Genomic DNA, 253,163 nt, shown 5'->3' with positions numbered 1-253,163 from the left:
TGGCAAGATGGTTAAAAAGACTATAACTTAATTGAATAAAAAGAATAAAGGATTGCCACACCCAATTCAATTAAAAAAAAATCCTGTGACTGATGAGGAGACTGAAAGTTTGGTAAAAGAGATGCCAGACGTGTTTTCCTCCTCTGTATTGACTAGGTCTATGGCTGCTAAGGCAAAACAGGAAAAGAACATTCAGAGCAGGGTTTGAAAGAGACTAGTCCTGATAATGTTGATTTGGGAGATGGTTTTCTTGGTCATTTGGATGATAGCAGTGTGTTCTGTCAGGTAGATGATAGTAAATTTGCTGAAGACGGTAGTGGAGTTTATCAGGATGGTGAAACTGATGTAGGACTTAAAAGGCTGTCTTTGGTCGATGCTCAAGATCCCGCCGGCACCATTACGGCCCATCCCTGCATATGATGAGCCATGCTCAACAATAATTGTTGATTGTGTTGGCCCACTGCCTAAGACGAAAAGACTAAGGCTGGACATGAGTATCTCTTCAAATGTGTGCAGCTATTTTGTGTAACAACCAGATTTCCCTAGGCAGTGCCACTTCGTAGAATAACGGCTCAGAATGTTTGCAAAGCACTGGTGAAGTTCTTTTCGTTGGTAGGATTACCAAGGATTATTCAGAGTGATCAAGGCTCTAATTTCACTTCCAAGTTGTTCAGACAGGTGATGTTGCAGTTGGGAATTCTATGCGTGAATTCGAGTGCCTATCATCCTGAGAGCCAAGGGGCATTGGAAACCTTGAAGAACATGATGAGACCTTATTGTTTTCAGTGTGAGAAAGAGTGGGACGAGGGACTACCCTCACTCTTGTTTGCAGTTCGGGAATCTGTGCAAGACTCATTAGGATTTAGTCCATTTGACTTGGTATTTGGCCACACCGTTCGTGGGCCTTTATTGGTATTGAAAGAGAAGATGCTTGAATCGGATGAGAAGTGTGGATTACTGGATTATGTATCTCGGTTCCGAGAAAGGTTGTCTTATTCAAGAGAACTTGCCATGCAGCACATGAAGACTGCTCAGGCAGACATGAAGAAAGTGTTTCATCGCAAAGCTAGGGAGAGAAGCTTTGATCCTGGTTCTAAGGTGTTAGTGCTGTTGACGATTCCAGGTAATTGCTTGCAGGCTCGGTAGTCTGGTCCGTACATTGTGGAACATAAAGTGAGTGATGTGAACTATGTAATTCGCACTCCGGATAAGAGAAAACAGAAACGTCTTTGTCACATTAACATATTCAAAGTGAATGCAGAGATCAACGAGGATTGCATAGCTATGTTGGTTGCGAGTGTTGGTGTTGCTTATGATAGGAGTGATGATGTTGACGTGTAGGAACAAAAGGAAGTTGGTCTGTCCTTGCCTGAAGTTAAGCTTGAAAACTTGGAAGTTCTGGAGAATTTTGGTGAATGGTTGAATTATCTTCCAGTGAGTTGCAGGAGTTGATTTCCGAATACAGTCACTTGTTTGGTGATGTTCCCAGTAGAACCACTCTCGTAGAACATGATGTTGATATCGGGGAGTGTACCCCAATTAAGCAACATCCGTATAGGTTGAATCCGTCAAAGTTGGAAATTCTCAGGAAGGAAGTTAACTACATGATTGTCAATGACATTATTGAGCCAAGTAGTAGTCAGTGGAGTTCTCCTTGTGTCTTAGTACCAAAGAAGGATGGTAGTTATAGGTTCTGTACAGACTATAGGTTGTTGAATTCCAAGTCCAAATCAGACAGGTACCCCATACCTCGATACTGGCAAGTGCCCCTGTCACCAAGGGCACAAGACCTGTCTGCTTTCGTTACACCAGATGGTCTCTACCAATATAAAGTCATGCCGTTCGGAATGAAGAACAGCCCTGCCACTTTCCAACGGTTGATGAATGCAGTGATTGCTGGTCTTGAAGGATGTCAGGCATACCTTGATGACATTGTGATATATAGCGACACCTGGGCAGAACATCTGCATCGTCTGAAGTCTCTTTTCGATTGTCTCTCCAAGGCAAACCTGACTGTGAATCTGAAGAAGTCGGACTTCGCACATGCTTAGGTGCCATTCCTCGGCTACGTTGATGGGTTTGGGACCGTACGCCCAATCAGTGCAAAGATAGGAGCCATTGTGGACTTCCCGGTTCCAGAGGATAAGCGAGCATTGCGTCGCTTTATGGGGATGTCCGGATTCTATTGGAAATTCTGCAAGAACTTTGCTTCTGTTTCTGCACCTCTGACAAACCTGCTGAATAAAGATATGCCATATACTTGGACACCGTCATGCCAAATCGCTTCTGAACGCCTGAAGGCAACTCTTGCTAGTGAGCCTGTTTTGGCAGCACCGGACTTCAGCAAGACGTTTGTGCTGGAAGTTGATGCTAGCGGTCTTGACGTCGGAGGGGTTCTTCTTCAAAAAGATGGTGATGGGATAGAGCGACCAGTGTGCTACATGTCGAGAAAACTAGATAGCCATCACTAGGTATAGCACTATGGAGAATCTCGCACTGATTCTTGGCCTTCAACACTTTGATGTTTACATATCGAACAATCCATTGGTGGTCAGAACAGACCACAATCCCTTGACTTTCCTCAAAAAAATGAAGAACAAGAACTAGGCTGATGAGGTGGTCCTTGATGCTTCAGGAATACAATCTTATCACAGAACACATACCACGAAAGGACAATGTGATCGCAGATGCCTTGTCTCGTGGATTTGCCGAGAAAGATTGTATTTAAACATTAACTGAGTAATGGTGAATTTGAATCCAACGGATGTACTAGATCTTGATAATGATGAATCGGACCTTTGACAGATATACATGTACTTCAATTAGAACTGATCTTGGAAACTGGAAGTTGAACAATCACAGACTGAACACTAACTGAAGTGCGAACTGATACCTCATCAAAATGAACCCAAAGTGAACTTTAACCTCCATCATTGATCTTATTTTTGCAAACTGTTTGTATCAACAAGGAGCTTCCTTGGTATCAAGATATACATGTACATTTATGCTCAGTCTTTGTAACTGGGGGCTTGTTAGCTTTTTGGATGCAAAAAATAGTCAAAACACAAAGAAATTGTACCCAAAATAAGTAATTGGGGTTGCGTTTTCATGGCATTGATTTTTGCTGATATTTTCTTCACAAAGTATATAGTTTTCAGAGGAACCAATCATATATTGGTTGTTTTTTTAATTAGTGGTTTATAAAAGAAAAAAATGTGTGACAAAAATGAATGAGCATGATATACAAATGTATTGCATTTTTCCTACAATGTTGTTTTTACTTGTCGTTGTCGGTGGTTTTTGAGGATACTCAAATTCAAAACAAAAACCCTTTGGATGTGAAAGTATATTTTACTAAATGACTCAGTGAGTACATAGTTCATGTATTTGATTATTTGGATACTAACTTTCTCAAAAGGAATGTTCTAATTAAACAAAATGTTGAGTATATTTTAAACCAAGGTATATATATCTGAAAGAGATTAACAAATACGCGCACAAAAGGTTTTACCATCAAAATTTTCATAAGTCCGGAACTTTTATTCCTCAATACCCACATTTATTATTGATTATACCCTATTTTGTCACGAAAGTTCCGTTATAACTTTGATTCTTAAAGGGTGGAAGTGTGACGCACCCAAGTCTGGATGTAGAGTAGGAGTAATGAAAAGGTTCGCGGCTAGAGATCAAATTCACAAACACGGCTTCCCTGTCTTTAAAAGATGTGTCATCGATTGTGAGGGTTTGGGGTGACTTATGAGTTGGAAAAGTTTAGGTTCTTGTGTGCCAAGATGTAGATGTTCTGGCCACGTAACAGCTATAAAATATTGAGCATTAAAGTAGAGATCAAATCAAACGCACATACCAAATACAAAAGCTAATGTGAGTAGGTCCATGGTGGTAAATATTTCAGAAAGGGAAATAAAACAAGTGGAATGCCTCTGGCCGTCTCACCTGCATCACGCGGTTCAATATAGCAGCAGTTCTGACTTTGAATAGTACTCTAACTCGCACAAGATGTTCAGTGATACATGGTTACTCTTATGTCCACTTTTTATGAACTAGACCAATAAACTTACAGAGATATGATGGTTATTCAACAAAAAACCCCAACATGGCCAAAGTTCATTGACCTTACATGACCTTTGACCTTGATCATGTGACCTGAAACTCGAACAGAATGTTCAGTGATACTTGATTACTCTTATGTACAAGTTTCATGAATCAGATCCATAAACTTTCAAAGTTAGGATGGTAATTCAACAGATATACCCAATTCGGCCAAAGTTCATTGACCTTTGACCTTGGTATGTGACCTGAAACGCGCACAGGATGTTCAGTGATACTTGATTACTCTAATGTCCAAGTTTAATGAACTAGACCAATAAACTTTCAAAGTTATGATGGTAATTCAACAGATACCCCCGATTCGGCCAAAGTTCATTGACCCTAAATGACCTTTGACCTTGGTCATGTGACGTGAAACTCATGCAGGATGTTCAGTGATACTTGATTAACCTTATGTCCAAGTTTCATGAACTAGGTCCATATATTTTCTAAGTTATGATGACATTTCAAAAACTTAACCTCAGGTTAAGATTTCGATGTTGATTCCTCCAACATGGTCTAAGTTCATTGACCCTAAATGACCTTTGACCTTGGTCATGTGACATGAAACTCTAATAGGATGTTCAGTAATACTTGATTAACCTTATGGCCAAGTTTTATTAACTAGGTCCATATACTTTCTAAGTTATGACGTCATTTCAAAAACTTAACCTCAGGTTAAGATTTGATGTTGACGCCGCCGCCGTCGCCGTCGGAAAAGCGGCGCCTATAGTCTCACTTTGCTTCGCAGGTGAGACAACAAAATGGGGAAAAAAGAAAATCCATATTTCATTGCTCGAAATAGAAATTTGAGAAGAGAAATATTCCGAAAGTTCATTTTGCCCAATTGATCGTTGACCCGGGAGCCGTGTGCAGTGCAAGATCGACGGGGCTCTATCCCTTAAATGTTGAACTCCTAACAAGGTAGCAGCAACTCCCATCTGCAGATTTACGTATTTTTGTCTGACGGGGCCGGGGTTTGAACTCTCGAACTCTCGGTTGTTAGACGGACGCTCTACCAACTGAGCCAATACATCGGTTAAGATTATTACCCACGGGATAATAATTAAGATATAAATTAAATGAACATATTGAAAAATGAAATGGGGAAAGAGTTGAACAACATTGCCGTCTTTCATGTCAAAATGTTTTATTTGTGCAAACGAATCATTTTAATGCAATTAAAAATGTATTCTAAAGCTTAAATTGTCAACGAAATCGACCATCAACCTCGATTTTATGCACTTTTTCATGGAACTAAAGGATTTTTTCATGAAATTTGCAGCCTCCGATTTATTTTGGCATTAACGTTCATGCTTTTATTAGTAATGGTATCGCCTTAATGCTACAAACATATTATTGACATTTTCAAGCTTTTTGATATAGCGCAACCTGATTTTTAGAAAGTATTCATAGGGGATATCCCATTAAATTCATTCTTAAAAATGTTTACATCACGATAATGGAATACATTTGTTTAACAAATTTTCGGCATTACTCCTATTTGATTAAGATCAGAATGCTCGATCTGTAATGAAAATCATAAGATCAGTATGCTCGATCTGTATGAAAATCATAAATCATAAGTCAGAAAAAATTGGAACCAGTGGGATTCGAACCTGCCATCTACTGCTTTCCGGGCAGCGACTCAACCACCAGGCTATTCTGGTTCACGGCTAAGCCACGATGAACTGGAATTCAAATACCCTAGATCCTCTTCTTTCTGACTCATTACTATTCAAATGCCGTCCGCCGTGGACAATAGATAGTAAATTAAGAGGCTTTTTATAGGAGGAAATTATGATTTGTTTAACAAAAAATTGGAACCAATGATACTGGAATACATTTTTAAAATTCGGCCCATTTAAGTCAGCAGTTGTAGCCAAACTATTTTTAACAGGATAGAATGAACATGTAACTAAATTACTACTATTATTGACAATTATATATGTAATGCAAAGAATTTTCCTTCATGTTGGCGAGAAAATAATTAAGATATAAATTAAATGAACATATTGAAAAATGAAACGTTCAAAGGGTTGAACAACATTGCAGTCTTTCATGTGAAACATTTTATACGTGCCTATCGCAAACGAATCATTTTAATGGAATTATAATTGAATTCAGAGGCTTAAATCGTTCACGAAATCGACCACTAACCTACCTCCAGAATAACAAATGGCTCCTGCATCTCTTGCATGACTACATGAGTAACGACCTATCCCTGGATGAACACAGTCTGCTAGGTTGTCTTCAGATCCTTCACAGTTGACAGACTTTAGAAGAACGCGACCAGAACCCTGACCAAACCTAGCAGATTTTGGTGCCTCCAAGGCTCCATCGTACCCCAGCATCCTACACACGACCCTAGCGTCTCTCAGATCCCAGAAAGAATCACAAATACTAACCCAGGATCCGTCATGCATGATCTCTACTCTGCCTTCATCTCCGTTTGAACCACCGGCAAGGCGAACCTCGAATGGGTTTGGGTTTGCTGTGCGAGAAAATATGAAACTACTCGTATTAAAAATAAGCCCACATTTTCTGATTGTAATGTATATTACTTCAAAGCACATGTAAAAAAGAACATTAGATCACTCATACAAAATGTAGAATTTATTTGTGGAATTAAAACTTGTGACTAACGCGTAATTTTGAGGGCGAATTCCTTAGAAAAGCGTTGCATTAGTCATACTTGACTGCTGGTATATCGTAAGTGCATGTAGAATGATTTTGGAATCAGATTAGCTTGTGAATGCCAAGCTAATATCAAAATAGACATTTTACTGGCAAGCTAAATGAAGGAAATTATGCTACAAAACATAGAGCATTAAAATAGAGATCCAATCAAACGCACATACCCAAAACAAACGCTAATGTGTGTAGGTCCATGGTGGTAAATATTTCAGAGAGGGAAATAAAAAAAAAATTGGGGAAAAAAAGAAATCCATATTTCATTGCTCGAAATAGAAATTTGAGAAGAGAAATATTCAGAAAGTTCATTTTGCCGAATTGATCGTTGACCCGAGAGCTGTGTACAGCGCAAGATCGACGGGGCTCTATCTCTTAAATGTTGAACTCCTGAACATGCAAGCAGCAACTCCCATCTGCAGATTTACGTTAGTTTTGTTTTGAACTCCCGAACTCTCGGTTGTAAGACGGACACTCTACCAATTGAGCCAATACATCGGTTAAGATTATTACCCACGGGATAATAATTAATATTTAAATTAAATGAACATATTGAAATATGAAACTTTGAAAGAGTTGAACAACATTGCCGTCTTTCATATCAAAATGTTTTTTTTGTACAAAGGAATTATTTTAATGCAATCAAAAATGTATTCTGAAGCTTAAATTGTCAACAAAATCCACCATCAGCCTCGATTTTATGCACTTTTTCATGAAATAAAATTATTTTTTCATGAAATTTGTAGCATCCGATTTATTTTTGCATGAACCCTCATGCTTTTATTAGTAATGGTATCGCCTTAATGCTACAAACATATTATTGACATTTTAAAGCTTTTTGATATAGCGCAACCTGATTTTTAGAAAGTATTCATAGGGGATATCCCATTAAATTCATTCTTAAAAAATGTTAGATACTGGAATACATTTTTAAAATTCGGCCCTTTTAAGTCAGCAGTTGTAATAAAACTATTTTCAACGGGATAGAATTCAATAAACATGTAACTAACTTACTACTATTTTTTAGCAATTGTATTTGTATTGCAAAGACTTTTCCTTCATGTTGACGGGAAGATGATTAAGATATAAATTAAATAAAGATATTGAAAATTAAACCTGCAAATGGTTGAACAACAATTCCGTCTTTCATGTGAAACATTTTATATGTGCCTATCGCAAACAAATCAATTTAATGGAATTAAAATTGAATTCGGAGGCTTATATCGTTTACGAAATCGACCACTAACTTACCTCCAGAATAACAAATGGCTCCTGCATCTCTTGAATGGCTACATGAGTAACGACCAATCCCTGGATGAGCACAGTCTGCTAGATTGTCTTCAGTTCCTTTACAGTTTACATACTTCAGCAGAACGCGACCAGATCCTTTACCAAACCTTGCAGATACCGGTGCCTCCAAGGCTCCATCAAACCCCATCATCCTACAAACCACCCAGGCGTCTCTAAGATCCCACCAGTCATCACAGACAGTACCCCAGGATCCGTCATGCTGTACCTCTACTCTGCCTTCAGCATCGTTAGATCCACCGGCAATGCGAATCCGTAATGGGTCTGGATTTTCTGAGCGAAAAAAGCGTGAAAGATAACCAGAGTATTAAGAGAAAAAAAGCAGACCATGCAGGTTTTCTTAAGTTTTTAGGTGATGACATAAAACCACACAATGATCACTTAAAACAATATCTCATGAGCATTAAAAAAAATACATGGACATGGTTCCCTGGATCCGGTCACCACCAAACACCATTCTTCATTTTATTCTATATAAACAATAACCGTAGAAAAAAAACCTTGCATTTTAATGTATGTATCTTGTTCTTTTTTTTTTGGTTGTAAATCGTATCCTTTAAGTTTTTCCAGAAGGCAAAGTTTGAATACTTAATCTCCATGAATATCTAAAATCTGCATTTTCCTTTAGATGGGTTAAAGCTTTTACCCTTGATTTTTTTTTCTTTTTTTAATGGAACAATTTTTAGGGTAACAAATATTTAAGAAGTGGCGCTGAAACGTTCAGTTCACAAAAAGAGTTGGGGTAGAACAATGGTTTAAACACAATGGTTCGCCCTTCATGTATATTATATACATAAAGCGTCCGACTGAAAACCACATAATCACTCGGGCACAGGGCAAGACGGACTGCCTCCACCGGCAAGTCTACCGATGCAACGGCGCAGACGCTTTATCAGGGGTCTGCTGATGCAGATAGCATCGGAATCAACAGCTAAAACTGCAATATTAGTTGAATCACAAACTCTCCGATAAATAAATGTCAATTGTTTATAATTAATGATGGCCATTATTCGATTATCGGATGATTCGGGCTGCTTGATTTTAGTTCAGCAATGTTAGTTCAGAACCTTCACAACCGGTAGGTGGAATTATTAGAAGATCGATCTCACTAGTACAGCCGTCGCCCCGCTCAACACCAAACCACCCTGATTAATGCTTGGGAACCGACTGTAGTCGCGCGGAGTCTATTCATGAACCGGCTACCTTAGAATAATAAGCCAACTTTGCTTAAATTAGGGCTAAGTTGATCTAGATTTTTTCCAGATCATGGAGATGGCACAATTAGGACAAGATTACCAATATTTTTTGTGCAAACTTTGATAATTATGGAAGGCATATAAAACAAAATATACCGGGCGTTTCTTTCGAAAGTGTAGTAGAAATATTTTATCGTCGGTTGGTCCGGCAATGTTACTAAAATAGTTATTGCCGAACCAACCTCGGATAAAAAACAATTCCACTATACTTTCTCAAACCCGGTATGTCTGTATACTATTTGGCTGACGCGTGGTGGAGGTGTGAAAAGGCAACGAACCAATTATTGGAAAAATAGACACAATGTTAGAAAAGAATGAAAACAAAGCAGAAAACAAGGCAGTAGATTCTGAAGGGATATTGTTTGAATTATTTTAACGACACAATTCACTTGGTACCTATTTTTAGTTTATGAAAAGGATTTTTTCATATTATTATCTAGGCATACATTGATGTTGTTTATCCGAAGAAAAATGAGAATCAGGGATGTAAGATATCAATAAATCAGCAATACAGCCCGATTTGTGAAGCTTTGAGTAAATGCTTGTAGCATTTATATCTTAACATCAAACGGCACACAATTGCCTTGAGCATGTTTACTGTAGCTATGCACTAGAAGCGCCAAGGAAGCCAACTATGATATCTTAGAATAGAATTGAATAAAAAACGAACTTAACTCGTTCACAATTTGTTAAAAAGACATTGGTAATAGGGAGTTTTCGCAACCACTACACAGACGCTTTCCTGAACTCAGAGAATCTATTGTCAAAAGCCCTTCATGACAAAGCAGCCTCGGTCGACAAGCGGTGAATTAAAACAGCAGTGTCGCCTTGGACTCTGAACAAATGACATATTTGTATAATATAATAATACAGGATATTTATATTGCGCACATTTCCACCTTGTTAGGTGCTCAAGGCGCTCCTATATTACCCGGCTAAGCTAGTCGTTCATAGCGCACACAGCTTCTTAAGGAAGTACTTCCTACCGGTACCCATTTACCTCAACTGGGTCGAGTGCAGCACATCGTGGATCAGTTTCTTGCTGAAGGAAATTACGCCATGGCTGGGATTCGAACCCACGACCCTCTATTTCAAAGTCCGAAGACTAATCCACTGGGCCACAACGCTCCACATATTTTCCTCCAGACAGCATCTGCTGTCCGGTACACCAACTTTCGACGATATTCTCACGGCTGTCCATTTTCATCTGATTTGCATTTTTAATGCATTTTACCACGTAGCAGAATCATTCAGGTTGCAATTTCGAAATTTCCACATTGTCTTACGTCAGTCATTTTTCTATGGTGGTGTTCACCAACACAGCAAAAAATTGAAATTGAAAATGAAGAAAAAAAATCTAATTTCTATTTCGTCTACTTTGTCAAACAGAAAATTTGCTTAATGAACAATTATTTTAACAATATGGACTGAATGGTGCTTGGCCAAATACTTGATATACAATTTACATATCTAAATACTGAAAATTAGACAAAATAATACATGGCCTAAATACCCGTTGAGACCATATGGAATGAAACCAAACGTTGGCAAAGTGGGTGTTGAACGATCGCATTAAAAATTTGGGAGAACCTGCTTTTTAACAGCTTGATTAATAAATGTATTTTAGATCTCGCAAACAAGATGTACTTTTGACAGTCAAAACAGTGATTATTTAACATTACGTTTCTCAACTACCTCCTGTGTAACAAATAGCGCCTGCATCTTCGGCGTGTCCACAGTTATTAACTCCTGTACCACGATGTGGACATTCTGCAAGATTGTTTTCTGAACCAATACAGCCGAGGTCGTCGAGGAGAATTGTCCCAGATCCCTGACCAAACCTAGTAGATCCCGGTGCCTCCAAGGCTCCATCAAACCCCAGCATCCTACAAACCACCCTGGCATCTCTCAGATCCCAGAGGTCATCACAGATAGTTCCCCAGGATCCGTCATGTAGCACCTCCACTCTCCCTTCAGCATAATTAGATCCACCGACCAGACGGACTTGGAATGGGTTTGGGTGTGCTGCGGATTAGAACAAATTTAATTAGAAAGTCATATAAATGTTACAACGGAAAATGATTAAATAATTTACAGTTCCTGATTAAATTTAGAAACCGAAAGTTCTCGAAATATCAATCAATTTTGCATTTTTATTCATTAAATATGTCACTTTAAATTAATTTGTAGCAGATTCCACAATTAAGCCGCATAATTATTCATTTTACAGTTTAACAATATTCATCATGATGAACAAACAAACATCACAGATCCTATATTTGGCATGTTGTAATATGATTGGTTTTTCAGGAGTCATAGTGCTATCCTCTAAAAAGGGAGAAAATAAGGATTTGAATGAGTAGGAAATTCACTGTCGTAAAAAGCGGTTTTGCAGAAAAAGCTGGCCAACCTTTAAAAAAAATGTATACCGCCTGAATAGCACACGGCACCCGCATCTTTGTGGTGTCCACAGGAAGTTTTCCAGAGGTATGGACAGTCCGTCAGGCTTTCTTCAGTTCCAAAACACTCGACATAAATAATGTCACCGGTTCCTTGCCCAAACCTAGCAGAACCAGGCGTTTTCAAAGCTCTGTTGAACCCTAACATACTGCACACAACCATAACAGCATTCAGATACCAGAAATCATCACAAACGGTCATCCACGATCCACTGTAAAATATATCGACTCTTTCTTCAGAGTTCTTGGAACCATCAACGAAATAGATATATCTGTTGAAGAACTTGATTATGCCCAAATAATAATCAAAAGTTAGATTTTGTCTGATTAGGGATCTTCTTTTTCATTATTTCAGATGAAATTAATGTTTGAATTATCTAATTAAGTAGTGTTGTTTCATATTTTACAGCATTGCCATGATTCGGTGAACTTGTTGCGTCTGGGAGGAGGTAGCCATCGAGATGGAGACCCTCTCCGGATTTCGGTTTTGGTAAACCGTTTTCATATCCATATAATCATGTGTCATGTTTTCATTTTTTTCCTTTTGGCGAAAGTTCGATTCTAACATTGTCATCAGACATTTTTAGCATTTCAGTTTTGCCACATTCCTCAATTGCTTTTTCATCTCTCGAAGGCATTTCTGTGTCTGGTCTGCAATACCCGTCCATGTCCTTGTCTTCGTTTCGTTGGTATGTTTGGTGAATGGTTTTCATGTCGGTGTATTCATGAATATCCCCTTTCCCGATATATTGAAGTTTATTAAAGTCTTCGGCATTACCAGTGAGATCCATGATTATCTGTATACTCGTGACGAATCGCACCAGTCTTTTGTCTATCGGGTAACCGGGATGGGGCATGTAAGTCTTGATAAGGCGTACTGGTAGATAGAGCGTTCAATGACGAGAGATCTGCGAAATCCATATAAATATCATTGTCTGAATTCCTAGCTGCCATTCTCTTTTTTAATCTATAAATACAGAACACGATTGATAAGATCACTAATATGCTAATGAATAGCGTGCACATTCCGATGACTATTATCATGTGAAAGCTAAGTACGAGAGCTGGACCTGAATTAACTTTCAAATTTTGACCTTTATAAGTCACTGTGTTTAACGGATTGTGAGGAGTGCTGATTGCGGTGCTCTGAGTTCCGGTTGGATCTGTAGTTTCGTATGGAATATGCGTGGACGACTGTAACCATGGTGTGTTTGTGGAATACATTTCATCAGAGTTACTAGTGTCTGAATACGTCGTAAAACCTATGAAGATATATGAGATAATGAAGATGAAAATTAGAAAATGCTGACGCCTAAAATATTTTGCACACACATACACACACGCACTCTCACCCTCGCACAGCCACACATAATTATGTAATTGTCCATTATATATCCAGTGAAAAAGGCAGATAATCAAGCTTATTGTGCTTTTTGGTCACGGATTAAGATTAAGCTAAATATTTGATTCTATTTAAACGGGCTCTCAGTCGAGTATTATCTAATTTATATCTCTCTATTAAAATATTTTTATGAAATAAATTACATTGTACGGATTCGTTTTTTAAATCCAGGCATCCCCAGGAAACGGATTAAGATTAACAAAAATAGCAATGCCGTATATGTAGCCGGAAATTTTGTTGTAAAATGTAGATTGGTTATCTTTGGCGAGAACGACAAGTAATGGGATTTGGAAAGAAATCATCGAGTACTACAGATCCCTGTAGCATCTAACGTGATTTCACATGAAATGAATCTCTAATAGTAAATAATAACTTGATCAAGAGATAATTGAGTTCTCAAAGGACAGGGGTTAGTAACTCAGTGTCAGCCACAGTTTTAAGTTACCTGTATTTCTGCATATGACGCCGGCATCCTCTTTATGTGCACAATTATGCACACCTATTCCGCTGTGATTGCAGTCTTTGAGGTTGGATTCTGATCCATTGCACTGAACACCATCCAACAAGATATCACCAGAACCCTCACCAAAGTAAGCCTGGGGTAACGCAGCCAGAGCTCCCTCAAATCCTAAGTGTCTGCACACAACGGTAGCATCATCCAGATCCCAAAAATCATCACATACAGTTCCCCAGGTCCCTTCGTGCAGAATCTCTACCCTTCCTTCATTATCGCTGGCTCCATCTGCAAGTCGAACTACCAAGGCAAAGTTAAGTACAATATACCGTAATCTGAATTATCTAGTTTGCAGAACACTTTGAAAATTATGAAGTGGTAAAATAGTACTATTTGATGATTGTTAAAGTTAGATGCAACTACATAAAGGTAAGACTAATTGAAGAAATTGGGGGTATTGTTTCTTCTTTCAATATGCTTACACCTGTAGCCCGAAGTTGCCAGCAATGGTCTATCAATTTATTTAATTTCCATATTCCGAATAATGTGTGGTTCATTTAATTGCGGGGTTTAACTTAATCGAGAAAATGATAGAAATCATACCTCCAAGGAAGCACACGACTCCTGCATCTTTGTTATGACCACAGTAACTGTAATCTCCAATTCCTGGGTGTATGCAGTCTGCAAAAGTGTCTTCTGATCCATCGCACTGGACCCAGTTTAGAAGAATGCGTCCAGAACCTTGACCAAACCTAGCAGATCTCGGTGCTTCCAAAGCTCCACCAAACCCTAACATTCTACAAACCACCCTTGCGTCACGTAGATCCCAATTTAAGTCGCATCATCATCATCATATCAGCCATGTTCAGCCCACTGCAGGGCGAAGGCCTCCTCAAGTTGGTGCCAAAGGTGCTTGTCTTGTGCTGACGCAATCCAATTTATACCAATGAATTTTGTGAGCTCGTCACTCCATCTCAATTTCTGTCTACCCCGATTTCGTGATCCTAGCCATGGTCTCCATTCTGTGATGCGTTTGGTCCACCTATTATCATGTGATCTTGCAAGGTGGCCAGCCCATCTCCATTTCATTGATTTAATTGCTTTGATTATGTCTATTACTTTAGTCTGGTTCCTAATACATTGTATGGTTTTCCTATCGCGTTTTGATATCCCTAGCATTATACGTTCCATACTGTGTTGAGTGGTTTTTAATTTCTGTTCCATTTTCTTTGTTACAGACCAGGTTTCGGAACCATAGGTCATTGCCGGTATAACACATTGATTAAAGACTTTTCTTTTAAGGCAAATTGGCATATTGCTCTTCATAATGTCATTGAAATTCCCAAAAGCGATCCATCCAGCTCTTGTCCTCCTTTTAACTTCTTCCAGTTGTTCATGATCCATTCTGACATGTTGCCCAAGGTAGATATAATGATCTACTCTCTCGATTTCAGAATTATCCATTATGATTCTTTGCTCTGTAGCAAATTTGTTGAACATTACTTTTGTCTTTTTCATGTTGATCTTCAGCCCTACTTTGTTACTTTCAGTGTTGAGATCGTTAAGCATATTTTCTAGCTTGAGGCCATCATCAGTGATTAGAATGATATCATCGGCAAACCTTAGGTGATGGAGACACTCGCCATCAATGTTTAGCCCTGTACTTTCCCAGTCTATTTTACGTATTATTTCCTCCAGTGCAGCGTTGAACAGTTTGGGTGAAATAGTATCTCCCTGTCGCACTCCTCTGTTAATGGGGAATTCATCACTGTCTTTGTGCAGTTGAATGGTTGCAGTTGCTTGGCTATACATTTCCTGAATTAGTTTAATGTAGCTATGGTGCACACCTTGTACCTGTAAGGCTGTTATTACTGCCTGAAATTCTACACTATCAAAAGCTTGTGCAAAGTCTACAAATGCCACACACAAGGGTTGTCTGTATTCGCAAGTCTTCTCTAATAATTGGTTTAGTGTGTGGAGATGGTCTGTAGTACAGAAACCACTTCTGAATCCGGCTTGTTCCCTCGGTTGATTAAAATCTAGAGTTCCAGTGATTCTGTTTGTTAGAACTTTTGTAAATAATTTGTAGGTGTTTGAAAGTAAGCTAATTGGCCTATAGTTTTTAATATCCTTTATGTCTCCTTTCTTGTGGATGAGGATTATGATTGCATTGTTCCAGCTGTCTGGTGTTTGTGTTTTTACTAAACAGAGTGTAAACAGCTTGGTCAGCTGTTCTAAGATGACATCGCCTCCATCTTTAAGGACATCCACCAGCACCTCATCGCTGCCTGGTGCTTTACCACGCTTCATTTCTTGTAAGGCTTTAGCAACCTCATCTACTCCTACTGGAGTTATGTCCTCATCTGCATCTAGAGCAATGATTGGTGCATCAACATGGACCTTGCTGGAGTACAAGTGTTGAAAGAAAATCTTCACATGATTAATTATCTGGTCTCTGTCATGAATAACACTTCCATCCTCCCCTTTAATAGCTATCAGTTGTGATTTCCCACTGGAGAGTTTACGTTTGGTTGCTTTATCGCTCCTATTATTTGTTATGGTCTCTTGGACTTTCTTTATGTTGAAGCTGCGAATTTCACTTTTCATACGTTTTCTTATTGTTTTACACAATTCTGTATACTCTATGCTATCCTTCTGTGTTGATACCTTCATCTGTCTCCTTTTTCCCATCAGATCGAGTGTCTCCTTTGTGATCTTGTCAGTTGTTTGATTTTCCCTTTTACCTGCTATCTCAAGAGCACAAGTTTGGACAGTGTGAGAAAATTTATTGTAGATATCATTTATATCTTCCTGGTTTACTTCATCCTGAAGCACTTGGAATCTGTTCCTTAGCTGTAGTTGAAACCCATCCTTACGTTGTTTAAGTTTGTCCACATTTAGGCTGGCATTCTTCTTCCTTATTAGTTTACTTCTTTCTAGCTTGAAATTGACATGCATTTTAGCTCTCACAAGCCTGTGGTCACTTCCAGTATTGAAACGATTTAGCACGGAAACGTCTGTAATGATGTCCGGTCTGTTTGTGAGAATAAAATCGATTTCGTTCCTGGTAGTGCCATTTGGGCTTTGCCAAGTCCATTTTGGATGTTCCTTTTTCTTGAAGAAAGAGTTCACTACCTTAAGACCTCTGCTTGAAGCAAATTCCAGTAGACGATCTCCCCTATAATTCCTAGTGCCTATTCCAAATTTACCTAGCATCATCTCACTATTATCTTCCCTTTTACCAACTTTAGCATTGAAATCTCCCATAACTATAGTAAAATTTGCTTTGTCTTCATCAAGTAGTTTAGCAATTTCCTCATAGACCATATCAACCTCTTCGTCCGCATGGCTAGAAGTTGGAAGGTATACTTGGATGATTTTCATGGTTTGTTTCTTGGAGATTTTTAGGATAATCTGGGATACTCTGTCTGAAGTGCTCTTGTAGCTAATGACATTGGATGCTATGGTCTTGTGAATAAGGAAACCCACCCCTCCTATGCTACTTTCCTCCTTTCCCCTTGTGTACAGCAAATGACCACTTTTTAGTTGTTGTAGATGTTCCCCACGGCGTCTAACCTCACACAATCCGACTATGTCCCATGTGATGTTGCCTAGTTCTTTTTCCAGATCATATAGCCTATCCTCTCCTAAAAGGGAACGTACATTATATGTACAGATGGTCACATCCTTTAAGGAGCCTGTCCTAGCCCAGAGATTCTTAGCACCCTCTGCTCCTTCCTTACCACAGCCGCTCCCGTAGCTGGGCAATCCAGAGCTGCTGGGGACTGAGGGCCGTTTCTTTCTTTGTGCTGCCATAGTCTTGAGGGGGTGTGGCCTTGACTCACCATGCTGGCCACAGTTGCATGTTGGTGAGTTGTGGATGCCGTTGATCAATTATGATTCCTCCGCCTTTAGATGGCATTTCCTCCATCAGGGTCCCACTACCCTCTCAGGTTACCTGAGTTGGCCAGGTTATTTTCCGCCGCCTGGGGCTCGGCGTTGGCGTTTGCTGGCAGTACTGGCTCACTGAGTGTATCAGTGTAACGCCACAGTAGCAGTCAGGTTCTAATACCCCTCCTGAGGTCATGACCTCACTGGCCAGACAGTCGCATACAGTCCTCCAATTCATCCATTGTGCATAACATTCACCGTGCCTTCGGCATCCGATTTCCTACCGGCCAACCGTACTTGTAATGGAGATGAATGACCTAAGGTGAGAACAATACAGGTAACAGTGCATCATAATGCATAAAACTTTACGTTCTGACTTAATAATGATAATAATAGATGCTTCTTTTGCGCATAATATTCAACCGAATCTCTATGTGCCTTACAAGTAATTTAGTCTTATACCAGTAACTAAGAATAAGATATATACATGTATATATATATATGAAATGGAAAATCAACAAGCCCTTATTATAATACACATTTCATGAACAAAATAACTTAACATTAGAACATACTTTTAACAATTTGTGGAAGGTGAAAGTACAAGTAATGGCCCTCGGTTGATTAGGTAATTTATTCCATAGTACAGGTGCTGCTGACTGAAAGGCACGATCCTCAAACGAACTTGTTTTAGACATTGCCACAGTTAATAAATTCTGGCTAGAAGAGCGGATAATTCTTGTGGCAGGCCATGTTAAAGTGAATTGCAAAAGTCAATTCTAGATGAGACAACAGTGTGAACCAACTTTTCAGTGGTGTTTTTACACAAGTAATTCCACATTTTTTCAAAATCTTCCATCTTCTCAATGAACACATTGCAGATTGAGTCATAATCCTAGTATGTTCTTTTAATTGAAGATGTTAATCCACGTGTACGCCCAGTTTGCGTGTTTTGGTTGTCTCATGTACATCGAAGCGATGTAATTCAATACAAACTGATGTTAAAGCTGTATTAAACCTATAAAAATTATGAAAAATGAACCACTGCGTTGATTTTCAAACTATTTCTTCGTCTCCAAGACAGGACTTCTGTAAGACAAACTTAAATCGTGTTTATAGCATTATGTCGATCATGGGGTTTGAATGCTAAATACCTTTGAATTCCATCGGCAGATAGCATTGTCTCCAGCCCATGGGACTTAATGATAGCTGATAGTAGAGAGATGTTTGGTATGTAGAGTGGAGACAACTTTGTTTACCGTACACGACATGTGTACGCTGTTAGAGGTAGGACTCTGTGCGGGAGCGAGTAACGGTTGAGGCATTCACCGTGTCCGTCGGGCGAGCTGGCTTCTTTATCATGTTTGTTATTGTTAGAAGTCTCTCCACTCAGCACATTTGAGTCGCCACGGTGGCCTTCCCCATTATCCATCTTCGATAAATCGCGACCGGAGAGGATGTGATCGTGTAGGTAACAGGCATTCTATATCTGTCAACCATCGATCGTTGTGACCAAAATTTTGGGCCAACTGAGAATCAGTCCCAACATGAAAGTGATGTTCATTTTCACTTTATGAATGATGGATGGAAGATTGGGCTCTCACAATCAGGGTACTAATGGATAATTCGTTTTTCATTGCCGATCATCGCAGAGCAAAAACGGACATCAACCTCATGGTTTCTCTTTCTGTTTCTGTTGTGGTAACTCCCGTAGGAACTCGACAGGACAGCATTTTTTTCTGGTAAACGCCAAGCTGGTATATAACCAATTACCTTGCAAACATTTTACGTCTAGGTTAATCAGCCTTTGTGGCTGACTTAATTGACGACAGATATCACTCTTGGGCCTTTACGTCAGAGTTGGAATCGAACTCACAACCTTGCGATTATGAGTCCAATGCTCAAACCACTGGACCACACGACCCGTGTGGTTCGATCTTTGAAAACACAAAAACGAAATCACAACGAGAAAAACCTGTTGTGATTTCGTTTTTGGAGATCAAAAACAGAAGAATGAAATCAGAAATACTTTTGGGCTCTTTCTGATTTCTCATTCTATTCTTGTGTTTGTTATATATCAAAAACAAAATCAGAACACGCTTTCCGCTCCGTGATTCTGTTTGGAAAAACGCAGACAGCGAAAACGAAATCGGAAACTCGCTTTCCACTTCCTGCTCTGTGAAGGTCCGAAAAGAATCTTCCCGGTCGCTTTAGGCGCCAGTCCTTGTCGTCTCCCGTGATTTACGGGATGCATACGTTCTGTGCCGATAAGAAGCGTTCCCGTTCGTTCTGCGACCAGCGCGCGGTGTGTTCACCTATGTGATCACCGCCGTGGCAGCCTACTTGAGTAACCGAGCCTTGTGGCTGTTTATTTAAACGACTGCGTTTTCGTCGCAGACTTCGAGGTGTAACGCTAGTTTATTCTCACCTCATCCTACTCCTTCGCCCACTTACCTGGGCGAGGAACAAGACCGCCCGACCCTAGATCCGACAGGGTAGGGTCGATCATTTACCTCGCTCGATCCCGCTGGGAACGTAGCCCATTGAGGACCTGTGTCTGGCTACTGCTGTTGGGTTACATTGACTTTCTATATGACATGTTATTAGATTGTCGCTTAACACATGAAGCCATTTCAGAGGCATCTTCCTCGCCATTACGAATCTGGCGTAGTCTCGCTGCGGTTAAGGATCCCACGCCCGGTGGACATCCGACGCATCCTAGCTACATGATGATTTCGTGATTCATCACACATGAATTCATAACCATTACACATGAATTCATAACCTATCCATAATCTCATACGTTTGTCCCCGCATCCCTTGAGAACTTATTTTGCGCCATCTTCTTTTAATTCGAGATAGCTTTCTTTTAATATATGATCCACAATCCTTTATCACCTCGCAACATAATGGCGGACACTTTTCTCTGCAACGTTTGTTTTTGCCACCTTTTACATTATCTCATTATCTTTCTACACCCAAATTTAAGCCTCATTAACACCTTCAAGGATGCAACACGGATCATCACGGATCTCAGTCCATGGTGATCCGGGGTGCCCAATTGATATTTTTCTACAATTGCTGGATTGGGTATGGATTTAATTGGTTATTTAGACGTAAAGTGCGGTTTTTACAAGGATAGACCATGTAGCACTAGGGATCAGCTTGGTAAGCTATCGGGAGACAACACGAAATATAAGGATTTACAGGGTCCTTACAGGGACCTTCACGGTGTCTTACGGTCTCTACTTTGATATCTCTGGAGCATTGGCCAAGATTTATTTTTGCATTTGTGCAACGTCTGATGCGAACACATACATTGCCATTAAACACGAATTATTCATGTACGCAAAGAAATCAAAATTTCAAACCCGGATATAGCCGGTATTGTTAAGGACCTCCCGGTTCTTAAAAGGAGTCTCCCTGATGCATTCGGTAGCTACACGGGTGTACAAGGCTACTAGGGCTGGGACTAAAACCGGGGTACCCGGGTCCCGGCCGTAAGCGTTGGGTACCCGGGTAGAAAAATCAATACCCGATACCCGAAAATTGCTCACCAGTATAACGTTCATTTGATTTGTATCATGTGTATTGCGTAGTGTAAGAAATTATTGTAAACTCATCACAAAAGTACACAAGTCTCATTTTGAATCTCACCAATTACCCTCGAAATATCCATAAATATACTAGTTTTTCAAGTGATGATGATGTGACTAAGATTGTTCAATCGTCGCCATGTTTCTTTTGCAGCGCAGTGACGTCATCCAGCCACTGCGACGCAAGCCAATTTATGAATGAAAATATAGTAAGCATGCGCATTGCAAGCCTCAGCCCCACGCAGTATTCTGTCAAAACAAGTCTGCAATACTCTAGTCACCTCGTACCAAAGTCGACCTAGAATTCCACTTTCCTTTATTTCATATGAATTATGAAAGGTATTCTCAGAGGATCTGTTTTCTCACCGATACCACGCAAGTAAGCAAATTTTATTACTTCTTGCTTTTCCGTCAAAATCTTACGAAGTAGCGTCGATGTTGCATCGTGTTTGTGAGTTTGTAGAATCTATCGCTACGTGAACAAAGTCAATTGATTTCCGGGTTTCGGAGCATACGAGGCGCCAGCCAATCACGTTCTTGATACCATTTTCAGTTCATCATAAACCGAAAATGGTAACACTATCGTGATTGGCTGGCGCATTTGACGCTCCGAAACCCGGAAATCAATTGACTTTGTTCACGTAGCGATAGATTCTACAAACTCACGAACACGATGTAATATCGCGCTATACTTCGTAAGATTTTGACAGAAAATAAAGAAGTAATAAAAATTTGCTTAACTGTGCGGTATCGGTGAGAAAACAGATCCTCTGAGAATACCTTTTATAATTCATATAAAATATAGAAAAGTGGAATTCTAGGTCGATATTGGTACGAGGTGACAGAGTATTGCAGACTTGTTTTGATAGAATACTGCGTGGCGCACGGGAGGCTTGCAATGCGCATGCTTACTATATTTCCATTAATAAATTGGCTTGCATCGCATTGGCTTGATGACGTCACCTTTCCACCCGTCATATTTCGAGCGACATGATTTTCGGGTACTCGGGTACCCGCCCGAAAATTACTACGGGTACCCGAAAAGAAAAAAAAAACGAAAGTCCCAGGCCTAAAGGCTACCGGGTTGAAGACGGGTATTTATCCGTCAGTGTACTCTGGGATGAAAAATTAAACCCTTTTAATTTTTTCTCCCGAATATGCCGGTACATCAAGGATGGCGCAGGATGAGTGGCCGGTGTGTACACGGTAATCCCTGACTGGACTCGGATGACCCCGGATTGACAATCCAAGATGATCCGTGTTGCATCCGTCATGTGAGTGAAGGTGTTAAAGGGGATTAAAACTTTACCTCGCAATAATGTGATCTATTGACCCTTTAATCATAGCTCTTGTATATTGGATAGACATTTTTTTAAAGGATGACAAATAAATACTTGAATTGGAATTTCATTGAATAGAAGGGCACTGTGTCGTGTCAAGGAGCAATGGAAATTTTCGTTCATGCATTTTTTTTCATGCACTCTCCCATCATCAATGGAAATTAACATCTCTTTCAGCTTTAAGTATTACTGGGATATCGTGTTTCCATCGGCAGCGACTTACAGCATAGTTTATCTCGAATAGGATACACGCGGTGTTTTAGATAAACCTTTTAAGAAAATAGGAACAAAAGTGTAATCTGATCTGACTACCGCATTATATTTCTAAGTTGAGAAAACTTTGTCAGTATTTGCTTAAAGCGTCCATTGAAATTCACTATACCTGCTAGTTTTATCCCACATTCAGAAATAAAGAGCTCTCAGCGATGTTTCGTTATCCCTACTGTCTTACTAAAAAATGCATCTAATGCTAATTGTATAAAGTCTCTGGTACATAGCCCTTAGTTGGAAAAAAAATACATACAGTTATAAGACGTTTTATTAAGCTCCATCAAATCTGCTGTACCAAAGACTTTACTGGCCCATATTATGAAGTCCGGTTTAACTTAAGTTATGGTCTAACTCTGTGCTAAAATATTATGGGAAGTCTAAAATTCAAAATGACATTTATGTTATATGTTTGAGTGTCAAATTAGCTGATTAATCGAACTTGTATTGTTAGGGATACCTTCCATAATTGACTATCCATAGTTAAACCACAAGTTTAGACCAGAGTTTAATACATACCTGATTTCAGAATACAGTATCCAACGAGTTATCCTACTCTGGTGGCCTCTGGCTCGAGGAAGTAAAAAAATGATGTCGATATTTAATAGTGATCAAAACCAAAGAAAAGATATGAAACCAACCACTTCACTATGGAAGCCCTCATGAGTGTAACCCTCTCACCTATTGAATATGTCAGTTACGTCCTTATCAAGATGATCGATATTCTTTTAAGATTTACTGTAGTGAGTCCACCAAATATCGACCACCTCTTGACAACGACCAAATGCGCGCAATGATATTATTGCGTATTAGAAACACTACGCGAGGGAGAGCAAGCGCATTGTCCGTATGAACGATAAGAATCATTTATACGAGAGAAAAAAAAACAGGGATGAAAAGGAAGAAAGTCCACAGAATCAACCGAAATTTTGTAGGGCCCACCCGAACCAATATATCTGCGGAAATAGGATCTGAGGCGTCGATCTAACCATGAGGATCTAATTTGCTGCATTTTCTGCACGAAAAAAAGGGAAACTGAAGAAAATTTTGCAGATACCGTGCCTACATGTAGAATATTAGGTGGTCGATAAGGGAAAAGTAAAATTTATACATTTAGAAAGTTTAGGTATTGATTTTAATATCATTTCCTATTTATATGGGGGTAAGCGTATATTTTTTATCCCTAGTATTAGTAATACTTATTTTCGGATTCAAAACATTAAAAACAATTTGCAAAATATCTAAAGTGCTGACACATTTAGACAACACAGTTTAACATGTTTGTATAATATTAAAAAATTGAATTTGAACACGTTTATCATCTGTGCCAATCGGGGCACTGTTGGTCTTCCATGGTAAAATTTAATTCTTCAGAACTAGCTTTCTCTTAACAGTTCACCAATATAGGATAATCTATCAGGATAATGTTGTCAGACTGCTGCATTTCTGCACATATGAGACGAAAATATATAAGGTAAACTGAAGAAAATTTTGCAGATACCTTGCCTAGAATATTAGGTGGTCCATAAGGAGAAGGCCCAATTCACACATTTAGAAAGTTTAGATATTGATTTTAACATCCTGTCCTATTTATATGAGGTAAGAGTATTTTTTTTCGATCCCTAGTAGTAGTAATACTTCTTTTCCGACTCAAAACATTAAAACCAAATGCAGAAATATCAAAGTGCTGACATATTTTGACAACACAGTATATAACATGTATATAACATGTTTTTATAATAATAAAAAAAATATATTGAATCGGCAAGTTTACCCATAATAATAATAATACATTGTATTTATATAGCGCTTTATACATGAGGTTTCTAAGCGCTTTACAAATAGCATAATTAATAACATTGAACAGTTTAACAAACAAGATAGGAAATTTGCAGTGTAAAGTATTTTCAAATTACAAATTAGCTAAGAAAACGGCCTACTCAAGTTGGGAAATGCAAAATAATGATAATAATCAAAACAATGACGTTTATTAATCAAATAGTTCGAATACAAAAAGTTAAACAAAATGAATTATCAGAGGTACAATGACATATAGATTATGTTCAAACAATAAAGCAGTGCAATAGCTAAACATAAACAAACAAGAAATAACGGAATATTCGTTTGATATTGACAAGCAATTCGGGGAACTGTTGGTCTTCCGTGGTGGAATTCAATTCTTCAGCGCTAGCTTTCTCCTAACAGTTCACCAAGATAAGATAATCTTTCGGGATAATGTTTTCAGACGCCGTGGACGAAGTTATTAAAAAGAGGAGGAAAGTGGTGATCGTAACAAATAAGATGAATATACAAATGATATGTATATAAATAATACTAGCTACAAAGTCCCTTTTCATCACCTTAATTGATCAGTTGATGTAGTTTATTATCTTTCTTAACCAATAAAGATCAAACATACACAGTATTTCATAGCTCTTGATTAACAGAACTTGATCTTATTAAATTTGAAGTTTGACAACTTGTTCCAATAAAAAGCTAGGTTTATTCATATCTATGTTTGCAGACTCTTTTGTAATCATAACATGTAATTAGAATACAAAATTTATCAACAATATGTATGAATTGTAACAAGATAACAAGTAAACAAGATCAGCCCTATTGCATTAGAGAGACAGAGTCTTAAGGAAAGATGGCTGCTTCATCTAAAAATATTTCCTCACACATTATTTAATTTTCCAACCTTGGATTTCCAAAGTAGGAATATCAGTTTGATTGATAATTTAGAAAAAAAGGATTGTGTCTTATTACAAAACCAAATGAAATATCTAAAAAAAAAATTTTAAAAGGGGAGAAAAAAAGGATTTCTTGGAAATCTTTTTTTTCAGGCCAAAATATTTTACAACCCCATAAAACATTGAGGGTCAGGCAAGAATGGGGTAAAAACTACAAATATTTCTAAAGCGACTTTAAAAGGGATCCAAAACGCAATACAAAGAAATAAATAACAAAACGCAGGAAATTGAACTTATAAAAGACTAACGAAGGACCAACGCCGAAAATAAGTTAACTGCAAAGCTGCAGTGTAATTGGTTGTTATAGAGTTGGGTAGAGTTATCAGTGGCTATTAAAGAAAGCTTAGTTGCCAGCATTGTTTCGACATCTTTGGATATGAATTGCTGGTGTTTGAACTTAGATTACAACTGGAGTGTATTGAACATGAATGAGGTTGGAATTGCATGAAATAATAAATCATGGAGTATAGTTGGAACAATGGACGATGTTGACAGAGAGCCATTGGTGAGTGTCAAGTAAGGTATATTCCTTCTTTAATGGACTGACGATTGATAAGACACACAGGATAATTCTGGAGCATTGAAGACGATGTATGTTCTTTAATACCTGTAGTACCATAGGGAAGAATGTTATCATAGTCATGGTATGACAGAACCAGTGACGGACAGCAAAATAAGCAGCTCTCTTTAAGGCCCCCTCACACCTAACCGAATTGCCTGAAATATGCCTTGCGATGGCTGACATGAGGCATTTTTTAAGAAATCGCTTACCCTTCGTGTTTTGGTTCGTACATCTTTTGAAGTAACATCTGCAATTATTCAAATTCGCGCAGAACTTTTGAACATGTTTAAAATTTCCCGACGAATTGACAAATCGTTGGTCATCTGTTTGAATTCATATCTCTTATTTAGTCTGCGGTAATCGTAAGTTTATCGTTCTTGTTTTATTGTCACGCATAGTCGCTCATTGCGCTTTTCCCAAAGTGGACCGATCTCGAAAGAACCCGTAACGAAGCAACACGATGACACAACGAACAAGATTGTCCGATCTCTTCCCTCGTCTTCGTTTCTAATCACACGCCATATCAAACCACTGCTCACTGTTCGTTCGTCTTATTTTCTCAAAGAGGTGAACCGAAAAATCGCTATCCTTCGCTTACCGTTCGTTGATGAAATTTGACAATAGTTACTGGTCGCATGGTTCGACTGAAATTGTATTTGAATTTGTTTAATTCGCGTGCATTTCGTTCATTTTTCCGATTCGTCACCCTTCGTCCGCCTACATTCGCTCAGGTGTGAGGGGGCTTTTATTCAGACATTTCTCGATTTTGCTTAGATTACGTATTTAAAAATGTTCCTGACAATTGAAACTTGAAAATTCAGAAGCATGAAATTTTCCACAAAATATACCGACATTTCATGACGGCTTTGACTCTGTGGTAATATCTAAGGTTAGTGTAAAGTCCTTCAGCAGACTAAAGGTAATATAAAGTCCTTTTAGCAGTCTAAGGTTAATCAAAAAGTCATTCAGCAGATTATGGTTAGTGTAAAGTCTTTCAGAAGTATTTTATCTTGGATTAATTTTAGTGTATTCGATGTCATTCATTAATGAATGACCTGCTTGGTGTCCACTGATCACCATCGAGGTCAGGCGTCCTTTGGCAAGGCGTTAATCCACACGTTGCCACTCTCGACCCAGGTGCTAAATGGGTACCCGGTAGGATTTGAAAGTCATTGTAGCTTGTCCAGTACTGCGTGCGCCTCACCTGCGACTGACTGGAACACTTTCTGGAATACTTGTCCAATAATATCAAATTGTCATGAATAGAATTACCAAGAGCACAAACAGTAGCATTCTGAGAACTCACCAAGCCCGTCTCGGTACTTTTGTTCCTTCTGTAGACAGATTGCCTTCATGTTTTTTTTATCCAAGATTGTTTCACAAAAGTGATATAAACACCTGTGCTGAGACAGCTTATTTTTAAGACGATTTGCAAGAAGCCCGTTCGAGGTAAATCTGTTGTTTCTTGAAAAAGGACGTTCTAAAATTAAAGTGAAATACATGTCATTTTTTATCAGACTTTGCACATATATAATTTAGCACCTGAATATTCCAAATATGCAAAATATAACATGGGTCCATGTGCTTGATTTTTGGGCTATAGAGCTTCAAAGTTCACCCATATGGATGTTTTTAAGAATTGCGCATTTAAATAATTTTGCATTTTTAGAACTCACGCGTTCACAACAATGAGTTTAAAACTCTATTACTTAGTCAAAAATCCATGAAGATTTCATCGAATTTCGCAATACACTGCGGCCCACAAAAAACGAAACCGAGATTTACCGATGATCTATCAAAACTTTATCATATAATAGACAAATGACCTACCAATGTAAAGCTTAGAATCTTCTCTTTTTAGAAATAAATAGTTATACAATTCCTCAATCACGCACGAGTGAGCAAAAACAGTTTGAAGAAAGGATACCAAAAAGCTCATTTGGCGGGGGTATCTGAATTTCAAAACGAAAATCACATGCCCAAATAGTTCAATATCTGCCCTTTTATTTGACACCTTAATCAGAGAAAATGGTTAAGAAGTGGAAAACTTCTGTTCCCTCGAAAGAATGTTTGTATTTCAATAATTTTATTAAATAAACATGTATGGCTGATCGTCAACAAAACGGAGTTTCGAGCGAGTGTGAACTCTAGCCTGTAAAACCTTTTCATTTTACGAAATTATTGAATTTCAAGTCTATTTCAAATAACCAGAACTTTGTTATTTCTAAAACATTTTTTTTCTTTGGGAGGAGGTATCAAGTTAAAGAGCAGATATTGATTTTTTTAAAATGTGTTTTTCTTTTTGAAACCCAGATACAGCCCGCCAAGTGACGTTTTGGTATCTCCTCTTCAAATTGTTTTTGCACAATCATGCATGAATAATAAATAATCTAAGTAATTTTGGATGCAAGAGAAGATTCTAAGGTTTACAATGGTAGGTCATTTATCATTGCATTGGTGATTAGGTTATGATAAATCATCGATAAATCTCGGTTTCGTTTTTTCAGGTACGCACTGTATAGTTAATAATTGTATACTCAAGACGGAGAATCTATTTATATTGCTATTTGTTTGCTCTTTTAAGTCTAAAAGAACTGTCAATTCTTAAAAATGATGTGAGGGATTAAAAAAAACGTATAAAAATGTGAGATTTCAATAAAAAACTTGAGAAGTAAAATAAATGCTGCACTGTTCAAACCCATGTCATTTTCACCAAACTTTGCAAAGTAGTAGAAAATAATTATACCTAAGAGCTGCAAACATTAAACAATAGGGGTTCGTGTGCTTGTTTTTAAACTATCAGCACTTTTATTAGAGCATATGTGCTTTGTAAAACAACCAAAACTTTAAGAAAAAAATCTGACAAATATAATTATGTAGAAGAATAATTTGTAGGTGTGATAATACACATGTCATGTTTATTAATGTTAATTGATGATGATTGATAGGTTTTGATACAACTACTATGAGGGAACTGGCATTACTACTATCAAAAGCATGGCGATCGGAGACGTGATGGGGCAAGACCACATAAAAATTAGAGCTGCTCGGGAACAATATTACCTTTTCTCAAAATTGCCCAAAATAAATTCGCCATTAGGTCGATGCCATTGCTGATCTCATATTCACAATTTCTCCTTGAGGTATCTTTTCCCCATAGTAATTTTGTCAAAGGAAACTGTCATAGAAAAATAAAATCATGTTAAGCGTTTGGAACATGGCGTATTGCGAGCTACGTTGATATTATTTCTTTTAATTCTAGCAATGTAAAGAGGGACTATCAAACAACTTTACATTTGTCCAAACAGTAACAATTTTTTTCATCAAATACCTTTCAACAGAAAGGAATGTCTATCACGAAGAGATATAAATAGAGGCAATATTTTACCACTGTAATATACATTAGTTGTGATCTTCACAATGGTGCACGACGTGTTTTAATTTATTTTCAAAAATGAAAGAAGTTGTTTGCCCGAACAGGAAAGGTGCTAATTGTGTCAAATTTGGTTTGTTTCCTTCAGACAATACATCAGTTATATCATCTAGTATTAATTCCATTTCTTTGTCACAATTGCCATAAAATTAAAATTGAAAACTCATAATTTTTGTCCTCGATAATAGTCATTCTTGGCCTTACTTTCAGTGTTATAGTGGAGGAGACTATCCGTTTAGACCAAGATGATCTCAACAAGTGAACATGTATTTAAACTTTCAAGAAGTTCAAGAAGTTCAATAAGAAAGTTTGTTTCGACCAAGAGGGTGATTAATTTTTATCTCTTATTAATAAATTCTATCTCTTATTATTTATCAATAAATCTATAAGAACATGTGAAAGTCCATTATAAACTGGTAAAGTTATTAGTCATGAAATTTTTATTGATACATTTAATCAATACAGATCCAGTACTTATCGGTATTAAAAACCTTTGTATGTCCTTCATGTCCTTTTGGCCAATATCGAAGGTGTCAGCAGTTCCAAATGGTATGTTGATAACCTTCGATTTGTTACCCTTTTTAATCGTTTCTTCGAAGGTAGTTTTTTAGCTTTCCGCACACGGTAGAAATCAACGCAGTTGAATTCAAAATAATTTTGTGTTGACACTATTCCGATAATCTTGACCGCCGTCTTGGTTTGAGAGTTAATGCGATTTTATATTCAAATGATCTCATACATCATGTACATTGCGATTCTACAGTCATTAGAGAAGTATGTATACATGTACCCACATTCATCTGTAATCAGTCTTAATTTGTCATCTGCAGGCCATTTGTACTCGTATTCTTTTTCGTGCAGCTCTACCCCTCTTCCTCCGATGTGTACAAAGTTATGGTTTAAGTCCTTACAAGTAGATTCCGCTTTCCATTTATTCCAACAATATACATGACATGGGTGGTGGAAAGTACAGCTGTGGTTGATATCCATGAACTTATGGAATCATTTCTTCTTGGGGCGTAGTCCAGAATTGTATATGATAAACAATTTGATTCATTGCCAACATCCTATGAATTAAGGGTAACTCCATTTGACGTGAGTGTGCTTCATGGGGTTTCAAAAAGCACCCTAAAAGAGTATTTCCCATGTTCTAATAAAGGCACCCTTTAACAAGTATTGGCGTGTGGAACCTTACCCTTAACAAGTATTGGAAACAACCGGTACCCTTGACAAGTATTCGCTGAATTGACCCCCTAAACAATATCGACGATATCTTAATTGTTATGTCACGGACGTGATCTCGATCCTCGGCTTTACCTTTACTTTGGTGTTGGGGCAAAAGGTACATCCTTTAAAGAGTATATTAGTCTGAATACCCTCGCAAATTAGACTTAAACACGTAGTTTTCCTATCGAAATATATGCCATTTTTGCATTAGTTGAGTGTTTTTGACTCTCATTACCTTACGTACGTAACGTACCCTATCTTGTACAAATATTGCTTTTGACGTGTTTTTTTTTGGTCACGCATGGTATCCAATCGTCAATGGAAGTGTTCCCGGATCTGAGGAAAGTTCGTTTCCGAACTAATAGCATGGTCACATTTGTTCTGCGGCGGTCGTACGGCGAGTCGAAAACAGCCGTTTAAAATTTTTTTGTCCAACTACATGTAGGTAGTTTGAATAAAAATGAATAAAACGGCTGTTTTCGATTCGCCGTACGGCCGCCGTAGAGCAAATGTGACCAAGGTATTAGGATGAGGTATTCGTCAAGACAAGTAGTATTTGGTTTCTTGGCGAGCAGATTCAATATCCATGAAATCATGATCCCCATTTTGTCCGCTGAATTACAATATTCTTTTAACATTTTCTTCACTTCTACTATTGGCCAGACCTGTTAATATTGCTTTGTTATTCGGAATCCCTTCCTTTTTGTGGATGTAAAACTTGGAAGAACATATCCTCCAATATCTTGGTCAGCGTCTGCTGACGTGGTATCGGGAAGAAGGTAACCATCAACATACGAGTCTAAACTAGAAGCAGGCTTTAGCTACACAATATTCATGTCCATGTACTTGTGAGCTTTATCCTGAACAGTGATGTTGCCATTTTCTGCCACAGTAGATGTAGGTGGTTCCTTCTGATAAGTGCAACTATGACATGGACATGCTTGCGGATGTTGGAAGAAGATAACCGTCAAATCCCGTGTCTTTGGTTTCTGAGATCCTTTGTCCGATTGGCACCATGTCCACATATAGGCAATTCCATATAATATGTACATGTACATCCGACCACCTACATGTTGGACCTTCACGAAATTTTCAGTCTGTGACTTATTGTTCTTATTACAGTCTGTTATAGTCGATTTGACAGTCTCATAGGCTCAATACACCAACCTAGAAATGTTCTTTCCGATGAAGTTTTTTTCCTGATTCGTGTTCCTATGGGGTCCTAGAACAAATTCAGCTTGGTTGCCAAAAGTTGCCGTTTGGGCAATTTTGCTAATTTGCATAAATCCAAAATGGCCGCCAGATGACATCTTGAAAACCTAACTTTTGAACCCCTGTCCACAAAATGATGAGTAATAACTCGTTTTAGGGGTTTAGAGATGTGTAGAACCGATTTCTGTAATCATTTTTGCAATATAAGGTCATCTTCAGGTCAAATCCAAGATGGCCGCCAGATGCCATCTTGAAAAATTGACTTTTGATCCCCTTGCCCCAGAATGACGAGTAATACCTCTGTTTAGGGGTTTTGGGGTGTGCAGAATCTCTTTCTGCTTTCTATTTTGCGATATAATGTTATCTTCAGGTCAAATCCAAGATGGCCGCCATATGACGCCATCTTGAAATATCAACTTTTGAACCCTTTCCCCATAATTATGAATAATAACTCTATTCGTAAGTCATTTGGTATGTTGATTCAATTCATGCTGTAATTTTGCATAATGGATAATCTTCAGATCAAATCCAAGATGGCCGCCAACCGCCATCTTGAAAAATTACTTTCCGAGGCTTATACGTGTTAGAACTAATGTAAAGGGATATCAGTAAGAATACTCATTTCTTTTATTAATTCTCAAGTTTTTGTCCCAGAATCATGAATAATCCCTCTTTTTGTGAGTTATTTGGTATGTTGATTCCATTTCTGTTAATAATTTTGCAATATAGGATCATCTCCAGGTCAAAATAATCCAACATGACAACTAAACGCCATATTAAGAAGAAAAAAACTACTTCCGAGACTATTGAACCTTGAAGAAGTGCTCTCCCTAATAAGGTTGTTATGTATTGGAGCTCATGTAAGGGGATTTCAGTGAGATGATTCATTTCTTTTAATCACTCCATTTTTAGTTCGAGGTCAGGTCATGTCTAAGATGGTCAGATGGTTGATAGATTTCGTCATCAACCGCTTACTTTAGAATGAAACCATTCAAGGTTTGGGCTATGATTTCGGGAGTTTTGATCCTTTTTTATTTCTGTGCAACCATACTTTTCCAGTGAAATGACTTTAAAGTATTATTTGAATTGAAAAGTGATTTCTCCTTATTTTTTTTTCAAAAAAATTAGTTAACTTATTAACTTCCTTTATAATTATTATTGGACTTTTCCTCCTGACAAGAGCCATTGACTTGGTCAGCAGGAGTGCATTCTTTAGCCTCCTGCAGAAGATAGGCTCCCCCAAGACTGTTCCACGGTCAGGATTGTTCTCATTTGTGAAATGTTTTACGGAAACGATGTCGCCCCTGCCTCCCAAGAGGAATATACATAACAGCTGCCTGTCCTGTGCATGTAAGGGGTTTGGATCATCCATCAGCCTTTGAGACAGTCAGAAATCCTGATAGACTCAAGACACCGACTGTCCTCCAGATGTGTATATCAACAGCACACACTTGTCTGGTTGTTGTGGACTCCTCACCTACCTTGGACCGACTATATGTCTCTTGCCCACTTTCACAGGACCAGCATATAAGCATCAGGATTGTAAAATCTGTCACAGTCATGGCCAAGCTCCTGCACGGAAGTAAGTCCTGGAAAACGTACGCCGACCAAGAAAAGTGGCTAAACACCTTCCATGTCAGCTGCCTCGGACGTATCATGCACGTTAAATGGCAGGACAAAGTGAAAGATACAGAGGCCCTTCAGCGTACCTGCTGAAAAGCTTATTCTCGCTCCTTAGCCAAAGGCACCTCAGGTGGTTGGGGCATGTTTGCCGCATGAAACGTTGGCGAATCCCTTCTTGGATTCGCCAAGGTAAGGTGAGCTGTGTGATTGGTCTCACCCCATCGGTAGATCACACCTCCGTTATAAAGACCCCTGCAAACGTGCCATAAAACTTGCCGGCATAGACACTAACACTTATGAAGGTGTAGATGATAGTCGCCATTCTATGGAGAGCTACTAAGTACAGGGGTCAAGACATCAGAAAATAATCGGAATGCTAAATTGGCAGACCAAAGGCCTAGTAGGAAGGGTAGGACAGCATCTCTATATAAACGTGTCTTAGCGCCATCCTCCTTCATCTGTAAAAATTTGCTCTAGAGACTGCCGCTCTAGAGTGGAGCTCTGTAGTCACTCTCGAAAATGTAAGGTCTAGCGCTACGCCATCGTCTTTTGAGGCGAACTGATGCCTACCAGTCATTGGACACATTGATTTAGAAAAAATATTGATAAAACACTTTCAAATTCAAATAAGACCCTAAAAGCCTCTTCAGTACAAAGGTATGGATGGACCTTAAAAAAATAAAAATACTCTCGAAATGGATCATAGCCCAAACCTAAAGAGGATTCATTCTAAGTTGAGCAATAAATGTTGAAATCTGACATCTATGATGTAACTTCACCTTGACCTTGAACTTGAGAATTGATAAAAGATTCAGTATTCTTACTGAAATCCCTTTACATTAGTTCTAACACGTATAAGCCTCGGACAGTAATTTTTCAAGATGGCGGTCGGCGGCCATCTTGGATTTGATCTGAAAATTATCCTTTGTGCAAAATAACTGCATGAATTGAATCAACATACCGAATGACTCATGAATAGAGTTATTATTCATGATTTTGGGGCAAAGGGTTCAACAATTGATATTTCAAGATGGCGGCCATCTTGGATTTGACCTGAAGATGACATTATATTGCAAAATAGAAAGCAGAAATGGATTCTACACACCCCAAAACCCCTAAATAGAGGTATTACTCGTCATTTTGGGGCAAGGGGAACAAAAGTCAATTTTTCAAGATGGCATTTGGCGGCCATCTTGGATTTGACCTGAAGATGACCTTATATTGCAAAAATGATTACAGAAATCGGTTCTACACATCTCTAAACCCCTAAAACGAGTCATTACCCATCATTTTGTGGACAGGGGTTCAAAAGTTAGGTTTTCAAGATGGCATCTGGCGGCCATTTTGGATTTATGCAAATTAGCAAAATTGCCCAAACGGCAACTTTTGGCAACCAAGCTGAATTTGTTCTAGGACCCCATAGGAACACGAATCAAGAAAAAAACTTCATCGGAAAGAACATTTCTAGGTTTGGAAAATGTCAAATCGACTATTAAGCTCTCAAATGATCACGACTCGGTCGTTTATGAAGTGAAGTAACACTTTAGAAAAATGGGGGTCGGACGTACAAAAAGGTTGATTATTTTATGGAATTGGCCTTATTCATGAGAAGCCACCTGTGTACTATATTCTCTGTTTTTTCTTTGTACCCTTATTCGATTTTGATATGCTTCACCTGGTTTCGTTCCTATCTCCATATAAAAACTTGCCTCTGAATCTTTAGCAGTTGTTGAAATATAATCATCATTACATTCATCATGAGAAATTGGTTTCTCCAAAATGGTGTTCAGATCCGAGTATTTTAGGCTGATCTTCACCTTGTACTGAGGCTATCTGTGATTTGTTGTGTATTGAAATACCGGCTGACGAGCGTTTTGGTAATTTCGGTGCAGAATTCAAATCTTGATAAGTTGAGTTCAAATCCTGAACTTGCACAGCTCTTGAATGCATCATATCCATGCATTTGTATGTCATCGCCGTGAAAATCCTCTATCTCAGAAAATAAAATAAATTGCTGCCTAGAAATTCAATTATCAATTGAGTAGGAATTGTACTTTTAGTTAATGCAGAAACTCAAAATCGATTTATTTTTTAAAACCAAAATTGACTGATTGACCACCTACGAAATGTTTAATAATTTGTACCCCATTTTTTAAAAATCTTTTTGTCTCACCTGCGAAGCAAAGTGAGACTATAGGCGCCGCTTTTCCGACGGCGACGGCGACGGCGGCGGCGGCGGCGTCAACATCAAATCTTAACCTGAGGTGAAGTTTTTGAAATGACGTCATAACTTAGAAAGTATATGAACCTAGTTAATAAAACTTGGCCATAAGGTTAATCAAGTATTACTGAACATCCTATTAGAGTTTCATGTCACATGACTAAGGTCAAAGGTCATTTAGGGTCAATGAACTTAGACCATGTTGGAGGATTCAACATCGAAATCTTAACCTGAGGTTAAGTTTTTGAAATGTCATCATAACTTAGAAAATATATGGACCTAGTTCATGAAACTTGGACATAAGGTTAATCAAGTATTACTGAACATCCTGCATGAGTTTCACGTCACATGACCAAGGTCAAAGGTCATTTAGGGTCAATGAACTTTGGCCGAATTGGGGATATCTGTTGAATTCCCATCATAACTTTGAAAGTTTATGGATCTGATTCATGAAACTTAGACATAATAGTAATCAAGCATCACTGAATATTTTGTGCAAGTTTCAGGTCTCATGATTAAGGTCAAAGGTCATTTAGGGTCAATGAACTTTGGCCGAATCGGGTATCTGTTGAATTACCATCATAACTTTGAAAGTTTATTGGTCTAGTTCGTTAAACTTGGACATTAGAGTAATCAAGTATCACTGAACATCCTGTGCGCGTTTCAGGTCACATGACCAAGGTCAAAGGTCAATGAACTTTGGCCGAATTGGGTGTATCTGTTGAATTACCATCATAACTTTGAAAGTTTATGGATCTGATTCATGAAACTTGTACATAAGAGTAATCAAGTATCACTGAACATCCTGTTCGAGTTTCAGGTCACATGATCAAGGTCAAAGGTCATTTAGGGTCAATGAACTTTGGCCGAATCGGGGAAATCTGTTGAATTACCATCATAACTTTGAAAGTTTATTGGTCTAGTTCGTTAAACTTGGACATTAGAGTAATCAAGTATCACTGAACATCCTGTGCGCATTTCAGGTCACATGACCAAGGTCAAAGAACTTTGGCCGAATTGGGTGTATCTGTTGAATAACCATCATATCTCTGTAAGTTTATTGGTCTAGTTCATAAAAAGTGGACATAAGAGTAACCATGTATCACTGAACATCTTGTGCGAGTTAGAGTAGTTTTCAAAGTCAGCACTGCTGCTATATTGAACTGCGTGATGCAGGTGAGACGGCCAGAGGCATTCCACTTGTTATAACTAATGGGCACAAAATTAAGGTTACTCTTTTTCAGAAGCGTTTTGCAGCGGAACACGCACTCATCGGTCGCCATAGAATGTTGAGATTCTAAGCGACGATACCGACAAAAAAATATCTTGACCTACTTTACATTTTCATCGATAAAATTTTAGTCATAGATCTTCTGTGAATTTGTTAGGTTTAAATTAGTTTTTCCCCTTGTGTTTATTCTTTTGATATGTGCGCGATTTTTCGAAAAATTAAGAAGTTGTCAAGAGTACATTCCAAACTACAATTGCGAGTACTTAATAATTGCTGAGTAAGTTAAAAAAATGCATAGAACAGTACGATGATCATACTTTTCAGAAATCTCTTATATGATTGATGGTTTCATTTCATAAAAGCTACATCGAGACCAACCATACCCGTGCTCTCTTTTTTTCTCTCCCTCTCTCTTCCACACACACACACACACACAAACACACACATACACACCCTTTAATCAAGTGCACACAATGGCGTTACCACAGGGAAAAGGAGAAAAAGAGGGAGGAAAGGAGAAACGAAGTGGGGGAAAAGAACAAATTATTGTATATTTATTATTAATTCAACACTTTATGAACATAATTTGCTTAGGGCCAATGTGTTCATGACTCCTGTTGCTCACATTGTCTGTTTAATGGGATAGATAATGATGTTAAACATCCCGTTTTCAAATACACCAAATATATTTTCCCGCACTTCTCAAGCTTTTATTATTTTATGTAGTGATTATGCTGCTTTTCCCATTACTACTAAACCTTATTACTGCCTTCAATTTTCTAAACATAAAACATTTCCAGTCCATGCTTACATGTTATTAGTGGATTCGTGATATGTACCTGCTCTTCATGTATTCCTAAACCCCGTTCTTTAAATGTTCCCCTTTTCTGGTCTGCATATCAAAAATGTTAAGCTCTTGCTTCGCGCTCGCAATGTTTGCTTAGTCATGTTAGTGGGATACGTATCATGTTTATGATTACACTGTTAGAAGAAAACAAAAGATTAAGTTCTCAAAGAACAATAAAACAGAGATTTTACAGAAAGAAATAACCAAATTATTCAGTAAACTGTGATACCAGGAAAGATCTTGTACAATTTTACAGAACAGGTCTTTTTAAAAAGGGGAAAATTTTTACTACATTAAATTTGTAAGGTTACATATGCCAAATACCAATTGTCTGTAATTTTTACAAAAATGTTTGTAAGGTTACACAGTGCAGTAAGATAATAATAATAATATAGAGTATTTCTAAAGCGCCAAATCCACATTGATTATGTGCTCAAGGCGCTGAAATATACGTGGTATATCATTATTACCCCGGCTGTAGCCGGATTACAGGTGTTCTCGAGACTCTGCTGCAGGATTTTTTTAGAGTAGAAATTTTCGAACACTGTACAATGACTACAAAAAGGATTCATGTGTTTTGGCGTAATTCTGAAAAATCAGCTCACGTTTGGCGCTCGCATTATGACTACGGTGGGACATGTTCTTCATGAATTAAAAAAAAAATAGTTCTAAAAGATTCTCTGTTTCAGGCTCAATATACCCAGATTTTAGCTCGCACTGTTTATTCAGTGAGACAAAAAATTTGCTTATAATGTCCCATATTTAAAGTCTGAATATAAAAAAAAATCAGCTCGCATTATTTCATCAGTGAGATACATATCCATTTTAAAATTGTCTGTATTAGGTCAGGATACCTGAAGCGGGCCCACTAAATGTCTCAATTTTTGCTGGTGTTCCCCAACATCGTGACCCACGATACCCCACTGGGTACACACATAGTTACAAAGAAGGTCTATTTTCATTTATCCAAAAGTAGGATAAAACAGCGCTCTTCATTCTTTCCTTTCTCACAGGCATAAGTGCCGTGTCCGGGATCGGACTCCGGAGTTACATTTGTCTTGTGAGGCGCCTTATACCGTTTTTTTCAGTTACTCATGATTTCTCGGTCCGCACGAGGCCAGCACTAAAATAGTCCGCGCCACAACCGTTCAGGAACTGTAGCAGATCCGGGCTACTTTTTACGCCATATTTACGATGGTGCTGGCCTGATGCTGATAAAAGCAGCACCATAGCCTGGGCATGGCGCGGGTTATTTTAGTCCGATTAAGGACGGACATATTCTGGACCGGCGAGTCACTGAAAGTGGTATTAGACCACTCGGCCACAGCTGGCATTTAAAGCAACATAAGCCTACCCACCTCCTTTTTTAAAATTTCCACACACAAATTTCCCGAATTACACGTTCTCATTTGTTCTTTCACGATCTCAGATCTAACACAGTCCACTGCACCCTGTGACCCATACCATCACATGTCTTTCATGAACACATAGGCATACTCATTTACGGATGTGTTACTGCGACACACAATTAACACACACAGAAATTATACTCCCAACTGTACCCAAATCCCTCACTTGCACACCCCCACTCTCTTAATGAATACGCAGTCCTTCACCCATAGACAATCACCCACACTTCATATTTTCCAACATGTCTGTGCTGCACACTTACAGAACACATATATACATCTTACACTCATCACTCTCTCATCCCTATAGGACACAGTTACCCACTGACACACACACACACCCTCATACCACCAAAACCCTCATTTACACACACACACACACACACGCACACATTCCCCCGCACACGCAACCCTTCATGCAGAGGCACATATATTCACCGCACACCCTCACACTCACCATCATGCAATCGCGACTCGTAGAAACACACAGATCTTACACTCACCACTATACAGTCCCATTTGTACACACGTTCACCCACATCTACACATAGATACCCTCACTCATACCTTTATCCACACGCCCTCACCTTACCCACATGCGAGTCTTTAACTCACTAAGCACAGCAGATCTTAAATGCCACTGCACCCAATTCTTGTAGTTAAAACTAATTCGATTTATTGTCAGAAAAGCCACTTTGTATATCATATAGACAAATATATATTATTTTGTCCTAGTTCCATCGCCATTAGTTCTTGCTATTACAGCTAATCAGTTACTTTAACAATTATGTGTATTTAATCACTATTACTAAAAGAAATACAAGGAAACTACATTGTACAGGCTCAGGCTTTCCCTTCCTTTAGATTTATATTTTGCTTTGATAATTGTTATTGTAATAAATTATGTTAATCTTTATATGTACCTCAAATTCAATAGTATGTTACTAAGCAATACTACGCCAACTGTATAATGATTGTAAACATTGCAATTTGAAAGTGGAAAATATAAGAAATTGAATTGAATACTTTCAATCATGTAAGATGGAGATCTTAAATTTCAATAAATGTTCGCGGTCGTATCCTTACCATCTATTTCAAATTGCTAATTCAAATACGGACTTTAATTGGTTAGGAATAACTAATCAATCAAACTAAATTAAATGATCATAATTTTGTGCAATATTAATCCTATCGATCACGAGTCTACGAAACATACACGAGTTACAAGTATTTCATTAAGTACAGATAAAAAAGTCTACTAACATTTAATTCACTTCCAGGTTATTCGCCAACTTAAGTCCTTTACATTTTTTACGCTCATGATCTCGAGTACCCGGCGGCTTGCCGTGGAGATAAGAAGACAAACAATTCCTTTCCGATTTTCATTTTTGCGATACGGATTCCTTGCTCTGCCAGGCAGGATGCCGGTGGTGTTTATTGGGCAAACTTTTCTTTCGTGTTTTCGTTGATCGCATACACCCGATTGATATTATACTTCAAAATTATAAACATTCATCCCATTGTTTCTTAATCAAAGAAGGAAAAACAGAGGATAGTTAACTATAGTCATTATATGTGACACAACTATAATATCTACAAAAAAAGTTGTTATCCCTTCAAACAATTTCGTTAGGTTAATTAAATGCCTGGACCCCTCATGTAATTCGTCGGTTCTTCTGAACCATAATGCGTAGATTTTTACATCAAAACTTTCGTGAAATACTGCACTACCTTTTTATTCATTTTCATTTATTTTCTGGTTGCAATCGATGATCTGATGGCGCTCTTCAACATCGGAAATTACACCCCCTTGTTCATCTTCTTTGTGGTGACGTTCTTTGCCTTTTGCACAACTTATTCTTTTCATTTAGGACTGGAACACCTGTCTGTGCGAAGCTAAAATCTCCCATCACGATTAATTGTGTGTTTTAAAATGCAAACCTTCAACATAAAAATATTACAATTGCAAAGCATGGAAAACTACGATATTCTTTTTTTATTCAAATCGTGTCGCTGTTATGATATAATGTATGATGACTACAAAGTTCCTCCTATTCCCATTTATATGACTATAGATCTAACGTTTCTTACTTTTATTATTTTAAAACATCTTTCTCTTTCTTACTTTCGACATTGAAGTTAGAACATTTCTTACATTTGATTTTTATTATTGCAGAGACATTTTATACAGTATTTTCATAAACCATTATTAAATTGATAAAACAATGTCATCTACTTCGTGTTTACTCTCCTTTTTGTTCCCTCGTGCGTGGGTACAAAGACTTCATTTCTCTGTTTCGATAGGGTTACGTTCCCATTAACAAAATGGGCATAAACCGTTTTTCATTAAAATTGAATGGAGAAACAAAGGGTATTTTTTATAAGTGGAAAATATATAGGATGTGAAACATTATATAGCGACAGTCTATGGCCATCCAAGATTTAGCACGAGTCCGCCATAGTAGATACACTATTTATATCAGCTTTTGCTTGGGTTATCACCATCAGAATAATTGCGTTAATGGCAAATCTACCCATGCAAAAGGTTGATTTGAATAAAAGGTGAAAATTTCAACATGCAGAGCATTTCATATTTCATAAACATGTGATGTAAAATAAAAAAGTTTTGATATTTCAAAGTTTCGCTTAATATCACAAAACAGTTATTGCACATCATGGTCGGTAAGCAAATGAGAGATTCATGACATCATCTGCTCACTATTTCTTTTGTATTTCATTATTTGATTTATAAAATTTTAACATTGTCATGTGAAACTAGGTTTATTTCTCCATGAACATGTCTATTACCATTGTTTTAATATTTATTGAATCAGTCAGGTTATTCATAACTGTAAATTCTGTAAAAATTGGAATATTGTATTATTTAAACAATGAAAAATAGAATATATAATGAGTTAGGGAGGACTTCATTAACTTTCTGATTTGCATATCACTGAGTTGTGCATACAATATTTTGGTGACAAATGAAATTTCAAAATGTCACAAGATCCTTATTTTACATCCAATGTTCACGAAATGTATAGCCTTATACTTGTTTTATTTTTCTCTATTGATTCGAATCAACATTTTTTTCTGAGGTAAACTTGATCTTTACCATTGATATAGGGTAATATAAGTCTGGTAATCAAAATTAACACTGCTTTGTAAACACGGGAACACCACCCAAAGTAATTAAACTTTGTATCAGGTCCCAGTAAAACAACCAGTTACTACTTTGACTTCTTTGTATATTTCTTTTTTGCATCCATTATTTTACGAATGTCAATGAATGTGACAAAAGTCCAACTATGTTTTCAATCATTTTATCTCAATAGCTTTTGATCCCGCCATAGAGAAACTATGTATGTAATGGATCTGCATTAAGATTATTCTTTGAAAATAGTGATAATACTTCATTTTACACTAATACATGACAGCATGCCATTATACAGTGCGTATCAAAAAAAAGTTTACACTTAGAAAAAGCCCTGGCAATTAAGAAAAATACAACATATGGGTAATTTTTTCACATATAATTATGGGTTTAGGTCTCATTTATCCAATGAAGGTAAATTTTTTGACAGAATGTCACACTTGAGTGAGCACTGTCCATTTTTGTAAAGCTCGCAGAAATCTGTTTGCGCAGAAATGCTTGTTTTCACGCTGTGTCAAGGGGAAAGGGCGAAATCAAACTTACCCTGTGAAGCATTTTTCATAAATTTCCCTTGCACTTTTAGCCAATTGAAATAAAACGGATACATTCAAGCATTTTGTAACACTTTTGCCGCCCAAATTTGAAATTTCAACACTTAGTAAGCACAACATTTACCCTTTTTGTGCCAGCTGGATCTGAGGAAATAACTAAATCTGAACAAAAGTTTATATCAGACATCTCCAGCATTTTTTTCACTAAGTTTTTATCATTTAAAGTTGGTTTACTTTTCATTTTCATTTAATACTTGTTTCTCCACACTTTTCCCAAGCTTGGCAATGATTAACAAAATGAAAATCAAGCCTAAGCCATTTCATGTAAATCACAGCTCAGTGTAAAGCAAATATCGTCACGATTGACTCGGTGTGTGGGGGAGTGGGATGGGGCGCAATGCACTCTTCGAAGTGTTTGGGCAAGGAAACAAGTTTAAAAAGGTAAAAGATATCTTCATATCAATTTTACTTGCTAATTTCCACGTGTTCTTCATGATTAAGGTCTACTTTTATTCGCATAATTATTTCAAAGTTCTGCGCAAATCATTTTTCACCAACTTTTCAAAACTAAGTGGTGCTCACTCAAGCGGAAATATTTTTCGACAGTTATATCGTCATTTGCTTAAATGGATCTGTACCAATGCTAAAATGTGGAAAAATCGTCAGGATATTACAAATGTATAATTTGACAGGATTTTTTCTAAGTGTAAACTTTTTTTGATACGCACTGTATAATTAGTTTTTGGTCAACGACCCCTTTTTGATAATCAGGATTGTAATAACAATGTTAGACTTATTAAAGCCAATGTGGATGTTTTGAACTATTCACAAATACACCGTTTTCATTTTCATCAACTTAACGTTTAAGTTGAACCTTGTGCCATTCTTTTATGTTCTCATATTGGTGTCGATTTACTCTAATTATTCGATACTATTTAGTAAATCCTGATTTGTAGGAAATTTGTATTTTCCTATTCTCGATCTTTCTACTTTCAGAACCATGAAAGGAAGTTAGAGGACCTTAATAAATTCATGAATTTCATAAATTCAATTGGAATAAACTGTTTAGACGTTTATTTCACCACTGACGCCAGAAGCGGTCGCTGGAAGATAGCTGTTGGTGTCTTTTAGTTCTTTTCAGTTTCCTTTGACATTCCATGGCCAGAACTGGTCATATCGAAGTATTCATGTGCACTAAATCGTGTTTATTTTGTGCTTCTTCTTTTGCAGCAGTACATTTTCATCTAGGGAGCAGTCAGGTCGTGATGATTCCTATATCTTGTCGCTATCTGCGGGCATGGTTACTTTTGCCAGCTCAGCTCGAATCGGGAAATGTTGCGTTTCGCTAGTTTTACTTGGAAGAAGATATCCGTCAATATCTTCATCTTTTCCTACATCAATCTTTTTGTACACAGTGTTCATGACCATATACCCATGTGCTTTATTTTGACCGTTCAACTGACCATGACTTATTCGCTCACGTGCGTCTTCTTGCCTTCTTGTGCTGGTCATTGACGTTATGTGGTCTTGTGGTCCGTTATCTTTAGCGCTATTTTTAAAATGGATGTTATAAGCATAGCTATGTTCGTCCTTGTCCGCGGAAACAGTCTTGTTAGTGGTTCCCATTTCTGTATAATCGTGGCTGCCATGCTCTCTGTCTTTTTCTGTCAGGATCTGCTCATCGTGGTTATGAAACCGCTGGCCAGACGATCGCGTTGTACTTTGACGAAACGTCGTTAGAGGTCGCTCTGGAAGGTTTGGTGGTGCATTCAGACCCTGATAAGTAGATGGTGCCATTGTTTCCTTATTTATTCCTATGTCTTGAAGATCCAAGTAAATTTCATTTTCTGAAAAGCGCCGTGCCCTTTTGGTCCTGACCTTCCGTATACAATATGTTAGAATTACCACTACGAAGAAGCTCGGAAATGTGATACATAACCCGTAAACGAGTGCAATCTTATTTGCGGGATCTGTAATAGCGAAAAAATGGTCAAATGATTATAAAAAGAATTGCCTTTCATTTTTTTTACATTAACTCTACTCATCGCTTATGTCATGAAAACACCTGTAGGAAACAATATTTCTGTACCCAAAATGTTAACGTTTGAAAACTAAAAAAAAGGTATGATCTCTACAGAAATGCATGTACTATATATAATTCATAACGATTACCTGGTTGGATACATTCAACGCTTGCATCTTCGTTGTGGGCACAGTTGTGGATACCGATGCCGTCATGATCACAATGTTCAAGATCGATTTCACTTCCATTGCACTGCACTTCATCGAGAAAGATGGGCCCAGATCCTTTTCCAAAGTGAGCATCAAGAGGAGCTTCCAAAGCCCCAACAAATCCTAACATTCTGCAAACAACCTCCGCATCCTTGAGATCCCAAGAATCATCACACACAGTTCCCCAGGAGCCATCATGTAGAATTTCCACTCTGCCTTCAGCATCATTAGTTCCTCCAACTAGACGTACTATATAAGTAACATAGAAAACCAAAGTAAAAACGTATTTTAAGGATGTGGGAAGAAAAATAATCTTATCAGAGTTATGTTAAAGTAGAATATTCCCTTTCCCCGTTTATTACTCCCATTCAAAGTATATATGACAATGGTGCATGAATCTAGGATTCATCCAGTCCTGGTCATTACGTTGTCCACTTCTTGTTTGGTTTGTATTTGTACTTACTATGCAGTTGATACCACACCGTCATGGCCGTGTATGACACAGGGACAGATTATACCCGCATAATCCCCTTTACATGAACTAAACCCTACCTTCATATTAGGATTTCAATAACATTTACATGGTTGAGAGAGATGTACCTCCTGAGAAACAGATAGCACCCGAATCAATGGCGTAGTTGCAATTGTTGACCCATATGCCTGCGTGATTGCAATCTGCCAGACTGCTTTCTGTGCCGTCACACTGAACATCAGAAAGGAAAATGTCGCCTTCACTTCGGCCAAACTCCCCAGAAACGGGTGCTTCCAAAGCTTCATCAAAGCCCAGCATTCTGCATACAACTCTTGCATCGTTGAGGTCCCAGCTACTGCCACAAATGGTTCCCCAGGATCCGTCATACATAATCTCTACCCTCCCCTCCGACGCTTTTGATCCATTCCTGAGACGAACTGTGAATGGTTCTGTAAAATTTGAGGGGGAAACACTGAAATTAGGGATTGTGTATTGATACAAGCGGATTGTTTTTTTTCCAGAAAGAGCCATTAAATATAAATATTTCATCTGAACTATATCGAACATCCCTTTCGACCTTCCACTGGCGTTGCCAACTCATGGGAAGGATATTTTTTTACTTACGATTTTATTTTTTGTGGGTCTTCTAATTTTCAAGCACATGGTTAATAGTGTACAATTTTATAAACTTGACTCATACAAATGGATACAACGAAATCATAATGAAATTTCTGGATGACAACTCTTGATGGAATATGAATATGAGGGTAGAATCTAAAGGCCTCTTGTACCTCCTTTAAAACAAATAACTCCAGAATCTTCTTCGTGTTGACAATTTGAAACACCAATTCCTCGATGATAACAGTCTGCCAGGTTGTCATGTATACTCTCACAGGAAACATCATCAAGAACTATGTCTCCTGAGCCTTGGCCAAATGTTGCAGACCTGGTGCGGCTAATGCTCCATCAAACTTTAGCATTTTACACACGACTCTGGCATCTCTCAGATCTCACCCATTATCACAGATGGTTCCCCAGGAACCTTCATACATGACCTCTACTCGTCCTTCAAAGAGGGATAGAGGGCGCTTTCGAGGTGTTAAGACATCACTCTAGCATCCTCTCCATTACGGAATTAATATCTGGAAATATCGCGAATTTGGACGACCATCTGTTTGTAATCTTCAGCCTATGGAACTGTTTTTTTATCATTGATATTACCTATCTTGGTTTTAAGGATATTTTGGCTACGATTTTTCATATATTTCGGGGAGTTTAACTGTTTGGCGTATGTGACACTGAATGCGTATAGGATACACACGCACTATGTATGCACATAAAGCGACGCCACGCCCAGAAACACACATGCCCAAAGGACCCAAGCCCATTTTTCTACGTGTGGATGATATCAGGAATGACGATAAGAAACAGGTCACAGGTGAGGAAATATACGTTGCCTTAGCCAAAACGCTCAGTCTAGACAACATAGTGGGAATCCAGCAAATTCGCCGTTTATGGAGAATTTATTTGAACTCCCATGAAGACCGCGTCAATTTGATATCCAATGGACTGGTAATCCGCGGAGCAACCGTCGCAATCTACGATGTGAATCCTTTCACAAGGTCTAGGGACGAAAACCTCACCAGAGTGACCGTGAAAGATATCCCGCTGTCCGTCAGCGACGAAGTCATACGCAGTGAGATAGAAAACCGGAAATGCGAGATTCAAGGAGATATCTATCGCCAAAAACTGAGAGTGAACGGTCAACTTACAAACTGTCTAAACGGAGATCGGGTATTATATATTACCCCACCAACACAACCGTTGCCTAGGAAAATGTTATTCGGGACCAACTTTATGGGACGCGTGTATCATCTTGGACAACCCGAGCACTCCGGTGCAGCTGGCCCAGTCACATGCTCCAGATGCCTTGAATCGGGACACCATGTATCCAGATGTCACAATGATGTAAAATGTCAACTTTGTAAAAACACTGGTCATATGAAGAATGCCTGCCCACAAAACAACCGCACACCAGGTAATCACATAGCAACGCCTCGTGCTTCACCGCTACGACAACTCAAGGATAGCGATTCAACGCAGTCCATCGACTCTGCGAATCCAAGCAACAGGACGCGACAAACTCGTCTCGCGGACTTCATCAATAAGCTTGTTCAGCAACCGTCAGAGAGCAGAGATTCGGATACATCCGAGGCCATCGATCTTCGATCACCGATGAGGACGCGATCAGCTTCTTACAGCGCGGGAACCGCGTCGAGAAATCCACATGGAGCAACGTACGGGACGCGATCACAGGTGAAGGCTAGTGGAACAACGCCAAAACGTAGCGAAGACGAACAGCGAGCAAGGCAGCAAACATACGGAGAATATGACGACGAAACATGTACCGTCTACACGAATAGCGAGGACGATGAATCTACGTTGTCACCAGAGACCTCTCCATCGAAAGCTGCAGGGAAAAACAAAGAATCTAAGACCAAAAAAAGGAAAATGAAACCAGTAAAGAACAAGAAGAAGTGAGTTCGAAGAAATATGAATATGAAACATTTGGATCTTGATAATTAATATATGACAGAGTCTATTCACTTTGTATCGTTAAACGTACGTGGAATATGTGACACACTTAAAAGAAAGAAAGTATTTTTATGGTTAAAACGTCAAAAATGTGACATTGCATTTTTACAAGAGACTTTTTTGTCAAAAGACCTGGAAAATTTTATTTCAAATGAATGGAAAGGTTTAGGAATTTATGATCATGGAACGAAACACTCAAAAGGTGTAGCTATTTTAATCCGAAAGGATCTTGACATTAATATAATTGATATGTATGCCAAAGGTGATGGTAGGTCCATAGCATTAAGATTCATGAGTCATGATCTTGTTTATTTTTGCCTGAATGTATATGCTCCTGCTAAAAATGCACAGAAGGAGTTATTTTATGCGTCACTGTATAGTTGGGTGAACAGGTTAAAGAAACAGAATGATATTATGATTGCAGGAGGAGACTGGAATTGTGTGCAAAATAAAAAGCTGGATACAAGTGGAATGTCATATACATACTTACCTAAAAAATGGTTTGTTAAATTTCAAAACTGTAATAACTTAATAGATGTATGGAGAAAGAACTTCCCAGAGAGGAGACAATTTACTTGGAGGCAGTTATCACTCAATATATATTCACGGCTTGATTATTGGCTAGTCTCCAAGGCATTTGTTCCGTATGTGCATTCTCTTGATATTAAACCAGTATTAAAGTGTGATCATAATGCTGTTTCGATGAAACTTCAGGTGACAACAAAAAAGCGGGGAAAGGGTTTTTGGAAATTGAACAATTCCTTACTTGATGATGAAATGTATAAAAAAGGCATAAAAAATGTTATTAAAAAGATCAAAATGGAATATAGCAATTTTGATAATCAATTGAAGTGGGAGATGTGTAAAGTTAAAATAAAGGAGTTTAGCATTAAGTATGCTTCTGATGTGTCAAAGAAAAAGAGGGAACATATAACATACATTGAAAAAAGATATAATCAACTTTGTGAAAAACTATATAAAGATCGACGTAGCAAAGATGTAGACGAAATTAGTCGTTTAAAACGTGAGATCAATAAATGGTATAAATATCAATGCAAAGGTGCCTACGTTCACTCAAGAGCAAGGTGGCTAGAGTTTGGAGAGAAATCGTCTAAATATTTCTTCCAACTTGAAAAAGCAAAAGGCAAAAAGAAAGAAATAGACTGTATTGATATTAATGGAAAGATTATTAAGGAAGATGAGAAAATTTTGTCAAATATACATGAATTCTATACTAAACTGTATCAAAAAGATGATGTAAGAAATAATTTTAAAGAATATATAGGTAACTTAAAGTTATATGTTTTGAATGATGAAGAAGCAAATATATGTGAGGGAAAGCTTACAGAAAATGAATGTTGGCTTGCACTAAAGTCAATAAATCTGAATAAGTCACCTGGTAGTGACGGCTTAAGTGTTGAATTTTATAAATGTTTTGGGAGGACTTGAAACAGATGGTAGTTGCCAGCTTGAATCAGGGATATGACAAAACACAATTGTCCTCAACTCAAAGTCAAGCCATCCTTACTCTTTTGTATAAAAAGGGCAACAAAAATCTTCTAGATAATTGGCGGCCCATATCACTTCTTAGTATAGACTACAAATTAGCAGCTCGTGTTTTGACTGATAGATTGAAGAAAATTATTCATTGCATTGTATCTGAAGATCAGTTTGGTTTTATGAAAAATCGTTCTGCACCTGAATGCATTAGACTTGTACAGGACATAATTGATTTTTGTCAAAGTACTGAAACACCTGGTATCATTATGTCATTAGACTTTAAGAAAGCCTTTGACACCGTTAATCATAATTTCTTATTCACTTTACTAGAAGAACTTGGTTTTAAAAATTCGTTTATTAAATGGATTAAGACTTTGTATAATAACGCCAGTGGTAAAATAATGAATTATGGTTGGATATCTAAAAGGTTTTCGATTAACAGGGGTGTAAGGCAAGGATGTCCATTGTCTGCCCTTTTGTTTATTATTTTGGCCCAAGTTTTAGCAGCAAAAGTTAAACAGAATTCAGAAATTAGAGGTATTCAAGTACCTAACCCTGAATCAGATTGTTCAGATTTCATAGATATTAGCATAGTTCAGTTTGCAGATGATACTACAATTTTTGCAGATTCTGTCAACTCTGTTAAAGAAATAATGAGAGAAGTAGAAAATTTTGGTAAAAATGTCGGTCCCAAAATTAATTGGTCAAAATCTAAGTTCATGAGATTAAATATCAATGTCCAAAACACTGAGGATTTGGAATTTACAGAAAATGCTATAAAATGTCTCGGGATTTATGTTGGAAAATTTCATAGAGAAGTTGAAAACTTAAATTGGGAAGGTAAAGTGAAGAAAATGAAAAGTACTTTAGATTTATGGAAAATGCGAAAACTAACTTTGTATGGGAAGGTGACTGTCATAAAGCATTTAGTCACTTCTCAATTAGTATATACAGCAACAGCAGTCCCAGTACCATTGAAAATAATTAAATTGGTAAATAGATTAATATACTCTTTTTTATGGAATTCCAAAGCTGAAAAGGTCAAGCGAATGTATGCTGTAATTCTGAAATAGAAGGAGGCCTTAGAATGGTCAATTTAATTTACAAATGTTCTTCTCTTCGTTTATCATGGATTCAAAAATATATCTCAGGTGAAAAAACATCATGGAAAATTTTATTCAATTATTGGATCAGTAAAATTTCTGACATTCCTATGTGTTTGAGATTTAATTGCCAAAAAAAATGATATGATAAGAATATGCAAAAGAAAACAGTTACCAGTGTTTTACATTGACCTTTTTAGATCGTGGTCTGAAATAAAGTATATTCACATGTTTAATGTTTGCAATGTAAACCAAGAAATTATCTGGTATAATAGTAATATAAAACATGAGAAAGAAACGTTATTTTTTCAAAACTGGATCAAAGAGGGGATTTATACAGTGGGACAGATTATCGAAGATGGGAATTGGAAAGATTTTTCGTGTATTAGCAACTATTTTAACCGCAGACAATTGCTTACTTCTTTCGAAATGTCAAAACTCAAAAAGGCATTTCCACACTTCTGGTTAGAGAAATTACGTAATACAAGAACCCCACAACGGCTACAAAAAGAAGAACCCAATGTGATTGAGTTAGCAACAGGTGACTCAATAAATGTCGAGAAAATGTCAGCTAAACACTATTATAGTTTGTTAGTGGATAAATATAAAGAAGAACCCGTTTGTTTACATTTTTGGCAAGATCGTTTAGACTTGTCAAACGAATTTGATTGGAGTGAAGTATTTAAATTCAAATTTCAACAAATTAATGACAATAAATTAAAACAATTTAATTTTAAACTTTTTCACAAAATATTGCCCAGCACAGACAATTTATGCAAATGGGGAATTTTGAATGATAATTTATGTTGTACTTGCAATTGCAGAGAAACTATATGTCATTTTTTATTGACATGCAAAAAAGTGAGGTTATTTTGGAAAATAGTTTCGTGTCTTATTCGGAATATTTTTGGCCTTGATATTGACATTAATGAAAAAATTATTATTATAGGATATGATATAGGCAACCGAAAAACAAAACTTGTCAATTTCATCCTTAATTATGCCCAATATACTGTATATAAGAATTATGTCAAAGAATGTAATGATAAAAAGAAACATGTGTTACATGGAAACTATTTATTGAAAGATCTGAAAGCAGAAATAAGATTTCACCTAAGTTTAAAGTATAATCAGAAAAGATTTAATGAAACTGAGTTGCGGAAGATACGTTTTTACTTTGAGTGAATACACTACCAGTCGCGGTTTTTATGGTCCGCTGTTGGTTGGCCTGTTGGAGCCGGAGAACAATGGATTCAGTCCACTGAATCTATTGTTCTCTGGTTCTCGACGGGTGACAGCGGGCCGAGGAATTGTGACTGGTAGTGTAAGTAACATATTTTATTGTATTTTTTGTATTTCTTGTAAAATATTGTCGTGTGATATGTGAATTTTGTTAATGTAAAAACCTGTATCTTTTGATATCTTATGAATAATAAAGTACCTCAATTGAGGATAAATAGAAAAAAAATGTACTATATATAGTTCATAACGATTACCTGGTTGGATACATTCAACGCTGGCATCTTCGTTGTGGGCACAGTTGTGGACACCGATGCCGTCATGATCACAATGTTCAAGATCGATTTCAGTTCCATTGCACTGCACTTCATCGAGAAAGATGGCCCCAGATCCTTTACCAAAGTGAGCACCAACCGGAGCTTCCAAAGCCCCAACAAATCCTAACATTCTGCAAACGACCTCCGCGTCCTTGAGATCCCAAGAATCATCACACACAGTTCCCCAGGAGCCATCATGTAGAATTTCCACTCTGCCTTCAGCATCATTAGTTCCTCCAACTAGACGTACTATATAAGTAACATAGAAAACCAAAGTAAAAACGTATTTTAAGGATGTGGGAAGAAAAATAATCTTATCAGAGTTATGTTAAAGTAGAATATTCCCTTTCCCCGTTTATTACTCCCATTCAAAGTATATATGACAATGGTGCATGAATCTAGGATTCATCCAGTCCTGGTCATTACGTTGTCCACTTCTTGTTTGGTTTGTATTTGTACTTACTATGCAGTTGATACCACACCGTCATGGCCGTGTATGACACAGGGACAGATTATACCCGCATAATCCCCTTTACATGAACTAAACCCTACCTTCATATTAGGATTTCAATAACATTTACATGGTTGAGAGAGATGTACCTCCTGAGAAACAGATAGCACCCGAATCAATGGCGTAGTTGCAATTGTTGACCCATATGCCTGCGTGATTGCAATCTGCCAGACTGCTTTCTGTGCCGTCACACTGAACATCAGAAAGGAAAATGTCGCCTTCACTTCGGCCAAACTCCCCAGAAACGGGTGCTTCTGAAGCTTCATCAAAGCCCAGCATTCTGCATACAACTCTTGCATCGTTGAGGTCCCAGCTACTACCACAAATGGTTCCCCAGGAACCGTTATACATAATCTCTACCCTCCCCTCCGACGCGTTTGATCCATTCCTGAGACGAACTGTGAATGGTTCTGTAAAATTTGAGGGGGAAACACTGAAATTAGGCATTGTGTATTGATACAAGCGGATTGTTTTTTTTCCAGAAAGAGCCATTAAATATAAATATTTCATCTGAACTATATCGAACATCCCTTTCGACCTTCCACTGGTGTTGCCAACTCATGGGAAGGATATTTTTTTACTTACGATTTTATTTTTGTGGGTCTTCTAATTTTCAAGCACATGGTTAATAGTGTACAATTTTATAAACTTGACTCATACAAATGGATACAACGAAATCATAATGAAATTTCTGGATGACAACTCTTGATGGAATATGAATATGATGGTAGAATCTAAAGGCCTCTTGTACCTCCTTTAAAACAAATAACTCCAGAATCTTCTTCGTGTTGACAATTTGAAACACCAATTCCTCGATGATAACAGTCTGCCAGGTTGTCATGTGTACTCTCACAGGAAACATCATCAAGAACTATGTCTCCTGAGCCTTGGCCAAATGTTGCAGAGCCTGGTGCAGCTAATGCTCCATCAAACTTTAGCATTTTACACACGACTCTGGCATCTCTCAGATCCCACCCATTATCACAGATGGTTCCCCAGGAACCTTCATACATGACCTCTACTCGTCCTTCAAAGTCGTTAGAACCATTTACCAGCTGAACTAGAAATGGCGCTGCAAGTGTAAGAAAAATAAATGTATATGTTATCAGTTCTGGACTTTGATAGCAGGTGTTAGTCAATGTCTGAAGAGCATAGAATCATGAGTTTGCCCCCCTTTCTCGGTGTAAGTACACTGATTTTAATATTTTGCTTTGGAGTAACATACATGACTTACTAACTATGTATTGCGGATGTCACCATTTTGTCAACAATCCATGTCCTGAATGTTTCTGAATAGTATTTTGTATTATCATACCTCCTCTAAAGCAGACAGCACCAGCATCTCTGCCATGGTTGCACTTGTTTACCCCAAGTCCTCGATGGAAGCAGTCAGCAAGGGTATCCTCCGTCCCTTTGCAGTCAACGTCATCAAAGAAGATTTGTCCACCTCCAGCCCCAAAGGTAGCACTACCAGGTGCGGCTAAAGCCCCATCAAATCCAAGTATGTTACAAACGACTCTTGCATCTCGGAGATCCCAATTATCATCACATATAGTTCCCCACGATGTCTTATACGAAACTTCAACTCTGCCTTCTGAGCCTGTTCCATTTGTAAGGCGAATTTGGAATGGTTCTGTTGTGTTTAATGAATTGTTAGGTTGATAAGATGTAAAGGAATAGACAAGCGCACTAGGAGATAAATGTCAGCAAAGTAACTTACAAAAGAATCAGATCCCTGGGAACGTTTTTATCTCACCTGCATAGCAGAGTGAGACTATAGCTTCAACACCAAATCTTAACCGAAGATTAAGTTTTTGAAATGACATCATAACTTAGAAAATATATAGACCTTTTTCATGAAACTTGGACAGGTTAATCAAGTATTACTGAATATCCTGTCTGAGTTTCAGGTCACATGACCAAAGTCAATAGTCTTTTAAAGTCATTGAACCTTGTCCATTTTGGAGGTAATTATCAAATTGCTGTCATAACTATCAAAGCTTGTAGATATCGATTATGAAATGTGGATATAGAGGTAACCAAGTATCACTGACAAGTCTTAGGTCTTATGATTAAGGTCAAAGATTATTTATTGTCAATGAACGTAGTATTGTATTATTATATGTATGGTGTTTTGTGTGAATAATTTCTTTTTATAGTAGTTTTCAAAGTCAGCACTGCTGCTATATTGAATCGCGTGATGCAGATGAGACTGCCAGAGGCCCTCCATTTGTTTAAACCGAGGATGTGGATGTAAATCTGACAAACAAAACAGTTTTACCAAAATATGACGGTAGTTTTGTCCATACAAATATGACAAGCAAAACAAAAAAGGGTTTCACTACAAAATGTGTTTTATTTTGGTTTCATTTATTCTTATTGCCACATCTACCATAATTCCAGGGGGTGCTGGCTATAGAAAATAACGCGCGCAGCACCATGATAAATATTGAACTCCTAACAAGGTAGCAACAGCTTCCATTTTTTAACGTATTTTGTCTGACTGGGCAGGAGTTTAAACTCCAAAACTTTCGGTTGTAAGACGGACGCTTTACCAACTGAGCCAATACAGCGGTTAACATAACACACGGGATAATAATTTATATAGAAATTATTTGAACAGAATGAAAACCTTACAGCTTTATTTTCCAAAGGAGGTACGTTTTAGATAACATTTGAAACGAAGAAAAAGTGGAATAACATTGTAGTCTTTCAAAGGAAATATTTTATGTGAGCCTTTCGCAAACGAATCATTTTAATTGAATGAAAAATGTATTCAGAAGCTTAAATCGTCAACGAAATCGACCAAAAACTTACCTCCAGAATAACAAATGACTCCTGCATCTCTTGAATGACTACATGAGTAACGTTCAATCCCTGGATGAGCACAGTCTGCCAGGTTGTCTTCAGATCCTTCACAGCTAACATACTTTAGGAGAACGCGACCGGGACCTTGACCAAACCTCGCAGATCCTGGTGCTTCCAAGGCTCCATCAAATCCCAGCATCCTGCAAACCACCCTGGTGTCTCTCAGATCCCACCAGTCATCACAGATAGTACCCCAGGATCCGTCATGCATGACCTCTACTCTGCCTTCAGCTTCGTTTGATCCACCGGCAAGGCGAACTTCGAATGGGTTTGGGTTTGCTGCGCGAGAAAATATGAAACTGCATGTATTAAGAATAAGCCCACATTTTCTGATTGTAATTTATATTACTCCGAAGCACATGTATAAAAGGACATTAGATCACTCATACAAAACGTAGAATTTATTTTTGGAATTAAAACTTGTGACTAACGCCTAATTACATGAATTATGAGGGCGAATTCCTTAGAAAAGTGTTGCATTAGTCATACTTGACTGCTGGTATATCGTAAGTACGTGTAGAATGGTTTTGGAATCAGATTAGCCTGTGAATAAAAAGCTATAATCAAAATAGATATCTTACCGGCAAGGTGGATAAAATGATAATAACTTAATTGAATAAAATGAATGAAGGAAATTGTGCTACAAAACAGAGCATTGAAATAGAGATCCAATCAAACGCACATACCAAAAACAAACGCTAATGTGTATATGTCCATGGTGGTAAATATTTCAGAGAGGGAAATAAAAAAAAAATGGGGAAAAAAGAAAATCCATATTTCATTGCTCGAAATAGAGATTTGAGAAGAGAAATATTCAGAAAGTTAATTTTGCCGAATTGATCGTTGACCCGGGAGCCGTGTGCAGCGCAAGATCGACGGGGCTCTATCACTTAAATGTTGAACTCCTGACAAGGTAGCAGCAACTCCCATCTGCAGATTTACGTATTTTTGTCTGACGGGGCCGGGGTTTGAACTCTCGGTTGTAAGACGGACGCTCTACCAACTGAGCCAATACATCGATTAGGATTATTATCCACGGGATAATAATTAAGATAGATATTGAAAAATGAAACGTGGAAAGAGTTGAACAACATTGCCGCTGCCGTCTTTCATGTCAAAATGTTTTATTTCTGAAAACGAATAATTTTAATGCAATTAAAAATGTATTCTGAAGCTTAAATCGTTAACGAAATCTGCTGTTAACCTCGATTTTATGCACTTTTTCATCAAACCAAATGATTTTTTTCATGAAATTTGCAGCCTCCGATTTATTTTGACATTAACGTTCATGCTTTTATTAGTAATGGAATCGCCTGAATGCTACATACATATTATTGACATTTTCAATCTTTTTGATATAGCGCAACCTGATTTTTAGAAAGTATTCTGAGGGGATATCACTTATCAAATTCATTTTTTTAATGTTCGATATCGGAATACATTTTTCATATCCAGCAGTTGTAGTAAAACTATTTTTAACAGGATAGAATTGAACATGTTACTTAATTACTACTATTATTTACAATTGTATTTGTATTGCAAAGACTTTTCCTTCATGTTGGTTGGAAAATAATTAAGATATAAATTAAATGAACATATTGAAAAAAAGGAAACCTGCAAAGGGTAGAACAACATTGCAGTCTTTCATGTGAAATATTTTATGTGTGCCTATCCGAATCATTTTAATAAAACTGAAATTGAATTCAGAGGATTAAATCGTTCACGAAATCGACCACTAACCTACCTTCAGAATAACAAATGGCTCCTGCATCTCTTGAATGACTACATGAGTAACGACCGAACCCTGCGTGAGCACAGTCTGCTAGGTTGTCTTCTGTTCCGTCACACCCAACGCCATAAAGAAGAGAACGGCCAGATCCCTGACCGAACCGAGCAGATCGCGGAGCTTCCAAGGCACCATCGAACCCCAGCATCCTACAAACCACCCTGGCGTCTCTGAGATCCCAATAATTATCGCAGATAGTACCCCAGGATCCGTCATGTAATACCTCTACTCTCCCTTCAGCATCGTTTAATCCTCCAGCAAGGCGAACTTGTAATGGGTCAGGATTTACTGGGCGAAAACACGAAATATACTGGTTGTATTGAACGAAAAAACAGCCCATGTTTGCTGATTTTATTGTTTTTTTAGTATTATTAGGGCAAGCAAGCTAGTAATTCAATCAAATTAAAACACAATATAATATACTTAGATTAGATTTATTCTTTTCCGTTCAACAAAATAAACAAAATACAATCAAATTGACTAAATAAAACACTTTAATGGAATTTAATGAAGAAAATATTGAAGATAAATTAAACAGGAACTAAATTAAGGTGCATTTATTTTGGCTATTAAAAGTATATGGAACAAAACAGAGGGATTTGCACAACAAAAAAGACCCCCCAAAAAAAGCTTTTAAGAAAGGGAAGCCCCTATAACTAAATTTCAATACCTGATTAACAAAACTATATACAATAATAGAGACGTACTGAAGACGAGGTTAAAGAAGCAATCTACAAAATATCAAATTAAAGCGAAAAAGCAACCATAAAACTATAATATTTAGAGAAAGTAAATTGAATAATAATTACAAAAATAACTGCAACAATATTACTAATAATTTTAAGAAGTATAAAACAATAGTAATTATGACATGATAGTAAGGAGAAAAGGTAGGCAAATGAAGGGGAAGGGAGGGGAGGGTGGTGCAAATAAAACTGAAAGTGAAGAAGGATACTTGCAGCCGGAGCGGCGATTCTGGGGACCGGGGGCACAGTGCCCCCTCCCACTTTTAGAAGCCATTAAAAGTGCCCTTTTTATAGAATAAAAATGCCCCCCTTGCGAACGTATAATGTGCCCCTTTCACCATGTTCACCTGCCGGCTGCGGAAAACGCCACAGTGCCCCTTAGGGTGAACGCCGTAGCCCGTAGCGGACAATTGAGGGGAGCGCCCGAGGTAGTGCCTGCGGCTATCCTAAGGTTTTCGGCTGTGCATTCATAGTCGAAAGAAGAGGTCTTATTTGGTACATTCGTTCAAGACTGCATGTGATTTTTATGTCATATCATGGAGCTATTAACCATACGTTTTCGAAGCCGTTTTCTCATCATTTCTCGTAGATAAAATCTGTTATTAAAATTACAAAGTTTGGGGTTGATAACTGGGATTTTTGGCCTTTTCACCGGATGACGTATTGTGTTCGATTACACACTGGCACCAGCGTAAAGGGTTCTTTCCTATCAATATTCTTCCCGCAGTGTCCGTTATTCATTCACTGACATAGTTAATCGTGATCGTAGATATGAAACTTTATTTTAAATATGTCCGTAGAATACAATAATTTGTTATTGTTTCATGGTAATATGGATACTGTATAGTTCTGCAGTACTTAGTTATGAAACTTGTTTTACTCAGTAATGCTCACGCGTGATGATTAAAGGGATTTTCGACTATATAGAGGTGAACCCTATGTCCGACAAATCTATCAATATAAATTCGCAGTTCGTAAATATGATAGTTTAATCTTTACTTCGACGTCATTTTTATATTCGTGTTACTATCATCATGTAGGAGTATCAGGGATATTAATATTCGTTTTAAACCCATCTTTAATTTTGTATAAAATTGCGCGTAATGTATGCGTTGTTCTCATCATGAAGCTGGAACCCCTCTTCATTTTTTCTCATCCTCCTCTTCCTTCTTCCCCTTTATCATTTTCATCTCTTCCCAATTCGAATATCTACCAATGTAACTTAAAAACCGCAATAGAGAACAGGTACTGTAATGAGATGTTTTAGCAAAAAGACAAATCTGTTCCATCTGTTACATTAAGATAAATCTAGACTTTTTACAGGGTGAGGGTTTTAGAGACCCGATTTGACCCGAAATGAAAAGAATATCCTCATTTATTGTTGTTAACGCATCAATAAATTACCCCCCCCCCATTGCTATGAGCATCCTGTCATAAATTGGGAAGCGGATGTGAACAAAGGAGAGGAGTCGGTGTGGGCTGGTCTTCGCTTTTTTGCACGTCTACTTTGATCTTGGTTATACTAATATTCCTTTCAACATACCTTTCATTCTATTCATTAGGGTTTGAAATGTTTTTATCAAACATGTCAACGAATTGACGATCCCAATATTGACCGCACGTTTGTTTTAACATAATGATAATTCGCAAATGCCCTTGATATTCATAATTCTGTTTTATTTCAAGTTTGTCATTAATGTTTCTTTATTGATATGAAATGTTTTCAATTGGTGGTGTGTGGACCTCTGTTAATGACTTGTTAATTTTGATTGATAAAAAATCAAGTCTGCTTGTTAATGTCTTAATCTGTTTTATTTTTTCTATGCCTTTCTTTCTTCTATGCTAATTCCACCCTTTGCACCCCGTTAAAACTCAAGGAAGAATATTTCAAATATTTTCTAGTTCTTACACTGTTCATAGGGAGAATTAAAAAAAAATATCCCAAAAGATAGAGAATTGATCTCCATTACATTAAATAAAAAATTTGTCATATTTTTTATATCAGTTTGTATGATACATGTATGTCTCCCATGTAAGGCGTAAGGAAAAAAGTTTACCTAATGCATTAAATTAGATTAATTAATTAGATTCATTGCGGTAAACGACAAATAATAAGTTCGATGTTCCAGCCAAAATCAAATACGGGACAATCGACAAAGCACTAGGTACCATCGGATCGACCGAGATAGGCCCAAAAATCAACAAAAAAGGCTACACAATGTTAGACTTGTTAACAAAATATGTTAAGAAAGGGGAAGGGAGGGTGAGCAAGAAAGAAAAGAGAAAGAAATGAGGAAACAAGAAATGAATTGGGAGGAAAGAAAAAAACTAAGGAAAACTAAAAGGAGCAAAAGTTTGAATAAAAGGATGAAAGAAAGAATAAAAGATAGATAACGGTTTTCCGTCATTACTTGAAATGAATAAAGAAAGAAAGAATTAAACTAAGGGAAGGGAAGATGAATAAATGTGTGAAAGAAAAAAAACACAAGGAGAGATACGAGAAAAGTAAGAAAAATGGGGGAAAAGAGAAAGAAGGAAAGAAAGAAAAATATTTCCTTAATTATTTGAAAGAAATAAAGACAAAAGAAAAAGAGGAAGGAAGAAAGGGAAAGAAGGAATAAGGAAAAACAGAAATTAAACAATGAAATAAAGGATGAAAGAAAGGAAAAAAATAACATATAAAATAAAAAAAATCTACAATAGATTCAGATCACGCTAGTTTAAAAACATAATGGTCTATCACAAGATAACCAAGGTACAAGCACATGTAAACATAATGCAAGGGTATCCTTGGAAAAGTACAGGCACGGCCAATATTATAGAGCACGCGGGAAAACTGCAGGCGCAGCTAAACACCCTAGTCCTCGCCCCTTGAATACCCTCGGTTAGACGTGAAAGCACCCTATAGTGTTAGCATGCTCGGGCGTGACGTTTCCTGCGGCCGGCACTGTAGGTGCCCTTTCTTGTATCAGTTACCCTTTTTACCTAAGAAAAGTGCCCCTCACACATGTGCTCTGTGCTCCTTTTAACTTAGGACGGGTTTATGTGTTAACAAGTGCCCCGTTTGAAACAAGAAAACAATATTCATATGTATTTGATCATGTGTTGGCTGACATGGCTGATTGGCTGGTTTGCGTTTGTAGATATTAATGTTTGGGGATTCTTTAAAGTCGTTGGGTGGCGAATTCCAATACACCAGTCTAAAAAACAAGAGTTTTTTGCTAATATATCATGCGTGTCAGGTGTCGGTGATAACAGTTTCGTTTTGTCGTTGTTTATGGAGGAGTTTTACAGAATATATTCAACAAATGTGGGGACATGATCTTTACTTAGCTTATACACCAACTGTACGAGTTGTAAAATGTATGAATAATTCACTTTAAAAATATTATTATTGAAAAATCGGATATCTGTGTGCGATCTGAATTGAGTTTGAAAACAATATCCTAAGGGAATTATTCTGCAACAGTAGTATCCTTTGCAATTGAGTTTGGATTGGACAACTTCATGCCAAAATACCATAATTAATGTATGGTAGTTTAAAGGTATGATATAGAGCGTGGGGTTGGAAAAATATGAGTTGTTGATAATTCCAATGTTCGATGTGTGGTTTCCACGATAGTTTATTATCAATAATATCACCCAAGAATTGGGTCTCAGAAACATTCTCAAGAACAGTGTTATTAAAAATGAGATTGTCTGGTAAGATGTGTATTTTGATACTAAAAAGCATAAATTTGGTATTTTACTGTTTAAGTGATAGTCCTTGATCCAGTCAATCACATGTTACATGTATGTTCTGAGTTTACAATACTAACAAGTTGGTTTCTTTGTAAATAAGAAAACGAATATGCTGGAGTCGTCAGCAAAAGTACGAATGTTAGTAAATTTGAACTTGTTTAATGTCATTAAAGTAAGTGACAAAAAGTAGAAGGCCAAGTAAGCTACCCTGAGGTACTCCACATGTAATGGGGAAGAATATAAGAAATAGCATTGCTAACTAATAGAAATTGAGACCTGTATGCGTGGAGCTCCTGAACTACTCTAAGGCATTTCGCCTAATATCATACAAATAACGTTTATGAAAAAGCATTTTGTGGTAATGGTGTCGAAGTCCATGGGAAGGTCCAGAAAAATCAAACACGGTGATCCTAGGGGCCGGGGGCACAGTGCCCCCACCTTTTGAAGCGCTGAAAAGGTGTCATTTATACGCAAGAAAAATGTTCCCCCCCCACGAACGTGTTATGTACCCCTTTCACCTCAGAAGGACCCGTTTTATGTGTTAACAGAAGTCTTTTTAGAACAAGTAAAACAACTTTTTTTATATCTTGCTACATTCTGTAAAGAGATATGACTGGGTATTTCCATAATTTTAAGTACCCTTCCTGTCATCAAAAATGTAAAAATATTACATGTAAATGTGTGCACCAATAAGGATCGACGATAGTTAAGATACTTTTCTTGAGTAGGAAGTTAGGAATACCCTCGAAACCATGGCTCTTTTTGTAGATCGATTTCAATATTGATAATTTATCGTGTTTTTGTAGGATTATAGAATATAGAGTTAGGGTTTGGGGTTCAAAGAAAGTTGCTGAAACATTTCTGAATTAGAGGGAATGTGCTTGCCAGATTGTTGCTAATATATGGAATATCTGAACCAATCTCTTCCGCAATTTAGTTGTTGTCATCGGTGATTGTATTATTTTTTATTATTTTATTTGTTTGCATAGAAATTTCATTCTTTTTACTAGATTTACAATAAAAACGAAAAGCGTGAGAAAAAGTCTTCGTATTCTAATGTACTTATTCACTTCATTTTGCTTTTGATTATACATCATTCATGAAAGTCATATGTGTTTTGTAAGCAGTTGGACCACCCATATTTTTATAACATTTCTCAGTACAAGGGTAGAAACTGATAAACTGTTTTAGAAAATAGTGCAATTTAAATGCTCTAATACTATAGGCCTATATTTTTTTGATCAATGATATCAGGAAAGTTCAGAAAACTGAATCAAAGCATGTATGCTAAAACATCTTAATTCGAGTGCAACATATTTAAAATCGGTATTCCTTTTTGAATACCGATTCGGCTAGAATCCCAATTGAATTTGTTGGCACTAAAGCGCTGAGGGATAGACATCTAAAGAGACATCGCAAGAGAGAAAGAGAGAGAGAGATAGAGAGAGAAAAGGTAAACATCATACTTCCTGAGTAGCATACAGCTCCTGCATCCCTCGAATGGGTACATAAGTTAGTGTAACGTCCAATCCCTGGATGAGCACAGTCTGCTAGGTTGTCTTCAGTTCCTTCACAGTTGACATTCCTTAGAAGAATGCGACCAGAGCCCCGACCAAACCTAGCAGTTCTCGGTGCTTTCAAGGCTCCATCGTACCCCAGCATTCTACAAACCACCCTGGCGTCGCTGAGATCCCACCAGACATCACAGATAGTACCCCACGATCCGTCATGTAATACCTCTACTCTGCCTTCAGCATCGTTTGCTCCATCAATCAGACGGACTTGAAATGGATTCGGGTGCCCTTCAGTAAATAAAAATCAAATCAAATCTCATTTCTTTATTTCACACCATTTTGTAAAAAAGACACACACTTTATTACCTACCGAAAGTGAAAACTTATCGTTATAACCTTTATATGCATAAGAATTCCTGATTGTGATCATGGTATTGGAATTATTATATTGGTAAAGGTATGCAAAACCATTTTCGTCTTTTTTCCGATTTCCATTTTATGCAAAGTACGAGTACATATTCTTTATATTTTTTATTCATTTTTTCTCTGGTGGGAGATATTGTAGTGCATGGATGTAATATATTTCATGGATAGGCATTTTGAAGGCATTTGCCTTCATAAGAGATTTTTTCCTATCAATTTGGCCGAAACGTTGAATCATAACAAATTTAGAACCTTTGTGAGGCACGGTTCTGAACTATTTGTGTATCTTTTGCATGGGATGGTCTTCCCTCCTATTCATTATATTTGCTAAGTAAGCGTAGCCCAACAATGAGTGCCTGAAAGATAACAATGCATGAAAACCAACTTGAATCGTTCAAATAAACATAGGATCTAATATTTGTAGGTATTTTTTGTTAGATATCAGATTTTGTTCTTTTTTTTAGCGGGAAATTACCTCCTGAGTAGCAAACGACACCTGCATTTCTTTCATGACCGCAATAATACCAATCTCCAACCGTGATCGAAATAAAATAATGATGTATATTTTTTTAATAGGCCTACACGGAATTTCTTGTGAAGGCCTGTGATTTTTACAATGAATTATAGTCCATGAAATGAATAAAATAAGCTTGTCATAAGTCCATGAAATAAATATAATTTGTTACATATTCATATTATTTATAACGTTACAACTTGTAGATGATTTTAAGATTTCTGAATCGCAACTGTTTTTTTTTCTCCATTGTGATCATGGTGATACATGTAGTATGCAACGTACACAATCTTTGATCTTAAGATCATATTGCCATACCTCCTGAAAAACATATGGCATTTGCATCCCATTCATGTCCACAAAAGGAATCGACCCAGATGTCAGGACAGGCTCTCCTCTGTTCCAAGGCAGTTGACAGCGAGAATATCAGATATCATGCTGACCATAGCTAGTAGATCGAAGCGCATCCAGGGCCCCATTGAAGCCGAGCATTCTGCAGAATACCCTTGCTTCGAGTAGATTCCAATGGTAAAAACCACAAACGGTAACCCATGAGCCATCGTACAAGACCTCCACCCTTCCTTCAGCTCATCAGCGATGTTTCATTCAATTACCCGATTGATCAGATTATTTTTACAGATGGGTTGAAGGTTATTTATTGATTACCGCGGAAAAAATATTACGCCCAAAAAACATTCTCTCAAACGCTGTCCAGGAAATTTTCTGCGGTTTTGAAGAAGCGAGCTATTTAAAAAATAGGGGAAAATAACATTACAATAAATGTGTGATATAACGTACCCTATAATACCAGTTTATCTGTAATTCTACACAATATAATTGTCAATAAGATTACAGCTGTTCTCCAGACTTTGCTGCTGGAACTTTCTTTTTTTAGGATAAATATTCTGAAGGTGAAGCTTATATGTATTTAGTTTCCCAATAATTCGCTATGTTATGCAAAGATAATTTGTTTTAAGAATCTCTTGTCCCCATTTTATTTTTTTAAATAAAATATGGATACTGCCAACACGATGAAATTGCGCGAAAGATTTACTTCCTTTATACTCACGTATCTCGCTGAATGAAGTTCGGCGGAGAAAAAGTAGCTACCTGTCCTGTTCGCACGTTAGTCTGTTACAAAAATTATTTTTGTTAAATTACAAAAAGGCTTTTGCTAAACTCGCTATCATATGATCCTTGATTAATACCACATGTGGGCGTTTATAAAGATGATGGGGGGGGGGGAGGTCATCTAGGGATCAAAATGTCAAAAGATATGGGCTTATGTCAATCTTTTTGTAAAGTTTTTGTTCAACTTTCTCTCAATTCTCTATTTCTGCATCTATATATGTACATGCACACATACCTTAAGCCAAACATACACTGCTCTGTTTCTCACTCCCCCGATCTTTCCCTCTCTCTCTTGCACACACACACACACACACACACACACACTAAAACAAGGGTACGCATAGTTGCCAAGAAAATGTAGCATTTACATTTCTCTGCATGTAGGAAAAATAACACTGCTGCTTAATTCCTCCCTCTATGGTATAAGTGCAGTGCTCGGGGATCGGGTCCTGGACTTTCATGTGTCTAATCAGGAGCCCTAGACTACTAGGCTACAGCCGGCATATCAGCCGGATAGGCCTAGATACAGGACACACTTTTTCATTTTTCACGCACGAATTCCCATGCATATACACCCTCATTTGTTCTCCCACAAACCCCATATCTTACGCTCTCTACACACTCACATATACACGCACAAATTCTCACCCTCACACACAAATCCTGTGTCCACACATAGGCACCCTCATACGTTAACCCACACATCCTTATATTTACATACATTTTATTGCGACACTCACACAAACACACATACATCTAGACCCATAACTAAATTCAAACTCTCACTTGCACACTAATTGCATTTACCAACATGTCAGTGCCACACACAGAATCACATACATCTTTCACTCAAGACTCGACCATTATTCCACCTGTTTACACACTCTCACACTCATACCCATTCCCCACTCACACATATTCACCCACGCATCATGCCATTGCGACTTGTAGAAACATACATTTCTTATACTCACCACTATACTGATAGCCCCATATGCACACACATTCTCACTCTCTCCACCACTCATATTCAGTCACATCCTTATCCGCACTCCTTCACATTAACCCATATGCGAGTCTGACACTCTCACTTTACAAAGCACACCACGAATGCACCCTCAACAACACACAAAAACCCACATCGATGCTCTCTCACACAACACACACCGACAAAGCCCTGTAGCGGTTGCACAGAAACGCTGTTACACGCTAGGTGTCAAGGATTTTAAAATGAATCCAGTTCGGCTGTGGATAGTGACCAGCCGAATATTAGATTAAGATTCAAACCTTGTGGATTTGAATACAAATTTTAAAGATTTGAAATTAAATCTTTTGAAATTTAAAAGTTAATCATACAGATTCAATATGAATTCCAATTCGGCTAGTCAGTATTCACGGCCGATCAGGGTTTATTTTAAATCCCTAGCACTATAGAGTGTAGTGGTAGTGTTGTTAACGCTAACAAGTAACTTACGAATCAGCCACTGAAACCATTAACAGAATGACCGCACAGCGGAAAGCGCCATTAGACGCATATGTTGATAGTGACATTGAGCCATAGAGTTAGGCAAAATATTATCATTTGTGCGTAGTGATGGATTGATGGGACCTTTATGCCATAAGGTCAATGTATTATTCACATTAAACGGATTTCACTACATTGATTCTTACTTTGTGATGAAATTGTACCGCGGTGTTTATGACTGAATTATAATTATTTCAACATAAATTCCATGCGAAATGTGCTATTGAGGGCAAAAAACAATGATTAATGTTGGATGTAGGTTCGTCGTACAGAGAGGAAGAATTACTTGTCAATAGAGGAGGTGTAGGGAAGCAGGACTTGGACAGATAGTGAGAACAGTAATAAAAACCATATTTAAGAAAAATGGAATAAAATGACAAAATTATGATACAATTTTGCATGATTTTATTTTTGAAAAGTTATATTTAAGTCAATGTCTAAAATAATGTACAGTAAGTGAGCGGGTAATTTCATTTCCATCCCCTCCGTACTTATTCATTTGTAAAATACGAAATTATGTTTGTTTGCTCTTAAGTTCCCAAAGTGGAAAATTAATATGGCCACGGTTCCTAAGATCATCATGACCATTGACATGTTTAACATAGATACATGTAACGTTGAAACATTATGCTTCTGTGCGGCCGAAAACTCGTTAACTGCGAGGTTAGTGCTCTGTTAAGCCCCTTTTACACCTTCACGGATGCAACACGGATCATCACAGATCTCAGTCCGTGATGATCTGGGGTACCAAATTTGTATTTTCCTAGCATTCCCGGAGTGAGTACGGAGTTAACTGGTTATTAACACGGATATGTACGGAAAAGTACGGAGTCTACAAGGATAGGCAAGGTAGCAATAGGGATCCTGTTTGATATGCTCCCGGAGCCAACACGGAATACCCGGATGATCACGGATTTAACTGGGTCTTTACACGGACCTCACCACTTCTTGTCGCCGGCTCTTGCTAGAATGAAGTTTCGTCCTTTTTGCAGCATCTGGAGCATGCTCGTGCTTGGTTATGAATACGGACTATTGTTCATTTACGCAAACAATACAAACATTTGACCTTGGATAAAGCCGGTCGGGTATCAACAAGGATCACCCGGTTCTTACGAGGAGCCTCCCGGATGCATTTGGTAGCTACACGGATGTAGAAGGAGGCTACAAGGATGAACACGGATGATTATCAGTCCGTGTACTCCGGGATGAAAAATTGAACATGTTCAATTTTTCTCCCGGACATGCCGGTACATCAAGGATGGCGCCGGATGAGTAGCAGGAGTGTATATACACGGTAGTCCCGGACTGTACACGGATGACCCCGTATTGACAATCCGGGATGATCCGTGTTGCTTCCGTGAAGGTGTAAAAGGGGCTTTAGCGCTAACAACGTTTCTGTGCGGCCTGTACATGTCAGCGAGACACACCAACGGGGGTACTGGGGTTAGGGAGTCTTGTGAGTTCCTCTGCGTTGGGCTTTTGGAAAGGTATTTATTGTGTTCATACAACACATTTCATTCTTCATCAAACCATCCTTTCATTCTGTCATTTTATCTTGCAATTAATTCATGCCTCATTATCTCAACTACTGTTTCCACCTCCGTTCATAAGCTCACTATCATCATGTTTCCACCCTAGACCAGTTGTGTAAATATTGACCATGCTGTATTACCCCCACCATGAACAATCCCTTGTTCAACTCCATCTGTTTATACTTTCCTTAACACTTTGCCTTCCTCAGATTATTATGTAACTATGTACAGTGAATTATCTATTGTAGTTTAGTATAGAGAATACAGTTAGTTGTGAATGTAACTCCAAGCCAAGCAGACATGCCTAGTTATTGAGTAGAGGTCGAGACCGAGTATGAGTTCAAGTGTGTATTAGAGTTAGAATACACATACACAAAAGTATTTCCTTCTTAAGCATACCCTCACATGTTAGTTATCTACATACACGCGCGTGCACACATGCCCGTACACACACCACTCACCCTACACATAAATTTCTGACTTTTTAGAAATATTATTTTTTTGTCTTTTTTCATTGTTATTGGTTGACTGTAAACACTAAGTGCTATTTATTTTTCATCCAAGTTCCATAAGTTACCATCAAAGCGTTATTTATTTCAAATTCTCGCATTACCCTCTCTTTTATTTCCTTCATAAGAGTAAGTGGTGATCTATTTCTGAGACATTCAATATAATTATAACAGTCCATAAATATTTTCACATTGATGCAACATTCCACATTGTGACTTTTCTACTTCTTACATTCGCCTTGCATGGATACATACCCTTTACTTGTCTGTCTTAACTTGGATTACATTCAAATTAGGCATATTCAATGGAATTCAAACACGCAAGAAGAGGTAGATGGTGAATCTAATACGTGTAAAACATATGACATTAAATAAAGAACGTTTCCATGTGTCTAGATTTTTATTTCAACTGCACTCAATAAATTTTAAAGTGTCATCATTATCACTGTCACATAATCCCAGACACAAAACAAAATACGTATGTCCCTTTCAGATCCTTGAATAGTAAACACCTTTCTGTAACCCTAGCCGATTCTATCAAATATTTTGTGGTTTTATTTAGGCTACCATTATCACAACATAAGTTAACTTGTCACCATATCTTGCAAATATTTGAAGACAATGCAATGCTTGCAGAAGTACTTTCAGAATATATATGTATGCATGTATATACAAGTATATATATATATATATGTATATATATATATATATATATATATATATATATATATATATATATATATATATGTGCATATACATATGTGTATGTGTGTGGGGGAGGTGTGCCTGTGTGTGTGTAAAAAGATAAATACACCCATGGGATTAAGGGAAATTTATTTGTTTGCCAAACATCATAAGACTACTATATCTTCAGAATTATAAATACTACCATGACGAATTTGGTCAAATAAAAGAGCTTATTTAACTCTTGCAAATAATTGGGATGTCGCTGGGATTAAAATAAGTTTCAGGTGGATTTTTTTAATTAAAATTATTCATGCCAAATGTATTCTATTGTTTGTTTTTATATTTTCAATTTCGTTTCATAGAAATATATAAATGTGAAATCTATGATTTATATTACTTTTTCTATCAGGATATATCACCACTGAACAAAAAGTTTAATCTGAAATGTGTGTTTTGAGAAGTAACTAGCAGAAATATGGAATGTTTTTGTCAAGTTTTTATTTTTGATTTGTCTAAAATATCAAGGTTTTTTGGGAGAAAATTACACCAAAATATTTTTCAGCTCCCAATGACAAAGCAATGTGATGAAGAGGCATGACATACTCTTTTGTTTGACATCAAATTTGTTATGATAGTACAAATATTTTATAAGATAATTTAAATTTTCTTATGTTTGGCAAGTGTCAACTTTTCTTTAAATTTTCTGGGTAAATGTAAACCTTTGGCCTCAACTGTATAAATGTGTATAAATATATACATACATGCCTGCGTATACACTTGCGAAGCAGAGGCGTCGACCCATTTTTCAGATTAGGGGGGGGGGGGAGCAAAATCCTTTATCAACTTTCCAAAGGCAAAACAAACTCACACACACATATATATATGTATATGTACGTATACATATATATACATATATATATGTGTGTGTGTGAGTTTGTTTTGCCTTTGGAAAGTTGTATATATATATATACATTAAGCACGAGCTGAAAATTTTGATATTTCGATCTAAAAAACGACAAAAAAAGACAATTTAATGGACGTTTTTGATAAAGAACACGATATATATCCAGCAAAAGATTATTGCAAATCGAAGGGGGAGTTCTGTTGAGGTTTAGAACTAAAAACGGGACATTCTATTCACCTATTTGATCATGAAAAGTATGGGTTTTTGATACATAAATGATGCGAGCGCGAAGCGCGAGCTGAAAATTTTGATATTCCAATATAAAAAGCGGACATTTCGAGCACAATTTTAAATAAAGAACGAGTTGGTATCTCGATCTCACTTGCTGATTTCTGTGTAATATTACAATCTTATTTTATTTTTACACATCAGCGGAATTATTGGGGGGGGGGGCAAAACGATATGTTTGCCCACCCAATATTTTCATTGGTGGGGCGATCGCCCCCCTGCCCCCCCGGATCGACGCCTCTGTTGCGAAGTCTTTTATATTCAAGGAATCGTTATAATTCAATTCAACAACGCACATCCTCCATTAATAATGAGAATTCGACGTCGCTCTCAGTTTCATATTAAAGAAAGATATGTTTTCCCAGGGTGATTTATTATTCAAATAATGACTCATGGTTTCATCAGACTGTATAAAAATAACAATTTAGTGCACAAGTTATTACGTTAGTCAGGTTCTGCTATAATAAATTCATTAAAAGAATGAGGATTAACATTATGTATGGCGGGGATTATTAGTCCCCGATGACATTCTTCGTGATATATTTGAAGTGCGTAAATATTACGCCATGCCGTTTTAAATGTCTTTTCTTTCGATTTTTCCAAATCTCGCAATTTTTGAGACCAAATTCGCGTCATCCTGAAATGCGGTTTCGAAGTAGCGAAAGATTTTGTAAACGTATGTCTGGTGATACACATAGGCCGAAAGTGAACTGAAGCCGACTTCGGAAGCAGCTCGACTTCTGTGTAAAACCCCTTTTTACTTACAGCCCGACTGACACCGGCTCGAACTAAGTCGACCTGTTAATATGGTTTGAAAGCGGCTTCACACCGGCTCCGTCCTGCATTTGGTATGTGTATCACCCCAAGTGGACTCAGGCCGGCATGACCACTTAACTAGAAATGGCTAACGAACCGAATTAAGAACAATAAAATTGTTTAAGTGAAAAGTCAGATGACTCTTGTCACGTGAATAGGCGATGTGAAGCCGGCTGGAATGTAGAAACACAATAATATTGCAGGCTTCAGACCATGTGTATCAGGGGGTAGAATGATCTCTAGGTCGCGTCACATTCCGTGAATGTCCCTTCATTCGGAAAAAAATCGAATTCTTGACACCTGAAAGGAGATATTATTCGGACCAATCCTTGTTTTCTGTAACAGCGTCTTTGAAAGTAAACATCGTTTCCATGTACTTGCGTTTCCACTATCAAAAGTTAGATTTTTGTCTGATTGGGGATTTTCTTTTTCATTATTTCAGATGAAATTAATGTTTGAGTTATCTAATTATGTAGTGTTGTTTCATATTTTACAGCATTGCCATGATTCGGTGAACTTGTTGCGTCTGGGAGGAGGTAGCCATCGAGATCAAGACCCTCTCCGGATTTCGGTTTTTGGTAAACCGTTTTCATATCCATATAATCATGTGTCATGTTTTCATTTTTTCCTTTGGGCGAAAATTCGATTCCAACATTGTCATCAGACATTTTTAGCATTTCATTTTTGCAACATTCCTCAATTGCTTTTTCATCTCTCGAAGGCATTTCTGTGTCTGGTCTGCAATACCCGTCCATGTCCTTGTCTTCGTTTCGTTGGTATGTTTGGTGAATGGTTTTCATGTCGGTGTATTCATGAATATCCCCTTTCCCGATATATTGAAGTTTATTAAAGTCTTCGGCATTACCAGGGAGATCCATGATTATCTGTGATTCATACTCGTGACGAATCACACCAGTCTTTTGTCTATCGGGTAACCGGGGTGGGGCGTGTAAGTCTTGATAAGGCGTACTGGTAGATAGGGCGTTCAGTGACGAGAGATCTGCGAAATCCATATAAATATTGTCTAAATTCCTAGCTGCCATTCTCTTTTTTAATCTATAAATACAGAACACGATTGATAAGATCACTAATATGCTTATCAATAGCGTGCACATTCCGATAACTATTATCATGTGAAAGCTAAGTACGAGAGCTGGACCTGAATTAACTCTCAAATTTTGACCTTTATAAGTCACTGTGTTTAACGGATGGTGAGGTGTGCTGATTGCGGTGCTCTGAGTTCCGGTTGGATCTGTAGTTTCGTTTGGAATATGCGTGGACGACTGTAACCATAGTGTGTTTGTGGAATGCATTTCATCAGAGTTACTAGTGTCTAAATTCCTCGTAAAACCTTTACAGATATATGAGATAAAGAAGATGAAAATTAGAAAGTGCTTACGCCTATCATATTTTGCACACACATACACACACGCACTCTCACCCTCACACAGCCACATATAATTATGTAATGGATGTATATCCAGTGAAAAAGGTAGATAATCAAGTTTATTGTGATTTTTGGTCACGGATTAAGATTAAGCTAAACAATCGATTTTATTTAAACGGCCGGGCTCTCAGCCGAGTATTATCCAATTCATATCTCTCCTATTAAAATATTTTTATGATGTAAATTATATTTTTTACGGATTTAATTTGTTAAATCCAGGTACCCCCAGGATCCATGCTCTGCTGTTCAGGCGCGAGGCCTGCTTTGAACACTCCATTTTTTTCAAAGATAGCAATGCCGTAGCCGGAAAATGTTTGGTAAAATGTAAGGAATGGTTAACTACGGCGAGAACGACAATGGGATTTGAAAAGAAATCAATGAGTACGACAGATCCCTGGAGCATCTAACGTGATTTCACATGAAATTAATCTGTAATACTGAATAATAACTTGATCAAGAGATGAATGAGTTCTCAATGGATATGGGTTAGTAACACATTGTCAGCCACAGTTTTAAGTTACCTGTATTTCTGCATATGACGCCGGCATCCTCTTTATGTGCACAATTATGCACACCTATTCCCCTATGTTTACAGTCCTTGAGGTTGGCTTCTGATCCATTGCACTGAACACCATCCAACAAGATATCCCCAGAACCCTCACCAAAGTGAGCCTGGGGTAAAGCAGCCAAAGCTCCCATAAATCCTAAGTGTCTGCACACAACGGTAGCATCAACCAGGTCCCAAGAATCATCACACACAGTTCCCCAAGACCCTTCCACCAGAATCTCTACCCTTCCTTCATTATCGTTGGCTCCATCTGCAAGTCGAACTACCGAGGCAAAGTTAAGTACAATATACCAGAATCTGAATCATCTAGTTTGCAGAACACTTTGGAAAATGTTAAGTGGTATTATACTTCTATTTGTTGATTTTCAAAGTTAGATGCAACTACACAAGGTAAGACTAATTGAAGAACTTGAGGAATTGTTTCTCCTTTCTATATGCTTCCACATGCAGCCCCAAGTTGTCAGCAATGACCAATCAATTGATTTAATTTCCATATTTCAAATGTGGTATATTTTATTGTTGGACGTTACTTAATCGAAAAAAGAATAGAAAACATACCTCCAAGGAAGCACACGACTCCTGCATCTTGGTTATGACCACAGTAACTGTAATCTCCAATTCCTGGGTGTTTGCAGTCTGCAAAAGTGTCTTCTGATCCATCGCATTCTACCCAGTTTAGGAGAATTCGTCCAGAACCCTGACCAAACCTTGCAGATCTCGGTGCTTCCAAAGCTCCATCAAACCCTAACATTCTACAAACCACCCTGGCGTCACGTAGATCCCAATTAAAGTCGCATACAGTTCCCCAAGATCCATTGTGCATAACATTTACCGTGCCTTCGGCATCATTTTCTCCACCGACCAGCCGTACTTGGATTGGAGATGAATGACCTAAGGTAAAAACAATACATGTTACAGTGCATCATAATTCATAAAGCTTTACGTTCTTAATTAATAATGATGATAACGGATGTTTCTATAGCGCATACTATTGAACAAAATCTCTATGCACCCAACATACAAGTAATTTAGTCTTATACTAGAACTAAAAATCAGAAACATAAACAAACTATTATTATGATACACATTTCATGAACAAAATAACACGACACCAAGTTTGTTTTAACAGTTTGTGGAAGATGGAAGAACAGGTAATGGGTCCTCTCATAATGAAGAAATTTACTCCATAATGCAGGTGCTTCTGACTGAAAGGCGCGATCCTCAAACGAACTCGTTTTAGACATACATGTAGGTACAATTAATAAATTCTGGCTAAAATAGCGAATAATCCAAGCTGATGTTACAGCAGGATTAAACCGAGATGAGAAGTGAATCATTGGGTTGTTTTTGAACTTATTTCTTCGGGGGGCCCAAGACAGGACATCTGCAAGACAAACTTTAATCCTGTTTATAGCAGTCTGTCGATCATGGGTTTTGAATGCTAAATACATTTGAGTGTCATCGGCATATAGCATTGTCTCCAGCACCTTCGGCTTGATGATCGCTGATATTGGAGAGTTGTATAGCGTGTAGAGTAATGGACTAAGTATGGATCCCTGAGGCACCCCGCATAAATCGTCGGTTTAGTTGGACACAATTTCGTTCACCTTTTACAACATGGGTACGTTGTCAGAGGTAGGATGATATCACTTCCGCACAGCACCATCTATACCATGAAAATGGATTTCATAGTTAATCAGATCAAATGCACTAAAATCTAAGAGCACTAGCAGAACTACATTTTTTTCATCGAGAGAGACCAACATGTCATTCTGCAAATTAAGCAGAGCGGTTTCAAGACTGTTGTGTGGCTATAAAGAGTCTGACAACTGGTTATGCAGATCGTTTGCGGACAGATATTCTGTAGTTGTCGGACAAGAGCTTTCTCAATTAGTTTCCCCATGAAACAGAGATGTGGATTTGGCGATGGATAGACAGCTCATCACTTGTATGTGTCTTATCCACTTCAAGCAATAGTTTGGAGATCTGAAGGAAAGCAAGATGAATAAACGACTATTTATTTATCATTGTAGCGTTTACACCCGCCTTGTAAATCCGTCGATCAATCTCAGTTTTATATTTCAGCATGCACCGCTCACAACGACGCGTCGTTGAAGCAAGAAGTGTTTGGTCGAACAACGACGTATCTATCGGTGCATGTATGTTTACTAAATCGACACCATCCGGAAAGTTCACCTCAGGTCTCTTTGACAAACTCATTACCCTGCCGGAATAGAATGAAGTTCATGTTTGTCATATTGCGTGAAAGTAGATGTTTCCTTACTTGAGGAAAGTAGTGTTTCTGTAGTCTAGAGACGATGTGATCACCTGCAGATATTGAAAGGTCTATGTTTGGCCTGACAAATGGGTTGAGAAAGCCGCATGGTTCTGGAGCCTAAAAAAAGCCTATGACATTTTTAAACGCCAAACTATCCGGATTGTCTTTCATATCCGCAAATAATTTGTAATGTAAAAATGCAATTAAAACAGTTTTGAACTGTAAGACCTGTTTTTTTTGGGGTTTTTTTTGTTTGTGAATTTTTTTGCTGGTACGAAATTTACATGGAAGGATGGTACATAGAGTTCAATTTGTAAACCTATGTACTCTTAAAGATGAAGATTTTCGAAATATTCCAGGGTTAGAATAACCCAAGTAGATTGAAAGTGCATCTTAAATTTCACCATGTTCTACTACCTGAATGACTTCAAAACAAGATACTAGTAATAATCTTTTAGTGAGAAACAAATAACACGTATATGACTGCAAAACAGGAGCATGACAAATGTGTGTCTGCCAGCAAGACGAACAAAATAATGGTAAGTGTTTATGGAACTTCACACACCTTTCAACATAAGGACTACACAAAAACTTCACAAAACAGACAATTTATTTAAGTTACATCCAATGGTAACAATTGTCACACCTTAAATATTGTCGCGATTTTTAATAGTTCTCCTTGTACTGTATCCATCCTTTCTGGTTATAATGAATTGTGCATATTGGTAAAACACAACAGCTTACGCAAAAAAGTACAGACACAGCAAAATTCTTTGATATATAGGTTTATAGCTTTTCGGTTATCATGTTGGTCATTGCTCATGAATGAAACCTTATACTTCGAGATAATGAAATTTTACGACTCTTGCATCTCGTAGATCCCAATTATCATCACATATAGTTCCCATTCCTCCTTTGTACAGTACCTATACTCTGCCTTCTAAATCGTTGGTGCCGTTGATTAGGCGAATGCTGAATTGATCTGTTGCAATTTGGATAAATTGTAGTGTAGAATTGGGTGAACAGAAAAAACGACCGAAAATGAAATTCATTGAGAGTCTGATTTGTTCAAATCCAAACATTTAATTAAAAAAAAAGGAATGCTTGATTAAATGTACGAATTTGCGAGTACAATTTGAATAGCTCAAGTCGTTAAGATTGCGACAAACCCTACCTCCTGAGTAGCATACGGCTCCTGCATCCCTCGAATGCATACATGGGTAACGTTCAATCCCTGCATGAGCACAGTCTGCTAGGTTGTCTTCACTTCCTTCACAGTTGACATACTTCAGAAGAACGCTACCAGATCCTTGACCAAATCTAGCAGATCTTGGTGCATCCAAGGCTCCATCAAACCCCAACATTCTACATACAACCCTGGCGTCTCTGAGATCCCAGTTGATATCACAAACAGTACCCCAGGATCCATCATGCAAGACTTCTATTCTGCCTTCAAAATCGGTAGACCCACCGATAAGGCGAACATGTAATGGGTTCGGGTGCTCTTAAGTAAATAAAAAAATCAGTCAAATTTAATTTATTGAAGTCACAACTTATACATAGAAAAAACACCAATGACTTATACGATATTGAAAATAAATGTATCACGATATGACTAACGCTCGGCGGAGGGGTGAGAAAGACATGAGACCATTGGTGGTAAGCAGCGAACAATCATTCAATAGAAATTGACACAATGTTAGAAATAGAAAGAAAATCAAGGCAGTAGATTTGAAAGGGATATCGTTGAATTATTTTGACGATAAATTCGTCTTATGCTCTTGGTATAAATTAATTATTTATTGAAACACATTTTTTATAATGTAGAATATTTGATACAAATTATCTGAGGGAGTAATGAATGTCGGGAAGGTAAGATATTAATAAGTCAGCAATAAAACCCGATTCATGAAGATTTAAGAGTACCCTTGCCTTTACCATATTTACTGCTATTCACTCGCATCGCCGAGGAAGCGAACAATGATAAAAACGAACTTGTCATCGTTTAAAATTGGGAACAAAGACTTTGACAATGGGAAGTCTTCGCAGCTTCCACGCAGACGCTTTCAAGGACGCAGAAGCTTTATTATCAAAAGCAGTGGCGGACGGTGACCCGGAGGAGACAAAGCATTGGAGGGTCACAGCATTGTTCACAAACAATACAGTGCCCTCCAATGCTTTGTCTCCTCCGGGTCACGGTCCACCACTGATCAAAAGCCCTTCGTGACAAAGAAATCTTTGTCGCAAATCGGTGAATCGAAACAGCAGTGTTGTCTTGGACTCTGGGAAAAACGACACATTTGCAAATTTTTTGTTCGGTCGGAATCTTCGGATGATCTGCTGCCCCGGTCCACTAATTTTCGACAAAAAAGCTCTCAACTGTACATTGTGATTCGACTTGCATTCTTAATAAATCTACTACATTGCAGAACCCTTTCCGGTTGCAATTGTAAAAACTCTCTATTGATTTCATTAGGTTATTCATTTTTCCATATTGGTGTTTAACCTGAACCGTTAAATCAAATAAATCTACATGTAGAGCCATTTTGAGGCCAAATGAATGAAAACCAACTTGAATCGTTCAGATTAATACCGGAACTAAAATTTGTAGGTAATTTTTATGGATAGCATGTTATCTCGTTAGATAGCAGATTTTGTCCCGAGTTGTTTGTGGGAACTTACCTCCTGAGTAACAAACGGCACCTGCATGATGACCGCAGGGGCTCCAATCTCCAATCCCTCGATGATAACAGTCAGCTAGGTTGTCTTCTATCCCAAAGCATTCGACCCAGGTTAAAAGGATTTGCCCAGATTCCAGACCGAACCTAGCAGATCCTGGTGTACTCAAGGCTCCATCGAACCCCACAATTGTACAAATCACCCTGACGTCACTCAGATCCCAACCATCATCACAGATAGTACCCCAGGATCCATTATACAACACCTCCACTCTCCCTTCAGCATCGGTAGGTCCACCAACAAGACGAACGTCAAAGGGATCTGGGAATTGAACAAGGAAGGAGATTTTATTCTATTCATCGTTTATTTAACAGGGTAGCCATTTAGTTATATAATCTGCTCGACCATCATATCATTGACCATTTCGATACTGCATAATTCTTTTCAATATCTAAACGCAAAGTCCTTTAAGTTTGTTAATTTTCACTGTGCACATTTTGGTTTAGGCTTACAATACGCTCAGTACGATTAATATTATTTTACATGTATAAATTTGTTTTTAATAATCCTACACCGAATTTCTGTTTAAGACCAGTGTTTTTTTTCCAGTGACTTAGCCTATAATGTAAGAATTGAATAAAATATAATCAGTCGTTACATGAATATATTATTTATAAAACTACGACTAGTAGATGATTTTTCCGCAAAGCAGCCCCCCCCCCCTTTATCATGGTGATAGGATGCAACTTAAAAGATATTTAGACTTCAAGAAAAGATACCTCCTGAAAAACATATGGCATTTGCATCCCATTTATGTCCACAATAGGAATCGACCCAAATGTCAGGACATTCTGCCAGGCTCTCCTCTCTTCCAAGGCAGTCGACAGAGAGAATATCATCAGTTCCCTGACCATAGGTAGCAAATCGAGGCGCATCCAAGGCCACATTCAAGTCGAGTATTCTGCAGACTACCCTTGCGTCGAGTAGATTCCAATCGTAGAGACCACAAACGGTCATCCATGAGCCAACGTATAAGACTTCCACTTTTCCTTCAGCAATGTTTACATTCGCTAGATCCCATTGCTCAGAGTCATAGATAATTTAATCATTTACAGGATAACGATAAATTACCGCGAAATTGCATTACACTGAAAAAAAATCACAAGAAATGTGTAAGGTTTCATTCCCGGAAAAAAATTATACAATGTAGTTGTGCAGAAAGATTACAGCTGTTCTCGAGACTCGAGATTTAAGGAGTGATTTTCCAACATTGTAAGTTATATGTTTAGTTTTCCTATATTTCACTGTGTTATGCAAAGAGTTTATAATGTTTTTTTTAAAGCGGTACTGGCAACACGATGAAGTTGGCCTTAAGGTTATAGTTTCACCTCATTTGTACTCACGTATTTTCGTCTCGCATGAACGAAGTTCAGCAGTATTTAAACTTGATACAAATGATCACTCGGAATACCACATGTGTGTTCATTAGGATTTAAGGTCAATGCGATCTAGGGGTCGAATGAGTCATGTTGAATATATTACACTGATCGTGATTCGTTAACTGCCTTGGCTTTCTTGTTATAAACCCCTCAAAAAAGTTTGGAAATCTTGGTTTGGCCATAGATTTCTCCCGACTCCCAATTTTACACAATGCATATTTTGCATCATTCCAAAGATCATTAAAGGAAAATGAAACCATTGGAACAAGATAGCTTGTGTGAAAACAGAAAAATCAAAGAAACAGATCAACAAAAGTTTGAGAAAAATCGGACAAATAATGAGAAAGTTCTGAGCATTTGAATATTGCGATCACTATTGCTATGGAGATAGCAAATTGGCAATGCGACAAAGATGTGTGATGTCACTTGTGAACAACTCTCCCCATTACCTTAGTATATATTTCACTTGAATTGCCTCTTTTATCACATATATCCATAGATCATGTGTTCTTTCTACATGAGGGCATGTAATACATATTTTTTAAGAATACATCATGGATAAAGAGTTTGTATCATCATAAGAAAAAGCAAAAAGAGACATTTTGAGGGTATTTTATAGTCCACCAAAGGGAAAGTTGTTCATGAGTGACATCACACATCCTTGTCGCATTGCCAATGGGAGGATCTCCATAGCATTAGTGATTGCAATATTCAAATGCTCATAACTTTCTCATTATTTGTCCGATTTTTCTCAAACTTTCTTTATTCTTATTCTTTGATTTTTCTGTTTTTACACAAGCCTATTTGTTCCAAAAGGTTCATTCCCCTTTAAATTCTCTTTAAAATGATATCATGCCTGTTATGATCATGTCATTACGAAAAGGGTAGGATTTAAAAGTGTTGAATGAGGTCTGAATTGAAAAGCCGCAAAATGAGTAGAAGTAGTCATGAACATGATGAAGGGTCAATACAGAAAATCATTCTTTTGTCTGTGTCAATACAGATGACTACCATTCAAATCAACCCCCTGTACTGCTTCATTTTTTATGTTTTGTTTTGGTTTATGTATGGTTTGAGTCGTGGTTTGAAATACCCACGCCCCGGAGGGGCCACTTACATTGACGAGTGGATACCATGCGCGACCAAAAAAACACGTAAAAAGGATGTCTTTTTCACGATAGGGCGCGTTACGTACGTAACGTGATAAGGGTGTCAAAAACATAAAAATGAAGAATAAAGGGTATCTATTTCGCTAGGAAAATTACGTGTTTAGGGTCGAATTTGCGGGGATGATAAAACAAAATTCAAATGTTTTATAAAGGATGTCCTTTTTGCACCAACACTTCGTGTTTAGAGTCCGATTTGCGCGAGGTGTAGAAGATGGGGTCGTACTAAACCAAATAAGGTAAAGCCGACGACCGAAGGACCCGTAACAATAAAACATTCCTGTACTTGTTTAGGGGTTCATTTCAGGGAATATTTGCCAAGAGTATATCGTTTTGTTTCCAAAACTTGTTAAGGGTAGGGTTTCACACGCCAATTCTTGTTAAGGGGTGCATTTTCAGAATATGGAAATTACGTGTTTAGGGTGCTTTTCGAGACCCCATGGTCGCGCATGGTATCCACTCGTGAATGGAAGTGGCCCCCCGGGACCCACGCATGTGTGTTTATTTGTTATGTGTTTGCTTGTGCAGAGGTGTGTTTGATTCAATGCTAATGTTGATGTTGAGGTGCGTGAAAACAAAAAAAACCGCTGAGAAATTCATCACCACGTCATTTTGCAACTTTTGAATTTTGCTTGTCATCATTGGCTCGAAATCTTTGGATATGCTTTACTGGCGTTTGAATATACATTACAACTGGACTCTTGGAATTTGGAACAATAGACTATATTGTACAGGGAGCCAGCCATTGATGAGTATCAAGTAAAGTCTATGTGTTCTTAGACTGACGTTGTTAGACCAGACTTGAATACCCCAAGTGTAATTGGTTGATACATAGTTGGGTAGATTGTTCCGTTTTTTTAACCAGTAGCTTTTAAACAAAGCTTACTTGTCATCATTGGCTCGTAATCGTGGAAAATGGTTTACTGGCGTTTGAATATACATTACAACTGGACTCTTGGAATTTGGAACAATTGACTATGTTGTACAGGGAGCCAGCCATTGATGAGTGTCAAGTAAAGTCTATGTGTTCTTAGACTGACGAAAGATAAGACATTCAGGATGATTCTGGAGCATTGAAGACGATGTCTGTTCTTTAATTAACACCTGTACCATAAGGAAGAATTTCATAATAGTCAAGGTATGACAGAACCAGAAAAGCAAAAATATAAGCAGCTCTCTTTATTTCTCGATTTGGCTTAGATTACGTATTTGAGAATATTCCTGACATTTGAAACTTGTCAATTCAGAAGCATGGAATTTACAAAGGGTTCCAACATTAAAGACAGGTTCAACTCTGTGGTGTTATCTAAGGCTAGTGTAAGAAAAGTCCTTCAACAGAGGACACTAGACTTTTAAATCAATACTACAATTTGATCTTGGTTTAATTTTAGTTTATTCGATGTCATTTATAAATGAACGTCTTCCATGGCTTCGACTAAAAGTTGATTTGGTTTTTATAAAGTTGGTAAGATTGTAATAAATAATCTCGTAATTAATCAATCTCTAAAACCTTATCAAAAATAATTCATCATTATTGGTCGGTGCCATTGCTGGTCTCATATTTTAAACTAGTCCTTGATAATATAGATATCTTTTCCTTACGGTAATCGAGCACAGTTGCACCTTTCACTCGCCCCCGCGCCTGCGCAGACCCGCAGCGTGTGGTTGGGGTGCACGCTTGAGCCTCGCGTATAGTCTAGGTTCCTGTCATACTTCATCCTTATTAAAATGCTCGTAAAGTTAACCTGCTTGGCAATGAAAAATTACTTTTCTTGTTTTTGTGTTTGTGTAAGAGTGTGCGTCTTGTATAGTGTAATGACAATAAAACTATATCTTAACTTGCGGGATTGCTCCTAAATAATGCCGTATATAGTTTACAGGGTCTGGGAACAATCTACGGGAAAACGTTCGTGATGAGGGGTCTGTGAATTAACAACATAATTGCATAATTCGAATATTATAACCACGTTACGCTTGTCATGACTGTTTGATTAGAGTAATTGTAAGAAAAGTTATCTAAGTATTTTTTGTGAGGAAATTATTTCAGTATTTTTTTATCGGTGAATAAATTACACAATTAGTAATTTCATAATTAGTAACTGTTCCCTTTTGATACCTTAAATATTTCAGTTTTATTCATATTATCATTTAAGTGAAAATACTTTCTTTTTTATTTATGTTTAATACCAAGCATTATTATCTTTACACAAAGTTTATTTTCATGTATGTTATGATGGTTTTCGTTGTTCTTTATGCTTTCATCAGGTCATTGATGAAAAACAGTTTTATGCTGATCTTTTGTACCTGGATAAATATGTTCTAATAACTTACTTTTTACATTCAAGTCTCGCGCAACTTTTGAGACCGAATTTGCGACCCCGACATTTTGTAAGTGCATGCAGATCCAAAATTACACAAAATTGTGAATTTGCGTACAAATCCAATGCAAATAGTGTTTTTTGCCCAAATCCATAAATGTATCATTGTTTTTCCTTTTTTTACAGATTGAAATCATTTAATTTCATCTTATTTATGTTCAAAATAAAGTCGCCGACAATTTCCATTGGAAAAGCAATAAAAACAGAAAGTCAAAAAACATAGAAATACATAAGAATTTTGGAAAACAATAAAATACATAAAAAAATAAATATGATTTTGATTTTTTTAGTACATTTGATCAGATTCATGTAAAGTGTCTGTGTACCAAAAATTAGCATTTATTATCTAGTTAATCAAAGCAAACTTTTGATTTTATGCATAAATTACCATAATTAATTACTAATAAGATATTTCGAAGAATTTGATCTTGTATTTGTGTATATTATACCATGGGTAACGCCCTTGCCAAGTTTCGTCGTGATCGCGCGATCGACGGCGGAGGGGGATGAATCGCCCCTCCCCCGTCTTCTTAGGCATCGAAATAGCCCAGTCTATTTAGGGTTGAAGGGGTGCTTTCCAGTTTTGGACGCGGGCCGCGCGTGCACTCGTTAAGGGTCTAAAAAACACAGTTTTTTTAAGGGGTAGTTTTGAAAGACTGGTCAATCGCAGGTTCAAACGCATTTAGGGTATGTTTTTTCCAAAGCTTTTTTTAAGACTACCCAAACGTGTTTAGGGTATTTTTCCCCCGAGCCCTTTCCCCTGGGTTATATTCTGGCGACAACTTGTTTAGGGGCCGAAATGTGTAAATAAAGCCCACGATAAAAACTTGTTTAGGGGTTTATTTTGCACACAGAAAACACTCGTTTAGGGGGTGCTTGGAAACAATTTGGCAACGCGTGTGTACAGCAATATGTTTGACTGGCATGAGTAGCGGAAATAATAATAATAAACATTGCTTACATACATGTAGCGCATATAATGATGATTTAATCATGTCTCTATGCGATTTAGAAAGAAGAATCGAAGGAATGGAGAGAAAAAAAAGCCTGTTTACAGAGGAGCACACATATAATCAATTAATAGGTTAATATATATCTTATTTCATAAAAAGGAATGTCTTCAAGGGAAACTTTAAGGATTCTGCATAATTAGCTTGTTTAATAATATCGGGTAATTTGTTTCAAAGTTCAGCAGAGTATATTTTGAATGAACGAGCGCCGTAGAACTGAGTATTAATTTAGAGAACTATTCGGAAAGATTTGTTCTTTGAACTTTATTTTCTTTGTGGTACATAGGCCTACTGTTCAATGAGTTCTGTGAGATAGAATGACGAATTATTCTTACAGACTTTTCTGACCACTTTTCAATATTTGCTCTCTTATCTTTATTAAATGAAAATAGGCAAAATGAGTATTTTTTTCGTAAAATCACTCCAGAAAATACAAATCGATTCAAGAATAGCTTATCCACTGTTGACTGGTCAGAAGTTTAAACCGAAGAGGATGTAAATGAGTCTTATGAAAAATTTATGAATACACTCATGTTGTCATATGAGAATAATTTTCCATTAATCAAACGCACAAATTCAAATTACAAAAGAACTCCCCGCATGCCTTGGGTCAGCTTGTCATTGTTAAAGTCAATAAATAGAAAAAATAGGTTATTCTATAAATATAAATCTAATCCAACACATAAAAATCGTATAAAATACACGAGGTACAGAAATACGCTTACCAGTTTAATTCGTCATGTAAAGAAAGAGTATTATTGTGCTCAATTTGTTAATTGCAATTCCGATATAAAAGGAACATGGAAAACTATAAAGAAGGTACTTAATCCCAGCTCCTCGAACTCTTGTAATTTATCAAAAATCAAGCATTGTGGAACGATTATTGAAGATAAACAATGTATTGCCGAAACATTCAACGATTTTTTGTCCTCTGTAGGTTCAAATCTAGCACAATCTGTTCCGAATGCACAAAGGTCGTTTCATGATTTTATGCCAGGCTTTAATCCATTTTCAATGTTTATGTTGCCCATCGACGAGAAAGAAATAACTGATATTGTTCATAATTTGAAAAATAAGAAAAGCCCTGGCTTTGATAATCTTACGAACGAACTGATTAAACCATTATCGGTGAAATCATTGTACCGTTAAATCATTTATTCAACATGTCAATTTTACAAGGTATCGTACCAGATAAAATGAAGATTGCGAAGGTGATACCTATCTTTAAGAAAGGAGATCCACTTGAGTGTCATAATTATAGACCAATTTCTCTCCTAACTGCTTTTTCAAAAATTTTAGAAAGACTGGTATATAAACGTACAATAGATTTTTTCATACGCTATGAAATTTTATCTGATAATCAATTTGGATTTCGAGAAAAACACACAACTTCACATGCAATTCTTCATTTTATTAACAAAATTTCATCTGCTATTGACAAACATTGCCATACAATCGGATTATTTTTGGACTTCTCCAAGGCCTTCGATACCATTGATCATAGTATTCTTTTTTATAAACTACATCATTATGGTGTAAGGGGGAAGGCCTTGGAGTGGTTCAAAAGTTATCTTACAAACAGAAAACAATTTGTCTCATTGAATGGAGTAGAATCTAAACGCCAACCAATTACTTGCGGTATTCCTCAAGGGAGTATCCTTGGCCCCCTGATTTATATCATATATGTAAATGATTTTCAATATTCATCTCCACTTTTGTCTTTTATTCTATATGCTGATGATTCTGGTATATTTTTCTCACCTAAAAACCCTCAAACGCTCGTAGATATTTTTAACACCGAGTTGAAAAGTATTTGTGAATGGATATTTGCCAATAGGCTCTCTCTAAATCTTGATAAAACAAATTTTATGTTATTTAGTAACTCTCTTACAAGTTTACCTGACAATATTTTATTGAATGGTGTCCAGATCAGTGGGGTAAAATCAACTAAGTTCTTGGGACTTTTTATTGATGACAAAATGACCTGGAAAATTCATACAAACCACATTTGCTCAATTTTATCTAGAAATACTGGTATAATGTATAAACTTAAATCAATGTTTCCACTCAATATTATGCAAATGTTATATTCCACTTTATTACTTCCGTATTTAAACTATGGTATTCTTGCCTGGGGAAATTCTAGTAAGCTTCAACTTGATAAAATTTTGGTTATTCAAAAGAGAGCAATTCGTATAATCTCCAATGCCCATATACGGGCTCATACAGGTCCTCTCTTTTTAGAAAAGGGTGTTTTAAGAGTTTCTGATATTTTCCTTCTGCAGTTGGGTTCTTTTATGTTTCAACTGGATAATAATGACTTGCCTCCGGCACTTAACTATATGTTCATAAAAAACAACCAGTTGCATGACTATCCAACACGCCAAGCATTTTCATTTCATCTTCCAAAAACCAGAACAAAATTTGCCCACAATACTATTATTTATTCAGGTCCCAAATATTGGAATTCACTCAATATCGATATAAAAAGATCTGTTAGCTTAACTGCATTTAAAAGAAAATTGAAAACGTCTCTTTTGAGAAAAGATTACTCCTCGTAGAACCCAACTGTAAGCTTTAAATACACAATATATATTTATCTACTTGTACTCAATTGCGTATTACTTTTAAGACGGTCAGAGAGTGGATTGGGCACCTGGTAGCCAGGGAAACTCTTTAAAACCACATAGCTCTTTTAAGTTTTGCTTCGGTCCTTTGATACTTTTTCTCTCCTAGCAACTATTAAGTTTTGTTTTTCTTTTCCTCGTCTGCCAGGTGCTCTATCCCCTCACTATGTCCGTATGTTTACCATTGTAATTAATTACATGTATTCATATTTACAGCTGCAGATACCCTTACAAAGGACCCGTCTACTATTCCACTGGCATATGTACGATCAATTCTGTCAAATATTTTACGTCATGCTTTAACGACGCAATAATGAACAGCAATATAATAGACGGGTCTTCTTTCCTTCTTTCTTTCTTTTATGTCTTGTTTTGTCCTCCTTGTCTTGTCTAGTAATCTGTGTGCCCCTGTTCTTTGTAACGTTCTCTGTTTTCGTCCTTGTCCAGTTTCTGTAACTTTCTCCGAGCTCAGCTCTATTTTTTCTATAATTATTTGTAGCTATCAATGATTACACATAAATTATTTGTTAAGGGCCTATCCACAACAAGCTTTTGCTTTACTTTAGGTCCATCCACTTAGAATCTGCTTTTATATTGTAATTATGCATACTATTTCGGAATGAGTTGTATGTTTTTCTTTGTATTTTGATTGATTTGTGGAAATAAAATGAAATGAAATGAAATGAATGACCTTGTAAGTATTGGTATTTTAGGAGTAATGTCTTGTATCGATACGGGATTTTACAGGAAGCCAGTGTAATTCCTGTAGTATGGGTGTTATGTGTACGCTGCGCCTCGATCTTGTTATGAGTCTCGCTGCCGAGTTTTGGATCCTTTGAAGTTTATGAATTTGATTATCAGGGAGAGCGTGAACCAATTTCTTTGTGGCTTCTGTTGTTAGAAACTTGCGAATTTTCCCAATGTTACATGTATGTAAGGCAAACGAACTAGTTTTACATAAAATATTTAATTTGAGCTTTCATACTTAGTTTTCTATCCAGTTGTGCACCAAGATGGATATCCTCAAGTTCTATTCCTTCTATCTGTCTACTATTTCTAAATTTACTATTGAGATGAAGCACTGCAGTTCTATTTCAATTACGTTTCAGTCCATTATCAGTTGACCAAAAATCACATCTCGGACACACCACTGTAGTCTGGTAGTGGCATCTTGCTGCTTACTGTTTTTTTAGGACTATGTACATCTGCGTATCATCAGCATACATCATGCAGCTTATGTTATGGTGAGTGATAACATCCTAAAGAGGAGCAGCGTATAAACTAAAGGCCAAAAGTCCGACAACTGAGCCTTGAGGTACTCCATGACTGGTATAGCAGGTACGTGAATTTGATTCTCCAATCAAAACAGAATGTCTCCTATTTTGGACATAAGATTGAAACCAGCTCAAAGCATCTTCACAAATTCCTTAGCGTGTCTGGAGACGGGAGAATAAGATGTGTTCGATGTCCATGCACTTATGAATCATTCCTTCTTGGGACGCATTCCAGTATTATTCATGGTAATTGGTTTATTTGCCGACACTTGCTATAAAATAAATGTCACCCCATTGGACGTTAGCTGTATCTGAAAGTTCGTTTCCAGAACTTTAGATAAGGTATTCGTCAAGACTAGGAATCTTTGGTATCTAGAAATCTTTGGCTAGCAGATTCGATAGCCATGTACATGTAATCATGATTCCAATTTTGTCCGCTGAATTGCAATACCCCTTTAACAATTACTTCACTTCTGCTGTTGGCCTGACCTGTTGAATTTGCTTGGGTGATTCGGAATCCCTTAACGTTTGGTGGATGTAAAGCTTGGGAGAAGATATCCTTCAATATCTTGGTCGGTGTTTGCTGACGTGATATCGGGAAGAAGGTAACCGTCAAAATCTACGCCTGAGCCATATGCAGGCTTTTGATACACAATATTCATGTCCATGTACTTGTGAGCTTTATCGTGAACAGTTATGTTGCCATTTTCTGCCACATCATAGAGAGGTGTTCCTTCTGATAAGTGCAAACATGACATGGACATGCTTGCAGGGGTTGGTACATGATAATCGTCAGACACTGTGTCTTCAGTTTTTGAGATCCTTTGTTCGATTGGCCTCATGTCCATATATTTGTGAGCAGTATCCTGTGTACTCTTCTCTGTTTTTCTTTGTACCCTTATTCGATTTTCATAATATGCTTCACCTGTTTTCTTTCCTATCTCCATATAAACCCTTGGCTCTGAATCTTTAGCAGTTTTTGAAAGATAATCATCATTAAAATTGTCATGAGAAACTGATTTTTTCTCGAAAATGGTGTTTAGGTCCGTGTATTCATGACTGACGTCGGTCGGACTTTCATATTCTGCTGAGGCTATTTGTGATTTGTTATGTTGAGAAATTACGGCTGACCAGCGTTCTGGTAATTTTGGCGGAGAACTCAGATCTTGATAAGTTAAGTCCTGACGGGCAACAGTATTTGAATGCATCAAATCCATGTATGTGCTAGTTTCAGAACTCTGTTTCGCTCGTTTCATCCGCCTTTGACATAGGCCAAATACAAAGGCTGCTAAAACCATGAAACTCGAGACTGGAATGCAAATTACGAGCCACAGGAAAAGTTCGCCATGGACATTATTTGATGGTAGATTTATAGGCTCATCGAGATTAAAATTTTCAAGTTTGTTAGGATTTCTGTTCAGGGAAGTGTTATCCATATCGGTTGTGAGCCCTTCTGGTTCTGTACTTGGGACCAAAGTCCACAGATCCGTCTCGAAATTAGAAGTACTAGTAAGAACTGGAAGAAGAAGAAAAAAACATTTATAGATGTTTGGCGAAACATGAAGAAAAAGTAGGATATTACAAGTATATAAAATACTGTTTTTAAACTAACATTTTTCAAATCAAAGCAGTTTCAAAGCAATTTTCAGCAGCTTCTTTTTGCCATTTTTCAAATCATAGAGAAAAATAACAAAAGATAATTTTTATCAGGCGTACAATGTATCTGTGGAGCTGACAAATCATACTTACCACATACAATTTTTAGGGGAAATTTAATTTGAAACTGGTAGCCTTACATTAATCATCAATAAATTGACTACAGGTAAATCATGAATTAAATGGTTTGGCTTGGCTCGTGAGTTAAATTGGGCGTAAATAGTCGTCAAAACAGTTTTTTACTGGCAAGGTAGATGGAAATGATATAAGATGAAGGAATAGAAGGAATGAAAAAATGTGTTTCAAAATATAAAGCGTTGAAGTAGACATTGACGTAAACACCTTACATTGTTCAAAGGCATATGGGGAAAGTGAACTTACATATGTAAGTTAATATACATTAATATACATAAGTAGAGAGCGGTGTTGGCTCAGTCGGTAACGCGTCTGCCCGTCGAACCAAAGATCGTGGGTTCGAGTCCACCCCGGGCGGATGACTGAAGCCAGTGCGTTGTGTGTAAACGTCTCTCCCATGTTTCATAGATGCAGGCTATGTTACAATGGAAAACACTCCGTCCCTCGGATAGGACGTTAAATGGAGGCCCCGTGTAGAGGAGAGTCACCACCTTTGCACGTTAAGAACCCATTGCACTATTCGTATAAGAGTAGGGGGAAACCCCGGTGTAGTGGTCCACCTGCATTCCCCCCAATCAGTTATATCGGGAGGAGAGACCTGCGGGTCACAGTGATTCAGTTCGCTTTTCGCCTCCCAGGCACAGGTGACGCCAAACAAATAATAATAATAATAATACATATTAAGAACAATCAAACAAGTTCTCGTTTTTATGGAGGTAAATAAAGATAACAGTCCAAATCTAGAAAGAGTTGAAATATGTTGGTATTACTCACTTATTAACGAATTAATCAATACCATTTCTAGAGCCACGTTCAATTAGAAATGATAATGATATGATATATTAGTACCATTTCAGTTCAAAGATCTTTTGGTGTCTGTTACAAACAAATTGTTTTAATGGAGAGGTAATTAATTAAAAGTAAACAAAGTCTACCACTACCTTCAGAATAACAAATGGCTCCTGCATCTCTTGAATGGCTACATGGGTAACGATCTATTCCTGCATGAGCACAGTCTGCTAGATTGTCTTCAGTTCCTTCACAGTTGACATACATTAACAGAACGCGACCAGATCCTTGACCAAACATTGCAGATCTCGGTGCATCCAAGGCTCCATCAAACCCAAGCATCCTACAAACCACCCTGGCGTCTCTGAGATCCCAGCTGGTATCACAAACAGTACCCCAGGATCCATCATGCATGATCTCTACTCTGCCTTCAACATCGGTAGACCCACCGGCAAGGCGAACTTGTAATGGGTGTGGATTTGCTGCACGGAAATACGAATGATACTGGTTGAATTAATAATAAGCCCACATTTTCTAATCTCCTATGAGAATATTATCAATCACAAAATTTTTATTACTCAAAAGATAATCATCAAAAAAACATTTTTTAAACTAAACTTTATAAGGGCAAAATAGCTGCAATCTTAAACAAAATCAGAGCCATTTTAATGAGAAATTTGGCGTTGAATAAATTTTGTCTAAAAGAAATTTTAATTCCCTTACCTATCCCCCTTTTCATTCTCTTTTAAAGACGACTCGTACATTTTAAAGAATAAAGTCACAAAGAGAAATTAAAAATAGAACGAACAGAATAGAAATATTTCAAAGTATTTTTTGTTAGATCTCAGATTTTGTTCTCAGAGTTTTTCGTGGGAACACACCTCCTGAGTAACAGACGGCACCTGCATCCCTGCCATGACCGCAGTAACTCCAATCTCCAATCCCTGCGTGAGCACAGTCAGCTAGGTTGTCCTCTGTTCCATCGCATCCGACCACAGTTAGAAGGACTCGACCAGATCCTTGACCAAACCTAGCGGTTCTCGGTGCCTCCAAGGCTCCATCGTACCCCAGCATCCTACAAACCACCCTGGCATCTCTGAGATCCCAGTTGATATCACAAACAGTACCCCAGGATCCATCATGCATGACTTCTACTCTGCCTTCAACATCGGTAGACCCACCGGCAAGGCGAACTTGTAATGGGTGTGGATTTGCTGCACGGAAATATGAATGATACTGGTTGAATTAATGATAAGCCCACATTTTCCGATTAACTATGAGAATATTATCGATCACACATTCATACCGATACTCAAAAGATATAATCTAAAAAAAACGTTTCTATAAGGGCAAAATAGCTCAAAACTTAAACAAGTGAGATATTTAGCTTTGAGATCTTTAGGTCATGGGCATCCGTGTGTCTATAGCTATATTCATCATAGTCATAAATTGCCTTCACTCCTATGCACTGGAGTTGCTAAGATATCGAAATATAAACGCCAAACAACGAAATGAATAAAGACCAAAATTGAATAGTTCAAATTAATTTAGTCTGAAAATAAGTTTAATTCCCTTAAGTATCACTATGTTTACTCCCTCTTAAGGAAAGTTTAGTGAAGCAACGGCGCAGACGCTTTATCAGGGGTCCGCTGATGCAGCTAGCATCGGAATCAACAGTTAAAAATGCAAAGCTAGCTGAATTACAAACTCTCCGATAAATAAATGTCAATTGTTTATAATGAATCTGTATGCTGAAAATAAAATTCATTAAGGATGGCCATTATTCGGTCATCAGATTATTCGGGCTGCTTGATTCTAGTTCAGCAAGGTTAGTTCACAACCGGTAGGTGGAATTATTAGAAGATCAATCTTACAAGTACAGCCGTATCGCCGCTCAACACCAAACAACCCTGACTGATGCTAGGGAACCGACGTTAGCCGCGCGGAGTCTATTCAGGAACCGGCTACCTTAGAATAATAAGCCAATCTTGCTTTCATTAGAGCTTAGCTGATCTAGATTTTTTTCAAGATCATGGAGATGTGCCAAATAGGACAATATTACCAATATTTTTCGTGCAAACTTTGATAATTCTGGAAGAAATATAAAACAAAATATACCGGGCGTTTCTTTCGAAAGTGTAGTAGAAATATTTTATCCTCGGTTGGTCCGGCAATGTTACTAAAATAGTTATTGCCGAACCTCGGATAAAAAACAATTCCACTATACTTTCTCAAAACCGGTATGTTTGTAAACTATTTGGTGACGCGTGGTGGAGGTGTGAGAAAGCACCGAACCAATTATTGAAAAGAAATAGACAAAATGTTAGAAAAGAAAGAAAACATCCCCCAAAGGCAATTGACTCGGAAGGGATATCGTTTGAATTAGTTTAAAGATGCAGTGTATACTAGTAGTTTATAAATCGCATTTTTTTATTATATAGGCATACATTGATGTTGTTTATTGAAGAAAAATGAGTATCAGGAATGTAAGATATCAATAACTCAGCGATAAAGCCCGATTTTTGAAGCTTTGAGTAACATCTTAACATCAAACGACACACAATTGCCTTAGCATGTTTACTGTAGCTATTCACCAGGATCGCCAAGGAATTTGTTAAAAAGACATTGGTAATAGGGAGTTTTCGCAACCACTACGCAGAGGTTTTCTTGAACTCAGAGAATCTATTGTCAAAAGCCCCTTTATGACGAAGCAGCCTCGGTCGACAAGCGGTGAATCAAAACAGCAGTGTCGCCCTGGACTCTGAACAAATGACATATTTGTATCTTTTCCTCCAGACAGAATCTGCTGGCCGGTACACCAACTTTCGACAATAATCTCACGGCTGTCCATTTTGATTTGACTTGCACTTTTAATAGATTTTTACCACGTTGCAGACTCCTTCCGGCTGCAATTTCGAAAATTCCACATTGTCTGTCTTTAATACGTCAGTCATTTTTCTATGGTGGTGTTTACACACACGCCAAAAATTGAAAATGAAAAATAAAATCTAATTTCCGTTTCGTCTACTTTGTCAAACAGAAAATTTGCTTTATGAAGATTTATTTTAACAATATGGACTGAATGGTGCTTGGCCAAATACTTAATATACAATTTACATATCTAAATACTGTAAATTAGACAAAATAATAAATGGCCTAAATACCCGCTGAGACCATATGGAATGAAACCAAATGTTGGCAAAGTAGGTGTTGAACGATCGCATTAAACATTTTGGAGAACCTGCTTTTTAACAGTTTAATTAATAAATGTATTTTAAAATCTCGCAAACAAGATGTACTTATGACCGTAAAAACAGTGATTATTTAACATTACGTTTCTCAACTACCTCCTGTGTAACAAATAGCGCCTGCATCTTCGGCGTGTCCACAGTTATGAACTCCAGTCCCACGATGTGGACATTCTGCAAGATTGTTTTCTGAACCAATACAGTCGAGGTCGTCGAGGACAATTATTCCAGATCCTTGACCAAACCTTGCAGATCCCGGTGCCTCCAAGGCTCCACCAAACTCCAGCATCCTACAAACCACCCTGGCGTCTCGTAGATCCCATTCATCATCGCAGATAGTACTCCAGGATCCGTCATGCAACACCTCTACTCTCCCTTCAGCATCATTAGATCCACCGACGAGACGAACTTCAAAGGGATCTGGGAATTTAACAAGGAATTAGATTTTATTTCATTTATTTGTCGTTTTGTTTCAATAGGGTAGCCCTCTCAGTAACACTGCTGAACCATCATTTCATTGACATTATCGATAACGCACATTCTTTTTCAATATAAAAAAAAAGTCTTTTATTTCTGGCACTCTGCATATTTTGCTCAGACTTGCAATAAGCTCGGTACCTTGATCGACGATCGAACAAAATAATGGTGTATTTTTTATAGGCCTTACAAGGAATTTCTGGTGAAGGCCTGTGATTTCTTTCCAATGAATTATAGTCCATGAAATAAAACAATAAATAAAAAAAAATGTTTGATCTGTTACATATAGCATTTAAAAAGTTACAACTTGTAGATGATTTCTGAGTCGCAACTTTTTTCCCCAATGTGATCATGGTGATATATGTAGCATGCAACGTACAAAATATGTGACCTCAAAATCAGATGGCCATACCTTCTGAAAAACATATGGCATATCCCATTCATGTCCACAATAGGAATCGACCCAGATGTCAGGACAATGTGCCAGGGTCTCCTCTGTTCCAAGGCAGTTGACAGCGAGAATATCAGATCCCTGACCATAGCTAGTAGATCGAAGCGCATCCAGGACCCCATTGACCCTGAGCATTAGATTAGATCGAGTAGATTCCAACCTTCAAGACCACAAATGGTTATCCATGAGCCATCGTACAAGACCTTCACTCTTCCTTCAGCAAAATAATTTTATAATTTACAAGTTATAGATAGATTACTGTAAAATTGCATTACACTGAAAAAAACAAGGGTTTTAAGCTTCAACATTACAGACAGCTTCAACTATGTGGTATTATCTAAGGCTAGTGGAAAGCCCTTCAGCAGAGGACACTATACTTTTAAAGAATACTAATCGCTCAATTTGATCCTTGCTTAATTGTAGTTTATTCGATGTCATTCATAAATGGCTTCCACTAAGTCAGTAGAACAGTAGAATCTGGAAAGATGGAACAAAGTTCACTCCCAAACGGATGTCAACCACATTAAGGCATAGACCTATTACAGAGCTCTATGATTAAGGTGATAATCTATACATGCTGTGTCGGATACTGTCTTTTAGTACATCGTAAACGGCAGTAGACCCATTACTGATCCCTGTGGGACACTGTATAAAACAGTAAGGTTTTAATTTACACCATCGTAGGGCTATCAAATGCGATATTTATCCAATGAGATAAGACGTCAATCAGCTCAATATTATAAAAGTAACGGTGTGATCAACTGATGTGATGACGTCACTTTTTTTAAAAAGCGTTTTTGATACCATATTTTGGTAGAGCATGATGAAAACCCCCCACTACAAATATATGGTGGGAATCGGTCCATGGGGGCCTTAAATATGACCTCATGAATACATAATTAGCCCCATTGAATCCAATGTATTATTGGCCTGATTCTAAATGTTTAGAGACCAGATCAATAATACATTGACTGCAATGGGGCTAATTATGTATTCATGAGGTCATATGTTGGACCCCATAGACCGATTACCACCAAATTTGGGTTTAGGAGGTTTTTCATCATGCTCTACCAAAATATGTTATCAAAAACGCTGATATGCAAAAAGTTAAAATTCATGACGACACATTTCGGTACTCTACATGTATATTGTCATGATTGAGTCTAAGGAGATGCCATGCAGATGGGGTAAAGTTTGTTTCATCTTTCCCGGATTCTACTGACTTAGTGGAAGCCATGGAAGCAGATGACAAGTCAATTTCTTTTCAAAACGCCATAAATAAAATTTTCAAAGCACAGAGAATAGCATTCTGAAAACTCACCTAAGCTGATTCGGTACCGCGATTCTTTCTGTACATAGATCTTCTCCCTGGTATTTGTGTATCCAAGATTGTTTCATAAATGTGATACAACCACCCTTTGCTGTTTGAGGAAAATCTTTATCTTATTCACTTTTGCCAAGATTTTCGTAAATAATACAGGCACCAGTGATGCAACCCATCATGGGAATTCACCGAATGCCACCGATGCGTTGATGATAATCGTCTACCTTGTTTTTAAAGACAATTCGTAAGTGTTTATTATATACATGTATCATGTTTATTAATGTTGTTGATTAATAGTGCTGTATTTCCCTATTCTCTTCACTCTTATTTACTCCCCTTCCTTCTCATTTGCGATCTCTCTATTTCTCTCTTAATCCTCTTATTCTACATAATGTCTCTGTTTATCAATCTCTTTCTTTTATTACGAAATAATGTATAGCTTGCTCATGGTGCAATTCAATTCCAATAATTTGTGAATGAATGAATAAATGAATTTAATTTATTAGAACATCACTGGCATTGCCAATATTTTGTTCAATACAAGAAGTACACAGTGATACAAAACAACATACAATTCAGGGAATATAAGCAACAAAAACATATACTGAAAGGATAACTAGATCAGAATGGGACAATATTTTACCTTTTGGTCATGTATAATATGACACGATATAATTCTTTTATACACAAACTATTCTTGTAAAATACAAAATACGTATATAGTTGCATAAGCGTAAGTTAAAGCATGGTTTAACCGTAGAAAATTAGTGTAGCTTAGATAAATATTCGAGAAATAGTAGCAGTTCAACAATTATAATTACAATCAGTACAAAATAAATACTAATGTTAACATGATAAAAATAAAATACATTGAAGTAAATGTTTATGGCAACAAAAAAGGGAATGTGATAAATATTATAGGGGTTATGGTAGGTTCTTTTTACGGGGAGGAGCCAGATAACAGCTAGGGGGAGGAACTATCCTGAATTTTTTTTTACTTTACAATACTTTATTTCCACAATACTGAAGGCATGTAAACTGTTTGAGGAATTAGTGTTTTGCAATGAATGGGAAGTTTGTCGCAGACTTTCGCACAAGCATATCAAATGATTCTAATTTAGGTTTTTGTACAACTAAATTGAGGGAACTCACATTTTTACTATAAAAATTGTGGCGACCAAGGACCTGATGGGGCAAGACCATTGATACACTTAAAAATTAGAGCTGATAGGAAAAAATATTCCCTTTCCTCAATACTTGGCCAAAATAAATTCGTCATTAGGTCGGTGTCCTTGCTGGTGTCATATTCACAAGTTATCCTTGAAATATCTTTTCCCCACAGTAATAACAACAGACTCACAGAAAAATATGTTTTGCGCTTAAGAACATGGCGTATTGCGAGCTACGTAGACATTATTTCTTTTTAATTCTAGCAATGTAAAGACAGATAATCAAACGATTTTACACATTTGGCCAAACAGTTACATTTTTTTTTATTAAATACTTTTGTTTTTCAACAGAAAAGAATATCTGTCAACAATAGATAATATATATCGTCTACTGATAACATATCGTATAATTGCTGAAAATTAAGTGAAAAAAATAATATTTTACCACTCTAATATACATTATTTGTGTTCTTCACAAAGGTGCTGTTATGTGTTTGCCAGAATGAACGAATCGCTAAAGTGTATAACTTTGGTTTAGTTTTGTTTCCTTCACCAGTTATATACCAACTTGTATTGTGTCCATTTCCTTGTCACAGTTGTAATAAAAGTAAAATTGAAAAGTCTATACTCTCATAAGTTATGTCCTCGATAACAGCCATCCTTGGCCTTACTTTCAGTTTCATACCACTTGTAGAAGACTATCCGTTTGGACCAAGAGGATCTCTACATATGAAAATGTATAAACCTATATACTTGTAATGTTCATTGGTCAGGAAATGATCAATCACACAATATCCATTTTAAAGCATAGCAGTTCATTTTGTTTCGACCAAGAGAATGATTAATTCTATCTCTTATTATTTATCAGTAAATTTATAAGAACATGTGAAATTGCATTATCAACTGGTAATGTCTTTAGTCACGAAATTGTTATGGATACATTTAATCAATCCAGATCCAGTAGTTATCGATATTTACAAGCTTTTGTCCTTTATGTCCTTTTGGCTAATATCGAAGGACTGTCAGCAGTTCCAAATGGTATGTTGATAACCTTCGATTTATTACCCTTTTTAATCGTTTCGTCGAAGGTAGTTTTCTGAGCTTTCCGCACACGGTAGAAATGAACGCAGTTAAATTCAAAATGATTTCCTATTCATGCTATTGGCAGTCTTCCGATAATCTTGACCGCATTCTCAAACTTAAACATGTCATAGTCTTAGAGTTATTCAAATAGTCTCTTACATTGCGATTGTACAGTCGTGAGTGAAGTATGTATACATGTACCCACATTCATCTATAATCAGTCTTGTCATTGGCAGGCTATTTGTACCGAAATCAAATGGTTATGTATTCGTGTAGCTCTACCCCTCTTCCAGTCCACTTTGAACAAAATTATGGTTTACGTCTTTACAAGTAGATTCCCCTTTCCATTTATTTCAACAATATATATGGCATGAGTGGCGGAAAGTACAGCTGTGTTTCATATCCATGAACATATGAATTATTCCTTCTTGGAACCCCATTGGACGTGAGCTTCATCTGAAGAAAGCTCGTTTCCAGAATTTAGGATGAGGTATTGGTCAACAGTAGTAATCTATGGTATCTTGGCGAGCAGATTCGATATCCATGTAATCATGATCCCCATTTTTGTCCGCTCAATTGTTCTTTTAACACTTTCTTCACTTGTGCAGTTGGCTAAAACCCGTTGACATTGCTTTGTAATTCGGAATCACTTTACGTTTGGTGGATGTAAAGCTTGGAAGATCCGTCAATATCTTGGTCAGTGTCTGCTGACGTGATATCGGGAAGAAGGTAACCATCAACATCTGAGTCTGAACCATATGCAGGCTTTTGATACACAATATTCAAGTCAATGTACTTATGAGCTTTATCCAGAACAGTGCCGTTGCCATTCCATGCTGATAAGTGCAAATATGACATGGACATGCTTCCGGAGGTTGGAAGAAGATAACCGTCAAATCATGTGTCTAGGGTTACTGATATCCTTTGTCCGATTGGCATCATGTCCATATATAGGCAATTCCATGTACATCCGACCTCCTACATGTGGGACCTTCACGAAATTTTCTGTCTCTGACTTCTTGTTCTTATGACAGTCTGTTTATACTCTCAAATAATCACGACTCGGTCAGTTTATTAAAGTAAGTAAAACTTGAGAAAAATGGGGGTCGAACGTACAAAAAGTTGACTATTTCATGGAACTGCCAATATTTATGAGCAGCATCCTATGTACTATTCTCTGTTTTTCTTTGCTTTGTATATTTATTCGATGTTGATATGCTTCACCTAGTTTCGTTCCTATCTCTATTTAAAAACTTGCCTCTGAATCTTTAGCAACTGATTTTGATACATGTTTTAAACATCATGACAAAATCTGTCATAACAAATTGATTTATATATTAAAAAGATATTTTTGGCTCGCTCGCTTCCCTCACGCTCTTAATTTAAAGTTGAATTTGCCCTTTTGGCGTGTCTTGCCCTGAAAACTTTAGTCTCATTACGCCACTAACCTCCGCCCAAACTAAAAGAATAATAAAATAAAATCTATCCAAAAAAAAATAAAAATAAAAAAGATCCCTCACAAGAGAACAAAACAGCCCCCAACCATGAATACAGATCGACACCCATAGCTTGCCAGTTTATATGCTGGAACGGTGGTTTTTTTTAATTCTATCGAGACAATTATGAAATATGGCGCTTTAAACATTTTGTTGACGTAGATGGCGCTCTTTAATATTGATGAACGAAGAGCAAATCAGAAATCAGAGAGCCGAATTCAATTTCGATGTTCGCCGTGCGATTGTCCGAAAAACACAAATATAGAATGAGAAATCAGAAAGAGCCCAAAAGTATTTCTGATTTCAATACTCCGTTTTTTATCTACAAAAACGAAATCGCAGCTCGTTTTTCTCTTGCTGTGATTTCGTTTTTTTTGTGTTTTCAAAGACCGAACCACGCGGGCTGATTTCCGTTTTTGCTCTTCGATTATAAGAAAGAAAAAAACGAATTATCCTTTAGTACCCTGATTCAAAACCCTTGTTTGCACACGCACACTCTCTTCCCCGCACACGCAACCCTTCATGCATAGCTACATATATTCACCCGCACACCCTCCATTCACCATCATGCAATCATAGAAACACAGATCTTACACTCACTACTATACAGTCCCATTTGCACACAGACCCTCCCACATCTACACATCTTATCTACACGCCCTCACCTTTACCCATATGCGGGTCTGTAACTCACTAAGCACAACTCATCGTATACACCCTCAATAACACTCAAAGTCCTTTCTCCGTATATAGACACTCTTACACATTTATTGGTCAACACACCCTCACTTTCAAAGTTCTTATTAGTCTTTCCAAGATCTTTTGACAGTCTCTCAAGACTTGCGGGATCACTAAAGACTAGTAAGAGATCTTTGAAAGATCGTTGAAATATCATTGAAAGACCAGGAAATGTCTATAGAAATAATTCGGAAAGATCACTTGTTGCAAAGATATCTGAAAGACTGTATTGCAAAATCTCTATAGGACTAGTCTAAGCTCAGTAAGACAAGGAATATCAATCAGTTTTTCAGAGTTCCTTAATGGGTCCTTCCTAGCCATTCCACAGAGATGACAAATTTCAGTGATTTTGGAGACTGCCGTAAGGCCTTGCCAAGTTTTGGTCTTTCAACGGCCCTTCAAATATCCCCTTTCTGTGGAATGGGGGCCTTATCGAATAGAAAAACTTCTAAATTTTCTAAATATTTAGTTTTATTGTATTCACTGTCATTGGTTATCTGTAAGCATGCCAGGGGCGTCGATCCATTTTTCAGATTGGGGGGGCAAAATCATGAATCAATTTTCCAAAGGCGCTCGATAACACAAAACAAACAAACTCACACACACACACACATATATATATATATATAATATATATATATATATGTATATATATATATATATATATATATATATATATATATATATATATATATATAAATATGTATATATATATACACACACACACACATATATATATCTCACCAGCAGATTAATGCGAGCGCGAAGCGCGAGCTGAAAATTTTGATATTTCGATATGAAAAAAATTGACTTTAATGGACTTTTTAATAAAGAACAAGATATATATCCAACAAAAGATTATTGCAAATCGAAGTGGGAGTTCTTTTGAGGTTTAGAACTGAAAACGGGACCATATTCACCTATTTAATCATAGAAAGTATGGGTTTTTGTTTCACAAATGATGCGAGCGCGAAGCGCGAGCTGAAATTTTTTGATATTCCAATCTGAAAAGTGGACATTTTGAGCACGATTTTAGACGAAGAACGAGTTGTGTATCTCAATCTCGCTTGCTGATTTCTGTGTAACATTACAATCTTATTTTATTTTTAGCACATGCGGAATTATTGGGGGGGCAAAACGATATGTTTGCCCCCCAATATTTTCATTGGTGGGGCGATCGCCCCCCCCCCCTGCCCCCCCCCCCATAATCGACGCCTCTGAAGCATGCTACGTCTTATTTTCTTTTCTCCAAGTCAAGTGAATTTCAACTGAGATAAAAATACAAAGTTTTAAAAGTAAGTAGTATCATGCATTTCCCTTCCAAAAGACAGAATACATTTCAAAATCAAATTCTTGTAGTTCAAACTCATTCGATTTATTATCGGAAAAACCACTGGTTATGTTTGTCCTGTAGAAAAAAATATTATTTTATCTTAGTTCCAGCGCCATTAGTTCTTGATAGCTCTTGCTATAATACAGTTAATTGATTACTTTAATCAGTTACTACAGTGCGTATCAAAAAAAAGTTTACACTTTGAAAAAGTCCTGGGAATTAAAAAATACACAACACGTGGGTAATTTTTTCACATATAATCTTGGGTTTGCGTCTCATCTATCCAATGAAAGTAAAAGTTTTGTCAGAATGTTACACTTGAGTGAGCACTGTCCATTTCTGTAAAGCTCGCAGAAATCTGTTTGCGCAGAAATGCTTGTTTTCATGCTGTGTCAAGTCGAAAGGACGAAATCAAACTGACACTACGAAAGATTTATCATACATTTCCCTTGCACTTTTAGTCAATTGGAATAAAACGGATACATTCAAGCATTTTGTGACAATTTTGCCACCCAAATTGAAATTTCAACACTCAATAAGCACAACCTTTACCCTATTTGTGCCAGCTGGATCTGAGGACATAACTGAATCTGAAGAAAAGTTTATATCAGACATCTCCAGCATTTTTCACTAAGTTTTTATCATTTAAAGTTGGTTTACATTTCATTTTTCATTTAATACTTGTTTCTCCACACTTTACAAGCTTGACAATGATTAACAAAATGAAAATCAAGCTAAAGCCATTCCATATACATCACAGCTCAGTGTAAAGCAAATATCGTCACGATGGCCTTGGTGTGTGGGGGAATGGGGTGGGGAAAAACAAATCAAACAATGTAGAAGATATCTTCAAATCAATTTTACTAGCTAAATTCCATGCGTTCTTCATGATTAAGGTCTACTTTTATTCGCATAACTATTTCAAATTTCTGCGCAAATCATTTTTCACTAACTTTTCAAAAGTAAGTGGTGCTCACTCAAGCGGAAATATTTTTCGATAGTTATATCGTCATTTGCTTTAATGGATATGTACCAATGTTAAAATGTGGAACAATCTTCAGGATATTACAAATGTATAATTTTACAGGATTTTTTTCAAAGTGTAAACTTTTTTTTGATACGCACTGTATATATATCTAATTACACTTTCAAGGGACCTACATGTACATTGTACAGGCTCTGGCATTTTCTTCCTTTCAATTCATATTTTTTAATCCTTATATGTATTTCATGTAATAGCATGTTACTAAGAAATACGATGTCAACTGTATAATGATTGTAAACACAACAAATTGAAAGCGTAAAATAAAACGATTAAATTGAATTGAATGAAAGAAAATATAGTCAATCATGTGAGATGGGGATGTTAAATTTCAATAAATGTTCGCGGTCGTACCTTACCATCTATCTGAAATTGTTCATTTGAATACGGCCAATTGTATAGGAATAACTAATATTCAATCAAATTTGATTAAATGATCAATATTAATAGAATAGAATAGATTCTACCATTAGTCCCTATTACATATCAAATGTTTTTTTCCCATTGGTTGCTTTTGCATGTTCAGCTCGAATCGGTAATTGGTGCGTTTGGCTAGTTTTACTTGGAAGAAGATATATTTAGTAGAACCTGATGCGTAAAAAATACACATTGTCCTACTCTCTATCCTATTTCTACTTTCTAACCATGAAAAATAGAAGTTAGAGGACCGTAGTAAATTCATAATCTTCATGAATTCAATTGGAATAAACTTTTTAGTCGTTCATTTCCCTACTGACACCAAAAACAGTAGGTAGAAGATAGCCGTCAGTGTCCATTTCATTTTCCTTTGATATTCCTTGACCAAAAGTGGTCATATTTAAATATTCATGTGCACTAAGTCGTTTTGTATTTTGTAATTCTTTTTGCAAACGTGCGTTTTCATCTTCGGAGTAATCTGGTCGTGATGATTCCGATATCTTGTCGTTATCTGCGGGCATGGTTGCTTTTGTATAGTCAGCTTGAATCGGGAATTGTTGCGTTTCGCTAGTTTTACTTGGAAGAAGATATCCGTCAATATCTTCATCTTTTCCCACATCAATCTTTTTGTACACAGTGTTCATAACCATATACTCGTGTGGTTTGTTTTGACTGATTAACTGCCCATTACTTATCGACTCACGTGAGTCTTCTTGGCTTCTCGTTGGATGGATGTTGTAAGCATAGCTATGTTCTTCCTTGTTCGCGGAAACAGTCTTGGTCGTGGTTCCCATTTCTGTATATTCGTGGCCACTGTCACGTTTTCTGTCATGGTGTGTCAGAGTCCGCTCATCGTGGTTATTAAACCGCTGGCCAGACGATCTCATGGTACTTCCTTGACCAATCATCGTTAGAGGTCGCTCTGGAAGTTTTGGTGGTGAATTCAATTCCTGATAGGTAGAGCGTGTGATCGCGCCCTTATTTAATCCTATGTCTTGGAAATCCATGTAAATTTCATTTTCTAGGTTGCTCCCCGCCCTTTTCTTCCTGACCATCCGTATACAATATGTAAGTGTTACCACTACGAAGACGCTCGAAAGTATGATACATACCCCGTAAACAATTATTATTTTTAGTTCTTCTTGAAACAAGTTCGGAGATGTCGTTTGAGTGAAATCCTTGGTCGTAAATATGCCCGATTCGTTGCTTACAAACTTAGTAGTGAGATCTGGAATTGATATAATAGTGGAAAGAAATTTTACCAAATGATATTAAAAGAACAGGATTTTCCTTTTTTGTATAAACATGTACTCTACCCATCGCTTATCCCTAGAAAATACAATGAACGAATCATTGTTTTAATAGATAAAAAAAAAACGTTTGAAAACTAAAGAAAAAATGATCTCTTCAGAAAACAAAACTGCTTAAAATACGCGGCTGTAATATACCATTCACAATGATTGTATACCTGGCTGGATACAGATAACACTGGCATCTTCGTTGTGGGCACAGTTGTGGACACCAATGCCGTCATGATCACAATGTTCAAGATCGATTTCAGTTCCATTGCACTGCACTTCATCGAGAAAGATGGCCCCAGATCCTTTACCAAAGTGAGCACCAACCGGAGCTTCCAAAGCCCCAACAAATCCTAACATTCTGCAAACGACCTCTGCGTCCTTGAGATCCCAAGAATCATCACACACAGTTCCCCAGGAGCCATCGTGTAAAATCTCTACTCTGCCTTCAGCGTTACTAGTTCCTCCAACTAGACGTACTATATAGGTGACGTAGAAAACAAAATTAATAACGTATGTAAACAAGAAGGGGAAAGAAAAACACTCTTCTTTATTTTCCAATAGAATATTCCCTTTCTCCATGTATTGCTCCTATTCAAAACATGTATGACAATATTGCATGAACATTGTCCTCTTTATGTTTGGTGTATATTTGTCACCATTAACCCTATCAGACATCTGAGCAGGGCAACTTTAATACATGATTGCCTGCTTATGACTGATCAAATGGGGGGTTAATAAGTTTCCGATTGTTTATCCATGGACCTAAATTATTGCCCGCTGAGGGAAGTCAATGAAAAAATATGCGGAAATGTAGCGGGCAATAAGCAGAGCTTACATCAGTGTATTCTACGCGTCCTTACAGGCGTCCTATTGAACCACGCAGTGTTATACTTCATAATGTTAATGAAGATGAGACCATGCTGGATAATGCGTCCCCAAGCCAGGGACGCGACATTTTAATTACGTCACAATGGTAAAGTTCACAGGCCCACTCTGTTCAACATGACAAAATAGATTCCCATTCTTAAAAGGTAAATATATATTTGATAAAAATGCTCTTATTTGGATAATAAAAATATTGACTGGCTTTTATTTCGGGGAACATAAAACACATTACCATTAAAAGAAACATATTGCCCTCGTCTAAAGACTCGAGCCATTGTGATTCTATTGCGAGCAATATATTTGTTTTTTTACTCTGGGCCAGTCAATATATATATTTATATATATATATATATATATATATATAATGCAGTTTATTTTACCCACATAAGCCCATTTTCATGAATTAAGCCCGACCTTCATATTAGGATTTCAATAGCATTTACATGGTTGAGAGAGATGTACCTCCTGAGAAACAGATAGCACCCGAATCAATGGCCTGGTTGCAATTGTTGACCCCTATGCCTGCGTGACTGCAATCTGCCAGACTGTTTTCTGTGCCGTCACACTGAACATCAGAAAGGAAAATGTCGCCTTCACCTCGGCCAAACTCTCCAGATACTGGTGCTTCTGAAGCTCCATCAAAGCCTAGCATTCTGCATACAACTCTGGCGTCGATGAGGTCCCAACTACTTCCACAAATGGTTCCCCAGGATCCGTCATACCTAATCTCTACCCTCCCCTCCGACGCTTTTGATCCATTCCTAAGACGAACTGTGAATGGTTCTGTGAATTTTGAGGGGGAAACGCACAAATTGAAATAGTCATTGCGTATTGACATAAGCGAAATATTTTAGAAGGATCTATCAAACATTATATATATTTCTTGTGAACTATATTGAACATCCCGGTTAACCTTCCATTTGCGTTACCAACTGATAGGAAGGCTTTTTTACATTTGCGATTGATTTTTTGTTGGAGTGTACAATTTTGTAAACTTAACTTTCGTATAGAAATGGATGCAATGAATCCTATTTATTTTTAATGACAAATCTTGTTATGGAATATGAATATGATGGTAGAATGTAAATCCGCTTATACCTCCTGTGAAACAAATAGCTCCAGAATCTTCTTCGTGTTGACAATTTGAAACACCAATTCCTCGATGATAACAGTCTGCCAGGTTGTCATGTGTTCTCTCACAGGATACATCATCAAGAAGTATGTCGCCTGAGCCTTGGCCAAATGTTGCAGAGCCTGGTGCGGCTAACGCTCCATCAAACTTTAGCATTTTACACACGACTCTGGCATCTCTCAGATCCCACTCATCATCACAGATGGTTCCCCAGGAACCTTCATACATGACCTCTACTCGTCCTTCAAAGTCGTTAGAACCATTTACCAGCTGAACTAGAAATGGCGCTGCAAGTGTAAGAAAAATAAATGTATATGTTATCAGCTCTTGGATTTGTTTGTCTGAAGAGCATAGAATCATGAGTATACCCCCCCCCTTCTCGGTGTACTAATTCAATTATTTGCTGTGGAGTAACACACATGGCTAACAATGTATTGCGGATGTCATCATTTCGCCAACATTCCATCTCCTGAATGTTTCTGAATAGCACTTTGTATAATCATACCTCCTCTAAAGCAGACGACACCAGCATCACTGCCATGGTTGCAGTTGTTGACTCCAATTCCTCGATGGAAGCAGTCAGCAATGGTATCCTCCGTGCCTTTGCAGTCAACGTCATCGAACAATATTTCCCCACCTCCAGCCCCAAAGGTAGCACTACCGGGTGTGGCTAAAGCTCCATCAAATCCAACCATGTTACAAACGACTCTCGCATCTCGGAGATCCCAATTATCATCACATATAGTTCCCCACGATGCCTTATACGAAACTTCAACTCTGCCTTCTGAGCCTGTTGTTCCATTTGTAAGACGAACTTGAAATGGTTCTGTTGTGTTTAATGAATTTTTAGACTGATAAGATGTGAATGTATAGACAACCTCATTAGAAGATAAATGTCAGCAAAATAAGTTCAAATAGAATCAGGGCCCTGGTAACGATGCCGATGTAAATTTGACAAGCAAAAAACAAAAGTATGATGACAAAACTATGATGGTAATTTTGAATTTTGATCCGGAGAAACTTGACAAGAAATAAAAACAAACAAAAACAGGGTTTTACTACAAAATGTTTCTTTTGGTTTTATTTATCCACATTGCCACATCTACCCGAATTCCAAGGGGGTGCAGGCTATGGAAAATAACGCACGCAGCACCCGCCTTCCCAGGGCCATGAGTAGAATCCAATGAAATGACCTCCAAAGTGTCTTTGTGTAAAAAATAAAGATATGCGAACCATAACTTAGGAGGAGAATGCGCAATTTCTTAGAAATAAACAAAATAAGTATGACATTCTAACCAGATGTCGGGTCTTTTCCCAAGCTGAAAATACACTGCAACAACAAGTTCTTATATATGCTCAATCTGATTGCTTTTTAGCTAAGATCTCATTATTTGACAAAGCTCGGTTTATGTTAATTTCAGGAGATAGATCTACGACGATATGCTGACAATTAACCCCGATTTTATACACTTTTTCATGAAACAATTTTTTTTCATGAAATTTGCAGCAACAAATTTCTTTTGGCTTTAACGCACATGCGTTTATTAGAAATGGTATCGCCATAACGATACAAAGATATTATAGAAATTTCCAAACTTTTTGGTATAGCACCCCCTGATTTTAGAAAGTATTCAGAGGGGATGTCATATATCAAACTTCATTCTTAGAAATGTTTGATATTGGCATACATTTTTTAGATATCCGACCAATGTAAGCCAGCAGTTGTAGTAAAACTATTTTAAAATAGTATAGCATTTAATGAACATGTAACTAAATTACTCCTATTATTTATAATTATATTTATATTGCTAAGACTTTTCCTTCATGTGGGTGACCAATAAGACGAATTTACTGACCTCCATTGAAACAAACCGTTCCGGCATCCCTTAAATGACTACATGGGTAACGTTCAATTCCAGAATGAGCACAGTCTGCTAGGTTTCTTTCCGTCCCTTCACAGCTAACATACGTAAGCAGGACGGGACCAGATCCTTGACCAAAATTTCCTGATCTCGGTGCCTCCAAGGCTCCATCAAATCCAAGCATCCTACAAACGACCATAGCGTCTCTGAGATCCCAGTCATAATCACAGATAGTACCCCAGGATCCGTCATGCAGTACCTCTACTCTGCCTTCAGCGTCGTTTGAACCACCGGCAAGGCGAACGTTGAATGGGTTTGGGTTTGCTGTGCGAAAACATGAAAGAAATTGTAGCAAACATAAGCCCACATTTTCTGATAGTCTCTGAGAGTATTATCAAATCACAAAATTTATTTTACTAAAAAGTACTTCTCATTTACAATAGAGTCTTATAGTTTTTAAGTTCAACCTAATGTGTTTTATTTTTTTCAATTCAATTTAATTTATTTCAATCATAAAATTATAAAATATATACAAAGTAACATGCAACAATAGATAGATAGATAGATAGATAGATAGAAAAATGGTATTTATTGTGATAAAAATTCAATTAGCAGCCAAAGGCTGAATTGCACGAATTTGTACATAGTAAAATCTTAGTAAACAAACAAGCGAAACAGTAAAAAAAAAATAACAACAAAGTATGCTAATGTATAATACTGGAAAGGGGATACAAAAAGAAAAGTATAGAGAGGGAGAAGTAATGTCAAATACAGGAATGGGGAAAGGTTAGGAGTAGACTAAATGTATATACCTTTAACATAATGCACATTTTAACATAAATATATATTTAACCAATTTTGAATGAATAACAATACATGTAGATTGAAGAGAGGATTGTATGAAATTACTTGCTTTGTAGAAAAGAAAAAAAAATAAAGCTATTAATTGGGTGAAACTGAAGGAGGAAAACATGTATAAATATTATAAATGATACAGTAATCTGGGTTGGGATTGCTCTCGACATGCTTGATAATGATTCTAAATAAACACTGTGTTGATGGTAATAATAATAGTTGAAGGAATCGGAGTAATGAATGAATTATCTCAAAAGAAATTTAAATTAAAAATAAGAGGACTTGGAAGTAATATGATCTGAACAAAAATGTAAATGTAAAGTGGGTTATAACATTAGCCAGTGATTTTTCGGAAGAGAAAGTTGAATGATTACTGCAGAAATTAACAATTAGAAAAATATTTCAAAAGTCAGTTACAGTTTAAGAGAAGCTACAAATAAAGCAACAAAGGTATAAAGACATAGTTCTTCACAGTCCATGTGAGTTTAAAAGTCTCGTAAAGAAGGGGACTGGACTGTTCCTGTAGCGATAAGTTCTACTTCTAGGTTCGATGCATATTCTTCTTTTTCTTAGTGTCCTTGTATTTGTGTTCCTATCAAACCATGGGCACCCAGATTGAAAAGCTTTCCGAGCAAATTGTAAGCAAAGTTGATCACGTCTACTTCTCAAGGTAGGCAGCTGTGCTGATTCGAGAGCATTCTCATATGAGTGATATTGAGAGCCGAGGATGATTCTGAGGGCTCTCTTCTGCACAGCTTCGATGTTTTGGCTTTGGGCTGAGGTCAGCGAACCGTGCCAAACAGGGCAAGCGTATTCAAGTAGAGGACAATCAAGATTTAATCTAATGAATGAAATTGGAGACTTATATGAAAGTTAAAAAAACTTGTAAGCCACAGTCCCCCAAAACAGGGAAAAGAAACACATGTTACGATATAATACAAACGCACACACACACACATACACCATGACACGCATGATACATAGGTATTTAAAATAGAGTTACAATGATTTGATTTGGTTTATTGTTTTCTTCTGCATCCATAACATTTTTATAACACATTTTTCATAAAATAAACATAATATGTTAGTATTTTTGGCATAAATTGTAAATAAAGATTACTAAAAAGATAATTCCAGACAAAAATGATTAACTACATGATGTTCACAATTTGCAGGAGAAGGATTGTCATCATAAGCAGATTGCCTATGATGAATAGGAAGAGACGAGCTGTCTCTTCAATATACCTTAAAAGACAGCTACAACTCCACTTACATAAGCAGAGTGAAAGTGTCAAGTAGGCCTAGATGAATAGAAGAAATTTATTCTTTGTTTAGAATAACGAAAATCTAAGGGGGGATGTTAGGCATCTCAAAGTTGGGAGACGGGGGGGGGGGGGAATTTACCTCCTGAGTAACAAACGGCTCCTGCTTCCCTTGATTGGCTACATGAGTAACGACTAATCCCTGCATGTACACAGTCTGCCAAGTTTTTTTCAATTCCTTCACAATTGACATAGTTCAGCAGAACGCGACCAGATCCTTGACCAAACCTTGCAGATCTCGGTGCTTCCAAGGCTCCATTAAACCCTAGCATCTTGCAAACCACCCTGGCGTCGCTCAGATCCCAGTTGATATCACAAACAGTACCCCAGGATCCGTTATGCATAACGTCTACTCTGCCTTCAGCATCGTTTGACCCACCGGCAAGGCGAACTTGTAATAGGTCTGGATTTGCTGTGCCAAAACAGGGAATATACTAGTTGCATTTAAAAGAAAACAGCTTTAATTTCCTGATTGTCTCTAAGCATATCAAATCACACAAAATATTATAATACATGGATGTGGTTCATTTGATCTAGACATCACCACAAATAATTATTATTTTTAAATATTAGGAGTAGGCTGGCTCGCTCTAACCCCGTATCACACTTAGGCATAGTGCCAGTGGACAGTAGTATAAACTCATTGGAATATATTTGGTTCTAAAAACTGAAATAAAATCCGTGACAAATCTTATTATTAATGGACATTTCTCTTCGTTTTCCCTTTCCATAGTATCCTATGTGTTTCACTGGCAGGGAACTGGATCAACTGGTAAACAGATATCACGCACATGACCATAACAAAAGTCCTGAAACATTGAATCGATAATTAATCGGCATTAATTCTAGGTTTAGGTATTTGATATCGGTGTTTTCTTTTTGGAGGAGTTAGAAGACCCATTCCAATTATTGGCACGAAAATGGTAAGGGTTAGGCATCTCAAAGAAGAGAGACGCGGGAGGGGGAGAGAAAATACCTCCTGAGTAACATATAGCTCCTGCATCCCTCGAATGGCTACATGAGTAAGAGTAACGTCCAATCCCTGGATGAGCACAGTCTGCGAGGTTGTCTTCAGTTCCTTCACAGTTGGCAATCCTCAGTAAAACAAACCCAGAACCCTCACCAAACCTAGCAGATCTCGGTGCCTCCAAGGCTCCATCAAATCCAAGCATCCTACAAACCACCCTGGCGTCTCTGAGATCCCAGAGGTCATCACAGATAGTACCCCAGGATCCGTTATGCATAACCTCTACTCTGCCTTCTGCATCGTTTGAACCACCGGCAAGGCGAACTTCGAATAGGTTTGGGTTTGCTGCGCGAGAGAATATGAAACTGCTTGTATTAAAAATAAGCCCACATTTTATGATTGTAATTTATATTACTCAAAAGCACATGTTAAAAGGACATTAGATCACTCATACAACGACGTAGACGTATTTGTTGAATTAATGCTTAACACTAACGCGTAATAAGGAGGGCGAATTCCTTAGAAAAGCGTTGCATTAGTCATACTTGACTGTCATGACTGTCGGTATATCATAAGTAGAATAGTTTTGGAATCAGATTAGCTTGTGAATGAAAAGCTATAATCAAAATAATTATTTTACCGGCAAGGTTGATAAAATGAATATAACTTAATTGAATAAAAGGAATGAAGGAAATTATGCTACAAAATATAGAGCATTGAAGTGGAGATCCGATCAAACGCACATACCAAACACAAACGCCTATGTGTATCTATAGGTCCATAGTGGTAAATATTTCAGAAAGGGAAATAAACAAAATGGGAAAAAAAGAAAATCCATATTTCATTGCTCTAAATAGAAATTTGAGAAGAGAAATATTCCGAAAGTTTATTTTGCCCAATTGATCGTTGACCCGGGAGCCGTGTGAAGCGCAAGATCGACGGGGCTCTATCCCTTAAATGTTGAACTCCTGACAAGGTAGCAGCAACTCCCATCTGCAGATTTACGTATTTTTGTCTGACGGGGCCAGGGTTTGAACTCTCGAACTCTCGGTTGTAAGACGGACGCTCTACCAACTGAGCCAATACAGCGGTTAAGATTATTACCCAGGGGATAATAATTAAGATATAAATTAAATGAACATATTGAAAAATGAAATGTGGAAATAGTTGAACAACATTGCCGTCTTTCATGTCAAAATATTTTATTTGTGCAAACGAATTATTTTACTGGAATTAAAAATATATTCTGAAGCTTAAATCGTTAACGAAATCGACCATCAACCTCTATGCTCTTTTTCATGAAACAAATTTATTTTTTCATGAAATTTGCAGCATCCGACTTATTTTGGCATTAATGGTCATGCTTTTATTAGTAATGGTATTGCCTTAATGCTACAAACATTATTGACATTTTCAAGCTTTTTGATATAGCACCCCCTTATTTTAGAAAGTATTCAGCAGCATTCGACTTATTTTGGCATTAACGGTCATGCTTTTATTAGTAATGGTATCGCCTTAATGATACAAACATTATTGACATTTTCAATCTTTTTGATATAGCGCAACCTGATTTTTACAAAGTATTCAGAGGGGATATCACTTATCAAATTCATTCTTTAAAGATATATTTCAGTATTGGAAACGATCTCAAATGACTTTTTACAGAATCTAATATAATGACCACCCAAGTGTCTATTTGTATAAATAAAAAAAAAATATGTGCCAAAAGATTCTCGGAGAAATTGTGTAATTGCTGAGAAATAAGCAAAATAAGCGCGGATTCGGTCACTTTCTGTCGGGTCTTTATTCCAGCAATAATAATACACTGTCCCACGTGTGCCTATTTGTGTTGGTGATCTTCAGTGTGAACGTTTTTCAGCGTAGATTTCAAGATTTCACAAAGTTCAGTTTATGTAACTGTACCAGATCTAGATCCTCGATGATATTCTGACAATTAAGCCTGGTTTTACAGACTTTCTCATGAAATCAGTGTTTACTGCAACTACTGGCATTTCTCTCTATATAAATATAATAATCAAATACATTTCAAATATCCGGCCCATTTAAGTCAGCAGTTGCAAAAAAACTATTTTTAACATGATAGAATTCAGTGAACATGTAACTAAATTACTACTATTATTTACAATTGTATTTGTATTGCAAAGACTTTCCTTCATGTTGGTGGGAAAATAAGATATAAATTAAATGAACATATTGAAAAAAAGGAAACCTGCAAAGGGTTGAACAACATTGCAGTCTTTCATGTGAAACATTTTGTGTGCCTATCGCAAACGAATAATTTTAATGGAATTAAAATTGAGTTCAGAAGCTTAATAGTTCACGAAATCGACCGCTAACCTACCTCCAGAATAACAAATGGCTCCTGCATCCCTTGTATGTTGACATGAATAACGACCAATGAGCACAGTCTGCTAGATTGTCTTCAGTTCCTTCACAGTTGACATACTTCAGCAGAACGCGACCAGATCCTTGACCAAACCTTGCAGATCGCGGTGCTTCCAAGACTCCATCGAACCCCAGCATCCTACAAACCACCCTGGCGTCTCTAAGATCCCACCAGCCATCACAGATAGTACCCCAGGATCCGTCATGCAGTACCTCTACTCTGCCTTCAGCATCGTTTGAACCACCGGCAAGGCGAACTTCGAATGGGTTTGGGTTTGCTGCGCGAGAAAATATGAAACTGCATGTATTAGGAATAAGCCCTCATTTTTCGATTGTTTCTAAGCATATAATCAAATCACACAATTTATATTACTCCAAAGCACATGTAAAAAAGGACATTAGATCACCCATACAAGACGTACATGTAGAATTTATTTGTGCAATTAATACTTAATACCAACGCGTAATTATGACGGCGAATTCCTGAGAAAAGTGGTGCATTAATCATACTTGACTGCTGGTACAGGTATATCGTAAGTACATGTAGAATGGTTTTGGAATCAGATTAGCTTGTGAATGAAAAGCTATAATCAAAATAGATATCTTACCGGCAAGGTGGATAAAATGAATATAACTTAATTGAATAAAAGGAATGTAGGAAATTATGCTACAAAATATAGAGCATTGAAGTAGAGATCCAATCAAATGCACATACCAAACACAAACGCTAATGTGTATCTATAGGTCATAGTGGTAAATATTTCAGCAAGGGAAATAAACAAAATGGGGGGGGGGGAAATCCATATTTCATTGCTCGAAATAGAAATTTTAGAAGAGAAATATTCCGAAAGTTTATTTTGCCCAATTGATCGTCGACCTGGGAGCCGTGTGCAGCGCAAGATCGACGGGGCTCTATCACTTAAATGTTGAACTCCTGACAAGGTAGCAGCAACTCCCATCTGCAGATTTACGTATTTTTGTCTGACGGGGCCGGGGTTTGAACTCTCGGTTGTAAGACGGACACTCTACCAATTGAGCCAATACATCGATTAGGATTATTATCCACGGGATAATAATTAAGATAGATATTGAAAAATGAAACGTGGAAAGAGTTGAACAACATTGCCGTCTTTCATGTCAAAATGTTTTATTTCTGAAAACGAATAATTTTAATGCAATTAAAAATGTATTCTGAAGCTTACATCGTTAACGAAATCTGCTATTAACCTCGATTTTATGCACTTTTTCATGAAACAAAATGATTTTTTCATGAAATTTGCAGCCTCCGATTTATTTTGACATTAACGTTCATGCTTTTATTAGTAATGGTATCGCCTGAATGCTACATACATATTATTGACATTTTCAATCTTTTTGATATAGCGCAACCTGATTTTTAGAAAGTATTCTGAGGGGATATCACTTATCAAATTCGTTTTTTAAAATGTTCGATATTGGAATACATTTTTCATATCCAGCAGTTTTTTTTTCTTTTTTGAATCTTTATTGCTTCAATAAAACAAAATATATGTACAATATTCATCGTGTACAACAAGGTACATCAGGATACATCAATATTCATCGTAATGGAGATAAAGTACATCATTAAATACATAAAAAATAAAAGCAAGTCTCAACTTGGTTCAAAATTTGTAAAAGGTCTCCATTTTCTATAATGTAGCATCTCCTTGCCCTTTTTGAAAGCAATAAACTTTTCAACATTTTCGACAAATTTCAACTCATTTATAAATAAGGCTAACGAAAGTTGTCCTTCTTGACATTTTGTTCTGAAAATGAAGTATTTTGAAAATAAAATGATTGTGTTTGAGAGATGTTGAGACTTACTTGGAACACCAAAACATATATCAATATTTGAAAATTTGTGACAACTTATATTGTGGAAATTCAACCAAGTATTTAGCTCCGTCCAAAACTTAGAAACAATAGGGCATAAACAGAACAAGTGTATCAAAGTTTGTGGTTCAGTTTTACAAAAATTACACAATGGTGAATTCTTCACACCTATCTTAAATAAATACTCATTAGTTGATATACGACGGTGAATAAACTTATACTGGAACATTCTTATTTTTGAATCCAAAGTAACCCAGTAAGTAGTCAAAAATCTATTTTGCCATTGGATCAGAAGACTTAGATCTACATTTAGATCATCAGACCATTTTTCACACTGCTTGGTTTCTGATATATCTAAACATTGTTTTTTTATAAACTTTAAATAGCAGGATTTAGTTACCTTCTCAAAACTTATAAATCTCTTTAAACTATTTACATCGTCAGATTCATCTTTTGTAACACTTGATCTTAAAGTATTTTTCCATTCTTTTTTAAAACAAGAAATCAATGAATAATATTCCAAATAACACCTCTTAGGCAGATTAAAGTCGTCTTGAAGTTCATGAAAAGTTTTAAATAGTCCATTGTTCTTTATAATATCTTTTACATATAAAATACCTGCTTCAAACCATTGTTCAAAGAATATCGTTTTACCGTCTATTTTAATAAAAGAGTTATTCCACAATGATTGATTATAAATATCTTTATATTTAACTGGGTTGAAGTATCTGTAATGAGACCATGAAGTTAAAACATCTTTCCAAAAATTATTCATACGTTTAACCAAGTCTTTACCTGTAAAGTTACATTGTAAAATATAATCACCGCCTATCTTATTCATAGTTGTATAAAATAACGTCTTCCAGTTACCTTCGTTTTCTTTGTCTAAAATTCTTTTGACCCAAGCTATTTTCAGTGCCTGACAAAAAGTTTCTGTATGAATCATTTTCAAACCACCATCACCAATATCATTATACAATATTTTTCTTTTTATACGATCTTTCTTATTACTCCAAATAAATCGAAAAAGTTTACTTTGGAGAGAATCAAAAAACTGTTTTGGTGGGTTTGGAATAATACTAAATAAATATACAAATTTGGGAATTATTAGAGATTTGATGACAGTTATCTTCCCAGCTAATGATAACGTTCTCATATTCCAGACTTTCAGTAAATTGTCAGCCTGTTGTATTTTATCATCAAAATTTAAATGGTATATGTCCAATTCATCAGAAACAGGTATTTTTATTCCTAAATAAGAGAATGCGTCTTTTACCCATTTAACTTTACTTTCTTTGAAATTATTATTTTTAATACTATCTAGCCGTATTACGTTACTCTTTTCAATGTTTATGTTTAAACCTGATATATTTCCAAAATGAGTTAGGATAGAACAACAATTTACGAGATTTTTCTCTGTAGCTGATAAATATATTATTGTATCATCTGCGTATTGGCTTAATCGTATTTCTTTATTTCCAACCTGTATCCCTTGTATCTCTGTAGATTGTCTTATCAATGCCCCTAAAATTTCGGCCCCTATTAGAAAAAGATATGGGGAGAGTGGGCACCCCTGCCTTACCCCTCTCTCAATATAAAAAACCGGGGAAGAATATCCATTATTATTAAGAACACAGCTTTCAATATTATTATATAAAGTTCGAATCCATCTTATACAGTCTTGTTTAAACCCAAATTTTTTGAAGCATTTAAATAAAAAGTTCCATTCGATGGAATCAAATGCTTTTTCAAAATCAATTGAAAAAGCTAATCCAGGTCGTTTATTTTCCTTACAATATTCCAACATATCTAATAATAAACGAATATTTTCTCCTATATATCTTCCTTTCATAAATCCTGTTTGGTCTGCTGAAATTATCGAGGGTAATACTTTTTTATTCTATTTGCTATTATTTTTGCTAAAATTTTGTAGTCATTATTAAAAAGCGAAAGGGGTCGCCAATTTTTCAGTTGTGTTGTGTCCTTCCCAGACTTAGGAATCAAAGTTATAATGCCCCGTCTCATGGAAGAGCAAAGTTCACCGTCGCTATAGCATTTGTTAAACAGTTTACATAACATACCCTTAAGCTCACTCCAATAGCATTTATAAAAGTTAGCAGAAAGTCCATCTGACCCAGGGGTCTTATCATTTGGCGTTGACATCAGAGCTTCATAACATTCATTTTCTGTAATAGCGCCCTCACATACCATAGCTAAGTCTTCTTCTAAAATAGGCAAGTTCAGTTCTTTGTCCCAAAATTCATTGCTACTTGATAGGCCTACAGTGTCGTTTGACTTGTATAAATTTTCATAGAATTTTTTTTCTTCCTCAAGGATATCTTTTTGCTCCGTTATCAGGTTTCCATCAACAAAAAGTTTTGTTATTAGTTTTTTGTTAAAGTTTCTTTTTTCTAAGTTTAAAAAATATTTAGTATTCTTCTCACCTTCCGCAACCCATAATGCTCTGGTGCGGACCATTACTCCTTTAATGTAACTTTCATGGAGATTTATCAAATCAGCTTCCTCACATTTCATACGTTCTTTTAGTTCTTCATTATTTGGATCTTGCTGTAATAGTCGTCTAAAAAAATCAATGTTTTTTGTCTTTTTTTCTATTTTCTGTTTTCTTTCATTTTTGTCATTTTTAGAAATTGTGATTACTTTTTGTTTAATATGATATTTTAAAAATTCCCATGTTTTTGTAACATCAGATATGTCATTATCCTCTAAAAAAGTTTTTATTGTTGTTCTTATATCGTCTTTTATACTTTCATTCATTAGCAGTGAATTATTTAATTTCCAAAATCCAGGCCCTCTCCTTGGAACCAATCTATTTATTTTGATACTGATTGCCGAATGATCGCTCCGATAACCATATTTCATATCACATTCATCAATAAAGTCTCTCAAAGAGCTGGATATAAGAAAAAAATCTATTCTGCTTTGAGAAAAATTAGACTGCCATGTATACTGAATTTTGCACGGATTAATTTCTCGCCATATATCAATTAGATCGTAATCACGTTTTAAAGTTTCTATGCAATCAAATGATTTAGGATGATATTGTTTTGAGGTTGGATTTCTATCTAAATGTGGGTTTTGAACTAGATTCCAATCACCTCCAATAATGAAAGGTTCAAATGCATAATCTCTTACCATTTCATGCAAAGTAATAAAAATATTGTTATTATCATTATTTGGACCGTATAAATTCACAATTGAAAAAGTAGTTTTACCATATGTAATATTCAAAAGAAGGATCCGTCCTGCGTCATCTTTTTGTATTGAACAAACTTTAAAATCAGCATTTGGTTTAAATAAAACACAGACACCTGCACTGGACGATTTTCCATGTGAAAAATAACATTTGGATCCCCATTCACTTGACCAATATCTTTCAACTTCGGCGGTACTATGAGTTTCTTGTAAAATAAATATATCATATTGTGTATTTCTTAACCAATCAAACATACATCTTCTTTTTACTTTGTCTCTGAGACCTCTAACATTCAAAGAATAAAGCTTTATATCAAGACTTGTCTCCTCCATCATCATAATGTATAAGTCTCATTGTATCTTCAGTTGTACACATTATATATTTAAGAACTTGATGAAGCAGTATATTAAGCATGTATAGGTATAAAAAGAAATAAAGGCTAAAATAAGATATTAACATATGTACAGTACTCAAAAATATTAAGAAAAAAATATTGAAAAGAGGATTTGGCAAATCTTTCCTGATTGATCTGTCCATCATCAAAACGGAGTGTAAAAGGAGCATTCTTTGTAGCGCATAGTATAGGCCTATTATTACCATGCTTACCATGAGAATGTAAACAGTGAAAAAGAGGATTCGCTTTTTACATAATGTTATTTTTGTTTAACTTCGAATAAAGATTATTTTGTAAAGAAAAAGAAAAATCAGTTTTCGTCCGCCGGATCATATCCTTTCCGCTTAAAATTTATAATAACATTTATGAAGTAAACTTAATGCTGTCAAGTTTGTCTCCAAGGTCTCAATATGTTGTTAATTTAGCCAGTTAGAATATTTCATCATCTTTGCCATTCTTGAGATCTGAGAGTCGGATTGTTTTAAGTGGTCCGGGTGCATCTTTAGGCCCTTCTTTGTATTTTATTACTCTCGGGACCGAGTTGGGGATGAACGCGAACTTATTTCCATTTCGTAATTCTTTGACCTTTGCCATCAGTCGTTGGTGATCCTTCCTCGTGTCTGGGTGAACATCGTCGCTGATTCCGATTCTTGTGCCATGAATACGAACATCTTTAAGCGCCGGGCTCTTCTTCAAGATAGCCTCGCGATCGGTGAAGCGTAGTAGTTTAACATGAATGGGCCTTGGGCGAGGATTGCGCTGGTCGCTTGACTGAGGACGGGATATGCGTGGTGTACGGTGGGCGCGTTCTACTTCGACGTTTTCCATATGCAAATGAGATGCAAAAAATTGATGGGCGTATTTTGCACAGTCCTGTGACGTAGAATTCTCCTCACCCTCTGGTATGCCATGAAGGATTACATTGTTTTGTTTACTTCTATTCACCAAATCAACAACGCTCTTTCTCATCTCATTTACATAGCCGTAATCTGCTTTAATTGTGTTGATTCTATCAATTTCTGTCTTCATTTCTTCAACTTCAGACTCTAGAAACCCGGTACTGTTCTCTAAATCAGAAACCCTTGTATCTAAGGATTGCAGCTTCAATTCAATATTAGTTATTTTGTCATTTATCATATCGACTTTCTTGTTCACATTTTCAAGCACAGAGACTTTGTTTAGAATATCATGTAGCATCGATTCAATGTTATCTGAACGTACCTCGGAACGAGTCTCAGCTTTTCCTTGTATGTTGGGAGGGGCTTCGTCGAGAGATATGTCTATTTCCGTGTTATCCTCCGAATTAGCCGATCTAAGCCGCTTAAATCCAAACATGGTGCCATCCAACAGTGGTAGTAGAATTCAAAGTCCAAAAATGGAAGTTTAGACCAATTTAAAACAATATTTATTGCAGCTCCTTACACTATACGTCCTACGCTTCCATTTATCAGGGCGCCCTCCCATATCCAGCAGTTGTAGTAAAACTATTTTTAACAGGATAGAATTGAACATGTTACTTAATTACTACTATTATTTACAATTGTATTTGTATTGCAAAGACTTTTCCTTCATGTTGGTTGGAAAATAATTAAGATATACATTAAATGAACATATTGAAAAAAAGGAAACCTGCAAAGGGTAGAACAACATTGCAGTCTTTCATGTGAAACATTTTATATGTGCCTATCGCAAACGAATCATTTTAATGGAATTAAAATTGAATTCAGAGGCTTAAATCGTTCACGAAATCGACCACTAACCTACCTTCAGAATAACAAATGGCTCCTGCATGACTACAGGAGTAACGACCGAACCCTGCGTGAGCACAGTCTGCTAGGTTGTCTTCTGTTCCGTCACACCCGACGCCATTAAGAAGAGAACGACCAGATCCCTGACCGAACCGAGCAGATCTCGGAGCTTCCAAGGCTCCATCAAACCCCAGCATCCTACAAACCACCCTGGCGTCTCTGAGATCCCAATAATTATCGCAGATAGTACCCCAGGATCCGTCATGTAATACCTCTACTCTCCCTTCAGCATCGTTTAATCCTCCAGCAAGGCGAACTTGTAATGGGTCAGGATTTACTGGGCGAAAACACGAAATATACTGGTTGTATTGAACGAAAAAACAGCCCATGTTTGCTGATTTTATTGTTTTTTTAGTATTATTAGGGCAAGCAAGCTAGTAATTCAATCAGATTAAAACACAATATAATATACTTAGATTAGATTTATTCTTTTCCGTTCAACAAAATAAACAAAATACAATCATATTGACTAAATAAAACACTTTAATGGAATTTAATGAAGAAAATATTGAAGATAAATTAAACAGGAACTAAATTAAGGTGCATTTATTTTGGCTATTAAAAGTATATGGAACAAAACAGAGGGATTTGCACAACAAAAAAGACCCCCAAAAAAGCTTTTAAGAAAGGGAAGCCCCTATAACTAAATTTCAATACCTGATTAACAAAACTATATACAATAATAGAGACGTACTGAAGACGAGGTTAAAGAAGCAATCTACAAAATATCAAATTAAAGCGAAAAAGCAACCATAAAACTATAGTATTTAGAGAAGCCATTAAAAGTGCCCTTTTTATAGAATAAAAATGCCCCCCTTGCGAACGTATAATGTGCCATTCACCATGTTCACCTGCCGGCTGCGGAAAACGCCACAGTGCCCCTTAGGGTGAACGCCGTAGCCCGTAGCGGACAATTGAGGGGAGCGCCCGAGGTAGTGCCTGCGGCTATCCTAAGGTTTTCGGCTGTGCATTCATACATGTAGTCGAAAGAAGAGGTCTTATTTGGTACATTCGTTCAAGACTGCATGTGATTTTTATGTCATATCATGGAGCTATTAACCATACGTTTTCGAAGCCGTTTTCTCATCATTTCTCGTAGATAAAATCTGTTATTAAAATTACAAAGTTTGGGGTTGATAACTGGGATTTTTGGCCTTTTCACCGGATGACGTATTGTGTTCGATTACACACTGGCACCAGCGTAAAGGGTTCTTTCCTATCAATATTCTTCCCGCAGTGTCCGTTATTCATTCACTGACATAGTTAATCGTGATCGTAGATATGAAACTTTATTTTAAATATGTCCGTAGAATACAATAATTTGTTATTGTTTCATGGTAATATGGATACTGTATAGTTCTGCAGTACTTAGTTATGAAACTTGTTTTACTCAGTAATGCTCACGCGTGATGATTAAAGGGATTTTCGACTATATAGAGGTGAACCCTATGTCCGACAAATCTATCAATATAAATTCGCAGTTCGTAAATATAATAGTTTAATCTTTACTTCGACGTCATTTTTTATATTCGTGTTACTATCATCATGTAGGAGTATCAGGGATATTAATATTCGTTTTAAACCCATCTTTAATTTTGTATAAAATTGCGCGTAATGTATGCGTTGTTCTCATCATGAAGCTGGAACCCCTCTTCATTTTTTCTCATCCTCCTCTTCCTTCTTCCCCTTTATCATTTTCATCTCTTCCCAATTCGAATATCTACCAATGTAACTTAAAAACCGCAATAGAGAACAGGTACTGTAATGAGATGTTTTAGCAAAAAGACAAATCTGTTCCATCTGTTACATTAAGATAAATCTAGACTTTTTACAGGGTGAGGGTTTTAGAGACCCGATTTGACCCGAAATGAAAAGAATATCCTCATTTATTGTTGTTAACGCATCAATAAATTACCCCCCCCCCATTGCTATGAGCATCCTGTCATAAATTGGGAAGCGGATGTGAACAAAGGAGAGGAGTCGGTCTTCGCTTTTTTGCACGTCTACTTTGTATGATCTTGGTTATACTAATATTCCTTTCAACATACCTTTCATTCTATTCATTAGGGTTTGAAATGTTTTTATCAAACATGTCAACGAATATTGACCGCACGTTTGTTTTAACATAATGATAATTCGCAAATGCCCTTGATATTCATAATTCTGTTTTATTTCAAGTTTGTCATTAATGTTTCTTTATTGATATGAAATGTTTTCAATTGGTGGTGTGTGGACCTCTGTTAATGACTTGTTAATTTTGATTGATAAAAAATCAAGTCTGCTTGTTAATGTCTTAATCTGTTTTATTTTTTCTATGCCTTTCTTTCTTCTATGCTAATTCCACCCTTTGCACCCCGTTAAAACTCAAGGAAGAATATTTCAAATATTTTCTAGTTCTTACACTGTTCATAGGGAGAATTAAAAAAAAATATCCCAAAAGATAGAGAATTGATCTCCATTACATTAAATAAAAAAATTGTCCTATTTTTTATACAAGTTTGTATGATACATGTATATGTCTCCCACGTAAGGCGTAAGGAAAACAGTTTACCTAATGCATTAAATTAGATTAATTAATTAGATTCATTGCGGTAAACGACAAATAATAAGTTCGATGTTCCAGCCAAAATTAAATACGGGACAATCGACAAAGCACTAGGTACCATCGGATCGACCCAGAAAACAATATTCATTTGTATTTGATCATGTGTTGGCTGACATGGCTGATTGGCTGGTTTGCGTTTGTAGATAATAATGTTTGGGGATTCTTTAAAGTCGTTGGGTGGCGAATTCCAATACACCAGTCTAAAAAAACAAGAGTTTTTTGCTAATATATCATGCGTGTCAGGTGTCGGTGATAACAGTTTCGTTTTGTCGTTGTTTATGGAGGAGTTTTACAGAATATATTCAACAAATGTGTGGACATGAACTTTACTTATCTTATACACCAACTGTACGAGTTGTAAAATGTATGAATAATTCACTTTAAGAATATTATTATTGAAAAATCGGATATCTGTGTGCGATCTGAATTGAGTTTGAAAACAATATCCTAAGGGAATTATTCTGCAACAGTAGTATCCTTTGCAATTGAGTTTGGATTGGACAACTTCATGCCAAAATACCATAATTAATGTATGGTAGTTTAAAGGTATGATATAGAGCGTGGGGTTGGAAAAATATGAGTTGTTGATAATTCCAATGTTCGATGTGTGGTTTCCACGATAGTTTATTATCAATAATATCACCCAAGAATTGGGTCTCAGAAACATTCTCAAGAACAGTGTTATTAAAAATGAGATTGTCTGGTAAGATGTGTATTTTGATACTAAAAAGCATAAATTTGGTATTTTACTGTTTAAGTGATAGTCCTTGATCCAGTCAATCACATGTTACATGTACATGTATGTTCTGAGTTTACAATACTAACAAGTTGGTTTCTTTGTAGATAAGAAAACGAATATGCTGGAGTCGTCAGCAAAAGTACGAATGTTAGTAAATTTGAACTTGTTTAATGTCATTAAAGTAAGTGACAAAAAGTAGAAGGCCAAGTAAGCTACCCTGAGGTACTCCACATGTAATGGGGAAGAATATAAGAAATAGCATTGCTAACTAATAGAAATTGAGACCTGTATGCGTGGGAGCTCCTGAACTACTCTAAGGCATTCCGCCTAATATACAAATAACGTTTATGAAAAAGCATTTTGTGGTAATGGTGTCGAAGTCCATGGGAAAGTCCAGAAAAATCAAACACGGTGATCCTAGGGGCCGGGGGCACAGTGCCCCCACCTTTTGAAGCGCTGAAAAGGTGTCATTTATACGCAAGAAAAATGTCCCCCCCCCCCCACGAACGTGTTATGTACCCCTTTCACCTCAGAAGGACCCGTTTTATGTGTTAACAGAAGTCTTTTTAGAACAAGTAAAACAACTTTTTTTATATCTTGCTACATTCTGTAAAGAGATATGACTGGGTATTTCCATAATTTTAAGTACCCTTCCTGTCATCAAAAATGTAAAAATATTACATGTAAATGTGTGCACCAATAAGGATCGACGATAGTTAAGATACTTTTCTTGAGTAGGAAGTTAGGAATACCCTCGAAACCATGGCTCTTTTTGTAGATCGATTTCAATATTGATAATTTATCGTGTTTTTGTAGGATTATAGAATATAGAGTTAGGGTTTGGGTTGCCAAGAAAGCCGTTGAAATATTTCTGAATTAGAGGGAATGTGCTTGCCAGATTGTTGCTAATATATGGAATATCTGAACCAATCTCTTTCGCAATTTAGTTGTTGTCGGTGATTGTATTATTTTTTATTATTTTATTAATTTGTTTGCATAGAAATTTCATTCTTTTTACTAGATTTACAATAAAAACGAAAAGCGTGAGAAAAAGTCTTCGTATTCTAATGTACTTATTCACTTAATTTTGCTTTTGATTATACATCATTCATGAAAGTCATATGTGTTTTGTAAGCAGTTGGACCACCCATATTTTTATAACATTTCTCAGTACAAGGGTAGAAACTGATAAACTGTTTTAGAAAATAGTGCAATTTAAATGTTCTAATACTATGGGCCTATATTTTTTTGATCAATGATATCAGGAAAGTTCAGAAAACTGAATCAAAGCATGTATGCTAAAACATATTAATTCGAGTGTAACATATTTAAAATCGGTATTCCTTTTGGAATACCGATTCGGCTAGAATCCCACTTTAATTTCTTGGCACTAAAGCGCTAAGGGATAGACATCTAAAGAGACATCGCAAGAGAGAAAGAGAAAGAGATAGAGAGAGATGGGGTGAACATACTTCCTGAGTAGCATACAGCTCCTGCATCCCTCGAATGGGTACATAAGTTAGTGTAACGTCCAATCCCTGGATGAGCACAGTCTGCTAGGTTGTCTTCAGTTCCTTCACAGTTGACATTCCTTAGAAGAATGCGACCAGAGCCCCGACCAAACCTAGCAGTTCTCGGTGCTTTCACGGCTCCATCGTACCCCAGCATTCTACAAACCACCTTGGCGTCTCTGAGATCCCACCAGACATCACAGATAGTACCCCACGATCCGTCATGTAATACCTCTACTCTGCCTTCAGCATCGTTTGCTCCATCAATCAGACGGACTTGAAATGGATTCGGGTGCCCTTCAGTAAATAAAAATCAAATCAAATCTCATTTCTTTATTTCACACCATTTTGTAAAAAAGACACACACTTTATTACCTACCGAAAGTGAAAACATATCGTTATAACCTTTATATGCATAAGAATTCCTGATTGTGATCATGGTATTGGAATTATTATATTGGTAAAGGTATGCAAAACCATTTTCGTCTTTTTTCCGATTTCCATTTTATGCAAAGTACGAGTACATATTCTTTATATTTTTTTATTCATTTTTTCTCTGGTGGGAGATATTGTAGTGCATGGATGTAATATATTTCATGGATAGGCATTTTGAAGGCATTTGCCTTCATAAGAGATTTTTTCCTATCAATTTGGCCGAAACGTTGAATCATAACAAATTTAGAACCTTTGTGAGGCAGTGTTCTGAACTATTTGTGTATCTTTTTGCATGGGATGGTCTTCCCTTCTATTCATTATATTTGCTAAGTAAGCGTAGCCCAACAATGAGTGCCTGAAAGATAACAATGCATGAAAACCAACTTGAATCGTTCAAATAAACATAGGATCTAATATTTGTAGGTATTTTTTGTTAGATATCAGATTTGGTTCTTTTTTTAGTGGGAAATTACCTCCTGAGTAGCAAACGACACATGCATCTCTTCCATGACCGCAATAATACCAATCTCCAAACGTGATCGAAATAAAATAATGATGTATATTTTTTCAATAGGCCTACACGGAATTTCTTGTGAAGGCCTGTGATTTTTCCAATGAATTATAGTCCATGAAATGAATAAAATAAGCTTGTCATAAGTCCATGAAATAAATATAATTTGTTACATATTTATATTATTTATAACGTTACAACTTGTAGATGATTTAAAGATTTCTGAATCGCAACTGTTTTTTTTTCTCCATTGTGATCATGGTGATACATGTAATATGCAACGTACACAATCTTTGATCTTAAGATCATATTGCCATACCTCCTGAAAAACATATGGCATTTGCATCCCATTCATGTCCACAAAAGGAATCGACCCAGATGTCAGGACAATGTGCCAGGCTCTCCTCTGTTCCAAGGCAGTTGACAGCGAGAATATCAGATATCATGCTGACCATCATGACCATAGCTAGTAGATCGAAGCGCATCCAGGGCCTCATTGAAGACGAGCATTCTGCAGAACACCCTTGCTTCGAGTAGATTCCAATTGTAAAAACCACAAACGGTAATCCATGAGCCATCGTACAAGACCTTCACCCTTCCTTCAGCCCATCAGCGATGGTACATTCAATGACCAGATTGATCAGATATTATTACAGATGGGTTGAAGTCTATTAATTGATTACCGCGGAATAATATCACGCCTTAAAACGTAATTATTCTCTCAAACGCTGTCCAGGAAATTTTCTGCGGTTTTGAAGAAGCGAACTATTTTTAAAAAAATAGGGGAAAATAACATTACAATAAATGTGTGATGCAACGTACCCTATAATACAAGTTTATCTCTAATTCAACACAATATAGTTGTGCAATAAGATTACAGCTGTTCTCCAGACTTTTCTGCTGGAACTTTCTTTTTTTAACGATAAATATTCTAACGGTGAAGCTTATATGTATTTAGTTTCCCAATAATTCGCTATGTTATGCAGAGAATTTTTTTTAAATAATCCCTTGTCCCCATTTTATTTAAAAAAAAATATGGATACTGCCAACACGATGAAATTGAGCGAAAGATTTACTTCCATTATACACACTTTTTTTCTCGCTGAATAAAGTTCGGCGGAGATAAAGTAGCCACCTGTCCTGTTCGCACGTTAGTCGGTTTCCAAAATGTTAAAGTTGAATTAAGAAGTGAGTGAGTTTCCATAAATATGGGTTCCACACATAATATAAAGTATATATCAGTTGTTAAAACAAATAGCATGTCACAAAAATCTTCTGCCTTCTCGATATTTTGCTTTGAAAGTCTATGAAATTAGCCACCTGTCAGAGCCCGCGAGACGAGTGTACAGAAAAATCACTCTGAGTGTGACGTCACCGGAGGGAATTTAGTGTAAGAGGTGCCTGGGTGTAATACAGAAATGCTATGCAGAGAGAGAAAGATGATTTTACAATTTTTTTTCAAAGCAACTCAAATCAAACAAGTAGGAATCATATGTACAAATCTTTACTTTACCTGTATAAAGAACAGTATGAATAACTATCATGAACTCTTAAATCATGATGAAAGATTGAAAACAGTGAGTTATTGAATGATATTTTCACTATTTCTCATTTATTTTGTCACGATGTTCCATCAAGTGAGTAGCTGGAAAGTAATTCCGGTGGCTAGCTCAGCTCTGCGCGCGCTGCATGCCTATATATGCTATATACAATACACACAGGTACATGAGTGTACTGCACTGTAGCGGGGGCCGGGGTACGGGTAGTGGTCTGGTATGTCGACCCACAGACCATCCCCATATATATCTCTATGGTCGAACCGCAGTTCATGACCATTCAGCAATCCCCTGACGTCTTTTTCTTCTTTCCTTTTGTCTTTGACTCCATTTTTATATCCTGTAGATCATTTCCACTCGTGGCTCATTCCACAGAACAATCTTGAATCAACTTACTATTCTTCTCGGCCTTCCGAGTTGTTTTCTACATGTATATTTAATTACGCTAGAGGTCACCGTCACACATACAAATGCAATTCGCAAGTGAGTTGAAGACAGCATGAAAGGTATGCGGTCCGGCAGCTCGACAGCTAGCTGCGCCGGAGCGGGTGGCCGGTCCGCACAAAGCAATTCCGCAACCAACTGTGTTTTTTGCAAAAGCCGCGTCACACGCGGATAAATATATCATGATAACACGTCTGCTATGTTATCGACTGGTGAGAAGATCTTGGTCAAATTTCATATTATTCGCCTTGAAATTATTCCTTTAGGGTCTATGGTATCATTATGAGGGAATTTACATATTTGGAATAATAGTATGGCCATAAATATAATTTTAATCATTTCCTTTTTGCAAGTTCTCCGGCTCGCAGATACAACTTCAACTGCAGTTTATTCAATTGTTTCGCCACGGACACAGTCCGGAACGAAAACAAGGCATTAAAATCGTCTAAAATTGCTACAAAGAAGAACAGTTTTAACAATGTAGGGACATATTATTGACAATATGTCTTATGACAATTATTACTTCCTTTCAACATCGTTCACATAAAATCAATAGCGATAAAATGAAGTTTTGACACAAAAGTAAATATGAAGGCGTACGTGCATAGTACACAAAACAGCACTACCTTGTTTACTACGATACCCCCGGTGACGTCACAGTCAAAGAACACCCGTCTCGGTAGGCATTGCAGGAGCGAACTCAGGGAAAATGAGTAGGGATAAATCGTTCAAATTCACTATTTTGAAAAAAGAAAATGGGGGGTCGAATCACCTCTTAGTTTTTGGTGGGTTGTAAGGTTGCTATTAATGTAAATATCTCAATATTTTGAATCGTCTTCTTAATTCAACTTTAAAGGCTTTTGCTCCACTCGCTATCATTTCTTCATTCTGCACCAATCGTGCTCAGACTTGGTAATATGATCCTTGATTAATACCACATGTAGGTGTTTATAAAGATGATTGGGAGAAAGGTCATCTAGGGGTCAAAAGGTCAAAAGATAAGAGGTCATGTCCATCTTTTTGTCAATTTCTTGTTCAACTTTCTCTCAATTCTCTATTTCTGCATCAATTATGTACACGCATACATATTTTAAGCCAAACATACCCTGCTCTCTTTCTCACTCCCCCATTTTTTAACTCTCTCTCTTGCACACACACACACACACACACACACTTAAACAAGTGAATACATAGTTGCCAAGAAAATGTAGTATTTACATTTCTCTGCATGTAGGAAAAATAACACTGCTGCTTAATTCCTTCCTCTTTGGTATAAGTGCAGTGCTCGGGGATCGAACCCTGGACTTTCATGTGTCTAATCAGGAGCCCTAGATCACTAGGCTACAGCCGGCATATCAGCCAGATAGGCCTACATACATGACACGCTTTTTTTATTTTCACGCACAAATTCCCTCTTCCATGCATATACACCCTCATTTGTTCTCCCACAAACCCCAGATCTTACGCACTCTATACCCTAACATACATACACGCACATATTCTCACCCCCCACACAATCCTGTGTCCACAGATAGGCATCCCATACGTTAACCCACACATCCTTATATTTACAGACATGTTATTCGGGCACTCACAGAAACACACATACATCTAGACCCACAACTAAATTCAAACTCTCACTTGCACACTCATTATAGTTACCCACATGTCAGTGCCACACACAGAAACACATACATCTTTCACTCAAGACTCGACCATTATTCCACCTGTTTACACACACTCTCACACTCATACCCATTCCTCACGCACATTCAGAAGTTCACCCACGCATTTACCATCATGCCATTGCGACTTGTAGAAACATACATTTCTTATACTCACCACTATACTGATAGCCCCATATGCACACACACTCTCACTCTCTCCACCACTCATATTCAGTCATCTGCACATAGATACCTAGTCCAGATTAGACCTTGTTGTTTGGAAGTGCCCTTTCCCAAAAGCTAACATAGAGGGCACATGTCTCCCAATCTCTAATCAGCGCCAATTCACTCATCTTCCCTCAGTCACACCCTTATCCACGCACATTCACATTTACCCACATGCGAATCTGACACTCTCATTGAACAAAGCGTACTACGAATGCACCCTCAACAACACACAACAACCCACATCGATGCTCTCTCACACAAAACACACCCTCACAAAGCCCTGTAGCGGTCGCACAGAAACGCTGTTACACGCTAGGTGTCAAGGATTTAAAATGAATCCAGTTCGGGTGTGAATAGTGACCAGCCGAATATTAGATTAAGATTCAAACCTTGTGGATTTGAATATAAATCTTAAAGATTTGAATTCAAATCTTTTGAGATTTAAAAGTTGATCCTACAGATTCAATATACATTCCAATTCGGCTAGTCAGTATTCACGGCCGATCAGGTTTTATTTTAAATCCTTGGCATATAGAGTGTAGTGGTAGTGTTGTTAACGCTAACAAGTAACTAACGAATCAGCCACTGAAACCATTAACAGAATGACCGTACAGCAGAAAGCGCCATTAGATGGAATATGTTGATAGTGACAGTGAGCCATACTTTTAGGCAAAATAATATCATTTGTGCGTAGTAATGGATTGATGGGACCTTTATCCCATAGGGTCAATGTATTATTCACATTAAACGGATTTCACTACGTTGATTCTTACTTTGTGATGAAATTGTACCGCGGTGTTTATTACTGAATTATAATTATTTCAACATAAATTCCATGCGAAATGTGCTATTGAGGGCAAAAAACAATGATTAATGTTGGATGTAGGTTCGTCGTACAGAGAGGAAGAATGACTTCAGTCTATAGAGGAGGTGCAGGGAAACAGGACGTAGACAGATAGGGAATATAGTAATAAAAACCATATTCATGAAAAATTGAATTAAATGACAAAATTATGATACAAAATAGCCTAATTTTTTTTAAAGTAATTTTTAAGTCAATGTCTAAAATAATGTACAGTAAGGGAGCAAGTAATTTCATTTTCATCCCGTACCTTCTCAATAATTTGTAAAATATGGAATTATGCTTATTTGTCCTTAATAATCCCCAAAGTGGAAAATAAATATGACCTTTTTCCAAAGATCATCATGACCATCGACATATTTAACATAGATACATGTAACGTTGAAACATTATGCTTTTGTGCGGCCGAAACCTCTGCTCTGTTAGCGCTAACAACGTTTCTGTGCGGCCTGTACATGTCAGCGAGACACACCAACGGGGGAAGGTTGTGCTGGGTTGGGGAGTCTTGTGAGTCTCCCTCTGCGTTGGGCTTGTGGAAAGGCATTTCCTTCTCAAAGGGGCCAAACTAGCCTAATGCATACACACTCTCATGTTAGTTATGTCCATACACACGCGTACACACATGCCCGTACACACACCACTCACCCTACACATAAATTTCTGACTTTTTAGAAATACTAATTTTTTTTATTTTTTTTTTAAGCGTTATTGGTTGATTGTAAACACTAAGTGCTATTTATTTTCATCCATGACACATGAGTTACCATCAAAGCGTTATTTATTTCAAATTCTCGCATTACCCTCATCTCTTTTATTTCCTTCATAAGAGTAAGTGATGATCTACTTCTGAGACATTCAATATAATTATAACAGTCCGTAAATAATTTTCACATTGATGTAACATTCCACATTGTTGTGACTTTTCTACTTCTTACGTTCGCATTGCATTGATACATACCCTTTACTTTGTCCGTCTTCACTTGGATTACATTCAAATTAGGCATATTCAATGGAGTTCAAACCCGCGAGGAGAGGTAGATGGTGAATCTGATACGTGTAAAACATATAACATTAAATAAAGAACGTTTCCATGTGTCTAGATTTTTATTTCAACTGCACTCAAAGTGTCATCATTATCACTGTCACATAATCCCAGACACAAAACAAAAGTCCTTTGTCCCTTTCAGATCCTTGAATTGTAAACACCTTCCTATAACCCTAGCCGATTCTATCAAATATTTTGTGGTTTTATTTAGACCACTATTATCACAACAACATACATGTAAGTTAACTTGTCACCATATATTGCAAATATTTGAAGACAATGCAATGCTTGCAGAAGTACTTTCAGAATATATTTGTATGCATGTATATACAAGTTTACATATTTATATATATATATATATATATATATATATATATATACACACACTCTTTTGTTTGACATCAAATTTTTAATGATAGCACAAATATTTTATAAGACACCTTAAATTTTCTTATGTTTGGCAAATGTCAAGTTTTCTTTAAATTTTCTGGGTGAATGTAAACTTTTGGCCTCAACTGTATATTATGTAAATATACATACATGCCTGCGTAAACACTTGCGAAGTCTTTTATATTCAAGGAATCATTATAATTCAATTCAACAACGCATATCCTCCATTAATAATGAGAATTCGACGTCGCTCTCAGTTTCATATTATAGAAGAGATTTTTTTTTGACCAGGGTGATTTATTATTCATTTAATAACTCATGCATGGTTTCATCAGACTATATCAAAATAACAATTTAGTGCACAAGTTATTACGTTAGATGGGTTCTGCTATAATAAATTCATTAAAAGAATGAGGATGAACATTATGTATCGCGGGGATTATTAGTCCCCGATGACATTTTCGTGATATATATGAAGTGCGTAAATATTAAGCCACGACGTTTGAAAGGTCTCAACTTTTGATACCAAATTCGCGTCATCCTGAAATGCGGTTTCGAAGTAGCGAAACATTTTGTAAACGTATGTGTAGTGATACACATAGGCCGAAAGTGAACTGAAGCCGACCTCGGAGGCAGCTCGACTTCTGCGTAAAACCCCTTTTTACTAACAGCCGGACTGACACCGGCTCGAACTAAGTCGACCTGTTGATGTGGTTTGAAAGCCGCTTCACACCGGCTCCGTCCTGCATTTGGTATGTGTATCACCCGTGGACTCAGGCCGGCATGACCACTTAACTAGAAATAGCTAACGAACCGAATTAAGAACAATAAAAATGATTAAGTGAAAAGTCAGACGACTCGTGTCACGTGAATAGGCGATGTGAAGCCGGCTGGAATGTAGAAGCACAATAATATTGCAGGCTTCAGACCATGTGTATCACGGGGTAAAATGATCTCTAGGCGGCGTCAAATTGTATCCGTGAATGTCCCTTTATTCGGAAAAAAAATCGAATTCTTGACACCTGAAAGAAGATATTCGGACCTGTCTTGTCTTCTACAACAGCGTCTTTGAAAATAAACTTTATTTCCATGTACTTGCGTTTCCACTATCAAAATTTAGATTTTGTCTGATTAGGGATCTTCTTTTTCATTATTTCAGATGAAATTAATGTTTGAGTTATCTAATTAAGTAGTGTTGTTTCATATTTTACATCATTGCCATGATTCGGTGAACTTGTTGCGTCTGGGAGGAGGTAGCCATCGAGATCAAGACCCTCTCCGGATTTCGGTTTTTGGTAAACCGTTTTCATATCCATATAATCATGTGTCATGTTTTCATTTTTACCTTTGGGCGAAAATTCGATTCCAACATTGTCATCAGACATGTTTAGCATTTCAGTTTTGCCACAATCTGCAATCGCTTTTTCATCTGTCGAAGGCATTTCTGTGTCTGGTCTGCAATACCCGTCCATGTCCTTGTCTTCGATTCGTTGGTATGTTTGGTGAATGGTTTTCATGTCGGTGTATTCATGAATATCCCCTTTCCCGATATATTGAAATCTATTAAAGTCTTCGGCATTACCAGGGAGATCCATGATTATCTGTGATTCATACTCATGACGAATCACACCAGTCTTTTGTCTATCGGGTAACCTGGGTGGGGCGTGTAAGTCTTGATAAGGCGTACTGGTAGAAAGGGCGTTCAATGACGACAGATCTGCGAAATCCATATAAATATTGTCTAAATTCCTAGCTGCCATTCTCTTTTTTAATCTATAAATACAGAACACAATTGATAAGATCACTAATATGCTTATGAATAGCGTGCAAATTCCAATGACTATTATCATGTGAAAGCTAAGTACGAGAGCTGGACCTGAATTAACTCTCAAATTTTGACCTTTATAAGTCACTGTGTTTAACTGATTGTGAGGAGTGCTGAATTCTAGGCTCTGAGTTCCGGTTGGATCTGTAGTTTCGTTTGGAATATGCGTGGACGACTGTAACCATGGTGTGTTTGTGGAATGCATTTCATCAGGGTTACTAGTGTCTGAATACGTCGTAAAACCTATGAAGATATATGAGATAGTGAAAATGAAAATTAGAAATTGCTTACGCTTAACATATTTTGCACACACATATACACATGCACTCTCACCCTCCCACAGCCACACATAATTATGTTATTGTCCATTATTATATTCAGTGAAAAAGCCAGATAATCAAGTTTATTGTGCTTTTTGGTCACGGATTAAGATTAAGCTAAACAATCGATTCTATTTAAACGGGATCTCAGCCGAGTATTTTCTAAAATATATTTCTCTATTAAAATATTTTTATGAAGTAAATTACATTGTACGGATTTGTTTTTTAAATCAAGGCATCCCCAGGAAACGGATTAAGATTAACCAAAATAGCAATGCCGTAGCCGGAAATTTTGTTATATAATGTAAAGATCGGTTATCTTCGGCGAGAACGACAAGTAATGGGATTTGGAAAGAAATGGAGTACTACAGATCCCTGTAGCATCTAACGTGATTTCACATGAAATGAATCTCTAATAGTAAATAATAACTTGATCATCAAGAGATGATTGAGTTCTCAAAGGATAGGGGTTAGTAACTCAGTGTCAGCCACAGTTTTTTAGCTACCTGTATTTGTGCATATGACGCCGGCATCCTCTTTATGAGCACAATTATGCACACCTATTCCCTTGTGTTTACAATCCTTGAGGTTGGCTTCTGATCCATTGCACTGAACACCATCCAACAAGATATCACCAGAACCCTCACCAAAGTGAGCCTGGGGTAAAGCAGCCAAGGCTCCAACAAATCCTAAGTGTCTGCACACAACGGTAGCATCATCCAGGTCCCACATATCATCACACACAGTTCCCCAAGACCCTTCATGGAAAATCTCTACCCTTCCTTCATATTCACTGGCTCCATCTGCAAGTCGAACTACCAAGGCAAAGTTAAGTACAATATACCGTAATCTGAATTATCTAGTTTGCAGAACACTTTGAAAATTATTAAGTGGTATTATAGTACTATTTGTTGATTTTTAAAGTTAGATGCAACTACATAAAGGTAAGACTAATTGAAGAAATCGGGGTATTGATTCTTCTTTCAATATGCTTACACCTGTAGCCCCAAGTTGCCAGCAATGGCCTATCAATTTATTTAATTTCCATATTTCGAATAATGTGTGGTTCATTTAATTGCGGGGCTTAACTTAATCGAGAAAATGATAGAAATCATACCTCCAAGGAAGCACACGACTCCTGCATCTTTGTTATGACCACAGTAACTGTAATCTCCAATTCCTGGGTGTGTGCAGTCTGCAAAAGTGTCTTCTGATCCATCGCACTCGACCCAGTTTAGAAGAATGCGTCCAGAACCCTGACCAAACCTTGCAGATCTCGGTGCTTCCAAAGCTCCACCAAACCCTAACATTCTACAAACCACACTGGCGTCACGCAGATCCCAATTAAAGTCGCATACAGTTCCCCAAGATCCATTGTGCATAACATTTACCGTGCCTTCGGCATCATTTTCTCCGCCGACCAGCCGTACATGGATTGGAGATGAATGACCTAAGGTAAAAACAATACAGGTTACAGTGCATCATAATTCATAAAGCTTTACGTTCTGACTTAATAATGATAACATTCAACATAATCTCTATGCACCTAACATGCAAATAATTTAGTCTTATACCAGAACTAAGAATCAGAAACAAAAATATTATATGGAAAATTAACAAACTATTATCATAATACACATTTCATGAACAAAATTACTTAACACGAGAACAAGTATGTTTTTTTTTAACAATTTGTGGAATTGGAAGTACAAGTAATGGGTCCTCAGTTGATGAAGTAATTTGATGTTTAAGCAAGATTAAATCTAGATGAGAAATTAATCATTGGGTTGATTTTCAAACTATTTCATCGGGCCCAAGACAGGACATGTGCAAGACAAACTTTAATCCTGTTTATATAAGTGTGTCGATCATGGGGTTTGAATGCTAAATACATTTGAGCGCCATCGGCATAAAGCATTGTCTCCAACACATGGGTCTTGATAATCGCTGATATAGGAGAGTTGTATAGCGTGTGGAATAAAGGACCAAGTATGGATCCCTGAGGCACCCCGCATAAATCGTTGGCTCAGTAGGACACAACTTCGTTTACCTTTTACAACATGGGTACGTTTTCAGAGGTAGGATGATATCACTTCCGCACAGCCCCATCGATCAAATGCTTAAAAATCTAAGGGCACCAGCAAAGCTTCATTTTTTCATCTAGAGAGACCAACATGTCATTCTGCACTCTAACATGCCTAGGCAGAGCGGTTTCGACACTGTTGTGTGGCTATAAACAGCCTGACTGTTTGTGCAGATCGTTTGCGGACAGGTATTCTGGAGTTGTCGGACAAGAGCTTTCTCAATTAGTTTCCCCATGAAACGTAGATTTGAAATCGGACGATAGCTAGACAGCTCATCGGCCGAAACATGTGTTACAACTGATCCTTTTTAATGAAGGAGAAAATCCCGTTTCGAGACTAGTGTTAATAATCGTCTTTATCAATGGTAGAAATACTAGGGAATAGTAATATGAGTTGGCATGGGATCTAGAAGACAAGTTGTAGATGATGACAATCAGTTTCAAAACATCAGCTTTATTGAGAGTTTCATATTTAGACAGTTAAGAATGGTACATTTCGTTGGACCCCTTACAGTCATGATCACTTATCTATGTCTTATCCACTTCAAGCAACAGTTTTGAGATCTGATGGAAAGTAAGATGACTGAACGGCTATTTATTTATCCTAGTAGCTTTTACACTTTGCCCTGTAAATTCGTCGATCAATCTCAGATTTAGATTTCCGCATGCACTGGTCACAACGACGCACAGTGGGCCAGAATGTGTTGAAAGTGCGCAAAAATTATATTCCGTGTTATATTTTTATTTTAACATGTTGATTTAGGGTAATTCTGGGCGTAGAATCGACTGAAGATAATCTAAAGCCAATATGACGTCACTTTGATACCAGAATTTGATTAGCTAATTAAAACCTATCTCTGAAAAGACAAATTACGCCAAACAATGTGCCGTATATAAGCTTTTTGTTATTTGTTACTTTAAGATTGACCAGAGTGAATGTTGTTTTAGGCTTCTCACATGCCTTAACCCTAAAATGGCCGGGGGGGGTTGAATCAATCTCCCCCCTCAACATTTTCTGTGATCATTCCGCCGTGCGAATTTTTTTGACCGCGCCACTCACGGAGTTTATACTTTTAAGTCTCGCGCATCCTTTGAGACCAAATGTACGACACCCGGGTACGCGGTTCCAAAATTACGTTACATTTCGTAAGTGCATGTCAGACCAAAAATTGTTATAAAACGTGATTTTGTGTCCAAAGTCAATGCAAATTGATTTTTCTCATCTTATTCATATAGATGTGATTATTTTTACTTTAAACAGCTGTAATCAATTAATTTAACCATAATTATGCTTCAAAAAAGTAGTGCAATAAATCTGGTGAAAAAAGAAAGAAAAACAAAAGGCTGAAAAACAAAGAAATACATAAGAAATTATATCCAAACCGATTTTTTTTCAATTGCGATTGTTAAGAATGCTACAAAGAATATCCTTACCAGAACCTAGCATTCTAGGAGCTGTATTTAGTGAATTAGAGCAAAAAGTATGATTTATGCAGAAATTAGAATAATTAATTCATATGAAATAAAATCTCACTATTTTGGAAAATTTTATCATACAGCCTTGTAAATTACATCGCACACAACCAGCGTGCAAATTTTTGCGCGCACGGCCGAGATCTCAGGAGGGGGGGTTTGAATCACCCCCCCCCCCCGGCCACAGAACAGCCAAAAAAGCCCGGCCTAGTTAGGGTTAAAAGTGTGTATGAGATCCTGAAAATAATTTTATGGCATCACAATGATCATTAGATAACAAATACTTAAAAATCGGAAAAATATTAACCGTGCTTTATCAACCGGCGTAGACTTGGGTAAAACGCAGAGTATGTAACACCACGAAAGTTTTACTATGAGGAGGGTTTTTGGATAAAATTATTCTACAAGTATCTCTGAAAAGGGGCGGGTAGCCCTAATACGCGTTATCAACCTTTATTGTGTGTGCATTGTGCCCGAAATTCATGTCATTTTCATAAAATGGAAGGGGAATCCTCCTCGTCGTGCAAAAATGAACGGCAATGTACACCTCACACGGTGCGCTGCGATGATTGCGCGGTATAAAAATGACCGTTTTTTTAACAGGTTTTGGGGATGTTGAGTCAAGTAAAATCGGCTCTAAATAAAAAACGGGCAAAAACGGGAAGCTAAATTTGGTATCGACTTAAAGCTTAGACATCTAGCAAAATGATGATGATAGTATTTAAACGGAAATCCAGACGTTTCTAATGTAAATGCAAACAACATGGATTATCAGCCTACTTCGAGGAATAATTATCCCATAAACCTCATGAAATGTGTCTTTAATCTATTTTGAATCCTTTCTAAGGCAAAAAGAACATATCAAGATTATGTGGGTGCCATTTCAGATTCCTACATGAAAAACCTGTGAAATGGCTTGTTTTTCAACTGAGTTGTCATGTACGCGGCATTTCGCAAAATGTCACATTTTACGATTTGAGGTAGGAAATTAACTACCTTTATGCAAATTCCCGAATGAAATATTTTGCTGAAGTATTCTTCAAAGTGTTGTCTTTCAGCTGGGCATGACAAAAATTAAAAATCTGAAATTGCCCAAAATTACTTTTGGCGCACTTTTGTTTCGTCCCGGCCCACTTTTAATGTTTTACCGCTCGTAGCTGTCATCTCAATATCGCAACAAATCAAGGGCTGAGTTCGGATCATGGCTGTTGAATTAGAATAAAAGTAAATTCTAGGTCCGACATATTTCAGGTGACTCGGTTGTCATTGGTTTCTACTTCTGGCCGCCATTTGTTTTTGCACATTAAGAGTATAACGTTGAAATAACGTTGAAATGAAGTTTCAAAATTTTCAAAGGCCAATAATAGAACAAGGATGATCCTTAACCCCTCTATTGTATTCCTGAGGCTGCCATTCAGGTCTCACTGGGCATTCTATTGCTCTATGCTTACTCAGCAGAACCAGGATAAAGCTTAATCTTCAGATTGATCTTTTGCAGCAGTACATGGAAGGGTAGTACATGGATTTCAATAAGTCTATCTATGTACTCTAATAGATAAAGATAAGCGAAATTCCCAGAGTTAGGATAACCCGAGTAGATTGAGATTGCATCTTAAAATTCATCAAGTTCTACTTCCTGAAAGATCTTAAAACAATATACTAGTAAATAATCTTTTGGCGAGTAACAAATAAACACGTATATGACCGCAAAACAGCAGCATAACAAATGTGTGCCTGCCAGCTAGACGAACAAAATCAATGGTAAGTGTGTATGGAATGAATTCAACAGTTTATAGCTTTTCGGTTATCATGTTGGTCATTGCTCCTGAATGAAAGCTTATACTTCGAGATAATGAAAGCTTTCCTTTATGCTTGACGAAAGCAACGATCTTAAAATGGATTGATGCTCCTGTTTTGACTGAATTGAAATAATTACCTCTTGTAAAGCAAACAACACCAGCATCACTGTCATGGTTGCAGTTGTTGACTCCAAGTCCTCGATGGAAACAGCCAGCAAGGGTATCCTCCATACCTTTGCATTCAACGTCATCAAGCAGGATTTCGCCGTTTCCAGCCCCAAAGGTAGCTCTACCTGGTGCGGCTAAAGCACCATCAAATCCAAGCATGTTACAAACGACTCTTGCATCTCGTATATCCCATTTGTCATCACATATAGTTCCCATTCCTCCTTTGTACAGTACCTTCACTCTGCCTTCCGAATCGTTGGTGCCGTTTATTAGGCGAATGCTGAATGGGTCTGTTGCAATAAATTATAGTGTAGAATTGGGTGAACAGATAAAAGCAACCGGAAGTGAAAATCATTGAGATTCTGAGATGTTCAAATCCAAACATTAATTTTATTTTTAAGGAATGCTCGTTTAAAATTTAGGTAATTTGCCAGTACAATTAAATTTTCCCGGTTCGGTATAAAGACAAAACCTACCTCCTGAGTAACAAACGGCTCCTGCATCCCTCGAATGGCTGCATGAATAATGTCCAATCCCTGCATGAGCACAGTCGGCTAGGTTGTCTTCAGTTCCTTCGCAGTTGACAAACGTTAGAAGAACGCGACCAGAACCTTGGCCAAACCTTGCAGATATCGGTGCCTCCAAGGCTCCATCAAACCCAAGCATCGTACAAACCACCCTGGCATCTCTAAAATCCCAGTCATGATCACATATGGTTCCCCAGGATCCGTCATTCATGATCTCTACTCTTCCTTCATCTCCGTTTGAACCACCGGCAAGGCGTACTTCGAATGGATTTGGGTTTGCTGCGCGAGAAAATATGAAACTGCTTGTATTAAAAATAAGCTTACATTTTCTGATTGTCTTTAAGAATATCATCAAATCACACAATTTATATTACTGCAAAGCACATGTAAAAGAATAACATTAGATCACTCATTTGTGGAATTAATACTTAATACTAAACTCGTAATTATGAGGGCAAATTCCTTTGAAAAGCGTTGCATTAGTCATACTTGACTGCCGGTATATTGGAAGTAGAATGGTTTTAGAATCAGATTAGCTTGTGAATGCAAAGCTAATATCAAAATATGTATTTTACTAGCGAGGGGGATAAAATGAATATAACTTAATTGAATAAAAGGAATGAAGGAATTTATGCTACAAAATATAAGGCATTGAAGTATAGATCCAATCAAACGCACATACCAAATACAAACGCTAATGTGTATAGGTCCATAGTGGTAAATATTTAGGAAGGGGGGGGGGGAGAAAATGAAAATCCATATTTCATTGCTCGAAATAGAAATTTGAGAAGAGAAATATTCTGAAAGTTCATTTTGCCCAATTGATCGTGGGAGCCGTGCGTAGCGCAAGATCGACGGGGCTCTATGCCTTAAACGTTGAACACCTAACAGGATAGCAGCAGCTCCAATCGGCAGATTTACGTATTTTTTCTGACGGGGCCGGGGTTTGAATTCCCGAACTCTCGATTGTGAGACGGACGCTCTACCAACTTAGCGTGGAGCGTTGTGGCCCAGTGGAGGGTCGTGGGTTCGAATCCCAACCAGTGCGTAATTTCGTTCAGCAAGAAATTGATCCACAATGTGCTGCACTCAACCCAGGTGAGCTAAATGGGTACCTGGCAGGAATTTATTCCTTGAAACGCAGCGCGCGTAACAGCTGCACTGCTAAAGCCAGGGTCAGTAGCGGACCGTGACCCGGAGGAGACAAAGCATTCGGGGGGCACTGCATTGTTTGTGAACAATGCCGTGCCCCCCCCCAATGCTTTGTCTCCTCGGGGTCACGGTCCGCCACTGGCCAGGGTAATTATGCTGCATATATATTGTAGAGCGCTTAGAGACTTCTGACAAAGTATGTATTAAGCGCTATATAAGCAAGTATAATTATAATTATTACCAACTGAGCCAACACAGCGGTTAAAATAATTAAACACGAGGTAATAATCAAAATATAAATTAAATGAACATATTGAAAAATGAAACGTGGAAGTAGTTGAACAACATTACAGTCATTTATGTCAAAATATGTTATTTGTGCAAACGAATAATTTTAATAGAAATAAAGAATGGATTCTGAAGCTTAACGTTGACGAAATTGACCACTAACCTCAATTTTATGCACTTTTTCATGAAACAACTTTTTTCCATGAAATTTACAGTATCCGATTTATTTTGGCGTTAACGCTCATGCTTTTATTAGTAACGGTATCACCTCAATGCTACAAACATATTGACATTTTCAATCTTTTTATATATAGCGCCCCCCTAATTTTTAGAAAGTATTCAGAGGGGATATCACTTATCAAATTCATTCTTTAAAATGTTCGATACTGAATACTTTTTTAATATCCGGCCCATTGAAGTCAGCAGTTGTAGTAAAACTATTAAAAATGTATTCAGAGGCTTAAATTGTTAACGATATCGACCATTAACCTACCTCCAGAATAACAAATGGCTCCTGCATCTCTTGAATGACTACATGAGTAACGTTCAATCCCTGCATGAGCACAGTATGCTAGGTTGTCTTCTGATCCTTCACAGTTGACATAATTCAGCAGCACGCGACCGGAACTTTGCCCAAAACGTGCAGATCCCGGTGCTTCCAAGGCTCCATCAAACCCCAGCATCCTACAAACCACTCTGGCGTCTCTCAGATCCCACCAATCATCACAGATAGTACCCCAAGATCCGTCATGCATGATCTCTACTCTCCCTTCAGCGTCGTTTGATCCACCGGCAAGGCGAACTTCGAATGGGTTTGGGTTTGCTGCGCGAGAAAATATGAATCTGTTTGTATTAAAAATAAGCCCACATTTTCTGATTGTAATTTATATTACTCCAAAGCACTTGTAAAAAATAACCTAAGATCTTTCATACAAGACGAAGAATTTATTTTTGGAATTAATACTTAATACTAACACGTAATTATGAGGGTGAATTCCTTAGAAAATCGTTCCATTAGTCATGCTACAAAATATAGAGCATTGAAGTAGAGAAACAATCAAACGCACATACCAAACACAAACGCTAATGTGAGTAGATCCATAGTGGTAAATATTTCAGAAAGGGAAAAAAAATCCATATTGCATTGCTCGAAATAGAAATTTGAGAAGAGAAATATTCTGAAAGTTCATTTTGCCCAATTTATCGTTCACCCGGGAGCCGTGTGCAGCGCAAGATCGGCAGAGCTCTATCCCTTAAATCATATTGAACTCCATGTCCTAGCAAGGTAGCAGCAAATCCCGTCGGCAGATTTACGTATTTTTGTCAAACGGGGCCGGGGTTTGAACTCCCGAATTCTCGGTTGCATGACGGACACTCTACCAACTGAGCCAATACAGCGGCTAAGATAAGTACCCACGGGATAATAATTAAAATTAAATGAACATATTGAAAAATGAAACTTGGAAAGAGTTAAACAACATTGAAGTCTTTTATGACAAAATATTTTATTTATGGAAACGATTCAATATAATGCAATTAAAAATGTATTATGAAGCTTAAATTGTTAACGAAATCGACCATCAACCTCGATTTTATGCATTTTTTCATGAAACAAAATTATTTTTTTCGTGAAATTTGCAGCATCCGATTTTTTTTTGCATTAACGTTCATTCAAATTGAAATTCATTCTTTAAAATGTTCGATACTGAAATACATTTTTAATATCCGGCCCATTTAAGTCTACAGTTATGGTAAAACTTGTTTTAAGCAGATAGAATTCAATGAACATGTAGCTAAATTACTACTATTATTTAAAATTGTATTTGTATTGCAAAGACTTTTCTTCATGTTGATGGGAAAATAATTAAGATATAAATTAAATGAATATATTGAAAATAAAATGAAACGTGCAAATGGTTGAACAACAATACAGTCTTTCATGTGAAACATTTTATATGTGCCTATCGCAAACAAATCATTTTAATGGAATTAAAATTGAATTCAGAGGATTAAATCGTTCACGAAATCGACCACTAACTTACCTTCAGAATAACAAATGGCTCCTGCATCTCTTGAATGACTACATGAGTAACGTTCAATCCCTGCATGAGCACAGTCTGCTAGGTTGTCTTCTGATCCTTCACAGTTTACATAATTCAGCAGCACGCGACCGGAACCTTGGCCAAACCTTGCAGATCTCGGTGCCTCCAAGGCTCCATCAAACCCCAGCATCCTACAAACAACCCTGGCGTCTCTGAGATCCCAATAATTATCGCAGACATTACCCCAGGATCCGTCATGTAATACCTCTACTCTCCCTTCAGCATCGTTTGATCCTCCAACAAGGCGAACTTGTAATGGGTCAGGATTTACTGGGCAAAAACACGAAATATACTAGTTGTATTAAACGGAAAAAAACAGCCCATGTTTGCTGATTTTATCGGGGTTTATTTTTAGTTTTATTAGGGCAAGCAAGTTAGTAATTCAATCAGATTAAAACACAATATATATACTTAGATTAGATCTATTTTTTTCCGTTCAACAAAATAAGGAAAATACAATCAAAGTGACAGTATACTAAATAAAACACTTTAATGGTATTTAATAATGAAGAAAATATTGAAGATAAATTAAACAGGAACTAAATTAAGGTGCATTTATTTTGGCTATACAAATTATATGGAACAAAACATGCCAAGACAAAAAAAGCCTTTAAAAAGGGAAACCCTTATAACCAAATATCAATACCTGATTAACAAAACTATATACAATAATGGGGACGTACTGAAGACGAACTTAAAGAAGCAATTTACAACATAAAGCGAAAAAGCAACTATAAAACTATACTATTGAGAGAAAGTAATTTGAATAATAACTACAATAACTACAGCAATATCACTAATAAGTTTAAAAGTTATAAAAACAATAGTGATTATGACATTATAGTAAGAAGAAAAGGGAGGCAAATGAAGAGGGAGGGAGGGGAGAGAGGTGCAATAAAACTGAAAGTGAAAAAGGAAAATTGCAGCCAGGGGCGGTGATTCTGGGGGCCGGGAGGCAAATTCCCCCCTCCCACTTTTTGAAGCCCTTAAAAGTGCCCTTTTTACGCAAGAAAAATGCTCCCTGCCCCCTTACGAACGTGTAATGTACCCCTTTCACCTCAGAAGGACCCGTTTTATGTGTTAACAGGAGTCATTTTAAAACAAGAAAAACAACTTTCCAATTTTTGTATGTCTTTACATTCTGTTAAGAGATATGACTGGTTATTTCCGTAATTTTAAGTACCCTTCCTGTTATCATACATGTAAAACTATTAAATGTGTGCACCAATAGATCGACGATAGTTAAGATACTTTTCTTGAGTAGACATGGTAGAAAGCTAGGAATACCATCGAAACCATTGCTCTTCTTGTATCTTGATATCAATATTGATAATTTATCGTGTGTTTGTAGTATTATAGAATATAGAGTTAGGGTTTGGGTTGCCAAAAAAGCTGTTGAAAGATTTCTGAGTTAGAGGGAATGTGCTTGCAAGATTGTTGCTAATACGTGGAATATCTGAATTAATCTCCTTTGCAATTTAGTTTTTGTCATCGGTGATTGTATTATTTCTGGATTATTTTTTTCGTTATCGTAGAATTGTTTTCTTTTTGCTAGGTTTTAACATAAAAATTAAATGCGTGAGAAAAAGTATACGTATTCTGATGTACTTATTCACTTCATTTTGCTTTTGATTATACGTTGTGTCACATGTGTTTTGTAGGCAGGTGGACCACCCATTTTTTGTATAACATTTCTCAGTACAAGGGTAGAAACTGATAAACTCTCTTAGAAAAAAGTGCAATTCAAATGCTCGAATACTACAGGCCTTTAGAGTATACATTTTTTGTCAATGATATCAGGAAAGTTAAAAAAAACTGAATCAATGCATGTATTCTGAAATATATAAATTCCAGTGTACATATTTAAAATCGGTAATACTTTTGGAATACCGATTTGGCTAGAATCTCACTTGCATTTGTTGGCACTAAAGCGTTTAGGGATAGAGGCCGTTCTCATTACTCTTTCTAAAGCTGGTTTGATGGGAGCCGTGTCAGGAAACCAGTTTGGAAGATCGCTTTGCTAGCGTTCCCACTTGATCACACGAAAGTGGTTTTGTAAATCACTTCACGTAGAGCGCTCTTGTTCCCATGGAAACGCTCTCAGTGGGGTAACATGTTTCGCGCGAAATTCCAAACCGCAGCATATGCATTCTACACCTGTCGTGTGGAGTAGCGCGCTCAAAATGTGCAAAGATCGCTTCTCGAAGAACGGTTGTGTCCTCACGCTAAAACCAGTTTAACGAGGCAGAGCGATCTTTAAAGGTAAATGCTAGTTTTGGTAACGATATCAAAATGAGTTCGTACAGAATCCAATGAAATGACCACCAAAGTGTCTGTTTGTATAAATAAAACGCATGTGCCAAAGAATTCTGGAAGAAATTGTGTAATTGCTGAGAAATCAGCAAATAAGCACAGGAATCGGGTAGGGCGTCGGGCCCGACGCCCTAAGCAATAATTTTACATTGTCCCACGTGCGCTTATCTGTGTTGGGGATCTTCGGTGTGAACATTTTTCAGCGTAGATTTCAAGATTGCACAAAGTTCAGTTAATGTAACTGTACCAGATCTAGATCCTCGATGATATACTGACAATTAAGCCTTGTTTTACAGACTTTCTCATGAAATCAGTGTTTACTGCAAATACTGGAATTTCTCTTTAAAAGTACATCGCGAGGTGGTTTTCCAAACTGGTTCGGAAGATTGATTCCAAGACCGCTTTGACCGTTCTCAACACGCCTTAAACTAGTTTACACTAAACTAGTTTTCAGTAAACTAGTTTTAGGAACGTAGTAAGAACAGCCTCATAGACATCTAAAGAGACATCGCAAGAGAGAAAAAGAGAGAGATAGAGAGAGATGGGGTGAACATACTTCCTGAGTAACATACAGCTCCTGCATCCATCGAATGGGTACATAAGTTAGTGTAACGTCCAATCCCTGGATGAGCACAGTCTGCTAGGTTGTCTTTAGTTCCTTCACAGTTGACATTCATTAGAAGAATGCGACCAGAGCCCCGACCAAACCTAGCAGATATCGGTGCCTTCAAGGCTCCATCGTACCCCAGCATTCTACAAACCACCCTGGCGTCTCTAAGATCCCACAAGGAATCACAGATAGTACCCCACGATCCATCATACAAAACCTTTATTCTTCCTTAAGCATCTGTACATGTAGGTCCACCAACAAGACGAACTTCAAAGGGATCTGGGACAAGGAAGGAGAAAATACAAAAGAAATAGTGAGTGAGTGATGTCATCAACTCTCCCATTTGGATGTAACTGGCTCGTTCATATAACTATTTTGTTGAAAATAAGCGAAACTTTAAAATGCCATAACCATGATAACTTTCTTATTTTACATCCGATTTCGATGAAATTTTCAGTGTTATGCTTGTTGAATTTTTCTCTTTTTATTCAAATCAAGTTTTTGTAGGGGTGGACTTGTCCTTTAAGGTTATAGTTTCACCTCATCTGTACTCACGTATTTTCGTCTCGCATGAACGAAGTTCAGCAGTATTTAAACTTGATACAAGTGATCACTCGGAATACCACATGTGTGTTCATTAGGATTTAAGGTCAATGCGATCTAGGGGTCGAATGATCATGTTGAATATATTACACTAATCGTGATTCGTGAACTACCTTGGTTTTCTTGTTAAAAAAAACACTCAAAATTTTTGGAAATCTGGATTTGGCCATTGATTTCTCCCGACTCCCAATTTTACACAATGCATATTTGGCATCATTCCAAAGATCATTAAATTTTCTTTAAAATGATACCATGCTTGATATGATCATGCCATTACGAAAAGGGTAGGATTCAAAAGTGTTGAATGAGGTCTGAATTGAAAAGCTGCAAAATGAGCAGAAGTAGTCATGAAGGGTCAATACAGAAAATCATTCTTTTGTCTGTGTCAATAGAGATGACAACCATTCAAATCAACGCCCTGTACTGCTTCTTAATTTTTTTATGTTTTGTTGTGTTTTATGTATGGTTTGAGTCGTGGTTTGTTGTGTTCGTTTATTTGTTATGTGTTTTCTTGTGCAGAGGTGTGTTTGATTCCATGCTAATGTTGATGTTAAGGTACGTGAAAACAAAAGAAACCGCTGAGAAACTCATCACCACGTCATTTTGCAACTTTTGAATTTTGCTTTTGATCATTGGCTCGAAATCTTTGGATAGGTTTTACTGGCGTTTGAATATATGTTACAACTGGACTCTTGGAATTTGGAACAATAGACTATATTGTACAGGGAGCCAGCCATTGATGAGTGTCAAGTAAAGTATATGTGTTCTTAGACTGACGTTGTTAGACCAGACTTGAATACCAAGTGTAATTGGTTGTTACATAGTTGGGTAGATTGTTCCTTTTTTTATCCAGTAGCTTTTAAACAAAGCTTTGTGTTCGTCTATTTGTTATGTGTTTTCTTGTGCAGAGGTGTGTTTGATTCCATGCTAATGTTGATGTTAAGGTACGTGAAAACAAAAGAAACCGCTGAGAAACTCATCACCACGTCATTTTGCAACTTTTGAATTTGCTTTTGATCATTGGCTCGAAATCTTTGGATATGTTTTACTGGCGTTTGAATATACATTACAATTGGACTCTTGGAATCTGGAACAATTGACTATGTTGTACAGGGAGCCAGCCATTGATGAGTGTCAATTAAAGTCTATGTGTTCTTAGACTGACGAAATAGTCCATTTGACAGTCTCATAGGCTCAATACACCAACCTAGAAATGTTCTTTCCGATGAAGTTTTTTTCTTGATTCGTGTTCCTAAGGGGTCCTAGAACAAATTCAGCTTGGTTGCCAAAAGTTGCCGTTTGGGCAATTTTGCTAATTTGCATAAATCCAAAATGGCCGCCAGATGCCATCTTGAAAACCTAACTTTTGAACCCCTGTCCACAAAATGATGAGTAATGACTCGTTTTAGGGGTTTAGAGATGTGTAGAACTGATTTCTGTAATCATTTTTGCAATATAAGGTCATTTTCAGGTCAAATCCAAGATGGCCGCCATATGCAATCTTGAAAAATTGACTTTTGTTCCCCTTGCCCAAGAATGACGAGTAATACCTCTACTTAGGGGTTTTGGGGTGTGCAGAATCCATTTCTGCTTTCTATTTTGCAATATAATGTCATCTTCAGGTCAAATCCAAGATGGCCGCCATATGACACCATCTTGAAATATCAATTTTTGAACCCTTTGCCCCAGAATCATGAATAATAACTATTCATGAGTCATTAGGTATGTTGATTCAATTCATGTAGTTATTTTGCACAAAGGATAATCTTCAGATCAAATCCAAGATGGCCGCCAACCGCCATCTTGAAAAATTACTGTCTGAGGCTTATACGTGTTAGAACTAATGTAAAGGGATTTCAGTAAGATACTCATTTCTTTTATTAATTCTCAAGTTTTTGTCCCAGAATATGATCATGAATAATCCCTCTTTTCGTGAGTTATTTGGTATGTTTATTCAATTTCGGTTCATAATTTTGCAATGTAGGATCATCTCCAGGTCAAAATAATCCAACATGACCACTAAACGCCATATTAAGAAATAAAAAAAAACTACTTCCGAGACTATTGAACCTTGAAGAAGTGCTGTCCCTAATAAGGTTGTTGTTATGTATTGGAGCTCATGTAAGGGGATTTCAGTGAGAATGATTCATTTCTTTTAATCACTCCATTTTTAGTTCGAGGTCAAGTCATGTCTAAGATGGTCAGATGGTTGATAGATTTCGTCATTAACCGCTTACTTTAGAATTAAACCATTCAAGGTTTGGGCTATGATTTCGGGAGTTTTGATCCCTTTTTTATTTCTGTGCAACCATACTTTTCCAGTGAAATGACTTTAAAGTATTATTTGAATTAAAAAGTGATTTCTCCGTATTTTTTTTCAAAAAAATTGATTTAATTATTAACTTCCTTTATAATTATTATTGGACTTTTCCTCCTGACAAGAGCCATTGACTTGGTCAGCAGGAGTGCACTCTTTAGCCTCCTGCAGAAGATAGGCTCCCCAAAACTGTTCCACGGTCAGGATTGTTCTCATTCGTGAAATGTTTTACGGAAACGATGTCGCCCCTGCCTCTCAAGAAGTGGGAGTACAAGACCTAGTCATACATAACAGCTGCCTGTCTTGTGCATGTAAGGGGTTTGGACCATCCATCAGACTTTGAGACAGTCAGAAATCCTGATAGACTCAAGACACCGACTGTCCTCCAGATATGTATATCAACAGCACACACTCGTCTGGTTATGGTGGACTCCTCACCTACCTTGGACCGACTATATGTCTCTTGTCCCCTTTCACAGGACAAGCATATAAGCATATAAGCATCAGGATTGTAAAATCTGTCACAGTCATGGCCAAGCTCCTGCACGGAAGTAAGTCCTGGAAAACGTACGCCGACCAAGAAAAGTGGCTAAACACCTTCCATGTCAGCTGCCTCGGACGTATCATGCACGTTAAATGGCAGGACAAAGTGAAAAATACAGAGGCCCTTCAGCGTACGTGCTAGCATCAAAAGCTTATTCTCGCTCCTTAGTCGAAGGCACCTCAGGTGGTTGGGGCATGTTTGCCCCATGAAACCTTGGCGAATCCTTCTTGGATTCGCCAAGGTAAGGCAAGCTGTGTGATTGGTCTCACCCCATCGATAGATCACACCTCCGTTTTAAAGACACATGCAAATATGACATAAAACTTGCCGGCATAGACACTAACACTTATGAAGGTGTAGATGATAGTCGCCATCCATTCTATGGAGAGCTACTAAGTACAGGGGTCAAGACGTCAGAAAATAATCGGAATGCTAAATTGGCAGACCAAAGGCCTAGGAGGAAGGCTAGGGCAGCATCTCTATATAAACATGTCTCAGCGCCATCCTCCTTCATCTGTAAAAATTTGCTCTAGAGACTGCCACTCTAGAGTGGATCTATAGTCACTCTCGAAAATGTAAGGCCTAGCGCTACACCATCGTCTTTTAAGGCGAACTGATGCCTACCAATCATTGGACACATTGATTTAGAAAAATATATTAATAAAACACTTTCAAATTGAAATAAGACCCTAAAAGCCTCTTCAGTACAAAGGTATGAATGGACCTTAAAAAAATACACTCGAAATGGATAGCCCAAACCTAAAGAGGATTCATTCTAAGTTGAGCAATTAATGTTGAAATGAACTTGAGAATTAATAAAAGAAATGAGTATTCTTACTGAAATCCCTTTACATTAGTTCTAACACGTATAAGCCTCAGACAGTAATTTTTCAAGATGGCGGTTGGCGGCCATCTTGGATTTGATCTGAAGATTATCCTTTGTGCAAAATAACTACATGAATTGAATCAACATACCTAATGACTCATGAATAGAGTTATTATTCATGATTCTGGGGCAAAGGGTTCAAAAATTGATATTTCAAGATGGCGTCATATGGTGGCCATCTTGGATTTGACCTGAAGATGACATTATATTGCAAAATAGAAAGCAGAAATGGATTCTGCACACCCCAAAACCCCTAAATAGAGGTATTACTCGTCATTCTGGGGCAAGGGGAACACAAGTCAATTTTTCAAGATTGCATATGGCGGCCATCTTGGATTTGACCTAAAGGTGACCTTATATTGCAAAAATGATTACAGAAATCAGTTCTACACATCTCTAAACCCCTAAAACGAGTCATTACTCATCATTTTGTGGACAGGGGTTAAAAAGTTAGGTTTTCAAGATGGCATCCAGCGGCCAATTTGGATTTATGCAAATTAGCAAAATTGCCCAAACGGCAACTTTTGGCAACCAAGCTGAATTTGTTCTAGGACCCCATAGGAACACGAATCAAGAAAAAAACTTCATCGGAAAGAACATTTCTAGGTTCGGAAAATGTCAAATCGACTAAAAGATAAGACATTCAGGATGATTCTGGAGCATTGAAGACGATGTCTGTTCTTTAATTAACACCTGTACCATAAGGAAGAATTTCATAATAGTCAAGGTATGACAGAACCAGAAAAGCAAAAATATAAGCAGCTCTCTTTATTTCTCGATTTGGCTTAGATTACGTATTTGAGAATATTCCTGACATTTGAAACTTGTCAATTCAGAAGCATGGAATTTACAAAGGGTTCCAACATTAAAGACAGGTTCAACTCTGTGGTGATATCTAAGGCTAGTGTAAGAAAAGTCCTTCAACAGAGGACACTAGACTTTTAAATCAATACTACAATTTGATCTTGGTTTAATTTTAGTTTATTCGATGTCATTTATAAATGAACGTCTTGCATGGCTTCCACTAAGTTAATTTTGATTTTATAAAGTTGGTTAGATTGTTACGTTTTTAACCAGTGGCTTTAGAAGATAAGTCAACCGGAAAAATGCAACAAACGTCACCCAAAATGGATGTCGTCAGCATTAACGTGATAATCTATACATGTATAATGTCGGATATTGTCTTTTAGTACATCGTAACAGCAGTGGACCCATTACTGATCCTTGTGGGACCCCGTATTACCCAGTATGGTGTTAGTTGACACCACCCCAATGCTTATTAAATGCGATACTTGTCCAATGAGATAAGACGTCACTCAGCTCAATACCATATAGGTAAAACCATAGAGGTCTTGAAACGGTGCATGTGATCAAATTATGTTGGGTCAAAGGTGTATATTAAAGCAGATGACATGTCCAATGATTTCAAAATGCCATAAATAGAATTATCAAAAGCACAGGGAAGAACATTCTGAAAACTCACTTAAGCTGCTTCAGTTCAGTGAATCCTTCTGCATACAGATTGTCTTCATGGTCTTTTGTATCCAAGATTGTTCCACAAATGTGATATAACCACCTTCGCTGAGGCAACTTATTTCCAAGAAGCCTGTTTGAGGTAAATCTTTAGTTTCTTAAGTCATCTGTGTTAAGATTTTTGTCGATAATACAGGCACCACTGATGCAACCAATTATGGGATCTCACCTAATGCCACCAATGCGTTCATAGTAATCCTCTACCGTGCGTAGAAACAAAAATCTGACAGTGAAACACCAATGTGTTTTAAATAAGAAATATTATAATTGTGTTGTGTAGAAAGATAATTTGTAGGTGTATATCATATATCATGTTTACGACGAGGAGGTTTACATGACAGGGCTAGGAATGTCTTTAAATAAATGTTATTGATTAATGGTGGCGTTAAAAAAAATCTCACTCTCATTTACCCCCCCCCCTCCCTCTCTTTTGCGATCTCTCTCTCTATCTCGATCTTCTCCTTCGTTTCTCTATTTATCAATCGCTTTCTATTAACATGAAATAATATACAGTTTTCTCATGATGCAATCAATATAATTTGTGTGTACTGACAGGATAACTAACAGAATGTTTTACATTTATTATATAAACAAAGTATTCTTGTAAAATAGCATATACATAGTTGCATAAGCGTCAGTTAACATCCTGTAACCGTAGAAAATTAGTGTAACTTAAATAATGATTCAATAAATCAATTAAATAAAAACAATGAAAAGTTATCATGACAATCAATACAAAAGAATCAATGCAAACAATAACACGATAAAAATCAAACACATTTAAATAACTGTTTCGGGTAACAAAACATGGAATGGTAGAGGTTAATAAGAGAGGGGTTATGGTATTTTTTTTACGACGAGGAGGTTTACATGACAGGGCTAGGAATATCTTTAAATAAATGTTATTGCTTTTATATAGCGCTTGATACATCAGAACGAAGTGTCTTAGCGCTTTGCAGATATATATATATATATATATATATATATATATATATATATATATATATATATATGTATATATTTACCTCGGTCATCGAATTCAATCAGTCATTTCCGCACGCGATGTATGCAGATCACTGGGAAGTATTCCAGTCAGTCGCCAGTGAGTCGCACACGGCACTGGACAAGCTACAATTACTTTAACATCCTACCCGGGTACCCATTTAATAATAATAATAATAATCATAATACATAACATTTGTATAGCGCACTTTCCATCTTGATTAGATGCTCAAGGCGCTTCCGAGCAGAACAACAAAACTATTTACATTTAGCACCTGGGTCGAGAGTGGCAAAGTGTGGATTAACACCTTGCCAAAGGACGCCAGACTGCGATGGGATTCGAACACACGGCCCTCTGTTTACAAGGCAAGAGTCAGTACCAATACACCACTTTACATTATGTCCTAGATGCTGTAGGCATCACGTTATTTAGCGAATTACAGTTTTACCAAAAACAAAAATAGGTTTCTTCCAGACTTTCACACCGGCAATCCGGCTGAGTGAACTGGCATTTCTACCATTGATACAATTAAACACTAGATCTGCTAGAAAATAATATCGTCTTTGCTTAAACAAAAAAAATATTTGTCGGTGCCATGCATTATTTGCTGGTCTCATATTCAAAATTAGTCCTTGATAATGTAGATATCTTTCCTTACGGTATTAAAAATATCATAGCGAACTGTCATAGAAAAAATCACATACAGCGCTAAGAACATGACGTATTGCGACCTATGTACATGTTATTACCATTCTCCTTCTTCTTTCTTTCAATTTTACCAATGAGAAGACAGACTACCATACAACTTTAAACATTTGGCCAAAGAGTAACAATTTCTTCCTTATTTTGGGCTTATTATTTTTGCTTTATAAAAAGAATTTCTATATAAATATACAGTATATTGTCTACTAATAGCATTCAACTTGGTGAATATTACTTAAGTGCAAAACATAACATTTTATTACTGCGATATACATTATTTGTGTTCCTTACAATTGTGTATGTCGTGTTTTAATTTATTTTCAACAATGAAAGAAGCGCAAAAGTGTCTAACTTGGTTTTGTTTCCTCAGACATTACAAGAGCATATCAACCTGTACACATTAAGAAATAGGGGAGTGTAGGTTCCTGTCATCCTTCATCCTAATAAAAATGCTCGCAAATTTAACCTGCTTGGCAATGAAAACTAAATTTTCTTGTTTTTGTGAGTGTGTAAGAGTGTGCGTCTTGTATAGTGTATTGACAATAAAACTATATTTTAACTTGCGGAATTGCTCCTAAATAATGCCGTATATAGTTAACAGGATCTGGGAACAATCTACGCAGAATACGTCCGTGATGAGGGGTCAGTGAATTAACAAATAATTGCATAATTGGAATATTATAAACACGTTACGCTTGTCATGACTGCTTGGTAAGAGTAATTGTAAGAAAAGTTATTTAAGTATTTTTTGTGGGGAAATCGTTTCAGTGTTTTTTATCAGTGAATAAATTATACAATTATACAATTAGTAATTTTATAATTAGTAACTGTTCCCTTTTGATGACTTAAATATTTCAGTTTTATTCATATTATCATTAAAGTAACAATATTTGTTTATTTATGTTACTAAGTATTGTTACCTTTGATTTAGATTTTGACTTTATTTTTATGTACGATATGATGATTTTCGGTGTTCTTTATGCTTTCACCAGGTCATTGATGAAAAACAGTTTTATGCTGATCTTTTGTACCTGGATAAATAACTGACTTTTTACATTCAAGTCTCGCGCAACTTTTGAGACCAAATTTGCGACCCTAACATTTCGTAAGTGCATGCAGACCCGAAATTGCACAAAAACGTGAATTTGTGTACAAATCCAATGCAAATAGTGTTTTTTTTTGCAAAAATTCATAAATGTATCATTGTTTTTCCTTTTACAGATTGAAATCAATTAATTTCGTCTTGTTTATGGTCAAAATAAAGTCGCCGACAATTTCCATTGAAAAAGCAATGAAAACAGAAAGTAAAGAAACATATAAATACATAAGAAATTTGGAAAACAATAAAATACATAAGAAAGTAAATGTCATTTGGATTTTTTTATTACATTTGATCGGATTCATGTAAAGTGTCTGTGTACCAAAAATTAGCATTTAGGGACATTATTTTGTTAATTAAAGCAAACTTTTGATTTTACGTATAAATTACAATGATTAATAATTAATAAGATATTTATCATATAGTTTTGTATATTATGGGTTAGCCCCCCAGTCTTCTTAGGCATCGAAATAGCCCAGTCTATTTAGGGTTACAGGGGTGTTTTCCAGTTTTGGACACGGCCGCACGTGCACTCGTTAATGGTCTCAAAAACACCGATTTTTTTAAAGGAATAGTTTTGAAAGACTGGTCAATGGTCAAACGCAGGGTCAAACGCATTAAGGGTATGTTTTTTCCAAAGCTTTTTTAAGACTAACCAAACGTGTTTAGGGTATTTTTCCCCCGAGCCCTTCCCCCGAGCCCTTTCCCCTGGGTAATATTAAGGTGACAACTTGTTTAGGGGCCGAAATGTGTAAATAAAGCCCGCGAAAAAAATTGTTTAGAGGTTTATTTTGCACACAGAGAAAAACTCGTTTAGGGGTGCTTGGAAATAATTTGGCAACGCTTGTGTACAGCAATATATTTGACTGCCCCCCCCCCGGGCTGTTACCATGTTTAACCGTTCCTTCGAAAGTAGTTTTCTGAGTTCACGCACGGTAGAAATCGACGCAATTGACTTCGAAATGATTTTGTGTTGTCAGTCTTCCGATGATCTTGACACTCGACTTAACTTTAAAAATGTGCTAAGGCATAGAGTTATTCGATTTTGCTATCAAATGGTTGTTACATTCAACATTGCGATTGTACAGTCGCGGTCGAAATATACATGTGCCCATATTCATCTATTATCAGTCTTCGTCACTTGAAGGTTTTGTGTAGGTAGGTCCACTTTTTATGTATTCATGTAGCTGCCTTTTCGTTCTTCCACTCAATACAAAGTTATAATTTACGTCTTTGCAAGTAGACTGCATGGCCTTGTCCACTTATTTGAAGAGGCATGAGTAGCGGAAGTAATAATAATGATGATAATAAACATTGCTTACATAGCGCATATAATGATGATTTAATCGTGTCTCTATGCGATTTAGAAAGAAGAATCGAAGGAATGGAGAAGAAAAAAGGCCTGTTTACAGAGGGGCACACATATAATCAATTAATAGGTATATACATATCTTACTTCATAAAAAGGAATGTCTTCAAAGGAAACTTTAAGAATTCTGCATAATTAGCTTGTTTAATAATATCGGGTAATTTGTTCCAAAGTTCAGCAGAGTATATTTTGAATGAACGAGCGCCGTAGAACTGAGTATTGATTTAGAGAACTATTCGGAAAAATTTGTTCTTTGAACTTTATTTTCTTTGGGGTACATAGGCCTACTGTTCAATGAGTTCTGTGAGATAGAATGACGAATGAACTTGTACGTATTGGTATTTTAGGAGTTATGTCTTGTATCGATACGGGATTTTACAGGAAGCCAGTGTAATTTATGTAGTATGGGTGTTATGTGTACGCTGCGCCTCGTTCTTGTTATGAGTCTCGCTGCCGAGTTTTGGATCCTTTGAAGTTTATGAATTTGATTATCAGGGAGGCGATACAAAAGGCTATTACAAAAGTCAATGCGTGATATTACAAGAGCGTAAACCAATTTCTTTGTGGCTTCTGTTGTTAGAAACTTTCGAGTTTTCCCAATGTTACATGTATGTAAGGCAAACGAACTAGTTTTACATAAAATATTTATTTGAGCTTTCATACTTAGTTTTCTATCCAGTTGTGCACCAAGATTTCTTGCAGTTTCTAAACATTTAGCATGGATATTATCAAGTTCTATTCCTTCTGTCTACTATTTCTAAATTTACTATTGAGATGAAGCACCGCAGTTCTATTTGAATTACGTTTCAGTCCATTATCAGTTGACCAAAAAATCACATCTCGGACACACCGCTGTAGTCTGGTAGTGGCATCTTGCTGCTTACTGTTTTTTAGGACTATGTACATTTGCGTATCATCAGCATACATCATGCAGCTTATGTTATGGTGAGTGATAACATCCTAAAGAGGAGCAGCGTATAAACTAAAGGCCAAAAGTCCGACAACTGAGCCTTGAGGTACTCCATGACTGGTATAGCAGGTACGTGAATTTGATTCTCCAATCAAAACAGAATGCCTCCTATTTTGGACATAAGATTGAAACCAGCTCAAAGCATCTTCACAAATTCCTTAGCGTGTCTGGAGAGGGGAGAATAAGATGTGTTTGATGTCCATGCACTTATGAATCATTCCTTCTTGGGACGCATTCCAGTATTATTCATGGTAAGTGGTTTAATTATTTGCCGACACTTGCTATAAAATAAATGTCACCCCATTGGACGTTAGCTTTATCTGAAAGTTCGTTTCCAGAACTTGAAATGGGGTATTCGTCAAGACTAGGAATCTTTGGTATCTTGGAATCTTTGGCTAGCAGATTCGATAGCCATGTAATCATGATCCCCATTTTGTCCGCTGAATTGCAATATTCCTTTAACAATTACTTCATTTCTGCTGTTGGCCTGACCTGTTGAATTTGCTTGGGTGATTTGGAATCCCTTAACGTTTGGTGGATGTAAAGCTTGGGAGAAGATATCATTCAATATCTTGGTCGGTGTTTGCTGACATCAGAGAGAGGTGTTCCTCGGGAAGTTCTGATAAGTGCAAACATGACATGGACATGCTTGCAGGGGTTGGTACATGATAATCGTCAGACACTGTGTCTTCAGTTTTTGGGATCCTTTGTTCGATTGGCCTCATGTCCATATATTTATGAGCAGTATCCTGTGTACTATTATCTGTTTTTCTTTGTACCCTTATTCGATTTTCATAATATGCTTCACCTGTTTTCTTTCCTATCTCCATATAAACCCTTGGCTCTGAATCTTTAGCAGTTTTTGAAAGATAATCATCATTAAAATCATCATGAGAAACTGATTTTTTCTCGAAAATGGTGTTTAGGTCCGTGTATTCATGACTGACGTCGGTCGGACTTTCATATTCTGCTGAGGCTATTTGTGATGTGTTATGTTGAGAAATAACGGCTGACCGGCGTTCTGGTAATTTTGGTGGAAAACTCAAATCTTGATAAGTTAAGTCCTGACGGGCAACAGTATTTGAATGCATCAAATCCATGTATGTACTATTATCAGAACTCTGTTTCGCTCGTTTCATCCGCCTTTGACATAGGCCAAATACAAAGGCAGCTAAAACCATGAAACTCATAACTGGAATGCAAATTACGAGCCACAGGAAAAGTTTGCCATGGACATTATTTGATGGTAGATTTATAGGCTCATCGAAATTAAAATTTTCAAGTTTGTTAGAATTTGTGTTCAGGGAAGTGTTACCCATATCGGTTGTGAGCCCTTCTGGTTCTGTACTTGGGACCAAAGTCCAAAGATCCGTCTCGACATTAGAAGTACTAGTAAGAACTGCAAGAAGAAGAAAAAAAGCATTTATAGATATTTGGCGAAACATGAAGAAAAAGAAGGATACTACAAGATACATATAGAAAATACTATTATTAAACCAATATTTTTCAAATCATAGGGAGAAAAAAAAATCATTTATATCAGGTGTACAGTTAATTTGTGGAACTGATATCATATTTACCACAATGCTTACAATTGTCAGGGGAAATTTGATTTGAAACTGGTAGCCTGACATTAATCATCAATAAATTGACTACAGGTAAATCATGAATTAAATGGTTTGGCTTAGCTCGTGACTTAAATTGGGCGTAAATAGTCGTCAAAACAGTTTTTTCTGGCAAGGTAGATGGAAATGATATACGATGAAGGAGTAGAAGGAATGAAAAAATGTGTTTCAATATAAAGCGTTGAAGTAGACATTGACGTAAACGCCTGACAGTGTTCAAAGGCATATGGGGAAAGTGAACTTACATATATACATATGTACAGTAAGTTAATATACATATTAAGAACAATCAAACAAGTTCTCGTTTTTATGGAGGTAAAAAAAGATAACAGTCCAAATCTAGAAAGAGTTGAAATATGCTTGAATTACTCACTTATTAACGAAATAATCAATACCATTTCTAGAGCCACATTCAATTAGTAATGAGCGAAAAAAAAAAGCGTAAATGATACTCGGAGTATTAAGAGAAAAAAGCAGACCATGCAGGTTTGTTAATTTTATGTGATGATATTATTTCAAACCACATTACTGTCACATAAAACAACATCTCATCAGCATTTAAAAGATACACTGATGTGGTTCCTTGGATCTCGGCCCACCAAACACCAGTGGACACTTAACTTAATCTCCATGAATATCTAAAATCTGTATTTTCCTTTCGATGGGTTAAGAATCCCCTTGTTTTTTTTTAATTGGAGCAATATCTAGGGTGATAAATTTCTGCAGAAGGCGCCGAAACGTTCAGTTCGAAAAAAAAAATAAGTTGGAGTAAAACAATGGTTAACACACAATGGTTCCCCCTCCTAAGCTTTAAGAACGTTTCATTATCACTTATTCAAAAAATGGAGTGTGTGGTGGATAACAGCGTACTTTCTGAGTAACAAACAGCTCCTGCATCCCTCGAATGGGTACATGAGTAACGACGACCAATCCTTGCGTGAGCACAGTCTACTAGATTGTCTTCTGTTCCGTCACACCCGACGCCATAAAGAAGAGAACGGCCAGATCCCTGACCGAATCGAGCAGATCTCGGAGCTTCCAAGGCTCCATTAAACCCCAGCATCCTACAAACCACCCTAGCGTCTCTCAGATCCCAGCCATAATCGCAAATAGTACCCCAGAATCCATCATGCATGACTTCTACTGTGCCTTCAACATTGGTAGACCCACCAGTAAGGCGAACTTGTAATGGATTTGGGTGCTCTTGAATAAATTAAAAATCCAATCAAATTTGATTTCTTTAAGTCACAACTTAATGACAAAAACACCAATGATTATGCCTTACTGAAAATCTGTTGCTATTTTTGATTAGTCGAGAGCCCTATAAGTGACTAATCATGATATCACCAGAATAATAAAATTCAACGGGGATCAAAACAGTTCGTGACTTCAGAGTAGGACGCTATACATTCATATATATATGCATATATATATATAAATATATACATATATATATGTATGTATGTATAGCGTCCGACTGAAAACCATATAATCACTCGGGCACAGCGCAAGTCGGACTGCCTCCACCGGCAAGTCTAGAGATGCAACGGCCCGGACGCTTTTTAGGGGTCCGTTGATGCAGCTAGCATCGGAATCAACAGCTAAAAATGCAATGCAAGCTGAATCACAAACTCTCCGATAAATAAATGTCATTTGTTTATAATTAATGATGGCCATAATTCGATCATCGGATGATTCGGGCTGCTTGATTTTAGTTCAGCAATGATAGGCGGATCCAGCTTTTGGCGAAAGGGGGCGCACTGCCGAGCGGCGCACATATTTTTGCACTTCACCGGCGCCATAAAAGAAAATGTTGAAAAAGAAAAAGGGGTAATGCCTGACCCTGTCAAAACACGCACACACACACACACACATGCATATATATATATATATATATATATGACTCATGAGATAGAGACACATATTTCACCGACAAATTAATGCGAGCGCGAAGCGCGAGCTGAAATTTTTAAAGTATACTGACCTGAAAACAGGAAAAAGGTGCCTGTTTAGGACTGTTTGTAGTAACTCATGAGGAGGATACATATCTCACTACACAGATAATGCGAGTGCCGAGGGCGAGCTGAAATTTACTTATATTCTGACCAGAAAGCTTGATATTCTAAGCATTCTTGGTACCAATGATTAAGATGGGTATCTAAAAAAAAATGCGAGCGCGAAGCGCGAGCTTAAAATTTTGATATTTCGATCTGAAAACATTACAGTTTAATGTACGTTTTAATAAAGAACAAGATTATATCCAACAAAAGATTATTGCAAATCGAAGCGGGAGTTCTTTTGAGGTTCAGAACTAAAAACGGGACATTCTATTCACCTATTTAATCATGAAAAGTATGGGATTTTGCTACAGAAATGATGCGAGCGCGAAGCGCGAGCTGAAAATTCTTATGTTCCAATCTGAAAAGCGGATAATTTGAGCACGATTTTTGATAAAGAACGAGTTGTGTAGCTCAATCTCGTTTGCTGATTTCTGTGTAACATTACCATCTTATTGTTTTTGCACATGCGGAATTATTGGGGGAGGGCAAAACGATCATTCTTGACCGCGGCGCCGATCTAGATTTGGTTAGCAATAGGCCCTTCTTCATTATTCTACCGGCGCTTATTTATTGAAATCAGGGGACGCTGATCATTCTTGACCGACGCCGATTTAAATTTAGGTGGCGCCGGTTAAGACAAAGGCAGCGCCGATTTGTCTTGACCGGCGCCGATTTAAACAACTAGTACTGATTATTTTTACCGACGTTACGTAAGATTCAGGCAGCGGCAATCCATAATCGACTGGCGCCGATCTAGAACCAGGAGGCGCCGATTATTTTTGACTGGCGCCTATTTTTTAACCAGGTGGTGCTGATTATTCTTGACCAGCCACGATTTAGATATAGGTGACGCTGATTATCCTTGATCGGCGCCGGTTAAACTCAGGCAGCGCCGATTTTTCTTTACCGGCGCCGATTTATAACCAGATTACGCCGATTGTTCTTGTCCAGCGTCGATTTAGATTTAGGTGGCGCTAATTATCCTTGATCGGCGCCGGTTAAGACTCTGGCAGTGCCGATTTTTCTTGACTGGCGCCGATTTATAACTAAATAGCGCTGATTATTCTTGTCCGGCGCCGATTTAGATTAAGGTGGCGCTGATTATTCTTGATTGGCGCCAGTTATATGCAGGCAGCGCACTGCTACCGGCGAAGTTGTTGGGAAAAGGGTAGTTAAAAGAAAAAAATAAGGAAGATGATATGATTACGCTTTGCTGGGGATAGTCTTTCCTTTACTGTTGCTAATGTTATATCAGTGTATATTTTTTTTAAGCAGCGCCTTTTCCCTTTCTTTCCTTTATTTTTAATTTTTCAAGCGGCGCCTTTTCTTTCTTTTACTTTTTTTTATTTTTTTATTTTGAGCGGCGCCGAAGGCGCCGCTCAAATATTAGGGGGGGGCGCGCGCACCCTGCGCACCCCCCCTGGATCCGCCGATGGCAATTTTAGTTCACAACCTTCACAACCGGTAGGTGGAATTATTAGAAGATCGATCTCACCACTAAAGCCGTCGCCCCGCTCAACACCAAACCACCCTGACTAATGCTTGGGAACCGACGCGACGTCGCGACGGTAGCCGCGCGGAGACTATTCAGGAACCGGCTACCTTAGAATGATAAACCAATTTTGCTTACATTAGAGCTGAGCTGATCTATATTTTTTCCGAGATCATGAAGATGGGCCAAAAAGGACAAGATTACAAATATTTTTCGTGCAAACTTTGATAATCATGGAAGGCATATAAAACAAAATATACCTGGCGTTTCTTTCGAAAGTGTAGTAGAAATATTTTTCCTCGGTTGGTCGGGCAATGTTACTAAAATAGTTATTGCCGAACCAACCTCGGATAGAAATATTTCCAGTATACTTTATCAAACCTGGTATGTTTTTATACTACATGTATTTGGTGACGCGTGGTGGAGGTGGGAGAAAGCAATGAACCAATTATTGAAAAGAAATAGACACAATGTTAGAAAAGAAAGAAAACACCCCCAAAAAAGAAAACAAGGCAGTAGACTCGGAAGGGATATCGTTTGAATTAGTTTAACGACGCAATGTATAATTTATAAAATCCCATTTTTTATTATATAGGCATACATTGATGCTGTTTATCTGAAGAAAAATGAGTATCAGGGATGTAAGATATCAATAAATCAGCAATACAGCCCGATTTGTGAAGCTTTGAGTAAATGCTTGTAGCATTTATATCTTAACACCAAACGGCACACAATTGCATTGAGCATGTTTGCTGTAGCTATTCACTAGGATCGCCAAAGAAGACAACTATGATATCTTAAAATAGAATTGAATAAAAAACGAACTTAACTCGTTCACAATTTGTTAAAAAGACATTGGTAATAGGGAGTTTTCGCAACCACTACGCAGACGTTTTCTTGAACTAAGAGAATCTATTGTCAAAAGCCCTTAGTGACGAAGCAGCCTCGGTCGACAATTGGTGAATCAAAACAGCAGTGTCGCCTTGGACTCTGAACAAATGACAAATTTGAAATTCATCGTCCGGTCAGAATCTGCTGTCCGGTACACTAACTTTCGACAATAATCTCTCGGCTGTCCATTTTGATTTGACTTGCATTTTTAATAGATTTTTACCACGTTGCAGACTCCTTTCGGTTGCAATTTCGAAATTTCCACATTGTCTTACGTCAGTCATTTTTCTATGGTGGTGTTCACCAACACAGCAAAAAATTGAAATTGAAAATGAAGAAAAAAATCTAATTTCTATTTCGTCTACTTTGTCAAACAGAAAATTTGCTTAATGAACAATTATTTTAACAATATGGACTGAATGGTGCTTGGCCAAATACTTGATATACAATTTACATATCTAAATACTGAAAATTAGACAAAATAATACATGGCCTAAATACCCGTTGAGACCATATGGAATGAAACCAAACGTTGGCAAAGTGGGTGTTGAACGATCGCATTAAAAATTTGGGAGAACCTGCTTTTTAACAGCTTGATTAATAAATGTATTTTAAATCTCGCAAACAAGATGTACTTATGACCGTAAAAACAGTGATTATTTAACATTACGTTTCTCAACTACCTCCTGTGTAACAAATAGCGCCTGCATCTTCGGCGTGTCCACAGTTATTAACTCCTGTACCACGATGTGGACATTCTGCAAGATTGTTTTCTGAACCAATACAGCCGAGGTCGTCGAGGAGAATTGTCCCAGATCCCTGACCAAACCTAGCAGATCCCGGTGCCTCCAAGGCTCCATCAAACCCCAGCATCCTACAAACCACCCTGGCGTCTCGTAGATCCCATTCATCATCGCAGATAGTACTCCAGGATCCGTCATGTAGTACCTCTACTCTCCCTTCAGCATCATTAGATCCACCGACCAGACGGACTTTAAATGGATTTTCTAAGTAATTGATAAACAAATGGAAATTGTTTAATTCATTGTTTATATACTACTTAATGTATTTTTTCATTTATTCATATTTGTGCTATCATTTTCTTTCTCTCTTTTTTGTTGGGGGATGTAGTGGTTAAAGAATAAGATGCATTAGTGCATTGTCTCTATGATTTTGCAGTTTCATTCGACCCAAAACCTTGCATTGTTGAAACAAAATCAGATCCTTTTCAAGGGAACTCATTGCGAACTTTGAGATAAACAGTATGTGTATATATTTTGCATATAATTATGTACATTTACAGATCGCCTAGTTCACTCTTATTCATTATTTTCATCGAGATTCAAATATTCGTTGGAAAGCATATGCCCCTAAATGAGTTTCTAGATATCTTGGATGTACACAAAGTTAATCTCGTTTATGGAATACGGGCCCTGGAATATATCTCGGGTATATATAACGAGAACAAGTCACTTTTTTTTCCTTTTTCATTGTACTTTTTCTGACTTAGGCATGTTACATGCATGTCAGTCATTATGATGTATCAGATCGATTCTTTCCAAATGAAAACGATACTTTAATGATGGTGCATTGTATGATAAAGATGTTTACACAATACCAGATTTGCTTAATCCTCCCCTCTCCGGCCATAAATTGTTTAAGGAACTATCTCGGATTTTAATATACCCCGTTCTGACAGAAAAAAATGTTAATTTTCTAATCCAGAATATCCCTAAAGACTGACTTATTTCCTTTCTTCAAAATACCGATGTCCATGACAATGATGATGTTCATCAGATGTTAATTCTCAAATTGATAGGTATTAAAATTACCCAGCTACGCTTCTAATATCTTCAGCCTTTACGCACGTTATGAATATTTCTGACAATATTTCATGTGATAAAATATATTGCAATAACTTCAAATATCATTGTTTTTTTTATTTCAAAGTTTTTCACAAATGCATTGCTTTTAATAATTATCTTTTCAAGATTAATAAGAAAAATTCGGTTCATATTTTTCGTGTTTGTGGAAAGGTTTTACTCCTGTGGCAAGAATTGTTAACTATTTTATAATACAGAAATTTATTTCCAATACTACTTAATCTAATATGGTGATGCGGATGATAAGTTCATATCGTCATTTTTTTATTATTAAAATACTTCATTTTTATTTGTAAATTCAGCAAAGTTGATACCAACTTGGGAGCATTTAGATCTTTTGTTAAAGGGGAAGTTCACCCTGACAAAAAGTTTATTGTAAAAATAGCAGAAAAAATAATAAAAAATATTGCCGAAGGTTGAGAAAAATTCATCAAATAATTAAAAAGTTATTAGAATTCCAATTATTTGATTTGTGACGTCATATGCGAGCAGCATTCCTACATAGCGAATGGTAAAAAATCAAAGAACATGTCATTTTCTCAGAAATATGAATGTGGTTTTCACTGTAACTTTTGTTTATCAATAGACAAATCGTTTCACACCCGATCATGAAAAGAAAATTAAATCATCAGGAACCATACCAAATTTGAAATTCATACATTTTATATTACATAACACATAGGGCAGCTGCTCGTTTATGACGTCACAAACCCAAAATTTTGAACTCTAATAACTTTCTTACTCTTTAACGGATTTTCCTCAAACCTTCACCAATATTTTTTTACTATTTTTCTGCTATTTTTACAAGAAAGTTTTCTTCAGGGTGAACTTCCCCTTTAAGAAGCAAAAAATATACTGAATATTGTGTGACCAAAAAAGACACAAACCCACGGTTCATTTTACGAAATGGAAGTCTGAATGATGTTTTTTGTCATCATTGTATCATTGTATGTATCCTGTTTAATGTGCATGAGCTTACGAATTCTTGGCATCAAAGTTGTGTAAAATACCACGTATGTGTCATATGGGGCATTAAGTGTTGCCCCTGTCCATCCGTTCCCCAACTTAGTTTCCGCCCAATTACTCAAAAACTATCTAGTGGATTTTAGAAAATTGTGGTGTGTAGGTAGATGACACCAATATACAGGCTATGTTCGACTTCGGAGTGCGCAGGTCAAAGGCCACAGCTCATTGAATATGCGAGTTGGTTTCCGTGCAATAACTCAAAAAATATTTCATGAATTTTTGTGTGTAGGTAGATGACACCAAAATACAGGCTATGTTTAAATTCGGAGTCCGCAGTTCAAAGGTTACAGTCCATTAAATACACGAGTTGGTTCAAAGGTCTAAATTATATTGTTTTCTGCACGATATTAAATTTAATCATATTGAATGAATTTCTGATCGCGTGAAGCGGGGGCATCTGTGTCCCTTGGACAAGTTAGAATTTCTAGTTTTTCTGATTATTTATATGTTTGTATTTTTTCTAATGATTTTATGATTACCTGTAAATAGTTTAATGATTTTTTTATTTGTTATGTTTTTTTATAATTTGTCTGTTGACCCAAAAAAACAGAAAGAAAAGTTCAGAGGATTCTTACATTGAGAAAATAAAATCCCCTGAATAATAGTGATAAAAAGCCGCAATAGAAATTATTACGTTATTTTGGATTAGATTACGTTCTCAGTTGTTTTGTGGGTACCAACCTCCTGAGTAACAAACAACACCTGCATCCCTGTCATGACCGCAGTAACTCCAACTTCCAATCCCTCGATGATTACAGTCTGCTAGGTTGTCTTCTGTTCCATCACATTCAACCCAATCAAGAAAAATTCGTCCAGTACCGTGACCGAACCTACCAGATCCCGGTGCCTCCAAGGCTCCATCAAACCCCAGCATCCTACAAACCACCCAAGCGTCTCTCAGATCCCACCAGTCATCACAGATAGTACCCCAGGATCCATCATACAAGAACTCTACTCTCCCTTCAGCATCGGTAGATCCATCAACAAGACGAATTTCAAAGGGGTCTGGGAATAGAGCAAGGAAGGTGGTCGATAATCATATTATTGACTTTTTCGATAATGGGGCATTTGTTTTCAATATCATAACACGAAGTCCTGTAATTACTTGTTCATCTGAATTTGATGAGAAACAAAATAAATATTTGATTATTTTTTTAACTTATTTATATTTATTGTTTCTATTATATTTTATGGTGGGGTGTAAGGGTATACGATACAAAGAATCAAAGTGCTTTGGCCCAAAAGATCTTGAATCTACTTGAATTTGGATTTATTGTTTGTTTCATTTGCATAATATAGAATGGATATTATTCAATATACAAATCAGAGATTCATAAATCAATGCAAATCAATTATAAAAATAACCAAAAATTAGCTTAAACTTAAAGATTGGTAATAAAAACACAAGCAAATATCAAAGATAAATCAAACATTTTGAATAGTTGTATATATGCTTAAAAAGAAGTAAAGAACTAAAAAAAGACCGGCTAAGAATGGATGCTTGTGCAATGCTGATTTGTCTTACAGAACGCAAATATTACAGGAACGTATATAGAAAATAAGTGCATGCAGAAAGAAAATTTCAGGAATGATAGTGTATGCTTGGTCACGGCAGCCACAAATGACGAAACAAAGATGTATGCGTTGGGGGCTCCACGTAGTAAGAATATGTTGCAACAGGATATTAAAGGAGAAAACGAGTGGGAAAAGGCTACAGTCGGAAGCGGGACCTGTATAATTGTCAAATAATCGAGGGGTGAATTGGGAGTAAGAAGCAGAGGTGATATTTTAAAAATAGTTCAAATGTACCTCAACTTAAACCCTCTCTTATATTTACAAGAAAAGGAATTCCAGAAATCAGGGATAGTGAACATGGAGGTGTTGTATGGAAGTGTTGTACGATTCTTTCTCGAATTCCTATGTATACCTAGTATACAAGTACTAAAGCTCAGGCATTATTTACACACTGTTTTACCTCCTGAGTAGCAGATGACACCTGCATCCTGCATCATTTATGTTTGCAATGAGTGGTTGCGTCAGATACATGGTAACAGTCTGCTAGGCTTTCTTCTGATCCGTAACAGTCGACAAAAAGAATACCACCAGATCCATGACCAAACCTTGCTAATCTTCTCGCCTCCAAGGCCCCGTCGTAACCGAGCATTCTGCATACTATCCTAGCATCTTCGAGACCCCACCAGCCATCACCACAAACGGTCATCCATGGTCTACCGTAAAATTTATACCACTGATGAACTCTCCGGAGCCAATCATTTGTATGGATTTTTTACCCATACGGCTTTGTCAAGTTGTAGTATGAATTAATTTAGCTTACCTGAAAATGCGTTATTCGATGCATTGATTTAAGCATTATTTTGACCCAAGACAAACATGACAAAGCGACTTGTCAGAACTTGAAAACACCTACAAATTATTGTCCACGTAGTTTTCATTAATGTCCTTGTCGATTAGTTGATACTTGATATGCAATTGATATGTACCGACATGCATCTTTCTTTTCGAGAAGAATGTATATCAAATGACAATTTTATTTACAAATTATTCAGCATGTTCAGTATTTGAAGAGAAATCACACTCTTTAACGCATTAAAAAACTTTATGCGCAGTAATAAATATAGGATGACTTTATTATTCACGTGGATTGAAAATGATACAAAAAGATTTTTTTTTATCTTTTTTACTGGGCAGCATTGCACCTGAACTCACCAGTCGTTTCATCCCAACATCTTCACGATTTTTTTTTAATATTACAGCGCTTTAATGATAACTAACTCTTGAACAACTAAAACATGTAATTACGTTAGAGCCATGTGGTATTACATTAATGATCAACAGTTTACATTTATTACTATTTATTTTATTATTATGTATCTTTAGATTCTTTCTATACATGATTTATTCAACAATTGGTGACCTATTTCCATACAGCAGAAATTGAATTCATTTTAACAATACTAAACTAACCATGCATGATTAGTTCAAAATATTTCCATACTTGGTTTTAAACTCATTTTTTTTATAATAATGCAACGTCTCATTAAATATAATTACTGTGTTTTATGACAACTCGGTCTTAATTATGTAATCAATGTAATCAGTCAAATTTATTTGCGCCAAACGATGTTTGGAGGCAGAACTTGGCATTATCATAATTTCTTGTCTTCCTTTAAATATTCAAACAAAAAAGAATATCTGATAGATTGGTGGTATAGTATAAAAGATAAAAATGGTAACTAAAGACATCTAAACATCTCAACTTACGGTTATTTAAAATGAGTAATTCCGTGTATACTACTTCGGCGCAAAAGATCTCAACCAAGTGGCTTCGACAATTACCAACTCCCCTACACACACACTCACACACCCACATACACGCTAATTTGAAACTCTATCTTGCTTGAAAATCATATGTCCTGGGCTCCGTAACAAAAAGCTTAGCATTCGATCGCTAAATTCCAATGACCAATCAAAGTCATTGTTGCATGTAGACTTTGTTCAAAACAGTTACGAGCAACCATTAAGAGTTTAGGTTGCGTTGGCCAAGACGTCGAAATTTTAGATACATAGGCTACTTTATTAATCAGACACTTTCCTCATGAATCAAACTTACAATCAGCTTCTTCAAAAATAAATCCTTCGTATTGTCAATGGATGTGAAGTAGTTGATTCCTGATAATAGACATTAAATTTCATGATGAAACGATGTGGCGGAATATTCAAGACTGTACTTTGCTTTAAAATACGCCTTAAAACGATGGTAGGTTTTGTTTCTGTTGTTGAAATATGTGTATTTTTACTGTGTGTACCTCTATCAATGTTAGTGGCTACATTGATACGACTCGTATTTCAATAAAAGATTAATAGACTAAATTATTTCGTGATAGTCTCATGTTCATGGACTGACGATTTTCGTATATTGCTATCTTAATTATTTAAACAGTATGTTTACTGTAGTAGTACATGCACTCGTTGTACAATATGCTCATTTTGTTCCCTTATATATCAATATGTACGGCCCTTAGCAGCATTACTATATTCATTGGAATCGGAAATGAACAAAACGGAATTAAATCAAATATTATTTATCTTCTTTCTTGTATATGGGTACGTGCCTATGAAGAATGCATATCTGAATTTTCATTAGGTGTACTCATGAAAGAAAAAAGGGTGTGATCAAATTCATTATTATGTGCACTGAAGTAACGATTGTATGGATAAAGATGAATTTGAATATCATTTGCACAAATTGTTACATGATTTATGCATAAGCAAATAGGGTTTGCATTGTATTTTTTGTGAATAATTCTTCGTTTTTTATTATTCTTACTTCTTGATATAGAACTACGAATGATACAACAACAATAACGTAAGATAAATGCGTATTTCTTACCATTATTCGCAGTAAACACAAGCACTTTTAATTTGTTGATCCCATTCAGGCAGGGTAGGCAAAGTGAATTAGAGAAACGTCGATGAAGATGAAATGACGACAAAGCAAAATGCAGATTCCACACGGAGTCGTCAGCTCTTCCAGTATCGACAGCAACCACTTAGGTCAATAGAAATGCCTCAAAGCCACTTTACAGAAGCCAAATGCAGTAAACTTATTTGATTGTATGAAAGTGTTTTCTTCTCATGATTTGAATATTTTTGATTCAGTGTCATCAGTTTTTGTTTTAGTGCGCATAATCCTCTTTATTTTGTTTTATTTTGATATCCTCACAATCCAAAGGCAATCAGTTACCAAAAGTATCTTTATCTGTTCATGATTCCCATGTTTTTAGTAACGGAAACGTATTGTACTGCATGTTTGGGGATTTGTGACTTAAATTAAAATTAGGTGGGGGGGTGTCGCAGCTGCGGCCCAAGGGTCCGCCTTGTCTGTAAGCGCATGTTCAAATTTGACAGTTTAACCAATTATAACACGTCTAGAGCAAAGCCTAGATGTTTGTGTACAGTTCCCCTCTGGATCCTCCACTAACTAGAAGTCTGGTAGGAATATAAAAATACTTAATTATGATAATCACAAGATATTTCAAAGCTAAAACAAATTTTCGATCGCTTTTTTTGCCGAATATGATATAATCTTGCAAATTGGTCTACCGGCAAGAATACTGAGTGTCCTGAGAAATATGTAATATGGGCGCCCAAAAATATAAAGGAGGCCTACATCTTTATAATGATGGGATAACCATACGCCACGCTATACAGAAATGGTAATTTTTATGGTAATCAACATTATGTTGCTCAGTGCAAGACTCATGCTGTCAGAAATCATCAATATTTTCCATTTCGCAAGCGAATGCGCCGAGCCAGAAAAAAATATAAAAAGAACCAGTTCAAGTTTGGTTACTACTTTTTTTTTGGGGGGGGCGTCGCGACGCGCCGGGGTCTAGTGGTTACGACTTTCGTGGGTTCGAATCCCAGCCATGGCGTGTTTTCGTTTAGCAAGAAATTTACCCCAGTTCTGCACTCGACCCAGGTGAGGTGAATGGGTACCCGATAGGATTATGGGTAGGTACAACTATTTACTTATTACTTTACTTGATTTCATAGATTTGTTTAATTTCCACATTTATACATTTATATATATCTATTTATATATAAAGAAACTTAACCAAGTAGAACATAAATTGTATAACTGCAATGTACAACATATCAGTATTTAAATACAATTTGACCGCTATTTATTTTCTAAAAGTGGAAAAATGAAAATGTAAACGATTGTTTGCGAAATACCAGCAAACTCCTTTGCTATAACAGAAAGAAAGACAGTCATAAATTGCGCTTAGAAAACAGCACGTGTAAGGTAAATGTAAATACAAATTCATTATCATTATTGTTTTGAATTCATCGTTATTATGTGTTAGGGTTGGAATATCATCATGTGTAGCAAACTTTTACGAAGCCAAGACATAATTTCCAACAATTTGTCTCCTTTAGCGAGTAGTAATTATGTTTTTTACCACTTTTCCTCAACACAAAGAATTTGTGTATTAATCTATTAACTTATTTTAGGGAAGTGTACAGATGGTTGATTTGTGTTGCACAATTTGTTTGAAACCACTTCAACGTGTATCATTTGTGTTTTGTAGAATAGTGCATTACATATTCTCGAAGTGCGAACATGTCTGTGATAGTGTTAAGTCATCGTTGAATATGTACATCCCTTTGTCATTGTTTCAAGGTTTTCCTTCATTGTCACACTGAAATTAACAAGTCTATGTGATATGGATTCATAATGTATGTCCTCATTAAAAATTAAATTTTGATATCACTTTCTTTTTTCAAGATTTTAGAGAAAATAAAGTTCGTTTCGACCGAGAGGATTCGATATATATATATCATGGGTAAATGCATAATGGCATGTGAAAATGCAATATATACTACTAATTATGTTGGGAGGTTATTAATGACACATTTAAACATATAAAGTAAATAAGAAGTGAAAAAACAGAGGTAAATCTACGTTACTGTATAAGAACATTTGAAAGTGCATTAGAAATAGTAATGTCGTTAGTCACGATTTTTAATGACATTTTTGTGGGATTTAGTTTCTTGTTGGTATTTGCTCTAAAGTTATAACCCTGTTAGTCAGGAGCGTAATCTGAAGAAAGTTCATTTCCTATTTAGAAGTCAGTTGTCAGAGATGACTTGTCAATGCCTTATGGGCTAGAACACTTTGGGTTCTTGGCGAGCATATTCCATGTCCATGTAATCATGATTCCCATTTTGTCCGCTACATTGCGATGTTCTTGTAACACTTAATTCACTTCTGCTGTTGGCTGGACCTGTTGATATTGCTTGGGTGATTCGAAATCACTTTGCGTTTGGTGGATGTAAAGCCTGGAAGATATCTGTCAACATCTTGGTCAGTGTTTGCTGACGTGATATCAGGAAGAAGGTAGCCATCAAGATCTAAGTCTGAACCATATGCAGGCTTTTGATACACAATATTCATGTCCATGTACTTGTGAGCTTTATCCTGAACAGTTATGTTGCCATTTTCTGCCACATCAGAGGTAGGTGTTCCTTCTGATAAGTGCAAACATGACTTGGGCATGCTTGCAGGGGTTGGTACATGATAACCGTCAGACACTGTGTCTTGAGTTCTTGGCATCCTTTGTTCGATTGGCCTCATGTCCATGTATTTATGAACAGCATCCTGTCTAATATTCTCTGTTTTTCTTTGTACCCTTATTCGATTTTCATAATATGTTTCATCTGATTTCGTTCCTATTTCCATATACACCCTTGGCTCTGAGTCTTTAGCAATTGTTGAAAGATAATCATCATTAAATTCATCCTGAGAAACTATTTTTTTCTCGAAAATGGTTTTTAGGTCCGTGTATTCATGACTGACGTCGGTCGGACTTTCATATTCTGCTGAGGCTATTTGCGGTTTGTTACGTTGAGAAATAACGGCTGACCAGCGTTCCGGTAATTTCGGTGGAGAACTCAGATCTTGATAAGTTAAGTCCTGACGGGCAACAGTATTGGAATGCATCAAATCCATGTATGTACTAGTATCAGAACTCTGTTTCGCTCGTTTCATCCGCCTTCGACATAGGCCAAATACAAAGGCTGCTAAAACCATGAAACTCGAGACTGGAATGCAAATAACGAGCCACAGGAAAAGTTCGCCATGGACATTATTTGATGGTACATTTATAGGCTCATCGAGATTGAAATTTTCAAGTTTGTTAGGATTTCTGTTCAGGGAATTGTTGCCCATATCGGTTGTGAGCCCTTCTGGTTCTGTACTTAGGACCAAAGTCCACGGATTCGTCTCGAAATTAGAAGTACTAGTAAGAACTGGAAGAAGAAGGAAAAAAGCATTTATAGATGTTTGGCGAAACATGAAGAAAGGGTAGTATATTACAAGTATATAAAATACTATTTTTAAACTAACATTTTTCAAATCAAAGCAGTTTCAAAGCAGTTTTCAGCAGCTTCTTTTTGCCATTTTTCAAATCATAGAGAAAAATAACAAAAGATAATTTATATCAGGCGTACAATGTATCTGTGGAGCTGACACATCATACTTACCACATACTTACAATTTTTAGGGGAAATTTAATTTGAAACTGGTAGCCTTACATTAATCATCAATAAATTGACTACAGGTAAATCGTGAATTAAATGGATTGGCTTAGCTCGTGACTTAAATTGGGCGTAAATAGTCGTCAAAACAGTTTTTTTACTGGTAAGGTAGATGAAAATGATATAAGATGAAGGAATAGAAGGAATGAAAAAATGTTTTTCAAAATATAAAGCGTTGAAGTAGACATTGACGTAAACACCTGACAGTGTTAAAAGGCATATGGGGAAAGTGAACTTACTAAGATAAAATATCCATATAAAGAACAATCAAACAAGTTCTCGTTTTTATGGAGGTAAATAAAGAAAACAGTCCTAATCTAGAAAGAGTTGAAATATGTTTGTATTACTCACTTATTAACGAATTAATCAATACCATTTCTAGAGCCACATTCAATTAGTAATGATAATAACATGATATGATATATTAGTACCATTTCAGTTCAAAGAACTTTTGGTGTCTGTTACAAACAAATTGTTTTAATGGAGAGGTAATTAATTAGAAGTAAACAAAGTCTACCACTACCTTCAGAGTAACAAATGGCTCCTGCATCTCTTGAATGGCTACATGGGTAACGATCTATCCCTGCATGAGCACAGTCTGCTAGATTGTCTTCAGTTCCTTCACAGTTGACATACATTAACAGAACGCGACCAGATCCTTGACCAAACCTTGCGTATCTCGGTGCCTCCAAGGCTCCATCAAACCCCATCATCCTACAAACCACTCTTGCGTCTCTGACATCCCAGTTGATATCACAAACAGTACCCCTTGATCCATCATGCATGACTTCTACTCTGCCTTCAACATCGGTAGACCCACCGGCAAGGCGAACTTGTAATGGGTGTGGATTTGCTGCAAGGAAATATGAATGATACTGGTTGAATTAATGATAAGCCCACATTTTCTAATCTCCTATGAGAATATTATCACACAATTTTTATTACTCAAAAGATTTTAAACTAAAATTTATGAGGGCAAAATAGCTGCAATCCTAAACAAAATTAGAGCCCTGAGAAATTGGGCGTTGAATAAACTTTGTCTAAAAAAGAACTTTAATTCCCTTACGTATCCCACCTTTTCATTCTCTCTTAAGACGACTCGGACATTTTAAAGAATAAAGTCACAAAGAGAAATTTAAAATATAACGAATAGAATAGAACCTCGGTAGACCCACCGGCAAGGTGAACTTGTAATGGGTGTGGATTTGCTGCACGGAAATATGAATGATACTGGTTGAATTAATGATAAGCCCACATTTTCCGATTTCCTATGAGAATATTATCGATCACACAATTCATATTACCGGTGCTCAAAAGATATAATCTAAAAAAATCTTTTTAAAAACTAAACTCTATAAGGGCAAAATAGCTCAAAACTTAAAGAAGTGAGAAATTTAGCTTTGACATCTACAGGTCATGGATATCTTTATGTCTATAGCTATGTTCATCATAGTCAAAAACTGCCTTCACTCCTATTCACTGGAGTTGCGAAATATAAACGCCAAACAATGAAATGAATAAAGGCCAAAATTGAATAGTTGAAATGAATTTAGTCTGAAAAATAAGTTTAATTCCCTTAAGTATCACCCTTTTCACTCTCTCTTAAGGGAACTCGTAGATTTTAAAAAATAAAATCACCAAGAGAAATTAAAATGTTCGTGGGAACACACCTCCTGAGTAACAGACGGCACCTGCATCCTTTTCATGACCGCAGTAACTCCAATCTCCGACCCCTCGATGATAGCAGTCAGCTAGGTTGTCTTCTGTTCCATCGCATCCGACCCAAGTTAGAAGGACTCGACCAGATCCTTGACCAAACCTAGCGGATCTCGGTGCTTCCAAGGCTCCATCATACCCCAGCATTGTACAAACCACCCTTGCATCTCTCAGATCCCAGTCATCATCACAGATAGTACCCCAGGATCCATTGTAATAAACCTCTACTCTGCCTTCATTATCGTTATATCCACCAATAAGACGAACTTGAAAGGGATCTGAGTATATGGAAGGAAAGGCGTTCGAGAATCCTAATTATGTCATGGCCATTTTCAAATAACGGATAGTTCTTTAAGGACAAAACGCAAATTATTTTAATATGTTTTGTATGTAGTTATTACTTCACTCATCGACTATTTTTATTTATTTTTCTTGTCTTTTCTTTTCGCCGGTGGGATAATGAAGTGCATGGATATAACATATTTCATGGATATGTGCTAAAGGCATTAAGCTTAGAGATTTTTCCTATTTATTTGGCCTGAAATGAATCAAAATGGATCTAGTGCCTTCTTGAGGACAGAATGTGGGCTTCGATATACATTTGTGTATCTTTATGCATGAAGTTTTACTCAAAGATAGTCTAGTCTTCATTCTCATTACCAGATTTGTGAGTGGCCTACTATGAACGCCTCAAATATAAAATGAATGAAAACCAACTTGAATCGTTCGAAATAAACACCGGAACATTTTTTTTTTAATATAAACATTAAACTAAAATTTATAAGGGCAAAACAGCTGCAATCTGAAACAAAATCAGAGCCCTTTTAATGAGAAATTTGGGTGTTGAATAAATTTTGTCTAAAAAAACTTTAATTCCCTTAAGTATCCACCCTTTTCATTCTCTCTTAAGACGACTCGTACACTTTAAAGAATAAAGTCACAAAGAGAAATTTAAAATAGAACGAACAGAATATAAATATTTCAAAGTATTTTTTGTTAGATCTCAAATTTGTTCTTAGAGTTTTTCGTGGGAACACACCTCCTGAGTAACAGACGGCACCTGCATCCCTGCCATGACCGCAATAACTCCAATCTCCAATCCCTGCGTGAGCACAGTCAGCTAGGTTGTCCTCTGTGCCATCGCATCCGACCACAGTTAGAAGGACTCGACCAGATCCTTGACCAAACCTAGCGGTTCTCGGTGCCTCCAAGGCTCCATCGTACCCCAGCATCCTACAAACCACCCTGGCATCTCTGAGATCCCAGTTGATATCACAAACAGTACCCCAGGATCCATAATGCATGACTTCTACTCTGCCTTTAACATCGGTAGACCCACCGGCAAGGTGAACTTGTAATGGGTGTGGATTTGCTGCACGGAAATATGAATGATACTGGTTGAATTAATGATAAGCCCACATTTCTGATTTCCTATGAGAATATTATCGATCACACAATTCATATTACCAGTGCTCAAAAAATTTAATCTAAAAAAAATTTTAAAAACTAAACTCTATAAGGGCAAAATAGCTAAAGACTTAAACAAGTGAGAAATTTAGCTTTGACATCTACAGGTCATGGGTATCTTTATGTCTATAGCTATGTTCATCATAGTCATAAACTGCCTTCACTCCTATTCACTGGAGTTGCTAAAATATCGAAATATAAACGCCAAACAATGAAATGAATAAAGGTAAAAATTGAATAGTTCAAATGAATTTAGTCTGAAAAATAAGTTTAATTCCCTTAAGTATCACCCTTTTCACTCTCTCTTAAGGGAACTCGTAGATTTTAAAAAAATAAATTCACCAAGAGAAATTAAAATTTTTGTGGGAACACACCTCCTGAGTAACAGACGGCACCAGCATCCCTGTGATGACCGCAGTAATTCCAATCTCCAATACCTCGATGAATACAGTCAGCTAGGTTGTCCTCAGTTCCATCGCATTCGACCCAAGTTAGAAGAACTCGACCAGATCCTTGACCAAACCTAGCGGATCTCGGTGCTTCCAAGGCTCCATCAAACCCCAGCATTGTACAAACCACCCTGGCGTCGCTCAGATCCCAGTAAGCATCACAGATAGTTCCCCAGGATCCATTGTAATGAACCTCTACCCTGCCTTCATCCTCGTTGGATCCACCAATAAGACGAACTTTAAATGGATCTGCGAAGTCCACACACAGCTTCAATACAGGGAGCATTCGTTTTCACGAGTAATATCGCAATAGTCCGGGTATATCTTTATAATTATTAACAATCACACACCAAATTGATAGGATTATGAAAAAAATATTAATTTCCATTAAAGATAAATTCCAGTTCTTGTAACGATCTCAAAATAATTTTTTACAGAATCTAATATAATGACCACCCAAGTGTCTGTTTGTATGAATGAAAAATATGTGCCAAAGGACTCTGGAAGAAATTGTGTAATTGCTGAGAAATAAGCAAAATAAGTGCCTATTCTGTCACCTCCGTCGGGTCTTTATTCCAGCAATAATAATACACTGTCCGACGTGTGCCTATCTGTGTTAGCGATCGTCAGTGTGATCGTATTTCAGGTTAGAATTTATGATTTCACAAAGTTCAGTTTATGTAACTGTACAAGATCTAGATCCACGATGATATAGTCATACTTATCCTTGGTTTTACAGACTTTCTCACGAAATTGGTGTTTTACTGCAACTACTATCATTTAGCATTAATTTAGTTTAAATATTATTACAATTAATTTACTATTTACGTTTCGCTGTTTATTTGAAATTGTCCATGTTCACAACTCTTGCTATGGAAACCTATCCGAAACAACACATATCTTCGAGACACTGGCACCTTTGTTTTCCCACTGTAATATCCCTAAGGGTAAAAAAGGTCGAGATTGATTGTCATCTCAATGCTAAATAGGTTACCTGTATGTTGATGTATAATACTTTATGACTGGTATAATAGTTACATCTCATTTTTCTCCAGAAATTTGATATCGAACAGGCAGAACATGGCATATTTCTGTGTACAACGTTTCATGACTAACGTATAACAGTTTCCGTTCCTAGACCCTTTTCATTTGAAACAATTAATATACAGTCCGAACAAAATTAACTAACGCATTTCATGTTGAAAGTAACAATGTTCTTGAACTTTGAGTAATGATATTTATAATATGGCTGCAGAGTGAAAAGGAAAATATTTAGTAGTATCGAGTCCGGAATTGATTTTGATTTACAGTAGGCTCTGCGTACGTATAGTATAAACTAGCAGGCTAGCATCGTCTGCTACGTAAACCAAATGAGCGAACATGACCGGAACTAAGCATTGTGTACGAGTACAAAAGCTCAGACATTATTTACACACTGTTTTACCTCTTGAGTAGCCTATTATCTAGAGGGAGGCAGCAGTTATTGTCTTTGAAGTTATGCTGAACGTAAGCGATACGTCTGATCTGGCGAAGACTACGTATTGTGACTGCTAACGCAGACATAATGCGTAGTCTTTGCCAGATCAGACGTAGCCACAATGCGTACTTTTTGCCAGATCAGACGTATCGCTTGCGTTCAGCATAACACCAAAGACAATTAACTGTAGTCTCCGCCTGGATTATAGGCTACATCCTGAGTAGCAGATGACACCTACATCCCATTCATGTTTACAATAAGTTGTTGCGTCAGATACATCGTAACAGTCTGTTGACTCTCTTCTGATCCGTAACATTCGACAAAAAGAAAAAAGCCAGATACATGACCAAACCTTGTTATTCTTCCAAGGCCCCTATCTCTCCTAGCATCACTGAGACGCCACCAGGCAACACCACAAATGGTCATCCATGATCTACTGTAATATTTATTCCACTGATGAAAACTGCGTAGACAATCATTTTCACCGATTTTTTTTTACCCATAGGGCTTTTTCAAGTTTTAATAAACTAATTTAGCTTGCCTCAAAATGCATCATTCGATGTATTAATTGAATCATTTTTGTTAATCAAGACAAATAGATTTGTCATAACTTGAAAAACCACCTACACATTATTGTCCACGTATTTTTTATTTATTTCCTTTTTGATTAGTTGTTACTCGATATGTATTTGAAATGTACCGACATGCATCTTTATTTTCGAGAAGAATGTATATTAAGATATGACAATTTTATATACAATTTAATTCAGCATGTTCGTTATTTGAAGAAAAATCACATTTTTAACGCATTAAAATCACAACTTTATACGCAACAGTAACCTAGAGTTACTTTATTATCCACATGATCCATGTGGAATAATAATAATACAAAAAAGATAGGAAACCGTTGTTACTGGTCATTACCCCTAAACTTACCGTCGTTTCTTCCCAACATCTTTGCGAAACTTTGTATATATATATATATATATATATATATATATATATATATATATATATATATATATATATATATATATATATATATATATATATATGTATATATATATATATATATATATATATATATATATATATATATATATATATATATGTATATATATATATATATATATATATATATATATATATATATTTATTTATATATATATATAAATATTACAGCACTTTATGATAATAACTCATTCTTGAACCTCAACAAATCACGCGTAATATATAACTTTTTTAGAGACATGTGGTATTAAATTGGCGATCAGCTATTTATTTGCATTTATTACCGAGTTGTTTTGGACTTGAAAAGTTATGTATCTTTAGATTCTATCTATACATATTTTATTCAGCAATTTCCATACATCAATGAACCATGTTTCCATTGAAATTGAATTCAGTTGAACAGTACTAAACTAAGCATATATGGTTAGTTTTAAATATTTCCATCACCGAAATAGATACTCTACTTTGCCTTTAAACTTTAAAAAAAAATTACAATACTGCAACGTTCCATTATTAATGTAATTAGTCTATTTTGGTGAAAACTCGCTCTTTATCATGTAATCAATATGTAGTCATTAATTTGCTCCAAATGATGTTTGGAGGCAGAACTTGGCGTTTCTTGTCGAACTTTAAATATTCAAACAAGAATGTTTGATAGATTGATGGTACACTAATATGATATCGGTAATTAAAGACATCTAAACAACTCAACTTACGGTTATTTGAAAAGAGTGTCCAAGTATACTACTCAACCAAGTGGCTTCGAAAATTACCAACTCCAACACGCACACACCATCACACCCTAATCCTCACACACACATGCACGCCACTTTGAAACTCTATCGAAACTCTACCTTGCTTGAAAGTCAAATGTCCAGGGCTCCGTTACAAATAGGTTAGGAACCAATCGCTAAATGGCCAATGACCGATCAAGATCAAATTTGCATGTGGACTTTGTTCAAATTACTTAAGATCAACCAATAAGAGAATAGGTTGTGTTGACTAAGACTTCGATAATTTAGTTATAGGCACCTTCCTAATGAATAAAAATTAAAAATCTGTTTCTTCAAAACTAAGAACTCTATGTTTGCTTCGTGTATTGTCAATGGATGTGGGGTAGGTGATTCTTGATAAAAGACATTAATTTTGCTGATGGAAGGATTTGACGGAATATTCTGGACTCTACCTTGCTTTAAATACGCCATAAAAACAATAGTAGGTTTTGTTTCTGTTGTTGATATTTGCGTAGTTTTACTGTGTGTACCTCTATTAGTGACTACATTGATACTACTCGTATTTTAATAAAAGGCTACTAAACTACATTATTTCGTACTAGTCTCATGTTCATGGACTGATGATTTCCGTTTATTGCTACCTTGTTTAATCTGTAGGTCGAGTGTAGTAGTGCATGCATTCGTGCAATACATTTATTATTCTCTTATTTATCCAGATGGACGACCCAAAACGACATTATTATATTCGTTGGAAATGGAAGTGAACAAATGGAATTAAAACCAGAAATGTTTATCTATTTATAGTATATGTGTACCTACCTACGCAGTATGTATCCCTGAATTTTCGTTCGCTGTACCCATAAAAAAAGATGACCGAATTCAGTATTATGTGCACTTAATGATCGATTTTACTGATATAGATTAATTAGGATATCATTTGAACCAATTTTTATATGATTTATGCATGAGCATAATATTGCTTTTATTATTCTTACTTATTACTAGAATAACAACAACAATAAAACATCACCCTTATTTGCATTAAACCCCGCATTAAACACATATCAGTCCGTGTTTGCAGATCCCATTCTGGCATTGTAGGCGAAGTCAAGAGAAATCTCGATGAAGCCGAAATGACTACAAAACAAAATGCAGACTCCAGTTGTTAGCTCTTCCAGTTTCGACGGCTACCACTTAGTCAATAGGAATGCCTTTAAAGCCACTTTACAAAAGTCAAATGCAGTAGACTTGATTGCATGAAAATAATTTCTTGTCATGATTTGAATGATTTTGTTTCATTATCAGTTTTTGATTAATTGTGAAACCATGGGTCTGTGCCTCCAGATTCGGGTTCGCATATATATCTCCACTTCATTTCAAAATCTAAACCCCTCAAAAAAAGTTTTGCAACTCTGCTTTGGGGGATGATATCTTTTTGGTTAATGAAGTATAAAAAATGAAACTGGTATCATTAGAAAGCTGAAATATTCTTCTTTACAATCATGACAATGACATGCCATTTGATGTGATTATGTAATCATGGAATATGCAATCACCCTGAACATCGAGAAAAGTCAGAAGTGAAATGTTGCAAAATGCATTGATTTCCAACAAGAGTCTCCATTTCTATAGAATTTCCACCATGCAGGTGACAGTGAATGCACTCGGTCCATCTTCGAAACAATTGTAAATTCGCTATTGCAAACGACGCATTTTGCAACATTTCATGTCTAACATTGCTGCGTATTATCATGTCTGTGTATTTCATGATAACACTAGCATTACAAATGACACATGATTGTAAAGAAGAATAATCATGCTTTCTAAAGATACCACTTTTACACATGATGATGGCACATTAAGAAATTTATCAGCACTCAAACTTGCAGTTTCAGTTGCAGAACTCAAACATGACATGGCAACGAATTTTGCAACATTTCATTTTTTACATTGCTGCATATTTATCATGTCTGTGTATTTCATGATAACACTAGCATTACAAATGACACATGATCGTAAAGAGGAATAATCATACTTTCCAATGATACCACTTTTACATATGATGATGGCACACTAAGAAATTTATTAGCACTCAAACTTGAGTTGCGGAACTTTTTTTGAGGGGTTTATTTGATTTGATAGAAAAGGCGGTAAGGACTTTGAGGCTCTTAGATTCACAATATTTTGACATAACAACTGATACTTGGGATTCATTCATGTTCTTCATTTTTCCATCTTGATTTTTTTTGTATCTTTCACTTTCCCCTACTTTTTTTATCCCCTACTTCTTACCCTTTCTTTCCTTCCCCCATTTCCTTCTCCTCTTTTTTCTCTTGTTCTCCCCCCTCCCTTTCCTTCCACTTTTATTTTTAGGTTTCAAGGGGGGGTGGCACGTACCAGATGTTCCCCTCTGGATTCTCCACTAACTAGAAGTCTGGTATAAATATCAAATTACTTAATTATGATAATCTCATTTCTGCCGAATATGATATATTCTTGCAAATTTGTCTACCGGCAAGCAGTCTGAATGTCCTGATAAAATGTAATATGGGCGCCCCAAAATATAAATGAGGCCTACATCTGTATAATGTTAGGATAACCATACGCCACGCTATACAGAAATGGCAATGTTTATGGTAATCAACATCATGTTGCTCAGTGCAAGACTGATTGCTGTCGTAGATCATCACAATTTTCCATTTCGTAAGCGAATGCGCCGAGCCAAAAAAATTATAACAAGAACCAGTTCAAGTTTTGTGACTACTTGGGGGGGGGGCGTCGCGACGCGCTGTGGTCTAGTGGTTAAGACTTTCGTGGATTCGAATCCCAGCCATAGCTTGTTTTCGTTCAGCAAGAAATTTACCCCAATTGTGCTGCACTCGACCTAGATGAAGTGAATGGGTACCCGTAGGATTAGGGGTAGATACAACTATTTACAGGAACACATTATCATACATGGTATAGATGCCACATTCAAATAAGGAAAACCATCAATCTATATGATTAATATTTGGTTTCATAGATTTGATTCATTTCCTCATTTTTAAATATATATGAAACAAACTAAACCAAGTACTACATAAATTGTATAACTGCAATGTACAACACATCAATATTCAAATACAATTAGACCGCTATTTTTTTTAAGTGGGAAAAAATGAAATGACTCGTCAAGCCCTCATGGGCTAGAACAATTTTTGGATCTTGGCGAGCATATTCCATGTCCATGTAATCATGATTCCCATTTTGTCCGCTGGATTGCGATGTTCCTTTAACATTTAATTTACTTCTGCTGTTGACTTGACCCGTTCATATTGCTTCGTTGATTCGGAATCACTTTGCGTTTGGTGGATGTAAAGCTTGGAAAAAGATATCCGTCAATATCTTGGTCAGTGTTTGCTGGCGTGATACCGGAAAGAAGGTAGCCATCAACATCTGAGCCTGAGCCATATGCAGGCTTCTGATACACAATATTCATATCCATGTACTTGTGAGCTTTATCCTGAACAGTTATGTTGCCATTTTCTGCCACATCAGAGGTAGGTGTTCCTTCTGGAAAGTGCAAACATGACTTGGACATGCTTGCAGGGGTTGGTCGAAGGTAACTGTCTAACCCTGTGTCTTGGATTTCTGAGATCCTTCGTCCGATTGGCCTCATGTCCATATATTTATGAGCAGTATCCTGTGTACTATTCTCTGTTATTCTTTGTGCCCTTATTCGATTTTCATAACATGCTTCAACTGTTTTCGTTCCTATCTCCATATACACCCTTGGCTCTGAATCTTTAGCAATTGTTGAAAGATAATCATCATTAAATTCATCCTGAGAAACTGATTTTTTCTCGAAAATGGTGTTTAGGTCCGTGTATTCATGACTGACGTCGGTTGGACTTTCATATTCTGCTGAGGCTATTTGCGGTTTGTTATGATGAGAAATAACGGCTGACCAGCGTTCCGGTAATTTCGGTGGAGAACTCAGATCTTGATAAGTTAAGTCCTGACGGGCAACAGTATTGGAATGCATTAAATCCATGTATGTACTAGTTTCAGAACTCTGTTTCGCTCGTTTCATCTGCCTTCGACATAGGCCAAATACAAAGGCTGCTAAAACCATGAAACTCGAGACTGGAATGCAAATTACGAGCAAAAGGAAAAGTTTGCCATGGACATTATTTGATGGTAGATTTATAGGCTCATTGGGATTGAAATTTTCAAGTTTGTTAGGATTTCTGTTCAGGGAAGTGTTGCCCATATCGGTTGTGAGCCCTTCTGGTTCTGTACTTAGGACCAAAGTCCACGGATTCGTCTCGAAATTAGAAGTACTAGAAAGAACTGGAAGAAGAAGAAAAAAGCATTTATAGATGTTTGGCGAAACATGAAGAAAAAGTAGGATATTACAAGTATATAAAATACTATTTTTAAACTAACATTTTTCAAATCAAAGCAGTTTCAAAGCAGATTTCAGCAGCTTCTTTTTGCCATTTTTCAAATCATAGAGAAAAATAACAAAAGATAATTTATATCAGGCGTACAATGTATCTGTCGAGCTGACACATCATACTTACCACATACAATTTTTAGGGGAAATTTAATTTGAAACTGATAGCCTTACATTAATCATCAATAAATTGACTACAGGTAAATCATGAATTAAATGGTTTGGCTTAACTCGTGACTTAAATTGGGCGTAAATAGTCGTCAAAACAGTTTTTTTAATGGCAAGGTAGATGAAAATGATATAAGATGAAGGAATAGAAGGAATGAAAAAATGGATATCAAAATATAAAGCGTTGAAGTAGACATTGACGTAAACACCTGACAGTGTTCAAAGGCATATGGATTGGAAAGTGAACTTACTAAGATAAAATATACATATTAAGAACAATCAAACAAGTTCTCGTTTATATGGAGGTAAATAAAGATAACAGTCCAAATCTAGAATGAGTTGAAATATGTTTGTATTACTCACTTATCAATGAAATAATCAATACCATTTCTAGAGCCACATTCATACTATAATATGATATATTAGTACCATTTCAGTTCAAAGATCTTTTTGTGTCTGTTACAAACAAATTGTTTTAATGGAAATAAAAAGATAATTAATTAGAAGTAAACAAAGTCTACCCACTACCTTCAGAATAACAAATGGCTCCTGCATCCCTTGCATGTTGACATGAATAACAACCAATCCCTGCATGAGCACAGTCTGCTAGATTGTCTTCAGTTCCTTCACAGTTGACATACTTCAGCAGAACGCGACCAGATCCTTGACCAAACCTTGCAGATCGCGGTGCTCCCAAGACTCCATCAAACCCCATCATCCGACAAACCACCCTGGCGTCTCTCAGATCCCACCAGACATCACAGATAGTACCCCAGGATCCGTTATGCATGACCTCTACTCTGCCTTCAGCTTCGTTTGATCCACCGGCAAGGCGGACCTCTAACGGGTCTGGATTTTCTAAGCGAAAAAGCGTGAAAAATAATCACAGTATTAAGAGAAAAAACAGACCATGCAGGTTTATTAAGTTTATGTGATGATATTAAACCACATAATTTTCACTTAAAACAACAGCATTCAAAAGATACATGGATGTGGTTCCTTGGACCTGGTAACCACCAAACACCATTCTTCATTTTATCCTTTGTTTGACTTTGTAAGGCTAAGCTTGCTGTTGGCTTCCACCAATCTAACATACATAAGCAGAGTTAAAGTGTAAAGTATGTCTATGAATGTAATGTCATATAAACAATAACCGTAGAAAAAAAACCCTCGCATTTTAATGTACGTATCTTGTTTTTGTTTTGTTTTGTAAATCGTATCCTTTAAGTTTTTCTCCAGAAGGCAAACTTTGGATACTTCACTTAATCTCCATGGATATCTAAAATCTGTATTTTCCTTTAGATGGGTTACAGCCCCTTGATTTTTTTTTCTTCTTTTTTATTGGAACAATATTTAGGGTGATAAATCTTTAAGCGGTGGCGCTCAAACGTTCAGTTCACAAAAAAGAGTTAGGGTAGAACAATGGTTTACACACAATGGTTCGCCTTATAAGCTTAAAGAACGCTACGTTATTACTGCTTCAATGGATGGATGGGGATTGGGTGAGTGAGTGTGTGGGTGTGTTTGTGTGGGTTAGAACGTACTTCCTGAGTAACAAATAGCTCCTGCATCCCTCGAATGGCTACATGAGTAACGACCGAACCCTGCGTGAACACAGTCTGCTAGGTTGTCTTCTGTTCCGTCACACCCGACGCCATAAAGAAGAGAACGGCCAGATCCCTGACCGAACCGAGCAGATCTCAGTGCTTCCAAGGCTCCATCGAACCCCAGCATCCTACAAACCACCCTGGCGTCTCTGAGATCCCAATAACTATCACATATAGTACCCCAGGATCCATCATGCATGACTTCTACTCTGCCTTCAATATTGGTAGACCCACCAGTAAGGCGAACTTGTAATGGATTCGGGCGCTCTTAAGTAAATAAAAAAAAGCAATTTCTTTAAGTCACAACGTAATGACAAAAACACCAATGACTAAAAATATTATAAATAATATATTGTATGCCTTACTGAAAATATGTTGCTATTTGATTGGTCGAGAGCCCTTCACGTGACTAATCATGATATCACCATAAAAATGAGATTCATCGGAGATCAAAATAGTTCGTGACGTCAGAGTAGAATATATATATATATGTATATTTACTATTTTGCGTCCGACTGAAAACCACACAATCACTCGGGCTTAGCGCAAGACTGACTGCCTCCACCGCCAAGTCTAACGGTCTAGTGATGCAACGGCGCAGACGCTTTATTAGGGGTCCGCTGATGCAGCTAGCTTCGCAATCAATAGTCAAAAATGCAAAAAAAAATGCAAGAAAGCAACGAACCAGTTATTGAAAAGAAAAGACACAATGTTAGGAAAGAAAGCACCCCCCCCCAAAAAAAAAGGAAGAAGAAAGAAAAGAAAACAAGGCAGTAGACTCGGAAGGGATATCGTTTGAATTAGTTTAACGACGCAATTCACTTGGTGTAAATGCATAGTTTATAAAAACGCTTTTTTATTATATAGGCATACATTGATGCTGTTTATCTGAAGAAGAAATTAGTATCAGGGATGTAAGAAATCGATAAATAAGCAATAAAGCCCGATTGTTGAAGCTTTGAGTATATGATCGTAGCAATTGTACATTAACATTAAAAGCGCACACCATTGCCTTAGCATGTTTACTGCAGCTATTCACTGGGATCGCCAAGGAAGCCAACTATGGTAACTTAGAATAGAATTGATTAAAAAAAGAACCATTCAAAATTTGGTATAAAGACTTTGATAATAGGGATTTTTCTCTTTCTGGAACGCAGAGAATCTATTATAAAAAGCCCTTCACGACAAGCAGCCTCTGTCGACAATTGGTGAATCAAAACAATTAATCGTCCGGTCAGAATCTGCTGTCCGGTACAACAACTTTTGCAAAAAATCTCTCGGCTGTTCTGATTTGACTTGCTTTCTCAATAGATTTTTACCACATTGCAGACTCCCTCCCAGTTGCAATTGTGAAAGTTCCCTATTCTCTTACGCCAGTCATTTTTCCATGGTAGTGTTCACATACACGGCAAAAATTGAAATTGAAAATGAAGAAAAAAGTATAATTTCCATTTCGTCTACTTTGTCAAACAAAAAATTTGCTTCATGAAGATTTATTTAACAAGATGGACTGGATGGTGCTTGGCCAAATACTTAATACACAATTTACATGTCTAAATAGTGAAATTAGACGAAATAATACATGGCCTAAATAGCAGTTGAGACCATATGGAATGAAACCAAATTGAGAGTAGGCAAAGTAGCTGTTGAACGATCGGCAGTTAACATTTGAGAGAACCTGTTTTTTAACAGCTTAATCAATAAGTGTATTTTGAAATTTCGCCAACAAAGCGGTTATTATTAAACATTTAGTTTCTCAACTACCTCCTGTGTAACAAATAGCGCCTGCATCTTCGGCGTGTCCACAGTTATGCACTTCAGTCCCACGGTGTGGACATTCTGCAAGATTGTTTTCTGAACCAATACAGCCGAGTTCGTCGAGGAGAATTGTCCCAGATCCCTCACCAAACCGTGCAGACCCCGGGGCTTCCAAGGCTCCACCAAACCCCAGCATCCTACAGACCACCCTAGCGTCTCTCAGATCCCACGAGTCATCACAGATAGTTCCCCAGGATCCGTCATGCAGTACCTCTACTCTCCCTTCAGCTTCGTTTGATCCACCTACCATTCGGACTTGAAATGGATTTGGGTGCTCTAAGTAATTGATAAACAAAGGGATATTTGATTAATTCATTGTTTATATACCACTTAGTGTATTTATTCATCTATTCCTTTATTTATATTTGTGCTATCATTTTTTTCTCTTTTTTTTGGGGGGGGGATGTAATGGGAATATAATAAGATAGTTGAAGTATAAACACTAGTGCATTGTCTCTATGATTTTGTATTTTCATTCGACCCGAAACTTCGCATTGTTGAAACAAAATAAAATCCTTCTCAAGGTATACAGTACGTGTATACATTTGTGCATTTAAAAATCGCCGAATTCACTCCTATTCACTCTTTCCATCGAGATTCAAAGCATATGCCCTGAATGAGTGTTAAGATATCTGGGATGTACATGTACACAGCTTGCTGATTCTTTGCGCACCTGGTATATATATCCCGGGTGTATATATCGAGAACAAGCCACTTTTGATATTTGTTATTGGAGTTTTTCTGACTTAGGCATGCTAGGTGCATGTCAGTGATGGTTTAACAGATTGATTCTTTCCAAAAGGAAACAATACTTTTATTATGGCGCATGGTATGATAAAGATGTTCACACAATATCAGATTTGCTTAATCCTCCCCTCCCAAGCCATAAATTGTTTGAAGAACTATCTTGGATTTTAATATACCCCGTTCTGACAGAAAAAAATGTTAATTTTCTTATCCAGAATATCCCTAAAGACGGGCTTATTCCTAATCTTCAAAATACTAATGTCCATGACAGTGATGATTGTCATCATATGTTTATTCTCAAATTGATAGGTATTAACAAATTACCCAGCCACGCTTCTAATATCTTGAGTGGGAAATCTAGCCTTGACGCACGTTATGAATATTTCTGACAATATTTCATGTGATAAAATATATTGCAATAACTTCAACTATCATTCGTTTTTTTTTCAAAGTTTTTCACAAATGCATTCTTATTAATAATTATCTTTTCAAGATTAAAAGGAAAAATTCTCCTTTTTGTAACAAATTCCGTGAAAAATTCGGTTCATATATTTCGTGTTTGTGGAAAGGTTTCACCCCTGTGGCAATAATTGTTAACTATTTTATAATACAGAAATTTATTTCCAATTTTACTAAATCTAATTTGGTGATCCGGATGATAAGTTCATATCCTATTTTTTTTAATTAAAATACTTCATTTTTATTTGTAAATTCAGCAAAGTTGATACCAACTTGGGAGCATTTAGATCTTTTGTTAAGCAAAAACTATATTGAATATTGTGTGGCAAAAAAGACAAAAACCCGCGGCTCATTTTAAGAAATGGAAGTTTGAATTATATTTTTTTTTGTCATCTGCACATGTACCATTGTGTGTATCCTATTTACTGTGTATGAGCATACGAATACTTGGCATAAAAGTTGTGTAAAATATCACGTATGTGTCATTGCATACAACTTTCCGGTTTTTGTTCTTCTTATGCCCCCGCAGACGAAGTCCGGAGGGGGCATTAAGTGTTGCCCCTGTCCGTCCGTCCATTCCCCCACTTGGTATCCGCCTAATAACTCAAAAAATATGTAATGGATTTCATTTTTTTTGGGGGGGGGGTGATGGTAGATGACACCAAAATACAGGCTATGTTCGAATTCGGAGTCCGCAGGTCAAGGTCACAGCTCATTAAATATACGATTTGGATTTAGCGCAATAACTCGAAAATATTCAATCGATTTAATAATATTTTGGTGTGTAGGTAGATGGCACCAAAATACAGGCTATGTTCGACTTCGGAGTCCGCAGGTCAAAGGTCACAGCTCATTGAATATGCGAGTTGGTTTCCGTGCAATAACTCAAAAAAATATTTAATGGATCTTCAGAAATGTTGGTGTGTAGGTAGATGACACCAAAATACAGGCTATGTTCGACTTCGGAGTCCGCAGGTCAAAGGTCACAGCTCATTGAATATGCGAGTTGGTTTCCGTGCAATAACTCAAAAAATATTTAATGGATCTTAAGAAATGTTGGTGTGTAGGTAGATGACACCGAAATACAGGCTATGTTCGAATTCGAATTCGGAGTCCGCAGGTCAAAGGTCACAGCTCATTGAATATGCGAGTTGGTTTCCGTGCAATAACTAAAAAATATATTAAAAAAAAATTTAGTTCGAATTCGTAGTCCGCAGGTCAAAGGGCAAAGGTTGCAGCCCATTAAATACACGAGTTGATTCAAAGGTCTAAATTATATTGTTTTCTGCAAGATATTAAATTTAATCATATTGAATGAATTTCTGATCGCGTTTAGCGGGGGCATCTGTGTCCCTTGGACATGTTAAAATTTCTAGTTTTTCTTATTATCTATATATGTGTATTTTTCTAATGATTTTGATAACCTGTAAATAGTTTAATGATGTTTGATTTGTTATGTTTGTTTATACTTTGTCTGTTGACCCAATAAAACAGAAAAAAAAAGAATTTCAGAGGATTCTTACATCGAGAAAATAAAATCACCTGAATAATTATGATAAAAAGCCGCAATAGAAATTATTACGTTATTTTTGAGATATCAGATTACGTTCTCAGTTGTTTGTGGGAACCAACCTCCTGAGTAACAAACAACACCTGCATCCCTGCCATGACCGCAGTAACTCCAATTTCCAATCCCTCGATGAATACAGTCTGCTAGGTTGTCTTCTGTTCCATCACATCCGACCCAGGTTAGAAGAATGCGACCAGATCCCTGACCAAACCTCGCAGATCCCGGTGCCTCCAAGGCTCCATCAAACCCCAGCATTGTACAAACCACCCTGGCGTCTCTCAGATCCCAGTAATCATCACAGATAGTTCCCCACGATCCATCATACAAAACCTCTACTCTCCCTTCAGCATCGGTAGATCCATCAACAAGACGAATTTCAAAGGGGTCTGTGAATAGAGCAAGGAAGGTGGTCGATAATCATATTATTGACTTTTTCGATAATGGGGCATTTGTTTTCAATATCATAACACGAAGTCCTTTAATTACTTGTTCATGTGAATTTAATGAGAAACAAAAGAAATATTTGTTTATTTTTTAAACTTATTTTGTATTTATTGTTTCTATTATTTTTTATGGTGGAGTGTAATGGGTATACGATACAAACAATCAAAGTGCTTTGGCCCAAAAGATCTTGAATCTACTTGAATTTGGATTTATTTGGTTAATTTCATTTGTATAATATGGAATGGATATTATTCAATATACAAATCAGAGATTCATAAATGTCATAAATCAATGTAAATCAATCATAAAAATAACCAAAAATTAGCTTAAATTTAAAGATTTGTAATAAAAACACAAGCAAATATTAAAGATAAATAAAACATTTTGAATAGTTGTATATTTGCTTAAAAAGAAATAAAGAACTAAAAAAAATAAGACCAGCTAAGAATGGATGCTTGTGCAATGCTGATTTCTCAAACAGAACGCAAATATTACAGGAGTGTATATAGAAGATTAAGAAGTGTATGCAGAAAGAAAATTTCAGGGATGATAGTGTATGCTTGGTCACGGCAGCCAAAAATGACGAAACAAAGATGTATGGGTTGGGGGCTCCACGAAGTAAGAATATGTTACAACAGGATATTAAAGGAGAAAATGAGTGGGAAAAGGCTACAGTCGGAAGCGGGACCAGTATAATTGTCAAATAATCGAGGGGTGAATTGGGAGTAAGAAGCAAAAAGTGATATTTTAGAAAAAGTTCAAATGTACCTAAACTTAAACCCTCTCTTATATTTACAAGAAAAGGAATTCCAGAATTCAGGGATAGTGAACATGGAGGTGTTATATGGAAGTGTTGTACGAGTCTTTCTCGAATTCCTATATGTATACCAAGTATACGAGTACAAAAGCTCAGGCTTTATTAACACACTGTGTTACCTCCTGAGTAGCAGATGGCACCTGCATCCCATTCATGTTTGCAATAATTTGTTTTGCGTCAGACTTATCGAAACAGTCTGCTAGGCTCTCTTCTGATCCGTAACACTCGACACGAAGAATACCACCAGATCCATGACCAAATCTTGTTAATCTTCCAGCCTCCAAGGCCCCGTCGTAACCGAGCATTCTGCATACTATCCTAGCATCTTCGAGACCCCACAAGTCATCACCACAAACGGTCATCCATGATCTACCGTAAAATTTATACCACTGATGAACTCTCCGGAGCCAATCATTTGTATGGATTTTTTTACCCATAGGGCTTTGTCAAGTTGTAGTATAAATTAATTTAGCTTGCCTGAAAATGCGTTATTCGATGCATTGATTTAAGCATTATTTTGACTCAAGACAAATAGATTTGTCAGAACTTGAAAACACCTACAAATTATTGTCCACGTAGTTTTTATTTATGTCCTTGTCGATTAGTAATTATGTAATTGATATGTACCGACATGCATCTTTCTTTTCGAGAAGAATGTACATCAAATTACAATTTTATTTACAAATTAATTCAGCATGTTCAGTATTTGAAGAGAAATCACACTTTTTAACGCATTAAAAAACTTTATGCGCAGTAATAAATATAGGATGACTTTATTATTCATGTGGATTGAAATGATAGAAAAGGATTTTTTTTATAAATCGTTTTTGCTGGGCAGCATTGCACCTAAACTCACCAGTCGTTTCATCCCAACATCTTCACGATTTTTTTTTTAAATATTACAGCGCTTTAATGCTAACTCACTCTTGAACAACAAAAACATGTAATTATTTTAGAGCCATGTGGTATTACACTGATGATCAACTGTTTACATTTATTACTATTTATTTTATTATTATGTATCTTTAGATTCTTTCTATACATGATTTATTCAACAATTGGTGACCTATTTCCATACAGCAGAAATTTAATTCATTTTAACAATACTAAACTAACCATGCATGATTAGTTTGAAATATTTCCATGACCGAATTAGAAACTTTACTTTGCCTTTAAACTCATTTTTTTATAATACTGCAACGTCTCATTAAATATAATTACTGTGCTTTAGTGACAACTCGCTCTTCATTATGTAATCAATGGAATCAGTCAAATTAATTTGCGCCAAACGATGTTTGGAGGCAGAACTTGGCATTATCATAATTTCTTGTCTTACGTTAAATATTCAAACAAAAAAAGAATATCTGATTGGTGATATAGTATAAAATATAAAAATGGTAACTAAAGACATCTAAACATTTCAACTTACGGTTATTTAAAAGGAGTAATTCCTTGTATACTACTTCGGCGCAAAAGATCTCAACCAAGTGGCTTCGATAATTACCAACTCCCCACACACACACTCATACACCCACATACACGCTAATTTGAAACTTTATCTTGCTTGAAAAGCATATGTCCTGGGCTCCGTAACAAAAAGGTTAGCATTCGAATTATAAACAACCCAGTTCTCCATTTTTCTTGTGATGGATAAGCGTTTATTGATCAAATGATAATAAAATTCAATTTTTACATAAGGCCTAGTCAGAGTAGTATAAAATTACAAGCGTAAAAGTACTTGGGAACAGAGGATCGATGATGAATTAAGAGTAAAAATAGTTTATAGATAAATGAAATAAACGAGATCAAACACGCATTATCAGAGTCAATCAACCCCTCTTCAAAATGGAAATTTTGGAAAATATTGATAATTTTAGTCCATGTCATCTACTCACCCTGTCAGATTGGATTTGTTTCCGATATTTATATGGGTTACTCTGTGCTTGATGTAGACAGTAAATTGTTGCATTCTTTCAGTACAAAAAAGCGTTTGGGACTCGCTTCTCTTTACGTATTTTTACATCAAAAGATGTATTGCTTTCCTTCAAAAAGCGAGACATTAATATTGGCAGTGTTGATACAAGTTCAATTCTGACTTATGCTGGACGAAAGGGGGAGTGACTCATCTTAAATCAACATTAAAAATAAAAATGATAATAGACATTTATATAGCGCCATCTATCTAGAAATATTCTATTCCGAGGCGCATCGATCAAATCGATTTCCATAACTTTCAGTGAAACAAGAGGGTATTAGATAATGGGGTTAATAAAACCAACCAGCGGCCTGTTAAAAGCTACTGAAATAATTCAACGTGATCTGCTAATGGTGAATTCTTTATAGAAAGGGTGTATTGTCATTATAACAGGTCCTTGTGAAACGGGACCCAGACCTTTAGTTGATATTAATGATCGTGTATAAATTTCAATTGACCATGTTTTAATTTTGGGGGGTATTGCGGTCTAGTGGTTACGACTTTCGTTTTTCAATCGGAGGGATGTGGGTTCGAATCCCAGCCGTGGCGTGTTTCCCTTCAACAAGGAGTTAACCCACATCGTGCAGCACTCAACGTAAGTGAGGTGAAAGGGTACCCGGTAGTAAGAAATCCTTGAATGCACTAAGCGCCTTTAGCAGCTGGGGCAGCTACCTGGGGAAATAATGCGCCATTGAATATGCAACTAGATAATCAGCGCCTCATGTCATAAATGTTATATGTTTTTACTATACATTCATGACATTTGACCGCGGCTCACATAACGACAGCTCAATACAGATTAGATTGTAAAGTTGTACGCAAAATGTAACATTTGTTTGGGTCATCAACATAACAATACACCCAATGAAAAAAACTATAATTTCTTCACCTTTGAAAGACACACCCCAATACCACACTTGGAACGCTATTGAACGGGAGATTGGTTCTTGGAGAGATGTTGCTATGATTATTTCACCATTTTGTCAGCTAGAATGAAAGCTAGTTCATACTTGAATTATTCAATTAGAATATTTTCACCGTTTATCTGAGTATAATTGATCAAGAAACGACCGAAGTAGGCATACATTTAAAAAAATTGTCCCAAGAACAGCATTTGAGATGAACAAGCATATTACAATAGCCCTTCAATTTTTGTGCATTATATTTTGCCATGCTGTTGGTGTACTCTAACCTAGGTCCGCTCTAAACGTTAAACAACATAAACATAAGCCTGCCAACTGGTAGGTCTACTTGTGTTCTAAAAACTGTTTAATAGGAAATCATCTCTCTTCATTTACTGAAATTTTATAGTTCTTATCTAACATATCTATAATCTACTCCATTCCGGGTGTAATAGTTCGTGTGTACTCAAATGAGAAACAATCTCGGCGTGACGGTATAATAAAATATCATTTTTTATTTAAATTATAACATCGAAGCTATCATTGATATCTGTAACCTACAGGTAAACGTAATGAAATACTATTATATCTCGGCCAAAAATACGACTGTGCCAAGTGGCCAGGTAAACAATTTCATTTCCTTTTCCTATGTGTTGCTATACGTATAATATCTTTCCGTAGGAAATACTACCTGCAGTAATTCATATCAGACATAAATTATATCAATTTCTAAAAAATCGTCTCATAATTGAATTTGTGTATTTTAAACTAAACGTATAAAACGTATCATTTAAAAATCTTTTAGGTTCGCATTGCTGTCATCAATATTTTTAATCAATAATGAAATTTCGGGGGAATCTGACGTAGAGTGACGGAAAACCGTTTACAAAAGAAGAATGAATACAAGAAATTACCATTTCGGAAAGAATATGTAGCAAAAACCTCTGACGTCTTTGATTATAGTGCTAGGAATCATCGATGTGCCTAATGTATTTTCACATTTTTGTCAATTCTGTTGACAAAATAATGTGTCAAAATTGACAAAAAATACGGTAGACTTTTTAGCGATATATGAGTGCTATATGAAAATTATGTATAATGATATAAAAATATAATATTAGGATGAAATTGATACAGCTCATAATTTTCTTTAAAGTAGCATTTTGAATAATTATTATCAATGAGTTATTCGGCACCTAAAATCGAGACCTTAAAATAACGACGTGCCTTGCTGATACAAGTGTAATATTTTTCCTATGATCTCGCCCACTTACTAACAAAATGTTCATACAAAATGTTTGTGTGGGCCATGACATCATTTGGATTGGGTTCATTGTCGTTGAATGTTTGGGTGCCATGATCGCTTTTGCAAGCGTTAAGATCCAATACTATCATGTCTTTCTTTATCAGTGAAAATAATTTTAATCTTTAGTTTAATCCTTTGCATAGTTTATTATGTTTAAATCGTATTTCCAATGCATATTATTCATGTTTGCAATTCTATTCTTTTCTGGGAATCTGCAATAATGATAGAATTTCGATTACTCTTATCCATTATTGCACTCCAGTGTGAACTAATGTTCGTTTCTAAGCTTGATCATAATCGCGCAGTCTTACAGGTTGCATGGACAAGTGTTGTAGAAGAACATAATTTATGTAAGAAACTTTGTAGTTTATTTCTTTAATATTTACATGTAATATAAAACACTTTTATACAAATACATTTTTATTGAAAGAAAATACACAATTCAAGACTTGTATCTCATAGAACAACAATGTGTTTTTTTTACGGATCATAATCTAAAAGCATTAAGGAAGGGTTAAATCACTCATGTCCGATAGATTATCTTTCATGAGCTTGAAAATCAACTTTGTTTAAAGGGGAATCCAACCCAAATAAAAACTTATTTTTGTCAGGAAAAGAAATATCAGACAAGTTGATAGGTGAAAGTTTGAACAATATTGGACAAGCAAAAAAAAGTTATGAATTTTTAAAAGTTGTAAATATTGGTAATCATTATACCCATGGAGACTTCAAATTGGCCGTATGTGTGATGTCATAGTGATGTAAGGCAAGGACCACTCTTCCATGTACTCTAGTACATATTATGGCTAAAATGTAATTTTTCCCTAAAGTTTTATTTCAAATTATATTTTTCTTTCATGAGGACATAAAACAATATACTACCTGGGCTATATTTAGATTACTGCCCCAGGGGAAGTGGTACTTAGGAGAAAACCACAAATCCCTGATAATAAAGTACATGGCCTATGGGGAAGTTGTCCTTGCCCCTTGTCATAATTTACCTACCCAGTTGCCAATTTGAAATCTACATGGTATTAGTGATTTCAATTTTAAAGCAGCTCTAACTTTCTTATTACTTGTCCGATTTCTTTCAAAATTTCACCATTCTGTTTAATTTATTTTTCTCCTTCCCAACACAACATTTTATGGCCAAGGCTGGATTCCCCTTTAATTCAACGTTTGATTTAGGAGAACTCTTACAGTAAACAGGAGTGAACAGTAGAACACCAGACGGTCTAGATCTTTAAAACAGATGATACTGATACTCCATGTACTCACATTAGGCAGGCATGAGGATATAATGTCTTGATTAACGAGGGTCATTCATTTTAGCTTTGACAGCTCCTGTGTCTTTTTCTTCTTCAGCAAACTTAAAGATACATTATCAATCTATCATTAGAAGTATATCAATGTATTTTTCAACTTTATTTTTGTCTTATCCTGATATACATGTTGTAATTTCCACTCTGTTTCACACTGAAGACCATTACCATTAATGTCACGGGAATAACATTTTTTTAATGTTATTTGTATCTACCAAATACGAGGAGTATTGAAGTAGTGAACTGGAATCAAGTAAAAGTCTAATAGTGAATAATCCCTTCGTCTGCTTCTAGGTATTTCATTCATTGCGTGTTTAATAGTTCTGTATAAAAATACCCCCCCCCCATCTCTCCCTCTCTCTCATTTCCATGTTTGCTAATGAGCACTCCCATTATCTTGTCCCCTGTCATTCTCTCTGGAGTCATTTTTGTAATTCTCCACACACGGTAGCGTATATCCGTCAACATATTCATCTTTCCCCACTGATGTCGTTTCATAAACAGCGTTCATGTGAAAGTAGTCAGATCTACTTGATCTACTGCCAGGTATTGCTTCATCCCCCTTTGATCCCGCTTTCTCATCCGATGCATTCTCCGTCGGAAGGATGTATCCATCGGGATCGGAGTCTTTTTCATCGTGAGGTGTGTCATAAACAGGATTCATATCCATGTAATCATGGAGTTCTTTGCCGGTGGTATATTGTGAGCTATTCCGATCTGCTTTATCATAGCCATCATATTCTTTATTTGAATCGAAATTGTAAGGAATCATATCACCTTTCCGTCTATGTGGTAACCGAGGTGGAGCATTCAAGTCTTGGTAAGCAGAACTGAGCGAATTGGCCTGGAGTGCGCCGGTATAAGGGACATCGGTATAAATATCGGCGTTTAAATCACTCTCTTCCCTTCTCCGGCTGATTCTACGATGACAGAACCAGAAGAATAATACCAGAATGATGCTGAAAAACAAGGCACAAAGTCCAAGCAGAAATATCTTTGGAAGTTCTGCCATTAGACTTCGCGTGTTAGGTAGATCTGTTGTAGTAGGAATTGTCAGGTTATTTGAAATGGTCTCGGTGACTGGCACAACCGTTACAGCTGAAGTATCGGAAACAGATAGCTTCTCATGGTAGATGGAAGGCGTGTTAAACATCGTTACATCTGACACCTCAGAATGGGGATATGTGCCTGAACCTAGTAGGTAAACAAGACAAAATAGATGATTTAGGAACGAACATTCTGAAGTAAAAAGTTCCAGGGAACTAGCAGGCGTGTGAATCTATCAGATTTGTTCGGTTGACATGTGAAAATTCGAAAGAGTAAAAATTCAAAAGAGTAAAAATTCAAACAAAACATTCATATATGTTGGTGGGTACGTGAGGGTGTATGGTCATATTGTTAAGGTACATTTTCTGACATTAAAACCTTGATTCCGATTTGAATGTGGGCTCATTGTCTCATCTTTAACTGATAGGAAGGTGCTGGTGAACGTAGGATTACTTCTTATAATGACATATCAGTAGATCAAAAGGCATAATAATTCATTTCAATATTCGTTATTATCATCATGATCATGAAGTATTCATTCTCAAGTGTGGTGGTCTTCTTCGTGCTTTGCATAATCTTCCTGTAAAGTAATTAGATTCGAGACTTTTTATACGTGCTAGATCCGCAGGCATTGTTGGAAGTTTTATTAGCTCTGTGTGTTTATTACTTCACCTATATTAGTGTCAACGATGCATCTCGCACTGGCATCCTCTTTGTGCCCGCAGTCGTGAACACCTAGTCCCTTATGTTTGCAATCCTTGAGGGTGGGTTCTGTCCCGTTGCATCGAACTCCATCCAGAAATATGTTTCCAGAACCTTGACCAAATCTTGCACCGGGTAAAGCAGCCGAAGCTCCGCCAAATCCTAATTGTTTGCACACAACGGTAGCATCGTCAAGGTCCCATAAATCATCGCATACAGTCCCCCAAGACCCTTCGTGAAAAATCTCAACTCTTCCCTCATATTCATTAGCTCCACCGACAAGTCGAACTGGATCGGATTGCAAATGTAAAAGAGAGATTGACGCTTCATTTTTCAATCACGAAATTACTTACGGGGTGTGTTTTTTGATAACGTAAATATGTTCGGCAAAAGCACTCTTTGGGAATAACACTACAATAGTATAAACATATGATAGATTTATTGCTAAATACGCAATTCACTGTTCCACAATAACTAGCCTTTGCACTGAATCCTTATTTAGTATGAAAAGATTTAGATGTTATACTGAACAGGAACTTATTCTTTTAGACTCTGCGAATTCCTTCACAAAACAGAGGTATGACACATATGACGAAATGTATATCAAAGCTTTATTTTTTCCTGAAATTTTGCAAAAAAACAAATAAAATGTGGAATCCTCAGAATATCTCATTACAAAAATTTGTAAAAGATGAGTTTGTAAGAAATTGTTTATAATGTGTCACAGTTGCGGCCACATGCGGCGAGTCGAGTAATTTCAAATCATTCAAGAAATATTGCAACATTTAATTTTGCTGTCCCCTGTAAAAGTGAGCAATGTGTCTGCTCATATTATCCGACCAGAGGTAGCAAAAAGTAATTGTCATTAATCAAGACTAATCACCACTAATCAAGATTAATGATGTTATTTTCATTAACGATATATAGGTCGTTTTAGAATCGGTTTTGTTTGTGCGGCTGTTGTGATGGAAGTTCATTTTTTTAATTTTTTTTTTGCTCTTAAGTTTTGTATACTGACAAAAACTTGTTCACTGAATACCTGCTCGACACAGAGTGCATGAAGGTTGGTAGTTCCCATATGCTTTTTTTTCAATACAAAATACAGTCGTTCTTTATATCCTCACATGCATTCTCAATTTGCTTTACCGTCAATCTACAGGGCTCTTTAAAACGAAATTAGATAATGTCATGCTTTAAAGGCGACCCTACTAAAACGCCCAAAGAATGGTATCACTAGTCATAGTTGTCAATACCATGATAAATCGATGAATTGTGTATTATATTTCCCTCTTCCATGAACTGAGCTTTGACTCTTGTATGTGACCCAAACTATTTCATGCGTTGTTATATGAATACCCTTATTGTATAATCATATATTGTGCCATTGTAAGCTATTCTTGCAATAATTAGAGGTTCACTTAAATAATTGCGATACAAAAGACTACGTGAGAAAATAGTACCTCCTACGAGACACACAACACTAGCGTCTTCGTTGTGTTTGCAGCTGTGCACTCCAAACCCGAGGTGTCCGCAGTCTGCAAGATTCTTCTCCGTGCCCTCGCACCCGACGAGAGAAAGAAATGTTTCATCAGACCCTTCACCATACCGGGCTGAACCCGGTGCAGCCGAAGCCTCGCCAAGGTCCAGCATCCGGCACACGACTTTGGCATCCTGCAAGTCCCACCCATCATCACAGATTGTACCCCAGGTACCGTTGTAGCTGACTTCCACCCTTCCTTCAGAGCTACTGGATCCGTTAATAAGGCGTACTCTTAAAGAGTCTGGATGATCTAGAAGAGAATTAAAGATAGAAATTATTTCATATAGTCACAGTAAAACTTGCAGATCTACTTTATCTTGTTATATCCTGATCATGTATGAAAGAAGGACTTTATTAATGTGTATGTATATTTTTATCTCCAATGCTTACCACGGATGGCATCTCAAAGCGCTTTGTATCTCTTGGAAAATAAGGCACTACATATATAACAAATTTCATTTTTCCTCGTCAAGAATAATATTTCAATTATATTTAAAGACATAAAGATATCGGGAAGGATGCCGTGTATAACGAAACTTCTATCATAGACGTTAGTTCCGTAACGAGTTTTACTGACCTATTCAATGCAATGAACGATACGGTTTTAAAAAAAAAAACGGTTTCCAGAGACGGAACTATTAAACATGTATTACAAATGAACGATTCGTTATGGCTGCAAACTGTCAAAACATCTTCATTTCTAGGATGGTTGCCAACAATTCACTCTGACAAACTGATAATAATGTGGATATACATGTAATAGAAAAAGTCTGAATTCGTACTTCCTGAATAACAGATGGCACCAGCATCTTCGTCATGTCCACAGTAATTAACACCTATCCCTAGATGTGCACAGTCCGCAAGATTGGCCTCTGTTCCTTCACAACCAACGAGATCTAGAAGTATGACCCCAGAACCCTGACCAAATCTTGCAGAAGTAGGTGCGTCCAAAGCCCCATCAAACCCTCGCATTCTACAGACGACCCTTGCATCTCTGAGATCCCATCCATTATCACATACAGTTCCCCATGATCCATTGTACAAGACTTCCACTCTGCCTTCAGCACTGCTAGATCCACCAGAAAGTCTGACATCGAAAGGTTTGGGATGATCTAAGGCGGAAAGAAGTCAGCAATCGAGGTTTACAGTACATGGAAAGGCAATCCGTTGTCAATATACATACATTTCGAATTAAACACGATATACATTGTACGTTTAAACAAAGTCGGTTCCACACTTAAAAAAGATTATCTAGCTGCTACGTTGTGATTTCTGTAAATTACATTCGTTTTTTCTTTCTATTCAAATATTATTCAAACTCTAATGTGTTTTGAGCACTCGAGTGTTCGGTTATGTTTTCCAAACCTTCGTATAATAACTATTGATTTTCTCAAATCTCAATGTTCTAGGGAAGATGGGAATTAATAACCCAGTCTGTTGTAAACTGATATTGGAACGAGAACTTATTAAATGATACTATAAAATTTACTCAAAGTGTCAGGGTTTTGTTGTACTGAGTATTCGTTCATAGGTCTACCTCTCTGTTTTCTTTTCGGACCCAAATATAGGGCCGTGACACATGGTATAAATCAATACACATTTAACGCATATATGGATGATTTGCAAATCGATTTCTTGATTCAAGCCAAGTAAACTTCACTAGTGTAATCATTGATAGATACTAACACGAATATTTAAGCATACATTGTAACACGTGCATGTTCCAGTACACCATACCTCCTTTGTAGCAAATGGCCCCCGCATCTTCATCATGTCCACAGTAATGTACTCCAAGCCCTCGGTGAATGCATTCTGCAATGTTTTCTTCTGTACCGTCACATCCGACAGCATCAAGGCTAATAGGACCTGATCCTTGACCAAACCTAGCGGATCTCGGTGCCTCCAAAGCTCCATCAAACCCAAGCATCTTACAAACCACTCTGGCATCTCGTAGATCCCAGCTGTCATCACAGACAGTACCCCATGAGTCGCCATTCAGGACCTGTACACTCCCTTCAGCGTCGTTAGATCCACTGATTAGACGAACCTGTAACGGTTTCGGATGATCTGCAAGAAATTTAAGAAGCTTCATTAGACGACACGTCACCATGCTCCAGCAAACGTTCAGTCAATATTCTTTTTATGTATTACGCCAACAAATTGTTAAAACATTGGCGTATACGTATACTTTACCGACAACGAATAAAGATCTTTCCAGTCATGAAGATGGAAATGCCTCCATTGTATCATCATGTGCACATGGTGAATATTGACATTGTAGCCTTAATTTTCTTTGCGCCAATCTTTCTTTTTCTTTAATTTCCTCTCTTCTGTTATTTTATATTCATTTGGAAACATCATTTACGTAGTTATAGGTCTATAACTAGACGAGGAAAACTTACTTCCCGAGTAGCAAACAGCTCCTGCATCGCTTGTATGACTGCACGTGTAACGGGCATCGTCCGAATAACCGCAGTCTGCAAGATTTTCTTCTGTTCCATCACAATCGACCCTATCGAGAATAACCATTCCAGATCCCTGACCAAACCTAGCAGATCCAGGTGCGTCCAAGGCTCCGTCGAAGTCTAGCATCTTGCAAACGACACTTGCTTCTCTCAGATCCCACCATGTATCACATATAGTTCCCCAAGATCCATTATACAAGATCTCCACTCTTCCTTCAGAAACATCAAACCCTTTGACAAGTCGAACTTCGAGTCGATTCGGAAGGACTACATTTTTTTGAAAATGGATTTAATTGAAACATTATTTTCAGCTGCTTTAGACATGATTTTCATGGACATAAATAGAACATATATTGTTTGATGTCCACCTTGACCTCTCTTTTAGAGAAAAACTGGTGTGACTAATTCTACAATGGCCATGATATTCTTATTCATAGTATTCCTACCTCTCAAGTAGCATATGGCACCTGCGTCCATGTGATGTTCGCAGGAAGTGGTAATCCCTACGAACGGACATTCGTCCAGGTTTTCCACTGTACCCCAGCAATCCACACGGAAAATATCACCAGATCCTCGACTAAATCTGGTTGATCGTGTCACGTCTACGACCACATGAAATCCCATCATGGCACAGACGACCTTTGCATCGTTCTCGTCCCACCAGTTTTCACAGAGAGTTTCCCAGGATCCATCATAGAAGATTTCAACTCTTCCTTCTGCTTTATTAGATTCCCCGATCAGATGCAAATCTTGATAGAAGTACGGTGACAGCTTGATCGGTGGGTGATCATTTTCTCTATATTCTTCGGATGTATAGTGTCGTACAGTGAAGTATATTAGATATGGCCTGATTTTTCCCAGTGGATGACTCCATTACGTTTTGTTCTTCACTCTGATAATATTCTCCGCTCAGAAAACAATTGTCATTTTATATAATATTAACTTTTGGCTATGGTTACCCCCGTAGGAACTCGGCAGAACAGCGTTTTGCTGGTAAACGCCAAGCTGGTATATAATCAATTACCCAGGAAACATTTTACGTCTAGGTTAATCAGTCATAATGGCTGACCTTATAAACGACATGTATTACTCTCGGGCATTTTTATCAAAGTGGAGACAATGGCAGAGTGGGGAATCGAACTCACAACCTTGCTATTATGAGTCAAATGATCTAACCATTGGACTGCATGACCCTCTAAAATGTTTAGTGATGATTCCGAGAAAACTGGTGGGCAGCTAGTAAAACAACATTCTGCCATATTCTACATTTTCTTGGCCAATCCTGTACAGTAACAATCTACTTACCAGTTATTACTGACGCAACTGCCTCGAATATACATGAGATAATCATGAACAAGACGTAAGTAACAGCCATTGTAATTATAGTACTATTCATGTAGAGAAAATGGCAAAACTGCTGTATTGAATGACCTAAAGCCGGACCTCGTATAAAGGATGACAGAAGGCCTGCGCAATCCTTCAGTCGTTTTTGTTATTGAAACATGACCTTAAAATGTCAAATAATTTGTTTTAAACTAATGTACAGTGATCTTCTCAAATAACGGTTGTAAATAGTTCATTTTACTTTATTTTCTTTTCCTGTGTCTAAAATGGTCTCTTGAAACTGAATTTTGACAAGCCTTTGACAGGTTTTGGTTTCCCTTTGAGGGTAGCTGTGGGAACCGGAATTCAGTTTCTATGGGTCTATACATTCCCATTATCAATACGGCATCTCGATTACTTGATAAGAGCTATTGTACCTAAGTTTCAGTGTCTTCTAATAATCGCATTAAGAGTTCAAAATTTCATTTCCATAGTTCTGAAAGGATTTTGGTAATCTCGTTTATCATTTTTATATTGATGGAGCTATATTGATTGAATAGGGCTCCGCTGGAAAATTCGCGATTGTTAGAGTTTACCCTTTCTGCTAAATTAAGCACAAATTTTAATTCATTTAGTCTCTTAAATTTCTAATAGAAACATGATGGTAGTTGTCGTTTTTCCTATTTTTTATACGTATGAAATCGTCAGTTTGTTTATAATGCCAAACGGAGGTATATATAATTAGTAATTACTAAACATTTCTGTTTATTTTAGAGTTATGTCTTTCATCTGGGCTGCTGGCATAGTTTTACGGCATTATAATGAAAAACCGTCTCTATATAAAGAGTGGTTTCTGCATTGCCGCGTTCAACAAAATGGTGAAGAACATAGCAACTAATAATGAGTATAGTTTAATGATCATAAGGCTGGCAAAAGTTCAGAGTAGTGTACAATTTCAATGCGTTCGCTAATAAATTAGAAATTGGAAAAAATGGATTTGTTCCATCTAGATTGAAATTCATTTTACGGAAATTATAGGTTAATAGTAAATATAATGGCAATTCAAATGCATTTATCTCTCTTTCATGCTGTACCATTTCACTGTTAGTTACATCTTCCACATAGAGTAACCTTAACATATTGCATATCTTCCCGGTTGGCAAAAAGACTTTATATTATTTAAGTTGCTTTATCACGCTGTGTGTTTCATTTTAGTGACGCCATGATCCGTGTGTGTGTGTAGTGAAAGGAATGGTGCGATAAAATACATGTATACATTCTGTCACTCCAATACCTGAGTCAACATTGAAAAGCCATTGTAATCCCAGCCTTACAGTTGGGGAGTTAAAAGGACATTTTAATTTTCTTCAAATCTATCATGTCTATCTCAGACAAATTTGCCATCGACTTTGGTAGATATGCGAAATGGTGAACGGCAATGCATGACACAATTTTGGTAACATATTGTTGGATCAGGGAAAAAAATTACCTTTCAGAATACCTGATAGTTTGTAGCATTTTCGGAACTTCACATCAAAGTTACCAAATTAGTTTTGTTGATATCTTGTCGCCTCGGCTAAGCATCCAGATTTCATTAGGACACGATAATAGATTCCTTGCTCTTCCTTGATCATGTTTGATGGTAGCAGACGCTCTAGTTACGTACTGAAAATATAACAAAATATTTCGACAAAATTAGCTAAAAATACAGCAATTATGAGCCAATAAATTGCACCTGCGTCCCATGCATGACTACAGTAATCGCCGATCCCTGGATGAGCACAGTCTGCTAGGTTGTCTTCTGTTCCGTCACACCCGACGCCATAAAGAAGAGAACGACCAGATCCCGGACCAAACCTAGCAAATCCTGGTGCTTCCAAGGCTCCATCGTACCCAAGCATCCTACAAACCACCCTGGCGTCTCTTAGATCCCAGAGGTAATCACAAATAGTTCCCCAGGATCCGTCATGTAGCACCTCTACTCTCCCTTCAGCATCATTAGATCCACCAACCAGACGGACTTGGAATGGGTTTGGGTGTGCTGGGGATTAGAACAAATTTAATTAGAAAGTCATATAAATGTTACAACGGAAAATGATTGAATAATTTACAGTACCTGATTAAATTTAAAAACCGAAAGTTCTCGAAATATCCATTAATTTTGCATTTTTATTAATTGAATCTGTCACTTTGAATTAATTTGTAGCAGATTCAAGAATTAAGCCGCATAATTATTCATTTTACAGTTTAACAATATTCATCATGATGAACAAACAAACATCACAAATCCTATATTTGGCATGTTGTAATATGATTGGTTTTTCGGGAGTCATAGTGCTATCCTCTAAAAAGGGAGAAAACAAGGATTTGAATGAGTAGGAAATTCACTGTCGTAAAGAGCGGTTTTGCGGAAAAAGCTGGCCAACCTTAGAAAAAAAATGTATACCGCCTGAATAGCACATGGCACCCGCATCTTTGTGGTGTCCGCAGGAAGTTTTCCAGAGGTATGGACAGTCCGTCAGGCTTTCTTCAGTTCCAAAACACTCGACATAAATAATGTCACCGGTTCCTTGCCCGAACCTAGCAGAACCAGGCGTTTTCAAAGCTCTGTTGAACCCTCACATTCTGCACACAACCCTAACAGCATTCAGATACCAGAAATCATCACAAACGGTCATCCACGATCCACTGTAAAATATATCGACTCTTTCTTCAGAGTTCTTGGAACAATCAACGAAATAAATATATTTGTTGAAAACCTGATTATGCCCAAATAATGCCGTTATTAATCATGTTAATAGAATAATTGAAAATTTGTATGTATAAACATATATTATGACGCATTAACTGTCGGGAGAACTGCATGGATTGACGATAGAAATTTGACATTTCAAATCAGCAAAAATAATAATTTCTTGGTTATGCGCCCGATGAGGCTATTCAGTGATATGTAAAGTGTGCACATTATGACATGTACACTCAATACTTTGGACAACTGATGTTGGTCTTAATGTATGTAATACAGACATATTTACCACGAACAAGTAGCAGTACATCATATCAGTTGTTTATCATTCCCATCGTGATACGCATTTACACCAATAACAATCAATAAATTTAACAATAGGTATCAAATTTTATCTTTGACAATGAACGCTGCATCTAATAGATAGCAACACCAACATGACCAAGGAGAATTGCTATTTGAGGACTGTGTCTAGATCGCTTCGTTAGATTTATTCTGTGGTGTACATTGCCCCTGCATCCCTCGCATGTCCACAATAGAAACTCCAGTCTCCAAATTCTGAATGAGCACAGTCTGCTAGGTTATCCTCAGTTCCATCGCATCCGACCAAGGTTAGAAGAATTCGCCCAGATCCCTGACCAAACCTCGCAGATATCGGTGCCTCCAGGGCTCCATCGAACCCCAGCATCCGACAAACCACCCAAGCGTCTCTCAGATCCCAGAGTTCATGACAGATAGTTCCCCATGATCCATCATGCAGAACCTCTACTGTGCCTTCAGCATCGTTTGATCCACCGACCAGACGAACTTGAAGTGGATTCGGGTGTGCTATATTATTGAAAGGCATTCCACAGGATATGTAAAAAGAACAAGTGTTATTTGCGAAAAGAACATTTTAGTTTGACAGTGTTCAAACATCCCAATATACCGATAATCAAATGAAGTTACCGGAAGAAGAGGATATTTTTATAAACAACAAACCATTTCCACATAGGAAGAATTTCATTTGATTTATACAGTTCTCTTAATACTATTCCCTGAAAGTGTAATGGGGTGTGTGTTTTTCATATGTGGACATTCAAACAGAAAAAATCATGTGTATGATCAAATCAATAAAAAGAAATTCCTCTGTCTATGACCAGCTGTTCCTGAAAATTAAGTATAAATAGTCTGGGTGTATATTTTATTCTGCATATGATTTAACGTGTATGTACTGATATTATCTGAAATTGAAATGCCCCCGGTGTATAATAGCTGAAGTAATATTGTACTTCTACATGTATTTGTAGATAGTCATGTGAGCATTCTGATATTTGCAAGTATTTACAAAATGTTTTTAACTCCTTCATAGCACACGGTGCCCACATCTTTGTGGTGCCTACAGTGAAAGAACGTTCCAGAATAGACAGTCTGCCAAGTGTTTATCTGTTCAGTAACAACAGACATCAATATTACCACCGAATCCCTGCCCAAACCCCATCGAAACCGAGAATTCTGCATACCACCGTCGCATCGAGTCGATCCCATCTAAACGAACCACTATTCACTACACACTTTTCCCAAAGACCAGTCGTACACTATTTCCACTCTTCAGCGTTTATTGGAAACCTTGACAGGATGTCAATCTTAATTGAGAGGACATGATTGGGATTTGTTTACCTGTCATCTTTAGCAGCTGGAACATTGATTGCCCATAACAATTTGACATTATTAAAATCATCTTAGAATGCTTATGATGGTTATTTTAGAAAGTGTAAAAATTGTTTATACCTCCCAAATAACACACGGCACCTGCATCATACTGATGCTTGCAATTAGGTTCCCTCCACTTATTTGGGCAGTCTGCAATGCTGTCTTCTGTTCCGTAACAGCCGACACCAATACTATAACCGGTTCCCTGCCCAAACCTAGACAAACGAGGCGCTTCCAACACCCCGTCGAACCCGAGCATTCTGCACACTACTCTGCCTCCTCTTAGATCCCACCCCCAACCACAGACAGTCATCCACGATCCAGCATACAAGACCTCCTTTCTCCATTCAACACCGTTCGAGCCATTGCCATGAATCAAAAGACGATATCATTTTCGAAATCCAAATTTTGATAGTTTTTTAAGGGATTAGACAATGTCCAGACAATTAACGCAAAAACTGCTATGATCCTGCCAGGCATTTTTTCGATTAATGTGAAACAAATGGTGACAATATATAAGCATAGATTATTATTTTCTATTTGTAATCGAAGTGTTCCTAATGTGGTATTAATCATGTTAACCTAACGAAATTCTTATATTTCAATCATGGTAATGTACGCCTACATCTGCAAGTACTATTGGTTGACAAATTTTGAACTTATCATGTACCTCCTGTATAACACACGGCACCCACATCGTATTGATGCCCACAGGAAGAATAGAACTCCACATAGGGGCAGTCTGCCAAGCTGTCTTATATTCCGTAACAATCGACGTCAATAATATCACCGGTTCTCTGCCCAAACCTAGACAAACGAGGCGCTGCCAATGCCCCGTCGAAGCCAAGCATTCTGCAAACAACCCTTGCAGCCCTTAGATCCCAAAGCGCCAATCTGCTACCACAGACTGTCATCAATGATCTACTGTACAAGACATTCACTCTCCATGTAACATTGTTCGAGCCATTGCCATGATTGAAGAGACGATATCATTTTTGACATCCAAATGTTGATAAATTATTTCATTTTGAAAGGACTGATAATGTCAATTATTTCAAACGCAAAACCGTTACGCTTTTGCTAGCTATTACTCGATCAATAGATAACATAGATAAGCTATTAACTTAATTTTCATGTGTTACTTAATAAACAAAATTATTGTATTTGATAATGTAGTCCTACGTGTACATCTGCAAGAACTATTGGTTGACAATGCGAAATTCAGCATATACCTCCTGAATAGCACACGACACCCGCATCGTATTGATGCCCACACGAGGAAGTGTAAACATTGCAGTCTACCAGGCTGTCTTCTGTTCCGTCACAATAACTGACATCAATAATATCACCGGTTCCCTGCCCATACCTATACAAACGAGGTGCTTCCAACGCCCCGTCGAAGCAGAGCATTCTGCAGACTACCCTTGCTTCCCTTAGATCCCAATACGAATCACCACAGACGGTCAACCACGATCCAGCATACAAGACCTCAACTCTTCATTCAACATTGTTATTTTGATTTGCACAATTGGAATACTTCGAACATTACGATTTTTTTGTTTGAGTGAATTAATCAATTATTCTGTGATGAATTAAACGTAACTCTTTTAAATAAAGCGGAGTTCGCTCGCGATTAAAAAGCATTGTCATTCACTTTAAACATATTGAATCAGTAATGAACCATTTGGAATTTGATTCATGCATATCGATAAGTAGACGTTGTTACATACCCCCTGAATAGCACATAACTCTTCCATCTTCGTTATTCTCACATGCAGAGGTTTTCTAACGTTTAGGACTGTCCGCCAGGCTTTCCTCAGTTCCAAAACAATAAGATATTAAAGTTCTCGGATAAAAACCAAGTCAATCGAGGAGCTTTTTCTGCCAGGTCAAACCCGACTATTCTGCAAACAACTGCATGTACTAGGACACAGGTATTCTATCAATGCTTTCGCTAGCTATTACTTTAATTAATGTGTATTTTATAATAACAGGACTAGGTAATTTAGAAAAAAAATCAATTCCTAATTTGTAATCAAAATTTTGATATTGTTGCATGAGCTCAAAAAGATATTTTAATTTTATCATAGTAATGTAGGCCCACAAATCAGTTCTATTAGTTGACTGATGTAGATTGATCACATACCTCCCGAATAGCACACGGCACCCGCATCGTATTGATGCCCACAAGAAGAATAAATATACACATATGGGCAGTCTGCAAGGCTGCCTTCTGTTCCGTAACAATCGACATCAATAACATCACCGGTTCCTCGACCAATCCTAGACAAACAAGGAGCTTCTACGCCCCGTCGAACCCGAGCATTCTGCAGGCTACCCTTGCTTCCCTTAGATCCCACTGCCACCAATTACCACAGACGGTCATCCACGATCCAGCATAAAAGACCTCCACTCTTCATTCAAGATTGTTATTTTGATTTTCACAATTGGAATATTTCCAACATTACGCCTTTTCTTGATAAATTAATTATTCTGTGATGAATTAAACGTACTAACTCTTTAAATAAAGCGGAGTTTGCTCACGATTAAAAAGCATTTTGTCATTCATTTTAATCATATTGAATCAGGAATGAATCATTTGGAATTTGATTAATGCATATTGATGAGAAGTAGACGTTGATTCATACCCCCTGAATAGCACATAACACCTCCATCTTCGTTATTTTCACATCCGGATGTTTTCTAAAGTTTTGGACTCTCCGCCAGGCTTTCCTCAGTCGCCAGCTATAACTTTGATTAATGTGTAACTATTTCATAATAAGAGGACAAGACAATTGTGAAAAAAAATCAAGTTCTAATTTTAATTTGAATTTTGATATTGTTGCATTAGCTCAAGATTTTTCTTTATTTCATAGTAATGTAGGCCCACATCTGCAAGTACTCTTTGTTGGCTGATGTAAATTGATCACATACCTCCCGAATAGCACACGGCACCAGCATCGTATTAATGCCCACAGGAAGAATAGAGCCCCATAGAGCAGCCTGCCAAGCTGTCTTCTGTTCCGTAACAATCGACATCAATAATATCACCGGTTCCTTGCCCAAACCTAGACAAACCAGGCACTGCCAACGCCCCGTCGAAGCCGAGTATTCTGCAAACAACTTTCGCAGCCCTTAGATCCCCCAACCGTACCATCTATAACCACAGACAGTCATCCATAATCCAGCATACAAGACCTTAACTCTTCATTCAACATTGTTAGAGCCATTGAAGACACCTTAATCTGATTGAATTTTATTCACTAGATATCATTTAGTCTTCAGTTATTCCATTTTTAGTAAAAATGATAAAGACGGGATCATTTCAGATACTAGAATTTCGATTTTAAGGAACGAACTATTGATGCATTTATTGGAACACTGTAAGTATTCTGTGCTTTCGCCAGCTATTACTTAAATTAATGTGTAAGTATTTCGTTACAACAGGACAAGATAATTTTGAAAAACGAATCGAGTTTTAATCTCTAATCGAAATTTTGATATTGTTGCATTAGCTGAAGGGATTTATATATATTTCATAGTAATGTAGGCCCACATCTGCAAGCACTGTTTGTTGTCGGATATAAAGTGATCACATACCTCCCGAACAGCACACTGCGCCCAATTCGTATTGATGCCCACAGGAAGAAGAGATTCCCACATAGGGGCAGTCTGCTAGGCTGCCTTCTGTGTTCCGTAACAATTGATACGAATAACATCACGGGTTCCTCGACCAAACCTAGACAAACGAGGAGCTTCTAACGCCCTATCGAAACCGAGCATTCTACAAACTACTCTTGATTCCATTAGTTCCCACCACCCTCTACTGCAGACTGCCATCCATGATCTACTGTACAAGACCTCCATTGTTATTTAGATTTGCATACTTGGAATACTTTGAACACGTTTTTTTTTTTTTTTTGCTCGAATAAATTTATTTTGTGGATGATTAAACCTAACACTTCTAAATCTAGTGGAGATTGCTCACGAATATACAAGCAATGGCATTCACTTTAATCATATTGAATCTGTAATGAATCATTTTGGAATTGATTCATGCACTTCAATAAGCAATGTTGTTACATACCCCGTGAATAACACATGGCCCTACATCTTCGTGATGCCAGCAGGAAGATGTTATCCAGAAGATGCAGTCCGCAAGTTTATCTTCTGTTCCATAACAATCGACACCAATAATACCATTCAGATACCAGAAATCATCACAAACGGTCATCCACGATCCACTGTAAAAGATTTACATTTCTGTGTTGCACGCATGAGGAAATACCTGAAATAAAACAAGTAAGAGCCAGTAAATTGCCCCTGTATCCCATTCATGACTACAGTATCTCCAATCTCCAATCCCTAGGTGAGCACAGTCTGCTACGTTTTCTTCGGTTCCATCACATCCGACCAAGGTTAAAAGAATGCGACCAGAGCCCCGACCGAACCTAGCAGATCTCGGGGCTTCCAAAGCTCCATCAAACCCCATCATCTTACAAACCACCCTGGCGTCTCTCAGATCCCACCAGTCATCACAGATAGTACCCCAGGATCCGTTATGCATGACCTCTATTCTGCCTTCAGCATCGTTTGATCCACCGACCAGACGAACTTGGAGTGGATTCGGGTGGGCTAAATGATTAAAAGTAATTCCAAAAATATTCAAAAGAACAAGTGTTATTTTCTAAAATAACATTTCCTCTTGACAATATATAAATATCAAACAAATATTAATAATGATATTCAGCGTCTGGAAGTAGAGGATGTTTTTTAAAAACAGCGGACTATTTCTACATACGAGTAATTTAATTTGATTTGTGCAGACCTTTTGATACTCTTCCCTGAAATTGTCATGATCTGTGTTCTTTTTTAAAGCTGGAGTATCTAAACAGGATAAAAGCATGTGTATTATCAACACAATAAGATGAAATTGCTCTATGGCCAGATCTTCCAGAATATTAATCATCAATAATGTATGGATATACTTTATTCTTCATATGATTCAACGTGTCTGTACTGATATTCTCTGAAACTGAAATGCCCCGACGTAGAATAGCAGAAGTAACATTGTAATGCTATTTTGTAGGTAGCCATGTAAAAATTCTGACATTTTATCACGAAAAGTTTATACCCCCTTCATAACACACGGCGCCCACATCTTGGTGATGCCTACAGTAAGAAGCGCTCCCGAATAGACAGTCTGCCAAGCGGTCTTCTGTTCCGTAAAAACGGACATCAATAATATCATCAATTCACTGACCAAATCTAGACAAACGAGGTGCTTTCAAAGCCCCTTCGAACCACAGAGCTTTTAGCTCTATGCTTCGAACCCTAGTATTCTGCATACCACCGTCGCATCGAGTAGATCCCAAAGAAATTAACCACAGCCACGAATACAAACTATTCTCAAAGATCTGTGGTACACTATTTCCACAATTCCTTCAGCGTTGTTGGAACCGTTGACATGTCAATCTTGATTGGAAGGACTTGGTGAGGATTGGTTAACCACTCAATTTCTGTAGCTGGCACATCGATGACCAAAACAAAGTGACATTATAAAAAGCATCCTAGTATACCTATGGTTCATTTAATAAGTGTAAAAAATTGTTTATACCTCCCAAATAACACACGGCACCTGCATCATACTGATACTTGCAACTAGGGTTCATCCACCGGCAGTCTGCCAAGCTATCTTCTGTTCCGAAACAACCGACACCAAGACTATCACCGGTTCCCTGCCCAAACCTAGACGAACGAGGCGCTTCTAACGTCCCGTCGAACCCGAACATTCTGCAGACTACCCTTGCTTCCATTAGATCCCATCCCCAACCACAGACAGTCATCCACGATCCAGCATAAAAGACCTCCACTCTTCATTCAACATTGTTCTTTTGCACAATTCGGAGACTTTCAACATTACGCTTTTAGAATGAATAAATGTTTTGTTATGTAATTAATTAAGCGTAGTGTATCTAAATCAAGTGGAGTTTGCTCAAGAATATGAAATCACTGTAATTCACTTTAAAGGAGAATGAAACCATTGGAACAAGATAGCTTGTGTGAAAACAGAAAAATCAAAGAAACAGATCAACAAAAGTTTGAGAAAAATCGGACAAATAATGAGAAAGTTATGAGCATTTGAATATTGCGATCACTAATGTTATGGAGATAGCAAATTGGCAATGCGACAAAGATGTGTGATGTCACTTGTGAACAACTTTCCCCATTACTTTAGTATATATTTCACTTGAATTGCTTCTTTTATCACATCTATCCATAGATCATGTGTTCTTTCTACATGAGGGCATGTAATACATAGTTTTTGAGAATACATCTTGGATAAAGAGTTTGTATCATCATAAGAAAAAGTAAAAAGATACATTTTGAGGGTATTTTATAGTCCACCAAAGGGAAAGTTGTTCATCAGTGACATCACACATCCTTGTCGCATTGCCAATGGGAGGATCTCCATAGCATTAGTGATTGCAATATTCAAATGCTCATAACTTTCTCATTATTTGTCCAATTTTTCTCAAACTTTCTTTATTCTTATTCTTTGATTTTTCTGTTTCTACACTAGCCTCTTTGTTCCAAAGGTTTCATTCCCCTTTAATCATATTGAATCTGTAATGAACCATTTGGAAATTGATTCATGCATATCGAAAAGCAATGAATGTTGTTACATACCCCCTAAGTAGCACTTGGCACCTCCATCTTTGTTATGCTCACATAAAGAGGTTTCCTAAAGGTTTGGACAGTCCGCCAGGCTTTCCTCAATTCCAAAATAAAATACGCCAATAATATAACAAGTTCCCGCACCAAACCTAGACAAACAACTTTCGCAGTCCAGTCAGTCGGCAAGCCCCTGTGTTAATGAGCAAATGGGCAAGATTTATCCAAGTCCTCTCGTGGCTGAATTCACGTCCCTGCAAAATCTCGTGAATTGTGAGACTTTTTTCTCAAAGAATTTAACCACTTTCTCCTGGAGTACAATTGATTATTTTTGTACCATTGGGAAGAGTAAATGTTACTCTTTCATATTGGTTATTTCTTTTGAATAAAATATTTTGATAAATAAGTGAATTTTTTACCAGAAAAGATGCATCAAACAGAATTTTCTTCCTCTGTTTTCACTTGCAAATTGTGCAACATTTTGTGTTTTAGGTACCAACATTATTTATTATCATCAAAAAGCTCGAACTCTGTACTTTCTTACAATGTCACTCTTGATATGTGGCATCTTTTAGATGGGTCAGCAGCCAGCTTTTTCCATCAAGATGCAAGACGAGATTTCTAAAATTTCTGAGTAACATAAAATCCAGAGTTCTGATTGGCTGAATAATGTTTTCACAACAACAGGCGCGGGTTATTTGAAGAGATTACCACATGGTGAGTGTGACCTTGCAGAGGCCCAGTGTGGGGAACATTGGAATTTCCCATAGGCCTTGTATTTAATTATCAGGGATTTATGGTTTTCTCCTTTTTACCTATCCTCCATATCAGGGGCAGTAATGATCTAACACAGGTAACATATTTTCTGTCCTTATGAAAGAAAAATATAATTTTAAGTAAAATTGTTGAAAACAAAAAGGCATTTCAGATATTTCATTTATTGGAGTAAACGGAACAATAGTCCTTTGCCATCACTATGACATCACCATTGTGGCCAATTTAAAGTCTTTACAGGTTATAGTGACCAATCAGAGTGCAGTATTCTTGTTTTTGAGCTGCTAAATGTACTTGGCCTATGAAAAGCTGGCTGCTGACCCATCTAAGATACATCTTCTTATACAAATTATATCATATTAAAGCGTAGATCTTCAGCTTTATTATGATGTAAAAATCATTTGTGCTCAAACAGAAATCAAGTGTGAAAACAACAACATTTGTTGCATGAAAAAAATCATTTTGTTTCAAGTTTTATATCAAAAGTTTTCCCTATATTGCAACATTTTTTAAAAATTCCAAACACATGACCTGAAAAAATGATTCTTCTTCTTTACAAAGATACCAAAAACATAAAATTTGGTTAATATTTGGAGCAGCAATGGCAGAATAAAAAGAATAATGCTAGATAATTAAAATGCGTTCCATATGATATTAAAAGAACAATTATTTTCTAAAAGAACATTTTAGATCGACAATGTTCAAACAAAACACAAGTACTGATAATCAAATGGAGTGTCCGGTGGAAGAGGGTATTCTCAGAAACAGCAGACCATTTCCACATAGGAAGAGTCTGATTTGATTTATACAGATCTTTTGATACTCTCCCCTGAAAGTTCAATAGGTTGTGGAGTATTCGAACATTAAAAATCATGTGTATGATCAAATTAATAAAATGAAAGTGTTCGGTCTATGGCCAACTCTCCCGAATATCAAGTATGAATTGTCCGGGGATATACTTTATTCTTCATATGATTCAACGTGTTTGTATTGATATTCTCTGAAATTGAATTGCCCTCGGTGTATAATAGTATCAGAACATTCCGATATTAGCAAGTATTTACAAAAAGTTTATAACCCCTTCATAACATATTCCAGTCTTCAGTTATGTCATTTTAGTAACCATGATAACACGGTATATCTTTAAGATACTAGAATGTTACTACAAGGGCTGGACAAAGTCCATCTGAACAACGCAAAACTTTTGTGTTAGAATAGAAAAATAAATAACACAAAATCAGCTTATCTAAAAGAATAATTATCCTTCTAGATACTGTCAAGATTTCTAGTTGTAAAGTTAAATAGAAAACAAGACAAGAGTTCCTTTGACACAAGCTTTTCTGAGATTGCACAGAATGCACATCTCATACCTGAGTGAACTCAGAACTTCAAACATTATTTTCTCCGTATTTTTCTAAGATCTCGCGTAGTTCCTTCTGCATGCAATCAAATATTTGCGAGGGTTATTGTTAAATAATAAAAAAATCATGTATCATTTTCATTCTAAAGCTTAGGATGTGCAAGATTCATTTTGGGCGACTTATCGTTGGCTTTGGGGTGTCTGTTCACATATAGGCCTACCTCCCAAATAGCACACGGCACCCGCATCGTTTTGACGCCCACAAGAAGGATATACACAAGTGGGCAGTCAGTCAGGCTGTCTTCTGTTCCAAAAAAAACCGACATCAATAATATCACCAGTTCCGAGACCAAACCTAGACAAATGGGCACTTCTAAGGCCCCGTCAAAGTGGAGCATTCTGCAAACAGGTTTTGCAGCCCTCAGATCCCACTGTCATCGAAGACTTTCACTTTCTATTGATCAATGTTCGAGTCCTTGCCATGATTGAACAGACGATATCATTTTAGATATTCAAATGTTGACAATTTATTTTTATTTTAAAAGAGTGGAAAATTTTCATCAACAACAAAGCAAATTGTTTTATGTTATCGCTAGCTATTACTTCGATAAATATGTAACATAGTGGGGACAAGCTTTTAACGTAAATTAATTTGTATTTGTAATATAAATTTCATGTGTTATTGAATTTAAGAAATATTGTATTTCAGTCATGATAATGTAGTAGTTAATCTGCGAGAACTATTGGTTGACGAATACAAAATTGATCATGTACCTCCTGAATAGCACACGGCACCCGCATCGTTTTGATGCCCACACGAGGAACGGAAATAAGAATTGCAGTCTACCAGGCTGTCTTCTGTTCCGTAACAATTACGGACATCAAGAATACCACCGGTTCCCCGCCCAAACCTAGACAAACGAGGCGCTGTTAACGCCCCATCGAACCCGAGCATTCTGCACACAATCATGGCCTCTCTTATATCCCAATAACCGTACAAATCACAGACGGTCATCCATAATCTAGCATACAAGACATCAACTCTTCATTCAAGTTTGTTCGAGTCATCCCCATGCTTGAAGAGGAAATATAATTGTTGATATCCTAGTGTTTATGATTTTTTTAAAGGACTGGGCAAAACTGTTACGCTTTTGCTAGCTATTTCTTCGATCAATAGATGGGGACAAGCTATTAACATAGTTATTTTTTTATTTGTAATCACCATTTTCATAATGTGTTACTGAATAAAAAAAAATCATTGTATTTCAGTCATGGTAATGCACGCCTACATCTGCAATTACTATCGGTTGACAAATTTAGATCTGATCATATACCTCCTGGTTCTTTTTTTTACCAACCAATAGGTTAGTTCAAATAGAACAACAATTGTAAAATGGCACGTTGAATTTTTCTAACTGCACTGTCCAATATGGAGTCACCATCTCCATTGCATCATGACAATTAAGCTCCATCTTTAGCCGGAACCATTGATCAGGTCAATAAAAGGCAATTGCTCCACCTCCAGGCGGCCTTATGTATTAAAAATAAATACAAACAAATAACAGATTGCGCCTGCGTCCCAAGCATGAATACAGTAATCTCCAATCCCTGGATGAGCACAGTCTGCAAGGTTGTCTTCTGTTCCGTCACACCCGACGCCAACAAGAAGAATGCGGCCAGATCCCTGACCAAACCTCGCGGATCTCGGTGCTTCCAAGGCTCCATCAAACCCCAGCATCCTACAAACCACCCTGGCGTCTCTAAGGTCCCAGAGGTTATGACAGATAGTTCCCCATGATCCATCATGCAGAACCTCTACTGTGCCTTCAGCATCGTTTGATCCACCGACCAGACGAACTTGAAATGGATTTGGGTGTGCTAGATAATTAAAATGCATTCCATATGATATTAAAAGAACAATTATTTTCTAAAAGAACATTTTAGATCGACAATGTTCAAACAGAACACAAATACTGATAATCAAATGGAGTGTCCGGTGGAAGAGGGTATTCTCAGAAACAGCAGACCATTTCCACATAGGAAGAGTCTGATTTGATTTATACAGATCTTTTGACACTCTTCCCTGAAAGTTTAATAGGTTGTGGAGTATTCGAATAGTAAAAATCATGTGTATGATCAAATTAATAAAATTATATTGGTATGTCTATGGTCAGCTCTTCCTGAATATCAAGTAAGAATTGTCTGGGGATATACTTTATTCTTCATATGATTCAAAGTGTTTGTATTGATAATCTCTGAAATTGAAATGCCCTCGGTGTATAATAGTATATAGTTATGTGAACATTCTGATATTTGCAAGTATGTACAAAAAGTTTATACCCCCTTCATAACATGTTCCAGTCTTCACTTATGTCATTTTAGTAACCATGATAAGACAGTATATCTTTTTAGATACTAGAATGTTGATAAATTATATTACAAGGGCTGGACGAAGTTCATCTGAACAACGCAAAACTTTTAGGTTAAAAAAGAAAAATAAATAAGCTAATATAAAGGAATGAATATTCTTCCAAATACTGTCAAGATTTCAAATTGTTAAGTTAAATAAAAAAAACAAGACAGAAGTTTCTTTGACACAAGCTTTTCTGAGATTGCACAGAATGCACATCTCATACCTGAGTGAACTCAGAACTTCAAACATTATTTTCTCCATATTTTTCTAAGATCTGTCGTAGTTTCTTCTGCATGCAATCAACTATTTGCGAGGGTTATTGTTGAATAATTTTTTTAAAAACATATATAATTTTCATTCTTAAGCTTTTGATGTGCATTTCAAACTCAATAAAATATCAAGATTCATTTTGGGCGATTTATCGTTGGCTTTGGGGTGGCTGGTAACATATAGGCCTACCTCCCAAATAGCACACGGCACCCGCATCGTTTTGATGCCCACAAGAAGAAAGGGTATACACATGTGGGCAGTCAATCAGGTTGTCGTCTGTTCCAAAACAACAGACATCAATAATATCACCAGTTCTGAGACCAAACCTACACAAACGAGGCACTTTTAAGGCACCGCCGAAGTGGAGCATTCTGTAAACAGGTTTTGCAGCCCTCAGATCCCAGTGTCATCCAAGACCTTCACTCTCTATTGATCAATGTTCGAGTCATTGCCATGATCATTTTAGATATCGAAATGTTGACAATCTATTTTTATTTTAAAAGGACTGGAAAATGTCCATCAACAATAAAGCAAATAATTACTGTTTTATGTTATTGCTAGCTATTACTTCGATAAATTGTAACATAGTGGGGACAAGCTTTTAACATAAATCAATTTGTATTTGTAATCGCAATTTCATGTGTTATTGAATTTAAAAATATTGTATTTCAGTCATGATAATGTAGTAATAAATCTGCGAGAACTATTGGTTGACGAATACAAAATTGATCATATACCTCCTGAATAACACACGGCACCCGCATCGTATTGATGCCCACACGAGGAACGGATATAATCGCAGTCTACCAGGCTGTCTTCTGTTCCGTAACAATTACGGACATCAAGAATATCACCGGTTCCCTGCCCAAACCTAGGCAAACGAGACGCTTCTAACGCCCCGTCGAACCCGAGCATTCGACAGACGACCCTGGCCTCTCTAAGATCCCACCACCCTCCACCACAGACGGTCAACCATGATCTACTGTACAAGACCTCAACTCTTCATCCAAGATTATTTTGATTTGCACAATAGGAATACTTTGAACATTACACTTTTTGCTTGAATGAATCTAATATTCTGTGATTATTCAAAACTAAAATTTATAAATCAAGTGGAGATTAATATTCGTGATCAAAATTGCATTTTTCTAAAATTTATATTGTGACTGAGAATTAAACTTTTATCGTTTAGAATATATCTAAGAGCGTGAGTAATTTGATGCCACAAATACAAACTATTCTCGAAGATCAGTCGTACGCTATTTCCACTCTACCTTTCTGAACCCTTGACAGGATGTCAATTTTTATTAGAAGGACATGATGAGGGTTAGTTAAGCAGTCAACTTCTGTAGCTTGCACATCGATGACCCAAAACAAACTGACCTTATAAAAAGCATCCTAGAATACTTATGGTTCATTTTACAAGTGTAAAAGTTGTTTATACCTCCCAGATAACACACGGCGCCTGCATCATACTGATGTTTGCAAGTAGGCTCTCTACTTAAAACTGGGCAGTGGGACAAGCTGTCTTCTGTTCCGTAACAACGTACAGCAATAATATCACCGGATCCCTGCCCAAACCTAGACGAACAAGGCTTCCAATGCCTTGTCGAACCCGAGTATTCTACAGGCAACCCTTGCTTCGATGAGATTCCACCACCCAATACCATGTCTACCGCAGACTGTTATCCATGATCTACCGTATAAGAGCTCCACTCTCTATTCAACATTGTTCGAGCCATTGCCATGACCGAAGAGACGATATTGAAATGGTGATAAATTGTTTTATTATAAAAGGACTTGATAATTGCCCATCTGAACAACGTAAACTTGTTATGATTTTGCTATTACTTCGAAGAATATGTAACACATTACGGGAACAAGTAATTAACACAAATATTTTTATTTATTCGTAATCGAAATATCAATATTGTGGTATTAACCGAAAACATTTTTTGAATTTCAATCATGATAATGTAGGCCTCCATCTGCAAGCATTAGTATTGGTTGACGGATGTAAATTGATCATATACCTCCCGAATAGCATGTGGCACCCGCATCTTTGTGATGTCCACAGGAATGAATTTCCCAGAGGTATGGACAGTCCGCCAGGCCTTCTTCAGTTCCGAAACACTCGACTTCAATAATATCACCGGTTCCCTGTCAAAATTTAGACAAACGAGGCGCTTCCAAAGCCCCGTCGAAGTCGAACATTCTGCAAACAACCCTTGCAGCCCTTAGATTCCACCTCCAATCACCACAGACGGTCATCCATGATCTACTGTACAAGAACTCTACTTTCCATGCAACGTTGTTCGAGTCATCGCCATGATTGAGGAAAAAATATCATTTTATATATCCAAATGTTGATGAATTGTTTTATTTCAAATGGTCTGGACAATGTTGATTTCAACAACGCAAACACTGCTATGCTTTCGCTATAGCTTTTAGCTCCATTAATGTGTAACATGTGAAAACAAGCTATTAACAAAGATTGTTTTATTTGTAATCGGAAGTGTTCACAATGGGGTATTAAACATGCTATAAACCTACAATATTCTTATATTTCAATCATGATGTAGGCCGATATCTGCAAGAACTATTGGTTGACGATTACAAAATTGATCATATACCTCCTGAATAGCACACGGCACCCGCATCGTATTGATGCCCACACGAGGAACGGACATAAGAGCAGTCTACCAGGCTGTCTTCTGTTCGGAAACAGCCTACAGCAATAACATCACCGGTTCCCTGCCCAAACCTAGACGAACAAGGCTTCCAATGCCCCGTCGAACCCGAGTATTCTGCACACTACTCTTGTAAACCTTAGATCCCACCCCAAACCACAGACAGTCATCCACGATCCAGCATACAAGACCTCCTTTCTCCATTCAACCTTGATCGAGCCATTGCCGTTATTGAAGAGAATATATATTTTAGATATCCAAATGTTAAAAATAATATTTATTATCAAAGGACTGCACGATAAATATCCATCTAAACAACGCAAAACTATTCCTTTGCTTGCTGCTATTTCGACTAATGTGTAACATATGGGCAGAAACTATTAGCATAATTAATTATTTATTGATTTGTAATCAAAATTTTCATCATGTGGTATTAGCCTAAAATATTCTTATATTTCAATCATGGTGATGTAAGCAGACATCTGCAAGTACCATTGGTTGGCGGATGTAAAATGTATCATATACCTCCTGAATAGCACACGGCACCCGCATCGTATTGATGTCCACACGATGAACGGACATAAGAGCAGTCTACCAGGCTGTCTTCTGTTCCGTAACAACGGACAGCAATAATATCATCGGTTCCCTGCCCAAACCTAAACAAACGAGACGCTGCTAACGCCCCGTCGAACCCGAGCATTCTGCAGACGACCCTGGCCTCTCTTAGATCCCAATAACCGTACCAATCACAGACGGTCATCCATAATCTAGCATACAAGACATCAACTCTTCATTCAAGTTTGTTCGAGTCATCCCCATGCTTGAAGAGGAAATATTATTGTTGATATCCTAGTGTTTATAACCTTTTTAAAGAACTGGGCAAAACTGTTACGCTTTGCTAGCTATTACTTCGATCAATAGATAACGTATGGGGACAAGCTATTAACATAGTTTTTTTTTTATTTGTAATCAACATTTTCATAATGTGTTACTGAATAAAAAAAAATCATTGTATTTCAGTCATGGTAATGCACGCCTACATCTGCAATTACTATCGGTTGACAAATTTAGATCTGATCATATACCTCCTGGTTCTTTTTTTTTACCAACCAATAGGTTAGTTCAAATAGAACAACAATTGTAAAATGGCACGTTGATTTTTTTCTAACTGCACTGTCCAATATGGAGTCACCATCTCAATTTCATCATGACAATTAAGCTCCATCTTTAGCCGGAACCATTGATCAGGTCAATAAAAGGCAATTGGTCCACCTCCAGGCGGCTTTATGTATTAAAAATAAATACAAACGAATAACAGATTGCGCCTGCGTCCCAAGCATGAATACAATAATCTCCAATCCCTGGATGAGCACAGTCTGCAAGGTTGTCTTCTGTTCCGTCACACCCGACGCCAGCAAGAAGAATGCGGCCAGATCCCTGACCAAACCTTGCAGACCCCGGTGCTTCCAAGGCTCCATCAAACCCCAGCATCCTACAAACCACCCTGGCGTCTCTCAGGTCCCAGAAGTCATGACAGATAGTACCCCATGATCCATCATGCAGAACCTCTACTGTGCCTTCAGCATCGTTTGATCCACCGACCAGACGAACTTGAAATGGATTTGGGTGTGCTAGATAATTAAAATGCATTCCATATGATATTAAAAGAACAATTATTTTCTAAAAGAACATTTTAGATCGACAATGTTCAAACAGAACACAAATACTGATAATCAAATGGAGTGTCCGGTGGAAGAGGGTATTCTCAGAAACAGCAGACCATTTCCACATAGGAAGAGTCTGATTTGATTTATACAGATCTTTTGATACTCTCCCCTGAAAGTTCAATAGGTTGTGGAGTATTCGAACATTAAAAATCATGTGTATGATCAAATTGATAAAATGAAAGTGTTCGGTCTATGGCCAACTCTCCCGAATATCAAGTATGAATTGTCCGGGGATATACTTTATTCTTCATATGATTCAACGTGTTTGTATTGATATTCTCTGAAATTGAATTGCCCTCGGTGTATAATAGTATCAGAACATTCCGATATTAGCAAGTATTTACAAAAAGTTTATAACCCCTTCATAACATATTCCAGTCTTCAGTTATGTCATTTTAGTAACCATGATAAGACGGTATATCTTTAAGATACTAGAATGTTACTACAAGGGCTGGACAAAGTCCATCTGAACAACGCAAAACATTTTTGTTAAAATAGAAAAATAAATAACACAAAATCAGCTTATCTAAAAGAATAATTTTCCTTCTAGATACTGTCAAGATTTCTAGTTGTAAAGTTAAATAGAAAACAAGACAAGAGTTCATTTGACACAAGCTTTTCTGAGATTGCACAGAATGCACATCTCATACATGAGTGAACTCAGAACTTCAAACATTATTTTCTCCATATTTTTCTAAGATCTCACGTAGTTTCTTCTGCATACAATCAAATATTTGCGTTTGTTATCGTTAAATAATTAAAAAAAAATATATATATCATTTTCATTCTAAAGCTTTTGATGTGCATTTCAAACTCAATAAAAATATCAAGATTCATTTTGGGCGACCTATCATTGGTTTGGGGGTGGCTGTTCACATATAGGCCTACCTCCCACATAGCACACGGCACCCGCATCGTTTTGATGCCCACAAGAAGAAAGGATATACACATGTGGGCAGTCAGTCAGGCTATCTTCTGTTCCAAAACAACCGACATCAATAATATCACCAGTTCTGAGACCAAACCTAGACAAATGAGACACTTCTTACGCCCCATCGAAGTGGAGAATTCTGCAAACAGGTTTTGCAGCCCTCAGATCCCACCAATATCTACTGTACAAGACATTTACTCTCTATTGAACATGTTGAACAATATTCGAGTCATTGACATGATTGAAGAAACTATATAATTTTAGATATCCAAATATTGATAAATCGTTTTATTTTAAAAGGACTGGGAAATGTCAATCAAAACAAATCAACATTTTTATGCTATCGCTAGCTATTACTTCGATAAATATGTAATAATGATAATAATAATAATCCGCTTTTATATAGCGCTTAATACATCGGAACGACGTGTCTAAGCGCTTTACAAATAAATGGGTACAATGGGTTAACATAATGGGTACAAGTTGTTAGCATAAATGAATTTGTATTTGTAATCGAAATTTTCATGTGTTATTGAATTTAATTTCAGTCATGATAATGTAGTCATAAATCTGCAAGAACTATTGGTTGACGAATATAAAGTTGATCATATACCTCCTGAATAACACACGGCACCCGCATCGTTTTGATGCCCACAGGAAGAATCGATCTCCACATAGGGGCAGTCTGCCAAGCTGTCTTCTGTTCCGAGACAATCGACATCAATAATATCACCGGTTCCCCGCCCAAACCTAGACAAACGAGGCGCTGTCAACGCCCCGTCGAAGCCGAGCATTCTGCAGACTACCCTTGCCTCCCATAGATTCCAGTTCCTCCACCCCCACCCATCACCACAGACGGTCATCCACGATCCAGCATAAAATACCTCCACTCACATTCAAGATTTTTATTTTGGTTTGCACACTTGGAATAATTTGAACATTACACTTTTTGCTTGAATATATTCATTATGTTATTAATTAAACGTATCACTTCTAAATCAAGTGGAGATCGCTCACGAATATATAAGCATTGGTATTCACTTTAATCATATTGAATGTGTAATGAATCATTTGGAATTGAGTCATGCATATTGAAAAGCAATGAATGCTGTTACATACCCCCTGAGTAGCACACAGCACCTCCATCTTCGTTATGCTCACATACAGAGGTTTTCTAAAGGTTAGGACAGTCCGCCAGGCTTTCCTCAGTTCCAAAACAAATTACGCCAATAATATAATAGGTTCTCGAATCAAACCTAGACAAATGAGGGTAATCTAACGCCCAACCAAACCTGACTTTTCTGCAAACAACTATTGCAGCCCTTAGATCCCACGAACCATACCAACTGTCACCACAGACGGTCATCCACTGTCCAGCATGCAAGACTTCCACTCTTCATTCAAGATTGTTCGAGCCATTGAAGAGACGATAATCTGCATTTCTGATAGAATTTGTTACTAGATATCACTGCGTCTTCAATTCCATTTTAGTAAAATACTAGATATTTTACAAGTTGTTTCATTTTAAGTACTTCATTGATACATGTATTAGGACACTTCAAGTATTCTGTCCATGCTTTCGCCAGCTATTACTTTAACTTATGTGTAAGTATTTCATAAGAGGACAAGACAATTTTGAAAAAAATCAAGTTCTAATTTGTAATCAAAATTTTGATATTGTTGCATTTAATAGCTCAAAAGATTATTTTTATTTCATAGTAATGTAGGCCCACAACTGCAAGTATTATTGGTTGACGGATGTAAATTGATCACATACCTCCAGAATAGCACACGGCACCCGCATCGCTCTGATGCCCACATGAAAAATAGAGCCCCACAGAGCAGCCTGCCAAGCTGTCTTCTGTTCCGTAACAACCGACATCAATAATATCACCGTTTCCCTGCCCAAACCTAGACAGAAGAGGCGCTCCCAACGCCCCGTCGAAGCCGAGCTTTCTGCAAACAACCCTTGCCTCCCTTAGATCCCACCAACCACTACCACAAACTGTCATCCATGATCTACTGTACAAGACCTTTACTCTCCATGCAACATTGTTCGAGCCACTGCCATGACTGAAGAGACGATATCATTTTAGATATCCAAATGTTAAAAAATATATTTATTATCAAAGGACTGCACGATTAATATCCATCTAAACAACGCAAAACGATCATTCTTTTGCTTGCTATTACTTCGATTAATGTGCAACATATGGGCACAAGCTGTTAACATAATATTTGTAATCGAAATTTTCATAATGTGGTATTAACCTAAATATTCTTATATTTCAATCATGGTGATGTAGGCCGACATCTGCAAGAACTACTGGTTGACGAATATAAAGTTGATCACGTACCTCCTGAATAACACACGGCACCCGCATCGTATTGATGTCCACACCAGGAAGTGACATAATATATATAGCAGTCTACCAAGCTGTCTTCTGTTCCGTCACAATTACGGACACGAATAATACCACCGGTTCCCTGCCCAAACCTAGACAAACGAGGCGCTTCTAACGCCCCCTCGAAGCCGAGCATTCTGCAGGCTACCCTTGCTTGCCTTAAATCCCAATACCAACCACATACGGTCATCCACGATCCAGCATACGAGACCTTAACTCTTCATTCAAGATTGTAATTTTATTTACACAATTGGAATACTTGAATAAGTTTATTATGTAATTGATTAAACCTGAGACTTCTAAATCAAGTGGAGATTGCTCACTAATAAAATAGAATTTGCATTTACTTTAATAAATTGAATTTGTAATGAACCATTTGGAACTGATTCATGCATGTCGATAAGCAATGAATGCCGTTACATACCCCCTGATTAACACATGGCACCTCCATCTTCGTTATGCTCACATACAGAGGTTTTCTAAAGATTTGGACAGTCCGCCAGGCTTTCCTTAGTTCTAAAACAAATTACGCCAATAATATAAGCGGTTTCCTCATCACACTTAGACAAACGACCAGTTTCTAACGCCCCTTCATACCTGACTATTCTGCAAACAACTATTGCAGCACTTTAATCCCACCAACCATACTAATTGTCACCACATATGGTCATCCACTATCCAGCATACAAGACTTCCACTCTTCATTCAAGATTGTTCGAGCCATGGAAGAGACGATAATCTGCATTTCTGATAGAATCCGTTACTAGATATCACTGTGTCTTCAATTATTCCATTTTAGTAATAATAATAAAGACAGAATCATTTCAGATATTAGAATTTTGATAAATTGATACATGTATAAGAACATTGCAAGTATACTATTATATCGCCAGCTATTGCTTTAATTAACGTGTATTTCATAATAAGAGGAAAAGATCATTTCGAGAAAAAAAATCAAGTATTAACTTGTAATCAAATTGTTGATATTGTTGCACAAAAGATTTTTTTAATCAGTAATGTAGGCCCACATCTGCAAGTATTGTTGGTTGACTGATACAAATTGATCACATACCTCCTGAATAGCACACGGCACCCACATCATGTTGATGCCCACACGAGGAAAGGAAATAAGAACAGTCTACCAAGCTGTCTTCTGTTCCGTCACAATTACGGACATCAAGAATACCACCGGTTCCCTGCCCAAACCTAAACAAACGAGACGCTGCTAACGCCCCGTCGAACCCAAGCATTCTGCACGCGATCCTGGCCTCTCTTAGATCCCAGTCACCGTACCAATCACAGACGGTCATCCATAATCTAGCATAAAAGACCTCAACTCTTCATTCAAGTTTGTTCGAGTCATCCCCATGCTTGAAGAGGAAATATAATTGTTGATATCCTAGTGTTTATAATTTTTTAAAAGGACTGGGCAAAACTGTTACGCTTTTGCTAGCTATTACTTCGATCAATAGATAACGTATGGGGACAAGCTTTTAACATAGTTATTTTTTTTTTTGTAATCACAATTTTCATAATGTGTTACTGAAAAAAAAATATTGTATTTCAGTCATGGTAATGCACGCCTACATCTGCAATTACTATCGGTTGACACATTTAGATCTGACCATATACCTCCTGGTTCTTTTTTTTTACCAATCAATAAGTTAGTTCAAATAGAACAACAATTGTAAAATGGCACGTTGATTTTTTCTAACTGGACTGTCCAATATGGAGTCACCATCTCAATTGCATCATGACAATTGAGCTCCATCTTTAGCCGGAACAATTGATCAGGTCAATATGAAAAAGGCAATTGCTCCACCTCCAGGCGGCCTTATGTATTACAAATAAATACAAACAAATAACAGATTGCGCCTGCGTCCCAAGCATGAATACAGTAATCTCCAATCCCTGGATGAGCACAGTCTGCAAGGTTGTCTTCTGTTCCGTCACACCCGACGTCAACAAGAAGAATGCGGCCAGATCCCTGACCAAACCTTGCAGACCCCGGTGCCTCCAAGGCTCCATCAAACCCCAGCATCCTACAAACCACCCTGGCGTCTCTAAGGTCCCAGAGGTCATGACAGATAGTTCCCCATGATCCATCATGCAGAACCTCTACTGTGCCTTCAGCATCGTTTGATCCACCGACCAGACGAACTTGAAATGGATTTGGGTGTGCTAGATAATTAAAATGCATTCCATATGATTTTAAAATAAAAATCATTTTCTAAAAGAACATTTTAGATCGACAATGTTCAAACAGAACACAAATACTGATAATCAAATGGAGTGTCCGGTGGTAGAGGGTATTCTCAGAAACAGCAGACCATTTCCACATAGGAAGAGTCTGATTTGATTTATACAGATCTTTTGATACTCTCCCCTGAAAGTTTAATAGGTTGTGGAGTATTCGAACATTAAAAATCATGTGTATGATCAAATTAATAAAATGAAATTGTTCTTTCTATGGCCAGCTCTTCCTGAATATCAAGTATGAATTGTCTGGGGATACACTTTATTCTTCATATGATTCAAAGTGTTTGTATTGATATTCTCTGAAATTGGATTGCCCTCGGTGTATAATAGTAGATAGTTATGTGAACATTCTGATATTTGCAAGTATTTACAAAAAGTTTATACCCCTTCATAACATGTTCCAGTCTTCACTTATGTCATTTTAGTAACCATGATAAGACGGTATATCTTTTTAGATACTAGAATGTTGATAAATTATATTACAAGGGCTGGACGAAGTTCACCTGAACAACGAAAAATTATGTGTTAAAATAGAAAAAAAGAGCTTATCTAAAGGAATAATTGTTCTTCCACATACTGTCAAAATTTCAAGTTGTAAAGTTTAATAGAAAACAAGACAAGAGTTTCTTTGACACAAGCTTTTCTGAGATTGCACAGAATGCACATCTCATACCTGAGTGAACTCAGAACTTCGAACATTATTTTCTCCATATTTTTCTAAGATCTCTCGTAGTTTCTCCTGCATGCAATCAAATATTTGCGTGGGTTATCGTTGAATAATAAAAAAATCATATATCATTTTCATTCTAAAGCTTAGGATGTGCATTTCAAACTCAATAAAAATATCAAGATTCGTTTTGGGCGACTTATCGTTGACTTTGGGGTTGCTGGTAACATATAGGCCTACCTCCCGAATAGCACACGGCACCCATCGTTTTGATGCCCACAAGAAGGATATACACATGTGGGCAGTCAGTCAGGCTGTCTTCTGTTCCAAAACAACCGACATCAATAATATCACTAGTTCCGAGACCAAACCTAGACAACCGAGGCACTGCTAAGGCCCCGTCGAAGTGGAGCATTCTGCAAACAGGTTTTGCAGCCCTCAGATTCTACTGTCATCCAAGACCTTCACTCTCTATTGATCAATGTTCGAGTCATTGCCATGATTGAATAGACGATATAATTTTTAGATATCCAAATGTTGAAAATATATTTTTATTTTAAAAGGACTTGAAAATGTCCATCAAAAACAAAGCAGTTTTTATGTTATCGCTTCGACAAATATGTAAGATAGTGGGGACAAGCTATTAACATAAATTAATTTGTATCTGTAATCGAAATTTCATGTGTTATTGAATTTAAAAAATATTGTATTTCAGTCATGAGAATGTATTAATAAATCTGCGAGAACTATTGGTTGACGAATACAAAATTGATCAAATACCTCCTAGATAACACACGGCACCCGCATCGTATTGATGCCCACACGAGGGACGGAAATAAGAGCAGTCTTCCAGACTGTCTTCTGTTCCGTAACAATCGACACCAATAATATCACCGGTTCCCTGCCCAAACCTAGACAAACGAGGCGCTGCTAACGCCCCGTCCAACCCGAGTATTCTGCAGACTACCCTTGCATTCCTTAAATCCCAAACCCAATCACTACAGACGGTCATCCACGATCCAGCATACAAGACCTCAACTCTTGACATTGTTATTTTGCATAATTCGAAGACTTTCAACATTACGCTTTTAGCCTGAATAGATTTATTATTCTGTGATTAATTAAACGTACATGTAATATTTCTAAATCAAGTGGAGTTTGCTCAAGAATGTAGAGGCACTATTGTTCATTGTAATCATTTGATCTGTAGTGAACCATTTGGAAATTTATTCATACATATCTGTTAACAATGGACGTTGTTACATACCCCCTGAATAGCAAATGACGCCTCCATCTTGATGTTTGGACAGTAAAATCCGTCAGGCTTTCCTCAGTTCTAAAGCAAATTACGCCAATAACATAACCGGTTCCCGCTCCCTACCAAGACGAACTAATTCCGATTTTGAGGATTGAATGAGTGATACATGTATTAGAACACTGCAAGCATTCTATGATATCGCCAGCTATTACTTTAATATATAAGAGAACAAGATAGTTTTGATTAAGATAATCGATTTTTAATTTGTAATCAAGATTTTGATATCGTTGCATTAGCTCAAAATATTTTTCTTTATTTCATAGTAATGTAGGCCCACATATTGAAGTATTATTCGTTGACGGATGTAAATTGGTCACATACCTCCCGAATAGCACACGGCACCCGCATCGTTCTGATGCCCACATGAAGAATAGATGTACACATTTGGACAGTCTATCAAGCTGTTCTCTGTTCCGTAACAATAATCGACACGAATAATATCACCGGTTCCCTGCCCAAACCTAGACAAACGAGGTGCTTCTAACGCCCCGTCGAAGCCGAGTATTCTGCAGACTACCCTTGCTTCCTTTAGATCCCACCAATCACTACAGACGGTCATCCATGATCCAGCATACAAGACCTCAACTCTTCATTCAAGATTGTTATTTTGATTTACACAATTGGAATACTTGAATAAATCTATCATGTAGTTAATTAAACCTTAAAACCTTAGACTTCTAAATCAAGTGGAGATTGCTCACTAATAAAATAGAATTGGCATTCACTTTAATCATATTGAATGTGTAATGAATCATTTGGAATTGAGTCATGCATATTGAAAAGCAATGAATGTTGTTACATACCCCCTGAGTAGCACACGGCACCTCCAACTTCGTTATGCTCACATACAGAGGTTTTCTAAAGATTAGGACTATCCGCCAGGCTTTCCTCAGTTATTAAAAAATACGCCAATAAGATAATAGTTCCCGCACCAAACCTAGACAGAGGGTCTTCTAACGCCCCGCCAAACCTGACTATTCTGCAAACAACTTTTGCAGCCCTTTTATCCCACCAACCATGCCAACTGACACCACATTATGGTCATCCACTATCCAGCATGCAAGACTTCCACTCTTCATTCAAGATTGTTCGAGCCATGGAAGAGACGATAATCTGCATTTCTGATAGAATCTGTTACTGTGTCTTCAATTATTCCATTTTAGTAATAATAATAAAGACAGAATCATTTCAGATATTAGAATTTTGATAAATTGATACATGTATAAGAACATTGCAAGTATACTATTATATCGCCAGCTATTACTTTAATTAACGTGTATTTCATAATAAGAGGAAAATATAATTTCGGGAAAAAAATCGAGTATTGATTTGTAATCAAATTGTTGATATTGTTGCACAAAAGATTTTTTTTCAATCAGTAATGTAGGCCCACATCTGCAAGTACTGTTGGTTGACTGATATAAATTGATCACATACCTCCTGAATAGCACACGGCACCCACATCGTATTGATGCCCACACGAGGAACGGAAATAAGAACAGTCTACCAGGCTGTCTTCTGTTCCGTAACAATAATCGACACGAATAATATCACCGGTTCCCTGCCCAAACCTAGACAAACGAGGCGCATCTATCGTCCCGTCGAACGCGAGCATTCTACAGACGACCCTGGCCTCTCTTAGATCCCAATAACCGTACAAATCACAGACGGTCATCCATAATCTAGCATACAAGACATCAACTCTTCATTCAAGTTTGTTCGAGTCATCCCCATGCTTGAAGAGGAAATATAATTGTTGATATCCTAGTGTTTATAACTTTTTTTCAAAGGACTGGGCAAAACTGTTACGCTTTTGCTAGCTATTTCTTCGATCAATAGATAACGTCTGGGGACAAGCTATTAACATAGTTATTTTTTTTTTTATTTGTAATCAACATTTTCATAAAGTGTTACTGAATAAAAAAAATGCATTTCAGTCATGGTAATGCACGCCTACATCTGCAATTACTATCGGTTGACAAATTTAGATCTGATCATATACCTCCTGGTTCTTTTTTTTTACCAACCAATAGGTTAGTTCAAATAGAACAACAATTGTAAAATGGCACGTTGATTTTTTTCTAACTGCACTGTCCAATATGGAGTCACCATCTCAATTGCATCATGACAATTAAGCTCCATCTTTAGCCGGAACCATTGATCAGGTCAATAAAAGGCAATTGCTCCACCTCCAGGCGGCTTTATGTATTAAACGTATTAAAAATAAATACAAACGAAAAACAGATTGCGCCTGCGTCCCAAGCATGAATACAATAATCTCCAATCCCTGGATGAGCACAGTCTGCAAGGTTGTCTTCTGTTCCGTCACAACCGACGCCAACAAGAAGAATGCGGCCCGATCCTTGACCAAACCGTGCAGACCTCGGTGCCTTCAAGGCTCCATCGAACCCCAGCATCCTACAAACAACCCTGGCGTCTCTTAGGTCCCAGAAGTCATGACAGATAGTACCCCATGATCCATCATTCAGAACCTCTACTGTGCCTTCAGCATCGTTTGATCCACCGACCAGACGAACTTGAAATGGATTTGGGTGTGCTAGATAATTAAAATGCATTCCATATGATATTAAAAGAACAATTATTTTCTAAAAGAACATTTTAGATCGACAATGTTCAAACAAAACACAAATACTGATAATCAAATGGAGTGTCCGGTGGAAGAGGGTATTCTCAGAAACAGCAGACCATTTCCACATAGGAAGAGTTTGATTTGATTTATACAGATCTTTTGATACTCTCCCCTGAAAGTTCAATAGGTTGTGGAGTATTCGAACATTAAAAATCATGTGTATAATCAAATTAATGAAATGAAAGTGTTCGGTCTATGGCCAACTCTCCCGAATATCAAGTATGAATTGTCCGGGGATATACTTTATTCTTCATATGATTCAACGTGTTTGTATTGATATTCTCTGAAATTGAATTGCCCTCGGTGTATAATAGTGTCAGAACATTCCGATATTTGCAAGTATTTACAAAAAGTTTATAACCCCTTCATAACATATTCCAGTCTTCAGTTATGTCATTTTAGTAACCATGATAAGACGGTATATCTTTAAGATACTAGAATGTTACTACAAGGGCTGGACAAAGTCCATCTGAGCAACGCAAAACTTTTTTGTTAAAATAGAAAAATAAATAACACAAATTCAGCTTATCTAAAAGAATAATTATCCTTCTAGATACTGTCAAGATTTCTAGTTGTAAAGTTAAATAAAAAAAACAAGACAGAAGTTTCTTTGACACAAGCTTTTCTGAGATTGCACAGAATGCACATCTCATACCTGAGTGAACTCAGAACTTCAAACATTATTTTCTCCATATTTTTCTAAGATCTCACGTAGTTTCTTCTGCATACAATCAAATATTTGCGTTGGTTATCGTTGAATAATTGAAAAAAAACCTATATCATTTTCATTTTAAAGCTTAGGATGTGCATTTCAAACTCAATAAAAATATAAAGATTCATTTTGGGCGACTTATCATTGGTTTGGGGGTGGCTGTTCACATATAGGCCTACCTCCCACATAGCACACGGCACCCGCATCGTTTTGATGCCCACAAGAAGAAAGGATATACACATGTGGGCAGTCAGTCAGGCTATCTTCTGTTCCAAAACAACCGACATCAATAATATCACCAGTTCTGAGACCAAACCTAGACAAACGAGGCACTTCTTACGCCCCGTCGAAGTGGAGAATTCTGCAAACAGGTTTTGCAGCCCTCAGATCCCACCAATATCTACTGTACAAGACATTTACTCTCTATTGAACATGTTGAACAATATTCGAGTCATTGACATGATTGAAGAAACGATATAATTTTAGATATCCAAATATTGATAAATCGTTTTATTTTAAAAGGACTGGAAAATGTCAATCAAAACAAATCAACATTTTTATGCTATCGCTAGCTATTACTTCGATAAATATGTAACATAATGGGTACAAGTTGTTAGCATAAATGAATTTGTATTTGTAATCAAAATTTCATGTGTTATTGAATTTAAAAAATATTGTATTTCAGTCATGATAATGTAGTAATAAATCTGCGAGAACTATTGGTTGACGAATACAAAATTGATCATATACCTCCTGTATAACACACGGCACCCATATCATGTTGATGCCCACACGATGAACGGACGTAAGAACAGTCTACCAAGCTGTCTTCTGTTCCGTAACAACCGAAATCAATAATATCACCGGTTCCCTGCCCAAACGTAGAAAAACGAGGCGCTTCCAACGCCCCGTCGAAGCTGAGCATTCTGCAGACTACCCTTGCTTCCCTCAGATCCCAATACCAATCACCACAGACGGTCATCCATGATCCAGCATAAAAAACCTCCACTCGCATTCAAGATTATTATTTTGCTTTGCACACTTGGAATACTTTGAACATTACCCTTTTTGCTTGAATATATTCATTATGTTATTAATTAAACCTATCACTTCTAAATCAAGTGGAGATCGCTCACGAATATATAAGCATTGGTATTCACTTTAATCATATTGAATGTGTAATGAATCATTTGGAATTGAGTCATGCATATTGATAAGCAATGAATGTTATTACATACCCCTTAAGTAACACACGGCACCTACAACTTCGTTATGCTCACATACAGAGGTTTTCCAAAGGTTTGGACAGTTCGCCAGGCTTTCCTCAGTTATAAAAAATACGCCAATAAGATAATAGGTTCCCGCACCAAACCTAGAGAAACAAGAGTCTTCTAACGCCCCGTCAAACACGGCTATTCTGCAAACAACTTTTGCAGCCCTTTGATCCCACCAACCATGCCAACTGACACCACATTATGGTCATCCACTATCCAGCATGCAAGACTTCCACTCTCCATTCTAGATTGTTCGAGCCAACGAAGAGACATTAGTCTACATTTCTGATAGAATTTTGTCACTAGATATCACTTTGTCTTCCATTTTACTAATAATGATAAAGTCGGTATCATTTTAGATACTAGAATTTTGATAAATTGTTTCATATAAGGACTGAACAGTTGATACATGTATTAGAACACAGCAGGTATTCTATGTTATCACCAGCTATTACTTTAATGTGTACGTATTTTGTAATAAGAGGACAAGATAATTTTAAATCTAGTTTTAATATGTAATCAAAATTTTGATATTGTTGCATTAGCTCAAAAAAAGTTTTTTTTAATTTCATAGTAATGTAGTCCACATCTTCAAGTACTATTAGTTGATGAATGTAAATATTGATCACGCACCTCCGAATAGCACACGGCACCCACATCGTATTGATGCCCACAGGAAGAATAGATCTCCACATAGGGGCAGTCTGCCAAACTGTCTTCTGTTCCGTAACAATCGACACCAATAATATCACCGGTTCCCTGCCCAAAACTAGACAAACGAGGCGCTGCCAACGCCCCGTCGAACCCGAGCATTCTGCAGACTACTCTTGCAGCTAATAGATCCCAACCATAGAACGTGTAATCATTATACCAACGAACATCACAAACGGTCATCCACGATCCACCGTACAAGACCTTCTATCTTCATTTTGTATCGATAACGTGTTTTCGCGTGATTCGGCCAATTCCAATGATCTGCATGGTGTGCGGTGTTTTTGTTCATCGCAAAATTACAAAACTGATTGAGAAAATCTTTCACTGCTGTCTTAGATAGATATGTTTATAACCTACCAAGTAAAAATTCAATTTTTTTAATGACTCTTTCAATCCAACCAATGCATACGCGAGGTAGGAAATGCATGATGTAATGTGTCCTAACAGAAAAATAACCCTTCAATGTTAGTGTACATTGCGAGCATTTTCAGAACAAGTCTTAGGCTTAACTTCCTTGAATTTTATGCATGTTGAATGTGTGTTTACAGTAGATCATCTTTGTATGACGTAACCGGGGCTCGTTGGGATTGGTTGTCAAGACAACAGAGTTGACATGGTTGGTGTCGCAATGTCTCAAAAAGTTTCCGTAGGGAATTTAATGTTCTGCAATTGTTTTAAACTCAGGATTTGATGTACTTGATATGCCGTTTGAAAAAAAAGACGAGTTTATGCTCCTGACATGGCAATGCGTTCCGTAGGACAAGTGCAGAACAATGTTGTGTCGTGATCATTTGGTTTTCCCAGCCAAAAAGACCATGAATGAATTAAAAGTTATCCAATATCACGGTGCTTTGAAACTGAACATGCCAATTTATCTGTAAATGATTAAGTTGATTTATATTTGAACCAAGGGGAGTTTGCTTGAATGAGTGTGATTCAAATTTCACTTTATTTATATTGATTCAAAGGGACAATTTAATTCCTGCTTATCGATAAGCAATGAAAATTGTTACATACCCCCTGAATAGCACCTGGCACCTGCATCTTCGTTATGACCGCAAAAAGATATTTTCCTGATGTGTGGACAGTCCGACAGGCTCTCCTCAGTTCCGGAACACCCGATATCAATAATATCACTGGTTCCCTGCCCAAACCTAGCAGAACCAGGCGTTTCCAATGTTCCGTTGAACCCCAACATTCTGCAGACTACTCTTGCTTCCGTGAGATCCCATAAGTCATCACAAACGGTCATCCACGATCAACCGTAAAAGACCTTCTCATTCAGCGTTTTAAGAGGGTATGTGCCAAATGCATGATACTAGTAATCCTCATTTTTCTCGCATTTTGTTTATGTCGGTAGGCAAAATAGTATGCAAATACTTATAATTTTCTTGTTTATCCGGGTGAAAATTGCACACATTCCTGTAATTGCATATGCAACGGCGAGACGAAAAATGAACGTATAAAGCATTAAAAAAGCAAAATGCTTAAAATGGAAGTTCACCTTGACAAAAAGTTTATCCTAGCAATACCAGAATAAATAATGAAAAATATTAATGAAGGTTTGAGGAAAATCAATCACAGCTTTAAAGGGATGGTCCAGGCTTGAGATACTTGTATCTCAATTTAGTAAAATTTACAAAGCAAACCGCTGAAAATAAAATCGGATAACATCGGATAACATAAAGTAATGGAATTTTAAAGATTTTCATAATTCCGGTGAAACAGTTCTAGGCATGTCTTTATGAATACTCACTGGGTTTGCTGATGATGTCATGTACCCACTTGTTTTTTGTATTTTATTATATGAAATTAGGTTTATTCAAATTTGTTCTACCATGAACTAAAACAATTGGATTGACAACTGATTAAGTGTATTAGTTATTTATTGTCGCAACTAATGAATATTCATAACGATGTGCATATAACTGTTTTCACAAAATATTGATAAACTTTAAAATTCAATAACTTCATTATTTGATATCCGATTTTGATAAAATCTTCAGCATTTTGCTCTGTGAATTTTGCTCTATTCTGTTTTAGAGATAAGTATTTTCATCCCGGGCCATCCCTTTAAAACATCATTAGATTTTTTTTCTATTGACGTCAAATGCGAGTAGCTTCCCTATATATATCGTGTAGTAAAACATTCAATCATTGTGATTTTCTGTAATAAGAATAATAAAATGGACCTTCAGTACATCGACATACAATTTCTCTTTTCTTTTCACACCCGCTCCAGAAAGAAAAGTTGTGTCCTTTTAGTGATTATGAACCATTAAAAACTGAAAATTATGTATATACCACATAACATCTCAAGAAGCTGCTCGTTTATGACATAAAATAATTACTTTCTTAACCTTTGATGGATTTTCCTCAAACCTCCACCAATTGGTTATTTTTTCCTGCTATTTTCAGAATATTGTTTTTTTTCAGGGTGAACTTCTCCTTTAATTTTGTTTGTTGATGTATTAGCTTTTATTTGTACCCTTTATTTGTTTTCAACTAGCGTTTGCTTTTAATTTCAACAATAGCAGTTAGGTCTGATTTGAAGAAACTCTACGGTAGATTGTATTCCTAAATACACATATAGCAAACCGTCTTACACATTCATACTCTTCACCACAGTTGAAACTTTCCTATAGACTCACCAAAACACATTTCACTTAATAATTCGATTTTCAGTAGAACACAGAATAAATTCAGACCCTCATTGCAGCAATTTAAATCAAGTTAACATTGCGTTTCGGAGCTTTCAGAAAATAAGCAGACATCATGAAATGCTGCTCTTTAATTGTACTTTGATTAGCAAATTAGTTTAAATCAACATCTTACAAATGATTTGTAATTTTATGCAAAAGTGTACAAGGTGTATATTTATGTCGAAATGCAGATAATAAACATTCGATGTTCACTTTTCATTAAAATTTCTCACTCCCAAATTCAATTTACATTGCCTTATCCATGATTTCTTCACTACTGACATGTCTTAGGTCAGGTCGACAGTACCGTGATCCTTTTTTTGTAATCCCATATTCTCATTACCATTTCATAATTGCACACAATTATGTGATTAAAGAGCTTTTTCTCGTATCGAACGAGGTTCGCTTTGTCAAGTCCATATACCGAGCTGTTTGCGCGTTTGGAAGGATATTCACCCTCGACATAAATATATAAATTTCGTGATAAGAGCGAAAAACAAATAATGACAAAAACATATCGGTACCTGTAGAATTTATTAACCTTTACATTTTAGTCGATATCTGTCATCCATCATAGATATGCCTCTCTCATTCACTGCTTTTAATTAAAAAAAATCATATCTATCTCTTTTACTGTAACTTAAGAAGGGCATCGCGAGGCAATCAACTTCTCGAGATCGGGTCGCCCATCCACTGCCTTGATTTTATTTTGGAAAATGTCCTCCATTATCGCCTTGAGTTTGGGTAAACTGTTCGTTATTAAGGCAGTTGACGAGTGAGCTTTTTTTACTTACTTTCTCGGTAATTCACGATGACTTTCTCTGACAATAATGAGGCCATGGTCATTGATGGTAGCTGGGTTGACGCGAACTCCATTACAATATTTCAACTTATTTGTTCTGTTTTTTATGAGTTTTTAAAGGTCAAGTCCACCTCAGAATAATGTTGATTTGAATCAATAGAGAAAAATCAGACAAGCACAATGCTGGAGATTTCATCAAAATCGGATGTAAAATAAGAAAGTTATGACATTTCAAAGTTTCGCTTATTTTTAACAAAATAGTTATATGAACGAGCCAGGTATATCCAAATGAGAGAGTCGATGACGTCACTCACTATTTCTTTTGTTTTTTAGTGTTTGAATTATACAATATTTCAATTTTTACGAATTTGATGATTAGGACCTCCTTGCCTGAAGCACAAGATGATTCGTTCAGGGGGGAATGAAACTTCATTTCACATGACAATGACGAGAAAATCAAAATATTTCATATTTCAAACAATAAAAAGCAAAAGAAATAGTGAGTGAGTGACATCATCGACTCTCTCATTTGGATGTAACCGGCTTGTTCATATAACTGTTTTGTGAAATGAAGCGAAACTTGAAAATGTCATACCTTTCTTATTTTACATCCGATTTTGATGAAATTTTTAGTGTTATGCTTGTTGAATTTTTCTCTTTTTATTCAAATCAAGTTTTTGTTGGGGTGGACTTGCCCTTTAAGAGTTGTTGAGGTGTTTGTCTGACTGTGTGGATTTCATGTCAATTATTTCGTCTTTTTGAAGACCATCATGACTGTGCCAGTCAATTTAAATGTCAGTGGGCAATCCACCGTATTTCATGGTATACGGAAACAAATATTACTACAGCGTGTACATTGTTTATAGATCTTGTAGATGTTTTTTGCCAGCTCTTTTTTTCAGACAAACTCCGTGCCGCTTTCTACATCGATGGCTCCGTAGTTTGGGTAGGGACGCACAAGAAGTGTATGTTTAATTATGCCCTCTTTGATTTGCTGAAATTTTTAGTTTCACTTGAAATCTCGGAATAGATTTTGCATCATTAGATAGCCAAGGTTGTACTCTTTTAATATAGAAAAGAATCGTAAAAAATCCCCTTAATTCGCTTCTTGTGATTGACTAAACGATTAAGTGTTTAGGAGGAAATTCAACTTAAAGGCTTGAAAGAAGTTAATGGATGACGTCGTCCAAGTGACCAGCTGCAAGAAACAATATCGCAAAGACTTGAAACCGTGAAGAGGTAAAAACAACAGTTGGCACGGTCGAAAAGACCCGACTTTTTAAACAAAGTGAATTTTCGTCACCACTGTTGATGACGGACTTTCACGCTGCCTGGGACATCGACGAGAGTTCAACTTTCTCTGCTGATTCATCTCAGTTGATATACACAGTATTTCGAAATAATTTTCCAGCATCTGTCCGGATGCTTCGCTGATGAAGTAATAACAGAAAAAAAATGTGAAGAATATTCATAATTGAGGAAGTTGACATGTTTTAAAAATATGTAACATACATGTAGATTACAAAAATCGTGAAATTCGCGTAATGAAGACTTCAGACCTTGACATTCTTTTATTATTGAAATAAATCAGGAAGCTGTTCATAAGAACAGAATGTCAATTTAGACAGTTTTTAAGCCTGATATTAAAGAATGTCTTACTTTCCTTAAATTTTTGGAAAGTTTATAAGCTTTAGATAAGTTAACATAGTAAAAAAAAATATCCATGGGTTGATCCAATAAAGAACTTTCTGTCATTCCTTTTGTGTGTTTTTTTTATTTTCATGAGCTGCTTTTTTACAAGTATAACCATAATCTTCTTACGCCTCCTGTAACGTTCCAGTTTGTTCAACTTGTTCGAGACGTACTTGTTTTGTGTTTTGTATACGCTAATATGTCAAATAATTTCCTTCTTTTTCTGATTTGAAGTGGTCCGCATGATATTAACTTACTCTGGTTAGACTCTACTCTGTATTTTTTACGCTTGGCGTGTGTGTATCTGATGATCTGATGCCCACTCTACATTTTCCTACAGTCATCGTGTGATGGATTCGTATACGATTTTACGGGCATCGTTTGTGACTTCGGGCTACGAATGTATGTTATGCTGTTTACATAAGTCGTACGAGGTTATGTGTTGGGCGTTGTAGATGGGCCATAGTAAAATATGTAAAAAAGGGACCTTACGAAGATCGTTCAGATACTGTTTTGTGGTCGGAGAATCGTGTTTTTCGGCTCGGTTACAGTGCATATTCACATAAACCATACAAAGGTCGTACAATATCCGTACATGACACGATGGCACTGCGCTGATCGTATGATGTGCTTAAAAGAGCTACGATCCCAAGATTTTGTTACAATCCAAATGTAAAAGGGCATAATGGTTCAATGTTAGCATATAATATACCGACATTGTACAATTTCTGTACAAATTTCCAGAGTATTTCCTACCTTAGCTGAAAATTCACTTTGTTCAGGGCCCATCTACGATGCCATAAACATGGAGGTATTGCTATGGTCGTAAACACAGTGACTGTATTCCAAAAGAAAAAAGGGCCGTTGCCAGTGCCGGTAGCCACCTACATGTACGACGCACCTTACAAAATGTTACCCATCATACAATTACCGGAGAAAATATAAACCTGACCGTTCATTCATTTCTCTGCTATAATGAATGCGTAAGACTTTCCGTGGCTTCAGGCGAGTAAGGCAAGATTGCAACAGACCATATGTCACTGATAAACCAAAAGAACCTTTAATTTTACAACTGGTAATGAACTCCGTCTAGCTTTCGTCTTTTACACGTGAAGTTTGCGAAAGTGGTAGCAATGTGTGAGCATGGACAATGGTGGGTCCACAGTGAGACCAAGTATCGCAATGCCCACGACAGATTAAAGACAGTTAAAAATTGTATTGTAAACAAGCCAGGCAAAACTAATTTTATTGCTACTAATTTGTGGCAATATTTTCTGGACTACTTTGAAAGCATGGATTTCTTTTTGTATAATAATGCATGCACACAATCAAAAAGGACAATACTATTATAATATAAAAATTAATCAATTAATAGATTTTACAGAGTTTCTTTCGCTTGCGAGGCTGCAAGATCCATCATGGCATCATCATAGATGGCGTAGATTTCTGATACAACACGTCTACTCGAAATTCCTTCAGGCTTATCAGATAAACTCCTTTGGTGAATAAATATTTTGTTCCTTCTTTGCTTATTTGTATTTTTTTCAAAGTATAAATAGCTGTTGAGATCTGCCTTTCATTTACTTCCCATTCTTATCTGGGGTTGCCTTATCGACTCACACGTTGTAGGTACGAATATGAAATGAATACGTTTAGTGTCATCAACTTTAAGAAATCTTTTATCGTATCTACAGGATAAACTAAATTCCATATTGATTATAATTTGTGACATTAAACTGGAGATATCCGATCCTTAAGAAGCAGATATAACCTGACATTCAGATGTCATACTTTTGTTCAAATCACATTAATGAATAAATATACTGACAATATCCGTGCTAACATAAAACGTTCCCTGCTATTGGTAAAGTGATAACCATAGCTGTGTTAGCATATATACGAGAGGAAACTGAAATGTTTTTGAGCCTAACATAGAAAAGATTAAGCAATGAAGACCAACTTTGATCCGTAAAACTCTTCACATCTTTGAATCATACCCACCAAATTTATTGGTCATTGCTGTATTGAGTCTAGTTTTACATGTTCCTGTATCACAGTGTGTAATGAAAAATAGGCAAACTAGGGTTGGCCTTCTCTGGGATTGATGATATGGGATGCTTCCATTGTTTTGTTTTTTTTACTGATCCATGGTCTCAGGGTGATAACAATGAACCCTTCTCTCATCCAGAGTCACAACTCATTCCAATGAATTGGATATGTTACACTCCAAGAGCATCAAGCCTCAACTGGGGGCATGCATTTCAGCTGCAGAAACTTGACGAGAGCTCGATACTTGGGTTTGTCCATTTTAAACGAGACACCTGATAAAGAAATTGTATAAAATAAGAATAGATATTGCTATAACCAACATATCTGATGGGTAGGATTAAGAAATGTGAAATATTTATGGCCAAAATTTGGTTTTCATATATTTGTTTTCTATGTGAAGCTCAAATCTTTTCAGTCGCCACTCGTATGTGGTTTGTAGTTTACTCGTGTGTCTATATTAAGTATTATACCAATTACAAGGCAACGTTGACTACCTTCATTTATATTTCCAATGTGATTGCCAATTCCGTTTAGAAAATTTTAGAATGAGAGCATGGTCTAATTATATAGTGAAGGAAAACTCTGGGTCTATATAACCGACTTATTTTTCTTTCAACTTCCTTTGTTTTCTTCGTTTACTGAAGTATAGAATCGTACGACCGTGTTTCAATACTTTTCTGAGGATTTAATACCATGCTGAGGTGTTTATTGTATTTGTGGCACAAACATGGAGAAGTGTGTGCGAAGCGCTTTGTAACCAGAAGGAAAAGGCGCTATATCAAATGACCTTTGGATTGGATTGGATTGGATTGGATACTTTACCTTTGAAATTTGATTACTGATTCATCCATTCATTCATTTCCACATTCATAAAAAAGAACATTACTCAATACTCTTTAATCAAAATGATGTAGCCTGTGTTAAAGTGCATGTCGACATTCAAAGACATTTGCAGTGATCTCCTGGTAATTTTAGATCGCAATACCTTCGTTGATTTCGTGGTCTTTCGGAAGAAGTATGTTTTTGCCATCATTAGTGGTAATTTCACTTCAAGAATGGAATAATTCCCTGAGATTTACATGCCAAATGGTTAATGCGTTACACTGTGTCGATTCATTTGCTTCACGAGTTTGCATCCTTGTCGCATCCCATCGTAACATAGCTCTTAATATCTTCCATGTTCTGTTTGCCATGAGGATGCTCTGTGAACAAGAAAATAAAAAAGTACGTACTTAAAGACACGAAAATATTCATATATAGATGAATTAACGATCCTGTAAAGAACGATTACAAAGATATAATTCATTATTTCTAATACAATGATAGTCCTGAAGCGTTTAATCACAGACTACATGTATACCACCGTAAATTTTGCATTCATTGGCTACTAATCAGACTACGTTTACCCACTCGAAAGTTACTTGCAACTTGTCACGCTTTGTCGACAGGTTTTGGCTGTGTATTGGTTAGCAGCCAAACTTGCAAACATAGGCACATGAAGTCGCAAAGTTGTCATCTGGGATCATTTTCATATGAGAGTACTGTAAAGGCAACTTTTTAAATATATATATCATGCTACATAACTGTTGAACTACTATTGTAAGTTTATTATAGTTAAAAGCGTAATCCAGAATTTCCTAACGTTTAGAAAATTATACTTTAAAAGTTTAACTCAAGATAATTAAACGTAGCCTATAGTACTAATTATGAATCAATAACAATCTTCACAAATGAGTTGCCAAGTAAATGGAGGATGCTTTGAAGAGAATGCTGTATCACGTTTCGTATAATCGAATATATATTCGCTCGTGATTGTGACTGACATTTGTGAATAATATATGACACCCACAACTTCGTTATGTCTACAGTAGGAAGCTCCATACTCCAGATCGAGATAGCAATCTGCCAGGCTTTCTTCTGTTCCTTCACAACTGACATAAAGAATATCACCGGTTCCCTGCCCAAACCTAGCCGAACCAGGCGCTGCCAACGCCCCGTCGAAGCCGAGCATTCTGCAGACTACCCTTGCAGCTAATAGATCCCAACCATAACGACTACAAACTGTTCCCCATGATCCACCGTACAAGACCTCCACTCTTCCTTCAGCATTGTTGGAGCCATTGACGAGGCGTACGTCTGGGTGGGAAAAAAAAGAAATTCAAATCAGGTTTATTGCAAAAAAAAACGTGATTGGCTGTCACAAACTGAATTGTACATGTTTACACAGCGCCAATATATACAAATAATGGAAATTATTAAGATAAGGAATAAAGATACAAATTAAAATTACATAATATGTGCAGTTAAACCTGGAGTTAAAATGGATTAAAAAGATATGTTAGATGACACAATATTGCATATTCATGACACAAATTGAAACTTATTTACCATAGTACTTATTTAATAATGCTGTTACGAAAATGTGATGAAATGTGTCAGATTAATTTTGGCGCTATTAGAATGTATCATTCATAATTATATTCATAATGAAATACTATAAGTCGGTTTATTTAAAGGGTTAAGGATCGTCAAACTAATGGTAATTATGGAAGTCATGTCTATGTCTATCTACAAGAACTTTAAATCGTAAATGGTAATGAAGAAATAATATTTACGTAGAAGTTTGCTTACAATATGACTTGAATAAACAATTTAGATATTCGACAATTGATGAGCTGTATTTTCGAATTTTCCTATTTTCTTTCAAAAGCGCCATTCACTACATCTCTATGATAGTGATAATAATCTTAATTTTCAGATATTTGGCCTTTTCTAAGAGATCATACGAGGGTTACATGTACGGTATTTGTATTTTGTTTTGTAGTGATATTTATTTTTCATTCAAATAAATGTCATATATACACAATCAAGGAAATGTAAAACAATTGCAGCGATACAAATTAAATAACAGTGTAATAAACATAGCAGAGACAAGTTGTATCAGAACAGAGACATAATCGGAAATTATGCAAAAATAACATTTCAACAATTAATGTATGCAGCTAAAGCAAATAATAATGATAAAAAAATCGTAACTACGCAAATTGAAAGAATGAATGTATATTGAGCATTCTCCCGCCCCATAACCCCCCCCCCCCCATCAGACCCCAAGCTGAACAAACACACACACCAACAACAACAAACAGGAGAAATAGACAAAGGAAGAAAAGAAGAAAAAAAGACATACATATAAAGGAGAGAGAAAATAAATACAAATCGATCACTGCATCTTATTCAATGATCTGTGAATGATAATCGTGTAATTGTTGCTGGGTAAAATTTTGATATTATATTTGTTATTCTGCTTATCGCGATTGCGATTAGTGTACCATGTATATTTATTTTTTTATTGAAGATTCCCCCCTTTGAACCGGATTTAATGTGTACCGATCGTAATCTATCCTATTAGTGCTAAATATAATAAATGAAATTAAATTATTACTTTTTAATTTTTTACTTCTAGGGAAACTAAAACTGTAAGCATTATGATATGGAAAATAGCCAAGGATTATTACTTCATGATTAAAGAAAGCAAATTTAACTTGAACTCACTTTCTTCACAATTTTTTTTTCAGGATGCAGTATGTGTGTCACGTAGTTTTTTTATTTTATTTATATACATATATATTTCATTAACCTTTCCAAAGATTTTTTTTTCTTTTAGTGTTTTTGAAAAACTTGAATATTTATTTCTGTATGACTTCTGTCATTCCAAACAATACAACATTATATAGCGAAAGTATCATGAGCGAGATAGATATATTGGAGAAAAAATTGCATGACAGATTCTTGTTTCGCTAACCGCTAACAACTTTGTTTCAGCTCATGATATGGAAGACATCATACTGACAGTTATCAATGAAAAGAATTCAGTATTTTTTTTTTCACACTTCCCTATTTCTTATTACACCCTTGAAATGTTGCTAGGCAAACAATAATTTTGTATCAAATTATTTTTTAATATATATATAAGTTTTTCATACGTATGCAACAATTATTTTAAAGCGGTATTTTTCTCCCTTTTGTTAAAATAATGTTGAAACGACTATATTTATTCAATTATATCTGGGCTTTTTGTGTTTAAAGCGTGCAAACCGTGAAATGATAGTGTTGGACAGGATACTTTGAATGTATTAGGAGAAATCTATAAAAAAAAAAGGAAAGTGTTGCATCATATGATTAC

At 36.8% G+C, this 253,163-nt stretch overlaps 14 protein-coding genes and 1 pseudogene across 14 annotated transcripts in view; all 15 read right to left on the bottom strand.

The window, feature by feature from the left end:
* Positions 1-7,976: 7,976 nt before the first annotated feature.
* On the bottom strand, positions 7,977-14,513 carry LOC121424048 (deleted in malignant brain tumors 1 protein-like). Its single transcript, XM_041619627.1, has 4 exons — positions 14,281-14,513; positions 13,669-13,977; positions 11,058-11,387; positions 7,977-8,370 (listed from the first exon to the last, which is right to left on the bottom strand). The coding sequence occupies exons 1-4, from the start codon at positions 14,471-14,473 to the stop codon at positions 7,997-7,999; spliced, it is 1,206 nt and encodes a 401-aa protein (XP_041475561.1). The 5' UTR covers positions 14,474-14,513; the 3' UTR covers positions 7,977-7,996.
* A 29,753-nt stretch (positions 14,514-44,266) lies between these two features.
* Positions 44,267-54,552, bottom strand: LOC121424148 (deleted in malignant brain tumors 1 protein-like). Its single transcript, XM_041619759.1, has 6 exons — positions 53,706-54,552; positions 53,033-53,373; positions 52,393-52,711; positions 45,827-46,147; positions 45,167-45,475; positions 44,267-44,964 (listed from the first exon to the last, which is right to left on the bottom strand). Exons 1-6 carry the CDS (start codon positions 53,974-53,976, stop codon positions 44,267-44,269), a joined length of 2,259 nt encoding a protein of 752 aa, XP_041475693.1. The 5' UTR covers positions 53,977-54,552.
* On the bottom strand, positions 54,217-65,115 carry LOC121424145 (deleted in malignant brain tumors 1 protein-like). Its single transcript, XM_041619744.1, has 5 exons — positions 64,947-65,115; positions 63,571-63,906; positions 57,576-57,905; positions 55,781-56,110; positions 54,217-54,563 (listed from the first exon to the last, which is right to left on the bottom strand). Exons 1-5 carry the CDS (start codon positions 65,113-65,115, stop codon positions 54,217-54,219), a joined length of 1,512 nt encoding a protein of 503 aa, XP_041475678.1.
* Positions 65,116-73,789: 8,674 nt separating this feature from the next.
* Positions 73,790-79,833, bottom strand: LOC121424141 (deleted in malignant brain tumors 1 protein-like). The gene is made up of 5 exons (XM_041619739.1): positions 79,699-79,833; positions 78,923-79,271; positions 77,415-77,744; positions 74,521-74,853; positions 73,790-74,224 (listed from the first exon to the last, which is right to left on the bottom strand). Exons 1-5 carry the CDS (start codon positions 79,831-79,833, stop codon positions 73,881-73,883), a joined length of 1,491 nt encoding a protein of 496 aa, XP_041475673.1. The 3' UTR covers positions 73,790-73,880.
* An 11,408-nt stretch (positions 79,834-91,241) lies between these two features.
* On the bottom strand, positions 91,242-100,009 carry LOC121424140 (deleted in malignant brain tumors 1 protein-like). The gene is made up of 5 exons (XM_041619738.1): positions 99,801-100,009; positions 96,891-96,937; positions 94,741-95,061; positions 92,275-92,607; positions 91,242-91,854 (listed from the first exon to the last, which is right to left on the bottom strand). Exons 1-5 carry the CDS (start codon positions 100,007-100,009, stop codon positions 91,484-91,486), a joined length of 1,281 nt encoding a protein of 426 aa, XP_041475672.1. The 3' UTR covers positions 91,242-91,483.
* Positions 100,010-104,209: 4,200 nt separating this feature from the next.
* LOC121424139 (deleted in malignant brain tumors 1 protein-like) lies at positions 104,210-115,650 on the bottom strand. The gene is made up of 10 exons (XM_041619736.1): positions 115,617-115,650; positions 114,858-115,221; positions 112,386-112,899; positions 111,611-111,962; positions 109,342-109,675; positions 107,939-108,383; positions 107,420-107,876; positions 106,820-107,140; positions 105,640-105,948; positions 104,210-105,399 (listed from the first exon to the last, which is right to left on the bottom strand). The coding sequence occupies exons 1-10, from the start codon at positions 115,648-115,650 to the stop codon at positions 104,468-104,470; spliced, it is 4,062 nt and encodes a 1,353-aa protein (XP_041475670.1). The 3' UTR covers positions 104,210-104,467.
* A 750-nt stretch (positions 115,651-116,400) lies between these two features.
* LOC121424138 lies at positions 116,401-119,213 on the bottom strand. Its single transcript, XM_041619735.1, has 2 exons — positions 119,200-119,213; positions 116,401-118,392 (listed from the first exon to the last, which is right to left on the bottom strand). The coding sequence occupies exons 1-2, from the start codon at positions 119,211-119,213 to the stop codon at positions 116,535-116,537; spliced, it is 1,872 nt and encodes a 623-aa protein (XP_041475669.1). The 3' UTR covers positions 116,401-116,534.
* Positions 119,214-122,089: 2,876 nt separating this feature from the next.
* LOC121424135 (deleted in malignant brain tumors 1 protein-like) lies at positions 122,090-142,059 on the bottom strand. The gene is made up of 7 exons (XM_041619733.1): positions 141,712-142,059; positions 137,397-137,786; positions 136,819-137,169; positions 136,091-136,235; positions 135,379-135,940; positions 126,991-127,336; positions 122,090-122,451 (listed from the first exon to the last, which is right to left on the bottom strand). Exons 1-7 carry the CDS (start codon positions 142,049-142,051, stop codon positions 122,090-122,092), a joined length of 2,496 nt encoding a protein of 831 aa, XP_041475667.1. The 5' UTR covers positions 142,052-142,059.
* Positions 134,712-136,657, bottom strand: LOC121423855. Its single transcript, XM_041619364.1, has one exon. The coding sequence runs from the start codon at positions 136,195-136,197 to the stop codon at positions 135,349-135,351; it is 849 nt and encodes a 282-aa protein (XP_041475298.1). The 5' UTR covers positions 136,198-136,657; the 3' UTR covers positions 134,712-135,348.
* Positions 142,060-142,233: 174 nt separating the features above from the next.
* Positions 142,234-148,969, bottom strand: LOC121424134 (deleted in malignant brain tumors 1 protein-like). Its single transcript, XM_041619732.1, has 4 exons — positions 148,774-148,969; positions 145,845-146,174; positions 144,296-144,625; positions 142,234-142,641 (listed from the first exon to the last, which is right to left on the bottom strand). Exons 1-4 carry the CDS (start codon positions 148,967-148,969, stop codon positions 142,247-142,249), a joined length of 1,251 nt encoding a protein of 416 aa, XP_041475666.1. The 3' UTR covers positions 142,234-142,246.
* An 87-nt stretch (positions 148,970-149,056) lies between these two features.
* Positions 149,057-194,939, bottom strand: LOC121424133 (annotated as a pseudogene).
* Positions 194,940-202,994: 8,055 nt separating this feature from the next.
* LOC121424252 (deleted in malignant brain tumors 1 protein-like) lies at positions 202,995-209,043 on the bottom strand. The gene is made up of 5 exons (XM_041619868.1): positions 207,073-209,043; positions 206,408-206,737; positions 205,453-205,782; positions 204,591-204,920; positions 202,995-203,418 (listed from the first exon to the last, which is right to left on the bottom strand). The coding sequence occupies exons 1-5, from the start codon at positions 207,260-207,262 to the stop codon at positions 203,075-203,077; spliced, it is 1,524 nt and encodes a 507-aa protein (XP_041475802.1). The 5' UTR covers positions 207,263-209,043; the 3' UTR covers positions 202,995-203,074.
* LOC121424132 (deleted in malignant brain tumors 1 protein-like) lies at positions 207,517-236,115 on the bottom strand. The gene is made up of 8 exons (XM_041619731.1): positions 235,848-236,115; positions 234,017-234,301; positions 228,404-228,688; positions 223,278-223,562; positions 217,397-217,531; positions 211,844-212,032; positions 210,194-210,499; positions 207,517-207,938 (listed from the first exon to the last, which is right to left on the bottom strand). Exons 1-8 carry the CDS (start codon positions 236,113-236,115, stop codon positions 207,517-207,519), a joined length of 2,175 nt encoding a protein of 724 aa, XP_041475665.1.
* A 583-nt stretch (positions 236,116-236,698) lies between these two features.
* Positions 236,699-240,729, bottom strand: LOC121424131 (deleted in malignant brain tumors 1 protein-like). Its single transcript, XM_041619730.1, has 3 exons — positions 240,498-240,729; positions 238,621-238,942; positions 236,699-236,972 (listed from the first exon to the last, which is right to left on the bottom strand). Exons 1-3 carry the CDS (start codon positions 240,727-240,729, stop codon positions 236,699-236,701), a joined length of 828 nt encoding a protein of 275 aa, XP_041475664.1.
* Positions 240,730-250,691: 9,962 nt separating this feature from the next.
* The window catches only part of LOC121424130 (deleted in malignant brain tumors 1 protein-like), a 5,686-nt gene continuing 3,214 nt past the window's right edge, over positions 250,692-253,163 (bottom strand). The window contains exon 2 of the mRNA XM_041619729.1: positions 250,692-251,116. Within this exon, the coding sequence (XP_041475663.1) occupies positions 250,692-251,116 (425 nt within the window). The remainder of the gene's footprint in view (positions 251,117-253,163) is intronic.

The sequence above is a fragment of the Lytechinus variegatus genome, chromosome 11, assembly GCF_018143015.1.
Source record: "Lytechinus variegatus isolate NC3 chromosome 11, Lvar_3.0, whole genome shotgun sequence".
Taxonomy (NCBI): domain Eukaryota; kingdom Metazoa; phylum Echinodermata; class Echinoidea; order Temnopleuroida; family Toxopneustidae; genus Lytechinus; species Lytechinus variegatus.
The sequence above is the reverse complement of the archived record's forward strand: the minus strand, read 5'-3'. Positions and strand labels throughout refer to the sequence as shown.

Excerpts from the sequence above, each read along its gene's own strand:
- LOC121424140 (XM_041619738.1), bottom strand. The coding sequence starts at position 100,009 with ATGTCCATGTCATATTTGCACTTATCAGCATGGAATGGCAACGGCACT. Across the intron at positions 96,938-99,800 it reads AAGCTTTACATCCACCAAAC|GGAGAAGATCTATGTACAGA; the intron begins GTAAAGTGATTC and ends CACAAATACCAG. Across the intron at positions 92,608-94,740 it reads CGCTATTTGTTACACAGGAG|CAAATCCACACCCATTACAA; the intron begins GTAGTTGAGAAA and ends ATTTCCGTGCAG.
- LOC121424048 (XM_041619627.1), bottom strand. The coding sequence starts at position 14,473 with ATGTTAGGGTTTGGTGGAGCTTTGGAAGCACCGAGATCTGCTAGGTTT. Across the intron at positions 11,388-13,668 it reads CGTCATATGCAGAAATACAG|CACACCCAAACCCATTCCAA; the intron begins GTAACTTAAAAC and ends TCTAATCCGCAG. Across the intron at positions 8,371-11,057 it reads CGCTATTTGTTACACAGGAG|ACCCATTACGGATTCGCATT; the intron begins GTAGTTGAGAAA and ends CAGAAAATCCAG.
- LOC121424148 (XM_041619759.1), bottom strand. The coding sequence starts at position 53,976 with ATGTATGAAGGTTCCTGGGGAACCATCTGTGATAATGGGTGGGATCTG. Across the intron at positions 53,374-53,705 it reads TTTTAAAGGAGGTACAAGAG|AACCATTCACAGTTCGTCTC; the intron begins GCCTTTAGATTC and ends CAAATTTTACAG. Across the intron at positions 44,965-45,166 it reads CGTTGAATGTATCCAACCAG|ATCCCGCAAATAAGATTGCA; the intron begins GTAATCGTTATG and ends TCGCTATTACAG.
- LOC121424145 (XM_041619744.1), bottom strand. The coding sequence starts at position 65,115 with ATGGCTCATGGGTTACCGTTTGTGGTTTTTACCATTGGAATCTACTCG. Across the intron at positions 63,907-64,946 it reads CTGCCTTGGAACAGAGGAGA|GGCACCCGAATCCATTTCAA; the intron begins GCCTGTCCTGAC and ends TATTTACTGAAG. Across the intron at positions 57,906-63,570 it reads AGCTGTATGCTACTCAGGAA|TAAATCCTGACCCATTACAA; the intron begins GTATGATGTTTA and ends GTTTTCGCCCAG.
- LOC121424135 (XM_041619733.1), bottom strand. The coding sequence starts at position 142,051 with ATGGGAACTATATGTGATGACAAATGGGATATACGAGATGCAAGAGTC. Across the intron at positions 137,787-141,711 it reads AAAGCTTTCATTATCTCGAA|TAACCTGTATTGTTTTTACC; the intron begins GTATAAGCTTTC and ends TATGATGCACTG. Across the intron at positions 137,170-137,396 it reads CATTTTCTCGATTAAGTTAA|AATTCAGATTACGGTATATT; the intron begins GCCCCGCAATTA and ends TGCAAACTAGAT.
- LOC121424134 (XM_041619732.1), bottom strand. The coding sequence starts at position 148,969 with ATGCTGGGGTACGATGGAGCCTTGAAGGCACCGATATCTGCTAGGTTT. Across the intron at positions 146,175-148,773 it reads AGCTGTATGTTACTCAGGAA|TAAATCCTGACCCATTACAA; the intron begins GTATGTTCACCC and ends GTTTTTGCCCAG. Across the intron at positions 142,642-144,295 it reads AGCCATTTGTTATTCTGGAG|CAAACCCAAATCCATTCGAA; the intron begins GTAGGTTAATGG and ends TTTCTCGCGCAG.
- LOC121424252 (XM_041619868.1), bottom strand. The coding sequence starts at position 207,262 with ATGCTAGACTTCGACGGAGCCTTGGACGCACCTGGATCTGCTAGGTTT. Across the intron at positions 206,738-207,072 it reads AGCTGTTTGCTACTCGGGAA|ATCATCCGAAACCGTTACAG; the intron begins GTAAGTTTTCCT and ends AATTTCTTGCAG. Across the intron at positions 203,419-204,590 it reads TGTTGTGTGTCTCGTAGGAG|TTCGACTTGTCGGTGGAGCT; the intron begins GTACTATTTTCT and ends AATCCGATCCAG.
- LOC121424131 (XM_041619730.1), bottom strand. The coding sequence starts at position 240,729 with ATGACCGTCTGTGGTGATTGGTATTGGGATCTGAGGGAAGCAAGGGTA. Across the intron at positions 238,943-240,497 it reads TGCCGTGTGTTATACAGGAG|CACACCCAAATCCATTTCAA; the intron begins GTATATGATCAA and ends TTAATTATCTAG. Across the intron at positions 236,973-238,620 it reads GCAGGCGCAATCTGTTTTTC|AGTTGAGGTCTTGTATGCTG; the intron begins GTTTGTATTTAT and ends TCTTGAATGAAG.
- LOC121424139 (XM_041619736.1), bottom strand. The coding sequence starts at position 115,650 with ATGACCTATAGATACACATTAGCGTTTGTGTTTG. Across the intron at positions 108,384-109,341 it reads GTTTGTTTCAATGGAGGTCA|TTTATCTTCTAATGAGGTTG; the intron begins GTAAATTCGTCT and ends ATTTTGCTGACA. Across the intron at positions 105,949-106,819 it reads TGCTATCTGTTTCTCAGGAG|TACGTCTAGTTGGAGGAACT; the intron begins GTACATCTCTCT and ends TCACCTATATAG.
- LOC121424132 (XM_041619731.1), bottom strand. The coding sequence starts at position 236,115 with ATGTCAAGAGTTGAGGTCTTGTATGCTGGATCGTGGATGACCGTCTGT. Across the intron at positions 223,563-228,403 it reads TATTCATGCTTGGGACGCAG|TTCGTCTGGTCGGTGGATCA; the intron begins GCGCAATCTGTT and ends ATCCATTTCAAG. Across the intron at positions 217,532-223,277 it reads TATTCATGCTTGGGACGCAG|CCCACCCGAATCCACTCCAA; the intron begins GCGCAATCTGTT and ends TTAATCATTTAG.
- LOC121424141 (XM_041619739.1), bottom strand. The coding sequence starts at position 79,833 with ATGGTCAGGGAACTGATGATATTCTCTCTGTCGACTGCCTTGGAAGAG. Across the intron at positions 79,272-79,698 it reads TGCCATATGTTTTTCAGGAG|AATAAAATCTCCTTCCTTGT; the intron begins GTATCTTTTCTT and ends AACGATGAATAG. Across the intron at positions 74,854-77,414 it reads AGCCGTATGCTACTCAGGAG|GTCATTCATCTCCAATCCAA; the intron begins GTAGGGTTTGTC and ends TTTTTACCTTAG.
- LOC121423855 (XM_041619364.1), bottom strand. The coding sequence starts at position 136,197 with ATGCATTCCACAAACACACCATGGTTACAGTCGTCCACGCATATTCCA.